This window comes from Eucyclogobius newberryi, unplaced genomic scaffold, assembly GCF_026437365.1.
Source record: "Eucyclogobius newberryi isolate DKJ021-1_F unplaced genomic scaffold, fEucNew1.0.hap1 SCAF_13, whole genome shotgun sequence".
Taxonomy (NCBI): Eukaryota; Metazoa; Chordata; class Actinopteri; order Gobiiformes; family Gobiidae; genus Eucyclogobius; species Eucyclogobius newberryi.
The window spans coordinates 33,796,470-34,021,469 of record NW_027315757.1 but is presented as its reverse complement, the minus strand read 5'-3'; the positions used below and the strand labels follow the sequence as shown (position 1 = coordinate 34,021,469).

Here is a 225,000-nt window from a genome sequence, read left to right as displayed (position 1 = left end):
ACGTATTCGTGAGCTACTTAGCGCAAATGAGTGCTTTATAAGGGCATCCCAATGTAAAGTGCTCGTTTAGTGCGCACTTTTGCACGGGCTTTGCCCGTTTACAACGGTAATGTTCCATTTTCCTACTACTAATTAGTATGCACGGGGCGTGCGTGAGTGAAGGAGTGCGTTAGTGAGTGTTTGGAAGTGGGCGAGCGCTTTCGCAGCCGTGCTTCGCACGGCCTTACGAGATTAATAGGCCTCTCACCAGCTTGTGGCGCTCGGGCCTAACAAGTCATACAGAGAAAAATTGGTTAATCCAACATCAAAATGTAAAACATTAAATGAAATAATGTTAGTGTAAATGTGGTTGAATTGGGATGTGTGCAGCCATTATGCAAAGTTAAAGTGATGGCATTGAAGTTTTTTTTTATTAATTTTTTTTTATATAATATATTTTTTACATCCATCCCAACTTTTCCCTCCCCTTCCAAGTCCTTCTTTGCCTCTCTCTCACTCGTCCTCGTCCACCTCTCTCCTCGGGCTCTGCTCTCCCTTTGTGTGAGTGGAATTACTGCCAGCTTCTGATATAATTGAATTTTCAGACTTTCCTTCTTGCTTTTTTTATCCTGCAACTTTGTTATCTGTATTGGCATTATAAAAAATCACTATTAATACACTCTCTTGCAAACTTATTTTGAACTGTTAACAAGTACACCAATTATTTAAGTTGAATTTGCCAAGTAGCATCTTTGAGCTTTCAGAATAAGTGTGTGTTAACAGTCGACAGGCCGTGTGTGCCCGAGGGCCAGCTTCTCCCTGGAGCGCCTCAATGAGAACACTCTCACTCTCCTGGAGCCATTCTTTGACTCGTAAAGGGAAGAGTCAATAACTCAGGTATTTCAATTACACACACAGAGGCACATCAGTGACCACAGAAGAATGAAAGGCTTAAAGAGCGGCTGTGGGGGAATCGCACGCATTGCACACAAATCTGAATAGTTCCCCACAGTGACACTGACATCCACAAACACATACACAGCCCATCCACACCACGGCAAAAGATGAAAATACTAATATATAGTAGAATATAGCTATAAAAAAAACAATATTTGGCTTTTGTCATTCTATGTAAGGCCGTAGTTATTTTATTACGGATTTTTAAATGAAATATATTGCACAGGCGGGCGAAATATAAATATAATTTCAATTTCAAAAGGTTTTTTCTTCCGGGTTTGCCCAAAACTGACCACGGGAGGAGAGCGGGGGGAGACGCGGCGCGTAGGAGCGTGTAACAGTAGATTTAGCGTGATTTACACTCGGAACTCACACTTCTAGGCGTTCAGCCTAAGTCATGGCAAAACGCGCTGGAGAAAATGTGGTAAACGGGTTTAAAATGTGTATTTGTGATATAAAGGTGGAGGAAACGGGCGCGCGCTCTCGCCGGGACCGCACAGGGACGGCTGCTCCGCCACGCTTCACGCGCTCTTGTCTTTTGACTAAATACCACTTTTTATATTTCATTTAATGCTATTTTGTGTTGTCGGCGGTACTTTATGATTTTTTTTTAATAATAATTAATTTTATTTATATTGTATAAATCAATAATCTAACTGCGGCGGATCCGTAAACCAAGTAATAAAATAACTACGGCCTAAAGAGCTTTAGTTTGCATTGTGTTGATTGTAGTTTCACTAACAGAAAGGAATAATAAAACCACAAAATAAAAGAATGTCTTTTACACATAAACCTTTAAGATGTTGTTTTATTATTAGTAAGTAAACCTGACCAAAAGAAATATAAAGTATTTTGACTCAATAGAGAGAAAATATTTCAAAATGTGTATGTTTTACCCATGTGAACAGCCTCTGACATGTCTCATATGTTATTTCATCCAGCGTGTGTGAGATCTGATGTGGAACACAGGCTTATCACTTCACCATAAAAAAAATATGACTGCGATTTATGAAGCAACAAGATTGGTTTAAAAGTGTGAAGGCTGAGCCATAAAGATATTCCCTGTGAGAGAGATGATGTCTGTTGCTGGGAGCTTTTTGGCAATGCGTAATTTCTAACTTGCCTTTGAACTTCGAGTGGGGGTGCTGTGGAGTGCCACTGCAATGGCTGATGGGAATTGGTGTGAGAAGGGGGGTCTGTAAGCACAAGCGGCTATTGCCCACCACGAGATGTGTCTTCAGTTTTTGTTATCTCACTACCTCAATTAAACCTGTGCTTCCTGCTCACACGCCTCATCATGGCGTCTCTTATCACGGCAGCTTCTTATCTTCAATCAAACACATACAAGCTTAATTAGCTTCCACATTTGTCAGCCCATCATCTAATTAACAGGCCTTCTTCTGCACTTTTTAGCCCCTATTTTTACGTGCACAAGTCTTCATTTTTAGGGCATCTTTAAGCCTTGTCATACACCTTGAGTCAGACAATAGTGATTGTGGCTAATGCGATTGAATGCTGAGATGTGCGCGAGCACAGACTGTTTCTCTATGGCCCATTTCTGCTCTATGTTTAGCCGACGAGTCACTAAGGGCCCTGTGCGATTTTATTCCTGCTTCTGCTGCACTTGTGTAGTTCTGTTTCCCTCTCAGACATTCTCACAGAGTTTGGCAACTCCTGAAAGTTGGTGTACAGTGGGATCATATGTATTATTATCAGAGTAAGTATGCCAGAAAATATGAGGTAAATAATTGCTGATACATTTTTGATACGCTGTAGAATACCCTGTCAAGCTGGGGAAAATGCTGAGAAGCAAGTCTATATTTTTATATTTTGAGCATTTGGGTGCTTACATTAAATAATCATTATTATTACTTCAACCTTTATTTAACCAGGAAAGTCCCACTGAGACAATCTGTTTTGTGAGGGAGCAGCACAGCTCATTCATAAAATCACATGTCAATCTGTTCTTTAAAACAGCTACAAACCATTTCCAGACCTTTCAACATAGATTTAAACTGCCCCAGTGAAATCAGTTCTCTTAGATTTCTGGCCTTTTGTACGTTATTCCATGTTGAGGGAGCAGGATATTGAAATGACATTTTTCCAGTCTCTGTGTGAACACTTGGTACAGAAAGCGACAGTGAGTCTTGATATCGTAGAGAATATGCACAAAGGTGTGGAGTTAAATAAACATATACCAGTGATAATCTATATCATAGTATCAAACCTTTGTTTTCAGTATTATTTTGTTTTTAAATTCCAAATATGAATTCAAATTGATGAAATATTTTTTATATTTTGTATTGTGGTGGTTAACAGGGATAAATTTGGCAAATTGATCTGATTTTGTGACAATAATCCCTTGTTTGTGTGCAGCGAATTAAATGTTATTATTATTGGGGGAATTATTCTTTGTAGATTTTGTAAATCTGTTGTTGGTGCTTGGATATTTGGATGTGTTGTAATGTCAGAACAGCAGATACTGTTAATGCAGAAGGGCTTTGTGGTATCATATTAGCATTTTGCATTCAGAAAACAAAAAGTGGAGTTCAAGGAAGCAGCGCCTGGGGGAGGAGTAGTATGTATAGGTGATGGCGCTCCTGTCATGTGCTCTGAAGTGAGCCCTGGGCTCCTGGGCCACATGAGGACTTTTATTAATCCATTTATCCCCCTCTCTCCTCGTCTGTCCTCTGCCATCTTGGTTGTTGCTGTCGTGTCACTGGATTTCAATATCCTGCCCTGGCAGGGGCTTTAATTCAAGTCTAACCAGCTATTATCTTTTCATGATTCCGGTACTTCCCTTTTACACATTTCACCTGTTAGTTTGTTCTATCTTCACTGTCAATCTATCTAGTCTATGAAAGCCCAGAGGTTTCTCCTCCTTAGATTTAAGCTGTCATATTATCTACAATTTACAAGTCATTGGTCAAAGCTTTTAATGAGTTTTTTTTCAGAAATGTGACAATAAAGCTCCTGCACTCACCTGACTAAATATGTTGACGACGCCATCATGGCAGGGAAGAAACTGTGCAAGAACATTGAAATGTAGCTTTTGGAGTTTATCGTAGTCTGAAGCCTTAAAAAACAGTACATCTTAAAAATGAATCGTATCAAACATTTGCAACTCTGACCTGGTCCGACTGAGTTTAGATTACGTATCCGACTAAATCAGATTCACTTTCCACCTTCTCTAATGTTTGTGAAAAATATATACTTACTATAAAACCCTGTACATATACGGTTTACTGATAGTGACAATTAAAATAATGTGATCTTAATAAAATTGTGAAAACATTCTTTTTTATTTATTCAAGCCAATGTACAGTAATAAAGATCTTTGCTTTAACTTTTATTTAGAAGTCAATTAATGTAGACAGTGTTTTCGAAGAGCATGTGTGATCATTATTCTCTTCAAACTACTCTGTCTAACTTAATAGATTCATAATTAATAGAATCGCCAATAATCTTAAAAAAGATTTTGAATTGTTATGAAATGGTGAAATTAATGCAGAAAACACATTTGAAGCTGAATTAATGTGAGACTTGACTCACTACAATCCTGCTTAGTTCGAGAAATCCATTTCTCCCGCCAATCTGGAGCTTTGTAAATACGGTAAAAGGTCTTTCTTCTGCTCTGGATCATTTGTAAATCCAGATGCGAAAAAATAATGCACAACCTCTGAAACTCCGATTTGTTACTTGCGTCCAATGCCATTAGTTTCAATGCAAATGCCCCAATGAGTTTAGTGGAGCACGACATGTTCAGGAGCTCTATTCCTCTCATTCTGGAAGGTGCCCTAGGCACTGCCACGCGTTGCAATGCACTTTCTGGGTGTATTATTTTGCATAGGGCTGTCGATCTCAAAAGATAATAAGTTCTACACAAAACACGTTTTCATGCTGTCCAGGGAAATTTTACACAAATCAATCTACTTTATATCATATTTTAGCGGTGAGACTTTACCGTCGTACTCCACAGAGTGAACGGAGTTCTCGCTGAAGCGGATCTAGTATGAGGTGTCATAGAGCTGCTAATATCAAGAGCAAATAAGTCTTACACAGACACAAAGCTGATTTTAGACCAACCAGAGTGCATTGTTGACTTGTTGGTGCACATGACCATTGAACATTTTACACCAAATCAATCTACTTTAGACTTTACCCTCGTTCTCCACTATTGAACAGAACTGCAGAAAGATGAGCAAAAACCCCAAAGTGAACGGGGCGGAATAAGGTGAATATACATAATTGCTGACATGTCTGAGTTGCACGATTGGCGATAGAGGTTTGTCCTTATTGGATACTTTGTTCAGTATGATGTGGAGAATGGACTGCATAGCAGCAGATGGTTAAGCAGACTGTTTTAGACTGACCACCACCTCCACCTCTATGACCCAGGAGCATTCTTATACCAGCCTAATACTCTGTTCTCGCTCATACACTGCATCTCATAATATGTTAAAAAGTGGTCAAATGTATTCAGAAAGGTTCTAGACCCACTTCACCTCAATAGGAATAAGAGAAGCGCATGGCCAGCTTGGCACATTAAAGGAATAATAGAGGATTTTTTTGTACGCCAAATCTGAGTCTCATTTCTTCATGGCGTGGACAGCCGAGAAGTTCTCCCACATGTCAATCATCCCTTTCGTCCTACTGCACACCTGCAGCCTCGTCCCCAGCATAGCAGCACGTTTCCCTGGATCTGCACGCGTGGTTGATATGCCATTGTGTGTTTAGCGAGTTCTTTCAGTGAACAGGGTGAGTGTGGTTTTTAAATGGCTGTGGCTGCAGAGCCGCGGCGCGGTCAAATGGCCCAGCAGTTTCAGGAACCGCGGCACTGCCATATAGCCTCATGGCTAACCCTAACATTAACCCTGAACCTGACCCTAACCTTAACCCTGACCTTAACCCTGACCTTAACCCTGACCTTAACCCTGACCTTAACCCTGACCTTAACCCTGACCTTAACCCTAACCTTAACCCTAACCTTAACCCTGACCTTAACCCGGCGCGGTCTAAAACGGCGCGGTCAAATAGTTTCAGGAGCCGCGGCACAAAAAAACATGGCAGTTTCGGCCGCTCGTAGTCACAGTCACTTGAGTTCTCAAATCAGCAAAAAAAACTCCTGTGACTATAAAGATATATTCAACACTTGAGGCATTAATATATGAAAGTCAGCTTTTCAATTAAGATGACCTTTTTGACCAAAAAGATAATCACTAGAATCACTGGCTCCACAAACATTCCCCGTTTATGTGAGCCATTACAGTTTATCACCGCATTACGCCGCTCACACTTCACCCAAATCCACTGTGAGCAGCGCACCTTATTTCACAGCTTTGATACGTCAGGATGCACTCAGGTGCCAAAATGAGGGCCAAGTTCACACATAAAGCCTGCAAATCTAGACAGAGCCCGGAGAAAAGAGGATGTGTGGGATGATATGAGCGTGCAGAAAGCAGAGGAAACAGAGTTGGAGTGCGCCTGATATGTGCTCCTGTGTTCTTTTCCTGGCATCGCCATAAAGGCTGGCTCTCAGTCACTGTCAGACAGCAGTCCACCCTCTTTATCTTCCTTCTCCTTGCAGCTCCAGTCCCTGCCTTCCCAAAGCAAACACTGGCCTCTGTATCTGCTCCCTCTTTCATCTGCCTCTTGCTGCTTTTTTTTTACATTCACATTTCAGGCATTATGTTCCAGTGTGCAGCGTCTTATAATGACAGAAAAATCACCAACGTCGGGATTGGAGAGGAGAGCAGGTCAGCTCTGGTGACGTTCTGTGACATTTGCAACACATTCTCTGTATGAAGGTGTTGGAATAGAAATCACATTAGGAGAAAATGGGAAAACGTTTTTGGAACAAGAAGCCTCCATTTGCTGGGAGGAAAGCAACATTCAAATCTGCTTTATTGGCATGACAATGACAGCGACTTGTGGCGGCGCGTGGGCACGTCAGCAGAAGCCAAAGACAATAAGCCAATCTGTCTGCTCTGCTTCTTATACCTCAGGAGTTATGTTGTGAACACAGCTGCTTTATATTATATTGGTGTCCACTTAGAGGTGGGCAATATATTGAAATGTAGATTATATTGCGAATGTTGTTTGAAGATACTTAATGACCAAACTGCTACAAAAAGAGCTGAATAAACAAACAAACAAAAAGGTGATATAGTGATTCTGCACTTTTGGGATTGTCTGATAATTAAACTGCTGATGTGTTTGAATACATGTTGAACACATTTCTGTTGGATTGACAAAGTATTGCACGATTATTGTTATCAGGATACTCCAAAAACGATGGAGATTAAATGACATAAAAATGACTGGCTTTATCTAAAAACAACAAGAAACAACAGTCCTTTAACAACCCTTCTCTTTGCCAAAGGTTTACAGTGCATCCATTGTGCTGTGTCGACACTATAAAATGCACAGTGTAGAAAGAGAAAACACTCAATTTAATTTTTACTGTCATTTTAATAGCTGTTTGTGTTAATGGGACTGTAAAAAAGACAATACGGCCTGAGGTATCGGTCAACTTTAAAATACTATGCTATGTCCGTCAATATCATGAATACATTTCTTTCCCCTGCACCTTGTAAAAAGTTGCAAAATATAGAATGTTATTGTTTCACTTTGTTCATCAGTTTTCACACATTTTAATGCAATGACGTTGAATGCAAGTGTCTGTCACTGCTTCATAACATTTACCACTATCAGGTTGTCTGTTCTTTGAAAGTCATTCAGCCCATAAACACTGGGCACGTGCACCTTCCTCTGTCGTCGCCCCGCTCTCCAACTCACGTGCACACCCTGACACCATTATAGCCCCCTGCCCGGTCCCTCTCCCGCTCTCCTCCTTGTGGCTCTACAATCAGTGTCACCATCGATTAACAGATTTCACACGGCTGGACACGGCCTTTTCAAAGAAGCAGTTGAAATGAGAAGGAGACGTGGCGTGCGATAGCAGGCAGAACGGAAGAGAAAGTAGATACGCCCGCTGACAAAAAGACTAGATACAGGCGCGTGTCAAAGCTACAGTGATACAATGCACCGCAGGCTCCGAGCGGTCGAGCACGCCGAGCACGTTCAGTTACACAGGCACGGTGAGAACATGAGAAGAAGAAGAAAAACCCTGAGCTCGCACAGATTGTTCTAAATCCAATTCGAAGTAAAACCGTATTTGCATAGTTTAAAATATGTGTTCAAAGTATGTGTTACGCTAAATTGATTTTTTTTTTTTTTTTTTTTTTTTTAAGGAGAACGAGAAAAATAGTTATTTGATTTTCTGGGGGAACTTTTGTGTTTTTTTCCCACCAAAAGTAAAGCAAAAAATTAGGCCACTGTGCACCGTCTGCAGCTAATAATATAGTATTTTATTTCTCGCCGAGCCGCAGGTAAGAGCTAAGAGCAGCGCTCTGACTGGCTGTGCTTGGGTGGTCCACCCTGCTGTTCTAAAACTGCACACATGCCTAAAATGAATGCATGTGGCTATTAAAGATGTGCCAAAGGGTTTGTTACCTACTTCCTACTTTTGCACTGTGAAAATCTGGTACCCCAGCTTTAAAGGTCCTTTATTATGCTATTTTCCCTGCTTCATAGTCTACCCTAAGGGCATTGTTGATAATAATAAGCGTTCTGTTCAGCAACACCCATAACATAATAGTTACAAGATATCACCCATATCTTTGAGCCCGCTCCCCTTCCCGTTAATGCAAACGGCTTAGTTTGAGATTTGCTCCCACCCTCCGAAGAGCAATCCGCCTCCCCCGCAAACAGTGGCTGAGGCGTGCGCCGGTCATGGCGCCAGTACACAGCGGTACACAGCGGTACACTGGCAATATGCATCATGGTGGTGGGTCATGCTGAGCCCTATGTCCTGGATCCAGAGTCAGACCTAGAGTTTGAAGTGCACGCAGCACAAGTACCTCGAGGAATTCAGCAGGACGTTGTTATTTGGTGAATAATAAACTAACGCTCATGTCTTTCATGTATTGTGTTATTACAGTTTAGCATTTGCATGGGTTTTGCTCTTCTTGTTTAGTTTGACCACTTTGGAAATATGTCGGTGTAATCCCTCATTCGTCCAGGCGTGTTCCATAGTAGAAAAGCTTCAGTTGTAGTCATCTGGACTCAGTTTGAAAAAGTAGACGTTTCGACTCTCATCCAAGAGTCATTGTCAATAAAAGAATTTAGATCGAGAACTCAGATATTAATACTGTTCTGTGGTAAGACCCGCCCATTGGGCGGAGCCTTCCTGAAGTAGAAAGAGTTGTTTGTTTCAACAGAAACTCCCCCCTTGTATCTACCGAGCTAACCTATTCAGAATTTTAATGGCCTATTAGAATCCTCTTTGTCTTTGTGAGACCCTGGCTCAACCACCCTGAGTACTCAGGGTGGTTGAGTGGTGGTTGAGTTGGTGGTCTAACTGAGTCCAGATGACTACAACTGAAGCTTTTTCTACTATTTGACCACTTTGGGCACATACGAGGTACCAACATCACTGTAAGAAGGTTAAACGCTCTGTTAAGTCGATTTTGCACGATGAAGGCCCTTTAATAGTTCAATAAAAATAACCAAATTACACTTAGATACCAGTACCTCAAAATTTAACATAATATAGGGAAACAAATGCAGTACATAAAAAAAATACATGGCATTATCTCAGAACATTGAAGTGCTGATTGGTTAAGATTAGAAGGTGTTTTTCAGGTCATTGACTATAGGATGAACAGCAGCATAATGTAAACTATTCACACAGCGATTAACCTTTCATGTGTGATTTCATATGCATAAACACCTCTGATGCATAAACACTTCTGATGCATGGCTCTTCACAACGCTATGAGCGCTGGTTGTGATTTCACACCTCCCCCCGGTCTCTGGCTGCAGCAGCAGCAGCAGCAGCAGCAGCGCAGCAGCAGCAGCAGCAGCAGCAGCAGCAGCAGCAGCAGCAGCAGCAGCAGCAGCAGCGCAGCAGCAGCAGCAGCAGCAGCAGCAGCAGCAGCAGCAGCAGCAGCAGCAGCAGCAGCAGCAGCAGCAGCAGCAGCAGCAGCAGCAGCAGCGCAGCAGCAGCAGCAGCAGCAGCAGCAGCAGCAGCAGCAGCAGCAGCAGCAGCAGCAGCAGCAGCAGCAGCAGACAGCCCTTTCTCTCTTATTGAGGCAGAAGTTGACTCCTGCTGCAGCAGGGTTAGGCACCAGAACACAGAAGCACATGGACCTGCACATGGACCTGCACATGGACCTGCACATGGACCTGCACATGGACCTGCACATGGACCTGCACATGGACCTGTACATGGACCTGTACATGGACCTGTACATGGACCTGCACATGGACCTGCACATGGACCTGCACATGGACCTGCACATGGACCTGCACATGGACCTGCACATGGACCTGTACATGGACCTGTACATGGACCTGCACATGGACCTGCACATGGACCTGCACATGGACCTGCACATGGACCTGCACATGGACCTGCACATGGACCTGCACATGGACCTGTACATGGACCTGTACATGGACCTGTACATGGACCTGCACATGGACCTGCACATGGACCTGCACATGGACCTGCACATGGACCTGTACATGGACCTGTACATGGACCTGCACATGGACCTGCACATGGACCTGTACATGGACCTGTACATGGACCTGTACATGGACCTGCACATGGACCTGCACATGGACCTGCACATGGACCTGCACATGGACCTGCACATGGACCTGCACATGGACCTGCACATGGACCTGTACATGGACCTGCACATGGACCTGCACATGGACCTGTACATGGACCTGTACATGGACCTGTACATGGACCTGCACATGGACCTGTACATGGACCTGTACATGGACCTGCACATGGACCTGCACATGGACCTGCACATGGACCTGCACATGGACCTGTACATGGACCTGTACATGGACCTGTACATGGACCTGCACATGGACCTGTACATGGACCTGTACATTCAAACATTCAAACATTCGAACAGTCAAGCGCATTCCAACAAACCAGCTGTGCCAGTGAAAGAGGCATTTGGCAGCGCGTGCAGCCGCTGTGTGTCTCACAACATAAATCAAAGCTGGATTCTGGAGCCAGAGCCTCTCACTGACAACACACATGATCCAAACCAACAACTAGAGCTTTAGAAAAGACTGTCATTAACTGTCATGTACTGGCACTAAAGCATGCAGGCAATGTAAGTAAAGCCAGATTCATGTATGTGGACCATCTTATAAAAATATAAACATTCATCATAGATCATAGATCATCGAATCATCATGTAGGCAGATGATACAAAACAGACAGAGAACATACTATTTGTTTTCTCTATATTGTTTCTGATGATTCCAAGTACAAAGCACAACCCTGTCTGGTCAGTATATCTGAAGTGACCCGCAGGTAATGTTCTAACTAACAGAAGCACGTGCATGGATTCCCTCCAGATTTAATGTTAATGTATTACATCATTTATTTATGATTATGTAATTTATAAATGTGTTATTTTAGGTGTATAATGATAAATCAGTTTATTTGATCAATTGCACGGCGCTAAATGGTATCAGTATAAGCAATATTGCAATTTGCAGTGACCTCTGCAGAAATCTCTCCAGTGGCAGTTTTGATGCACACTGTAGACCACGGCACAGAACAAATTAGAAATGAAAAGAACATAAGAAAAAAAGGCCCACAACAGTGAGGAAAGAGCTGGGCTAAGTTGGTGATAACACATGTAAGTCTATTGCAGCAGGGACAAATGTGAACAGTTAATTTGTGCAGTGCCTACAGCGATGCGAATGGGAAACTAAGAGCAGAGCAAGATGATTACAAGGCCTGTACAAATCCTGCAGTAGGTAATGGGCTGCAGTGGCGCTGTGTGTGCTTTGTGTAATGACTTACCACACTGAGGGTACGGAGCGGGCAGCAACAATGGACTGCACCACCAGCAGAGGTAAAAGGGGTGACACTATATTTATTGAGCAGAAAGGCCTGGCCCCTGTCCAGTGAGTGAATGGGGCGACATGGAAGATGGAATTAGACTGCACCAAACCCATTCAGCTGCCAAGACCCTACAGGGGAAGATCACTGAATATGACACTTTATTCTAAATCTTTATTTTGGCGCTGTTGTAGTGAATGCATACGGCAGTGATAAAATATAATATACAATATAGTCTAAGGATCTATACGATGACTTACAATTTCACAGTTTTATTCTGAATGACTATTTGGCAGTGTAAAACTTAAAAAAGAACACTGAGTAATTATATTAGAATGATTTGTTTAATGTATAATTCAATAAAACAGCTTGAAGGTGCATAGCGGTCAGAACTAGTGCAGCTTGGTTCTGTATGGCACCAGGACTGTGGTGGTGAAAACACAGTCAAAATACCACCACAAAGTAAGAAAGCGAAAGACAGTGGTAAACAAAGCTGACACTGTAAAATGACACGGCCTCAATGATGAATGACCAAGTCCAGTAATGAACACAGGCCTGTCACAGTTATTATTATAGCAATTCATATTCTATTAATTTAAGGGTGAACTGGGATTATTCTGCTTTAGAGTGACATAAACGGTTTATTTCTTGTTGACAAAAAACACAAAGACAAACATGTGTACAGTATGTCTGCACTTTTTTAATTGAATTATAATATGACAAAGAAGTAAATGACATGAAATGTACTGAAATATAACAGGTGTGCCCGTCACAGTTAAGGAAGTGAAATGACGCTTTTTGGGGACTAATGGAAACTTGTTATTTTTTTGAACAATGTAGCATATCATTTATAAAAGGACTGCACGACTTAAAAAAATAACCTCTAATTGTATTTTTTCTGGAAGGACTGGCAATTGTAATTATTATCAGTATTAGAAAACTGAAATATGAACTGATAAACTAATACAAGAATTCCATGCTTGAATCAAAGAAGTATAAACTACAGGTACAACAATACTGTATACAGACTGGATATTGTTCTTTACAGAAGACATTCTATTATCTAAATGAGTTGGATCAAGGATTTCTAAAGGCTTCATGGTATTTCACAGGATTACATTGTGTCACTTGAGACAGCCAATGTAAAATACTGTAAGACCTTTTTTATGTATAAATGTAAATATTTAGGGGGTAAAAACAGCAATTGAATGCAGTTCTACATAATCCTGCAGTGTTTTAGTGCAGTTAGTCTGATAAAAGATGTTTGTTGGACGCTAACTCAATGAGCTTCAAAAAGGCTCAAGCATCTGTGTCCACGGTACAGGTGCACTTACCAAAAATGATTTGCCAAGGTGAAAGTAAACAGCTGAGGCAGAACGGACCAGAGGCACGAGGTAAGAGATGGACATGTGACATGACATAAAAGACTCTAAATAATGTCCTGCTCAAAACTAAATTAAGCAATAAAACGGAAAACGGTTTTATCACCAAATCTGAACGGGCTCTTCCTTCTCCGCTCTGGCCTGACCGTGGAGCGATAGAAAGGATCAGTTGAGCGTGCTCTCATTAGACTAAAGAGGCAGGTGCTCCATCATTGGCATTTCATTTCCATCAGACCTCATCCTCTTCAGAGTAATGCGCTCGGCACGCACTGGAAAGCGCGACTTAATGTTTGCTTTATTTGTTTGTGCTTTGCAGTCAATAGGTCAGGGTCACTCCTTCCCATTTGGGAGTCAACAAGAAATGGCAAAGTGACAAGGATGAAAAGACCTGGCAGTAGATAGTGGGAGACATGCGGGTCACTAAGGGATGATGTTCAAGTTTACATGAGGGTTTTATACCATTCAAATGATCTGAGCTTTTTCATGCGCATAATGATCATCCAGCCAGGTCCTCTTGACCATGAGCCATGCTCCAAATCTGGAAATGGGCCGCCAGGTGCTGCATGGAGCTCACCCAGGGCTCCTGACATGAAACGGGGACAAAATAGTGTCGAGTGTGGTTAAAACTTTTCTCATCCTCTTTGAATGACACCTGTCTCAATATCTCATTTTGATTGGTCTATTCATTTAAATCAGACTGTTAGACTACCGTATTTTCAACAAAGCCAACAAATGCATAATAGAGAAGAAAAATAGTATAAGTCGCACCATAAGTTGCACCCCGGCCAAAACTTATAGTCCGAAAAATACGGTACATGCTATACTGAGTCACCTTTTCCTCTTTTGTCTCACACTGTCCTCATCTCTGTCCTACTTTTGAACCCACTTGTTCTTCTCTCCATGGCGTCTATAGTCAAGTCTTTTCTGTCCCCTCTGTCTGGTTGCCAGTTGCTCAGCCCCGTTTGTCCCCTCGTCCTGCCGTTCCCTCTTTCCCGCCATTTCTGCGCCGCTGTTCCATCTCTTCGCTCTCAATCACTCTTCTTGCAATCTTAATTCAAATTGCCTGCTTTGGGAGGACACTGCGGTTCCAATAATGCCGAAAGCACTTAGTAGAACATAATCAATCTTTCTGCTGCTTTCTCCCTTTCTTTCTTTTTTTTTTAAGTATGAAGCAAAGTGTTTTTTAGCATGGACAAAGTAACCTGCTTCATTGAAGTCCTTTAAATCAGCATTCTATGTATTATGTGAGCATTATATTTATGCGCAGGGTGATTTTAACTTTAGATTTTGTTGTTGCCTAAATATGCAAACGGAATGAGGGTGCACACAGCACCATTGTGTTACTTAGACATTTTAAAAAGATGTGAAGCCTAAATGTGTCTATAGGATTATTTGTAACACAGACTGTTTAACTTTCCTTCAAGGACATAGGTAATTTACCTCTTTATGTGGGCAGAGAGCCAATGCAGCACAGTAGCTTGTGGTACCTAAGAAAATCATATGGCTGTACTATAATTATTTGCTTTATTTGGACGGGACCGTGTACGTTAATGAACACGCTGTATGTTTCCGTAGTCCATGCTTATACGTTGGTTAATTATGTTATATTCAAAGCTATGTGGAGAGGGTGAGTCTGAACATGACATTCTACACCTCTGCAGCACTCTGCTTCAGTGCTCTGTGCACTTAAATCCACTGCTGGTTCCTGTCGCTGGGTTTCTGACACATCCGTATATCCATCCCTACACCCACCATCTCTTTGCACTCACTTTTACCACTAAATATTCAACTCCCACACTTCAATTCACTGTGCGGCACTGCGTCGCTTCCTGTTCTCCGGCCGCCTCTCACTCTTCATGTCCTCGCTGCTGTCCTGTCAGGTTTAAGCCAGTATAGAGTGGACAGACAGGGCAGTGGACCACGCGAGCAGCACACATGCACCTAGACAGAGATGGAGGGAGGAGCAGAGATGCTGCTGTGAAACACTTTGGATCCACACAGACAGGCTGTGTTTCCCTGGCAACATGGTTTCCATCGTAACAGACCTGCTAAGGATGCTATTAGCAGGGAACAAAAAAAGAATGCCACTCATCGCTTGTATATGGAGCACACAAACGGGTAAGGCGAACAGAAACACAAGTCACAGACACTCACAAGCGCTGTCTGCACAATAACTACACACAGCCACTGCCACCTACACAGTGCTTCTACCCAGCTATTCAGTATTCGGCCACTGCCATTACCCCACTGCCCACACAGTCTATATCGTGTCTCGCACCTGCCAGCGGGGCCACACTGCGCTGAACAGAGTCTATGGTAAAGGAGAGCATTTACATTTGAGAAGCCAGCAGGGCGCCCCATGAACAGGAGCACATGCATATGGCCATGTGTGAGAAGGGAAAATTGTAAATCAATAACACACCGAGCAGTCAGAAGTACAGATTGTTGAAGGTCAGCGTGACTGTAAGGAGAGGCAAACGCTTCAAGGATTCATCTTGAGAGAGAGAAGCTGGTCGCTTCAAACTGAACAAGGATCATTATTTGGGCATAACGGAGTATTTGTTCACCGTATTTTGTGACCAGACTAAGGTCTTTTAGTAATAATAATGTCTTTAGACAATTAATAAATGTATTCCATCTTGCTCAGGGACAGTATGCAACGATAGGAACTAGTCACATTTCTCCTTCATTAAACAATTAATTATGTGTCTCCTTCGAGGTTATGTAGTGTAAAATGTGTGAGGTTTAGAGGTTTCACAGACAGTATGTTGACATCACTGTAGGCAGCAGGCGTGTAGCACTCTCTCTGCTGCCCCAAGCAATGTGAGACAATCATATTTCCGGTGAAAAGCTCAAATGCTATATTATATACAGAACGTTGTAAAATCTCCAGCCTCACCTCGTGATATTTTGGATTTCTTATTTTAGTACGACTGAGATTGACATGAGAACAATTCATTCTCTGTCAAACTAATGAATAAAGTGTTTTGAGACTAGCTCGGATGCCACTGTTAGAGTTTCTAATTGAGGTGTTGAGAATTGCCAGCAGCTTTGGGGAGCATATCATTTCTTTCCCTGGGCACAGCTCGAGGGCAGAGGAATGCTGCGAATAGAAACCTGTTCACATGCATTTAGGTCAGGTGCCATCTGACAAAAGTTCCCGCTATGGTGTATTCAAGACTTGCATACAGGCAAATAGACAATTTCACCCCTGTTGATGCTGCATGTAAATCATAGAAAGGATAGTCAGAACAAATTGCTTTGAGAAAAACAGATAGAGGTAGAGTAGGGCTCTCCATAACACAATCTCCTGAAGACTGCAACACACAGAAACGTGATGCTTGTGCCCAAAAATAGTCGAGCATCCCTGAGGTGACTTGTCAAATTAAACAAGTTCTGCTAGAGTCAGGTCTGCAAACAAATGAAAAATTTAAAACACAACAGAAACATGATAGAAAAGTATCTTTGGAAAGAGGTTTTGTTGATGACTTGCATGTCTGCTCTGTGGTAGTCGTTCAGGCCAATGGGGCCATAAGTTGAGGTTCAATAAGACCCCACTTGCACACATGGACTCATGTTGTGACCTCATGTGAGACTGTTCTTACTTTATACTAGCTCTGTGCAGTCTGTAAATTGGTATGATGTGGGTTATTAGCCACAAGGTCTGGGCAATGCAGACGGAAGAACTTGGTTGGGCACAAATAGAGTATGACAGACAGCCATACATTACAACAAGAATGTAGAGAAGCAGATTGAGAATAATACACCACCATATAACGTAATAATGTGTTATCATTATTAACCATATTATGATGTTATATCCTGCCTTTTTGACTCAGGAGTATATAATGTATAGTGTGCGTTTTGCTTTGGGTGGTCATATAAATCATGCTGCAGCGCGCACCAGATCTAATCACACACATGGATACAAATTCACCTCTTTTTTTCAGAACACTTATCTTGGAGGCTGGCAGCACACAGCCAGATAAAAGCCAAGCTACACTACTGTATGTGGTGGACTGGTTCTGATCAGATGAGAAGCACGCTGGAGGTATCTGCTGCTTTCTGTTGGCTCTCATCCAGAACGAGGTGAGAATCCAACACAGGTCTGATCTGTTTACTGCCTTATATCTCTTATCTAACACTGCGACCTTGGCACAAGTTTGAAAATAATGTAAGATTGTACTGTGGAACATTGTGTAACATCACACAGCTGCCTTATAGATTTTCAACACTTGAAATGGATATTTGAGTCAGACTATTCTGAGCACAAATCAAAAAGTGAATCTTGGACAGACATAGCAGATTAAATGCTAAATTAAATGGATTAAATGGAATTATATTTAGTATTAAAAGGGAGAGGCAAAACAAAATGTGGGCAGTATCTGCCTTGCATCGACAATAAGCAAAGTGAATTAGTATTATGCTTATTATTCTGTTTATTAGTTCTGTTGAACTCCCTTCCCTTTAGTGTCTGTTTTCTTCATCTCAATACCATCCATTAAGTCTGTTTGACTTTGTTCAGCTGCAGCCGAACACCAGTCAACAGAAAGTGTCTGACAGAGGACTGATGTGACAATGAATACACAACCTCAGGCATTAATCAAAGGCCCAGCAGGGTTCTGCTGATGGTGATGATAATAAACCATGATTGTTAGCATAGTGATACACATAACGTGACTAATGATTACAACATGTCCAGAGGTGCTACTGCATGTGACAATCATCACTAGAAATATTTTTTATTTATCTTATTGCTGATTTTGCTGAAGTGAGATATAATCTAAATTTAAATAACCATTAGTGCCAATGTACATTGTACAAATTATTACAATTACAAGATACAGTTTTTCTTCAGAGATAGGATCAAATGGAATTTATGAACATTATTATCTTATGGTTTGTGATAATGAAGTATTCCGTGTGGCTGTGTTGAGTGCAGGTTGTTTGTGTGTATGAAGTATTCCGTGTGGCTGTGTTGAGTGCAGGTTGTTTGTGTGTATGAAGTTTACATATAGGATAATTCTCATCCAATATTGTGTTCTCAGAAACTAAATAAGTACAGTGTGTACAATGTACTTTTATATTTGATAATGACATCAAAACTGTAACTGTGGACCCAGTTGTGAAGTATTTATAACATTGGCCCGTCTCAAAAATAAGAGAAAATGGAGCCAAGTGGGCCAAAAGTATGTAAAAGCATGAAAGCTGCTTGAAGTTATTGTCATTTGTGACTAATCACTTCTGTGGTCATGTGGTGTCTCTGGAAAGATGTTTGTGTGGATGATACAGTCTGAGGCTGCGGCGCTGAGGCTAAATGCAGAATAAAGAGGAGGTGGTATTTGCTGTAATTTAGAGGAAGGGAGGGCAAACATTTACATTCATCACAGGAGCTCGCCTCGGCTCACAAATGACGTGGGAAAGAGCGGGTGAAAGCGCCAGAGCCAGAACAGCTGAGACAAAAAATAGGTTGGTTGAGACTTCGCCAGACAGAATGGGGTTATGGAAAACCATCTTTTTATACTTTCTTTCTTTTTTGCAGCAGAGTATTTTGTGTAGAATCCATAATTAAGAGACGTGTCTGTTGGTTACCAAGTGTCAACAACTGCAAAGACAATTGCCATGGAAACATAAAAGAAGTGGATTGGGTATTTTTTTCACATGCATAGAATGTGTAGCTTTAAAGGCACTTCATGTACTTCATGTACTTCCCAAGTGTAGAATAATGACCAAAGAGGTTTGTGTGGCTGGACATCTTTACTTTTCCCACCCAACCTTCAATTTCCAAACTTGGCCTCCTGTGCAAGACTCATTTAGTCTTTCCTTCATCTGATCTTTTTTGCTTTCAAGCACTATTCCAAACACAAGGCCACCGCTGAGAAGCACTCTGAACAAAGGGCCAAAACACACTAGTCTGTGGGAGAAGAATCAGAATAAAACTAAAACTAAATAAAAGCAAAGCCATAAAACCTTTTCTGTAAAGAATAAAATAAGATCCAATGGCAGAGTCTAGCCACAAAATACATATGATAATGTTTATCATGAGAATGATACACTGGTGCTAGAGGATTTCGGAGGCAGTGAGTGAGTGCACTGGGTAAAGTCTGGCTGAATGATAATTTCACAGGAACACGGAGAGTGTTGAAAAGGCTGGAGATGTGATAGTTTGTTTACAAGACATAGTCAGCACCCGTCACCACAAGATGGACACGCTCCTTCAGAACTGAACTGGGAAATCACTAAGAGTCAGAAGATCTTGGCGGCTTGGACTGTGTGGAAAATCGGGTTGTCAAAAGCCAATTAAGCTATTAATCAATATTAAAACTAATGCCGAACCAAGATACTCATTTGAAGAAGTAAAACAACTAAAAACTAAAAAACAATGTTTAATAAAAGAAACTACAATTATTCTATCTTGTGAATGTCAGTCTGTTGTGAACTCAAAAAGAACGTTAGTGTGGTATTGAGAATCGAGTATATTCCTTAGTATCGAAATCAAGTTTGAAATGTTTGCATTGTCACAACACTGGTGGAAAAGCACTGTTCACCGTGTAAATTAGGGCAGAGGAAGGTGGGGATACAACTAATAAGGGTCAGACCAAAGAGCTGAGGTATGGTCCATGAGGGGATTGGAGAGCAGAGGAGACAGCAGCCAAGGCGAGTCGTGTGTTTAAATAGAGCAAAAAGCAGAGCAATGAAAGTAGTCTGCCACAGAGAAATGAAAGGAGAGGCCCGGGGAGGAGGTGTTGTTGGAGGATGCACTGATAAATGGTAAATGGTCACATTTATATAGCGCTTTTCTACCGTCAAGGTACTCAAAGCGCTTTACATCAAGGAACCAGTCACCCATTCACGCACACATTCACACCGCAGACACTGGGGGCGAGTTGGGTTAAGTGTCTTGCCCAAGGACACAACGGCAGTATTCACATGAGGTAGCTGCGATCGTACCGGGGCATCAGTGCGGGGCGCTACTGCCGCCCCGCACTGATGTGGGACACCACCCCAATGGGACAGAGAATGTTAACTAAATACAGAAGAAACTAACTTTGTGAGCAGTGATTTGTTAGTTACACTGACTTAAGACAACCACATATAGAGAGAGTGAACATTAAGCCTCTCTGGAAGCAATGGCTTATAGATCAAGTTATGGGCAGAGTTTAAAATGGCCACGTTCTAAATGGCCGAGGTAAATTCAGACCAACGGGAAAATGGGCCATATAAATTTAGGCCTCCAATATCTCACGTCTCTCTCTTCCTTTCCTTCTGCAGGAAAAGAGGAACACACTGAGCAGGCCGTCTTATGTTCTAAACAAGGACAATCAGGTGAGACAATGACTGGAACAATAACACACTAACATGTAAACACTATATTTGGATTTCCATAACCCGGTTATGACTCACTGGGAGATTCCAATAGTATCCAGAATGCTGTCATGTAGACGCAGTATCCTGATTCTCACACGGCTGCTGTGTGATCTCAACAAACACATTTGGCAGGAGCAGCTCATTTCTCAAAACTCAAACTCAAACTTATTCCAGGGCTATAAAAAAAAGTATTAGCAAACGGATTTCTGTGTCTGTCTGTGTTGCGTTCGGACTGAACTGAGGCCGTGGGACTCAAAAAAACGTCTGTTCCTGAAGTTGTGACGGTGCCTCACAGTCTCATGTTCTTATTTGAATGTATCTTTCCCCTGTGAGCTAAAAATCCGTGACAAAAAGTTATAAGATAGCTAAGTTGCTAACATGTTTGGCGCCATATCTGTGCCAATGTTTCCATAGTTACCACTCTATCTATCCAGAATGCTCAGATGGTGCATGTAAACAGGGAGTATCCTCTCTCTGAGCACATGTAAACATCATATCCAGAATACTGTCATAACTGGAATACTGTCTAAAACCGGTTTATTCATGCACATGTAAACACACTCAATGCATCATTTAGAACAAATCAAACCACTCTCACCCCAGATTAACAGTTTGTGCTTTTGTTCACTGATTCTGCCAGAGATGTCTCCGGTCAAATGGGTACTTTTGGTTGCCCCCTTTTGCGTGAAAACATAAGTGGGAGATACAAATTGTTAAAATGTTATTTTTTGCTCCAAACAATAACAATGGAGAAGTGGTTGAATATTTTAATTAAATCCCATTATCCGATCGGACTGTTATTTAAAAAAAAAATGCGAGAAATAGGGGTCGAGAGATGTTTACCTTTATACCAGAATCCTTTTGGACAAATGAGCCCAAACAGAGGGCAGAGGTCTGCTGACATCTACAACCATCTAATTCAATCTTTAGGTCATTTGTTTGACACTGACACATCCCTTGGGATTTCATTGATTGCTGTGTCGCCAGTATCAATATTTTGTTGTATTTTAGAGCAAAACTATAATATTTGAACAATTTGTATCTTTTTCACCCAAAATCCCGGATCTTTCTTTATGGAAAATGTTCCTGATTTTAACCTTTCAACTCCATGGAATGATGCAGGTGGTGTGACCGCTATATGCACCAGTGACTGTTTTAAACCACCAATCTCAAAGGGTTCTTACCTGGTGAAATAAAGGTTAATAAATAAATAATGAGTACAATACATTTCTTATACTGGCTCGGATGAATGGATTCAGACTAGTTAAAATAAATACTGCAGTCAGAATAATGATGAAAAAAGCATGGGTGTCACCATCAGCAGCTTTGTAAATGCTCCTGATTGAGTCCTTGCTGAACAGAGCATTACATTAGTAGAGTCCTGGTGTCTATGTTGGTGCTTGTTGCTATTGTAGAGGAGTTATGAAAATGACATGATGAAAGATGTGATGAGAGCACCTCAAACAGGAAATGACGTTGCCCTGGACCAATGCGCAAACACTTCCTAACAATGGCAGTGTACTCCTCCTAAATGAAGGCTGGACTTTAATTACTGTGCTTAAATCAAGCTGATGTAGTAATTACCAGCAAATTCTCCTTGGACACTGTTCAAATGTGATTCAACATGGAGGAAGAATCAGTGCACATGCTCAAAATGCACTACACAAAAGGATTGAGGACACTAAACTGTTGTTCCTCTCCTCCCAGCATCTGGGGCTCACACTGGTGAATTATCATATTTAGATCAAGGAATAAGAGTCTACAGTTTGGTCAAAAGTGAATTGATCGCTTTCTGCTGGTTTGTTCCTCAAAGTCCAGAACACTGGCAGTTTACTAAAGACACCGGAGAGACACACTGTGTGGAGTCTACATGAGTCTTCATATAGTTACACGTATGTGTGTGTGGGCAGATTTTGGCTTTATGTATTGCTACATGTTGTTCACACTTTCATTTCCCTCCGGTCATCAGAGCTGGTTGTCTTCTCCTTTTTCATTAATTGCTTGCAATCTCACAATTAAGCCCCTCTCACAAGTGGATGCTATCTCTGTCCTAATCTGCAGCAGTGGCAACGTCCGCTCCTGGATTAGCTCACTGCTTGTATTATGTAGCGGCCCTCGGGTGATCAGTGACAACTACAGCTATTTGTACCGCTACAAAGCCAAACCTTCTAGACACACAGAGGAAAATGTCTGTCCATGTCTTGATAATATGAGCATTACCAGAGCTTTAGATAATGCTGATTATGGCCTCCTCAAAGACAGTGTGTACAGACTTTAATGACATCGGATAAATACTTCACAGCTAAAGCTAAACATACTGGCCAATTTTATAAATATAAATGCTAAAACAAAATGAGTCAACAGCTGACAATTATTCCGCACCTTACATTATCACCAAGTGTGATGCTGAGATCACAGGTATTCTGGAAGTCTAAATACCGGTAATGTGAACAGTATCTCCTTGGAAACACATGCAACTGTACTGTATGATAAAACCAACACTAAGCTAAAGTAAATCAAAAATAAACATGATTCAGTCAATTAAGACAAGAATTCTGGCTCCATCAAGTCAGCTTTTACTCAGATTTTCATGGATGATGGAAAAGCTCAATTGGTGCAGTATTCTTCCACAAACATTCACAGTCCCAAATAAATGTTGCATTTCCTGCCTCCATTTCCCGTTCTTTATCCTCCGTGTCTCTTCCAGATGTGGTTACAGCTGTGCTCTATCCATCTCGCTCTCCCTCTCCTTTCCACTTGTATTTAGTGTGTGATTTCCTGGGCAAAGAGGATGCTTCTCTATTTCACAGGACATCCTTCACTTGTAGATGCTCTCGTCAAACACAAGCTGTACGTCACAGTGCTTTTTGTCCACTTGCCCTGACGTTCCTCTTCCTCCGTCACTGCTGTGCACTCACATGCCCCTTATTTACCCCTCATTCATTGAGACAGATGCATGTGATCTTTGCTCCCATCCATCTTCCTATTCAATACTGGAACTGTATGACTTCCTGGCTCTTTTCTTTTACTCGTTTAACTCTTCACTGTATCCAGGGCAGAAAAATCTTAACACAAACTGAACATTTGCATGTTTAAAATATTTTAGGACCAAGAAAAAATTGGAAACATTCAAAACAAAAAAAAGGGTTCTTCAGCTCTATTTTACAGGCTTCTGTGAACCTGGACTCATCAAGTCTTTCCTGATCAAAACAAAACTTAAGGAGTTATGGAATTCAGCCACTCCACTGGGTTCATGAAGTACTTATATTTGGATATTTGGACAGTCTGCATCTGTCTGAAGCACTCGTCTAGTCCATAACCAAACTGTATAGTTTACTTGTGGTCATCATCTGTGCCTAATTCAATGTCAAAATTCAAAATCTAAAAGGATTAACTTTGACAAAAGTAATAATAGATGAAAATGTTACCATAAATGCTAAAAGCATGTGTGCATAGGTTGCAATCATGTATGTATCAGCTTTATTATTATCAGTTTTGAAACATCCAAACAAACAATGGTCTTAGTTGCTTACTTCTCTGTCACTTATCAGCTCCACTCAGACCTGATTTCATCCTTTTTTGACGCCTCTTCTTTGCTAAAACCTCTTTATTGCAGCTGTGCCCTTTTGTGATTAGAGTTCGCATCTAATCTGTAATTGCTCATCTCAACCCCACAGACTCTACTTTTCTCACCACTTCTGTTTGAGCTAAAACATCTCATCCACAGTTTCCTGCACCTCTCCCTCCCTTCTCTCTGGCACTCGTGATCCGGGTCTATCGTATTCTCGCTACTCTATTGTCTCAGCCCATTAAGCAGACACAAATCCGTTTGGAGACCGCAGCTTGGCTCTGGTGGGTCGTGGTGCAGGCAGCAGGGGGCTCTCAGGAGAGATCGGCTCTGGACTGTGGTCAGGGAAATCCATTTAAACCTCTGCCGCAAGAACGAGCCATGTGCACTTAATGAACGATACTGCCGTCCAGCACACGCGCCATGCACTGAAGCACTCCCATGCTTCACTCTCACCTCCTCCCACCTCATGCGTCTCACCCGGCAATAAAACACAAACATAAATTGTACACATAATGTTGCCATCTGTGTGGAAGGAGCAGTCAAAGCGCAGAGGAAGATTTATACTTAGATCTTTCAGGACTTATGGCTTGTGGGGCCGTGGGCTACAAATACAGGTGAAAGTCAAAGGTGTTGTGAGGCAAAGAGAGGCTGATGTGCATGATTTTTCATTTGACATCTAACAAGACAAATTAGATTTAGTTTAGTTGCGCAAACATATCTTACTCTGGTAATATAGATCGGTATGCACATTACAAATGAAGCTACAGACCATAACTATGAGTATAAAGTAATTAAATACACAGCAGAACTTCACTTGACAGCCATCCCCACTAAAACAGCGTACAGTGTGCTTGGGAGTGCAGTCTAGAGAAGGAGGACTTTTGCCCGCCATTGCTTTTAGTGCTTTGATGAGACAGAAGAGAGAGAAGTGCAACAGTGATGTCCGCTGGCTCCTCTCTGTCAGAACGGCTCCTGTCTGTGCAGGGCCCACGACCTGTTGACACCAGCCAGTCACAGACAAACTGCTCACATTGAAGTCCCTCAGGGCACTGCCAGGCCAATGCTGTTCACTAACATGCAGGCTGCAGCAAGCAAATGCATTTTTTGTATCAAACTACTTTTGAAGAAAGAAGCCAAGGCTCTGATCACAGAGCGACACTGATAAAGCAGCAATAGATTGTTTTATCCCATTAGTCAAGGCTTCGTGAACAGCCAGTAACTGAGCTCTGAATTCTGCTTCAATCTCCAGCTGATTCTGCCATTGGCATCATCAGACTCCAGTTTACTCTGTCAGCGCAGCCAAACTGAATGCTCCTGCAGCACACAGCAGCCAGTCTCAGCAAAACTTCATTTATAAGGAATCAGAGCCCGGTTAAAGGGACCATATTATGCTTTTTGGCCTTTGTCTAGTATGTTTTGTAGAACTTAAATCATTGGTAATCAAACTATGGAACAGGTACAGTGAGCTCCTTGTGGTGTACATGGACTGTGCAGCTCTAGTCTTTAATGTTTTAGGAGTTTATTTCATCCACATTTCCCCTGTTTAGAAGTGAACTGCAGAAAGATTTTGGACCTCGCTTAACTTTTAGTCCTGTTAATGACCAAAGTAATATCTGGTGGTAGTACACATATGGACAAATATTTTCTTGGGTGGAATTTGCTGTGAAAGAAGAAGGAGGTGGAGGAAGTGTACAGGATTACCGAAACATGTGCAAACAAACGCAAATTGTTTTGGGTGAGGATATGTTCTTGTAGTAACATGGTTAAAAGCTCAAAGGAGTATTTTTTGCATATTATATGCCATTTCAATATGGTCATTTCTACACACAAATATCCAAGGCATTTTAGTATCTGACAACCTAACAATGCAACACAAAAAAATTATGATTCATTTTTTGAGACACATTCCAGGACATAAACATGAAATGTATAGTTAATGTGATATTGATGAATGACTTTGTAGAAATGTAGTACTTTTGAAAAACTGTGGTTATTGTAACTGTTCTAAATGTGCGACATAGAAGCCTTAGATACAGTTATTGGAGAAAGGTGCTTATTAAGTGGTGCAAGTACCTTGTGAGAACTGAGGGGTAAATTTGACTGAGCTCTGACTGAGTGATGAGCCTACCTTGGCTGCCATAATCATGGAGGAGCCCCCCCGGACCCCGAGGATGGGAATGTGCGTCTGGGCTGAGATGAAGTCCAAGATCTGTGCAATGGCCTCCTGGTCTGTGTCGTCTCCAAACACCACGCCCTGCAGCCAGTGTTCCGTCATCAGATCGCAGATGCTTTTGATGATGCTTTTGGGGTCTGTCTCGTTCATGGTGAGCACCTCCACATTAGGAGCCAGGTGGAGGAAATCCTCCTTCTCCCGAGCCCCGGCCAGCGCCACCTCACTGGAATTGCCTACAAGCACCACAGCTATGCTGAGGCCGCGCAGGATGTTGGGCAGAGCCATGTGGTGTGGCGGAGGCTGGGGAATAGGGATGTACTGGGCACCACCGCCGCCTCCTCCGCCCTTCTCTCTTCGGGAAGAGCTGGCAGATGGAAGCTGCAGCAACAGCAGCAGCAGAAGCAGAGAGAGGTGGAGCAGGGTGCGAGAGCAGCGCTGGGCCCAGAGCCGCCGTGGAAGGTGTTCCTGAACGGAAGAGTAGTCCAAGGTGTGGCTCCCATTCTTTTCTCCGTTGTAGGGTAACGGGCAGTGGCTGCCACAGACAGGCATGGTGGGGTATGGGCAGCGTAGAACCTGCAAGCAACAAAAACACACAGGTCAGGGTTGGCTAATGCTGCTATGATTAATATGAACAATACGGACAACATTTATAATTGTGCTGCCCAGTGCCCACTTATGCCAGTCTCTGTGCAGCTGGCAATTTCTGAATGTCCACCCTTCTCTCACACCAATTTGACATTATGCTATTGCCCTGTCTGATAAAGTCCACAGGCTAACATGCTTTAAAAACAATTATAATAATAAAAGACAAACTGACAATCTTCCTGGCTCTTGTGAATTGGTGTCAGCCACAAATGTGCATTAAGGAGAGAATGAAGAATGAGAGAAACTAGGACTAAATGTAGCTAGAACCAGAAAGAAGAATGAGAGTGGAGCGCACACTTGCCAAACATGAATAGTGCATTAACTCATCTTGTGTATGTAGTGTAATGGCAAACAGTTTACACACAGTCCCACATCGATCAATAATTGAGGCGAAAACTCACTAACTGCAAAGTGGCTATTTATTATATAGAGGATGTAAACTTTCCCTGTAGATGAGGAACCTTTGTCCAGAGCGAAAAAAAGGAGGCAGTGGAGGGAACAGGACTGTCAGCTGTGTGCCAGCACCAGCTCACAGACAAACCGTTTGAAGTGAGATGACTGACACAGACAAACTGACGGACCATCAAACTGATTAAATGAGTGACGGTGAAGGTGCTCGGAGTAATATGCCAGGCTCTGATATTTTCTCTTTCCCGTACTGGCAGTTCACAGACACATGATGACCATTCTTAAACCACATGAAACAGGGCTGTTTGCTATTGTGGAGAGTGGGCGGGTACATGTCCTCCTGAGTTTAAGAGCATATATATATAGTTTGTGTAGGTGTTTACTCTAGGAACAGAGCTTTTGTAGGCGGAGGTAGCTAGGAGAGGGTGGTGATGCTGTGCAAAAACCTATAATGTTTAATGATAAAACCACAAGCAATTCAAAATGACCAACACCAATGCAGTAATAACAAAACATATTGGGTCTTGTGAGAATGGGTCAGGAGACTTCCAAGGATAGAGATAGATAAGGATAGAGACAAAATTAAGTTGAATATAAGCTAAATAGAATAGCAACATGTCATCATAGATAAAGCATCAAGGAACGTTCATGTGGTTAATTTTATAATGTCATCCATTAAATGCCATATTCCCTGTTTTAATCATGCTAAACACATGAATGTGATCAAAATAAAAAATAAAAAAGTCTATAGTCCTCTGATCTAGGGTGGAAACATTTTTGGCAATTTAGTTATTTTTATTTTCATATTGAAATTGATATTAGATTTCTGCTCAAAGTGCACATTTTAAAACTGTCCAAAAACATTCATGTTTGAGAGTTGAATAATACAAGAATCATTTCAAAACAGGTCAACAGGTTTTCTACTAAGATAAGATATTTTGTTGTTTGCAAAAGACAGAAATATTTGCAGTCTTAGCGATTTGTTAATTGCAACCATTAAAATTCTGATTTAATTGCGATATAACTTGCAGCCAGTGAAGAGAAAGGACCGAGGCACTTTGATATAATAATACAAATCCTTTAATAGAACAGAGTTATAACCAAACGTTTCTGCTTCCTACAGGTCTTCTTCAGGGCAAGAGCAAGGCAATACAAAAGCTCACAGATGGTAATGTGCAGCCCGAGTCTGATCCCATTATCAATATATTCACTTTTCAATTCAACTTTGAAACTATTTGTATGGCAGGTCGAGCCAATGTTTGTGTTTCTATCACGCATTAGCTCGAAGGCGACAACACTTGGGCAAAAGGTTTGAGCACAGTGTTCAAGTACGACATGAAATATTTGAGAATAGCAAGTCCAGGACGCGGCGGAGAGTGAGCGACGCCATCATTGATTCTGGACTCCGGCAGCACTCTGTTTCCATGGCAACAATGAAAATAGACGTAGATGCGCGCACTAAGATGGACAGAATGATACACTTACAGAGCAATGAGCATTGATCAAGCAAATGGAACGACTTCTGTTGAAAGGGTTCCTCTCCGGTGCATTAACAGAGAGACCCCATGAACACAGACACTTCACACACAGTCGTATTCCCCCGTCATAACACGGCACTCGCCCCCGGGCTGAAGCGGAGACGCAGCTTAAGCTCCCGTCAGAATGGCCAACGGGGAAAAAAAGACGTAAAAGGGCCGGCCGTAAAGCAAAAGGTGATGACACTAAATGACCCCGTTCCACCCATCGCTCGCCTGCGCTTCTCACCCACCATTTGCTCCATTTGCCACACTGCTGCGCACAGCATCCGTATCAGTTACACGCGAGCGGGCCGCAGATCACCCGTAAGACCGCCGCTCACATAGAATTTGAGGCGCTGCTTTTTTTGCGTTTGTGGTCAAATGTTGCTGTAATGACGGTTGCAACAAGATGCAAGCACTTAATGCAGGAACATGTTGTTACAGGTAGTTAGCCACAACAACACCAAGTTTGAGTGGGCCCTAATGGACGATAAACGGTGGAACGGCCATTAATGAACGTCAGGGCGAACAGGGGTTGTAGTGAAGAGTTGATGGAGCAGGAGATATGAGGCATGAAGCACCCAATATGGCCCTGTAATTGGCTCTCTACTTTCCTTTATTATTAAAATGTCTACCGGCCATAAATCACTGTATGGAACTGGTAAAGTCTGTATATGTCAAATAGAGACCAGCACATGATGTTTCAGACAGTAACTCCAAAACAGTAGAAGAAACAAAAACAGAGCTTTTAATTTGGAACAGTAAAAACCTGCAATACATGTTCACATGAAGGAGAGGAATAGTGCAAATGTAAATGTAAATCCAAGTGCTTGCAGTGGCTAGCTCTTCCTTTTTTTGATACGGCAAATGGCAAGTAAACTGAACGTGAACTGAAGACAGCGAGCCCCTGTGCCCCGGTGATGTGACTGGCCACAACAATGGTCACTGCACAGCATAGTGTCGAGAGGAGCTGGACAGTGACATTCAGAGTCTTTATGAGGTGCTCAGTACATAATGATGAGGAGGACTGCCTGTGCTGTCCGAGGTGGAAGGTGCTAAGGTCGTTTTGAATCAGTGCATGTCAGATACCGCCCTAATGTTCTGGACAGTCGGACGTGATCGACAATTCATTCAGTGCCTAATTTACAGAGGAAAAACTCAAACTCAAAGGAGAACATACAATAAATCATGAAACGTAACATAAAACTAACCTACTTAAGAGTTTCCCTTGGTATAATGTTCCAAAGCTGTTTTACCAGAATGACTGCATGCTTTGATTTGCCCTCCATGATGTCTCCTCATGTTGCAGTCTTTCATGCGCATGCACGGTGGCAGAAGTCTCCGTGTTATCATTTTGTCTCTCATAACGACACTTCCGCTCAATTCTCCCACTTGTCTCTCTGGTGCGCTCGCACTCTCTCATTATGTGCCAAGTGTCAGGTTTGTCAATGGCGCTATTTGCATGGAAACTGGAGGACAAAGGCAACTGGCAATTTCTCACATTTACAGCTTGGCTTGATATTTCGGAGGACAGAATGAGATTGTGCTGAAAGTGTACGCTGTATCTCGTTGGACGACTTTAAACACTTTCTGGAGCATGTATATTATCTTAAGTGCTAAGCCAGGCATGCAGCGCTGGCCACATTTCTCCGTTTAATTGAAGTGAAAATGTCACAACGAGATGCTCTTGTATCAGTTGAGATACTAGAGTTTGAGGCAGAGAGAATGTATTTAAAAAGCCTCGGAGCATTGATCATGTTGAATACAGAGCAACACAGCATTGTCTGCCTCTGATGGTTTTCTTAACATGCACCAAGAGCCTGTGTGCTTACTGTTGAAAAGAAAAATACTACAATCTGAACCTAGGTTGCCAGTGCTTTAACCTCCAGAGGACACATACAAGTTCTTCTCATTCTCAGTGCAGGATATCTACAGGCCATGCGTCATTTCAGCTCAGAACATCCAGAATCCCCTCACTGAGCTGCAGAGGCTGCACTAGCACTCATTCATAGTTGTCTGCAGGTGTTGGGCTTCGGGTAATGAGGAGTCTAATCAGAGAGAGGACGCAAAGATTTGAAACCAAGTGGATTTAAACATTGAAACTGGCGACATAAACATCCAGTGTTTTTGTAGTTCGAGATATCATTACAAATGTTATTGGCAAAAGCTATGTATTGTATTTGAAGATAATACTAAATACTATATGTGTCCCCAGATGCAAGGTTAATATTCTGGGGACACATGTAGGTCAGGTTTATGAAATTTGAAATTAAAACCTTACATAGCTGTTCCTTTAATACAATATGATTGAACATATTCCATCCAGGCATAACCTCTATACAAAATGTGTTTAAATATGTTTCCTCTTTATAAGGTCTGAGTACAATCCTTTATGCCCTTGTGACATGCAGGCGTTTGTTCCGCTCACAGCCGCTGGATTCTTGTCTCTGATTGGTCAAAGAGCATCAGAGCCAGAGCATGTCCTGACAGGTGATAAAAGACGTTACCTTGACAACCTTTGGCCACATTGTGGCACATTGGGGGAGACATCACATGCTGTGGAGCTGGCAGGATTCAGACATCAGGTGATGCATACACGACCTACATCATGTGAGCTGTGGTGATGATTTGACGCGCAGATGTTTGTCCTATATGGGATAATTACAGTCGGAGCAACGGGAACACAGCTCAGAGGGGTACAGACACTTCCTGTGCAGGGCTATGATTACGCCTCTGCACACAACGTTTTCTGCTCTTTATTTATATGTCAAGAGTCTGCCTCCATGATGAACACTGAGAGTCCTCTTTGACCAATTTTCTACAGCAGTGACATGTGGGGAAAAGTTTCTCTAAACTGAGAAAAATGTTATTGTTATTTGGGAATTTTAAGTAAATAAATGTTGTCCCAAATTTTGTGAAGACATGAGTGCTAGGACCAGACGGACCCCAAGGACCCGACCAACCCGACCGACACCCGACAGACCCCACGACTAGTGACTAAATTCACATGTTACTGTATTTATTATCTCCTTGTGAGTAAGCAATAAGCATGGCAAATACGCAGGCTGCCCATGTCGAAGACAGATGTCCTGTAAGACAGTATTCGGTCCATCCATGGATGCTCCAGCAGGACATGACCCAAAGGAAGAGCTTGCACTGCCAGAGCCCCACACTCTCTTGGCTAAAAGACTGGGGAGACAAGTCACTATGAGAAATGCTCCTTGTTGTTTCCCCAAATGTGGCAGCTGTTGGAGTGCCTGTGGCTGTCTGAGGATGCACTGGGGCTGCAGCTATGATTTAGACAAGAAGAAAACGTTTTTGCCAGCCTGAGACTGAATTCTCTCATCAGGACTATGTATCCAGAAGGATAGAGGATCATTAACAAAAATCAGCACCAACTGGGCACATAAAGACACTTCAAAACATGTGACAGTGACAAAATTGCAGTGACAACACTTGAGGGAGATAAGCGCTTGGACATGATGTCACAAAGGGACACGTTTCTATTTACACCTACACCGACGCACACAGGAGACGCTTAAGCTTTCCGGTGATTTGCAGCTTCATCGCTAAAATCCATCTGTCACTCTCTTTTCTCTGCACCCTTATTTATCATCTTCCACACACGCTTGTGTTATTATACATTTACAAGGCTTTGTCTTCTAAAAGTAATGCATACAAGAGAGACGGAAAGCGTATATTTGGTGACCTCACTGCCAATAACTGCACTGTAATCACTTTCAATGTGTTTTATTGTCAGCTTTTCGCAGATTAGGCCCATAATAATCTGTCCACCTCCGTCCATCTCATTCCAAGCTGTTATTTTTGGCACAGAGGTCTGCCTTTTTGGATTAGTAGGTGTGCAAGTGTTTGTTAGGTTAGGCTAGTCTGCATGTATTCCTAACATGTGACTATGGCAGTTGAGCTACAACACTTGATTTCTATAAATAAACAGTTTTTCATTTATTTTGGTTTTGTATAATTGTTTATGAACCACCAACATTTGTCTGCAGAGCTTTGTTCAAATGTTGTAGCGAATGGTCTCATAAACTCTGACCATGTCTTCACATTTGGATTCTGTGCATAACAGGATCACATGGACAGTGTTTCATTTCAATACTCCCAAACACATGGAGAGCCAAAACTGAGAAACTTCACACTGAAATATATTTGTTTCTCCGCCCACACAAACAATGATCTCAGTTGACACTCCGCAGCAGTGAAGCTCAATCTGACTCAGAATCAGACTCATCTTTAGTATGGGCTTGTATGATACAAAAATGGCTAAATTCACGTTTGTTCACGTTATCATCACTATTTTCTTGCCGACGTCAGGCTGTCATGGCTGTCTGTGCGGCCATCTTCAGAGCTGGTGTGCCTAGATTTCTCTGCTGCAGATAATGATGAGACTCCCTGCAGGGATAATGACATCTAAAAGTATCTCTCCAGTGGATGTCCACAGGATTTAATCCCACAAAACACTCGTGAGATCGGAACAACCTGGAGTGGGCTCACCTAAGCTGCTCTGTACGACAGGCTCTGCTTCAAGAAGCACGACATTATATGCAACTCTATGGTTTTTGTTAATTACCAAAAGATCAAATTCTTGAAAATCCAAAGAAACTATCCTCTCTAAGGGTTATTACAGTCAGCTACACTGTGGGAGTATTAAGTACCTTGATCAGGAAAAATTCAAGCAGATCATATCTTGAAAAAGCTGCAGATCATTAATATCAATGTGGACTTAAGTGTCAAACGCAAATTAAAGCAGCATGAGTTCCTGCTCTCTAACAGAAGTGATTGCTGAACACACAGATACAGTATGTTTGATAAGATGTCAAGCCCTGGGAATGCTTTTCACATTTAAGGCTTACTATATTACAGAGAATTAAGTTAAAAATAAAGCTTTTGACAGTAACATGTCGCTTATACAACTTTATAATAGACAGAGTCACAGTCCTGAGATCAACTGTTCTCCACACAAAGCAGCACAACAGGCAGCTCCGACAGCAGCGCAGGCAAACACTAAAGTCTGGTCTGCACAGCCTGTCAGGGGTCTAAAGCACACAATAGCTGCATGAATTCAGTCTCTTTCACAGAGCTCTCATAAAGGGTAAATGCAACAATCTGCACTGTATTTCTGAATCATACATCGTCAAAAAAAATACCTGCAAATTTGCATAATATAGGTAAATAACAGGAGATTATCAACAACTTTTCAATCAATTAGTTTGAGCTAATGACTCACAAGCAGAGTAATGTGGATAATTACACCGCAATAACTCTATCAGAGTGAACTCTCTTGAATAACAAATAAATGCGTATCAGAATGGTGTTTCATATGCAAACACAGCCAGGTTTACTGACAGTATCCGCCAACTGTTCACCGCTGAATATTCATGAGTGCAAATATAACCAAATGGTGGCGCTGACTTCAGGGAGTGTGTGTAAAAGACAATCTGACTCGGGTTTAGGTCAGAAGACTATGCTTGTTGCCATGACGACCCAGAGGACTCCATTTGCTGCGCCACAGTCGGTGTAGTGGACCACTCCAGTACCTTCAATTAGCAAGCCATTATCACTCATGAGTTTGTTTGTGCGAAGCTGGAAGATTGACTTTCTGTTAGACCTTCCTGCCTGCTCGTGTCTGCTGATGAAAAGTAAAGGAAAACAGAGGCGGCAGCGCCATGGCTCCAATACTCCGGCTCCGCTGCTGCGCTCCATTGGGCTCATTTAGGCTTCACAGAAGCCTCCACAGTCTCATATCCTCTGCCGTTGTGTCAGTTGTACTCGCAAGATACAAAGTTCATAAATATGAAGTAGGTCGCATTCAAGGAGACACGCCGTTGGTGCCTGGTGATACTTTTGAGAGCCACATTTAAGTCCAATTGTTTACGTATTATTTGGTATTTATGTAATTTTTGTCAAAGGTCTTAATGCCCATCAAAAAGCTGAGTAGATGCCAACGGCATGCTCAGAGACATTGACCTATATAAATCTAGCTATCTTATTGTGGCTTTATTTGTTAATAAAAACAGCTAACATTACATATAACCACACTTTTACAAATATAGGTAAGAAACAACTGATTCACTTTATTTAATGTATCATCACTGATTTTAAATTAATAGTACAAGTCTTCTATCTTTATGCAGTTGAATGACCCAAGTAATGGGTCCTGCCACCTGCTTGTGTATAAATGTATGTATTCATCACTGGTGACATAGTGAAACCACCGGTGGCAAAGTGTGTTTGGAAGGAAAGTTCAGTGGAAAGCATCACGTGTGTGGTTGTGATGGAGAGGGTAGAGGTGCGCATTTGGGCCCCCACAAGGGAAATAAAAGAACTTTATTTATTCTTCGGACTACTTGATCTGTACGACAAAAGCAAAGACCTTTTAAACTTTTGTCACATATTAAAAGAGAATAGCGCCCAACCATTGCAGAGGATGTGTCCGCCCCTGGCACCAGACCCTGTTTGTAGAGTTATTATATCTATGCAACTGCTAAGCTCCTCAGAAATGTCACAATGCAGGCAAAGTTCAGTGATGGCCAAGGCCATTCCCAAAGGTCTGATGTCAACTAGATGATAGAGAGAAGAGGAGAGGAATTACCAGAGGACTAAAGGGAGTGAGTTGTGTATATACTATGCAGTGGCAGTACAATTGATAATCAGGGCTGACTGATTCACAGTTTTAATTAAAAACTAGCCATATAGTACCAGTGGAAGCATGTTGATTTATGATGACTCGACACAACCTCTCATCCACAGGAAGGAGCATGTCCAGCACATGGAGGAGGGGCTAGACCAGAACACTCTAAAGGCATTAGGCCTTTTCAGACATAACTATACCAATAACAAAGTTACTATAATCACCAAGTCCCTATTTAGTCAGAGGAACCACCCAGTCCCCTTTGGTCGAGTCATTTCTCTTTCTCTCTGAGAATGAATGAAAAAACAATGGCAGTGTTGTACATGTACTCGTGTTACTATATGTTCCTGGTTTGACTGAAAAGTTCTTGCCCCAGAGCAGGGTCTAATAGAGTGGGGCCTAATCCCTAGTTCCTACAGTGTGAAAACATCTACTCTGGGTAAAGCCTTTCAGTGGATTTCTGCGAAACACTCCAGTTGACCAAATGAAATCAAGAAAGCGCCAATATCTCAGCAAAAACAAGCAAAGTCATGAATAAAATTCAGTACTGCATCCAGTGGCCAGCTCTGTATGCTGCAGTTCTATCTCATGATTTATGATACATAACTCTGTCCTGGAAAAGGGGAAGGTGCCATAGGGAAATATCAATGATGGATAAGTGCCGGCGTAGATATTGGCTGTATTATAGAAAACCTCATGGAAAATGGCCACTGCTGCAAAAGTGAGGCCGGCTACTGAAAGTAGCTTTGGTCTGACGTGATGTTAAGTTCATGTCAGCCACATAACTGAAAGCTTTGATAGAAGGGTTTTAATTAAGACGTGGATGAAAGGGAGGAAATACAACAAAGATTAATGAACATTAATGTAACAGTAGGGACAGAGTGAGAAGCGACTACAGCAGATAAGTATAAAAAGGCAATTTTGCTTCCACTTCTCATATGATTGTCTTCTTGAGTGCTTTACTGCAATCTCCCAACAGCTCTGTAACAACACTGACAAAATGTCCTCTGCTCTTCCAGTCTCAGCAGCTATACAGGCTTGTTGTGCATTTAGTTCACAAGCAGCAAAAAGCACTAATTCAGAGCAGCATGCACTATGATCCTATCCTAAAATCAATTTACAGAAATTACTCATTTAAATCATTTATCCACACAATTATACATTATACATGTTTAAATGTTTCATTATGTAGCAGGAGCATATTATCTCATCCTGAACAGTGCATGGCTGGTTCTATTATGCAATCTGTCACATCACAATCTGTCACATGAGACATCTACAGAGACACGGAACGTGCAATCTTACAGCAGGAAAAACATCATGATCCGGTGTGTAAATAACAAATCCTTTTGAACTGTTCTAAAGCTACAGGGACACAAACTAAAAACATTTGTTTTTGAACAGTATAAATATGCATCCTGTAGACGAGCGGCCCTGAACACTGGAGCACTGCGGGGCCAGTTGCACCTCTCTCCTCCACTGACTCTTATAGTTACAGTAAGTGTACCTGAGCAGTAACAAAAGACACAGCATTTGACCCAGACCCTCTTTCACAACCAAGATTCTCTGTAAAATGATGGTATTTCTATAAAAATAAAGTCTGGAAAGTTCACGTGCTGGTTCAGCCTTTCAAATTAAAACAATCCAACAGAGTGAACTTCAAAACGTCATGTTCCACAGTGACATGAAAGGAAAAACATAGACCTATAAATACATGTATGAAATTTTTGTCATCACAAAACTTTTCCTTATTTAGTCCCTTTTCAGTAACAACTGTATTCCTGAAATCACTGTGAGAGACAAATTGCCGCTTGCTGAACAGACACGGCGGTGATGTGACTGCTGCGCCCTCAGGTACATGCAGTGAAATCTGCTCTTTGTTTGTATCTGTCTGTGGGACAGTTAGCTGCATCTTTAGGAGACTCATCTGTTTGCTCCATTCTCTCCCTCTCTCCCTCTTTTTCTGCACAAGGCACATCAAACATTGTGACAGCCCGTGGATGAAGTCCCTGAGGGAGGCATTAGCTCCCCATAGGGACCTCTCCTGCTAAACTCCTGGAGGCCATTTTTCTAAAATACAAGCCAATCAATAACTTAATATTGTCTGAAGAAAGTGAAAGGGAGGATGAGTAACAGGCAAGAAGATGAGTAACAGGCTCTTTCACAAAGAGCACATCTCAGGAATGGCTGAGGGTCAGGGCCCAGATGTAACCATTCCACCTTTACACTCACAAAAAGCTTGTAGGCATTTCCTCTGAATTCTGACGGCCTTTGCAGAAACAATACAAGGGGTGACTTTGCCCTGGAAGAGTGCTGTGTTAGGGTGAGTAATCTTTTTTTCTCAAATACAACATAGACATTGGGCAGTATTCACAAGAGAAGTAGTTTTGCCCAAAAACTTTTAGTAACAAATATTATGCATATTTGTTGCCACTAAACTTGAGTTCAGCCTGTGGTGTGTCAGAACCTCCACACTCCACTGTGCACTGAGAATGACTGCTGGGTTTCAGACGACGTCACAACATTCCATAGGACAATAATATTTAATACTGATGATGGGGCAGCTAAAATGTACATTGTTCAAATTAAGTTAAGACTTTAATGAGCAATAGAAATCATCAGATTCAATATTAAACCCAGCGAGTAATTCAACCAAGAACCTCCACTGGGCTCCGTGACACCAGATTGTCCACGAGGCACAAGTGTGAGAGGGCGTACATTAGAATGTTGCTGACCTGTGGCGTATGCGCTGAAACAAATCACCCACTGCTTCCACGACGCGGCACAACCTTTAGGTGGAGCCCAGAAACGACTGTCGGCTGACGCTTTCGCACACCGGCCTGCGGTCGTTTTACCTGCTCAAGCTGCACAGATGTGAGCGTTTATGTGAGGGTTTTACACACTACACTACACCGCCTCATAAAGTCGCACACATAAATTCTCAAGTGCAAGTGAAATAAATGAGAAAATAAAGATTACCCAAACTGTGCAAGATTAAAATTGAGCACACACTGCAGCCATTGAGAAGTCTTCAACGTCCTTATTTTTCCATCGCCGTGCGTCGCTTTTAAAGGCTGTATTTACAGTATACAGCCGTTACTCCTCCGGGAAAGACTCCGGTCCATCAATTAAAAAAGGAGCTGTCAGATACATTTTGTCAATCAACTAATCAGGTGATCATTCTGGCACTCTCTGTATCTTGGAGCTGCGAGCGTGTGACGACATGCCAGGAAACAACAGATGCCACTAAAGCAAATGCTGGAAGTGCAGCGCTCAGCTAGTGCCAGGTGACTTATGTTCTCGCTCTGTGGCTGGAGATGGGGAAGAGTGAAGCCGTATTGACCAGCTGTTTGCAACGCAATCGATGCCACTGCACAGGTCCTGCTCCTGTTTTCAGGCCAGAAACATGCGACGCCAAGATTCAGTCAAACAATCATCTGGTAAACGATGAAACACGAGCAAATGTAATGTTTGTTAAGTCAAACGTGGATGGAAAAGGGGACAGACTCGCAACTACAGCGAACGAAGGCAAAATAAAACAGAAAATTCATTGTTCCACAGTTACCATGGTGACACAATGCAGGCATTTGGAAACACAGTCTGATAAGTTTTTAGATTTAGACATGTATGTGTTTGATGCTAACTTCTGACTGTAATGTTATTTGAATCAAAATGACTTTAACGGTGCAAACACCTCCCCTGTTGTAGTTCCAGCTAAGTCAGGTCGAAAAAAGTGTGACTTGAGTAACTTCATTTAGCTTAACACCCCCCATCGATGAAATCACGTCACCAGCAGGCATTAAAACTTAATCACAATTTGTTCTGATTCTGAATGTGGACAGCGGCCGAGCACTTAACATAATCGGGGATGAGATGGGAGTAGGTTAAAGTTGGTTATTTCTCTGTGTAAATATCTCCAAGTTTTGAATCAGCCTGGGCCTTTCTGTACGGAGTTTGCATGTTCTCTCCACCGGGCGCTCAGTTTTCCCTATCGACCCAGAACATGCCCACGAGGCAATCCTACAGATAGGTAGTCCTGGTTAAGCCAAGCTCAGGATGTGGACATGAGTTCCAGAGCGATGTGCTGCAGCAGCGCACGGCTCTGACACGTTTTCCCCAGCAGCACCGGTTGAAGAATGGGTCAAATGCAGAGAATGAACAGATTTATAAAGTATAACCTTTCCTTAGCTGTAGCAGGTTTAGTTAAACTGAGCAGCTAAATCCAGGACACTTGAAATGAAAACTAGGTAGGTCAAGGTACTCAGGCCGGTTTACAGTACCAGAGTCATTAAAACATTAACATTCAAAGCATTAACTCCAGCATCTTTGCCTTCAACACAAACAAGAGAATGCAATGTAATGATTAAAGAACACTCTGCTCATGTATATGAGCTCTCCATAACAAAATGGTGCGTGTGTGAAAAAGTTACCAATGTTTTTTATTTTCAATATGCTGTAGTCCGCAGCATTTAATTGGATTTGACAGAAAAAAGAAAATCCATGCTGTGTTTAATTAATAACACTGAATGGAGGCACAGGCCAAATGATATAATGAGAGGTCAAAAACCCATTTAAAAAGATACACAGAGGTGGAAGATAAAGCCTTTAAACTGCTCGCAAGACATTAATATTCTAATATGTCTTTTTAAATGATTACACCTATTACACAGTGTCTTTAAACTGAAGACAGAATTGTAAATAAAAGGCTCGGTTTTAAAAAGGAGGACGGGCTAATGAGATTCAGCGCCACTGTTAATTCATCTATATGGTAATGCTTCATGACGTCAGGCTTTAGCGGTAAATGTGCGGCGTCAGCAGCTCAGCGAGTGAGGCACTGACACTTCATTACCAGGCTGTGCACTCCTGGGCCACGCCGTGCCCGGGTAATGGCACCGCTCGGAGTTCGCTCAAAGCCTATCGCTGCCTCACAATCGCCTGTGCCGATCAAAAAACTAAACAAAAAAGAGAAAATTAGTTTCTCATTCCTGCCTCTCTGCGGCAAAGCTCTTAAAAGTCACTACTGATAAATGGTACTTGGGGATGAAAGATTGTGGAGAAGTATTTTTGTAAAAGCTGAACAGGAAAAAGCGCGGCGATAGCACATGAGAGAAGGATTGGCTGAATGTGGCCAATAAAAAGATAAACGTTCTTTATCTTATCCAACTTGTTTCATCCACAACGATAATAAGTGGACATCTAAATGGTCACAGACATCTCTTTCAACAAATCCTTTAATTGCCTGATCAATGCCTGTAAAGCCATGCAAATGAAGCCAATAGTCAATGGCGGCCGGGTTGGGTTGAACATCCGCGCACTGCCATTGATCAAAGTGCGAACTGAGCTAAAGAGTCAGGATTAAACCATTCTTAATCGAGTTCCACCTTGAACCATTGCCCTGACCCCTGAGCAGAACCTGGCGTGAGATAGAAGGCAAATAGGCAGGGAGAGTTTCAGACCATTCATCACCAGTAAAGAAAGGCGGTATGAGAAGATAAGGTGTGTTTTTGGACTGCTTAAGGACAACCAGCCGTGTAAAGCTGAGCACAGGTCTACCTTGTGATTTTCCGGCCAAAGTCTCATCCCAGCTTCTCAGAAGTAGCATGATGGTGCAGCCTGGGACTCCTCTCTCCCTCTCATAGCCTCAGACTGAGGAAGGTGCCCCTGAAATCCACACACAAGAAGAAAACCATTTAAACATTGAAATCAATAAATGATTGATGTGTTCATCTCCCGATGAGCAAAAAGTAATGTTGGTATGTTGTACTTCTAATGTGAGTAATGGTACTTATAACGTGTATATCTGGAACAAAAGGGAAACAGCCAGATAACGTTAAATATTCATGAATATTTGTTTTTATTATTTTATTATTTTGTCATGTAACTTCTGTTTGTTTTCTTCTCTCAGTGTTTGAAACATACATCTATGTCTGCCTTTGTTTGAAAGACAATGCATCTGATTTAAAAGTTACATATTTGAACTTTGCTGTACTGACATGGTCCACGATAGTTTCCTGAAGGAATATGTAAGACCAGGATATTAGAAAAAACCCTGATCAATCAGACAAACTCAGCTCAGTCTTTTGTTTTCAAAATTAGTCAATTTTTCCATCTTGGAGTTCAGGAGTCAACTGGTTTGGGAATAATGTCAGGCTTTATCATTTGTAGACGTCATTGGTTTGTTTATTCCAACCAGGTATAATTCATCAAAGGTGTTTTGTCTTCTTTATGATTAATTGAAATGAACTCTCTACGAGCAAACCTCGTTAATTGTGTGGGGTGTATTTGCAAGAAACACAGATGTTTTGAAAGGGAAGCTCAGATTAAGAATGATTGATACTATTAAAACTTGACCTGTAATTGATGCTGTTAATCAAAAACACGTCCAAACTCACAGCTTCAGGTAAAAATCCTCGAGGGTCAGGAGGTTAAAGCAGCTCTTCGGAGGTAACAGTGCTCCACAGGAGCAGCTCCACTGCTCTGTCTGCTGGCTCCTTCTCACAGAGACCAGTTGTTTGCCTTTCTGATGTTGGCTGCTCTGTACAGTGGGAACACAGAGGACAGAGGGTAAACCCAGGGTCAGGTGCAGCTGAGCTCAAATCAAAACTGCACTGGCCTTTAGCTCCACACATGACTGCTGTCCTAGGCCATTTATAGTTTATTATGTTACACAGAATATATGATGATACTATTAAGCTTTTCTATTAACTGTAACTATGCAGAGGGCAGCTCATAGTGGCATATTAATGTTGCTCATACTTGAGGTAAATGATTAATTAAAATATGTTGAATAATTAAGTGCTCTCTGTGGGGTAACAGATTGTAATTTTCATATTTAATAGACTGGTGGGCTACGCAGTACACACACAACACGGACATTAATAAAGCACCACACACAGACCAGCACATGCTAACCTCAAAGTCAAGAGCTTGATCCCAAACATAAACTTCATTGCTCCTGAAGAGACAACTTTCTCAGGCTTTTTGGTACACACTGTCTGAGCTCAGACCGCTCTAATCAGAGCCAATGAATTATTGAAAGGTACTTTTATATCAGATCATGTCCCATTTTCTCCCTGATTCAAGTGGATTTGTTGCCAATAAAATGGAGATGCACTTCAATATAAGCTTTGCGTCTGAGCACTAATAGTCTGGGAGCGTTCAAACACTGTGAGCATTATGACTTGGATAATCGCTGCTCCTGCTCTCTAGGACAATCTTTTAACAACAAAACATCTTAAAGTATATTTGAGAGCCCGTCATCCAGTAGTGATTTACTGGTAGCTATTTACGACCGTATTGATTTAGGATTGAGGTAGCTTTTCATTTTTTGAATTATACAACAGCACAAATGTTAATGGGGTGTGACATTTGGCAGGAGCAATGATTTAGAGAACAAAATTTGTGACTTGGAAATGTAATAAAGATTTAATTAAATGAGAAAGACTGATTTTTTGTGCTTCAGAAATTGAAAAGAACTGTTCTGTCTATAATGAGCTAATTCTTCTACAATAATGCTTTGTTGTTGCGCTTATGTGGACATTTAGCGAGCAGCACAAATGCCATCCGTAGCTCTGGCCCAATCAGCTTAAGTGAATTACAGATGCAACTATTGCTTTGTGCTCACACCAGTTCACACACTACAGAGTACAGTTAGTTAGATAAAGATGCAGAGAGCTGTGTGTAGAGCTGTGATCAGGAGACATGGAGCTCCATAGCAGCTGTGACAGCTCTGACAGAAGAGGCTGAAGTGCCCATCTGGAGAGAGGCCATGGAGGTCACATGAGTGCCAATCGCAGTGAGACGTAGGGCTAATAGAGCCGGGTTATGAGAGCAGGTCCCAGGTGGGCCGCACAGGTACCACACACTAACCTTCGCACACATAACATATCAACATAAAACTCAAGTGCTGTCAGAAAATTATAGCCAAGTTAATCAGAGAAAAGGGGTCAGTCACTGCTGTTTCTAATTCTCAAGAGGCACAATTAGGTTTACTGTCACATTGTGAAAACTATTTTCCAGCAAAAAAAGAAAATAAAAAGATTGCTCTGAGAAATGTACTAGGCCTCAGCATGTAGATTACTTTATCGATCTGCCCGTGTCCTGCCTTCTTACTGCAAACACACACTCTTGTGTAAGATCAGGGGATTGGAGCAGGCAGATTATTCAGTGTGGTTGATGGTCTATAGCTAAAAGCAAATCAAAATACAGTATAGTCCTTTATCTCGATGCTGGCACGCCTATTATGACAAACGAAGACTCAAATCTGGGCAAAATACAATAATAAGCGGACTTCACTGACTGACCTCAAAGTACATGGTCCATTGCGCTGGCACAGTGCGGCTGCATGCACACATGCAGTGGTATGGATTCAGATCGATTTAGATACAGTAAATACAGTATCTCACATCCACCCAGCATGACTCAAAACATGCAACAGTAACAGCAAGTACTCACCTATTAACAGCTAAATGTTAGCATTTTGTTAACATTTAGCTTTTTAAGACTTAAAATCACTGGAGGAAACCATAAAAATCACCACTATAATATCAATTAATAGATAAGATGTTGCTTGAGTCTTTAATCCATGTCAGTAAAATCCCATTAAGATTCAATAGTTGAAAAGGAAATATTGAAATCAAGTCCATTAGAAAATGTCGAAAAAGAATTTATGGAACAGTTTTTGATCACTTAATTTTGACAAATGAGACCAAATCCAGGTTTAAAGGGTAATTCCAGGAGAGGACAGCTACATCCAAACAGTCTTTAACGGAGATCGCTCAAAAGTCCCACTTTCCATTTGCTTCATGTGGAGGAGAGGCATAAAGCGCCTTTAGGAAAAATGTGGAGATATACAAAAAGAAATGAACAAGGACATGAGTTCTGTGGTCGTGGTTTCCTATCCCTCAACATCACCTTATGAGCTCTACTCTGCAGCCAGCCTCAGTCTACACTTCATCAAGTTCATCAACATCTAATCACCCATTCTTAAAAACATGCACTTTGTATTCAACTCAAAACAATCACACATATAAAATGGTGTTTAAAGCCGATGCATGATGGCTGGGTGAAATGATCAGAAAAATAATACTGGCTTTATTTGGATGAGGACGGTGTGATCGGATTTAAGAGGTTTCATCTTGACACCACATGATGACGGCGGGAAAAATGTCTAATGAAGAAAGGAAAAAAAGTAAATATCCTTGGATTTTTGTTTTCCAGTAAGTTTCTAGTCCATGCTGTGGTGGTATGTGTCTGCACGCATTACAGTCTGTTCAGAAAGACGGGGGGCAGAGAGGTAGAGAGAGAGGGAGAGGGAGAGAGAAAAGAGGGCACGGAAACACCGGACGGACCGACGTGATTTTAAAAGAAGAAATTAGGAACAGCTTGACCTTCACATGGTAAAACTTGGAACGTAAACTTGTGAACGTCTCGTGGAGGCGTGTCTGTGTTCAAAAATGGACACCTCTGGATGGAACTGGACGCCAACAAAAGTGAAGACATGTAAAACGGGGCCGAAATAGCTTTAATGAGCGCGTCGGCGGCGTGGATGGGGACAAAAGTGCTTGATGGTGCACTGTTGACAAAAATGGCCGACTATCAAGCGTTAACGGAGCGGTGACGTGACGATGACATGGCATGAGGCAATGATAAGCGGCGCGCCGGGTGGAACGGGAGCCATGGTTCTCCACCAGCTCCAGCGTGTAGGCCACAAGTGGGTGGGCGCTTCACAGACCCCACACAACACGAAAACAAGACGCCGAGACACACACTAAACACTAAGTAGACCTACCTATGATTAGTATTAAGAATCGCCCCCAAAAAGATGCATAGGACGGGAGGAAAAAAGAGAAGGGGGAAGAAAAGTGAAAAAAGAGAAAACACAAACAGGCCAATAGATGCGTCTATTTTAGGCTTTAAAGGGAGGACATGGATAAACAGGTGGGTTTGAAAAAGTGGTCAAAGTTTGGGGTGCACAGCACAAGGAGCAGCGAAGAGGCGGAGGGTGGTGGTGGGGGGGGCGTGGGCTGCACACGGATAGAAGAAGCTTGAGTGACAGCAATGGAGCGGAGGGGAGGAATGAATGAATGAACAGGGAAAGAAAAGAGGAGACAACGGGGGTGAAAAAAATCCCCGTCCTCTTTGTCTTTTCGTCTGTCTCTGTCTCTCTGCCCGTCTCTCCCCTCCGTGTCAGGCTCATAAATAGAAGAAATTGTTGACCAGGTAAATGGCGAAGTAGATGAGAAGACAGAGGACCGACAGAGCAAGCAAATGAAAAGGTAAAGCACCTCCCAGGAGCGCGATGAGGAAAAAAAAGAACAAAAAACGAAAGACAAAAGCAAATACTCCAGTGGCCTCCGTTGTCTACAGTCTTTTTGTGGGTAGGGGGATTGGCTGTTGCCAGTTGGTCCCCTTCCCTGACTGCCTTCTGTTTTCTTCTGTCTCTCCTCCCAAAAAAGACTTCCCATCCAGATGAGAAAAGCAGGCACAGGCGCCCTCTCGGCTCTCAGCTCTGCTCTGACGAAACGTGCCACTCACACAGGTTAGACATTGTTGCAGCGGTAACGCGCAGGATTACCAGTATTGCTCAGTGAGGGGGGAAAAAGGCATTGGAGCTGCTGCTAGTCGAGCGCCGGCTGCCTCACGAGGAGGGATACTGAACTGGAATCGCTCTGTCTCCCCTCTCCCTCCCATCCCTGAAAAATGATGGGAGGAAGGGAGGTGGGCCCACTCACTGCATTAGTATTCATTGAAAGAGTGTGAGAGGGCGGGAGGGACCAGGAGGGAGAGGGGTGCATCCAACAAATGTCTAGGAACCAAACCAGTGTGTGAAACTGATAAGAAACTGGCTCCCCCTAGAGTCAATCATCTACTCACTTACCAGCTCTCATCACTGGGTTTACTGGGAGCACCAGGGGCGTCCGGGGCGATGACCTCTGACCCCTCCATCTTTTGTTCCCAGGACACACAATTTTACATAATATGCAAAACACATGTTGAATATTTTGTTTTTAATTCAAAGGGACAGTCTGTTACATCACACAAAAGCATGTTTTATTTTATTTTTATGGTTTTATTGCACTAAAGCGATCATTACAGTGTATTAGCGCGTCCAAATAAACCCCAAGAACCAAGTGTCTATCACAATTTGTGGTAGATCTATCTGTGTGAAACATGTTTGAAAGAAAAGATGGCGATATTAGATTGTGTTAACAGTTGAAGAACATACGTAGAGTCAGTGCATTACCCTTTTCTCTGGATCTGGACACAGACCGTATGACTCTAACCACTGCTCTTCTGTTTCTGGAGACGGAGAAACAAGATGAAGCTCGAGGGCGGATTTCCTAACTGAAAGTCATCGAGGCGTGAGTTTAAGGACGCAAGATTATTTATAATATATCATTCTATTGTATTTAATAATGCATGTTTTAATTGAAAGCACTATATAATAGGAAAATGTTGTCCATTCACACAATAAACAATTTAAATAAAGAATATTCAACACATTTTCCCACTTGATATTATTACTGTCCTCAATGTTATTTGCAGTGGGTTCCAGGTCAGTTTTGTGGTTCCTTTGTGAACCCGTGAATTAGGTTCTGGTACGAATATTTATTTTTTACAACGACAAATAAAACAAACCAACTTGTGCATACTTTTTCCAGGCAGTTATACATTTGAACTTTTGGAATAAAAGCTTATTAACGATAGCCATTAGACCAGCTGCTAATGCTAAAGCATGCGTGATGGCTAATTCAATCAGAAACATTGTTTACCGAATGTTATGTTGCTGTGACAATAAAATGGAGAATAGATGCTTATTGTTAAGATTCCTGTTAATGTTGAACTAAAAGTATCTTCGTTTACCTTGAGCATGTGCACACACGAACCGCACTCACGAACCGCACTCACGAACCGCACTCACGCACCTCTCACGCACCACTCACGCACCACTCACGCACCACTCACGCACCACTCACGCACCACTCACGCACCACTCACGCACCACTCACGCACCACCTGTGACAGTCGCAGTTGAGGCCACCCTCCCACGTGCTTTTGGCGCCCTCTGGTGGTCAAGCTCAGCACGCGCTCGACTGTGCTGTGTTTGATTGGTGTGGTCTGAATGTTGTGGTGATCAGTTTATCTGCGCTCCTCCTCCCGCCGCTGCTCCTGCTGCTGCAGCGCGACCTCAGAACACACTCACATGTCGAGATGGCTGCTCTCTCTTCGCCGTTAGGAGTCTGCAGAGGAATCCTCAAAGAGCTCCGCGCCACACAGGGATCTAAATACAGACAATCACTCGCTTATAACTATGTGATGGACCAGTTTCGTAAAAATAAGGTGAGCGTTGTTGGGTTTTGGTGCGTGGCTATTGCTAACGTTAGCTGTTTACCCTTCAGTGTATATAAGTAGCTATGGACTACATAATTGTGAGTTCCTGTACAGTGATTTCAATGATAATATCACATATAGATTCACTTTTTTTTAAAGGTGATTATTAGTCAGGCTAAGAAATAGATTTTCAAAGTTAGGGGCCTGGGGGGCCCCTAACTTTTCAAAGTTAGGGGCATCGCGGCGTCATAAGAACAAGATAAATGTGTTGTTTTAAACCTGGTTATTAGCATGTAAAACAATTTAAACTACTTTTATGTGTTATTTCATATGAAGAGCACAAATACTGAATCATATAAACCAGAGATCATGATCTTTTAAACTGTTTAATTCAGTATAATATTTCTTAGATACAAAATAAATACTGTTTACAGCATTTGACACAAGGAGATCTTGTGGAATATATAAAATCACGTCCTACAAAATAAACTACTAACATAATAAACATTTGCCCCAAAAATTAGACCGGGCATTTCCGAGGACACGTGAATGCAACACGAACGCAGCGGCCAATCAGATGCCCGCTTTCATAGATATTACGTCATGGAGACCGCTCGGCCAATGAGAAGCGAGAAGACGTGTGAAGTGGGCATGTCTGTCAAAATGAAACTTAAGCGATAAAAATGCCCCGAATATGGACAAATTACTAGTTAAATCTTGATTTTTTTTCGAGGAGTGGCCCCTCCTATTTCAAACCGCGGGCCCGCCGGAGATTCAACTGCTTGCGGGCCCCGGGCCCCCGTCAAATTCGCAGCCTGTTAGTATAAAACCTTACGCCTGACACCTTCCACAGTAGTAGAATCACGCTAAATCTGCTATAATAAATAAGATATGATATTCCTTAATGTATATGTGTATATATATATATATAATGTTCAAAGCCTGTGTTAATAATGCTTGATAGAGCCTGGCTCATCGGGGGCGTAAATGCATGGGCACTCATTGAGGCAAAGGGGACTGAAAAGGGACTCTTGTCAGTCCATGTTTGTTGCAGTTCACTTAAGAGACCTAAAGGTGCATCAGTGTAACGTTTATAAACTGCTCTTGACCAGAATGCCTCAGCTGTGGAAAAGCTGCACATTTTTGATGGGACACCTACTGTATACGCGGGTGTGTGCAGTCGTGCAACAGAAGTCTAATTGTCTGTGTTTGAATTGTTCCAGGTAACAGGAGAACGATACTGCAGAGCCCAGCAGGAGGCGCACCATGCTGCTCACACATACCTCTGTTTGCTGTCGTCCACAAGAAACCACCTGATCCTACACAACCTCTACCATCAGGGCAAAGGAGACTGCAGCACAACACAAGCGGCAGGCCTAGTAGGACTCCAGTTACCCTCACAGCCGGGGGGGAAAGGCTGGGAGAAATGAGGACATTGAAAGAAAACCCGGTCATTTACCATAATGGGTTTGGAAGCACGGATGACTCTTGTAGCACTCTTGTATGGATGTAATGGCTGTATACGTCATGTAAATCCTCAGAGCGTATAAGCTTGGGTGATGGCCAATGTCATTTTGTAATTGTACAAAATATTCTAATGTGACAAATTTCATTTATTGCAATAAATCTGGATTACATACAGTATAATGTTATGTTGTGGTTTTAGTTCATATGCATATTTTTGGACGTATTGCTTTGTAGTTTAAAATATTAGATCAAAATATGAGTTCATGTGAGGCATAGCAACTTCTGTCACCTATCATTATACTTACCTTCTGTTGTCAGCGTTCAAGTTTTCAAGTGGAATTTAGTACTTTTTCAAAGGTATATTGTTTTAAATAAAATTGTTATAGAAATATTCTCCGAATGTATTCTTATGTGCACAAAATAATTGTTTCACTTAAATCATATCAAATCTAATCCAACCCATCCTTTTATTTTACCCTTGGTACACTCTCCAGTCAGTGGAGACTTCATATTGCCTTCAGTGTGAATTTTAATGCACTTGCCCTAAAGCAAAAAGCCGCTGCACAACATTGTTCACAAACCCCAATGCAAACTGACAAACCCACTGCATTTGTCATAATAAACATTGCACAAAAAATGCCTGTACATTTTTGTGTGCTGAAGAAAGCTGGTGCTGAGGACCCCAAATAAACCAGCGTGGTTTCTGAACGTGACTAAAGGCTTCTCTAGAATGAAGAAACGTTCCTTTTTAATTCCAGTGGTTTGTGGTTGATAAGGCGTGAAAACTGCCCTATGCTGTCACAGTGAGGCACCGCTCGGAGTTGAACCCTACGTGAGTGATGCTCCCGATGCTCCGCGCGTGAGTGATCCTCCACGTGAGTGATGCTGATAATCCACGTGAGTGATGCTCCCGATGCTCCACGTGAGTGATGCTCCCGCGTGAGTGATGCTCCACGTGAGTGATGCTGATAATCCACGTGAGTGATGCTCCCGATGCTCCGCGCGTGAGTGATGCTGATGCTCCACGTGAGTGATGCTGATGCTCCACGTGAGTGATGCTCCACGTGAGTGATGCTGATGCTCCACGTGAGTGATGCTCCACGTGAGTGATGCTCCACGTGAGTGATGCTGATGCTCCACGTGAGTGATGCTGATGCTCCACGTGAGTGATGCTCCACGTGAGTGATGCTCCACGTGAGTGAAGCTGATAATCCACGTGAGTGATGCTCCCGATGCTCCGCGCGTGAGTGATGCTCCCGATGCTCCGCGCGTGAGTGATGCTGATGCTCCACGTGAGTGATGCTCCACGTGAGTGATGCTCCACGTGAGTGATGCTCCACGTGAGTGATGCTGATGCTCCACGTGAGTGATGCTGATGCTCCACGTGAGTGATGCTCCACGTGAGTGATGCTCCACGTGAGTGAAGCTGATGCTCCACGTGAGTGATGCTCCACGTGAGTGATGCTCCACGTGAGTGATGCTCCCGCATGAGTGATGCTGATGCTCCACGTGAGTGATGCTCCCGCGTGAGTGATGCTGATGCTCCACGTGAGTGATGCTGATGCTCCACGTGAGTGATGCTCCACGTGAGTGATGCTGATGCTCCACGTGAGTGATGCTCCACGTGAGTGATGCTGATGCTCCACGTGAGTGATGCTCCACGTGAGTGATGCTGATGCTCCACGTGAGTGATGCTCCACGTGAGTGATGCTGATGCTCCGCGCGTGAGGGATGCTCCCGCGTGAGTGATGCTCCGCGCGTGAGTGATGCTCCCGCGTGAGTGATGCTCCCGCGTGAGTGATGCTCCCGCGTGAGTGATGCTCCCGCGTGAGTGATGCTCCACGTGAGTGATGCTGATGCTCCACGTGAGTGATGCTGATGCTCCACGTGAGTGATGCTCCACGTGAGTGATGCTCCACGTGAGTGATGCTCCCGCGTGAGTGATGCTCCACGTGAGTGATGCTCCCGCGTGAGTGATGCTCCACGTGAGTGATGCTCCCGCGTGAGTGATGCTCCACGTGAGTGATGCTGATGCTCCACGTGAGTGATGCTGATGCTCCACGTGAGTGATGCTCCACGTGAGTGATGCTCCACGTGAGTGATGCTCCCGCGTGAGTGATGCTCCCGCGTGAGTGATGCTCCCGCGTGAGTGATGCTCCCGCGTGAGTGATGCTCCCGCGTGAGTGATGCTCCACGTGAGTGATGCTGATGCTCCACGTGAGTGATGCTGATGCTCCACGTGAGTGATGCTCCACGTGAGTGATGCTGATGCTCCACGTGAGTGATGCTCCACGTGAGTGATGCTCCACGTGAGTGATGCTGATGCTCCACGTGAGTGATGCTCCACGTGAGTGATGCTCCACGTGAGTGATGCTCCACGTGAGTGATGCTGATGCTCCACGTGAGTGATGCTGATGCTCCACGTGAGTGATGCTGATGCTCCACGTGAGTGAAGCTCCCGCGTGAGTGATGCTCCACGTGAGTGAAGCTGATGCTCCACGTGAGTGAAGCTGATGCTCCACGTGAGTGAAGCTCCCGCGTGAGTGATGCTCCCGCGTGAGTGATCCTCCACGTGAGTGATGCTGATGCTCCACGTGAGTGATGCTGATGCTCCACGTGAGTGAAGCTCCCGCGTGAGTGATCCTCCACGTGAGTGATGCTGATGCTCCACGTGAGTGATGCTCCACGTGAGTGATACTGGCGCGTGAGTGATACTGGCGCGTGAGTGATGCTCCACGTGAGTGATGCTCCACGTGAGTGATGCTCCACGTGAGTGATGCTCCGCGCGTGAGTGATACTGGCGCGTGAGCATCCGCGTGACTGATGCTCCGCGCGAGGCGGGTCGGACCAAGGAGAGTGGGCGGAGACATCAGCATCTGGAGCGGCAGAGAAGAGGAGCCAGGACCGCTCACTTCACTCGGAGGAAACTGGACATTTAAGTGACGCGTGTCTCATTTAAACTCAGCCATTTGTGATTCATTAGAAGGTTCAGACTCTGAGCTGAAGCGTAAACCAAAGAAAGGCAAAGACGGGAAAAGCCGCCTCTGTTTCGGTGAGAGGAGCGGGACTGAGCCGCAGAATGTTCGGCATGATCAAGAACACGCTCTTCGGAGTCACAGAGGAGACGGAATATAAACTGTTGAGCAGCGAGACCAAGGTAAGGAAACCTGTAACATGTCAGTGTAAAGGAACATTACGCACTGTAATCACACTGTACAATAGTGCGGTTTCACTTTGACATTAATATTTTACGCTTCTCTAAATACGTAATGTGCTTTCTGTTGTTTCCATGTGCATTTTGCCATATCCGCGTGCTCGTTACACCGTTGCGTAAAAGTTCATGCTGGTCAGACGTGCCCTTAGCCTTAAATCACCTGTGCATGAAACCAACAAGGTCAGAAGTCATTGTTTCCACTGAGGCAGAGGTCAGTGCGCACTGACCCCGGCACGGAGCGTGTGTGTGAGACGCCTTTGTGGTTAACCCCGACACACTAAAGCCTGAAGCACTGACCGCTGTGAGGAAGCACTGACCGCTGTGAGGAAGCACCTGAAGGACTGACCGCTGTGAGAAGCACTGACCGCTGTGAGGAAGCACCTGAAGGACTGACCGCTGTGAGAAGCACTGACCGCTGTGAGGAAGCACCTGAAGGACTGACCGCTGTGAGGAAGCACTGACCGCTGTGAGGAAGCACCTGAAGGACTGACCGCTGTGAGAAGCACTGACCGCTGTGAGGAAGCACCTGAAGGACTGACCGCTGTGAGAAGCACTGACCGCTGTGAGGAAGCACCTGAAGGACTGACCGCTGTGAGAAGCACTGACCGCTGTGAGGAAGCACCTGAAGGACTGACCGCTGTGAGGAAGCACCTGAAGGACTGACCGCTGTGAGAAGCACTGACCGCTGTGAGGAAGCACCTGAAGGACTGACCGCTGTGAGGAAGCACTGACCGCTGTGAGGAAGCACCTGAAGGACTGACCGCTGTGAGAAGCACTGACCGCTGTGAGGAAGCACCTGAAGGACTGACCGCTGTGAGAAGCACTGACCGCTGTGAGGAAGCACCTGAAGGACTGACCGCTGTGAGAAGCACTGACCGCTGTGAGGAAGCACCTGAAGGACTGACCGCTGTGAGAAGCACTGACCGCTGTGAGGAAGCACCTGAAGGACTGACCGCTGTGAGAAGCACTGACCGCTGTGAGGAAGCACCTGAAGGACTGACCGCTGTGAGAAGCACTGACCGCTGTGAGGAAGCACCTGAAGGACTGACCGCTGTGAGAAGCACTGACCGCTGTGAGGAAGCACCTGAAGGACTGACCGCTGTGAGGAAGCACTGACCGCTGTGAGGAAGCACCTGAAGGACTGACCGCTGTGAGGAAGCACTGACCGCTGTGAGGAAGCACCTGAAGGACTGACCGCTGTGAGGAAGCACTGACCGCTGTGAGGAAGCACCTGAAGGACTGACCGCTGTGAGAAGCACTGACCGCTGTGAGGAAGCACCTGAAGGACTGACCGCTGTGAGAAGCACTGACCGCTGTGAGGAAGCACCTGAAGGACTGACCGCTGTGAGAAGCACTGACCGCTGTGAGGAAGCACCTGAAGGACTGACCGCTGTGAGAAGCACTGACCGCTGTGAGGAAGCACCTGAAGGACTGACCGCTGTGAGGAAGCACTGACCGCTGTGAGGAAGCACCTGAAGGACTGACCGCTGTGAGGAAGCACTGACCGCTGTGAGGAAGCACCTGAAGGACTGACCGCTGTGAGAAGCACCTGAAGGAGATGGGGGGCTCTGCCCACCCCGCCCACTCTCTGCTGTCCATTTTAAATATCATCATCAGCTCAGGCCATAGTATGTTCATGCAGTATTCCAGCTAAGTACAAGGCCCCAGGCTTTTTCTGTGTCCATTCTCCACTGTGTCCATTCTCCACTGCCATTGACTTAAAGCCTTTTGAAAACTAAATAATGTATATGAAATTTATAATGATAAATATGTATTAAACACATTTAAAAACACCACAATGTGTTGTGCAAAGGTAAAATACAATACAATAAAACATACAAGACATGTAAAAACAAGGTCAAATAACACTTTAAACATGTTCTGCTCATCTGTGTTAATAGCCTGTGTAGACAAAAAGGTTTTTTAACAAAGATTTTATATCATTCGGAGATTGGTCTGTTCTAAATAGGTCAAACTGGGAGACAAAGAGTCTAATCAAACTGACTAGACACGCAGGGAGTCAAATGACTTAAATGACTCATTAGTACTTGGACCCAAAACAACAGATAAGCACTTTGGCTCTGCACTGCAAATACAATCCTCTCATGACACGACTTAAAGGCTGCGCCCTCAGAAAACTAACATCAGCTCATTGAAAATATACAGATGAAGACAAATAAAGCATTGGTGGGGCCCTCAAAAGGAGCCTGCAACATGAATCTCCAACACATTCTTCCTTGGACTGTGCACTCGAGCCTCAAGTCAATGAAAAGCCACAAAGGCCAAAATGTAAATCTGTAGACTTGACTTGTCTAAACTGCAGGTATTGAAATTAGAGCTCGTCACCTGATCTGTGAAGCACCCGCCTGATGCTGTCACCCAACACTCTTAATTAAACCTGACACTGAATACAAGAAGTGTCTGGCAGAGCTCACACACATCCCAGGCACAATCACAGCCTAACAATGGAGTTATAACTGTTCAATTCAGCTCTTTGAGGAAAAAGACACTTCAAGAGGGCGGCATGGAAAGTCCTTGATGTGCTGATAATACCCTTTGAGTCCAGAATTATTACTATCACTGTATGAGCTGGTAAACACAAACACAAACACACAAACACACAAACACACACACACACACACACACACATACACATACACAAGCGCAGACTACACATGACTGACACGGTAATTGTACTGCTTAACCAGAGTCAGACTCACAATTCACAATGCTAATAGTGGTCCCACTGACAACCGGCTGTGTAATTACCATGAAAGTGAAGTTAGCTGCTTTTGTCAACAGCGCTACTAATCGTCCTTCTGAACAACTCAGGAGATAGAATGGAATGGAAACTTAGAACACGGTGAAGAATAGTTAAGATCTTTTGCATTTACTGCATTTACTACGCCAGATCAAAATTGGGGCTAAACCAGCATTTAACCCGAACAAACCCTGGGCTGGATCAGAACTAAACAAGGACGAAAACGCCACATCAGAACTCAAATTGGCTCAATTTTGGACCGATTAATGACAAGTGTCGTCTTATATTGTTATCGTTACAAAATTGTATATTTTTATTTTAAGACTGTTATATTGGACTTTACTTATAATGGACAGGTGTTGAAAATGAGCATATTCTGCTATAACACTTAAAACATTGCATCTGGTTCATCCAATGTAAACGCTATGTCCTTAAATAAATAAATAAATCAAATACTTGTTGGAACATGGACGTTTATTTGTGGGTTAGAAAGTAGAAATGAGCTAAAGCTGAATTAAATAATATTGATAATAGTTGAACACTGAACAAATGTGTTTTGCCAGTTTACAATTCAAACATGAAAGCAGCGGTGGAATATTACATCTGCCCTGAATGCAGATATTCCATGTTGTTATTAAACATCACAGTCGAGTGGCCACGCTGCATTCACCCTGTTTCACGTGTTCAAGTGTTGCGTCACGTTAACGTCGCGCACACGCGAGCGGGGGCCAGTTGTGTGTCTCTGTTATGCAAGACATTAACCCATTATTCCCTTTAGGTTGACTGAACACTGAAAATGAAGACGATGTGAATCAATGTAGTGGAGGGCGCAAGTTATTTTGCATTTCATATGTCCCTCGCCCACACAACTCCAGCACTGAGTCCCTCCCCTGAAGCTGTCAACGGCCGTGTGTCAGAGATGAATCATGTATGACTCTGTTCATCTCGTGTCTTCGGGAAATAAAACCAATCAAACGTGCGTGCTTTACTTACAAGCACTTTATAACCACTCCATTTTGTGTCCAAGGACGGTGTAAGCTTTGAGACGAGACGATACGATGCCTCCAAATATGCGGTGGTGTCCTCCGAGGGCCGGACCTTTGACCAGGTGAGCGGGGAGCTGGTGAGGAAGCTGCTCATGTACATCGGGGGAAGCAATGAGCCAGGTACGTTCATGTCCTCACGCCGTAAAATGAGATGAATTCAGAAGTAAATGTTATATTACGGTCATGTTATTTTACTCTACTTATACTATGAAAAAGAAAAACAAAGAGATAAAACATGACACAGAGAGGGAACAACAGAGCAGAAGTGGAGCTAAATCACCCAGATAAGGCATATCTGTCCCGATATTCAAATTAAACGCAATTTTGTCCATTGTTATTCGAGCCCAGTTGTTCCATTTCTTTGTGCTTTTTTCCCTGCTGCCAAAGTACATTCCAAAGATATTCGTTTATTGTTTCCAGTGCATTCGTTTTATGCCACAGATACATTTAAAGTCAAGTGGGGTGTTATGTATGTTTATTCACAGTGCTTTATAAATCTCAGTCAGATAAAAACACATAATAATGATGGTCTACTTGGCAACGGTGTTCACTTTGACATTGTGTTAAAATATATATATATATATATATATATATATATATATATATATATATATATATATATATATATATATCAGATTTCTTTCCATTGATTTAAATACTTTTATTGAGGAAATTATCAAAAAGTTGTAGTGATCAATGTCGCATTGTCTAATTAATGTTATAACTTATTTGTAAGTACTGTACCTATAAAGTCCTTTCATACAACCAAACTAATTATTGTGTACAAGAGTCAGAATCAGAAAATAGTGAATTGCCCTTGTCATTGAACAAAGTTTGCAAATATATGAACTTGTTTTGCCGTTAAAGTGCATCATAAAACGATGAATAATAAAATAATAATAATAACAACATCTATAAAATCAAATAAGGCATGCATTAATTAAGAATTAACTAAAAAAAATGAAGTGAAAATAAACATGGTCTCAGTATGTACACAGACATTTACACAAAAATGTACAGATGGTCAGAAATAGTGCAGGAAGTGAATATGGCCTGTATATGACCAGTACAGAGTCTTTCCACTGACCTGCACATTCTGACCAGTAAAGTCATGGATGGATAACATAACTGTTATGTTATTTTTTTGTTATTATTATTTTTTCTCAATATTTTCCCTCTGTAGGTGAGGCCATGGGCACAGCCACTCCCATCATTATCACCGTGTACCCGCGGAACGATGGCGTTTTGTCCCGGCGTTTGGTGGCCGGCCTCCGCATCCCCACGTCCTATCAGCAGGCCCCGCCCCCTCCCACAGACACCTCCATTCGCATCGAGGAGCGACCGGGAATGACCGTCTATGCTCTGTAGGTTTTTGTCAGGGCTCAGGTACAAATGTGCGAGGCCTCTCAGTGAGAAACATAAACCCCTGTCCACCTGCCAACGGAACATTTGAGCACAGATCTGAACAAACAAGTATAAATAAAACCTTTAAAATGGCTTTCCAATCCAGTATCCCTCTTCTTACTTAAAATAATTCAAAATAGACATTATTTTTAACATATTGACATTACTTTTAACCATCTTAAGATGTTTTTTTCTTAACAATATGCATATTATTAGCACACACTACATGAGCAAAAATCACATACAAAAATGCAAAATAAATTCAACATTGCACTAGGCTGTATTAAATGGCAGGTTGTGCTTGTGAAAGCCACAGACCTGTGACCTCATTGTTTACACATTGTGTTACACATTGGATTAAATGGGCTCAGGAACATGACACATTAGGAACATGACACATTCGCTTGCTGAAGTTGTCACCTTCAAACTTTTAAGTGCAATTAACCGTGTCCCAGCACAACATCAGGCACAGCACAAAAACCATGACAGCGTTCCTAAAACAAAACAAGACTATTAAAGTCTCTATTTTTCTAAATGTTGCATATTATTCATGCCATACAATTAATTTATTCAATGTACCAAATACCTTGTGTACCTAACTATTATTATCATTTTCTTTATTTGGTTGGGACAGTGCATGTTAAACATGCTGGATTGTCCTGCATTGACTCTCATTCATACACCCAAAGTGAGATTAAGATAAGATAAGATAAGATATTCCTTTATTGTCCCACATGGGGAAATTTCATTGGTGCAACGCAGGTAGATACAGAGGTAGATACAGAAGAACAGATCACTTATAGGAAGTCCGAAAAACACTTTCAGTAGAAGATCTCCTATAAACAAACAAAAACTCCCATAGACAAACAAATAAATAAATACATAAATACCATTGTATTTATGTATTTGTTTGTCTATTATTCAGTTGCTCAGTAAATTGGACATTCTTAACCATTTATTTTCCATGTCTTGACAGACAGTTTGGAGGCTTTGCTGGAGAGACTGAGTACCGGGCCGAGGCCTTGCGTTTGACACGTACTTTGGGTGAGACAGCACCGTTCCAACGGAAGCAGTACTTCTGCTGCAGCTTTGACCCACCACTAAAACCTTATGGACGCCGCAATGAGGTCTGGTTTCTACAGGAGGAGCCGTAAGGACTCGGATCAGATCCTCAATGCTCTTGCTGATGCTCACACCAGCTGCAGTGAATCTACTGTATGTAGGCAGCTTCTCTGATTTTCCTATTTGCAGAACAATGATCCATGTGATCTATGAGACCTTTTCTCTTCAATCTTATCTTTATAAGTCTATATTTCAGTATGTTTATAAAAGGTTTTTGCACATGATGTTAAGTTTACAAAGTGGGACAACTGCAATGAAATGATTGCAGAGAAATAGCTGGAAAAGCATACTTACTTTTCCAGAGTAGAGCACAGCAAATATAATTTATAATAAATAATAAATATAAGGGGGTGAGCCATAAAATGTAAGACGTGTTTATTAACAAATGGATTTGGACAGTGTTTTATTAAACTGTGATATACTTTTTTTGGCTAAATAATTTGTGTAGCCTTTGTGTGTTTCTTTGTTAAATGCATGATGACGCTGTTTTAAGTTATCTTGGAATAATGGTAATGATGTTATGCAAAAGTCAGTGTGATTCTGTTCAGATTTCATAACATGATAAATATATTTGTGGTTTATGTGTTGTACTTCAGGGAAATATTACTTCAATAACTTAAAAGGGCATTTAAATGTAAAATGAGGGATCAATTATGGAGCCCTGTCTAACTAATGATAATAATGATAATAATTTTTGACCGCTATCTCTTAAATCAGTATCAGACATAAAGCTAAGGTTGGTTATATCGAAGCCTGTACCTTAATTAAATAGCACTTAAACACAGACTATGTTTGTACACTGTTTAATAAAGCCAACATAATAGAATAAAGTCCATTCAATGTATAATTGTTGAGTTAGTTTATTTGCTTTAACAAATCAGAATTAGGAGAAAGTCAAGCAAAAAGGAAAAAAACTAAAACTTAATTATTGAGTATAATGTACTGACTCAGAATAAGTCAGCAGTTTTAGAGCTTTCAACAAGTTGTGGAGTAAAGGTAGAGTAGAAATCCACTTACACAGTTCAGTGGTGCCACTCCTCACTGTAATGAGACATTAATGAGACTAACATGGCCTTGTAATCCCACACTAGTGTACTTACACAAAGAGAGGGGTTCTGTTTCAGGTTGGGGAGCAAACCTCAACACTACAAAAGATTGAACTTGTTTTGGGTCAAGCTGTGTTTTATCACCGTCTTGCACATTTTGTCAGTTATAACCCCTTTTCCTTCATTTAATTTCTAAATCTTATCAAATCTAAAGAATACTGAAAAACTGTACTTACATATTAATCACATTCGTCACCACACAATTTATGACACAATCTAATCAAAACGCTGTCATTGTAATGATAAAATATATAATATTGATTAGTCTACAATTGTTAACTCCTACAAAAACTTATACTTAATAATATAAAAAGTTCTGTTTATCCCCCAAATATCCAGTTTCAACCACAACACTGAATATTATCAAGATAAAAAAAATTATACTTATACACTCAGTCCAAATGTATGATATTGCGATCCTTAATAACGTTTAGTGTTGTGACACATGAATCATGCCATGTTAAATTTTATATTGGAGCAGAAAGGCCAAGTCTTGTCAGCCCTTTAGTTGTTTTTCTTTTCAGGAATGTTCGGTGCATATGGTGGTGGTCGCTCCTGTAAAAATATTCTTAAATTAACAAAGGCCATATTTACTGCTTTGATGAGCAACATCACATTTAAGATGACTTACCATGGGCATGTAGACAGTGTGGGGATTGCTGGGATCGTAATATGCACTGGCTGCTGCTTCAGCTGCCTTGGAATTGCCTGTGAAGAATGTTTAAAATCACTTATTTTAAAAGAAAATGTCATTGTTCAGTTGGTAGCATTTGTTGTACAATGAAACATAAAATGTATTGGCACAGCCCGGGAAAACCTTCTATTATGCAATTTCAAAAGATACATCAAAATGAGTTCCACAATAGCACATCCAGAAACTAATACAGTGAGTGGAGACTCATTTCTGAAACAACCATGTTGAAAGACAAATCCCGTGGTCATGGAAAATAAACTAATTTACCACAGATCTGAACCCCATAGATAATTGAAAAAAGCATGCAACACTGGAAGTAAATACATCTTTTGACATCTCAGGAGATTAATGAAACAATACCACAGCAAGTGTGTGTGTCTGCAGAAAAATACAATCTTATGGATGTGAGACATGCAAGATCAAAACCAAAATGATACAAACCTGGAGCAGATGCAGTTGGTGGTGCTGTCCAGTTGGGTGGTGGGCCAGGATATGGTGGTGGTGCCATGTAGTCATAACCAGATGGGAACATTCCTGGTACAAACATCAAGGACAATCAGGACACCATAAACAAGTTAGTGATCATAAAATGCTCACACCTACATGCACTGTGAAATGCCAAAGTAATGTCTACCTGGAGCAGGTGGAGGATAGGGATACCCCATGTTGCCAGCGACAGGTGGTGGTGCCTGATAGTAACCGTTGGGCTGAGGAGGACCTGGGTATGGGTAGGCCGGAGCTGGTGAGGGTGGGCAAATCCTCTCTGGACAGAGATAACCATATGCAGCGCCCCCATTTTGAGCTGGAGGTGCACGAGAGGCTAGAAATAGTATTAAAAATAAATACATTATTAATAATAATAATAAATATAGCCGCAAGCGGCAATGATCGGCCCTCGCCACGCCGCCGCCACACCGCCGCCACGCCGCAAGAGGAGGGGGCGCTAACGCGCCCCAATTGTCCTTTTATTACGCCTACTGCTGAATCTGTGAAGCTGTCATATCTTCTCCCCTTTGTTTTACCAACAAAAAGCAATTTTATTTTGAATTCTTGGCAAAATGTGCGGCTTTGCCGCACAGACACCGTGACTCTTTGAATGAAAATGTGGATAACTTTTGATGGTCTTGAAGATGAGTCTCACCAAATTTCAGGGTAATAGGGCTGACGCCCTGAGGGGGAGGAGTTTGTGAAAGTCTAAAGTGTAAACATGTTCTGGCGATTTCCCCATTGGAATAACATGAAAGGTTTCGGTCATCGTTACGGCAACGCCATAACAATTATGACATGAGTCATTGACTTTTTTGATGGGGATGCTAAAATTGAGTTGTGTGTCAAATTTCATATAATTTCGCAAAACTAAACATTTAACCTCCATATAAAATCTGTAGGGGGCGCTGTGGCGCCAAATGAATTTATTTCACTTCAAGTAGGTTTAGGGCAAAGAGTTTAACAACTGATTCTAATTTGACGCAATTCGGACTTTATCTGCGCAAACGGCAGAAATTTTAAATATGGGAGATTTCTGAAATTCTAGCTACAGTTTGCGGCTTCGCCGCACAGAGACCGTGAGAGGTATCAATGTCATTTGGATAACTTTTGATGTCCCACTCCTCAGTAGCATTTTCACCAAATTTCAGCTTTTTAGGGCCAACGCCCTGGGAGGAGTTCGTAAAAGTACGACGTTTGGAAAAACTCCGAAGTCATGTTTAGCCATTTTTGAAGCAATATGGCCGACATTTGGTTGGGCGGACGGCGTTGCCGTAATAATATTTTTTACTTCTCTTGTCACCATCTACCTCTGCGCCAAATTTCATGATTCTACGATCAGATTTTTTTTGGGTCATTTCCCATCTCTCAATGCATTTTTGGTACATTTGGGGGCGCTGACGCGCCAATTTTTTTAATTTTAGAAAAGGGAAATAGCCAGAATGTAGAGAGGCACGATTTTTAGAGGCGTGCAAATTTTTGTGACTTTTCGTCAATGTTCACTGGGTGAAAAATAGGGGGGTTGGTCCCGAGAAGAAGAAAGAAAGAAAGAAAGAATAATATTCCGATGCGAAAACAATGTTTCCCATTTTTCAAATATCATAAACTATACATTTTCGGAAAGCGCTCGCGCTTTCCTACCTCATGGTGTGGGTCCCTGGTCACTGACGGGTACTTTCGATAATTTTGAGTGGGCTCCGCCCACTTTGTGTTTTTGGCCCTCTATACAGTAATAATGTTCAATTTTTGCATTACATGCTTATATGCACGGAACATGCAAGAGATGGGGAACGTATTCGTGAGCTACTTAGCGCAAATGAGTGCTTTATATGGGGATGACGACCGCTTCGCGGTCGTCATCCCAATATAAAGTGCTCGTTTAGTGCGAACTTTTGCACAGGCTTCGCCCGTTTACAACGGTAATGTTCCATTTTCCTACAACTAATTAGTATGCACGGGGCGTGCATGAGTGGAGGAGTGCGTTAGTGAGTGTTTGGAAGTGGGCGAGCGCTTCGCGCTCGATTTTGTGCGCACTACGTGCGCACTTTCGCAGCCGTGCTTCGCACGGCCTTACGAGATTAATAGGCCTCTCGCCAGCTTGTGGCGCTCGGGCCTAATGATGATAATAAGAGTGAAAACAGAGTATAAATTGCAAAATGGAGACTTGCACAAATTGTGTAAAAAAAACAAATATTATATCTTAGTAGCTTTAAGTTGTATAATATAAATATTGAGAAACTTACCATTTGTGGCTAATTTAAAAAGATATTGTCCAAAATCGATGGCTCCGCCGGACATAAAAGTCATTTTGAATTGAGCCGTGCCCTCCCAGCCACCTGGAGGATGAGATGATGTGGTTGATAAATCCATAGTGCAAGAGTCATCGTATGATAAATCATAAATTGATGTATTGATTTTTTGGGTGAATAAAAATCCACCTAAATTGACATTGACATATAATATGAGAGAAAGAAAGCTCTCATGGAGAGAGAAAGAAACATGACTAATATATGTATATTCCCCTTCTACAGGTTCACTTCTCACAGAACACAAATAGCTCTCTCAAATAATGGTGATTTAAATGGTGACCCAAATTTGTGATTACGATTCATCAGTAACTGAGCAGCCCAAGTACAAATGCAACAGAGGATGGAGGTGACTGAATGTATTCACTTACCTCCATATTCAGCCAACACATTCCCTTTAATGTAATTAGCTCCAAAGACTGGCTGTTCGATGCTGCAGCCCTTCATCAGATGATAAGGGAACATAGCCGAGACCACATGGTCCTTTGCATTAGTGGATACAAATACCAACTAAACAGAAAATAAACATAAAGAGTGAATGAGAGATATAATGGTTCTTTCTTTGCACAATGTGTTGTCATACCCTGTATGGAGTGAGGTACACATTGCCCTTTTTGGAGCCCTTTAACAGATCTGCCTTGGTTTTGACGTCATTCAGCCACAGCTCCACATTCTTACATTCCCGGACAACGCTGTGAAAAACAATCACTGGGACTTATTTCAGTGTTTGTGTTTCAGAAGAGTTAAGAAACGTTGATAAATAGGATGAGGGAACATGTCAACACAGTAACTTCCTGTTTTGCCTTTTAACTAAGCTCTATAGCCTTACGTTACTGCTTTACTGAAAAAAAAACGAGTATATACAAACTAAACGTTTGACGTTATTTTAAGGGGTAGCTAATGTATACGTGTACCAAGCTTCTTTTTGCTAATACACCAAGATACTCATGGTTTAAGCTAGAACAGGGTTATCAAACCATCGTAACAAGCTAGCGAAGCCGCCAGCGCTAGCTACACACGCAGAGGAAAACAAACACAAACGATCACATAAGTCATTATCTAATGATCCAATGATACAGAAAACAACGTAGAAAATGTATCCAACGCACCTTTCACCATTATTAATCAAAACCCCTCCGTTCTGTGAGTGATTACGATTTAAAGCCATGTTGAACTCATCTGTTGCTTTGCTAAAGCGAGCGCGACCCAAACACTGGAAACTCCGGCACATCGGCGTGACGTCACTGTACCAGCTGACACCTCGTGAGTCTAGAACCTTCATTAAACCAGGATATAATACATCCATTAAACACACTGTCTGAAGCAAAACAGAACGATTTAAACGAATCTAGGCAAGTATCATATCCAAAAGCAAAATTCTCAAAGCCCAAACCTTGTTTCCATTAATTTTTCTATGACATAAATAATTACTTTGAATCTAAACCTCATGTGACAACACAAAGAGATGTTGTTGTTGTTGTTGTGTTACTTTTAATGGCGGTTGGAAGCCAGACATGGATATATAATATTATGAAGCCAACTGAAAAGGTATGTTTACCGCCACCGTCTGCAAAGTTTGTGTTTTACACTATTTACCGTCATAAAAAAGAAAGAAGATAAGAAAAATGAGAGAGAAAGAGCACAATAACCAACAAAGCTCTAATACACTATTAAGTTCTCATACCCATCCTTGTTATTTTGTTTATTTTTTTATTGGTTATTGATATGGCCTTATCACCTTCATTATTTTAATCTCTTTATATCACCATACCATTGATTGAATTTGAAAGTCGACTTTTGGTGTGTATTGTAGGCCAGGGGTGTCCAAACTTTATTAACCTTTTTTTTTTATAGAGCAGAGAGCCACAGACACAACATATCAGGTTTCTATAACATCAAAATGTTTGATCCATGTTGATCATCCAGCTACGAGGGCTCTCAAGGGCCTAGTGCACGTGAGAGAGAACCCATGGATGTTGTTGTTGTTGTTTTATGGCGGTTGGCATCCAAGTGTTGCATTACCGCCAGACTTTATTCCTCAGACTTTGTCGTAGTCCTCAGACTCTGTCGTAGTCCGTAAAAGAACTCCTTCCATTGCTTTGGTGTTACAAAGCCCATGAGGTCATAATATGTCTTTGTGACTAGAATAGTTGTTGTTGTTTCAGAGACCGACCGGCTTTATTCCAGGGAGACTCTTCTTCATCTTCCTCTCCTTCTTTGACGTTCGGTGCTTCCACCGTACAGCTTTATTCTTTAGGCTTCATTCTATAGGCTTTAATATTTCCACTGATGTCGCTGCTTGGTAGCCGTGCGTCTACGAGACTGAGCGAGGACAGGAGACCACCCCCACCCCCATCTCGTCACTCTGATCACTCTGACTCCCCAAAAGCAGACCCCCATCACTCCGACTCCCATTTAGCGCCTTTAGCCTGTTTTCTATATCTGCCCAATCAAGCTCCTTTGTTCCAAGGAATCTCCCTGCAGCTTTAGCAATGATCCTGATCCTTTCAGTTCTGCTTTGAGTCTGAGCAGCACAGTTTACAACATCCACCATAAAGAGTACAAAAATGGAGAGAACACATCCTGGAGAGAACACATCCTGGAGAGAACATCCTGGAGAGAACATCCTGGAGAGAACACATCCTGGAGAGAACACATCCTGGAGAGAACACATCCTGGAGAGAACACATCCTGGAGAGAACATCCTGGAGAGAACACATCCTGGAGAGAACACATCCTGGAGAGAACACATGGAGAGCACATCCTGGAGAGAACACATCCTGGAGAGAACACATCCTGGAGAGAACACATCCTGGAGAGAACACATCCTGGAGAGAACACATCCTGGAGAGAACACATCCTGGAGAGAACACATCCTGGAGAGAACACATCCTGGAGAGAACACATCCTGGAGAGAACACATCCTGGAGAGAACACATCCTGGAGAGAACACATGGATTGGGAAGTGGTCAAGCTGATCGTAGTTGACCCTGATTAAAGAAAGTCACGTGATCCACCCTGTCTCGTGCCTTCTGAGTCTGAATCTCACTGGTCTGACTTGAAACTTCATGACGTCCAATGTCCAAAAATGCTTTCTTTTTCTAAGAAGCTTTGTTTGGTAACTTTTGTTTTTGTGCTTTGTGCCAATTGTTTTTCAGTTCAGAAGAGTAAAACGTATGAGAGGAGAAGACTAGCTTTACCTAAGGTGACATGTTCTAGTCAGAGAATAAAAGCTGTGTTTGGGTCCCACGTCAGTAGGAATGTGACAGCTAAAGGTGAGTGCCAGAAACCACACAAAGACCTTTTTCAGATTAGAAATAGTTGAATCGTTATGGTTCAGTGGAATTGTGCTCTCAGATCCTACAGGTGTGTTTGTCCCCATTTCTGAGAATGAGGAGTCCTGTGGAGTCAAACTGACCACTGACAAGAACCGTGGTCTTGTGTTCCTGAGCAAATATGACAGCTGTTTCACTACGTTCAAAGTAAGAATGGCATTAAACATGAACTTATCAGTAAAAAGAGCTGATTTTTATTTTTTTATTACTAGGACAAAACAGTGGTCGTTCCTTTGCATGTCCAGCTAAAAGGAGAAGAAAGGTGGTACAGAGTGAATATCAGTTGCCCTCTGATAAAGAGATATAGTGATAGGAATACTTTGTCCCAAACTGGTGAGTACTTTGGTGGGCAATCGTGGTACTAAACATTTTTCTATTGTTTTGATCAGTAGTTCAATCATCTTTTAGCTCGAGAATGCACAACTCCAAAAGGCCTAAGGATAGATTGTGGTTACCATCAAATCACAAGTGAGGACTGCTACAAACGTGAATGTTGTTATGATGATCGTGATGGCTTTTGCTTCTACAGACTCAATTGTAAGCCATACTTTCATTTTTTCCACTTGTACATATTATTAATTCTTTCCTTTTTCCTTTAGCCTGCTCTTTAGACAGACACTTTGTGTTTTCTGTCACGGCAGCAGATATTGGTCATTCCCTTTCTAAGAGCAACCTCAACATTAAGGATCATCCACAGTGTGTCCCAGTAATTACCACCCCAGACACAGCAGTGTTTAAAATAGGACTAATGGAGTGTGGGGCCAAGATGAAGGTAATGTTCTCTTGTTGAATATTTAAAATGTAGGTGGTGATGATATTACCCTTCACTTTAGAAAGATGGAGACAACGTCATCTATGAAACCGAAGTAGAGGATGGCATGGATTCTTCATTTAGGTTATTCCTCCATCTCTATAATATTATACAAGTCATTGCATTATATTAATTTACAATGAATGCATTTTTTTGTTAAGTCTTGAGGTTGCGTGTGAGTATGAGCCTTCAGAGATGAAAAAAGCAGATTTGCATACTTCACTTTTGGTGACAAATCCACCACCTGCTGTAGCTTTGGGAAGCATTGGAGTTCAAATGAGAATAGCCAGAGGTTGGCATTTATTTTTTTTATAGACTAATCTTTTGCTTGCCATTTTCATAACCACCCCACTTGTACATCTAGATGCCTCTTTTACATCATTCTTTCCTGAAGATGAATTACCTGTGACATTACCATTGCGTGAAAATGCTCATGTAGAGATCTCATTTGTCCAGCCATCACCAGACCCAACGCTTTCCCTTCGTGTACGAGACTGCTTTGCCTTTCCAGAGACTAAACACTCTGTGTGGAACCTGCTTTATGATGGGTAGGTTTTTTGCAATATATAAATTACATTTTAAATGAGCTACTGAGGATTTTCTTTGCAGCTGCCCGAACCCTCTGGACGACTTGCAAAGCTCAGTTCCTGTGGACAGTAAAGGAAAGATCGCTTTTCACTCCCAAGTCAGAAGGTTTGATGTGAAAACTTTCGCGTTTTTGGACCCACACACAGGCCATCATAGCACAGACCTAGTAAGGAGATGTGATTTCATTCCCCTAAACTATTCCATATTCCTTAACACACACATCATTTTAGGTGTATTTCTATTGTTGGGTGGAAATTTGTACTAAAAATGTGGAGTGTGCTCAATATTGCTCCATCACGTGTGAGTACAATTATTTGATTTTGACAATTTTTAGCCTAAATATTTAAACTATAAAGACTTTCCTTGCAGCTTCAGAGAATGAACGAAAAAGAAGAGAAGCTTTACACACTTCTGACCACCTCCATTTACTTTCTGTGGGACCACTGCTGGAAGGACAGAATGAAACTGATGTGGAGAATAACCCTTGTCTGAAATCTAAGAAAAGTAGGGATTTGTTAATGTAATCACAAAATTCAATGGTTGAAATTTGATTTTGTTTCAGTGTTTCAGGTGACCATTTATATTCTCTATGGAGTTGGAGCTGCTCTGCTTCTGATTGTGCTGGTTATGGCATTTAGGTGCATTAGAGGATGCCAAAAGACACAAGCTGTGGATGTGCAAAGAAATGCATCTCAATAAAATGACTCATTTGTGTATAAAATGTTGTATTTTTCTAAATGCAAATATTGTATCTACAACACCAAATGTTTGCAAACTTGGAAAAGATAGTTTAATAGGGTTTAAACTTTCTCTGTGCCCTCAACAAGGCTATCCTCTGTTTATCCTCCTCGAACTTTTTCCTTAGTTCTGCAATGTCTGAAAAAGAACATGGGCACAATCATTAAAAAAGCTTCATCAAAATCTGTTTCCAGTAAACAGTACTTACGTTCTTTCTGTGTGTTTCTGTGTTGCCAGGTGTAAAAGTTCATGAGTTCCTTTCTCTTCTTTTTCTTAATCTCTTTTGCCAAAGTGTGCCGATTGGCATTTTCACTGTGCGGTCGAGCTTTGACCCCCTTGTGTCCCTTTGTAACTTTGACCCAACCTTCTTCATCCTCCTGCTGCTGTTCCTCCTTTTTTCTTTGCTGTTCCGCTTCCTGTCACAGCCAAAACAGAGGTCAAGCCAGACAGGTCAAAACGATGTGACAAGGAGAAACAGTCCCTTACCTCTTCTTTACGCTTGTCATAGTCCTCCATAAACGAGTCAACTATTTTGTCAAGTTGGTCTGGTTGAATAAAAGAGTCTTTGTACTGCTGTATCCATTCTGTTGAAGGAAAGGTCACATTTAGCAAACAAACACAATGTAAATGGTAAATGCCATGCCAAAGTTTAGTTACTCTGGACCCCCGTCTTGACTGGATGCTCTTCAGTGGAAACCACCATAGGCTCATTGGGTGAATGAGATTTAGCCGCTTTCACGCTGGAACAGTTGCCGAACACAATATATCCCACCTTGAATCCCTGTGGGGAATGTATAAAAGAGGTGCATAATCAGTTTGGACTCATTGTGTATAGACTATGCCTTTAAAAACTCACATGTTTTTCAGCTGGTCTAAAGATATTAGAAAGCTTTGGTCCATGTTGCTGAGAGGTACCAGGCTGGTCTCTCAACTCTACTGAATTTACATTTCCAAACTGAGAAAATAGCCTTTTGATAACGACCTAAACACAGGAGCGCAATGTTAGGTCCTCAGAAACATGGAAATGAACGGCGCAGGGTGTTACCTCTGAACAATATGGGGGCACGTTGAGAACAAACAGAGTCCTGTCCAGGGGTCTGTGGGAACTTTTTTCATCCCGGACTTTGTGCTCTTTGACATAAAGTTTGTGCTGGGCAACGCTGCTGGAACAAAATTTTAAGGACAGCACTGCAAAGAACAAAAGGTTTAACGTAGGCGAAACAATTCCCGTGTAATACAAGACTGAAGTTCGACGGTTTTCATAAACACTACAAAATAGATAATGCATTTCCCGTCATCTGTAGGGTAACATTTACCTGCATATCCCCCAGGAATAACACAAGCTTGGTTAGAGGCATGTTGCTTTTCGGAAGCAGCCATCTTGAAAACAGCCTTTCACACCGGAAGTAAATAATATGTAGCGGCGCATGCGCAGCTCTCAATGTTTCAGACTTACCATGGATCTATTCCGACTCAATGGTAACACTAAATAGTGCTTGAGTAATATATTATTTAGAAAGTTTTATTTTTTACTGTACACCTATCACAAGACTCTGCATCAATAGATTTTTTGGTTAGGACCAGCACTAATCAGGAGACTTCATATTTTTAAGACTTTAGGAGTGAGTGGAGGTTCCACCTTTAAAAAGAGACTCACAGTAACATTAATTGCGTGAAACGTTTATTGAACAAATTAATGGTATAGCGGCTTAGTGTTTGTTATTGAATGTCCGATTGTTGATTCTTATTTAATGCTTCTCTTTTGCACTTGCAACAGTAAAATATTCCCACAGTGGAACAAACGGTCTTCTTTGCATGTACTCAAAATAACCAAAATGAATGAAAAAAACTGTATAAATGTATCGTTTAATGTGACATGTTACAGAAGCTAAACCTTCCTAGACGCATGACTGACATACAGTAGTAAACCATCAAACATATTTTTTACACTACAAAGAATATACTTCATAAACTGTATACCACATGTCAACTATGAATAACAAAAGCCGAGTTGACCCCAACACTATTGATTCTGTACTTTTTTAAAACATTATCTCCTTTCATTTGCCCTCAGACCACAAGCCCATATAATTAAATGTTGCCTTTTGGGTTAGGCTTTTAGACTGGGTTGAACTTGACTAAATAAAATGTATAACAAAATGTACATGGATATCACTGAATAAAAAAAATCAGACAAGGAGTCTGATTTATCAAAAAAAAAAAAAAAAACGTCAATGGCTTACAGATACACTAAGCTCAAAATATTTGTGAGTTACCAGGTTTATCAAATCAGTAAAAAAATTCTCCATGTGCATTTTCGATCCAATTGAAATATAGATTTGTTCATTATAACACTAGGAATGCAGTAAAACACAAGACATGTTCTAAATCTTAATGCGAAAGGCAGTAGCTTGTGAGTTGGGAGGTTCAGGAGAAGTGGGGGACTGAGCAGTGGACTTGAACAAAGCTTTGAGAATTGTCTGAGGGTCCACCTCTGGAGTGGGCTGAGTGGACGCTCGCTGACCGGCGGGACGTGACAGGGAGGGGGGCAGACCATCTTTCTTTGTAGAGCTGCCACTGCCTGGAGTATCACTAAGCCTCCTGCAAAAATCAAAATGTTGTAAGACGGCAAAGAATAAGAACTAGGATAGCAAGTTACAAAATCCCCCCATTATCTAACACTAGAGTATCCATTAGGGTGTCCAGATATTAAGTAAACATTTGTAGTAATAATGTTGTAACATGACAGTTGTAATTCATAAACAAGCACTCTATAATAGACGAAATAGTGCTTGCAAGAGCACATGTTGTAACAGAAATCAAAACATTAGTACTTACAATAAAATGGGCTGATCAGAGGTGATGACATTTCCCTGAATATGAAGATTACATTTCATGGGCTGACCTGCATTTTGATGAAAATTCAAAGAATATATTATAATGTCTTCACAGATGGCTATGGACAGCAATATTACTTTCATATAGACTTACCATCAAGACAGCGATTATTATACTTCCTATATGCGCTCACGGCATCCTCTTTGCGAACAAATACCACCTCAGCCACACCCACTTTCACCAGCCGTGCACGTTTTAAGGCGCCACATACACAGAAGAGTTCCTATAGGGAAAGAAGAGTAAATCAACAAAATGCTTGAAGTATCAGCCACAGCAGAACAAAGAGTGGGTTTGCTTACAACAATGTCTTCTTCAGTTACGCGAGGATGCAAGTTATTCACTGTTATTTTTGTTCCCTCTAATGGACTGAATGTAGGCTACAATGAGAAAAACAAATCAGTATTAACAAAATGACATCGTTAAGTGTTTTTATAGTCATGACATAATTTTAAGAGAGATCACCAGTGGAGGAGCCACCGCAGCGTTTGGAACAGATGTGCTCTGCTGAAGAGTTCTGGAAACCTGTTGTAAGGTGCCAGCAGAGGGACGAGACGCAGGCATGCTCGTGCTCGGTCGAGTGGGTGCCACCGGCACCGGAGGTCGAGGAGCTGTGTATGCATCGTTTTTCACCACCTTTGTGATTGGAGCTGACATGGAGAATGTGGAGCTCATTGCACCACCCTACATAAAAAAATATTTTGTTATTTAATGAATGATAAAAATGACAGTTAAGCAGAGTGAAAGCTTTCTTTTACCCTGGATTGTAGGATGTCATTAGAAGTGGTAATCTTAATTTGTTTACTAGGTGTGCCATCAAGGTCATTTGAAACAGGCTGGGGAATAAAATAAATATTAGAATTCAGTAAATCTTACTACACCATGGTCATAATCCACTAAAGCAACCATACCTTTATGGGTGTGCGTATCCCACTTAATAATCCAACTGGGCGTTGCTGAGGGAAAAAAGATGCCACATAATCTTACTTTAAACACTGAACGTTGTTTTTTGTTTTACTGCTTCCAGAGGTGGGATTAAGTCATTGTTTCCAAAGTCTCAATTAAGCCTCAAGTCAAGTCAATGCCCCACAAATCTAAGGCTGTGTCTGAATGTCTTCCCCAGTCCAGTCCCCAGTCCCCCAGTCACATAACATAGTCCTGTACTACTTGGCATACTATACAGTAGCAGAGCGATTTGGTCATTGAGCACACTACATTCCCCTCGCCGTGGGTCAGATAAAAATGTATTTCTGCAATAAATATAGTAAAATCTGTCTGACCGATCCATATTTATGGATAAATAATCGCAATACAAGTTTTCTTTGGCAAGGATGTCACATTAAACAACAGACAGACTGGATTATTATTATTTTTGCCTGTAATGGTCTTTTTACAACTGAAGCTAAAGGAAGCAGCTAAAGCAAGCAATTTTGTTGTGTAACTGTTTATTTATAAATCATGGGTCAACAGTGCATTTAAGCAGCTGTTCTTATTTATTTAATTCAGTCAAGTTGGGCCAAGTTAAAGACCTGTTGCTGCTTGCAACCCCAACTTTTGCAGTGCATTGTGGTCTGTATTGACTGGTCTAGTGACCCCAGCGCTGCACAGTACTTCAAGATGCATAGTGGGAAATTTTGAGGACACTACTTTTTAACCAGCTGGACATTCGGACAGACATAAAAATGTCCCCCACCCTAAATAGGGTGGGGTATCAGGAACATTCGGACAGAACTTTCAAGTAAAGTCCAAGTCCTCTACTTTGAGTTTCAAGTCCTTTCAAATTATTGTACCAAATTACCAAAAACATCTAATATTTTTGCAATTTCTGTTTTTTTTGTGAATGGTTCTGTAGAGATTTTTTTTTAAAAAGATCATATTAATCTTTCTGTGAAGAAGCATCAAGTCGTCACAAGTCCGAGTCAAGTCACAAGCTTCAAGTAGTCCGTATAATCAAGTCGAGTCACGTCTTGAGAATAGAGGCTCAATTCTGACTTGTCCAAGTCATTGGTTCGACAATTTCTCTGATAAAAAAAAATAACTTATGCCCACCTGAATGGTCTTTGTTATCTTTAATGGTATTCCTGCTCCAGCCAGTGTCTGTGTTCCTCCAAGGCTTCTCTTCAGGCTTAGTCTGTCTCGAGCATCCCTAACATTCGGTCCTTGACTACCAAAATGCCTGCTGTTAACACCAGCAACACTAATGTTTTGGTGTATCTGTACTGATGGCATTGTGCTCTGCAGCTGGGGTGGTGAAGCCTGTGTTGTGGGATTATATTGGACTTGTTTGCGTGAGTTAATCATTTGACGAGCATCTTGCACCCCTCCTGGTTGACGAGCATCTTGCATCCCTCCTGCTCCACCTCGGCCACGAATTTTAAAACGAGCATCTTTCTGACCAAGTTTTTCTCTGGCATCTTTCACTTGAAAACCTAAAAAGTAAATAAAAGCAGATTACAAACCATACCATATAATATTTACACAGTAAATGTAAACGTAAAAAGCATTGGTGTTAATGCTTACCTGCAGCACCTACTCCACCCATTCGCTGTCGCACATCATTTGTCCCAATCTTTTGCCTGGCATCAAAGGTCTTACTGACTCCGCCAGCACCTCGACCAAATGTTGGTCTGAAATAGACAGTAATTTAATAGCATAACAATGCAGCTTCAGAAGTTTATCTCGGCATTTGAAATGCGCAATTTGCCATTTTTACGGTAAAATCATCGAACTTCGTTACAAAGTATGAAGCGTTGCCTCACAATACAATAGATATTACTGCTAGCTTGTTAGCGAACATTTACTAAGGCTTGAATGAGAAAAGAGTGCAATGTTTTTACAAATGGTTCGACAATGAACGCTAAACAACAAAGCCATTTCCACATAGTATATAGCAAAGATGCAAAACGGACAAGACTATCAATGAAAGGCTAGTTGGTTTTGCGTTCACTGGTTTGCTAGCTAGTTGCGTGCATTCAGAGCTAAGTGCATAGCGCTTGGGTTAGCATTAGCTTGTAGCACAAGGCAGCACTCAAAAAAGCTTATGGGTACACGTTTTTACTAAGATATTAGACGCATTTCGTTACCACATAATAATGAGACGTAAATATAATAAAGGTTGATTACCGCTTTACAGTTGCCTTGAGATTAATGCCGCGCTGTCTAATCACTTCGTCCAAAGAAACGTCTGCCATTTTCTCTCACCGTGCTAATACGCATGCGCGGACTCTACGTAGTAAAAACATGTACAGGGGCTGGCACGGTCCACGTCATGTAGAGTGTTGAGAAATCCAATTAAAAGTTTTATAACACATAATATTGTCCAGTTATAGTTTGTCTGCATCCAGTGACAGATCACTTTCACTATTCTAACTTGAAGTGATGTAACGTTTATAAGACGAGATAAACGTATGACATCGGCAATCGACTAGTCTAGATCTTTCCCCAGAATGCTTTGCGGTGTACGTTTTATAATACTTTTGCTTATTATTTACATTTAACACCCCATTTGGTTGTTATGAATGATATTTAAACTATTACATGTATGAACTGTGGTTATTTACACAGACAGTAATAATTACCAGTACTTTGAATTTTCTGGGAACGTAGTAGATTGTTGACACCATGACCGAGGAAGCCTGAGCACCGGCACTAACCACCTGTTCGGCCAGTGATTAGTTATGCCTTAAACTGATGAGTAAGGAAAATAACGATGCGGGGTGACGCCCGCGTCCCTCGTTTACTTACGAGAAGAATTTTTGAAAGGGCAAAGGTCTGACTGTGAGGTGACTTACCTACTTTGTGAGATGCCTCATGGAACAAGGATCTGCCCTGATCCCTAAAGATGTGAAAGAACTTGATGAAGAACTCTGCGAACGAAGCGTTACAGTTGTAGATAAAGTAAAAGCCGTTTGACTGTTTGTCCACACGATGGGGAAATGTCGGTGTTGCAACGGAAAGTAGCTACAGAAGCAGAAGAACAGACTTGACTTATAGGAAGCTTTAAAAAACACTCTTAATAGAAAAAACTCTTATAAACAGAACTCTTGAAGACAAAACCTCTCATGTTCTTAATATGGAATAGAAAATAAATAAAAGATCTAATTTATATAAACATCCCTATTATAATCCTATAATGAAAATAATACTTCTTGTTGCAGAAAAATGAATGTGCAAAGTTGCAGTCAGAACTGAAGCTATGTGTAAGTAACAGTGATTAATATTGTTCCAATCGTTAATATACGTCTATAATCCATTAATATTAGTTTTGTTGTGATTTGATCTGATATTGAATGATGTACTTGTGTTGAGAGGATGTCACTTATACACTTTTACTTTCACCATTAGAAACATCAAGATTGTTTGATTATTCACAATTATTGGCACCATGACCTAACAACAGTGAAACCTTTATTCACAATTCTAATGTGGAGCACATCAACAGTGATTATTCATTGTTGCTGCCAACAGTTATTTACATCTTAATAGGCTATTTACGATTATATAGTGAGCTGAATTATCACAGTTATTGTTACAGAATAATCCTGTGTTGAGAGTGTGCATTACTGGGTCCAGACAGTTGTAAATTATTCTCTGATGACTTTTATGTAACATGCCTACACGTTTGTAAATGTAAAACCAATTTGAATCCATCATTTATCCAAGGCTTTTGAAATCTGTTTCTTGTTTACAAATTACTTTTATTGTGTGTATAATTCTTTGTCAAATAATACATTTTGGACCCTCGCTGTTCCCTCTCATATCAGTTTGTGCCTTATTAATTGTTTGTTTATGCCTGAAAAATAAACACAAATGATTGTAGTTTAATGCTGATGAGAATAACAGAACTGTGTGTACACTTTACATTTTGGACCCGTTTCCACCCTAGTTTGAGTCTTGTCTATTCGTGAAACAGTTCAGTGCATCTGAAAGTATTTATTTTATTAATTATTCCAAAATGGATTAAAGTCATTATTATATATAAAGTCATTATATTAAAGTCATTATTATATTTAATCCAAAATGGATTAAAGTCATTATATGCCTCAACAAACACTACCCATAATGACAACGTGAAAGAAGGTGGTCCTGGTGAACCTGGACTGAGCCTCCACCAGAACACAACACAGAGGAACCACAAAACACTCGATTTCAAAGGGTCGGTTGAGTCGGTTGAGTCCACTCGACCGATCTCGGGTCGGTGCACGGTGGCAAAGGCCTCCCAAGGAGATCATGGGTTCGATTCCTGGACTAGACCAACATGCACGATCTCTCTGGGTGGAGTCTGCATGTCCTCCCTGTGTTACCGTGGGTTCTCTCCGGGTACTCCGGCTCCTCCCACCGTCCAAAGACATGCATGTGAATGGCAAAAATTGTTTTTTCTAAATTGGCCCTAGTGAATGCATGTGAGAGTGACTGGTTATCTGTGTGTCTATGTCTCTGTGTACCCCGCCCGAGGCCCAAAGTCACTGGGATAAGCTCCAGTCACCCGTGACCCTGGAAGGGAACCAGCGGTAGAAAATGGATGGATTTCAAAGGATCTGTAGTTATGTAGTTATGTGGTTTCTCAAGGTGTTGTTGGCGGTGGACGGCAGGAGAAGAACTCGCTTGACACTAGCTTCTGTATTTTAAAAGGTGTTTATTTACAGAAACAGCATCAATACATTTGCCTGGGAGCTCCTCCACAGTCAGATCTGGAGTCACCCCGATCCTAATTTTACACCAGAGTTTATATAGATAGTTCCAGCCTCTTTACAAAAGGTAAATCCCCCATTTGCCTCTTTTAGTGCTTACCAGCACTTCAAGTCCCTGTAAAACAGTAAAACAATAAATCAGCAAACCTGTTTATTTGACCCCTTGCTGCTTTAAAGTTAAGAAACAAAAGTTCTTTTACAGTTTATCACCTCCTGACTTTTTAATTTTAGGGTTGTTTTTTTTTTATTTTGTGTGGATCACGTTTGTAATTTTGTGTGATTTGGCAAGGCAAGTTTATTTGTAGAGCACAATATGTACACAGTATGTAAACAATTCAAAGTGCTTCACACAACAGGGAAAACATGCATTAAGATCACACAAGACATGACAGAAAAACAGTTTAAGACATAAAAGATGCATAAAACTTCATCTGTAACTGCAACGATTCCAACGGATGAGACGTTGGTAGAGTTTTTCATCAAGTTCTTTCACATCTTTAGGGATCAGGGCAGGTCCTTGTTCCATGAGGCATCTCACAAAGTAGGTAAGTCACCTCACAGTCAGACCTTTGCCCTTTCAAAAATTCTTCTCGTAAGTAAACGAGGGACGCGGGCGTCACCCCGCATCGTTATTTTCCTTACTCATCAGTTTAAGGCATAACTAAACACTGGCTGAACAGGTGGTTAGTGCCGGTGCTCAGGCTTCCTCGGTCATGGTGTCAACAATCTACTACGTTCCCAGACAATTCAAAGTACTGGTAATTATTACTGTCTGTGTAAATAACCACAGTGGACTGGCCTCCTGCACCAGCATGTTTAGTCCTGACTCTGGGCACCAGCAGGAGGCCGGTCCATGTTTAGTTCTGACTCTGGGCACCAGCAGGAGGCCGGTCCATGTTTAGTTCTGACTCTGGGCACCAGCAGGAGGCCGGTCCATGTTTAGTCCTGACTCTGGCACCAGCAGGAGGCCGGTCCATGTTTAGTCCTGACTCTGGCACCAGCAGGAGGCCGGTCCATGTTTAGTCCTGACTCTGAGCACCAGCAGGAGGCCGGTCCATGTTTAGTCCCGACTCTGGCACCAGCAGGAGGCCGGTCCATGTTTAGTCCCGACTCTGGCACCAGCAGGAGGCCGGTCCATGTTTAGTCCTGACTCTGGCACCAGCAGGAGGCCGGTCCATGTTTAGTCCTGACTCTGGCACCAGCAGGAGGCCGGTCCATGTTTAGTCCTGACTCTGGCACCAGCAGGAGGCCGGTCCATGTTTAGTCCTGACTCTGGCACCAGCAGGAGGCCGGTCCATGTTTAGTCCTGACTCTGAGCACCAGCAGGAGGCCGGTCCATGTTTAGTCCCGACTCTGGCACCAGCAGGAGGCCGGTCCATGTTTAGTCCCGACTCTGGCACCAGCAGGAGGCCGGTCCATGTTTAGTCCTGACTCTGGCACCAGCAGGAGGGCGGTCCATGTTTAGTCCTGACTCTGGCACCAGCAGGAGGCCGGTCCATGTTTAGTCCTGACTCTGGCACCAGCAGGAGGCCGGTCCATGTTTAGTCCTGACTCTGGCACCAGCAGGAGGCCGGTCCATGTTTAGTCCTGACTCTGGCACCAGCAGGAGGCCGGTCCATGTTTAGTCCTGACTCTGAGCACCAGCAGGAGGCTGGTCCATGTTTAGTCCCGACTCTGGCACCAGCAGGAGGCCGGTCCATGTTTAGTCCTGACTCTGGCACCAGCAGGAGGCCGGTCCATGTTTAGTCCTGACTCTGAGCACCAGCAGGAGGCTGGTCCATGTTTAGTCCCGACTCTGGCACCAGCAGGAGGCCGGTCCCTGAGGTCCTCAGAGTCCATGATGGTTCATATGGCACTTACATGTCCGTGATGTACTTTGGTGCTAGGCCATGGAAAGACTTGTACACAAACAGAGCTGCTTTAAAACAAAACAAAAAACAAAAAAATACGCATCTGTGTGAACAAAGTTAACATTTATGCCATGAAAAAACAAAAACGTCTGAAAAGGGACACATCTCTGTAGGCTACAATGATTATAATTAGAGTGTATATTTGAATAGCGTTACTCCACCTTCACTTTACGAGATCCATGACTTTACTTTGCAATGCGGCCGAAGTGTCTTGCCTGAGGACACAACATCTCCAGAACTAACCAGGCCAATTATGAACACGTTTTGCCCCGTTTTGTCAACGACTGACAAAACCGACCCGCTTCTGCCGCGCGCGACACACGCTCCGCAGTGTTAAAACTCCATATCCCACAATGCACTCGGGCGCAGCAGCTCAAACGCCTCCAACCCACGTTCATCCCGAGGAGCACGTATCCCCCCGGATCGGCGTCGTGCGGGAAACGGCGGAGAAGAAATGGCATCGGCCCTGTCCAGAGCCCTCAAACTGCCCGGTAAGACGACTCTTCACGCGCGTTTCCCCCGTGAACGCCAGAGATAATAATGTAATAATAACAAACCAAGGCCATTGCAGGAGGAACGTTTACGTCGCTGCAGCGCGTGTTCTGTCGATGATGCGCATTTATTGACTCTCTCCTCACATTTGATATTAATGTGTCGCATTGTTACACTGTCATTGTTGATGTGTTGTGCATTATTCCCGTAAGCATCGGTCTTTAGCATCCTCCGCGCGCGCGTCCCTGTTTGCTAGCCGCGAGCCGCCTCCATCGCACCTCTGCATCACCTTCTAATCCCTCCCGAGTATGAATGAAACATGGATGAATTATATTATGGAATGAAACCATGACGCCCGGTGCATTTGCTGAGGATCGTCGCTTTTTATGCATTTTCCAGAATTGTTGACTTAATATTGCTTTGATCAGACAAACGCATATGACAGTGTGCAGTAAGAATACAGTCATAGTGTTATTGTTGTTGTTGTTGTTATTTATGTAGAGTATGGCACATAATGAATGTGACAGAGCTACAATTCTTTATTAGGACTCAAGTGATTGGCATCTCAAAGCCATGGCAACAGATGCAACTGGGTTTACCGTTCTTTTTGTAAATACAATTTTTCCTCTTCAAAAGGCAGAAAGATATTTTTTTTCACCAAACAAATGTGTTCCTTATGATGTATTCATTATTGTGCATCCCACTAAATTATTACACAGCAATAATAAAGCTTTTCCTCTTATCATCTTGTTTGGCAGGTTGGATATTGTCAAGGCTGCTAACGTGCCACATTAGCTAAATATAAAGCATTTACATTTACAAATGGACTCATTCCACCCAATCTGATATGATATGACTGGATAAAGAACAGACGCTATACAAATAATTAAATACAGTATATTGACATCCCATTTCTCACCAAATCAATCAAACAAACGCCAAATCACAAATGACGTCTAACTTTAGCTCACTCTGGATCAATCCTGACTTCATAAGCAATAAAGAACACTCAGCTATTGCACATGGGATGAAAAGGTTATCATTCACATGAAACATATTTTTAAAAACAACATATTCATATTTCCACACTTGGTCGAGGAGTTTGGCATCGTGAGCAATCGATTTAAAAATACTGTCAACTCAAATCTTCAATTGTGGAACATTCAATTCTCTTCCCTCGACACCTCGCACATTTCAATCATCTACCAACTCTACTCGACAACCAGACTCTCCTAAACAGCCATTACTGCCACACACAACACATCATTAACACATACATGTATTATTATTGTTGTAATTATTGTTTGTAGTGTTATTATTGTCATCATCATTATTATCATTTCAAATAACTTAGTCCTCCCTCCTCCCATCTTTTCCTGTGTTTTTAATGCACCACAACATTTTCAGGGGAATTGTACATGCAAATTGAGAAACACTGGAAACACTCTGGACAAAGGAGATGTGGTTTCCTTAGGACAACATCTCTGTTCCAAGTCGAGACACATGCAAAATGCCCTTCTTCTTTTGACTGACCTTTAAACATGACAAACCTTTAAACGTGACAAAAAAGATGATGCAGGGAGAGTTTTTCCAACAATTGAGTCACTTGATTAAAGGAGCAATAATGATAATCTTAAAATCCTGAATATAGGGCCAGCCATAGACTCACACAACCACATAATGTCTATTGGTGTTGTTTTGTATTTGCAATCTCACAATTAAAAAAAGAAAAGTATAAACGCATTTTTACGACTTGTTGGACACTTTTCTCAATACATTCTCAAATACCTCTGCCGTCTCCGCTGTCGTGGCTTTTGTGTGAAAACTTGAAAACATGGAATCGCCTCCTAAAGTGTCGTCTAACGTGTGTGTGCGCAGGGAAGAAGGGCTCAGAGCTGGGTGAATATGACCCTCTGACCCAAGCGGACAGTGAAGACGAGAGTGAGGAAGATGACCTGGTGCTCAGTTACCCCCGGAACGGCCTGGGTCGAGACAGCTGCCTGGGCCCCGGCGGCGGCAGGTCCGGCAGATTTGTCGGGGCGGTCGATGAAATGCTGGATGAAGAGGATGACGACGATGACTGGAGAGAGCACGTGCCGAGCCTGGAGGGGGATGACGCCAAGGACATGCAGTACCGAGACCAGAGGCGGGGGTCCGGGTCCCTCGTGGGGGTCCATAGCACAGACACTGATGCAAAGAAGATGAGAATAAAACATATTGTCCGTACGGCTGCTTTCCTGGTGCCCCTGGTGTGTGCCACACTGCTGGTGCTGCTTTGTGCCTTTCTGATTCCGTGTCAGAAAGGGAAACTTCGGCCGCAGTGGGAGAGAGCATTGGGAGAAGCAGGAGGTATGTCAAACTTATCAGGAACAAATAGATGCATGGTCTAATGACGCTGTCCAAACGAGTTGCCATAACAAGATTTAGAAAATTGAAGGGGTTCGAAAGTATTCAAAAGGCCACAAAGCATAATATGGGAGCAATAATGTTGCCACTTTCGATTGTGTAGCCAGATTTCCCCCCCAAGGTGGCTAGACCGGGGTCATATGCTTCACTTGTGGGAATCTTATGTAATCATAGGCGTTTTGGTTGTCTTTTGTGTTTATCTGGGGTACGGCATTCTGTCCAAGTAAAATTCTTGAAAGAATAGGAAATGTCAAGCAGACTTATTCAAATGAATTTCAAATAAGAAGGTGATGTGAAGTTTGCCAGAAATACTCGCCCCTGGTCTCCATGGGGCCCATTATGTCTCATCTTTGTGACAAAATAATAGCGTTTGCTTAGGCCTCAATATCTCTTTTCCATTAGTTTAGACGTGTCCTAACTTGATCTTATCAGTAGGACAACACCAGGTTACACGTTTAACTCAATGGTATGCAAAGCAAAACCTTGTGAAATTTCTATACTTTTAGTTGATTAAAGTTGGGTTCCACTGATGGGAAAGTATCATATCGATCTGATACCGAGACCAATGAGTGTTCAGTACTTTGAAACTCCTCTACTATAAAGATTCTTCTCTTTTTTTACATGATCTTTGCTCCAGCTTGAACTGATCTGTAAGTAGATATATGAGTAGATAAACTAAAGTATAAAAGATGTATTTTAACAATATTATCTCAAAAGTTTATATTTTAGCATGAGAATCGATACTATACGATACCTTCGTCAGTATTGATATATCTATATTCAGTATCAATCTGTCCATCTCTAGTTTCCACATCAAAGAACCATGGCAAAAGATTGTCTTAAGTTTCATTATATTAAAGAAGCCAGTCCGATTATGCATTTGGTTCAATAACGAGGCATTGACAAGAATGACCGTCTATTTCTTTAGAGCGTAAGGTCGCTTTGGTTTGATCCTGACAGGCAATTCCACGACAAAATACAGATAACTTTTTTGTGTTAATAGACCTGTAATGACTCAAATACAAGCTGTTTATGTGATTTAGAATATGTGCATGTCAGAATCAGAATCAGACCAATAATTCACAAACATAGGAACTTGGTGATTCGGTGCAAAATAAAACAATAAATAAGTCAAAAGAGTAGTCTTATAGTCTTAAAAGAGTCATGTCTCATATGTTTATGTCGCCTGTTCAGCTGCGACACACAACCTCCTTTGTACTTTGTTTTTGGCTATTTTTAAAATGCTTGATCGCTTGGTACTCTCTGAAAATCTTATGACTAAGGCTGAAGCGTCGGATTGGACTATTTATACCTTTTAAAATAAGGCAAAAAGCTCCCATGTGTTGCTTGTCACATGTCAGGGCTGTTTCCTGTGTTTGACTGTAAAAACATGTAAAACAGAATGATGACATTTGACATAAAATAAGCACAAAACTATAACAACAGTGATAGTTATAACCTAAACTACCAATTTTGGGTTTTGACAACATGCTTCGGTGTAAATATGTAATTGGTGGCTGCGTTTAAATAGCTGTTATGTGTTGAAACGTAAGATAGCACTTGCCTATTAAGGGGTGTAATGTCGGCCCTACAGGTATCACTCCACCCGCCCTGGCATTGTGGGATGTGAGCGGGGATTCTGTTGCAGGGGTGTTTATGGGTGTGACGGAAACGCCCACACAAGGACACAAAGGTATCCAACGTCATTAGCCACACTTTAAGGACAATATTTGATAAAGTAAAATTTGTTCATGTCTGTTTTCAGTTTACAGCGCCGTGGCTCTCTCTGCTGTGAGTGGACAGATTATATGGAAGAAACCCATGCACGAGCGGGTGATGTACATCCAGTGTGGCCTGCAGATCAGTGCTCAGAAACCACAAGTGTGTCTCCTCATCAGCAAGTCCATTCTAATGGCTGTTAATGGAATGACAGGTGAGACTAACCTAACATTTTGTACAGAAACTCAAAATTCCAGGGTAAAAAAAAAAAAGACTACCACCAATTCTTTGCATATAATTATCATAGAAGATTTATATCACAGCTGTTGATTTGTTAAGTTATTAATTGGCATTTGATTGGCTTGATTTTGGCTTTCAGCAAGGTTTTAGAGGACTATTGTAAAGTAACTAACAATGAGAATGGCACCAGGACAATAAAAAAACATGTGAAAACAGGACATTACAGTATATATACATGTTATATTTGAATGTATAATGTGTATTCTCTAGTTCCAAAGTCTTTGTTTCTCCCCAGGGAAGACGGTGTGGTTGGTGCAACTCAAGAACATTGAATCCCAGGTGGTTTTACTGCCGGACCTGCAGGGAGATTTGATCCCAGACTTGCTCATATCCACCTTGCCCGCAGACGCCGTAAACCCTCTAGCACCAATATACTTGCTATGCATCTTGTATACAGTCAATCTGAATGCTTTTCATCACGTGTTTTAGGCTATGGATCTGTCTTTCACGTTCATTTCTGGAGAAACCGGGGAAAAGCTTGGACGTTCAGTGCCTTTTAACATATCTGGTCAAGGAAAGCTGATTGGTCCACTGCTGCATAAGACTCAACAAGAGGCATATTACATCCTATTTGGATTAGGTAGAACATATGCTTAAATGTTTGTTATATTTTTAGTTTTTAATCTAAATCAGATGTTTGCTTCCTCAGGTAACATCAAAGCTATAGCTCTGCGTGACCTCTACATTCACGCTACTGGTAAAATGCCTTCAAGCCAAGAGCTCAGAAAGAAGGACTCGGGATGGGAGGGACTCAAGGCCAGAACCAATTCTACCACTTTGATACACATTTTTGGGTATGCGCCAGTGAACGAAATAAAGCTCTTGTTACATGTCACAGGCACTTGTGGGGTAGAAGCGGGTCTTTTGAAAGTGAAGGATTTCTTTAAGCGACATTATTGTGTGATTTAAAAGTATGGGACAGGTGGGTGTTTGTCAGCTTTTGACTGATTTTGCTGTTTTAGGTATTTAGATAATGTTCTTTCAGTTTTGTTTTCTAATTTCTAAAGAAAAATAACAATGATTAAAGGTTTCATTATGACTAAACATCAGTGCAGTTTGCTGTTAGGATTTAGAACTAATTACAAAGACAAAGTGCTTTATATCAATAAATAACAGTTTTATTTATTTGTCGTTCATATACTGCATCTTCCTTTAGAGGAGCGGAAGATGTTACATTCCTGTATCCCCAGGTGGTTGGTTATGACAGTAACCACAACAACCTGGGCACACTATCCAACCAGAACAGCACCAAAAGTGACTGGGTTCTAGTGTACGGCTCCAGTAAACTGTCAGTGCTCAGACAGAAGGATCTACGGAAAGACTGGACCTTCACTTCTCCTCCCATTCATAGGTACAGACATTTAAAGTTAGCATTTAATTTGACTTAATCCTTGATATTTCACTGCATTATGTCTTGGCCAAATCTCATTCCAGCCAACCAACCTCAGGGCATTTTAATGATGATGGAGTCCTGGACATTTTACTTCAACATTCAGCAAATGGGATCATGAAGGTAACGTTTTGCATCGGTGAAGCATTATGTACGCACATGTGTCCTTGAATATGCCAGTGGAGTAGAATTACACATTTGTAACGGTTTGTTTGGTCCAACTTTCAGGTTCAGATCATTGACGGAGCCACCGGGCGTCTCCTGTGGTCGTCACAGTTTGTTTGTCCTCGTCTGGACTTGGACTCTACTACTATGTCCACCTCTACAGGCCAATCAGCTTTCCTGTTTTGGGCCAGTGACCCAATCAGAGGGCAGAAGAATGTTACCAAGACAACAGTAAGTTTCTATGTATACATTTCATTTTGTTCTTGTTGTTTGTATGTGTAACAATTTAGAGTGGACAAATAATATTCTATAAAAAATGTATGCAGAAAAGGGATGATAAAACATATACTTTATTATTTTTTTCACTTAAAAGATTTTGTGGCCCATAGGCTTTAATAGAGAGAACTGTGTGAAATTGAGGCTGAATGAGAAGGGAGGACACGCAGTAAACTATCTGAGTCGGGAATCGAACTCGCGACACTGAGTTAATGTTAAGAATATTTGCTGCACCATAGAATGATATACATTTTAGTTTTATTAATGATGTATTTTTGCAGGTAACACCTGGTATTGCTGCAGGAGAACCTGTCATTCGAAAACTGTTCCTCTTACACCCTACGTATCCCACAGTCCTCTTGGAGCTGAACAGCACCACTGACACGGCAGTAACTTCAGCAGGTAAAGTACCAATACAAATATATAATAAATTCTTTATACTGCTTTTAAGACCTAATTCTAAATACAATTCCAGTGACATTTGAGGAGCGCCAGGAAGATGCGTCCTACATTACAGTGTCTTCACAACCTACTCCTGCTTCAAAGTCCATTGCGTGTGTGGTGAAAATCATGAGCCTCAAAGCTGCCATCGCCAAAGCAAAAACTGTCAGACTAAATGAAAGCCAAACATTAGAAATCCCGGTTAAACCAAGTGCATTTGAGGTCAATACTTTCTTCAGACGACTGGCTTTTAAGCACTGAGAGAAAATGTGAAGGCATCTTTGACATGCCAAGTAGCAAAGGTAAGGGCCAGTTGTATTCAAGAAATAATTGCACTAAAATTCCCAATAATAACAATTTATACTCTGTTCAAAAGATCGTGTTTTTTTCCTTTAGATTTGATATTGGGGGGAAAAAAGAAAATCACATAATACACTTACAGTAGTAAATATACATTTATTTAAAATGTATGATGGAATATTGAGTTCAAAACATAATTTTATTTTTGTTATGTGGACCACCTTTGGGGGCTTTCGGTTGTGCCTTTGGGGCCCCTGGGGAGCTCACACCCCATTTTCACACTGAACAAATTTCAAGTTTTCTTTTATTTATTATTGTTATTATTATGTAGTATTATTATTGATAATATTTTGTTTTATTTTATTCTTTTGCAGTAACATGTACGCTAACTAAAAGTTTGGTCAATTCATTTTTGAAGCACAATCATCATTGATTGGCCAGTAGGATGTAATGAAAACAGACTGTATGCCACTACATAAATGTAAATTTGTAAATATGTACAGTATTTATTTGCTTGCTTTTAACAGCTTGGTCCAACTTGCTGAAAGTTTACATTTGCATTCACTATTTTTGCTTTCATAATGTGCATCCTAAATGTGCTTGAATTCATCTCTTTGCTGATACATTTTGTATTGTATTTCAACTTAATTATTAAACCTCACAAATTATTGCGTTCAAAATGTTGCTGTTGTTGGGTTTTGATTGACATGAAGTAAATTTGCTTGTGAATTATATTCACATCTATTTTCGTGGAGGCATTAATATAAAGGTGATAAACACATTAGTACCACTGGGTGGCGCTGTGTGACTTGTATCAGGCGCTGTCAACATGGCGTCCACCGCGCGTCGCCTGCTTTGGTTTTCGGTTGTTAAAAATGCCCTCACTGCTCCTCGATCCCTTCATGACTGCCCTGTGAGCGCGGTCACTTCATGTCGCACAGCCGTGACCACTTCATCCGGAGCCATTCTGCCCAAACCAAAAAAGGTCAGTGCTTTTAAGAGCAGGATGTTCCTGGTCTGGAGACTCACAGGTGAGGGTTCAATTACAGCTTGAAATGAGACGAAACTCAGCTGAACATTTACGTTTATGTAGTTGTAAAATTGACTCTGTATATTCTCTCATATCACATGGATTAATTGATAGTAAAGCTACGCAACATGAACTAACTTAGTTGTTTCTATGGGATGTGACACTGGGGAGCAGACCCATTTCGGCCTTATCCGGATTGCTCTGGTAGTGGTGCCCTTCTTGTATGTGGGGACTCTGATCAGCAAGAACTTTGCAGCGCTGCTGGAGGAGCACGACATCTTTGTGCCTGAAGACGACGACGATGATGACTGAGGCCAGGTTTCAGGTACCAAGCTTGTGCAGTGAGTCCGTGTGCTTTGTGAACACTGCTCATCTAAAGCCACAGCTGCTTTTGTTGTTTACTGTGGGTTGGGGTCAAGACATGTACATCAGACTGTGCACTAATCTCTTATTTATGACTTTACAGAACAAGGGAGATTTGAAGAGTCAAAGCAGACGTACACCAAGTGATCCTGTTACATCATCTCTGCTTGCAATGCACTATATTGTAATTCATTTTTTAACTACGTTTAATTATATGTTATACTGTCCATGTGTAGTTTTGATGCTGCTGCTACTGTATTACTTTTGTATGCACTAAAACCTAAACTGTTGTAAGCGACTGCCTTATCTTCAACTGTATGATTTAATAATTGCAAGATTAAGAGAGATCAACTTCAAATAAGCAGTCAAACCCCAAATGTATAGATATTCTGATAAGTTTATATTTACAATAAATGGGAAATCCTCACATTTCACATCACAAAGACGGAGAACTTTGAGAGGTGACTTGACAGTTCATGGGTCATGACCTTTGTAGAATTTGGACAGAAAGTCAGTGGGACGTGGCTCCTCAGACTCACTGAAGAAGCGCATGATGTGAGTTTTCTGTTTCCAGACATGAATGGTTTCCTGAAGCTCCATTTTACCCTGTGAAAGAACAGAATGGGGACAAATTCATAACAAAACTAATTCCAATACTTCTTTTATTGTAATTGAGTAGATTTTTAAACCTGTATTTGAACATGTCAGAGAGAGTATAGTCAGAGTATAATTCTGACTGTGTAGCATTAATCATAAGAGTTACTGCGGTTATCAATCCCAAAGGGAAAATGGCAAAATCTATAAAATTACCAAATTTTTACACTTGACACAATCTCCTCCTTGGGCGTTAACCTAACCAACTTTAAATTTGGTGTCAATCATCTTCAAAAATGAGCCCATTTGTTATTCTGAGTGACACGGGCTCTGTGCGGCGGAGCTGCAAAGTTTACTGTAACTATGGGGGGAAAAAAAATCACAAAATCTCAAATTTTCACATTTTCCCCCGCTTCACACTTTAACAAACTCCTCTGTGGCCGATCAAGCTCAAATTTGGGGAATATCATCTTCAGTAGTGGGGCATCAAAAGCTATTTTTAAGTGTTACGGTCTTTGTGCAGCAAAGCTGCAAAAATTGACTGATAATAGTGTCTATTTGCACTGGTTATGCACAAATACACTACCAAGCCCCAATATCACACACACTGAGGGCAGCGCCATCTTTATCAAGTCAAAAGTGCGGTGTGTAAAGCCCGGCGGCTCGCATGGGCAGTTGGATGCCGCTTGCGGCTTTAATTTGTCTTCTAATTGAACCAAAAAGTTATAACATCAACAACTTGGCAATCAAGACCAATGTTTATGTAACTAGGAATAAATCAGTATTACAATTGGTAAAAGCTAATCGTAGTAAAAGCTACATTTGATTTGAACAGGTTTTGCTCAACTCTGGGTAAACACATTTATGGTTCACAAACACAACAAAGTGCCTTGCTCAAAAACACAACAGCAGGTTGCACTGTTTGGAGTGAGTATCAGAGAGAGGACAAACATTGCTTCCTGGGGCTGCTCTGACCCGCTCTAACCCGCTCTGACCTGCTCTGACCTGCTCTAACCTGCTCTAACCCGCTCTGACCCGCTCTGACCCGCTCTAACCCGCTCTGACCCGCTCTAACCCGCTCTAACCCGCTCTGACCCGCTCTGACCTGCTCTAACCCGCTCTGACCTGCTCTAACCCGCTCTGACCTGCTCTAACCCGCTCTGACCTGCTCTAACCCGCTCTGACCTGCTCTAACCCGCTCTGACCTGCTCTAACCCGCTCTAACCGGCTCTAACCTGCTCTAACCCGCTCTAACCGGCTCTGACCCGTTCTGACCCGCTCTAACCCGCTCTGACCCGTTCTGACCTGCTCTAACCCGCTCTGACCTGCTCTAACCTGCTCTGACCTGCTCTAACCCGCTCTGACCCGCTCTGACCTGCTCTGACCCGCTCTGACCCGTTCTGACCCGCTCTGACCCGCTCTGACCCGTTCTGACCCGCTCTAACCCGCTCTGACCTGCTCTAACCCGCTCTGACCCGCTCTAACCTGCTCTAACCCGCTCTGACCTGCTCTAACCCGCTCTGACCTGCTCTGACCCGTTCTGACCCGCTCTGACCCGCTCTAACCCGCTCTGACCTGCTCTAACCTGCTCTGACCCGCTCTGACCCGTTCTGACCCGCTCTGACCTGCTCTAACCTGCTCTGACCCGCTCTGACCTGCTCTGACCCGCTCTGACCCGTTCTGACCCGCTCTGACCTGCTCTAACCCGCTCTGACCCGCTCTAACCCGCTCTGACCTGCTCTGACCCGCTCTGACCCGCTCTGACCCGCTCTGACCTGCTCTAACCCGCTCTGACCCGCTCTAACCCGCTCTGACCCGTTCTGACCCGCTCTGACCCGCTCTAACCCGCTCTGACCTGCTCTGACCCGCTCTGACCCGCTCTAACCCGCTCTGACCCGCTCTGACCCGCTCTAACCCGCTCTGACCTGCTCTAACCCGCTCTAACCCGCTCTGACCCGCTCTGACCCGCTCTGACCCGCTCTGACCTGCTCTGACCTGCTCTGACCCGCTCTGACCCGTTCTGACCCGCTCTGACCCGCTCTGACCCGCTCTGACCCGCTCTGACCCGCTCTGACCTGCTCTGACCCGCTCTAACCCGCTCTGACCCGCTCTAACCCGCTCTGACCTGCTCTGACCCGCTCTGACCCGCTCTGACCCGTTCTGACCCGCTCTGACCCGCTCTGACCCGCTCTGACCCGCTCTGACCTGCTCTAACCCGCTCTGACCTGCTCTAACCCGCTCTGACCCGTTCTGACCCGCTCTGACCCGCTCTAACCCGCTCTGACCCGCTCTAACCCGCTCTGACCTGCTCTGACCCGCTCTGACCCGCTCTGACCTGCTCTAACCCGCTCTGACCCGTTCTGACCCGCTCTAACCCGCTCTGACCCGCTCTGACCCGCTCTAACCCGCTCTGACCCGCTCTGACCTGCTCTGACCTGCTCTAACCTGCTCTGACCCGCTCTAACCCGCTCTGACCTGCTCTGACCTGCTCTAACCCGCTCTGACCCGCTCTAACCCGCTCTGACCCGCTCTGACCTGCTCTGACCTGCTCTGACCTGCTCTAACCCGCTCTGACCCGCTCTGACCCGTTCTGACCCGCTCTAACCCGCTCTGACCTGCTCTAACCTGCTCTGACCTGCTCTAACCTGCTCTGACCCGTTCTGACCCGCTCTAACCCGCTCTGACCTGCTCTAACCTGCTCTGACCCGCTCTAACCCGCTCTGACCTGCTCTAACCTGCTCTGACCTGCTCTAACCCGCTCTGACCTGCTCTAACCTGCTCTGACCCGCTCTAACCCGCTCTGACCTGCTCTAACCTGCTCTAACCTGCTCTGACCCGCTCTAACCCGCTCTGACCTGCTCTAACCTGCTCTAACCCGCTCTGACCTGCTCTAACCTGCTCTGACCCGCTCTAACCCGCTCTGACCTGCTCTAACCCGCTCTGACCTGCTCTAACCTGCTCTGACCCGTTCTGACCCGCTCTAACCCGCTCTGACCTGCTCTAACCTGCTCTGACCTGCTCTGACCTGCTCTGACCCGCTCGACCACAGCACTTCTCACCTTAATGACGATCATGTCAATCACACGAGGGTCTGTCACGTGTTTGTTTTTGTCGAAGAGCTCTCTCACTTTGTCTCTTCCTTGGCGCGTTGTAATATCCAACTGAAACGTGGCCACTGCAAGTACAGTAACAGCATCAAGTCATTAAAAGTGACAATATAAAGCTTTTCACGTTTTTCTAAGATGTAAGAACTTGTCCAGCAGAAAACAACACAACGTACAAATTCAGGCTTTCAGTGTAGGAGAGTTGAAATAGACTAAACTTTCAAAAAAAAAGAGAGTAGGTTTCTTTTGATACCACAATAAACAGCCTTTTTGGCACCGGCGAGCCTCTGGTGCAGACACGACCTTGACTGTAACAAACGCTTAGGGCCAAAGGGGCCCCGTGTACCTGTGTTGGGGACCTCCCGGTACCAGGCCCGGTACAGCTCACGAACCCTGCGCTTGGCCTCGTCCAGGTCTCGACTAAAAATCGGCCTGACAACTTTCGCAGCCGCTGCTGTTCGGGTCGCCGCTGTCGTCGCCATCGCTGCCACTACACAAGCGCTTCCTGTTTACAGCGGAAGTAGACTCGCTGAACAGCGTCACCTGGTGGTCCGGAGGGTTTAAAGGTCACAAACGCGCACTACACTGACTCCGTGCGAGCACATTCAAAATGCAATAACGAAATGATCGATTTCACAATGACAAGAATGCTGGAGGGATAACTCTGGAGTGTGTGGACTGTAAGGCGCTACGGAGAGGAATGGAGCGCATGAGACGAGATAAAGCACTCTATTATGCAACACGCCCTCCACTGGACAGTCCACGAACTACAACTGCAGGTAAAGGTGTAATAAGCAAACTTCGATCAAAAACTACAGGGCCGTTTGTGCACATATGTATTATTTTGTATAATGTTCCACTGGCATTTGTTCATCCAGACTTTACCACAGAGACAATCTATTCACGTGAGTCTCTAATTGGAGTCCATCTATAGTGCTTGCTTTAGGTCTGTGTGGAAGTTTGTAGATCAAGCCCTCTTTTGATAAGGTAAAAAAACACAAAAGTAATCCTTGTAACTTTTCTTTAATAGACTCAAAATACAAATAATTTACAAAGTTGATATAAGGTACATTAGATGTACATTAAATATAAACAATGTTCAAAACACATTTTATTTTATTACAAAACAAAATGTAAAAAATTGGCTCATTTATGCAACCCCCTCAAAAAAACTTTAACATTAAAATATATTTATATTAGCCAGATGATGCTTTGAAATGAAGACACTTAAAATGGGTTTCTTTCATGAAACTTCCTAGAGTTTTTTTTATTTTTTTTATTTAAATACGTTTATCAAAACTCTTGCTTCCTTGAAACTTGTTGTATTTACTATAATTCACCAGTTAATTAAATTATATTACCAATGTAAAGTTGCATACAGCATTAAAAAAAATATGCTTTTTAAAAATAGAACATACTCGGATATCCCTAAAACAAGATGACAGTAGCTCATGTGTAACTATCGGTACATTGACCTGGCTACTTCTGATTGTGGATACTGAAAGATTATTTAACAATTGTTTTACCTAATAATTTAAAATGTCACCCAAATACAAGTTATGAGCCCCAAATCCATTCTGAACTGACCAAAGCAAGTACAAAAGTGCAGTAAACAAAATTGTGAACCAGTGTAAAAAACAAGTCAATGCGACATTTGGCAGGGAGATTAAAAAGTAAGGCACTGTTTAAGCCACAGCGAGCTCAGTGTGCCACGCAGTGAGGCTCTCGGCTTTACTCGTCGTTGTTGTTGTTGTCGTTGTGTTACTTTTAATGGCAGTGGGCAGCCAACTGGAAAGGTGCATTTAGCGCCACCTACTGTAGTTGTACGTCTTCAAAATATGTGTTTTGACTCAAAAAATTAAAAAAATAAAATATTTTTTTTTTTAAATGCAGACAAGGGCATGGGAATACTTTACACCTGCCGCTGCACATTAGTACCACACACAGGCTCTCAGTGGTCAAGGCTGTTGCCCAACCTTTGGCCCTCCTGTAGAGCAGCCATAGCGAGGCGGAGATGCTCCCTCAGGCTCTGGATCTCCCGCTCATTTCGACCCTTCAGTCCGCTTAACTCCTCATGCACTTCCGTGTATCGCTCACATGCCAAGCGTTTCTCCTGCAAAGTCAAACAGAACTGTTAGGTAGCGTTACCTTTAAAAGTAACTTAAGTTATTCCGTTACTCTCATGGCAAACTGTAGTGTTATTTACTGTACTGCATTAGGGTATACATGCATTACTGGGATTTATTTTAGTCTATAGAGAATCCATTACCAATCATTACTTGGAGCTGATAGCTCATTTGTATACGCGAGCAGGAGAACAATGAGCGGGGCGCGGCCTGGAGGTTTTGCACTGCTGTGAGCCCACCGAAGTGTGCACCACATCAGGCTCCCACACAGGACTTTTATAGTTTTTTAATGACAGCGTTTACACATCTTTATCATACAGTATTCATAATAAATATGTAGCCTAAGACTATATCCAAAGTTCACAATTGATTGTAAATTAATTACACAATGAAAAAATATATAGATAAACATTGTGAACGCAACCATTGTTGTGTTGAATCCTCTTATATCACTGTATGTGCAGAGTAAAAACAAGATCCATTACCGTGTTAAGAAACTGAAGTTCATTTCTTAGACAGCTGATCTCCTTATGCAAGTACTCAATCTCCCTTTCCTTTACTCTGAAAAGAACCTAGAAAAAAAATACAACGCATCAAACTGAGCTCTAAACTGCAGTATAGAGTTTTTAATGAAGTTATACCTCGAGTTCACATGAAGTCTTGCTTGTGTCTTCTGAGCCCCGCTGTGTAACACTGGTTTGTGCTCGACTAATCTCCTCAGCTATCTGACTTTTTAACTCCTGAAAAACACACAGCTGTTATAGATCTGGGCTTCCACATGTATGTCAAAAGTACATGTGTTATATATATTTTGAACTTACCTGGTTCTCTTTCCTCAGCTGTTCCATGTCTCTTTCCTTGCGGCTGATTTCTCTTTCTCTCTGAGCATTGTCCTGTTCAGCTCGGTTTAGCTCCAGACACTTCTGTGAGTAGCGCTCTGACAAACCTGCCAACTCTCTCTGCAAGGACTGCGTTTCTGCTCTGAAAAAGTACACATTTACAAATGTTTTAGACATCTACTAAACAACATTATATTTAATTCAATCCATGTTGTTTTTTCCCATGATGCAAAGAATTTTCAAAAATAATTCATTTCAATTTCAATTTCTCTATGGTAGTTTTTAAAACATGAATTAATAAATAAATACAGATAAAAATGCCTAAATTCCTCTGCTTTCTTGATACATGGCTGCACACACATTGTATAACTTGTACTCACTGTAGTTGTGTTGGCAGTGTCTGTGAGTCTGCTCCACTGCTCAGTCTCTTGGCCTTCTCCACCTCTCTCTCCAGCTCCTCTTTCTGGTTCTTTTTCAAAGTCTTTATTACTGAAACAGAAACACAAACCCAAACATAAATGCAAGATGGCACAGACAAACGCAGCTCAGTCAAACACATTTACTTTGCTTGTTTATTTGATATTTTAATGATTGTCACTGTGTTCAGTTACGCGCCCGGGGAGTAACGAGGTAACGCAATGAGCTACTTTATAAAGTAACACTGACCACAAGATCTATAATTCAATTTCAAATCATATTATGCAAATGATAAACCACTAGTTATTAATATATTTGGCAGGATTATTATTTGAAGTTTGATTTGTGTTTTTTGGACTGATCTGTAGCCTCCGTCGTACTCTTTAATAACTCTTTAATATTTGAGGTCCATAAAAGTTCAAACAAAAAGTTTTATTCCAATTTTAATTTTATGAATGCATTTTATTTTGTTCTAAATAAAATGTTGCAAATATTCATATGCGTTTGAAGTAGCCAATGTGTCTATATCAACTACGTTTAATCTTTAATCCTAGAATTCAGCTTAACTTAAAGCCACAGTCACTGTAAGAGTCCTAAGGTGTTTGTTGTGTTTTGTTGGGACCTTGTGCTGTGGCCTGAGTCTCCTCCAGCAAAAGTCTGTCCTTCTCAGACTGCAGCTCTCTCATTTGTCTCTCGTGTTGCCTCTTCAGCTCCTCCAGCGCCTGTCGATGAGCCTGCTCCATGGCTGACAGGCTGCGGCCACAGGGAGCCTCAGGCCCACAGCGTTTCCCCTGCCCTCCCCCACCTTTCCTCCCCCCCTGTAGAGTCTCCAGCTGCTGCTTCAGCGACGCCACCTGAGCAGAAGAGAAGGACATGGGTAAAGCCGACTGACACAACATCAAGATCATCAAAGTTCAAGCCACTTAAGCCACATACGATGAGCAACTTGTGCACGAGCTCAGCCGTAACTGCAAGAGCCATTTCTTTAAGGAACCAATTTTGTTTAGATCTATTTGACAATATTTACCAAGCCTCATGAGCATAGATTTGACACAGAATAAACAATTAAATGTATATATAAATTCTATAAGTAATAATAAAAATCCTTTACACTTGTAATACACTTTACAGGCTTGTTGAAGACAAAGTATTTTCATTCATTATGGAATAATCACTTTCAATTAAGTAATAAAAAGAAAGCAGCGTAACATTTTATAGTTAAGATCATAAGACGTCTACAGCACACATGTGTCACATGTAGCTGGTAATAACTATTGAAAGTGCATCTGGTGAAATAAATAAATATAATACAATCACAACAAACATATTGCTCATGTTATCTATTGGCTTGAGCACTGAATTGCACAGTTGCTAATGATGTGGATCCTCAAGACACTGCAAACCAACAGCACACATTAGAGTTTCAAAACTTAAAGATGAAATCTTTAATTTTTTTAGAATGGAACTACACAACACACAAGAGAAATAAGTAATATTCCTTCATCTCGATAGATGAAGGGTTAATTTGCATTGACTTTTGCAAATTAGAAAATCAACTCCACACACTACCTCCCTCTGCAGCGCCTCATTGGCTGACTGGCTAGAAGACTGTGATCCCGTCGCTTTTAAAGAGCTCATGTCCTTCAGCGGCAGGCGCTCAAACTCTGCCCATTTTCTTTCTATGTCCTCCTCTTTGTGAAGTCTCTGGTTGGCCCCTCCACTAGGGGTCTTTCTGGAAAGCAGTGCTTCCCATTGGCTGCTTGTATTCCTCTCCTCCTGCCACTGGCTGTGCTCTCTGCCCTGGCCCTCGCCAGCTTCTCTCTGATTGGATGGAGGAGGGGCGGAGTAGTTAGGGACAGGTGACAGTTCAACATAGTCGAACCTCCGCTGAGATGAAGGTGTGTGGGATGAATGTTCTGATGACTGACGAGAAAAGCGGACGTGAGTGTTCTCTTTGTCACTGTGGCCGTCTGGCAATCTGTGAAGAGGAAGACATTATGAATGAGGTGATCCCATTAGTATATGGATTAAAGATGGATGACACAACCAAACCTTGTTAAGCCACAGTCATGTGTTAAAATAAATAAAACAGGGCTTCCTGCATCAGGGAGCCGGCTAGAATGGTGCAATTGAATGGTTGAATGTATTTTTGGCAGCTAATGTCGACAAGTGTACGAAACATATCAAAGTTAAAAGGCGCAATGGACGATTTTTCGGCGATTTGAGAACGCAGGCGGAAGTGCGCATGCGCGCTCCCCCGTGCGGACTGATACAACACACACGTGCGTTTGTTTATTAGCGCAACGGAGCTCATCGCATCTCTTGTCCCCCGTAGATTTCTGTCCACTTCTGTGTCAGCTCGAACTGTCTTTCTCCGTCTTCATTTTGCCCCGTACACTGAGGGAACTATATTATGATAGATCCATGCGCTTAGGCACGCAGAAGCAGGTGAGCGATAGGTGCGTTTTATGATTGATACGTGGCAGGACTAATGATTTATCCACGCCACGAGGAAATATGATAACAAATTTGCTGAAAAAAATCGCCCATACCACCTTTAACATTTACCTAATACACAACCGCTTCTTAATGCAAATGCAAAATCATGCTTGTTTGTGTTGGAAGTAAGAGGCAATAATCAATGTAGTAATAATAAACACAATTCTTTTTTCAAACAGAAAGTAAAAGCCTATATTCAATCAATCAAACTGTTCATCATCTGGGCAGTGATCTGAAGCGAAACGCTAAAATGTCCAAATTACAACAGACTGAACAAGGCTATGAATCATAACAAATACCCAAAACATTGGCTAGCGGTAATTTTATTCCTTTATCCATAACTAAATATGCATTTCCTTTTTTCCTAAGCATGTATGTATGTAAATACCATCTTCAATTTGATGACATCATCACCGTTACAACCAGTTGTTGTTTTGCCAATACAAACTCGAAACAAACAAACAAAGTCATCTAAAGTAAGCGGGCCATGCATCCTCATAACCATAACACACAACATCATATTCATGTAAATGTACTTTGGTTGATCGACTCCAGGAAGAATAGCGGTGCTTTCAGAGCTAATGCAGATTGAAATAAATACAAAAACATAAACAAAACATAGTAATGCTTTACAGTTAAGACTTCCATGAGAGCGTTCATGAGAACACCAGCCAGTGCCAAAACAAGATGCCAATGTTCAAACAGGGCTTTGTTGAATACAAACTCTCCACCAACAAATCCATGACTCATGGGTCATGTCCTCGATGTCCCAATGGAAGAACGTTTCCATGACCTTCTAGTGAACAACTGGATCTCACTGTTCAAAATATCAACTTTGAGACCATCAAGCGATTACATTTCTAATTGGGTTGCTTGTTAAGCTTATGTCTGTCCTCAAATATGAGAGAATTAAATACATTGTCCATATTCTAATTATGCCATCAGTAGTAATCCATAATGTCTTATACTGGCCATTGACAACTTGTCAAATCTCATCAGACCTCAGAAGGTTAGTGCTTGGATGGGAGTCTGCTGGAATGCCAGGTGCCACAGGGGGGCAGTAGTGCATACTATTGATGTGCCTTTGGGCAAGACACTCCAGTATGCTGGTGTATGAATAAGAGTGTGTTTGTGAGCGTGACTATGGGAATAAGGATGAAAATCATCCCATGGATGCAATCCGCCCTGATGGGAAAGAATCAATCTAAAGGCGATGTGCCCATCCCTGAGACGCCAGTCATGCTGGAAATGTCAAACGAATATGGGAAAGAATGTCTGGATAGTCTCCCAGTGTGGGACAAAATGTGACTCATATCGTCAACATTGTTAAATTGAATGAGTAAAGTAAAGTTAAATTTAAAGTAAGGTTTTGTGATTTCTGTCATGTCATTGTGATTTTAATGCATTTTTTCCTGTTGTTTGAGGCACTTGTGGTAAATAAACTCTGCTCTGTAAATAAACTTGCCTTGTGTATCATGTATGTTCATTAACATGCAAAGTCCTGACCAAATAAACAAATAATAATAAAAACTACATCATCACAAAATATACTATAACACATGGAATTTGAATAGGTTCATGATGAGCATTAAGCTTTACAAAGGAACAATGAAATGATTTAGTACTTACTGTGTGAGGTCTGGAGAGCTACTCGGTCTAACACATTTCTTTAAAACTTCTATCCAATTCCTTCTAATGCCAGCTGTCATGGCCGAAAGTGTGATCACCGCCTCCCGTGTCTAAAATAGATCAGTAGGTTTATGTAAAACACTTGATGAAACTAGACATTGACCAAACCAGTAGGAAAAGAGTGTTTACTCACATGTATCTGAAAACCATAGTTCTTCTCCACATCCAGCTCGGAAACTTTGGTGCATGATTTCAGATCGATCTCTCCATCCAAGTCATCTTTCTGCACACAAAACCTATCAATGCCTCAATGCTTCATTTCCAGTACAATCGTAAAGAGAGGTATGTGAGGTGGCACACCTCTTCTGCAGTGGAGTCTCTGTAATACTTCAGTCCAGCATCAGTCAAAACAAACCAATGCTTCTTCCACTAAAAGCAAAAAAACAAAAGCAGTTAATTCTCTGTACATAAGCTTTTGCACAGGCATAATTTTATGTATTAAATTAAAACTTTCAACTCAACAATGTAATATATATATATCAAGTCATAGAATCAATGTTTGGCTTTTTTTTATCCATTACAAATACCGCACATAGTACTCAGGATTTCTTCCTTGCATAGTAAATGCTTTATAAATAAGGTCAGTAAATATAACTGCAACACATGTATTATTAGGTTTGAATATCTTATTCAAAATAAAAACAATTTAAATTTTAAATTAAACACAACGTTTTAAGTACAAAGAGAATGCTTCTGATACACAACCTGAAAACCACAGAAATTCTGTGGCAAGTGAGATTTGAAGTTGATCAAACATTCAAATACCAGTATATGTTTTCAGACAGGAGACAGTTTCACATTTCAGATGATTGTCACTCTATATTTTACCTCTCCACTGTTGTCCTGTTTCGACATCCATCCCTTTTTGAAGTTCAGTAGGTCAGGCTGACAGAGAAAAGAGAGAAAACAGTGTTTCAGTTTCATGACCTTCATTTGAGGTTTCACCTCAAACCTACTGTATTTAAAAAAGAAGAATCTCTGAACAAAACAAGTAGAGACAAAAACAAAGTGTGGAAATAACAGGGAACAATAACTGTGTACGCTATAGTCAAATACATATTATGGTTAAACATTGAAAGAGAAGAACACTACTGTGTTTAGGAGAATGCCCAGAAGAGAAATATACAAAACATGCTTACAAACCACTATCAGATAAGATCCCAAATAAAGATTAGGCAACCCTTTCCATGTACATTCCACACGTGCTTTTGTGTCCTACAAAGGCACGTAGCACTTTTTCACCACTGAATATTAGGTCGCTGTCCAAAGGCTCACACTGTCCTGCGTGTGTTTTTAGAGCCAACTTTGTTGTGTATTTACTCCACACCTAGGCTTAGTGGTAAGAATGTAACAGGGCAACACCCACATTCATACAATTATTGTGCCTCCTGTGCTAATATTTCTTTTCTTTCCATATCTCTACATCACATCTAGTAATACAAGTATCCTGTAAGCATTCACAAATAAAGTTTGGGCTGTAGCTTAGGATTTTAAAAGGCCCAATTGAGTCAGCCATTGTGCAAAAGTAAATCAGGATGAAGAGTAGTCTTATTATGAATGGGCACAATGCAGAGGAGGAAAGAGGTCAGACTGTCAGACAATCTTCCTGCATCCTACAGCCTAAATATACACGTACTATTGTTTACTCTGGCGGTCATTCAGGGAGGGGGATACATTGATATGTGCTTCATCTCAATAGACTCTCATTATCTATAATACAGATGTGATGACAGGTGACCCACTTCACTCTGGAGGCCAACTTTACAAGCAAACACCAGCAACGTGTCACATCCGACTGTAACATTTGACACATGCAGTGGCCCTGGTGACTGACAGTGTCACTGAAGCACCTGGAGAACATGCAGCATTAAGAACACAGCACAGGGTGAACACTAGTCTCCTCATCACAACCACAGGCACCAAAGAATGATCAGAAATGAAGTGGAAAAAACAAACACAACAACATCAGGAAAACCATGCAGCTATCCAGTGCGACTCACCGTCATGATAACAGGATCCGCGGAGGGCACGACACACACACGACACGTTACTCAAAGCAGTGAATAAAGCAGCTCAAACGGTCAGAATTTCACTCGTATCGTGATGAGTTTCAGCGCTAAGTAGATAAAAGCCCGCCATTCATCTCCATTTTACGTTTCTCAAGATCCGCCAGCAACTTTCGAGTTTCAAGGGACCAGATCGTACCATCGGGTCTTAAAACATCTTCAAACCAACGGCGTTTTTTGTTGTTGAAAAAGTTAAAACGGATTGAAAGGGTATTTACGAGTTAGATACAGTTAATTTGAGCCGTTTGTGTCGCTGATCGGCGCCTTCACTGCAACTTCCTCCTGGGCGGATCCGCGAAGATCGTTGGTGAAAACAAGCCTCGGCTCAGAAACCCTGTCGCCTTGTGTCGCTGTGACAGACTCGCACAAGGCTTCATGTGGTCTAACAGTAGACTTAACACCGGAGGGGACTTGACACAGAAGGGGACTTGACACAGGAGGGGACTTGACACAGGAGGGGACTTGACACAGAAGAAACCCCCTCAATTCCTACAAAATCTACCTTACTCGGGAAAATGCATGAGTGAGAAGAAGTCTCACTCTGCGCAAATAAAGCCTACGTCTTATTTTGGATTTAAAGCTAATATTTAAAGTTTTTTTTTTTTTTTTTTTGCTTCCATCAGACAGCTACAGGCCAATTTATGGACAGAATCACAGATGAACTGTCAAGTGGCATATTTCCCCTCAAATAGCTTATTTTGGTAACTATTGGTTTCACATAAGGAATTTCCACACATGCCCCAGCAGACCAAATTGGACAAAGCTCAGTCAAGACTCATGAAATGCCTCAAGGGTGTAAGTGCAACACAGGCACTCATTGCATGGTGTATGTGGATGTAGGCAACAAGGTATTCAAGAGTGAACATAAATTGTTAATGAGCAAAAATGTCACATAAATACAAGGCCAATTTTCTCTCTTTATTTAGCCTAAATCATAAAGTTGTTCCGATCAAAGTCTAGGAGGAAAACACAATAGTTAACAAAACAGGAGCACAAGGCCTGAATCATTCGAATGCAATGCAGAAATGCCAACACATACCTGCATTTGTTCTGACCTGTGCTGGCTGCTTTTCCAAGTGCCCTCGTCTGTGGTTGGACTGCCAGACCTCTGAAAATGAACAGATGGAGGTCTTTTGAGATAATCAATATCTAGCCAAGCGAACAGGAAGTAACACCCTGTTTTTATGAGAATCTGACCAAACATTCCTGCATAAGACAGCCTGTTATTGTGTGCAAAAGCCTAGTGCCCTTGTTTGAAATGTGTACAATAGATAAAAGAAAATGGTAGGCCTGCCAAAATAAATCTGAAGACAAAATAAGTTCATAAGAAACTATTATATACATTTAAAGACACATTTAGGTCATAACAAAGGTTTGTCTAGAAGAACCTACATGTAACGAGGTGGTGGAGTGGGCTCTGGATAGATAGCCTCCGCCCCCATATGGCCAATCTGTGTCCGCTGTGTCGTCCCAGTCTTTGGATGGCTGCTTGCTCACTGAATGGCTAAAAAGGCAAAACAAAGACGGTAATATTTTTCACAAGTATTGTTAATTATGAAGCTCACCTTGCTGGTTTGAAAAGCTGGGTATGTGTCCGTTCAGATTGACCTGGCCCCTCCCTCGGCTGAACTTTTTTGACTTTTGGCAGATCAGCTATGATGGCATATTCTTCTCTGTTGTTGCGTCCTTTAGAGTCCACAGACAGTTGGCCAGACTCAGAGGACTCCATAGAGCTCTGGGAGGAGGTGTGCCTCCGCAGATCCGCCTGTGGAGGAGAGGGGCTCCATGCTCGACTCGACCGCTTGTCAATTGGAGAAGGGTGATGGTCCTCATTACTGCGTCTGCTGCCCACAGATTTGACACTTGTTTGACCTGTGTTTTTGTGCGTTTCAGTAGTAACATAGGAGACTCTGCTCCCAGCGGTGGCTCGTCTAGAGGGTGAAGCAGTTTGAGATGAAGAGCTGTGATTTGAGTGTGTAGATTCTCTCCAAGAGCGCGATGAGTGATTCGTTTCATATTTTGCTTCAGTTTCTTTTCTTTGACTTCTTTGATTGAAGTCTCCATTTGTGGCATTTCGAAGGACTGAGTATCCTGGAGGTTCTTTGAGGCCTCTCTGTGGGGGAGAGTGGCTGCGCATGATACCTTCAGCTGTCCTTAGAGAACGTGGTTCAGGAGGAGAACTCCTTCTAGAGGGTGAGGTACTGTGACTTAAGTTTTTGTCCGAAACGCTACCATCAATCTTTCGGAGCAGAGACTGAGAGGAACCTTCAAAGTTTCTCCTCACCGGGGAGGAGTTAAGGCTTTCACCTTGGCTGTAAAGTGACCCACTGGTGTCTGTCCTCTGAAGCTGACGAGAACTTCCAAACTCCCTTCTTCCAGGAGAAGAACTTTGACTTTCGTGACCTCGACCGTGAATTGACCCACTAGTGTCTGTTCTCTGAAGCGTACGAGAACTTCCAAACCCTCTTCTTCCAGGAGAAGAACTTCGGCTGTCGTGACCTTGGCTGTACACTGACCCACTAGTGTCTGTTCTCTGAAGCGTACGAGAACTTCCAAACCCTCTTCTTCCAGGAGAAGAACTTCGGCTGTCGTGACCTTGGCTGTACACTGACCCACTAGTGTCTGTTCTCTGAAGCGTACGAGAACTTTCAAAACCCCTTCTTCCAGGGGAAGAACTTTGACTTTCGTGACCTCGACCGTGAATTGACCCACTAGTGTCTGTTCTCTGAAGCTGACGAGAACTTTCAAAACCCCTTCTTCCAGGAGAAGAACTTCGGCTTTCCTGACCTAGACTGTACATTGAACCACTGGTGTCTGTTCTTCGAAGCTGGCTTGAACTATTGAAGCCCCGTCTTCCAGGGGAAGAACTTCGACTCTCATGGCCTCTGAGACATTTCTCAGTGTCACTCTTGCGCAGTACAGATTTACTTGGCATTTCGAAACCTTTAGACATAGGAGACAAAGAGGGGCCTTCATCTTCATCTTCATTTGTACCATAGTTACTGATCTGATCACGAATCAGAGCTTGGCTTTCAATATCATAGCCTTCTCTGACGGGAGAGCCACAGCGCCCAGTGTGACCACGTCCATTTAGAGACCAAATAGATTCTGATTTACGCAGGACAGAATGACTGGATGTGTCATGAGTCCTTCTAGGCAGTGAAGCGCTGCGTATGTTTCTAGCACTATCAGCTGATCTCTGGGCTGGAGCTGAGGCATGGACTTCTCTGCCCAGTGCATATGATGTGCTGCTGTTAACTTCTGTCTGTCTCGCACGCATTTGGCCTGTAGGGTTATAGTCACCCCTTGTTGGAGAAGAATTTCTACTGGGTTTCACACGTCCATTTGCAAACCCATTGCCCTCAGATTTCCGCAAGGCATTTCTGAAATCTGAAACTGTGTTTGATTGTGTTTTCACAGAAGATTTCAGGTTTCTTGGCATTGTTCCATAGTCACTTCTTCGTGCAGAAGCACTTTGCAGAGAGCTTTTAGATACCATCTCTGTCCCTCTAGCCCTGCCTCCTCCATCAAAGTTGTGTCTGTTGAGGGAAGTTGTGGATTCACTGCGTCTGAATGCTAAACTGTTACGCATCGGTGGTGGAGACTGTGACTGAAGAGCGGAGGCTTGCCTTGACGGTTGATATGAATTTATTTGAGTTGGGCTCCTTCTTCCATATGAACTATTGGCCCCTTTCCGCCCGGTGGAGGCCAGAGATTCTGCAATTTTAAAGGGTGTGGGACTAGGTGATCGTGGGCCAACTTGTGCTTCAACTTCGACAGCTAATTCATAAGGGTCAGGTGGAATCATTTCGACTAGTTCCTCCTCAATCACAGGATCCGGTATGAGCCGATCCGATGCAACGCCAAGATTGGGGTTTCTAAATGGAACTGCATCTTTAGGTTCTACATTCCTGAGATTGAAGACAGGGTGCCCTTTCTCAATATGGCGGTAAGCACTGGGTGGGCTTTTGTCACTTATGGAGCTGGTGCCTGAGGCCCGTCCCAAGGAGAAGTAGCCACTTTCTCGTTTTCCTTTATCTTCTTTTAAGCCTGGAAAAAGATGGAAACCAGGAAGTGTGACACAAAAGTTCAAGTACTACTACTTCTTGACTAACTGTGGTTTCCTGACACAAACCCACCTATATATAGAGTTACCAATAATTGCCTTGGGACACCTCAGCTGGTAACATCAAACAGTAAAGTAAAGTAATGAACACCTTTAGCTGTAACTGAATACGGACTGTGCTTATAGCAGTAATTCATCAGCTTCAAGGGCTTAAATTTGTTAGTTGAAAAATAGCGTACTTTAGTTTTAAATGTAATAAATGAAACCACCTGAATGCCGACTGAATGCATCTCTACTACGGGCTTCGTCCATCCATGCTTGAGGGTTTGGGCGGTGGGGCGGAGGGTCAAGCCGGGTCATGGCGAAGTGAGTGGAATGGCGTTGGACGAGTAGGTATTCGTCTTCAGTGCTGATGGAACTGCTGAATTCCTGGTCACGAGAACTGTGTGAAGGAACAGGTACAAAATATAACAGAAAGTTGACACTCTGACACTGAAAAGAACCACATTTAAATACCCATCAGATTGACTTTTGGTTCACATTAAATAATACATTTCTCCACCAATGAGCAAAAACGTTGTAAACAATGCACACAATAACTGATTACCAACAGAAATCAATCATTTTCAATAAATGTGCTCAATTAAATCAAAATGTAGCATTGTATTGCCGTTATATGCCCCATTGCATAAGACATTGGGTCACTCAGTACACATTTGGTTGGGATTTAGACTTGAAGATGTCCTACCTGACGGTGCTGCAGTCGTCGTCTCCTTCACAGATGTAGAGTGCACAGTCGGGGCTCAAGATGCACAAGGAGCTCTCCCTATAACCTGTCCGCTCTCCACCGACATCACAATAACTACTCACTGCAGAGTCCAATTCTTCCTAGAACATCACATCAGAATTAGTGCATACTATTGGATTTAGAAAGGCATACATTTGTATACCAGATTATGAAGTGTTTGAAGTATGTCATGTCCCTTGAGTTTTGATGCTGAGCTCAAAAGTGTCTGTCCCCTCTGTCCTCTCGAGCACATACTCAGGCTGCTGTTCGATTAGGGTTACACCTCTGTAATCTGATCTTGTTAGTGGCTTTCCTCATTAACATTTCATTGCTGTATTCTCACCTCCAAACCATTTTATTATCAAGAGGACGTACTGTAAACATTGAAATAGATCTTAAGGAAAAAAAAACGAGATTCCTCTTGTGAACGTCCCTACAAAGAACAAACAATGCTCACATACTGTGACAGCACTCAATCCAGTTATGCAGTGGTTGGATGATGAAATGCAAGGCACTTTTGAAATTATACTGACACATGGCAGTCCTTAGAGTACATCACTCTTGTAATATTAAACCCAAGTGATTCCCAAGAGAGGAGTAAGTGATACAATGTTGTAAATTTCACAGCTACCACCCTGTCCATGTCACTTTGGATTCTCAGTTCATGACCGTTTTACAATTTACACACAGACACAAGGAATAATACCTTTTAAAATAAATAATTCCACAAAACATCCTTTATCATAAAACTGTAGCATCTCGATAATACAATATTTCACTCAATCCTCGAGTCTACCTGGTCTCTATTCTTAGCTCCGTTTCAGGTAAGAAAGAGGTCTTACCTTACTGCTGGTGTCCTTTTCCTCTGCCTGGGATTGGATTGGTGTTAACAACACTCCTTTGCTCTGTCCAATACAATTTCCAATCCCATTTTCCGTTTTGTGGCTAATGTCGGCCTTATTCCCAGCTCTTGTTTCTAAAGTGGGCTTCTGTTCTGGTGCGACCTCAGTGCTTTCCCCTGCCCCGGAGTGAAGGTGCCTCTGCCGCAGACAGTCGTGGCAGCGGGAGGGGTCGAAGATGTTTGGCTGGAACTTGGGGCACACGGGTTCATCAGGAGAGGTGGGCATAATGAGTCTGCTTCACTCATTCAAACTGAGAAGGGCAAGCTTCAACAAAAAATACAATATAAAACCTATTACATCAAATCAACACCTGTTATTTGTTTACAACTTGCTTTTATTTTGATCCCGCGGGAGAGAAGTGCATAATAGATTAGATTTTGAGACCATATTGACATGTCTTGTGTATTAACTGTGTGTAATGCAGAGCTGCAAGTGAGGTGATAACTAATTACATTGAAGGATGGTGTAACACAATCCTTCAGAGCACTACATTGTGTCATGTCAGACTACAAACCGCAAGGCACATGCTATGTAATTTGACAACTTCAGAGCATTGTCTATATAGAATTTACCAGAAAAGTGACAATTGGAGAAAACACATTCACTTGGGTGGTATTAAGAAAGACAAAAATCTAACTAGCATTACCTGACAGTAGTAGCGTCCTTCTGACTCAGCTCAACTGCAAAGAGGAACTGCCCCTCAGACCCCCATCAGACACACTCCTCATCTCCATGCTCTCCATCCACTTGCTCTACCAAACTCCAAAATCCACCCCATTGGCTGGTCGAACAATAAGTGAAACTGAGGTATCAGCTGTAGCCATACCGGCTCTCAGTTTACCATGCAGAAGCCAACATGCAAATACAGACTTTGATCCAAAATGGAGCTTGTGACTAGGCTGTTCTTCGAGTAAGAACCTGTATTAAATATCATGGGCTTTAGAAAGCGAAATGAAACGCTCATGTTGGGGACAGATGGCACTCGCTGGCTCAGGTGGACGTAAATAAATAAACACTGAGGTGGGAGGGGGCCACATACATTAAAACAAACTTAAAGTTTAAAGCTAACTCAGAAGAAGAATTCACAAGTACATAGTTTCATTCAGCACTGACAGGTAACAAAGATGATACGATACAAACTGAAACGACTGACAGTAATAAGAAATTAAAGCAAAAATGTCAACAAGATTTATTTGTAAATGATTTGTTTAATATTGACCATTAGTTTTATCAAATATATTACAAAGGCAAAAGTATGTGGTTAAAACATAAAATAATAATAACATTTCCCAGTCCCAGTCTGTTGTCCCGTGTCTACATTTTGAAAGTCTCATTCCTCCCAGTACGTCTGCGTCTTTCTCTCTTAGTGGTTCTTCCACCTTTGGACTTACTTTCCGTTTCATATACTTTTTTGTCTGCTGTTCGGCCTTTGTGCTTTTTATTTGTGTGTGTTTTATTTTTCGATCGCTTGACGGTAAATGTGTTCAGTGAAGCAGTTAAGGAACGGATCCTGAAAGAGAATCCAAACACAAAGAAAATGCTTGATATGGTATGAGATTTTGTGTAATATATATATATATATATATATATATATATATATATATATATATGCAAATAATTTGTGAAATAAACTTACTTTTTGTTGAGAAAAGGGTTCCCAGCTTTTTTTGGCATGGCAGTTTTCTTTTCCGCCTCTTCAGTTTTAGTTTCTTCTTTATCATTTTCTCCAATGACCTGTGAGTAAAGTCTGTTTACTTTTATACAAAACATAGCTTTTTGTGCATGCCACAGAAAACTGACATTTACCTGGTCGGATACAGGGCCCAGCAGGTGGGACCCCGTCAGGTCAAGATCACAGATCGTTGTCACGGTAACAGTGTGATTGGGATGATCATACTGAATAGACTCAGTAGTTGCCGTTATAGCATCCTCCAATTCATCTTTGTCATCACCTTCATCTGACAAGGGAAATAATAGTGGTAAGACTGATTTAGTTATTTAGTTGTATTAGTGGCCTTCCGTATGGGAGGGATAAAAAACTAAACGAAAGTAAATTTAGTAAATACTGTTTGCATAGAGGCAATTACGTTTTTCTGCTACAGCAAAACAGTAGTTATTTAGGTTAGATCCTTTTTCCTGTCCCCCAGGACATAAAATAACAAAGCAACACTTAAACCATAGTCCATGATATTAATTTAATAGACTGAGGTACAAACAAATGTTTATGCCAGTTGCTTTTAAATGAGGGGATTCTCCTTCTAAACTGCATGAGCTCAGTCTACAAAGATGGACAGTGGGAAGGTCAGATTGGACACACCCATGATCTTACCAGAAAGGTCTGACTATTCCACAGTCAGCTGAACTATGGATTTGTAATGCACCCTGCCTAAGGCCCAAAGTCACTTGGATAGGCTCCAGTCAACCCCCAACGGGAAAACCGGTAGAAAATGAATGAATGAATGAATGAAAGAATGAATGTAAAAGCACTGTTTATAATACATTTTGATTGATTGCTAATGTATAATCTAAATAACTGAATAATATTCTACATCCTTACACCTGAATTTATCTAAGGATTGCTAAACAAGCCACTGCCACGACGAGGGTTAGTTCTCCAGTGCAAGTTGTTAGTAATACAGCAGATATCACATCTGGACCTGGTCCACCAACTTTGTTTCTAGGGATGTTCTTAAACACTCTGATAATCTACCAAAATCAATAACAATCCAGTGAGAAACATCACAAGACATTTGATTAATAACATTAAAATAATGCCCCTACTGTCACAACCAGTCAGCAATAGTAAATAATAGAGTCAAGTGTAGTAGACACAGACTTTGTTAGTGAGATGCGTTTCATTAAAGGCATAGTCTTTTCAATAATGTAGGCTATCTACATGAATTTACAATTATATTATTAAATTTAATGAATACAATATATATATATATATATATATATATATATATATATATATGGCATCAACATACCGAGAGCTTCTTTTCTTTCTTTCAACAGCTTCAAGTATTCTTTATGCCTCTAAAAAGTAAAATAAATAAATACAAATAAATTAGGTTTACAGTTTAATCAATCAATAAATGCACACAAATATATCTTGATGTTCTTACTCCTTCTCGGACTTTGATTTGTTCCTCTTTAATTTTCTTCTTTATTTCTTCCACTGCTGCCTTCCTTCTCTCCACTTTCCTCTTGTGGAAACCTGTGAGATAATCCCTGTCAAAACAAGCAAACAAAAACACAGGCAAATAAAGTACACGTACTAAAAGGATCGCTTTTATCTTATCATAATACTAGCGGTACCTTAGCTAGCTAACAAGTATGGATTAGGACGTTAAACATTGTTGTAAAGACTCAGAACTTACTGTCGATTCTTTTCGTCAAACGTAATGATGCATTTGTTTTCTCTCTTTTTTGATCGTGGCTTGAATTTTGTATTTTTAGTGATATTATTATTATTATTATGTGTCCGTTTCATTTTCACACGTGAGTTCAGTTCAAGTTATCCTGGTTTCCGGTTTGTGGGCTTCGTCAGACTTTCCGAGTGAAAGCGAGGCAAGGAACAAAGGTTCCGATATAAAATGTGTGAATTCTGTTTCTTCTACGAGAGGAACATTCAACCTCTGTGACGAGAACATACATTTCTTAAAACTTTCATACAATTTAAATTAATTCGTTTAATTTAATGTCTCCTGGATAGTCATATGTGAGTACCATTAAAAAAAAATCTAAATTCAAATGATGATGTTACAGACAGTCGGAAGAGAGAGAGATGGGAATGCACGAAAGATGATTGAAAAATAATAATAAACTGATTCCGAATAGACAGAACTAGTGGCATTTGAGTTTAGCTGCGCAAGTTGTCCAATGAGAGCTTAGTAGAGAGCTTAGTACAGGCCAATAGTTCTTGCTTTTAACGCGTCTACTGTTCTACAATGAAATATTCATCCAACATAAAAAAAGAGATTCACTCATTAAGTGTACAGTTTTGGTGGGATAATCTGAGAATGTTTAATAATAAACATAATAACAACAGTAATAATGACAACAACGATAATGAAATAAAAACACACACGGATTTTAAGGGCTTCACAGGGACATTAAATTAACAAGAATACAAAACTGCAGTGATGAAAGACATATAGACCCAAATGAAAAGCAAAATAGACAATATTCTTCAGAACACGCCACCGTTATTTTAAATGCAGTAAAACATTATAAAATATTTTCTTTATACATATTATCAAGGCAATTTCAGCTCAAGAGCAACATCAATTTACACTAAAGTCTGAATTATGAAGTAATCCATTTCCATCCGTGTTCATATCAACCCTAAGGATGTTGGCTGCGGCGCATGACATCTCAGCTGATGCCTCACACAGCTTTTTATTACCGACATGTTTTATCTCAGCAGTAAATCAAGTCATCCTGTTTATCTTCAGACCTTTTTGAATATATACACCATTTACACAATCATGGAAGTTTGAAAAGATGAAATTAAAGTTTAAATAATCTGTTCCAATGTACTCCCGGATATCCCGTTATAATCCTATCAGTCCTTTCTGATAACACAGTTTACAAATATCTTGGCTGTGCTGTTTTCTAACCTATAAAACAGAATATGCGCTGACAATTCATTATCCTAAAGCTGCACTAAAATAAAGTGTCACAAGTCTAATTTATCTTTTTGGGACATACAATATGGGTGTAATGGTACATATCCAATTTTGCTCCTTAGCAAAATGCTGGCTTTGTACAGTATGAGGTAGAAAAGAAGAGTCACCACTCAGCACTGTACAAAAGAAGCAAATGTTGCAGCCCTAGTGACCATGTTTGACCGATCGAACATGTTTCAAATCCCTTTGTGAAGCCTGCAAATAAACTGAGACACTACTGCGGAACTAGCATTGGGGAATGCCAATAATGATTGTACAGCTTGGTTTTCTATTGCTAATCAAACACTGTTAAAATTGTGTTTTGACCTGCCTGGTATGCGCAAATATGCTACCATTTACAAACAGTAGATGGAGCTATGGTCTAGCTCTATTATCACTTTTAGATTGTTTATAAAAGGGAGTCAAATAGACAGAGGCTCATACAGTTCTGTAAAGAATATTCACAGGACGTATAGTAATGGTCAGAGGTTGGTCATTGTTGTTTTGGGATGCATTCATGAAGCGGCAATAGTAGTCCCCCCACTGAGGCGCAGCAGGATTTGCTGACAGTCCTGAAGAGAACGCCTATCTCCCACTCTTTCCAGGGTGCGCTTGGCCTCAGCCAGCAGGCGAGTCCGGTGCCCAGGTGGGGTTAAAAGGGGCATGGGAAGGTGGCGGCAGGCCAGTAGGATGGCATGGGCCCTCTCCCTCTCTCCCAGGATACCCTCACCTGAGAAAACAGATGAGAGTTTTACAAAAACAGATAAGATAAGCTATTCCTTTATTGTCCCACATGGGGAAATTTCATTGGTGCAACGCAGGTAGATACAGAGGTAGATACAGAAGAACAGATCACTTATAGGAAGTCTGAAAAACACTTTCAGTAGAAGATCTCCTATAAATAAATAAAAACTCCCATAGACAAATAAATACATAAATACCATTGCATGTGATCCCGACAGTAATTGCACATGAATATGTGTCACGACAGCACATAGATTGCACATGAATTTCACAGTAATTGCACATGAATTTCACAGTAATTGCACATACGACAGAATTGCACATCAGTATTAGGTTAGGTCAGTATTGCGCCGGGATAACGTGACGATCTCCGGGTAAGACGACAGTTGTCCGCAGTTTCATGAGTTCCTCCTTTGTGGAAACGCGGTACGGCGCCGGCCGGGGGGCGGGGCCGGAGCCGGGGGGCGGGGCCGGAGCCGGGGGGCGGGGCCGGAGCCGGGGGACTCAGAGCCAAGACACATCGCCACGACACGACGAAAACACTCAATCCAGCCGAATAAAGTCAAAACAAGTTCATTTAAAGCGATTCCAGTGCGTGTCCCGATCGTTGGTGAAGTTCCTCTTTCATATACACGTGTATATAAACGTGTACCGACGACACGCCGTACTTTAGCGCGGCCGGAGGGCGCGGGGGGGGGGGCTGGTGGGCTCGCTCGGAGCTAGCTCACGTCACAACAACACAATGACCGCAACGAAAAACGCTCAAATCCAGCCGAAAAAAGTCAAAAACAGTTGAATTAAAAAACTATTCCAGCGCGTGTCCCTATCGTACAGTAAAATAGAAAAAATATACTAACTATATTTACAAAATATAGGAGATAAAGCACAATAAGTGTGAGAAAGAAGAGAGAGCGTTTACACCGGGCTGCCAGCTCTACCAGCGCCTTATGACGTAAATACTGTATGTTCTACAGTAGAAGTGTGTTTCATTCACAAAGTGTGAGAAAACATTTAACATAAGGGTTATTTTTTCTACTATTGAACTTTTTCCTAAATTAGACAGCATTTGTACATAACCGTCTGCATAATCTTAAGGTACTAAGGGTAAGGCTAATGAAGCTTTTGTGACAAAGGAAGTTCCCTTTTAAAATACCTATATAAAATACATATACATAAAGTACATACATATAAAAGATAAAAAAAAAACAAAACAGTTGTATAGAAATTTGTAATACCACTTGAGTTGCAGTTATTCGTTCTGCGTCGAAGCTTGTGCTCTAGAAGTTGGTGTGTCCGAGTCGGACTGGCTCCAGCCATCAGACGAACTGTTGTCTCATGAAGAAAAACCTGACACAAAAATCTCAATTTTAAATTCATTATGCAACAATCTGTCACATAATTCCTCTCCACACTGGCGATGAAAAAATAACTGAAGGCCTCGATCTGGGATGTTTGAACTTTTTTTTCACAGATATTGAAATATATTCTAAGCTGGGGGCCATAGACCAGGGGTTATCAGAGTTAGTGCATTTTACACAGCTTTACGTAATAATCTTTAGAATGTTTATTTTAGGAACATTCATTTAGGCTGTGCATCCCAATGCAATGTGATGTGGTTAAGGCACAGCACATGTATGCCAGGCTCCTGGTGCATCCTGTGGCTCCTGTGCAAATCCTGACTCCGACTCTTTACAGCCTGTCCTCCCGTCTCTCTAATCCCCCCTTTCCCTCTCATCTGTCCGGGCCAAAAAACCTTAAAAAAAGAAAAAAGTTCTTCCTATTTGGACCAATTTAGCACAAGAGAAGTCAACAAAATAGGTCTGAGGGCCACATCTGGCCCCCGTTCCATAATTTGAACACCCCTGGCCAAGATTGTGTCAAAAAATCCTCACAGAACCTTGAGTCAATATTAATTGTTCAAGGCTTCCGGCCAAGGCACAGCAGGAACCCATAAAGTAATTTCTGCATGTCTAAATATAAATGATGAACACAAACACTTGTGGTATCAGCAGTTGTTACAGATGATGCATTGATAGTTCATAGTTCCATTGAGCCGGTGATCAATGTTTGTACTGCAGGGAATATGTATGCATGTATATGAATAAAACTTAACCTACAGTTGTAACCACAACTAATCATAGATCCAAGGTGCACTAATTAATTAGCATGTGTTACAGTGACCTATATCACAGCGTTAGCTTATACGACATGTGTCAATGTTTTTCTAATTATAATTTAGTTTGACGGCATAGTGCCTGCGGTAAATATTTATTGCAGTTTTACATTAGTCAAGTGGCAGTTTGAGAAGAAAAATTGTAAGCTGAAAATTACAGGAACTAGTGCCAAGTTCCAAAATCTAATCACTCCATCCAATTTACATTCAACTGATACATTTTTCTGACATTTAAACATAATTTAAGAAAATAAGGTACAATTTCAAATTATAAATATTGTGTACTTAATATGGATTTTGGCCCTTGTTTACAGTATATCTGCTATATAGCTAAGAATTATATACTTCACTGAAATGGTCAAACTGGTGGACTTTTCTTTGTTGGTAAAATTTTAAATAAAATTATGTTTACTATGTTTTAGTGTATTCTGACCCATCATATGCACTTTAACATCCATAGAACAAAAGCAAAGTATTTTGACACAGACCTCAATCAATCACAATCAAAATGACCAAAGTAAAGTAACCATGATCAGTTCAAAATGTATGCTTGCATGGCTTTGGTTACCTTGTGCTGAGCTTGTCTATAACACTGAGTGAGCTTTCGGAGTGCACTGAGGTCCTTCTGAAACCCAGGCAGTATAGATGCTGGTCCAGGAGCTGGTTCTCCATTAGTGCTGCCACCGCGCTGCCAAAGACTCGTCCTCAAGGTCAACAGGAGGTCACAGAGAAGAAGCTCCACACCCTTTGGAGGCAGAGGCCAGTGAGTGAAATGCAACATATTTAACATCTCTTGACTAGTGGATCATTCCAATGCAGATTTACAACCCATGCTGAAAACATGATTATCCAACCCACCAGTCCCAGGCAGGAGGTGAAACAGTGGGGTGTCAGTGGGGCGTGCTGACTGGGAAAGCGTCTGTGTTGCACTGCAGGCACATTGCACTCTGCTTCAGAATCATGCAATGCAACTACAATGCACTACAGCCACCTCCTGCCACCCAAACTCCGCCACACTCACATCCCCACAGCTCCATCAGCATGCAAGTAAAAGAACCAGCAGCTTCAAAAGGTCAGTAAACATGCATGATTAAACATCGGAAGAGTTGCAATAGCACAGAAGAGGAGGGAGCGAAAGGGTTGATAATAATACATTGACAAAAGCTATAAATGCTACACCTTGTTTTTGCACCCATATTTCATGAGCTGAACTTAAAGATAGAAAACATTTTTTACATAGACAAAAGACCCATTAATCTCAAATATTGTTGACAAATCTGTCTACGGCTGTGTTAGTGAGCACTTATCCTTTTCCCACCAGGTGTGCAGGACGCTCTGAAATGTTCAGTTTTAATCAAAGCACAATGCCACAGATGTTGCAATTGGCATGCTGACCACAGGAGTGTCCACCAGAGCTATTGCCTGTGCATTGAATGCTCATTTCTCTACCATAAGCCTTCTCTAAAGGCCTTTCAGAGAATTTGGCAGTACATCCAACCGGCCTCAAAACTGCACCAAGTGTGATAACATCAGGCTAGGACCTCCACATCCAGCATGTCAGTCTCCAGATCCTCTGAGACCAGCCACCCGGACAGCTGCAGCAACAATTGGTTTGCCAGACGGCTTGTGTGGCGTTGGGTGAGTGAGCGGTTTGCTGATGAAAAAGTTGTGGATCGAGTGGCCAATGGTAGAGGTGGGGTCATATTATGGACAATGAACACAGGTGCATTTTATAGAGAGATACAGTGATGAGATCCTGAGGCCCATTGTTGTGCCATTCATCCACAACCATCCCCTCATGATGGAGCATGCTAATGCACAGCCCCATTTTGCAAGATTGTGATTCCTGCCAATATCCATCAACTTCGCAAATCAATTGAAGAGGAGTGGATCATCATTCCACAGGCCACCATCAACAACCTGAACGCTATGCAAAGGAGATGTGTTGCACCGCAATGGTGCTCACACCCGATACCAATTGGCTCTCCGACCCCCCAGAACCCCAAAATAGAGCAAAACTGAACATTTCCTAATGCACAAATGTGCAATATTCATGCCGTCTGATCAACATCCGGATACACACCTGTGAGGCGAAGCAAGTGCTCACTAACACAGGTTTAGATAGAGTTGTAAACAATATTTGACAGAAATCGGTCTTTTGTCAATATGGAAAATGTTCTGTATCTTTGAGTTCAGCTCATAAAAAATATATTTTTGTTGAGTGTAAAAGTGTACCTTGTGCAGATAGTTTCCAGACTGAGTCAGAGGCACTGAGATGCTGGAGCGCAGGTAGCTACTGGCCCTGTCGCAGTGAGACAGGCAGGTGACGAGGCCTTCTCCTTTCAGAGGAGCCAGGCTCACCTGAACTGTTTTACAGAGCAACAGCACTGCCTTAGGAAGAGGGTGACTACAATGACAAAGATAATGATGATTGGGATTACAAATAATGCATGGTTTTAAAATCTTTATTAATTTATCCTAATATTCTACAAAGTATGATCTTTTTCTCACATATTTTTTAAGTATAAGTATTTGTGTGTCTTTTGGCTAATGGGCTTTGAGCTTTAACCCTTAAGTCTCAAACTTGACCAGCCTTTGATTGGTTGAGCCCACACCATTGTCTTTGTGCCATTTACCTGCAATTTTCCTGTCGTTGGAGCCTTGTAAACTCAAAAAGCTAGATTAATTCTTCCAGTGGACCCATTTATACTTTGGACTAGTCTATTTTTATGCCATAAATGTATTCATTTGTTAAATAATTAATTTAGGTATTCCAGTACTTGGAGACTAAACTTACTCGAGAGTGTGCAGCGCTCTTGGCATACGCTCAGCTTCAGCCAACAATGATTTTACTGTAACATCGTTACCCTGCAGCCAATGAACTGCTGCCTTTAGGACCAACGCCCACCAGCGACTCACTGGGTCTCCAACTACACAAATGGAGACAAACATGTTGACATCGTACATATGTCTCAGCAACACATTTACATATTTCATTAGGCATTACCTGTAGTGATGGTGTGACTATGGGGAGTGGAGAGAGAAGGAGGCTGTGAGGATGAGTCGTCTGTGCAGCTGTTCAGCAACTGCAGAAACTCAAGGGCACCAGAAAACTCCCTAGAAAAGGATTAAAAAAACAGTGATATGCAGTGATAAAATCAATATAGGTAAACATTTTTAAAAAAATTTTTTACCCTGATTCATTTTTGCGTTTATCTACGTCCAGGTCTGTTTGAGGCTGAATAAGGGTGTGAACCGCTCTCTCCAAAAGCTTTCTGCAGAACCCACGGTGCAACTGGGCAAGAGGATCAGCTGGAATATAGTAATAGAAAAAAGTTAAAAGTTGACAATGAAGAATGATAATGAAGGATAAACTGCATGTGTCAGATGTCCTGCTCTACCTGGGTCCCTCTGAGAAGTGTAGACTCCATCATCGTTATCAGACCTCACCGACCAATCACAGCTCAAAAAGAACTGTTTGCCCAATGGAGTGAAAAGCCAGCGCACCTGGTCAGGTATGGGCTTGGTGTCTGCTTGGTTTGCCACACCCTCAGCACAACTCAAGAGATAACTCTGGGAAAAACAAAAGAAAACATACATTAAAAAGCCATTTTATGGAGTTTAGTTTGTGTTTTACACATCTTCAAAAATATTTTAAATGTTCTCTACATTGTTTAGGCATTTTAAGTTATTTTGGACAGCTTGGAATTCATCTTTTATAACTTAAAATAATGTGCATTTACATTTTAAAATGTACCAGGGTGCCACTAACTGTAAACAATACAATTCACCAATGTGCAACTCACAGGCAGAAAGGAGAGGTGATGACCCAGAACCGTGCGCAGGGCTGTGGCCGCAGTAATATATATCTGAATAAGCTCGGCAGGCACCATCTTGCTTTGGGCGCTCTCACTCAGGTTAACAGCACTGAAAGACAGGGAAAGGGCCCACCAGTGGCTAGGCTGCGGCAACTTTCCTGCAAGACATATAGATGTTAAACCAAATGTGTGGAGTAAATACTGATGTCTCAAGATCATCAGATGTTTTCCTACCTGTAAGCTGCAGTTGGCTCAGTCGTTGGTAAACCAGCGCTGCATCTTTCGCACTTGTTCTTGCCTCATCTCCCTCGTGTCTGCCTCCGACTTGGTGAACCAGCCAGCCCAGGGGAGTGGGGCGATGTATCAAGTAGCGAATAAGATTCCAGGAGAGCGAGCAGGCCAGATCGAGATTCGTGGATGGTAGAGCTCTATTCAAAATGGACAGGCTGGTTTCCAAACTTGCCATGGCTGCTGTGAAATCCCCCTGTAGACAGACAAATCATGACGGACAAAATAATCCTGCGTTTATCAAATCAAATCAAATCAATTTATTTTTGTAAGGCCCAAAATCACAACAACAGTTGCCTCTGAGGGCCACAGGGAGAAATGAATCAACAATGTCTGTGGTTGCGATGGAGTCAGACAATGTCTGTGGTGGCGAGGGACGATATCCCAGGGTCCTCTGTCCTTAGACTCTCCTTCTCGGCCAGGAAAAACTACAAAAAAAACCTCTTTGGGAAAAAAGCGTAGAAACCTGGAGGAGTTTAGTATTCAGTAAAGGCTGACAGCAGAGGCAAATCGCCCGAGCGATTTGATGGTCAAGCTTTAGATGTGAACATTATTTGAAATGCTAAAAATAACCCATGCAGTGAACAGCATGCTTAAATCTGTCAAACACAAATCAAAAATGGGTATAATGAGTTGGTGCTCAAGGACACACAAAATGCCAAGTAGAAGATGTGCTATTATATTTAATACTGTTGCATCAGGATAGAGATGTTGCTATTATTATGTGTAGTTTAACCTTTAACCCTTGTGCTACCCTGTGCGGGTTAAAAATACTTTTACGCATAAAAAACAAACAAAAAAACAATGAAACAGGCAAAACCCCCACAAAAAACAACATTTGTTCATGTTGTGGAGGGAGAGTGGAGGCGTTCTTCCACTAGCATGAGGGCTATAAAGACAAATGATATACAACTTGAAACTCACTCTCTTGAGATGTAAATCAGCTTGTTTGCGATGCCTCCAGAATGACACAGATTTGGGGGAGTGGAGGGGTGTGACAGGCTCCCACAGATAAAGCACTCTGGCACAGCCCCACACGGCCCCCACCCCACTCAGGACCCAGGCAATCACCCACGGCAAAAGGCACCGCACCCAGGACCCTGAACAAAAAAAGGACACATATTTAAAACATTCAATAATGAAAGTGAATTAAAAAAGACATTGTTGCCATGTTTACCAAAGTCTTGTGTGTGACCCGGAAACCAGGAAAGCGTCCTTGATGGCCCGTGGCTCAGAGTGAAACTGTTGGTCGCCGTGGCCTCAGACCCCAGCAGGGAGGGCAGAGGGTTTAGTGACAGGCAGAAGAAGGTCAGGACGCAAAGCAGAAGACGTGAGCCATCCATGACGCCGACTGAAGAGGGAGACCCAGGTTCACTTTTCACCTGATGAAACGCAGTATAACATGAGGAATTAACAGGAATTGAATGAAACAACGAAAGTCAATTATCCAAGCGGTTGTATTACCTGGTCATGTTCCATTAAGGGGCTGTCTGGCTCTGAGTCCACACAGTAAGGGGAGAACTGGGAAGGGGACCCCGAACCTGAATCTGAGGCTGGAGGTGACATAATCACTAATTCCTGTTTGAGCTCCATCTCTTCGGCCAGCGACAGGGGCTCTGGGAAACATAGTTTATGGCTTATTAAAAGTTATGTGTGGTCATGTCCATTATGATCCCAATAATCTGCGTATGAGTTCAAAAAACATTTAATTTTTTTGTCTGTAAGCAATATATGAAGCAAAAAGAGTTATTAAATCTGATCTGTGCGTTTCAAAAGAAATTGAATAAAGTGCGTACCCTCTAAAACATATTCTAACACCATAGAGCAAACTCACTGTTTTTCTGGTTGGCCATCTTAAACGCTGCATTCTCTTGTCGTAGTTTATGGTTGACCTGTTGCAAGTACTTAATGTAATCAATAGCTTTCTTCAGAACTCCAGATTTGTGCATCTGATAAGAGAGCAAAATACATAATTTACTATTAATATGCATGAATTTCCCTTTATGCTGATATTATCACCACCACAAACCTTTGCATCGTTTCCCATGACCAAGTCTCTGAGCTCCACAATCTTGTCATTGATGGAGGATCTATATCTTTTCTCAATGATGTTGTGGGTACTCCTCTTCTCCCCCTCTTTTACCACTCCTCCCTGGATCATACCTCCACTGCTCATGTGGTCCATATTGACTCTGGATATGTTTGTGCACTGTCCCGAGCTGGTTTGAAGCTGCTTTATAGGTAGTTTATCCCCTCCTCCCATCACAACTGGGACTGTGGTCAGGATGTTGCTACTCATCAAAGTCTAAAAGCAAAATAACAGTTATAAATTCAAATCAATTGACCCTATATTTCAAGAGTATCCAGAGTTGTGACTAAATAGTAATTGCACATATTTACCGGCACTTGCAGAGCAGTGTTCTGAATAGGTGTAGTTAAAGTGGTGATGGGGGTCTGCATGGTCGATAGCACTTGAGTCCCATCTGGTTTGAGTGTTGTAAGCACCAGCGAGTCCGTTTTAAGAATCTGGGGCTGCTGTACTAGGACCTAAAAACAAAATAATGACCAATGAAATGGTTGGACGAAAGCAGAAAAGATATATTGCATTTATTGAGCCAAGGTCTTCCACTGAGACTTGTAGCACCTGTTGCATAGGCTGTTGCATAGTGTGGACTGTGGTGGGCGCTGCAGAGAGGGTCTGTATAGTTTGACAGGTCGGGGTGAGGACACGCTGGTGTTGGAAGGTCACTGGCTGAAGTTGTGATGTCATTATGCTCTGTACATGTGGTTGAAGAACTGCAGATGTGAAAGAATTGAACCCTTTTAGAATGGATAAACACAGGGAATATATTGAAACAGACAAATTAGCATTAGACAACACACTAGGGCACAAATCAACAAGATGGGACAAGAAACAAATTGAGAATAGCTCAGGGAGCAGTAGCTCAGTTGAGAGATTTAGGTATTTAGCTACTGATGTTTGGTAGTTTCTCAAAATAAATTCCTGAAAACTGCCATCATAGATATTTCCAAAGATTAAGATTTTTTTGTTTTAAAATATTAATCATTTCAGCTTAATATTTCCAAATTATTGTCACATAACCAGAAGGCTATTTACAATCTTATAATCAGGGCTACAATAAAAAAAATGCAATCACATGTGCGCAAAGGTCAATAAACAATATTTTGAAAGGCATTTTTGTTCTTCTTAATTCATCCAGTGAATGTATCTGTAACTGGAACCAAATTATTTTAGAATGTAGTGCAAATAATATATAGATGATAAAAACACAATAGGCTTAGTTTTCATTATTAATATAATTGCCGGTATATTATAATTGGAATGTCTACATTCAATACATTCAAATGAGATTATAAAATGTGAATATTTTTTTGAAGCTGAACCTAATTTTCAAGTTAAAGTCTCCAATCCTGTAGGTGTAGTGTAGTACTGCTCTAGATAGTTAAATAGGATGTTTTCATACAATATCATCATATCAAGCTGAAGAAACAGGATGAGATTTACATGTTTCTTATGGAGTTCTGTTAAAACCAAATAAAAAGAGTTACTGAAAGCTATTTATATAATATAGTACAGATTATGTCATGTAAGAATATAAGACACAATCGGACCCTTCCCCTCTGTGTGCCTCATGAGGTGGGCACAGCAGCTCGCAGACCAGGCGCTTTGATTAAGGTTTTTTGACTGATACACATGGCCAACGTTAACGAGTGACGAAATAATTCCTTCAGTTAATTTATTGATGTGTTAATGTGACAATAACACGTTACCATGCCCAGCCCTAAATAAAACCTGTCTTTGTCATGCGTCACAGACCTTGAAAGCTCGGTGTAGGGTTTTGGTGGCAGATGACTTGGTTCTGGATGAAGCGGGACTGTCCTCCGTTGGAGGTGATCATGACCGTCTGAGGAGCCTGAGTCTGGATGGGCAGAGCTGTTTGATTGTGTGTTTGGACCAGAGTGTGCATGGGAAAGTTCTGGGTCTGCATGGGAATGCCCTGTGGATGCATCTGCAATTAAGAAGATACAATATGAGCAAAGGCAAACACACAGTATACAACTGCTTTGACACTCAATGACATAATTTCTTAAATAAATGAGTGAAATAAAGTTTTCAAATAATGTGTCTATTCTTTACCTGGATGGTGGGTTGAGCTGTATGTTGAAGCTGGGGTTGTATTTGCTGGATGGTTGGAGGTCTTGGCTGAAGAAGGGGTGGGCTGCGCGTCACCTGCTGCGCTGTTGAGACCACTGTAACAGGTGAGGGGGTCTGGACCGGCGTGAGGGGAGGGGTCAGGGGGACATACTGGGGTGAGAGGATTTGGGCTGAGGCCAGGGGGGTGGGTGAATTCTGGAAGGTTGTGGGAGCAGAGGTATGAGGGGTCTGAATGAGCTGAGGGGTTTGGAGCACAGGTCTTTGGGGGGCAGAAGCTGCCTGCTGTATCTGGTCCTCAAAAATATCAGGAAAATCTCCGGCTTGGTTGTTGACAAACTGCAGCATCTCTGGATGGAAAAAACAACAACAGAAGATCAGTGCGATGAACAAAGCACTGTTTTTGCACTGCACATTCCACCACCAAATGAGTCTGGAGCGCTCTGTCAATTTGCTGGTTGTTCTATATCCCCTCTTTGCACTGCCAATAGCATTGTAAAGTTGTTATATGTGAAATACATATAATTGTAAATTATATATTGTATACCGAATCACCAGGACAAGTTCCTATGTTTGTGAATTTTGTTAATTGACAAATGGCAATAAACCTTATTCTGATTCTGATATAAATAAACAAGCTCATAAATAAACATTAGAAGCCTGATCTCAGACGTTTGATTTTACTGTCAGGAAATAGGTCTAGATAAATTACTAGGCTAACAAATGCATTTGAAGAGTGTTAAGCTTTATTTCACACTATTGCAAAATGGTTTAAGTGCACATTTCACCAAACCAGCAGCAGAGACCAAATAAAGTGCGCAAACTTGCATCTAAAGTTCTTCTTCTCTGTCCTTGAACGACAGAGGTGAAGGTTTGATATGAGCTGACACAGATAAGACTGGTCCTGGTAAAAGACCTGTCCTTGAAACTCTGCAGGACCAGCTACTGTTTGAGCATGAAGCCACTGGCCTTCAACTATTCAACCTTGAAAAACCTCTGAAGAAACGGGAGTGAGGAGAGATAGAGTTCTCCTGATAAGAAATAAAGGCCATGACAATAAATAATGCAATACACCTTTTTAATGATGTAAATAATAGGCAAACTGTTTTAAATGTTTGTGAAACTAGATACTAATTTGAACAAGAAATAAAACTCAATCAGAATGGCAATTTGATTAGGTGCAATTCTCACGTCGACCAGGCTGCATTTTTTTCGGTTCTTTTCTCAAATGCCTCGAGTGGGGAAAACCTTGTACCTTGGTCTTGGAATAAGGCTTGAATTGGAGAAGAATCGTTTTTATGTTTTGTCTTGAGAGAGTTGTTTTTTTTATAATGTTATATTTTACAACTATACATATTAAAGGATTAAAAAACAGTTTAAATGTGGTATTTGAGAATTACAAACACAAATGCCAAGACGTAGAGAATTGAATTTGTTTTTTTTAAAGCAGTGAATTCTGTGGTGTATTACCAATAATAAAGATCGAGTTAGAATTAAACTTGACACATTCAAATGTGTTTCTGTTTTCTATGGTTACAAACATCTGTTGACACTGACAGCCAGTATTCAGTCGACAAGACGGTAAGAATGAGGAAGAATCATTTCAAGAAACCAAACAATGGGGAAATTTGTGGCTTGAGCAACATTGCATTTTCTGCATTGCTCCACATGGTGTGTCATTAAAGTATTACAATTTCAAACTCAATAAAGGAAGATACTTAAAAAACAAAGTTTATGTCTTGCTAAAGCTCATATCATTCTCTTCTGGAAAGGCCAAATTTAGTTCTGATTACGTTTATTTTTTAAATATTAATACTTAAAGGAATGACTTTCGAAATTAGTATTGATTAGTGTCTGATTTTTGAGACTTTTGACCCTACTCCACACAACCCTACTCCACATTAGGCCAGTTTAAATTTCAATTAATGAACAATCTCGTTGTTTTCATTGTAATGGTTTTTAAATATTTTTTGAGCTTATTGATTATATAGTCATTCTATTGTTATTTATTGTTTAATGTGATGTAATCTAGACATATTTGTACATGTTACATTCAAATGTAAACGATCTTGTTCATACCAGTGGCTTAATAATAAAAAAACATTGCATGTCTGTGACAAAAAGAATTTCCCTTTGGAACTGAATAAAAATATCATCCTCAGTGATTTTTCAAGATCAAATACATTGAATAAAATTTAAATCATTTCAATCAAAATGAGAAAAAGAAAGGTTGATTTTCATCTGGTGCCTGGTGGGTTCCAGGCTGCACAATGTACCTCGGCCCCTGTGATACAAGTGCCACATTCAATTTCTCACATCATGCACACAAATCCTCATCGGAGTGAACAGAGCATGCACAGCTTTATGAGGCAGACTATCTACGCCAGAGAAAAGAAAACACACTGTACACCCCAGTGATTGTGTCTACTACAAAGGGCCATTCGAGCAAAAGGGAATGAAGTCCTCAGCTCAGAGCAAAGACAATAGGTTACATAACCTGGGGCCCCTGTAGTCTGCGGACAACGGCTAAAAGACAGCAAGTACAAGAACATGAGTGTCGCCCGGTAGTTGAGGGGTCTACGCTGTAGCATCTTCACTCCCATTTCATGCTACACATTGTCGAACAAAAAAACCTTTAGTATCATCTGGACATCTCTATGGCCCCGAAGAGCAGGCCAGCCATAATCTGGAGAACCACTGGTGTCGTTTTATTTCATTATTGTTTTGGTGTTTGTTTTGTTTTTGTGTCATACTTATTTATTTTTGTACATTCTGCTTGTGGGGGTGGGGCAGTTTTTCTTATCGTTAATTTAAAAGAAAATGGAAAAAAGGGACAGATGGACAAGTTGATTGGTTGTCTACTAGTACTTGAAGTTTTGGCCTTTTGACCTCAGCTTCAACAAGTTCATACCGTTTTGTGCTAGATAGTCAGATCCAGAGTGTTGGAAGCGATCTGGTTGCCATGGTAATGAATTAACTTCTGTTGCTGAACTGGCCGAAACTGTTATATTTTTGACTGGTTTATGTTTACCCTTTACCCTAACCCTTTTCCTAATCTTACCCATTACCTTAAACTTCATAACTTTGAATGAGCGACAATAACAGACTGTCCTTCCTGACCCGACACTCAAGTATTTAACTAGGTAGTTTACTTGAACCCACTTGAATTACCGTAAGTATGAATGTTATGTGACTCTGCGGTCAGATGTCTGTTTATCAGCCTCAAAACAAGATGCACCACTGATCGGAGTGAATGACTAATGGAATGTAAAACAATTTAAAAAAAGAAGTGCTATACCCTGAGACCAATGTATTAAGTGCATGGCGTATGCACATAAATACTTAGTGGCCATACCTTCTTGTCAATGCCTGATTTTGAAAGCTAAGCAAGTTGGTGAGTACTGGATTGGACAACAGTGGCTCGAGTGGAAACAACCCGTTGTGTCCTTCCGCAAGACACTTCACCCACAGTTCTATAAGATAAGATAATCCTTTAATATCCACACAAGGGGAAATTTCCTTGTTACAACGCAGTAGAACAGGAGGAAAGGACAGATTATAGGAAGTTTCAAAGAAAAAAATCCAAAAATGTTTTTAAACCCCCCCCCCCCCCAAAAAAAAACACTCTTAATAGAACACTTGGTAACTCTTGGGAAATAAAATAAAATAGTAAAAATTAAAAAGATAAAGATAAAAATAAGATAATAATAATAATAAATATAATAACAGATTATTAATTAATTAGATAATAGAATAAAATAATGTAAAAATAGATAGCACAAGACTAGGTAATAGGTAATACTATTAGCAGGTAAGTAAACACTCTTATTTACAGGTATTGCACATGGTTACATCAATATTGCACATGTTCAGGGCTAGCAGTGTTTGTTATAAAGTCTGACAGCAGCAGGAAGAAAAGACCTGCGAAACCTCTCCTTCACACAGCGAGGGTGGATCAGTCTGTCACTGAAGCTGCTCTCCAGAGCGGACAGAGTGTCTTGCAGGGGGTGGCACTTCTTAATGTGCATCCGATATGTCCGTGAAATTATATGTGGTAAAACCGGTGAGACAAACGGCGCAGTTTGGCAGACTTCCTTCCATCAGTTTACCTTGGGGCAGATGTGGCAACACTAGTAGCTTACAAGTACCAGGTCTAGAATGACTTGCGTGTCTTGCATGTCCAATAACACTATATACATTTAATGCATTATTATTTTAAGTCACTGGGATAGGCTCCAGTCACCCATGACCCTTAACAGGAACAAGCGGTAGAAAATGATTGAATTAATTATTATTTTATATCAGGATGTTTTTATTTGAAAGCTCTAGTTCTGAGTCCACTTCTTTGACACAGTGATTATGTGGCCTGCACATGGCCCCTGAAGGCTATCTGTCCCTGGGACGATTCTAGGTTAAAGGTAGGGGTAAAGGTGCAAACAACACTTTTCATCTTTGGAAACCTGTACAAAAGCATAAGTGTCTTGTCATGTCACCCAGTCAGTATCTGGGTGTGATGTAAATGGAAAATCCTCCTTCTCACATAGACATAGCTAATGCTCAATCTGGTCCAGTGGATTTTCCTAATGAGAATCTCATGATGTTTTCATAACAGAGTGATGATCAAAATGCTATTTGAACATTGGGGAATTTTTAGCACAAAAATCCGTGTTAGTAAGCATCTGTGCCTTTCTTACGTAATTAATAATATTGTAATAAGCCGTTTTGACAGTCAAATAGGCTACATGAATACATACACACAAAAACAAATAAATGAAAGTGCAACTTGTAAAATAAGCATATCAAAAGTGAAATAACACCAGGGTTAAATATGAATAAAAGACGCAAAAAGGATCGCAGTCTTGCTACAGGAAGTGCAGCTTGATGCCAGTGGAAAAATAATCAGACACTCACCGTCTATGTCTCCCAATGTGAATTCATCACCCAATTCGGCCAAAGTCGGATCCATGTTCTCCATGGACGATATATACTCTCCTCCGTCCATTCCCGTCAGCAGCGGATCACTTCCCCTGGTCTGGCCCGGAACAGACGAGTCTCCGCGCACGGTCCGGGGGCGTGGTTGAGCGCGCGAAACACAACTGTCACTACTACGCGTTTATTGTTGTCCGAATAATGCAAAATTCACACCTGCGCCTCTAAAGAGGCCGACTTCATAACAATAAAATCATTCACACGGCTCTGTGTTCAAGACGTCGCCATCTTGTATTACGCGTCTTACGTCATTCGCAAACAGACTGGGTGAGCTCTGATTGGTCCTCAGCCACCTGTTGTTGTCATGAGACCAGCTCCTCGCCCAATGACGGCGCGGGCTGGGCCGTGGTCTGATAGTACGTCACACATCAGAAGCTTTCATTCCATTTAGACAGACCACGCCCCCTTGTTTTACCAAAGGAGCTTGAGCCCCGAAGACAAATACTGCGCCTAGATACTTTAGATACTTTCAGATTCTGTATCTGTTTGTTACTGCTGCAAAACAAACCAAATGGTTTAAACAAACGGGAATACTGGTGGTGTTTTAAATAGGTCTATACAAATCCCAAAAATAATGAATGCCATTTATATAAGTATGAAAAAAGCCTGTTAGTTTTTCAAAATATCTTTATTCAAATATATATATATATATATATATATATATATATATATATATATATATATATATATATATATATATATATATATATATATATATATATATATATATATATATATATATATATATATATATATATATATATATATATATATGATATATTATTCATCTGCAGTGATGGTGAATATAATTGGTAAAAGAAAAATGTTAAGAAAGTAAGATTCAATACTGCTTTAAAATGTGAAAGTTAATGTTGACTATTCCAGTAAATCTCATAAGATGATTTCTCAGAGTAATTGCCCTCGGCTGTCCCTGTACAACCTCTGACTTTTTCTTTGACCACTTTGACCACAAGACCACCAGCCAGGGCAATGCCTGCTGCAGCTTTGCTGAGATCAGCGACTGCATTCAGCAATCGACAGCCCACTGAAACAGTGCTGCAGGTGTTGGTCACTACACTGCTGACCACTGAAGACACACTGGGTTCTGCCAACACAACTGTTGCTTCCACTGGTTTAGTCAAGGCAGGGGTACTTGCAGTCATTCCACATGCTAAAGCTGCTGCAGTCTGGGGTAGGACTTGTCCAGCTACTAAACCAGCTTGGGCAAGTGATGCGTTAGATAACCCGGCCCTAACTGCCGAGGCACCTCCACCAATGACTGTTTCACGTCCTGCCTCTAGTGCTACTCCCAAAGCAGCACCAGCACCTAAAGAACTGCCAAAACCTGCTGCCACTCCCACTGCAGTCACACCAAGTACACCCACCTGCCTCAAGGCCTCATTCGCCCCCTCTCGTGGACTGGCAGCCTCTGCCCCTGCAACAGCTCCGAGAGAGCCACCCAACAATCCGCCTGTGGCTGCTCCCACAGCCACTGCAACCTTTCCTGAGGTGGCTGCCACTAAGGCCCCCACTGCTTTCCCCACCCCTGAACCCCCCACAGCTGAAATGCCAGCAAGCTGACTTGCAGTCAAAACTGAGTTTCCCACCAGAGAAGCCCCTAATGCAGCCGATAAAGGAGTAGCTGCTCCAAATATGGCCCCTACTGCCAGGCCTGTTGCTCCAGCAGCAACAATAATCCGAACTCTCTCTAAAACCACTGGGCAAAGGGCAGCCTCCTTCCTTATTTGTGCTAAAGAGCGCACTGAACATCTCAGACCTTTGCCTCTCAAAAACCTAAAGCCGTGGTTCCTGATGTCCCTCATATCATACTCCTGAACGCCCTTCCTTAGCCTTTGTATTCCACCAACAGTATCCATAGCACTCTCGCAGTCAGCATCACACTTCTGTCTTTTAGCAAGTGTAGCTTCTCGTCTCATCACTTTATTTTCCTGTTCTTCCCCCTTTGCTTGGCCCATCTCTGTTAACCTCCTTTTCTCCTCCTCTCTAATGACATCCTCCGCTTTGAGAAACACAGCATTTGTATAAAATCCTTTATAATGCTGCATCTTATGAACCTTGACTATGAGTTCTTTAACCTGAGCCCTGTCACTGGGATCTCTGTTGTTTAATACATGGTACCTTCTTCCGCACCTATCAATCAAACTCTTAAGCCTGGCTGGTGCTGTGTCATCCAAGTACGTTTCAATGTCAACACCCTCCAAGTCATCGCCTCTAGTGAAAAGAACTATAGTGTGGTGACGGAGTGCATCTTCTCCAAAGACCCTGGCCACTTCATCGGCAGCCTGGTTCTCACTGTCGGTGTATCTGCCGACAGGAATGACGAGGAGGAACGCATGAGGTCCCGGAGCGGAGAGAGACACACATTTGGCTATCTCAGTGTAAATCTGCTCTTCGCTGAGACGAGTGTCCCCGAAGCCAGGCATATCCACCACCTGGACCATCTTCTGCCTTGGCACTTTCCTCTTCAGCGTCTCCAGGGGACAGGGATCCTCCTCTTCTTCAGGGAGCTCCACGCTGCCCTGCTCACACACCTGGGTGACGGAGCTGGCACTGGTCTTCGAGGCAAACTGTCTTCGGCCCAAGATTGTGTTTCCAGATGCGCTTTTGCCAGATCCCGTCTTTCCGATGAGGACCAGCCTGAGGACCAGCCTGAGGCCACAGTTCCAGCTGGTCTCGTCCTCCATGTTTATCTCTGCAGGATCAGGCTCCACAACACTCTCCATGGACATCACTACATGACAAGAAGAAACACAGTCAAAACAATGACACCGCCCTCTGTAATCAATTGAATATAATGTGCATATTAAACGACTTGTCCAATGTTGAGCCTGTGCCACATGCTCCTATAATACATGGCTCTGGAGGCGTCATAAATAGCTTTGATGTTAGCATTTAGCCATTTTTAGCATGAATGTCATAATTTGGGGGAAAAGGGCAAAACAGAAAAAACAACACAGTACCGTGGTCTCGTTCTGTAGACATTTCCCCTCAATCATAATCGTTTAAACTGATGTCATTATTGATCTATTAGGCACAGAGTGTTCTGTTCTGCTCCAAGTCCAACTCGACAGAGCTAAAACAGCAAAACAAGAAGAGAAAAGTGCAGTAGTGGTTTAGTGCCCTCTACTGGTGCCCCACTGGTTTCATCTGAATGCACAAAAATAGTACTGGACTGCTGGATATTCATAATTGTGTGATTAGGCATATGTTAGGGTAGGCACACGATGATTGAGCTTGGATTTAGGACAGTCATTTTATTTCAATAAATCCGATGGCTTGTTCATTGCGGCAATCTCTTTCTTTGAATAGCCGGTACATATAATCTTATAACAGTCATAATATTTTCTATTACATAAGTTTGAGTATAATCATTTTGCAAATATTATTTTAAGGATTAAGTAAACAACATATAGCAAAAAAGTCACAAATTGTAGGCCCATTACTTGCAAATTTGAGTGAAGTAATGCGTAACACAAAGGATAAAAAAAAAAAAAGAACAAACATTCATTACTACAGAGCGAGCCTATGATCCAACGAGTACATTTCTCCACCAATAACATCATTCTAAAGCCGATCTAAAAGAAGTACAGCAGATAACATTTTTGCTTTAACCCACAAAACACAAAAAAGCAATAGCAAAAAAAATATGGATTCAACTTAATTATACTAAAATGATTCGATGACTCAAAAGCACAATTATGTCATCTTTATATATAAAAAAAATAATAGTTTCCCCCATGAGCTCATTTTCCATGGATGTTCTGTGGGTGGCTCCAGTTTGACTCTCCAATTAGAAACGATAGTGGGAGTTCAGCAATTCAGGCTGTGATCCAAATGACTAACCATGGCTCCCTCTTTCCTGTGTTTGTGTCTCTCTTCAGTTTTAAACAGCACCTGGCATTTGTACGAGTGATGACAGCTGCCCTCGCCATCATTAGAGTCTGCATGTCAAACCAGCTCTTTTGGACAGTGCGTTTCCTCCAGTCCAGGTTTTTCACTCGCGCTGAGTGAGAGTGGAGGGCTATAGCTCGGAGCGGGAGCGAGAGATGCGGGGGCCTTTCCTGATTTCTTTCCTCTTCTCTTCCTTCCGTCTCCTCTTCTCTTCTTCTCTGAGGATTTTCTGGAAAGCCTCAGCTGTATGAAGCACCTTAAACAAAAGATGGTAATACAGGTGGTCACTCAATGCTTCAAACCAGTGTTGGGACAGATTTGAATTTTTAAGCAGTAACGTCGTGCATGTTGATAGAGAAGTATTATGTGTCTGCAGTAACTTACATCGTCTCTCTCAGTCCTGTATGGGTTTGTGAAGTCTGGAGCCTTTTCTGTTATTCCCAGTTCCTGTGACATCTACAGAATAAGATCAGATAAGAAAAATGAAAGAGGGAGCCACAGACTGGGGTCTGTATTGCTTCTACTAAGGCATCAAAATATCTATTACTGTGAACTGTCTGCAGCTTAACAGCCTTTGGATACAGAGATTCAAGATTTGTATCATCATTGTCATAGGAAACAATTAAACTTAATTTAGAGCATCCAACATCGCATGGATCTGATGTAATATAATGTCAGTGGAAGTCAGAGATGATCAAAAAACTGACTTATTGAGTGAAATACCAGCATTTAACAGAGGGCTGGGTCAGGTCCATATTAAACGCAGCTGCTGTTAGTCTGAAAATTAATCCGCAGTATCCCGGTAATCCTCTTGGCACATTGCTTAGGTCAATGATGAATCCTGCAAGAGTTTAGGTCATTAAACCCCACAATAAACACAACTCCATATACTTCACATATTCAAATTCAGAACAGCACAATACATCCGTCAGCACTGATGATATTTGAGGCATGACCCGAGAGAGAAGTGTCAACAAGAATGGATGATGCAGCAGGGTTCTCTTCACGACTCATCAAGAGAAGTCATTACTTCTCATCGTCTTCCTGTGATTTATGCCATCATGTTTTTTTATAATATTCTTTTGTATTATGTTCTGCAAGCTGTTTGTCAGGTTAACTTATTTTATTAAAAACTACTGTGCTAGTTCTTTTTTACCGGTACATCAAATATTGAAAGCAGCTTCAGACCACAAGTACCGTCTGCACAACAGCAGTTTTGAGAAAGTATGTCGCAAATGCTTAGTACTTTTAACATGTTCTCCAGCTGCCAAGACAAATGCAAAACAAATGCCAGTCATAAATAGATGAGTCACAGTGGCCTTACGAGTGTCAGGACATGTTGGTGGGCTCCTCCGGTGAAAACACCCGTCTGATTACAGAAGTGTAGCCCCCATCGCAGCAGGCCACCCCAGTCAGTGTTGCGGTCATAGTAGTGGTGAACGATGCGTGGGAATCTCAACGCTACATCCCCAAAAAAGGCTGTATTCTCAACCACATGGGAGTAAGCTGTGGGAGAAAGAATTGTGACATTATTTTCTGGCACAATACGAGAAATGTAGAGGGTGTAGTTTTTGAGGTAAAAAAATTAAATAAGTAAATCAGAGGTGAGAATGTCTTAGACTGGAGACTGTTACAAGCTTGAGGCTGCGGTTGGAAAAAGGCATCAAACCTTCTTTGATCTTGTCATCCATGGGGAATGGGTCGTCTGGCTGCATGTTGGCTGCTACGAGCACTTGTCGTGAGTCTTCCAATACCTAAGAGTAAAATTATTATTATATGTATGTGTGCATAATTATTCTTTTTATGGTAATTTATGACTAAAACGTGGATTATAATAGTTATACTTATAACAAATACAATATGCATTCAGAATTTGTATTTCACCATACATAAATAACACAACATTGGTTTTCGTGATGATCAAGGATCATTATCTAGAGTACTTTCTCAGTGATAGACAGAATCTTTCAAGCCGGTGCAAAATCAAAAATATTTATTTTTTCTATATTACCAATAGAACAGAACTGAATATAATTTGAAAATAAAAGAAAGATTGAGATCCACAGGCCTATTCATCAAGCATAGACGTCAACTTGGCATTACTGTGAATTATGCTCAGGATTATTAATATTCTGCAACATTCTTTGGATTTGTGTAAACATTGAACGATTTTTAACATCTTGGCTCTCTAACATGTGGTAGAACAGAATGCTGAAAGTGTTTGTTCATTGCCCTTGAAAGGATGAGTCGTGGATAACGGGCCTAAGGGGAAATTATATTATATTACACATTTCATTTCGTAAACATGTCCTCAAATACAAGGTAAACTGGTTCAAATCAAATAAAAAATTTCCTGATAACTGCAAATGTAAATAAAGCTTAGAATGGTTGTTTGTGTTGTAATTTCCTACCTAAGCCCAGCACCAGCAGCAGATCATTAATCACTGCTAGTGCAACCTGTGAAACACTCTTATGTGTCTCTAGCTGCAGGCCAATGCACAGGAAACATTAAGTAAAAGTGCAGTCTGCATATTTTAAGTCCAGGTTTTTTTCTTTCTTTAGGCCAAGTAATGAATTCAGGTAATTTTATCAGGAACCATGGTGGCGCTGCTCTTAAACAAATAACATGGCTTTGATGTCAAGCCATTTCTCCCTGTGGCCCTCAGAGGCAACTGTTGTTGTGATTTTGGGCCTTACAAAAATAAATTGATTTGATTTGATTTGATTTGATGATGTCATCTGGGACTATTTGTACCTTAAAAAGCCCTTTGAGCATGATGTCAATAATCTTGTACTGTTGGTTGATGTCATTGAGCTCCACCAGGTTCTTCAATGCGTTCAGCTGGTCTTTCCTTTTAGTCTCGAACAGGCGCTTGTCTGATGGTGTGGGGTCAGGATAACACGCTCTCCAGATGGGCCAAGCTCACACAGTAATCTGTCAAATATTCATGAGCATGGTTTATTCCACTCTCATGACTTGCACTCACGACCGCAGACATAAACTTATGAACTGAGCTACATGTAAAGGATACAGATCTCAAGGTTGGAGTCTTGTCTTGGTCTATGCATGTCTGTGTCCACCGACCCGAAGGCAGCAGCGGTCAGAGCCAACAGCACTGTCACAATGTTCTGCATGGCCAGCAGGGGGAGGTAGAGAGGCACACCTCTGAAAAACAGCATAAGAAAGATGGAATTGGTTTATTTTTCAGTTTTGGGTTGCAATAAATCATTTAAAATGTACTGTTGGAGAGATCACTGTGTGGACTGTGAGGTGCTGGTTCAGGTGTGTAGCCGTCACTGCTCTGGAGTGCCGGCCAGAGCACTACTTAAGGCCCGGATGGATCTTGGGATAGGTAGAGGCAATGAGGAGACACAGAGACGGGTTCAGGAGCTCTATTGAACCTGACAGGAACACAGCGATGGCTTTCTTTGTCTCCTATTCCTCTGGTTCTGATATTTCTTGTGCAGACTCGTACCGCTGCTTATATGGCTTGTTGCTGTTGTTGTTGCCTTTAATGGTGGCTGGCAGCCAACTGCAAAGGTGCATTTACTGCCATCAACGTTCTTCTGCTTTTTCTTCTTTGGTGTTTTATGGCGACAGGTATCCAAGTGTTAAATTACTGCACATTTGAATTTAAATGTTCCATTGCCACTAAACAATGTGCAATTTGCACACTTTTTACCAAAAGGGTGAAAATGTAGTTGAAACCCAAAAATTAATGACATCAGTGTGAGATTGAAAGGTAAATAACCCAGTTCCAAATTAGCTCCAGCCATTATGTCACAGAATGGTAGAACTTAGTGGTCAAATATACTGTGCAAAGAGTTCAGAAAAATAAAAAAAATTAAATCTGCAAATTACAGAAATGCTAACCAATATATTTTCAAAAAAATGCACCATTCTCTAGACCAGGGGTGTCCAAACTTTTTTCACCAAGGGCCGCATATTGAAAGCATATTGGAGCAGAGGGCCAGAAACGACCCCAAAATGTCGAATTTGTCGAATGACAAAGTGAATTATTAGAAATTTGACATAGTTTTGTCGAGCCTCCACACCTTCAATTAGACTTGGTGCATTAATATTAGGTTGGTATAACATCAAAAGCTTGAATTTTTCCAATTTTACTGTAAAAAGTAGTACGTTTTGTTGTTTGAACCAACTTAGCAGGAAGCCTAAAGGGACAACAAAAATTGGTCTGAAGGCCGCATTTGGCACCCGGGCCGTAGTTTGGGCATAGCAAGTAAGTAAATAAATTTTATTTGTATAGCACCTTTCAGAGGTCACAAAGTGCTTAACAAAATGCCTGCTTGACTCTAAAGAGACGTTCTAAATGGCTAGATGTTTAGGGGGTAAATGTTTATTTATTGACCTTTGGTAAACCAGGAAACTGACCTGCAGCATCTCTTTCAGGAGAGTCCTGGTCCCAGAGGGAGGAGCCATGTTTTTTTTAATACATAAAAAAGTAAATGTGTGTGTTTTCTGGAAAGCAAGTTACTATTTAAAGGGCCACTGTGTGTAAAGGGGGCCATTAACTGTCAGTAAGGTGGTCACCATAAACGTATATAAAAATGTATAACTTATATTAAATATCACAGAGCCCCGCTTTTTCAAACCTCAGGCTCACCATAGCCTTTTACTCAGATGTGGTCATCACCAGTCATGTTTTTCAGCCTCTCTGAGATTTTAATGTGAGACTGAGTGGAAAAATATGAGATTTTTTGTTTTTTAAAGACCAAAAAATGATGAATGCTAATTTAGTTGGGAAACATTACTATCTGGAGGCAGAAAACAATGTTAATGAAAACCCTACAGGGGAAAAATACATAAATAATGAACGCATAATTCAGGACCACTCCATCAACTACTGCACTATCGACAGGGTGCAGAAAGATATTAGCACTTGGCTCAGGGCGAATATGAAGCAGAATGAGTAGCTTTTCTGGAGAATGTTATCTGTAAAACCAAAAGTGACAAAGAATTCAAAGTAAAGACAGAGGAGAGAGTGTTGCCAAGAAAGATAATGAGCACATAATGGAACAAACTGGACTAGTTTTACATGCAAAAATTACAATTCTGGAATCTAGATGGCAAGGAGGTGAGCTTTAACTGTGCTTCAACTGGATGTCATCCGCTGAGAATCTTGTGAATTAGACAGGAAGGAATATGCTCACCGTTATAAGCCCCTAGACTTGTTCAGAGTATTTAATCAGGGCATTCTTTCAGTGCCACAACTTCAGCTGAAGGTAACTACACCAATTCTACCTGAGAAGCTGTGAATTCCTTAGTTAAGTGTTGTCCTGGGCCCCTCAGTGTTTTGGTGAAAAAAGTTGCACTGTGTGTATTTGACGACTAAATTAATTGAATAAGGTCAATTTGGTGCATTCTGGGAACATCATTTGGGTCACTTCCCAGCCTTCTGAGAAAATGCAGCACTAAATATCCTTAAGTGCTGGTTGAAAACCTCCATATTTCTTTATAATAAGAAGAAAGAGCTTTCTCTTTACAGCAGCAGAGACTACACATGGCGTGATGACATATATAGAGTACAAAATCTTAAGTAAGGGTTAGTGTTTTTACATTATAGTCAATATCATTTTTAAACATGTCTGTATAGAAGACTGACTTGAAGCAGTAATGCATCTCAGCCAGGACATCAAGAGTGGATCAATCACCTCTAATGTGGCCAGACAGAACAGAGATGGGTCTAAATGCATCCATTAAATGCAGACATGCAACCACAGGGTGCATTATGCAGGGGTGGTCTGGGAAATAAAGCAGGTGCAAAAGTCACGAAAATAGATGCAGCTGAACGACTTGCTCACAGAATAGTTATTAAGATGTGGCCCTTGCAGCTTGTGACGAGCTGAAAAGAAGAAATGACATATTTGACAAATAAGTGCAGGAGATTTCTGCCTCTAGACATGACAGCAATGAACAGACTGTATGCTTCATGGCACGTTGGGACCAAGCCCAAAAGTCTTCTGCAGGACAAACCAGGTCTCCAATATTCCTGACCTACTAATGCTCACAAGGAGGAAGGACCTGGTTTACATTGCGAGGGTCACTTGCTTTTGCTCGTAGTTATTGCTGAATTCTCAGATGCTCTGGTAAATGACTGGAGAGATTTGTCTTTTCTGTGACAGATGTTGATTTCCTGTGAGGAGGATATGAATGCCAGGCTCCCATATCTAATCATTGGACAAACTTGTGAACATAAAGCCTCTCTGAACCATCTTCCAATACGGTGTGAAATCAAGCTTCTGATATTAAGAGAAGGAATGGAAAAAAACATATCCCAATCAAGTGTGGCAATAGGACTCCACTATTAAGCAGGCAATTGTGTGACGTTCATTCCAAGTGGCAGCACTGACCCTTGAGGGGGTGAGGGGGTGAGGGAGTGAGGGAGTGATGGGGTGAGGGGGTGAGGGAGTGAGGGAGTGAGGGAGTGATGGGGTGAGGGAGTGAGGGAGTGAGGGGGTGAGGGAGTGAGGGAGTGAGGGAGTGAGGGGGTGAGGGAGTGAGGGGGTGAGGGGGTGAGGGAGTGAGGGAGTGAGGGAGTGAGGGGGTGAGGGGGTGAGGGAGTGAGGGAGTGAGGGAGTGATGGGGTGAGGGGGTGAGGGAGTGAGGGGGTGAGGGAGTGAGGGAGTGAGGGGGTGAGGGAGTGAGGGAGTGAGGGGGTGAGGGAGTGAGGGGGTGAGGGGGTGAGGGGGTGAGGGGGTGAGGGAGTGATGGGGTGAGGGAGTGAGGGAGTGAGGGGGTGAGGGAGTGAGGGAGTGAGGGGGTGAGGGAGTGAGGGGGTGAGGGGGTGAGGGAGTGAGGGAGTGAGGGAGTGATGGGGTGAGGGGGTGAGGGAGTGAGGGAGTGATGGGGTGAGGGGGTGAGGGAGTGAGGGAGTGAGGGGGTGAGGGAGTGAGGGAGTGAGGGGGTGAGGGGGTGAGGGAGTGAGGGAGTGAGGGAGTGATGGGGTGAGGGGGTGAGGGAGTGAGGGGGTGAGGGAGTGAGGGAGTGAGGGAGTGAGGGGGTGAGGGGGTGAGGGAGTGAGGGAGTGAGGGGGTGAGGGGGTGATGGGGTGGGGGTGCTACCCAGATGAAGCGGCTTGATGTGGAACAGCAGCAGAGCCAGATTTCCCTCGGGCTGAGCTCCTGCTGCGGGGGGTTTGAGCTCCGGGGGCTCCAGCATCATCTCCCCCTGAGGTAAGTGAGGCTCTCCTCTGCCATCGCTCACACTCAGCAGAGCCGCGGACATGCGTAATGCGCCTCCTCACAGCCACATCTGAATAATCACTGTCATGTGGACTATCAATTACACAACGCTTCATTCATTACAGAAACGATGCCCCACCTGTCAACACACTTTGGTAATGATAAGTTGTGAGTTAATTCAGACTATTTCTAAAAAAGCAGAATGTGCGTTATTTATAGTAATAAACATGGAATAACATGTCTACCGATTACTACTCGTGTCCACGTAATTCTGTTTGTCCAGCAGAATGTGAGCGTGCTCCGGTGCCAGCCCAGGTGCCACTCTCCTGTGCCAGCCAGTGGTGGTCAGCACAGCCACAGTGATGAAGAGCAGGGCACCAAGCCGAAAAAAATCGCACAATTTACTCACCGTGTTGTTTTAGCAGCGAGAAACAGCAGCGCCTTGCCTCCTCTCCTTCAGCCCCTCTGCCGCCACGCAAATCTGTTCGAGGTCAACGTGGAGACGTGCGTGTGCGGGGACGAGCACTTTTTCCCCCTCCGAGATCGTGAGTTCTCAACAAGAACGAGGTAAATGTGTTCATTTACTGCTCCACTCCACTAATGCCACGATCACACCAGCCGCCGCGCTGTGGACGAATGACAGCAGTGATCACGGCGCACGGGGAGGAAGGTTTCTGCACGGACCGTTTAGCGAGGGCACCGCCAGAGCGTGGGGCGCGTGCGTTCCGCTTCATCCACACCCGGCACTTATTTGACAAGAATAAAATGAGTAGATCATATATTAATGCCATTACACGCACAACTGAGCTACTTTATTTTGTTATTATATTTAATGTGATCGTTTTTTACAAGATGCAACATAGAGTGGAAAATACATCTTCAAACAATAATGCAACACACTCATTATGATAAACACGTTTGAACAAAGCAAACTGTATCCAAAACAATGTACACATTCAAGTTTGTGAACAGAATATTCACAGCAATAGATTCAATATTTTACAAAAAACATTAGAATTAATTTGAACTGAAACAACTGAACAAAGGGAAACTGAAAAGGTGATCTGCATTAGTTTGTTTTCCATGTAACACCAGACAAACAGATGGGTACATTTTCGACATGTCTAAAGAATTAAGTTAAGGATTGTGCACAGGAGGGGAAAGTATCAACACAACACATGTACCAAAACACCAGGTACTGCCTCCAGACCCTGAATGCTGTGAGCTTCACAGCACAACAAAATAAATCAATAAACAGGGAGAGGTGTATGTTCTTTGAAGGAGAATTTATGGGTTGTTTTAGGCAGAAAACACATTTCTAAGTGGTCCTACAGTAGACACTGTGCAGAGCACAAGTGTGACTGATGGTACACTGAAGGATACTGGATGTTTTCAGTTGTCTGTGGGCCGAGGGACTCCAGGATGCTTCCAACTCGCTGCTTGTCCTGGTTTGTAAGAGACGGGTGCAATGTGCTGCACTGAATCTGCAAGAACAAGACATAGTGGTTTTTGAAGCAGATGGAGGGCGAGAACAAAAAGCTAAGCCCCTTAAGACACAGAGCCAATATTAATCAACAGGTTAGCGTGCAAAAAGAATAGGCAAATAAGGTCAAGTCTCGCAGGGAATTTCGAAAACATTACTTCAGCTCACTAGGGATTTATTGAGCATGGCATAAGAAGCATGGCAAAACCTTCCTCTACTCTTAATTGGATTAATTTCACACTGTACAAAGGACTTAACATTCGCAAACTATGCAAAACAAATGTTGTATTGCTCTAATATTAGAATAGAATAATACAATTCACAATAATAAGCCATTTACTTGTTTCTGACATCATTGTATCCTTTGAAGAGTCCCAAAGCCCAATTTTTACTCTACTCCAAGTGAAAAAAATCTTCCATCAATGTCTATCTAACAGTCTTTGTAAAGGTTTCTTAAAAATAATGTCTAGAGTACACAAAAATACAGAAACACTCAAAACTAGAAAATGCTTATTTAAAGCATGGTGTTAAAACCCACAACAGTGAGAAGAAATCAGAATGGAACACAATGGTAAGCAATAATAGAGGGGTTCATAAAGATCTGAAAGACAAAACCCCAGATATCCTCTAGTGTGCTTATCTCAAGATGTCTATGGGGCTTTTGAGTCCACACAAGGCAGAATCTATTACAAGTAGTTGATGATATATTACATAGAAGCCAACATAATGATAATTAGCAGAGCATGTCTTCTCATGTGGTACACTGCTGAGCGTCTTTGACTATGCTTTATCTTTGTACTTTTCTTCAACTATCTGTCTAAGAACTGAATATTTCAGTGCAGCCAATCTGCCGTGCTCGTGCTGTTATCTTTCAGTGCTGTCATCTTTCTCCGCTCGCTGTCCCCTGCAGACCAGCTGGTCAGCACTTTATCAAGTTCCACTAAAAGTTCATAAAAGCATAAATCCAGTGCTGTTACTCATCAAGAAGTTTAATCTCACTTCTGACTCTTGATACAAGTTAAAATGTAATTCGAAACTTGAAATATAACAAGTCAAATAAGTTTTAACAGACCTATGAATATTTGCTTTTGTCCATTGTCTTTGCACTGGAAAGCTTGCAGAATATTGTATCATAGATAAAATGTTGGTATAAATGATATATAACGATGGAAGAAGTTATAATACAATGTTACTATAATAAATACATTTCTGGTATGCCACTCAATTGGCGGTACAGATTTTGTGAATTTTCTACCCTGGTCCTGAAGTGATTGTGATCAACTTTTTCATGACTCACCGAGACACCCACTTTTACATCTGATTTTACAAAAATAAATGTATTTTGTTGATTTAGTTTTCACAGTGGATGTTCATTTAACAAAACCAAATTTAGTCCTGATTGATTTAAAGCTAATTTAGGTTTAGCAGAGTTAGCATTGTACAGCAAAGCGCTAAATTCAAATCTTAACTCCTTCATAAAAGTAATGAGACACTGAAAGCCTGCATGGGGGGCACTGGCGGGCGTGAGAGGCTCCAAACATCTTCTATCAGTGGAGGAAGTATGACTGTCACATTGAGCCCTGGCTTCCCTAAACTGCCACGTGTCTCTACAAATTCTTGGTTACTCGCTCACGCTGACAGAAAGATGTGCAAAGAGCTGTGTGTGCGTGTGCCTTCACACTACATCCCTGGCACACCGCGCTGGGAGCTGTGGAGTGTGCCATCATTCTGTCACCTCTCTGATTCTGAGCTACTTTCAGAATACTAAACACATTTCTGGTCCAATGTGATGCCAAATACCCGCTACACAATGGAATCAAATGTGCATCTCAAATGTTATTTTAGCCTGTGCTATAAAGTTAACAATTTACCGAAACATAATTTACTTAGCATATACCTAAAAGTTACTCACACTAATGCACAGTCTAAGTGGATAACCAAACTGGTTATTTTTGGCCTGAAAAAGGATTCTGACATTGATGCCAGAGAGAGCACGTATAATTTGACTGTACAACTTGCATTTAATAATTTTCTAGGACTGAACGCACATAATACAAATAGAGAATTAATGAAAAAAGTAACTACATATAAGGGGCAATACTGTGGTTTGGGGAGACGCCATTTTTCTTGAGCAGGCTAAGCCCTGACAGTAACTGTTCATCACAGCTGCCACCGTGGCTGTATTTATATCGATCTCACTGAAAATACTTGTGATTAGCCAAAGCCTTCAAACACTGGTTTGTTTGAATGCTTTGCTTCAAACCATTTGTCTAGTTTGATCTGAGGCCACACTATGAGGCTCTTAGGATTACCAAACAATTATATTTTGGGAATAGAAATAAAAAGAAAATACAATTGTATTCCAACAAACCTGCCCCACAAAGTCAAAAGTATTGGAACATAATCACTTGAAATTTCAGAGATTTTTAAGATGTTAGAGGCATTCACATTCATTTTTAAATCTCAATGCTTAACTGGGGCACCCAGTCGATCAATATATTTTTAGCATGATGTAAATAGTGTCGAGTTTGCAATATACATGGTTTGTGTTCATCAGTGCTCTTTAGATATCCTTGTGTTGTGTGGTGTCCGTTCCTTCAAGAGAGCCAAGTGTACCTGTGTGAGGAGCTGCCTGAGGGCTTCCGCTGCTTTCTGGCCGAGCTCCTTCACTCCTATTTTCTCCACAACCTGCATCACTCTGAGCAAGTCAGGATCCCACAGCACCGCTGTGCAGCTGTGCTTCAGCAGCTGCACAAAACAGTCAGCATATGAATATGTATGTATGTATGTTCCTTTAAGTAATCCCCAAACAAGTCAACTAAAAAAAGGAGCCATGAGGGCAGTGTTGGTAAAACATTACAGGTTCTTTACTGCAGTCAAATATTCTTGTGGGCTCCAATGCATGTGAAATAATAATGCACTTTACAAGCTCGCCAAATCCTCTCAAGGAGCTACAATGCAGTCATCATTCAGAGTACCTAACAGTGGTAAGCTACTTCTCTAACTATAGCTGCCCTGGGGCAGACTGATGGAATCGAGGCTGCCAATCTGCGCCCCCCTCTGACCAGCACCAACACTCATGAACTCATCACCTTCATACTAGGCAAGGTGGCTAAAGTGTAGTGCATAAGGTACGTCAGTTCTTGGTCCATGTGGGAATCAATCCTCCATCCATCGGGTTAGTGGACGAGATGTGGCCTGTGTGTGTGTCAGGAGCGTCTCACCAGAGTCATGAGCTGGAGAGTGGCAGGATGCAGGAGGCTGCTTTGTCCAGAGCCAAGCAAGCAGAAGAGCAGGAAGCGACACCAGGGCTGGCACACAATATAGTCAGCTAATAAACCAAGAAGAAAAATCAAACCCTACCTTTTATTCAAAATACATTTCTCCATTATCACTACAACACATTACACACAATAATGTATTCATACAATTTCAGATGGAGCTTATTATCAATGTTTAAGTAAAATGAATGGTAGTGAGTCAACTACAGAAAGCATCACTGAATTTCTATAATTGAAATTGTATGGAAAAATAGATACAACTGCAAGCGCTCGAGCTCTTCATTGAAGCCTGTGATGAACGCAAACTTGGAAATGTGTGTATTCAAAAACATTTGTACCCAATCATACTTATGATCTGGTAAACTACAATATCTCAAGCAGAATATTTCCAAATCACAACATATAAATATGTAAAGTTGCACAATAACACATGCTTGTAAGGGATTGTATTTAGTTTTTTTATTTGTACCTGTCTACTTACTTTACCTGTCGTGGGGCTCTTTCTCCTTAGGAACCCCAGGAGGGAGCTCAAACATTTCACCGAGGCTCCCAGTAACAAGTCATGCTTCTGAAACAAGCACATTGTTATTATCAGTCAGACTTTATTTATAAAGCTCTTACATTCAATTCAACACGGAGGGCTTTACAGTGCATCACACCCCACACAACCACCCCCACAACAGCCTGACCCACATAACCACACATCCTACACACGGTCAAATATACACATAAACACATGCATACAAGAATTTGACATGAGGCTGAGTCCAGAACCAGAGCCAGTTGGGGAAGCACCTTCAGAGGAGCCGTCTGCACCAGGAGCAAAGAGCCTCCCACAGCCACAGGGCACAGAGGAGAGACGAGGCAGAGGCTCCTCCACCAGGGGCCCACGAGCCAGGCCCCAGCAGCCACAGTCCACCACTGCTCCTGGTACAGACGCCTAATGTAGCATCAATAAAACTTGTGGGAGCTCAAAACTAGAACATAAATAAATATAAAATAGCAAACCTAAAAATAAATAAATTAGTAACAAAAATTAAATCTAAAAAGGTAGGTCTTGAGCCTGCTATTACTACCATGAAAGTTTTCTTTGACCCTGAGATATTAGGTAGAAGTTTTAAATCTTTGGATGAAACACATGAAAAAAACTGAGACAAATAAATTACAACAGACAAACAACAAAGGCAGCTTTTCCACATACGCATGGACATGTTAGGTGTCTGTAAATATGCAGCCATGAAACAAAAAGAACCAGGATAATACCAGAGAGTAACTAAATAAGGGTTTAATAATGTATGCCTCTCGCACTGAAGTGAGGCTGGCAGCGAGCAGTGTGCTATGTTGTGTGTCCAAAAATACTGAAGTAGGCCAGGTGGATATAGCGCTGAGCAAAGTTGTAGTGTAATCCTTCTATCCTTGAGAGGAAAAGAGGATCCAAAAGTTGGGATAAAGGAGGAGCAAAGAGACAAAAGAATGAGAATAAGGTGCTTCCAATGCAGTCGTTTTTTTCAGCAGCTATTAGCAAGAGCGTCAAGAGAAAACATAGAGGTAAATACAGCAAAGAAGAGAGGACAGTTTCTCATTTCAATTTCCTGATGACAGAATGCAGAGCACTAAACCATAACAGTAAAGCTTCGTGCAGCACTACATTCTGCGACACAGGCTAGAGAGAGGAAATATGCCACTGTGTCTGTCTCTTTCCAGTCTGTTTAACACATACAGTACAAGTTTGATAAGGGTACTGAACATTAGAGTAATTGCTACATTGATATGAACATGTACACCACCCCATATCATCAAATTGCAAGTACAATTTTAAACCTCAACCTGTAGCACGTTTAATCAGGCACGCTTTGTAGTTTTTTGTTTTTGTATGTTTTTTTTCTTATTTTAGTTTGAAATAAGACAGTATAATCACATACCAAAAAATGTAACGTTGCCAAATACAAAAAAAGATCCAGGGTATCAAAGGATAGAGTCGATGTCGGAAATGTTGCAAGGCTGGTTTTTGCGCCCAGAGTCAGCATGGGGCGAAGACGGATGCTTCAAACGCCCCCAAAATACATATTTAAATGTGTCAGGTTTTTTTGAACGCACCCATTGTGATAGCTGTTTATTGCAACGGTAAACCCAGTTCACAAACCTGCAAAAGTAGTTCGTTGAGTGCCATAAAAAGGAACTGGGCTCCTTTTGATCCCAGTGGGTACAAAATTCCGTCCTCAACCCCCAAAGGTCTGGGGCCCACTAGGCAAGGAGCAGTGGCTACACACAGCACCGGTGATGCAAAGTCCACATCAAGAAGAGCCTGCAGCAAACTCAGGTAACTCACTGTGGATAGAGACAGAAACTGAATCACTAAACCACTATGAATCCCATCCCACATATAGGCGCAATAACTCATTATACTTCTACCAACTTTAACTAACTACCTGATCTTCTTATATCACTATTGCACATACATATAGATGCAATAAGTGCAATAACGCATCTAGCGCCGGGGGTCCAATCCTAAAACATATACATTATACACTTTTTTGATGTGTATTGTTGTTTGTGGCGAATGGTGAGTGCGAGCCAGTCGGTCAGCAAAGACGGATGGGATATAATAAAGCTAATGCAGCGTGATAAAAGGCAGGGAGGGCTAGAAATAGACCACAACCACAAAAACACACAGCTAAGGGATGGACAGTGAGAAAGAGACATACTCTAAGAAATAAGAAATAAAGCCTAGAGTGATCTGAGCCAGCCGTCTAAACTACACTTTAGACTATGATTTCTCAGATTAGAGCTCTCTGGGGGAGGGAGCACTCAATTAGTGTCCATGCAGGGGGCAGAGAGCGACAGGGAGGGATAAATGGAAGGATGGAGGGAAGAGGCGATACATCACACCGACCCTGACAGGCTGCTTATCTGGCTGACAGACAAAGACACAAGAGCGGCAGAACGATCTATGTTTGAGCGCTGTGGTGGAAGATACTATATGCCACTTTGGGTAATGGAAACGGGCCAAACGCAAGCATTCGGTTTGGTTTTAATCCACAGAGTATTAAACATTTGCAGTCACAACCTACACAGGGCATATGTAAACCTAATAGAGGGAATTCACTGTTAGCTTGACCCCGACTGAATCTGATGTGCACCAGTGGCCGTATCAATAAGATATAACTGAGCTATGTCAAAAGACCAACAAAAAATATAAATGTTTAAAATAAGACTTAGCTCTTAGTAAATGCCTGAATGTTACTTTAGTTACCCAGCAAGACACTGTCAGTGTTCCTTTTATTAAAAACGAGTTGTTGCATGGCTTTGTCCAGACTCCAACTGATGCTTTTATGGATCTTAAAATATAACAACACAAGAAACAGGAAAATGTAATGAAATTATTTCAAAGAATCTGCAGTAGTATATTTTTTTCAAACTGACTGAGCCAGAAATCCAGATGACTTCCTTAATTATAAATATATCAATCATTTTACTACAATATAAGAAATACTTCAAGCATTGCATTTTGACCTTGTTTTGATGAGAAAAGATGGACAGTATGTACCTTAGCTGAGTGTACAGTCTGCAAAGTAATGAGGGAGGACAAGAGGAGGTGGCTGCTGCCCAGAAGGGCTGCTGAGGCTGGGGAAGGAGAGGAGGAGACGATGGTCTGCAAAAGCTCCATCAGTGCAGTGTTGGAGAGCAGCATGGAGACCGCTGGGAAGAGCAAGCATAACAGGACATTTAGAAGCATTTACTACATTTTCTTTTGGTAACATGCCACTGCATTACTGGTCTTTGAAATAATTACTGAAGTTTTGTATACTTTCCTTAGAGATCGAGGAATGTTATTCTCGACCAAATTATTGCAGTAATGTGAAAGAACAAGATCTCCCAATGACAATGGAAATAAGCCTTTTCTGATTCGGAGTCTGATCTCCATAACCGTTGTCACGAGTTCCCAGACAATGTCTGCAAATTGAGAATAACTAATTGTTTTTTTTGTTTGAGCTTTTCTTAAAGAACTACATTTCCTTTTTTAAAATCAAGGTGGTGGTTTCCTAGTATAAAAAATGTATTTTTTTTTTTTTTAAACTATAACCTTAAAGGCGTAATGGACAATTTTTTGGCACCAAATTGAGTCTTATTTCCTCGTGGCGTGGACTGCCGATTAGTCCTGCCACGTATCAATCATAAAACGCACCTACCGCTCACCTGCAGCCTCGTCGGCTCGTCCCCATGAGAGCAGCACGTTTCCCCGTGGCTAAGCGCATTGATCTATCATAATATAGTTCCCTCAGTGTACAGGACAAAATTAAGACAGAGAAAGTCAGTTCGAGCTCAGAAGAGACGGAAATCTACGGGAGACGAGAGATGCGATGCGATCCATCGCGCTAATAAACAAACGCACTTTGCTTTTTTGTGCGTCCGCACGGGGGGAGTGCACATGCGCACATCCGCCTGAGTTCTCAAATCGGCGAAAAATTGTCCATTACGCCTGCTAGCATATTATTTAATTATTCAACACTTACAAATTTACATAGTACCGCACTTAAGGTTGTATTAAAATCGTGACAGTAACAGAAGTGGCTAATATAATTCAATGTTCAAAGCATTTTCCATGTGTGTGGTTAAATATCAACCATATACGCATAATGAGAGAGCTGTCATACTTTAAACTATGTGAACTATGAAATTGGACTTATAGTGCATTAGAGTATTTGCCTTACCTCTGTCGGTGTTGGATACCACAGTCAGTCTAAGGCAGTTGTGCATGTAGCGGAGGGCAGGCAGCAGGCTCTCCGTATTATTGGGTTTGAGTTTTCCTGTTAAATTACTTACTGCCAAATACAAACACAATCTATGTCAATTTGATACATCCACCTCACAAATAACATATAATACAACATGAAGTACAAGCGGTCAAAATGAGTTTCCTCCGCCGGGTGGCTGGGCGCTCCCTTAGAAATAAGGTGAGGAGCTCGGCCACACGGGGGGAGCTCGGAGTAGAGCCGCTGCTCCTCCAGCTGAGGTGGCTCGGGCATCTGTTCCGGATGCCTCCTGGGCGCCTCCCTCGGGAGGTGTTTCAGGCATGTCCCACCGATAAGAGGCCCCGGGAAAGACCCAGGACACGTTGGAGAGACTATGTCTCTCGGCTGGCCTGGGAACGCCTCGGGATCCCCCTGGAGGAGTTGGAGGAAGTGTCTGGGGAGAAGGAAGTCTGGGAGTCCCTGCTCAGACTGCTGCCCCCGCGACCCGGCCCCGGATAAAGCGGCAGAAAATGGATGGATGGATGGACAACATGAAATGCAAATCAAATGCAGCAGTGTTTTCATTTTCGATCTGTCACATACATCATGACAAGACACACGTGAGTTACAAGTATGAGTGACCTACTTCACTGTGAGATCAAATATTAAATCTGTTAAAATGCAGCAGACAGAGATGTTAAGGCATTTGTCTGGCATTTCAATTAAATTATAATCTGCCAGATATGCACATAGTAACATCCCTTATAAGAAGCAATTAATTAACAATTAACAAGTACTTAAGTACAAGTACTGCTAATAATGTCAGTGAATCAGCAGTTATAGCTTGACAAAGATAGACCTTCTTGCAGTATGTGCTTTGTCTTCACTAAAGCCAAATATTTGTCTGCATTTATGTATTTTCATTTAGGATTTGAGTGATGCTTAAAATGATTCATAGTGATTTTCATTCATAGTCCATTTCAATAGGCTTTTGCATTTGCACCTTTTGATTGCCCTTGTTTGCCCTACACAATACAAAAGCTAGTGTGCCTTTCTGTACACACTTGACGCCCTTTAATCTGGCTCACCTTGAAAGACTGATGACTCTGCAAATTGTTTACAATTGGAAATGATTATGTAATTATAATGAATGTAGTCAATATAAAGAGTTGTCTATATGAGGAACGGAGAATTTATGATTTACTATTGGTTGATTGTGCTATAACTGTGTGGTCTCACCATGGTAAAGTAGCTTGAAACTCTCTCCATCCATCTTGCTGTAGGAAACAGACAATGGCTCACTGGCTTGCGTCGTACACAGCAGCCTCAGCACCAGTGGGAGGGACTTGACTGCTCAACCAAAGAACATTTCAGGGTTAAATATCAGGAACAGGCAGTGTAATAACAAAATCAGCATGCAGGTGTACACGACATTTGTCTGTGTACAAAAAAAGGATCAGATTTGGAACCAGACACTTGGCCTCATTACTCAGGGCACAGAATACTGATGTTCCCCTGGATTTTCTTTTGGCTCAAACCAAAATAAACAACATCGCTCAAGCTGTCAGACATGAGTCTTGAATTTGGAAGCAAGCTTAACATGCAGTGACTACTAAAATGTTTGTAGTTATAAGCAAAGATAAATGTAAATGGCCTGACTGATGCATGATACTGCTAAACAGGTAAGATAAAGTAAACGGTGAGAAGTTCAGTATCTGGTAAATTGTAAGTATGAGTATTAAACAAGTCCAGTTGGAAAGCGAAGCATCTGGGGGAAATATAATAAATATATGAATGCAAATTATACTGAACTCAAGTAGAACTGTGAACTAAGAATACTTAAAATCCTCAAAGGCCTCGGGTTGAGCAGAACGCAAAAAAGACAAACCACAGTTACAGTTTTCACAACCAAGCTCATTAATCTAGCCAAACATCCACATGTGTGAACTGCTGAAAGTCCACTGTTCTCTCACACTCAAACCTGATGTAGAGATATATCGAAAAATGTATCATATTTTACAATTGTTGTTTTAGAGATATGCAAAATTTGAGTGTATAATCTATAAAAGTAATGATCAAAAAAACAGCAAAATAAGCCGTTTAAGAATGAAAATATTTAAGGTGTTGTGTAATCTTTAAAATAAAGAAAAAATATTTCTGCACTTTTATTATTTTTATTTTTCAGCCTTATTATGTAGTCCCAAAAATGTAAAGATATTAGTCTTTGTCAATATTGCCCACCCAATCTCCACAAAGACCCCAAAGACAAAAGGAACTAAATTCTATGAGTTAAGACACTGCATGCTGATGCTGACAATAACAAAGTGGATACTGATGTGGACAATGCTGGGAAACTGGGGGGAGCATTCATTCATAACTTTCATTTATAACATGTAGTATCTGATCATCAAATGAAGATTGGAATTGATTCAAATGACATACTTTTTGTATATAAGTACATAAGTATACAAGTATAAGATTTATTCATGTTTCTTACCCTGTGTTATGTTTCCTTGTCCAAGCTCATATCCTACCTCCTCAAAGCTGAGCTTCTGCAAAGATTGGAGCAAAGCTGGCCCTAGATTTGAACACAGTTCTGCTTTGTAATGCGTTTGACTGCTCAAGAGAACTTCCAGCACGTTCAGAGCTCGCTCTGCCAGACCACTCTCTCTGGTGCACACCATCTCCTGGAACAAGAGACAGACATGATATGGTGCACAAGCAAAAAAACTAAAATATGAGAGAAAGATGGGTTTGTTTTGATTTCAGGGCTCGCACCAGGAGGGTTGTGGTAACAGTGGGGTACTTTTCTATCAAAGTTAGAAGCTCCGTTATTTCAGGTTCATTGTCTTTTTCACCATGCTGATTTTCTCTACTGTCTTCCTGTCAGGGAAAAGGTTATTCACATAGTAACTCTGATAATTACACAGTATACGTATATAAAGTGGAGCACAATATACAACAAATTGATTCACATTAAAATATAAATAAACAACAAACATACGCATTTGAAATTGTTTAAATTGCTTTGTATATAATCAGATTGCTTTGTAAATCATTCTTTAATGTATTTTCTCTGTAAATATCTGTAAATATTAAAATAACAGTAAATCTACTTTTCAATAATAATTTTCTCAGTTAACGTTAACAGAGTCAATCTTGAAAACTGTTAATTTGTTACAATGAATGTAAAATAGTAAACACAACTAAAACGAGCAGAATGTATTTTTCTTGTCGAGGAATATTGTCGGACCTCTCGCATTCACAACAGTTTGTGCTTTGTTTATCTGTGAAACAGATATAATTAAACGTTCAACGTTAGTTGAAAATTGTTAAATTGTAAAGGGCCAGTTACTTCAGTTAAAATGTTTAGTTTAGGAATGTTTATGTGTGGCCAATGCATTATTTTTTTATTATTGCTATGTGTTGTTTGTTAATTATTTGATGAGAGCTGTGCACTTACAGTGGAAGAATACTGTTGGAGCCCCACAACACAAAGCAACTACTACATCTAAAGGGGTGGGCTGGTTGCACAGAGCATACTAAGTATTGTCAGAACTGCACATTTTTTCTGTAAAGTGATTTATTGTTAGGTTCTTAAAAGTAAATATACACACCATCTTACCATATTCAAACCTGGATCTGAAGCTTTCCTGGTTAGCCAAAGTTCTAAGACCTGTGCTCTGAATCTTTCTGCAAACTCAGCGTAGCGGCAGATGAAGTGCAGGACAGACGAGTGGTGGATGTACACGGAAGAGAACGTGTGGCAGGATGAGAGTGCCATGTTGATGCAGTTTAACTGAGCCTGAGAAAAAAGTGAATAAGCAACATACTGTGTATGGCAAAACAACTAATACAACAAAACAGAGATTGTCAAAGCTCAATTTATGGTTCAAATGTAGTTTGTAAAAAAAGTGATAAAAAATTATCCCAAATCCTATTTAATGGCCAGACAGCACTGTGTGCAAGTAAAGGACAGCAGATAAAAGGTATTTAAATGCCTCGGAGTGGTACTAGATTCAACATGTTCAAAGAAATTCTAAAAACTCAATTTTAATTCACGAAATTTGGATAAGGCAGCAATTTTGCACTCAATGATACTATCTCATATTAAGTACTGTATTACAAGCTAGTCCTACACAAGTTGTTTTTTAGATTTGAAAGCAGCCTGTTTGATCTAAAAGGTCGTACACGTTTTGGCGCCTCCACCTATGAATGATTTTATCAATCAAAAATCTTCTGCTGGATCCCGAATAACTTGGGCCACTGTGAGAGTGGACTGTGAAAACGTCTTGTCATATCAGGATGTCGCCTTCTCAGAGAGGGATTGCAAAGGTTTTCATACCTTTAAGACAAAAAATATTTATTATACCATAGGGAGACGCAAATCTCTGGAATAAACTGCAGTAGAAATCAGTACAATATAGAGGTATGTGCAATAAGAATTAGTGCAATATAGGGGTGTGTACAATTGGAATCGGTGCAATATGGGGACATGTGCAATACAGATAAATAGTTTTTTTAATTTTGTCCTGCTTCTGTCCAGCTGTAAACAAACTGTGTAAATATTGTGTGTATGCTTTCGGTCAACCTGCCAGGGGCTATAATCTGGAACTATAACATTTGTTTAACTATTCATTGATATGCATTGTCCCCATCTTTCCTTACATAAATACATATATATTAGATTCTCTCAAATATATTATTGTCATTCAATAATCTCTAGCTCCAAGCTGTAAAACTGTCATCTGAGGTCTGACTCTACATTGTTTCGAGTGAAATGCCAAGGTTAAATCCTCACCTTATCGAGGCTGGGGCTTTTGTCCTGTGTCACTGACAGCAGGTAGAGGGCAGAGCGGAGCACAAAATGAGGAAGGACACAACTGCCCTGTTCCTGCACTGAACGCAGCAGCCACACCACGCTAGTGAACACAGTCTGGTCTGGGAGGAGCCTCAAAAAGTGCAAGATAACACAATAAAAAGACGAAAAGAAAACAAAATTGTAATTGAAACCTTATATTTTCAGTTGAATACTATTTTACTGACATTTACTGGCCACAGATAACTGACATTTACTGGCCACAGATAACAGACAAACAGACAAACTAATGGTTCTAAATGTAAATAGCATGAACAAATCAAACCCTTACCTTACTTCACAGAGGCTCCAACTTGTGTGGTTGGTCATGTTATGATTTATGAGGGGCTTTTCTGCACAAGTCCCAGAAATATACACTAACAGTTACATCTTGTGACATTTTCATTTAACCTCTGACATGACAGTGTTGCAGCCCTCTGAATATTTTCTGTTTTTAGAGCATTCCCTGAATCCCAATAGATTATTTAGCTTGAAATTCCCATCAGATCAACAGAGAACTGGATAAACCCATCTGGCTTTCACAAACATTCAACTTTACAAGTATTTGATTTCTCATACACTAGTGGATTGCATTTCAATACCAAATGTTCTAGTAAATCTAAATGCACTGCAATTGTTGATTCAATATTTGCATTTAAAACCATTAGAACAGGTCTATCTAATAATGTGATTAGTGATCGCTGAAGTACACTTACATGTAAGCCTCCTACATACTAATGTAAATCTATGATCATTGCTTTACAGCATAAAGTATAGAGGCTTTCATTTATATACCAAGGAGGTAAAGGACAGATTCAACTTTACCCAGGAGTACAGACTCTCAAATGATAAAATATGCAGTCTAGGAACAACCTGTGATCTGTAGCAGCGTCATGGAAACAAAAATATTACAAAACAAACTACTATTCCTCTTGTTTCCTAAAATACAGTGGCTGAGAGTCCAAAGCATATGAAAAAAGCTGGCTCCAAATATTAAGCACAGTTTACGGGAAACTGGAGGCAAGAGACCTGAACATAAAGTTGTACTAATTGCCTTTCCTGACGAACATAACTCTCGTCGGGAGTCATCTGGTTTGCTCCTTATTCATTTTGAAACATGGGTCGCTTTTAACATCAGCAGGGTATAATATTATTTTTAATTTAAGTTACATTATTCTTTATTATAAATGCTTTAATGTACAATTAAAGACAAGTGGACTGTACTTCAGTTAGAGATATTGTATTACCTGTCACCTTGTTGAAATGCCAAGTGGAGCAGAACCAGCATACAGTACTGAGTTGCCCTTTGACCTTTGTAGTCACACAGCTGAAGCCCAGGGGCCTCACGCAGCACAGAGGCCCAATCAGACAGAGGACAAGACAGAGCAGGAAGATGGTACCGCAGAATGTTCTTCACCTCCTTGGCCTCTGCTGGAAAAAGCATTAAGCGTTAAGTAAGAATTTATCACAGCCAAACACAACATTATGGTAAAGAGTGGAGGGAAATCTTTTGGCTTAATCCTTCGTGACAAAGTAAAAATAACAGTTGTTAATGTAACTCAAGATATCAGCACATTTCCACCTATACATTAAAACGTAATGCTCACATAGAAGCAATAATATATATTTAACCAGGCATACGGGTAATCTAGAAGCCGTAAAGACTGCTAAATGAGGTAAATGAGTGAAAAGTGATGATGTAAAAACATGGCAAGAGCACACCACACATGTGCTATAGTGGCAGAAGCTTATATGGAACGGAAAAAGACGTTATAATGCAACATACATAATAACAAATACATTTATGAGACAGACAGATGAAAAAGCCAAGGACACTGGAAATAGTCTGAAATGAAAAAGAAAAAACGATGGCAATAGCTGAACAAGGAGATTGCGTCCTTCTATGGGTGGTCTTTCGGGGAACATGGAAAATGAAGAAAAAAGGGGTAGGAAACAGACAAGATTTAAAGAAGTTAAAGATGGGAAACAAGAAATTAACAGCTTTTAGTCCATGAAAAACTACAATGATTCAAAGGAATTGAGATAACAATCCAGATATATATTGTGTGTTGTAATTTATAGGTGCAGTATACATTAAATATATTGTGTGTAGACAACATTTAAACATAAACAATATGAAACAACATGTTATTAAGTGTTATAATGAAAAATTGGAAAGATCACAAAAAAATGACAGAAGCTCGTCTGAAAAAAGAAACATCAATGGACAAAAATAAAACGGACAAAACAACAGATGGGAGTAGATTTAGAGAGCAGACTGTGGGCTCCGACTACGCTTCTTTTCAGTTCAAAATACATCATATTACAAAAGGAAATGTAGAGTGTAGACTTTCCTGCTGAAGAAAAAAAGCTGAATTTAAATAACTGAAGGCAGAAGGTGTATAATAGAGAAGAAAGAGATAAGGTTGATGAAAGTCATTCACAAACATAAACAGAACTCAGACTTATGCCATATGCCCAAAAAGTGTTTTATTTTAGTAAACAAAATTCAATTAGAAATGTAATCTGACAAAACTAGAAAAATAGCTATTTTAGATTAAAATGCTCAACTAGCTGTTTTCAATATAATGTTAAAAGTCAATAATGAAATGCCAATAATTTGAAGTGTAGGTTTACCAAGCTGATTCCAGTTGGATTGTTTGTAAAGACACATGCTGAGCTTAAGCAGGAATTCGCTGCAAGATACATTAAGATTTGGGTTCCTGAAAGTAGAACAAAGAAGAGTAAAATAAACAATTCAACAAAAGTTCTGAAAACCATCACCATACCGTATATGTGCTCAATCACCATATGCCAGAAAAATCAATGGTCGTTTAACACACCAATCCAATCCAGGCTAATGTTGGCTATGAGTTTTGTAACTGTATTCATAGTATTATATAGTCCTGTTATTTTTCCCAATGTTACTAAATCACAATCTGCTTTAATATATGAAAAAAACAAAGCATATTTACAGGCAAAGTCCTATGCACACTATGTTAGCAATAGCCGGTGAAAGATGCTTCTGAATACGTCTTTGGCATCATACCGTCTGATACAGAATGATATCAGAACATACTTTTCCCAGCTTCACACTTATACACCTTCCCACCTATTACAGGGAGGAGCTCTGTGAGCTTTGTGTCTCCTGGGGCATCATTTCTACCTGTTTCCTGTGCAAAGCAGCCCTTTGTGCTCCAATGCCAATCGGAGGAAACCCGAGGATGCTGAGAGAAAGAGAGAGGGAGAAGGAAAGCCAAAGAAGGAAACAATCACACTGATATAGAAAAGGTTCTTTATATGAAACCATATATATATATATATATATATATATATATATATATATATATATATATATATATATATATATTTATATGAAAACTTTTCAGTCTACTGCTCCTTATGTAGGTGTTTAGATGCAAAACCTCAGTTAATGTTTAAATGCCACCATGTCCACAAAGTTTTATTTCGTAATTAGGTTTATCCGAACAAAATATTAGGTGTTTCTAAGGTTTGTAAATTAAAGGGCATCCAGCTACATGTTAGAAGTCCCCAAATAAGCCATCAGCCCTGGTCTTCCTATTCCATTGCGCACTGTGCCCTCAGTCTCTGTGCACAGAAAATCTATGTACCGTACACAAATTACCTTTAGAAGCATCACAAAACACAAGGCCAATTGTCCTGACAAAAGTTCCAGGCTTTCTGGGTGTGCAGCTCACAGAGGCTCAGTGTAATGGAGACTGAGAGCACAGATAGACAGCAGGAGTGGCCCCTCCAATGGCCCCATCTTGGTGATATGATTAAAGGTGCACAATGTAACTTTTTTGTGGAGGGTACGCCACCTGCTTATCACATCATGCAATTTACAACAGTAAAATTGTGATTTGTTGACATAAAATACCCTAGACCCCCTGCTTCCTTCTGAAAATTAAATTCAGAATACTATCCATGCCTACAAAGGTCTTGTCAAAGACTATATTCAACTGCGGGTGAAAGTGGAGGTTAATTCGAAATTTTGCCAACATCACCAAAAGAGCTGGGCGTATGAACATACGACACAGTTCATAAACAAGATTTTTGTCTTTTTCATTGTAAGTGGACTAAAGCACGTACTTAAAGAATCTAATGGACATTAAGGCTGTCATTCTTTTAATAAGCCATGTAAATTGCTCAGATCTCAGGTTTTGCATGGGTGTGTGATACCAGTGTGGCCACAGTGTGCACGAGTGATGTTGTGTGTGATGTTGTGTGTTTGCCCAGACATATGAAAAGTTAGATGGAACATTGGTTGTCAGTGCTGTTCCTGGCAAACATTACTCAAACTGGTACAAAGGCTGTGGTGGTTTAGGCATACACCCAAGACTGATTTTGTATTCTGTGGTATATTTTTTAGATGATAACAATTAGTATGTGCAGTAGATTTGTAAATGAATGACTCACAATTGATGCACCAAAATATTGAGCAGAAGCAAATTTGTAGCGAGTTAATAAATGTGCCTAAATTCTTTGTTGTATACAAACCTCATTTACTTACCAAGCTTCATCACAAAGACAGGCATGAGTGATGGAAGGAGGAAGAACTGAGAGGACAATATTGAGTAGAAGTACTGCAATATCTGAGCATTGGGTGCATGTAGACTGGCCTTCTACACACAAACACAAAATAATAGTTATTTTCCAGCAGTAATGGACATTGTGTGATAAGGTCAGAGAAGATGTTTTGATCAGAACGTGGCTTGAAAACAGATGTGTGGATTCATACAGCTTTTTTTTCCAAGTGTTTTCCTTTCAAGAGTGTAGAAAGAACAGAAAGAAAAGAAAACAACAAAGCAGCTGAGCAAATATACTGTATGCGTGTTGATATTATCGCTTACAATGACAGCGGGTATCCAAACAGAGTCACAACAGCGCAGCATACACCGACACAGGGACTCCAAGGCATCTTCATTTTGCTCTGTTTTTGATGGAGCTGTAAATGCATTCTGTTTTAGACCCGGCTCTGACGCACACTCCTCAGCCAGCCTTAAAAGTGAGCAAAAATGAAAGAAAATGAACAAACAGACTGATCGCGTTGAGGCTCCCAAACTGGTGTCTGACATGTTGTGCTGACCTGCTAGCGGACTGAAAACAGACCAGAGCCTGGAGGAGAAAGCCATGGGACACAGAGGCCTGGCTACGGGCATTGGACTTCTTCAAACTGGCCTAAAGGATCAAAGAAGCATCACATCTTATCACACGTAATATTGTTAAATTGCATGTTGAATTGAAAATATACATGTCTGAAGGTTTCACTCACAGAGTTTTGGTGGTATACATGTGAGGACAAAGACAGCTCTGAAAATCTCTTGGTGATGCTCTCTATTAGTGCTGTTATCTCCATGAACTGGACCGGTCGAGACTGGTGCTTTTTTCTGTATAATAAGAACAAGCCAAAAGTAGATCTGAAAACACATGGTTTCTTTTGGGCTCAATTAAAAAAACAGCAATACTCAGTTTCAGTCATTGTAGGACTTTAGGTATGTATCTGTATCTGTGTTTAAAATATTCCTATATTGACAATTTACCTAAAATAAATATACGATATTGTTCACACATTCTGCCTTTGTAAAATGTGAAAACACAATTGATGGCGCAGTAGAAGACATGAAGTAGCTATGGCATCATTAGTGTCCTTGGCATTATACAACTGATGTTTACATCTTGTGCATGTTTTGTATACCTGAACAGAATGCAGGTGGCTTTCACAGCCTGTGTGGCCAGCAGCAGACAGGGGGAGGACACCCCGGCCGCCAAAGCCTCGGACACAGCGACAAAGCCCGGGCGACTGGGGAACAGGCGCACCTCTGGGGGCTGTCTGTGCATACATACAAACACAAATATTGCCCCAAAGTAAAGACACATAAACACAACACACACAGTAAAGTCAAAACTGATGCTTTGTGTAACCTGACTCCAGTTACCTGAGCATGTAACAATAAATGACAACTAGATTAAACACTGCAGAGCTTTTGAAGTTTATCTCTGATTTAAGATATAGGATCAAAACAACTACAGACTGTCACTGTTGACAAAACAACGCCCCTTTAGAATGGTTTGAACACTTTCCTATAAAGGGACATGCCAAGACCACACAGTGCACAGACTAAAGCGTGGCTGTTAGAGCTGAGTTCCTTGTCAAGCACAAACCAGCAGAGCTTGCTCAGCACTTCCTAGCTCTTCTCTGTTCTCCTCAGCGTAAAGGACAAATCACCTCCCCATTAAAACCTCTTATCCCTTGTACCATCACATCCGACTGACTATACGTTTAATTAAAATAATGTCAACCCTGCAGAAATATGACAGTTTGTTAGTTACTGGTCATATATTATCATCTCCCGACCAGCGACAGTTCATTCTCAACTAATTAAGTGTGCACCATATTTAAGTTTTACAGTCAACCTCGACTCAGGGTCAAAGGAGCACACCACCCAATATGCTCATGATGAACGCTACTGTCTCTGCCTCAAACCTGGGCCTGAAGCGGGATAATTTTTCCACTTTCACTTAATTCAGTTATGTTGTATTTGGTGTTTTTTTAATTGCTATTTTTGATTCATTTCATATTTAATGCAAGCCAAGTCCACCACCAGCTCTATGCAAGGCAGGGGTACCAACCATAAAGAGGCAGGATATATTTCTTTTAGGCATGGGTCTAGTTGTTTTTGTGTGGATTTGTTGCATAATGACTAAAAGTTAAGATTCCACCCACTCAATATTTTATCCCAAAAGACAGTCATCCGATTATTGCACTTAACTCATAATGGAATGACATTGCACACTCACCTCTCTAGTATGTCAGTCAGTAAAAGAAGTCCTTGTTTGGGCACTTCTAGGTTGGTCAGCCGTAAAGCCTCCTTCAGACTGCGCACCAGAGATTCAATACCTCAAACAAGAAGTTCACATTTGTAACAATAGTGGGCAAAAAAACAAAAAAAAACACTATTTTCAATCATTTATAACATTCAATCATGCAAGTGTGTTTAATAACCAAATAAGCTCCTCTAATCATAACCACAAATAGTGGCCATGGGACATTTTTCAACTCCACAACTTGACACAACTGTGAACCAATCTAATGTGTTCTTATTAAATGAAAGCAGAACATAATAATAGATGCTGCAGCAGGAAAACATCTTGGGTACAAGGAAATTAAGTTGATTGTGTTTTTAAACTATTCCTAGGAAGGAATACATGCAGGGGAAGAACAAATTAGTTTCTGTTTGTGGCTCTGAGGCTATTTGTCTAATTTTATCTGCAATCTAGCTTCTAGTCATTTTAGCCATGGCCTAAAAATAGGGCTTCAAAACCACTGTGTAGAAGCAAAACAATTACTCGTGTATCCGGTCCGGTATTTAATTTGACCTGCACTTCTGCATGGATGTGGCGCTTCCTGAGTTGTATGTAACATATAAAGTAAAATGCAAACTTCTGCGTGTACTAAACTTTCAACGATATCATTTGTCATTTTGATCATAACATGGTAGTTGTGTGCGTGTGTCTGACAGGTCAAAGTAAAGATTGGCCCTACCATAGACAGAATGGCACTGGGAGAAGAACAGAGAGTCCTCAGTCAAGAGCCTCAAACAGGTGTAGACGAACCACAGCAGAGCTTCACTTTTAGTACTCGCAAGCCTGTCAAACAGAAACTCTGCAAGGACAGGGGCGCGAGAAAACAAAAAACGCAATTAACATCAAACAAAATACTGAACTTGGATGGAAAATATGGTTAGTAAGCAAACCACAGAGGGCTGTTCTTTGGCAGTGTGAGTGAAATACCGGGAACATCAGCTGTAATGAAGGGAGTGCTGTACTGACGAGGAGAATGAACCAGGACAGATGCAATACACTTGGCGCTGCTCACCTGCAACATCTCATCGCCACTCAGCAGCAACTTGAAATAACAAAAAAAACACATCTGATTAGAATGCATAAGGGCGGATACACTGTTTTAAAATAATGTGCTTGGCTGCGGCGTTGTTTGGACACTCTTTAAGATATACGAGTACTATTAGTGCTACACGGCCAACAGCAGATGGGAGTGCGGATGAAAAGAAGCTCTCATCTCTAAAACACTACTACATCCCTTACATTGGAAGTGTGTATTCACTTTTAAGGACAATCATAGTGTGATGGTAATGTCTGAGTCTGATACAATATGTAGAGAATTAAAAGCTTTATTAATTCAAGGACGTGGGCGTGCTCAGCTCATGCCCTGTAGTAAATGTTTTAACAGCAAGGACTTCAACTGGTGATATTAAAATTAAGCTTTTATGAAGTCCCATCTCTTAGTATTTTCAAAGACAAATCTGCTGAGATTTTCTTTTCTTTGAATCAAAATATGAAAACAACCCGAAGACTTGGGGGCTTAATAGAGAATGCTTTCTGGTAAAACATTGATAATTATGAATCAACAAACCGGACAAATATGGCTGACTTGAATCCCAACTTTACAGGCTGTACAGTAACGTGAATTATTCTGGACATAATCAAACTGTCTGTAATCCCCACATCAATTTCCCAGACAGGGATTACTAATATTTACTCTCTGGAAAATCCATGTGTGATTCCCACCCAAAGACACATTAATCCAGGCTGTGGACCTGTTGTTATGGTAAACGTCAGAGTCCGAATGCACATGTGGTTGATTGGAGCAGGATGTTTGGACAGACCTTTTTCAGGATGAGAGGCAGAGGGCTGTGCTCCAGGGGCTGTTGCTCCGGGGTCTGGCTGTTCTGAGAGTCTTCACACATGAGCGGAGCGGCAGCACTGCTCATCAGAACAGACACTGCTGCTGCCACTTGCACCAGCAGCCACAGCAAGCCTGAGAGATGACAAACCGCAGTCTTTGTTGCCTCTTTGATTATTATGGTTATTTGTTACAGTAAGACTCTTACTCTGACTCTTACCCATGCAGTTAGTGATGAGTATAGTAGAGCTGGCATTGGCTAAGGTTGGGAGCAACAGACTACATACTCTGTCCCTAATGTGGGCAGGCACAGCTGCAGCATCTGTCCCAAACAGTTTGAGCCACACAAATAATATAGAAGCCTTCAGCTCTTCATTAGGGGACAGCAGGGTTGAGCACATGACCTCCAGCAAGGGCACTAAAGGAAAGAGTTTATCACACATTTAAACTACAAGACATTTACTGAAAGTCTATTTGAAAGAGCTGTCCACACTATCTGAGTTTTACAGTGTCTAAATTACATGGGAAACAAACAGTGTGTCGTCGACAGCAGGCAGAAAAAATAAAAGAGTATTTGGCATGATGGATTACAGACGGAAACAGGCCTCGCTGCTTTGTGAGCCACATCAAAACCCCACATTAACGAGCAGAAGTTTCCAGAAATGTTTGATTGAACTAAAATATATGAAGCGGCAAAGATGAGAGCCAGGGACAGAGACAAACTGAGCAGAGACATGATGCTGCGGCTGGAGCAGAAGATAAGAGAACTGCAGAAACAACAGGTGAAAATACCCCTTTCATGATGGAAAAGCGCAGCGACCTCCTTGGATCTACAAGTAAAAGAGATTTAACAAACTAGTTTGCTTTCTTGTGTCAGAGAAACGCAATGGCTCTTATCCTTGTTCACTATTCTAGCAGCCGCTGTGATCCTGCACTCTCATCTGTGATCTGCTTTGCTTCAGGGAGCTGAACTCAAACTCTGTCTGGTTCTGCAGCCCACTACAACAAAAACACATTATTTTGCAACCAAAGAATATATTAGTGTTTCAATGTAGAATGGCCTTTGCTTTGAAAATACAATGATAGTGTGGGAAATGGCATATAAGAAATCACTTAAACATGGCTTAGGGTAATAATGTTCTGTAAATGATTAATCCTGGATATAGCAGTAATATAGTTTGTTTGTTTGTTTAATTTGTGTTTTGTTTTTAACAGTGTACTCATGAAAACTATTTTTTCTCAAATACTTTTGTATAATAATTGCCCCATTGTTTCAGTAGTTTCCATCAAATATTTTTTTCCTCCATGCAGCCTATTTTGTAACCACCGTCTCAGTTTTAGATCTCACATTGTACAAGACAGTACAATGTGTAGAAATAAGCAGGATGTGGCCATAAGCAATATGAAAATTGAAAAGTTTAAGATCGAAAAACAGGAAGGTTCAGAACAAAGGTTCAGACGAGTTCAGCTTTATAGAGCCAAAGACAGAATGTGTCATGTGTTTTAAGCTGTGTTGTCAGAGTGTTGCTGTTGTCATTAGTCCAAACAGCCCCATAGAGAGATGTTGAGTGACAGCGACAGACAGCCACACAGTCAATAGTGGCAGCCCACATCTTACATCAGCACTGCATTGACCTATTCCAGAAAAGCCTCTTAAATCTATACAACACATGGGAGGAGAACTCAAAGCAACGTAAAATAACCAGCACAAATTTAGCACTGGAGCACAACGCTTCACCTAAATACACACCCACATGAGGTTGATTAATGGCTCCCATTATTCAAAAGAGTAATGGTTCAGTAAGCAGACAGACAACATGCGGGTGGTGGAATGGCCGAGACAGAATCACTTACCTAAAGGCAGCATTTTATATGACATAAGTTATCTGAATCGAGCATGAGTCAACGATTTTACAGTTTTTGTAGTGTAAGTTTTGTAGTGTAGTTTTTGATACAGCAGTTGGAATAAACCATCAACAACGCACAGTAAACAATGTTTCATTGGTATAATAAAATAATTCTCTAAGAAATGTCCTCTGGTGTATCTGGTGTGACCACCAAAACGGCTGCTGAAGTTGCTGCATATGTGCAGGATCTGGAACACGCTGTGGTATATGCCGACCCAGAGCCTCCCAAACACGCTCCATGAGTGATGTCCGAGTCTGCTGGACATGCAAGAACTGGGATGTTTGAGCATGAGGTGATGTGGATGAATGGCACTAAATGGACATGTCCCCCATTGAGCATGTTTGGGGTGCTCTGGATAAGACCTCCTGCCAATATCCAGCAACTACAGAGGCCTTTTTGGTGGTAACACAGGATACGGAACTTTTCAGACCCCCACAACAAAACAAAAGTGAACATTTCAGAGTGGCCATTTATTGTGGCCAGCCTAAGGCACACCTGTGCAATATTCATGTCGTCTCATCAGTATTTTAATATGCCACACCTGTGAGGTCAAATTGAATTGCTGAGTAAGACTGATTTGTGAACAATATTTGAGAGAAATGGGTAAAAATTTAAGCAAAAGCAAAAGTTTATATATTTTTTCAACGTAATATTGGACAATGTAATGTAGGATACATACTCTCTTGGGTTAAAATGTGTCTTACCATAGTGTGTCACAAGCACATTGGCAATGTTGGGGACTGCTTCCAACAATCGCCCAATGAAATTAAATGTTGATATCAAACACTTGGCATTGAATGGGCCACTTAGCTGGAAAGAAAAAAAAATCAATGATATCTTAGCCAGTAATGAGACTATTACAAATGATAATATCCATTGGAACTGGACAAGTAAAAATGAGGCTAAATCTATGCAGAATCAGGCTTCAAACTGATGAATTGTGTGGGATTATAAAGGCAGCAGAGTCGGCATGAAAAATGAGACTCACAAATGTTGACTTTAATGTATGAATTGGAAAACAATAACGCTAAATACTGGAGGGATCTAAAATCAACATAAAAAAGCCTTATTTTCAGCTCAGCCGTCCTGTGTGTTCTTGGCTGTTATGACTCATTTCTTTGGAGAATTCTAATCAGGCTCTATTCTGTCCAATAAATGAGTCGTATAGACCCTCTGTCATCATCCCCCGGCATAGACACAACTGTTTTCTGCCTCTAGCATCATCTGCTCAACAGGCTTTTGAGACCCACATTTTGGAGTGGCACCAAAAGTACACCTGTTTGAGCATTGGATCAGGACGTTTGTTAAACTTATACGATACATGAAATTCAGTTACAAGGTGCTCTGCATAAACAGCGGTGCAGCAATATTATGTAATGTATAATATACATATTATGTATACAGTTCATGCAGTATGTATGGCTGGTTGATTATTACATGCATAAACATTTGTGATATTGAAATCAAAGAAATACATATCAGTTGAACACAATTGTATTCTTTTTTAGGGTTTGGATGTGATGTAAAAAGTTGTGAATGTTTGGCAACCACTTCACAATATAGTAGTTTTATAAGATAAGATAAGATAAGATAATCCTTTATTGTCCCACATGCAGATCTATGCAAAAGGTGCATGTAAAATATGTCTTACCTGTTTGAGTATCTGATCCAAGACGAAGCGAAAGGGTGGCTCACTCTGCAGCTCTAAGAGCAACTGGAGTAGCACTGTTTCATCAAGGTGTAAATGCAACAAGAAGGAAAATAAGTATGTATTTTTTTGCCATTTATTATAAGTGTCTTATTTATACTAATCATTTCAATACTGACCCGCAGTACCCAGAAATCAGGACTGAATCACTATTACTTGTTTTCAAATTTAAGCTGTAAAATATGTCTTTAAAAAATCTATAATTCATAGTATGGGACCTTTCAGCTCAACTGATTCCATTCCATAATCCATAAACTATTAAAATGGTTGTCCCTGGGGTAAATTTGAAATTCAGTCTGTTATGTGTGATTTCATAACATTCAAACCTAGCAGCAGAGACAGAGCAGCTTGTGTAAGTGCTTAGCATCATGAAAGCAACTAAATATTTGTTCAGCTAAAAACTCATTATTTTTCTGAGTGCAAAAATGTTAAAAGTCTTGTCTATGTTTAAAACATATATATATCCTTCACCTTGGTCAACCTTTTCCAAAGTAGAATTGTCCTCTGTGGTCTGATGCATTCCTAAGAAAAGAGGAAAAACGTGTTATGCAACAAACTCTTACAGCAAGTAAAGTTTAGACAGGACTGGAGGACAAAAAAATTGTAAAGATAAAGAGGATGGAGGCTTAGCCTACAACACATGGTAAGATAACAAAAGTAGTTAAGGCAAAGTGCAAAGACCTATTTCATTCTACTCAATGAGTGACTTTACAAGCGGAGTCACAATTTTAAATGACTCCTTCCAACGCTAAACATGCTTGATTTAACACAATAAAACGAACATAATAAGTCATGGTTGAGATGAAAGGTATATCTTTTATTGGATTAAGTCTTTATTGGCGCATGGTGCTGCTCAGTTCAACAGAACCATCCCACAAGCACTGCACAGACCACTTTAATGTTCTGCCAGAGTAGTTAGCACTCAGCAAACAGATTACCATTTGCCCCACAACTCTATTTTGATTGTATCACAAATGGTTTAGACTTTAATCGTGAAGCTGCAATAACCACATTGAATGTGTCTATTGAGAAGAGCTTCTGACTTTTAATGAACCTTCCAATTTACCTAATTTCATAAATTTTGCCTTATTGTGGCTCCTGACAGAAAACAAATAAAGTAAAAGACTGTTAAATACACTGATCCTACAAGGAGATTGACTTAACTGGGCAGTCCTTAAAATGAAATTGCAGCACACTGCAAACATCGGTACAGAGATATTTTTTTCTTCCAATTTTGTATATGTTACACTCTAAAGTCCCATTGTCTGACTTTTTAAAATGTCACCCACACAATAGATTACTGGAGAACATGTATCTAAAGAATACTTTGTATGGTATGTCTGAGTTTCTCACCAAGTAGCGAAGCAATAAAACGCAATGAGACCCTTTGGTCTTGTCGAAGCAGTTCCTTTAAGGCCCCTGGAGAGCACTTCAATACCCCACTGACTCCAGACAGGGCATAAGACTTTCTCACAGACTGTGGAAAAAGGAGAGGAGGGAGGATTATGAAACTGGATCCCAAATTCACCCAAATATTACACTATAAGTACATAATATACACACTGCTTAGTATGACAAAAAGACTGTTGTTGCAATATCCACTGAGAAGTATAGCAATTATGTTATATCATATTTGTAGCATTTTCTTTTTGCTGGGTTTCAGATGACGTCATAACGTTCTTATTCCGCCCCGCCCACTTTGGCCTCTTTTTGCCACGGATCTGCCTCTTCCGTGGCAAAATGGTGGCATCACACACAGCATATTTCTCGCTTCTGGGTCCAAGGCGCGTTCTTCAGCTGATTGTTAAGCTTTTTCTCATGCTTTAAAGTTAAATCTGTTTTGTGCTTGAAGCAGCTCTGTGAGACCACTGTATGTTGCATTTTATTTTCTGTGAAACCGCAAGTGCATGGTAGTTGTTGTTATGTTAGCTTTACTGTGATGGCAAATTCTGCTCTGAAAGTTGTGAAAAGCATTTATAAACTCATTGGATGCTCGTAATGAAATAAGTAAGTGAGCAATAACTTTGGACCACTGCTAAACAGTTTTGAACAAGCTCTGTTTTTCAAGTTGACAGTAAATATCCGGTATCAGCTAGTCTGCCTAATTATTTATTTTATATACCCATATCTACAACACTTCTCTATCCAGGCTTTTGTTTCAACATTATCATAAACGTAACAAAACAGGTCAATTCATAAATTCAAGCCACTTCATTCTTTATATTCTTATTATTGAAGGAGAAAAATAAGCTTCTCTGTCCTGTGTGTGTTGATTTCTGATCTATTTGAACAAAATGGATCACAGCGCTGTGGTGTAGTGTACAAAATGGAACAAAACCACCTGTTTAGTTGCTGCTGCTGCTTTGACCGGGTAGTGACGTCACACCCAATAACGCCATAGGGCTCACACCCCATCAAAACACTCTAGAATCCCTAAAGTTCAAAAGTGAGTTGGAGGACAGGACAGCATTTGCTTTGACATGGTTTATGATTAATGTTGTTGTGATAATTGGCCAATTCACACATGAAACAAAAACTGGTGCAAAGTTCAGCGTCCTCTATATAAGCATAAAAGACAAAACAAAAATTTCCCCCACACAATTGCTTCAGAAAGTGGTGCCATTTTATAACTTCAAAAACGTGCTTGTTGTCAGTTTCTAGAATTTGATGATGTCATAATATCAGATGGCGGGCGAGGGCCTGTGAGACTCTATGAGAGATATACTGTTTTTGAAAGAAACATCCAAAATAGAAATAGAAAATTAAATGTTTGATTTGTGAAGATGTTGAGCTTTGTGCCTTTTTTGTTTTATGTGGATAGGCTCAGTAATTACAGAGATATGAGCCATAAACCAGGTCAAAACATCTGCAATTTGGAGGTTAAAAATCTAAATCTATGATAGAATTCCGACTAGTCTCCAATTCAGTTTTAAACTTAAGATATTGCAGATTGTTATCCACGAAAAATATTGACCTAGAGGTTCTGTTCACGTTCTAAAATTGGATGGTATTGTGACATAATCAAATATCCTAAATAGAAATCCACAAATGTTGAACCTTATCCTTTGGCTCCACAAACCTACAACATTAATATCATGGTTTGAAGTCCTTTCAACTGCAAACAATCACACTTTTGAAGTTGAATAATGGGACCACTTTCAGAGGCTGTGCCAGTTTTTGTTTCATGTGGATAGGCCCAGTGATTACGGAGATATGAACGATAAACCAGGGCAACATCTCTACAATCTGACGGCTCCTGAATCCTGACCTGCTCCAGCTCAACGTTAAACTACAGTGATGCTAGTATGTTGTAAAGTCACGTGATGTCAACACCCAGAGAGACACTTTTCCCATTAGACTTTGCCATTGAATATCTTAAAAGATAAATTCACAAATTGAACCTGATGATTTCCCCAAGTCACTAGACCCAAGAACTCATTTATTACAACAAACGTATGCATTTTATCATGATAGCTGCCCACTGACGACTGATGGAACGTTACATGCGGTTTTACACAGACCGTTACCCCGATTCTGGAGAGATTTTCTGTCTCGCAACGGTGTAACTGTAAGATGTGTTGGCCCAGCGGTTAGAGACACAGACTCGGATGTGTAAAATCCTGAGTTCAACTTCCACTTTGACCCAACAACATTTTTTTTTCGGGTTTAAACATTTTAAACTTATAGATTGAACAGTCTTGTTTTGGGATGAGTTAGCTACACTCGCTAATACAGATCCTTGGCATAAACTAGTTTTAACCAGACGAAGTAGGGGTTTGGGTTAGGGGTTGGAGTTAGGGGTTAGGGGTAAGGGGTTATGGTTAAAAGTTAGGGTTAGGGGTAAGGGGTTAGGGTTTAGAGTTAGGGGTTAGGGGTAAGGGGTTAGGGGTTAGGGTTAAGAGTTAGGGGTTAGGGTTAAGAGTTAGGGGTTAGGGTTAAGAGTTAGGGGTTAGGGGTAAGGGGTTATGGTTAAAAGTTAGGGTTAGGGGTAAGGGGTTAGGGTTTAGAGTTAGGGGTAAGGGGTTAGGGTTAAGAGTTAGGGGTTAGGGTTAAGAGTTAGGGGTTAGCGTTAAGAGTTAGGGGTTAGGGTTAGGGTTAAGAGTTAGGGGTTAGGGTTAAGGTTAGGGGTTAGGGTTAAGAGTTAGGGGTTATTATTATACTTTTTTAAATTTATTTCAATAACAAATTACCATGATTACGATCAATAACAATGTTAGTGTCTCTGAAGTCTAGTTTCTGGGCTCTAGAATCGAGGTAACGGTCTGTGTATAACTGCACGTTGGAACGTTGTGATGTCACGTGAATCCCACCCTTTTGTTTCAGGTTCCAACCTCTAATGATTATGATTATATGCATTGTTCCTGTTTGTTGAGCACGACACACATCCTCAGTGTTAAGCCTCAGAGGGATTCAGCTGGTGATAAAGATGTCGTTGTGTTACCGCGACGTCTTGTCTCTCCATCATCTCCACCACACACAGCACACACAGCATCAGCCCGCCGCCTCCAGCTGGACCCAGGCGGCCGCACCACTGAGCCTCGTGTCTGAAGTGAATCTTCTCACAGATAATGTCCCCGGGAGACATTCTGTCAACAACACTCCTGTCGGAATCAAAACGTAGCGTAAAGTAATGACGGACGCATGACTGAGCTACAATTAGAAGCTAACTACGGCAAGAATTGACATTTGTTATTAACGTTTTAACTTTGCATTGACATAAAATGTTTTAAAGTTGGAAAATGTATCAAATTACTTACGAATCACAGTCTTTTCACTCTCAAACTGCATAAAATATGTTTTTTCCCCCTTGTTTTCTTTTATTAGCATTGTTTGCTAACTTTAAGGCGTGACGACTGAGAATCTAGCCAATCAGGTTGACTCTAACTTTGGTCTAGATTTTTTGTTGTCCAATCAAATTCAGGCTTCTGCTACATGCGCTTTACCCACGTGCCTACAGATCCATGCATTTATTATTCATATGTTGATAATGCATTTTAAACTAAAGTAGAGTAACATATATGCATATAACATCCAAAAACACCACCAAATGTGTGTGGGGTCTCCACAACGACATTTTTGGACAAGACGCCTTTATTTCTTAATTTATTTAGTTTATTTAGTGTATTTAATTTAAACTATTATCTACATCATTATCTACTGTTGGTCAATATTTACTGAAAATAATTAAATGAAAAACTAAATAAATCCTTCCTGAGGTCTACTGCAGGTGTGAGAGAACCTCAGCCAGACATGGTTAGTTCTGTAATTTGTCATGCAGTCATTGCCATAGAGACGGGGGAAAACAACCACATGAAACACCAAACTTGAGGTGAGTTATTCATCTATAATGGAAACAAACCAAGTCTATGGACTGTCAGCTCGATGATGCTTTGACGTCTTAAACCACTTCCTGCCACTCAACCTTTTGCATGCTTCATCTGTTTGTGGTCGTGTCTTTAGCAAATGTATCTTATATATTTAGGCATAATAATGTATTTATTTTTAATGGGGGGATGTAGTCGTGTAATATTTAATTTATAGCCCCACGTAGCAACATATTAAACATTTTTTTAAAGAAACCTGAAAAGATGTTTTAGTGAAACAATGTAAAGGGGCGGAGACTGAACACACGCGCGTCAGTGTGCGCGCCTGACGTGCGTCAAGTGTGTGTACTGTAGAGTGCACTGTGTGTGCACTGTGTGTGTTTACTGTAGTGTGTGTAGTGTGTGTAGTGTGTGTAGTGTATGTAGTGTATGTAGTGTTTGTAGTGTGTGTAGTGTATGTAGTGTATGTAGTGTATGTAGTGTTTGTAGTGTGTGTAGTGTGTGTAGTGTATGTAGTGTATGTAGTGTTTGTAGTGTGTGTAGTGTGTGTAGTGTGTGTAGTGTATGTAGTGTGTGTAGTGTATGTAGTGTGTGTAGTGTATGTAGTGTTTGTAGTGTGTGTAGTGTGTGTAGTGTATGTAGTGTGTGTAGTGTATGTAGTGTGTGTAGTGTATGTAGTGTGTGTAGTGTATGTAGTGTTTGTAGTGTGTGTAGTGTGTGTAGTGTATGTAGTGTGTGTAGTGTATGTAGTGTGTGTAGTGTATGTAGTGTGTGTAGTGTGTGTAGTGTATGTAGTGTGTGTAGTGTGTGTAGTGTGTGTAGTGTATGTAGTGTGTGTAGTGTATGTAGTGTGTGTAGTGTGTGTAGTGTGTGTAGTGTATGTAGTGTGCACTGTGCGGCAGGGCAGTGCAGGTGGCGTCTTCACCCCGCTGTGGGGAAAAGTTCCCAAAGCTGGAAGTTTCCAAGGCTGGAGTGATGGATTATTTTGGAAGTTTAGGACGTTTCATTGTAACTTAAATGTCTTTTCATCGTGGAGAAGAGGGCGCACAAACCGGTAAGTGAGACTAAATTTAAGCATGCTTGGATGAAACAAAATTAGAACATACAGTAAAGTTAATATTTACAGTTATCTTACTGTTATAGTTATCAAAAGCTTCGAGCTGAATTTATATGAACATTTTATAAAGTTAATATTTACAGTTACAGTTACATCTCACTGTTATAGTTATCAAAAGCTTCGAGCTGAATTTATATGAACATTTTATAAAGTTAATATTTACAGTTACTGTTACATCTTACTGTTATAGTTATCAAAAGCTTCGAGCTGAATTTATATGAACATTTATAAAGTTAATATTTACAGTTACAGTTACATCTTACTGTTATAGTTATCAAAAGCTTTGAGCTGAATTTATATGAACATTTTATGAAGTTAATATTTACAGTTACTGTTACATCTTACTGTTATAGTTATCAAAAGCTTCGTGCTGAATTCATATGAACATTTTAACACTGTTGTATCGTCTCGGACAGGTTTTGTTTTACTTTGTCAACCCTTTACTGGCCCCGGTTTACAGAGATGCAAAATCGTGCATTGGAAATGTTGGCCCATCTATTTGCACCCCCTTTGAACCTTTGACCTCTCAGTCAGTTTGTTGGCCCCGCGTTTCACCCTTTAACAATTACTACTGGTAAAATAGGGGAAAGGCGACATTAAATCCCGTTTCAGATCATCTAGACTTGTATTAGAAATGTATTGTAAGAAATATAAATTCACTCTAAATAATCATTTAAAATAATGAAATGCTCTATTTTATTGAATGATAGTGCATTATTTTCAATAGGCTTGCTACTGCTTTTGTGTAACCAGCACTTTAAGGTGCTCTGATAAAGACAGGTGACAGCAAATATGCAGCTGTTTAGTCTGAAAACCAAACTTCCCCCTTTGCAGAGTTTATATGTTGATCCAAAAGCAATGCGGGGGCTGTAACCAGAGGCAGACTCAGGACTCTACTTTCGGCCACATTTGCAGAACACCAAGAGCAGTATGGCCTATTCTTAAGGCTGATCGAAGAGCCATAAGTATCTCTGTGTCTTGTTACAGTACGCTGTATTGGTACTTTACACTACCCAGATAATACAGTTGTTATCAACAGCAACACAAAAAGGTCGCAAACATATTGTTTCTTGTCCCGCAGGTGTTTATGGGTCGTCCTACGAGCTAATCTTCTCTCCCATCTGTCTCCATCAGCATTTTCCACAACTGGTGTAAAGAATAAACATAATAAACAAACTTTGGGCTGGGTAAGTAAGTGTACCTAAAACAGTGGTTTGCATATGTCTTTGAATACACGGCAATAACAAAAAATGACATAGTGGTCTGACATAACAGAGAGAGCTTTTACTTCTACACAATGCAGCAGTGGGGTTTGCTTACACAAAATTACAGCTGATATCTGAAACGTTCTTTTTGTGTGGCTGTGAATGACTGGAATGACAGAGCCCTCCCCTCCATTTTGTCCAGCGAGGCTCTTCAGATCTTTCTGCGAATATGATGTTAACGAGTGACAAGAAAATTGCTGGAAACTGCAGCACTGTGAAAAGAGACGGAGTAGTGGGGGGAATAAGAACAAAACACTAAGGACTGAGCTTGCTGACTGCGGAGGATAAGCAGGAAGAAATGGCTAGAAGAAATAGTGAGATGATGTGCCGTTATTACGCTGCTGCAAAGATCGGTTTTACTGCTGGATGCAATTTCTTATCCACTTGCAACAACGTTCATGTTTCCAAAAGGAACATATCAGAACTAATATTTATTGCATGGTGTAATATTACAAATCCCCATCACACAGCTTAAACTTAAAGCATGATTCAATTAAAGGTGTTAATTTATCTTGTTTTTTGTCTGTTTTATAAGAGAAGCATGTGTGGAGGTTGCTTTTATAAGATAAGATAAGATATTCCTTTATTGTCCACACATGGGGAAATTTAATTGTTGCAACACAGGTAGATACAGAGGAAAAGGACAGATCACTTATAGGAAGTTTAAAAAAACACTCTTAAAAACAAAACTCTTATAAACAAAAACTCCTGTAGACAAAACCTCTCATTTCTTAATAAGAAATGGAGGGGAAAATAAAGACACAGCTTGCGTAAGACAAAATAATACTAATAATAATGGTAAAATAAACACTCTATTTTCATCAGTTATATGCACATGAATGTGACATTATTGCATGTGAGTACAACAGTAATTGCACAGGAATATTTTATGTTTGATTTAATATGAATTGTTTTTAATTTACATTTGTGGGTTGTCCTGTACATTTTGCCAACTGTACATTCAGAGGTGTGCAATAAATATATCTGTGGCAGGTGATATTGAACTTGTTTGTTGCTTTAGATTACCTGGTATGTCCAAGTAGAAATGAATTGAAGCTTGGAAAAGAGAGCAAAAGCAAAAGACAAAAAAACAAACACTCGGACAATAGTATTTTGAATTGCATAGTTGCTGACAGGTGGAAAATATTGATTTTCACAATTTTACTATAGTAAGTAAGTACATTTTATTTGTATAGCACCTTTCACAGACAGAAGTCACAAAGTGTTTCACAAAACACAGAATTAAAGAATAAAAACACAAAAAACTTACAGTGAGCAATACATATACAACAATATACAGTCAAATCAGTCACTATACTGTACAGCACATTCACAGATTTTTTTTCTTATTGTATTGTCTACAGGTTTTAAGAGTCCTGGTTGGGCTGAATGTAGCAGGACACTCTTTTGCTCAACGTGCTGCCTAAAGCCTGGAGGTCACCAAAGTCTCAATTGTGAGTCTTTATTTCTTTTCAGGATTTCTTTGTCTCTATTATGACCTGTAGATACTGTAGTTTTGGCCATAAGAATTTATTTTTAATCGGTTCTACACTTTTATAACTTCCCTGTGGCCTGACCCAACCATTGCAAATCAGAGATAGAATGTCAGATTTTTGAATGTTTTACTGTTCTACTTGTTGATGCTGAAGGGTTTTCTTTATGTATTTATCCCTCTGACGTGCACGCTGGAAACACAGTTTAAAGTCAACAAAAACCTAGCTGCACATATACAATTACCACAACAGCGCATTCTAACTGTGTTCTGATTTCTCTCACCATACTCTCTTACAGGTCTCTAATCACGTTTACCTTTTTTCATACTTTTGCTCAATCTGCTGTATATATATTCAATTCAACACCTGTCTGCAGCTTTGTAGTGTGCAGTCTTCTTCTTGTTTGTCCATGTCTTTATAACTAACCCCACGCCCCTCACACCTGCCCTGTGCCTTCCCTTTTGCACTCCTTTTTCTCATTTCCTGTAATGTCTGTATCCATGAGGAACCCACCTCAGCGCCGGCCATCCCTGGGGCCTGTCTCACCCAAGCGCATCTATCGGAACCTGTCAGTCAGACTGAGGGGCGCAGAGGCAGCGGGCGCAGACGGAACAGAGATGCCCAAACATTCGAACAAGTCTGCAGATGCTGTGAGTGAAAATAAGGTTTACTTTGGTCTCGTAGTCACATTTTCGAGGTATTAAACACTACAATACAATAGTTTTGTTATGACTATAGTTGAGGCACTGACTCTCAAGCTGTATTTTCAAAACAAACACATTTTTTCTGTGAAATTTCTTGACACCAGTAAAACCCGTGCAACCTGTTCAAATCATGAAAGAACTGACCACAATCAGCAAGGCCTGAAATCAAATTTACATTTTTCATATTATTACATATAAAATACAAAGGTTCATAATCATAGCAATTGCTATTATAATGTAGGTGCATATATTTTCTGCTTTGGTAACCACACAGAGACAACTACATACTGATAATAAACTGGTCATGTCTTTGTGACAATTTTAAGTCAGTGGTCCTCTACAACTTGTCTTGAATATAGTGTGTCAGTGCCTTTGGACTGGCAGACCGGGGTGGTGGTCCCTCTGTTCAAGAAGGGGGACCGGAGGGTGTGTTCCAACTACAGAGGGATCACACTCCTCAGCCTCCCCGGTAAAGTCTATTCCAGGTCCTGGAGCGGAGATTCCAACCGATAGTCGAACCTGGGATTCAGGAGGAGCAGAGTGGTTTTTGTCCCGGTCGTGGAACACTGGACCAGCTCTATAATCTCCATCGGGTGCTCGAGGGTTCATGGGAGTTTGCCCAACCAGTCCACATGTGCTTTGTGGATCTGGAGAAGGCTTTCGACCGTGTCCCTCGGGGTGTCCTTTGGGGGGTGCTCCGGGAGTACGGGGTCCGGGGCCCTTTGCTCAGGGCTGTCCGGTCTCTGTATGACCGGAGCAGGAGCTGTGTTCGCATTGCCGGCAGTAAGTCAGACCTGTTCCCAGTGCATGTGGGACTCCTCAGGGCTGCCCTTTGTCACCGGTTCTGTTCTGACAGAATTTCCAGGCGCAGTCAGGGGTCGGAGGGGTGGACCACAGGATCTCATCTCTGCTGTTTGCAGACGATGTTGTCCTGATGGCTCCATCAAACCCGGACCTGCAACATGCACTGGGACGGTTTGCAGCCGAGTGTGAAGCGGCTGGGATGAGAATCAGCTCCAAATCCGAGACCATGGTTCTCAACCGGAAAGAGCCGCTGCTCCTCCACGTCGAGAGGAGTCAGCTGAAGTGGCTCGGGCATCTGTTCCGGATGCCTCCTGGGCGCCTCCCTGGGGAGGTGTTTCGGGCATGTCCCACCGGGAAGAGGCCCCGTGGTAGACCTAGGACACGCTGGAAGGACTATGTCTCTCGGCTGGACTGGTAACGCCTCAGGATCCCCCCGGAGGAGTTGGAGGAAGTGTCTGGGGAGAGAAGGTCTGGGAGTCCCTGCTTAAATTGCTGCCCCCGCGACCCGGCCCCGGATAAGCGGAAGAAGATGGATGGATGGATGGATGGATGGATAGTGTGTTCAATTTACCAACGAATAAACAATAATGCCTTTTAACACTAATATTAATCTATACAACAACAACAAAAGCTATAAGCAAAGTTAATTCCCTCCCTTTTTTGATCAGATTCTTTGTTGACATTATTCACAGACTCTTTGTGCATTCATTATCTCAACCTTGACTGCCTCTGTGATTTATTTATAGATGAATTACATTGCTTCTCATCTGTGGTGTTCTTCTCACTTTTCAATCAATTGCTCTGCCTTGTAAAAAAAATCAATTCTTTTTTTTTTTTTACATAAACTCCTCGTGTTCTCGCCTACTCTCCCTGGCCCTGCATCTTCTGGCTGCTCCACCTTCAGTACAAGACCCTGTGGGAGGCTGTGGAAAATGAGGACACTCTGGCAGTGCAAAGTCTGCTGTCCAGGGGGCACCCAAATAGTGGAGGAGGTGGTGGCGGAGGAGGGAGCATCTGGGAGAAGAGCATTTGGGAGAAGAGCATTTGGGAGAAGGCGGTGAAGAGAGACAAGGATTTGGAGCAGGAGAAGGAGAAGGAGAGAGGGGTGAATCGAGTCAGTGATCAGGGTTTGGTCCCGCTGGACGTAGCGGCACTCACCCACAATTCACCTCTGCTCCATGTGCTGACAAAGGCTGGAGCCCAGCATAATCCTATGTGTGAGTTTTCTTTTTATATTGAATTTAGGGTTTCACCGTTTGTTTTGTGAAATTAAATAAATAGTTGATCATATGAACTTTTGAACCATAATAAGCCGTGGCGCACTGTTGTAGGGTTACCGTGGCAAACTAGAACAAAATTACAATTAATTTCTAATGCAGGGACAGGCTACAACGACATGCTAATATATTCAAATACATTCTATTTTATTGCTTAAATGTATTTTGTCTCAGTGTGTCGCCCGGCAGAGTGGGCGCTAAAGTTGGAAACCCTGGTGACTTTGGCTAGTAAACGTGTGGAGGAGAGGAAGAAGGAGCTGGTCCGGTGTGTGGTGGCTGGACCTCAGGCTCAGGCTGATATGCACAGACAGATCCGGCTCTGGAGCCTCAGGCTGCAGCTCTACTGTCGCATGAGGGAGAACTTCAACAACACAGGTCAGGTATCAGAAGCACCGGGTTCTCTGCAACCTCCACTCAGGACTTTAGCCCGCTCTTTGTGTTTTAGGCTGGACTATACTTACAAACATACAGACATTCCATTTGGTGTTTTAAAATGGAATTCCGATTTCTATTAATGATTTTTTACAGTGTAGGAAAGTTAGTGTAATGTAATTAGTAAGCCTGTTTGGGATTGGCTCCTGGAACACTTAGAGTACTACTATTTTCAGGAGCTGTCAGCAGCAACACAAGAAGTCAAGAATTTGTCAAAAAACGACAAATAGTAGTTGATAAAAAGCGTTACAGATAACTATACTAGGCACAAATCATAGAAACAGTTTCAAAGACTAAATCAAGCTTCTCAGACCAGCCCCTCAAATTAAAGATGACAAGCTAGACAGTATTAGCTGGCTTTCTATGCAAAGAGTTATTCATTTAATCTGAAGAAGCCTGCGGAAGCACAGGCTAACTACCCAAAAATGAGATTCAATCAAATGCAATAAACAAAGCATGGTCATCATTATCATGTTCATAAAATGTTCACACTTTGACCCAGGCCCATTGGCCAAAGACACTGAAGACACAACAGAGCACCCAACAGAGCACCCAACACAGCACCCAACAGAGCACCCAACACAGCACACAACAGAGCACCCAACACAGCACACAACAGAGCACCCAACAGAGTACCCAACAGAGCACCCAACACAGCACCCAACAGAGCACCCAACACAGCACACAACAGAGCACCCAACAGAGCACCCAACAGAGCACCCAACACAACACCCAACAGAGCACCCAACACAACACCCAACAGAGCACCCAACACAGCACCCAACAGAGCACCCAACAGAGCACCCAACACAGCACCCAACAGAGCACCCAACACAGCACCCAACCCAGCACCCAACAGAGCACCCAACACAGCACCCAACAGAGCACCCAACAGAACACCCAACAGAGCACCCAACAGAGCACCCAACAGAGCACCCAACACAACACCCAACAGAGCACCCAACAGAGCACCCAACAGAGAACCCAACAGAGCACCCAACACGACACCCAACAGAGCACCCAACACAGCACCCAACAGAGCACCCAACAGAGCACCCAACACAGCACCCAACAGAGCACCCAACACAGCACCCAACCCAGCACCCAACAGAGCACCCAACACAGCACCCAACACAGCACCCAACAGAGCACCCAACAGAACACCCAACAGAACACCCAACACAGCACCCAACAGAGCACCCAACAGAACACCCAACAGAGCACCCAACAGAGCACCAAAAATAAACTTTAAAATACTCCTCCTCACCTTCAAAGCTCTTCACCACCTTGCCCCCCCCTACCTGTCTGACCTCCTCATCCCCCACCGCCCCACCCGAGCTCTCCGATCCTCTTCCTCTCTCACCCTGGCTGCACCAACATCCCGACTCAAAAGTTTTGGCGACAGAGCATTCTCCCGAACAGCACCCCGACTCTGGAACTCCCTCCCCCAACCTGTCCGCCACTCTCCCTCACTCACAACATTCAAATCCCGCCTAAAAACATACCTCTTCACCCAAGCCTATGACCTCCCCTACCCCTAGCCTCCTCTACCCCATTGCCTACTCTTCTACCCCCTGTTACATCCCCATCTTTTTCTCTCTACTTCTTCTGTCTTGTTCATTTTATCTTTATATTAATGTGTTCTGTACGTGTTGTCCCCCCTGTCTGTAAATACCCCCCCTTTTTTATTATGTTCAGCGTCTTTGGGTCACTGAAAAGCGCTATATAAATAAAAGTTATTATTATTATTATTATTAGAGCACCCAACACAACACCCAACAGAGCACCCAACACAGCACCCAACAGAGCACCCAACACAGCACCCAACCCAGCACCCAACAGAGCACCCAACACAGCACCCAACACAGCACCCAACAGAACACCCAACAGAGCACCCAACACAGCACCCAACACAGCACCCAACAGAACACCCAACAGAGCACCCAACACAGCACCCAACAGAGCACCCAACAGAGCACCCAACACAGCATCCAACAGAGCACCCAACAGAGCACCCAACAGAGCACCCAACGAACACGCAGGAAACACAATATAAAGACAGTGTATAGTCAGACTATTGTAAAGACTTCTGTAGTGAAAACAGTGTCTGAACCAGGTTTAGATGATTCCAGATGCTCAAAAATAAATACTTTTTTATTACATAAATTATTTGTGTAATATATCATAGATATTTACTGCATAAACCTCACCCTCAAACAAACTGAGAATTAATGAATGAGAACACTCTTGAGGAAGTTAGGAATCTAGAAAGTTTCTATGTCTTTATGATGGTAGTTTACATATTTTAACCATAAAGTGTCCTTTTTACAAAGTTGTTTATATTTTCAAACATTCTGAACTATTTTGCCACTGAAGTGAAGAGGTTGCATACTGCACTATAGTTTTGCCAGATTTATGAAAAGTTTCAGAAATGTGTCAAAGCGACTGAAAAAACTGTAATGAGACAGCTCCAAACTTATATTAAATCATACATATTTGATGCAGAGGGCCACAGACCAGTGATCAATACAGTGAATCATTCAGATGGTTGCTTTAATAGAGCTTTTCACAGAGTCACTACACCTTTATTCAGGCTTGGAACATTCATTTTACATCTATATCGCAATGCATTATTTGTGATTGAGGTTATATTGAGATATCAATATAACCTCAAGATATCAATTGAGGTTATATTGAGATATCAGACCCAGAAGAGCCAGAGTCGGCTCTACCTCCTGAGGAGACTCAGGTCTTTTGGAGTGACAGGGCCACTCCTGAAGACCTTCTACGACTCTGTGGTGGCATCAGCTCCTGTACGGTGTGGCCTGCTGGAGCAGCAGCATCACAGAGAGGGAGAGGAAGAGGCTGGACAAAGTCATCAAGAAGTCCAGCTCCGTCCTGGGCTGTCCTCTGGACTCGGTGCAGGAGGTGGGGGACAGGAGGGTCCTGGCTAGATTCACATCTATGCTGGACCATGAGTGTCACCCCCTGCAGGAGACTCTGTCCCCTGCAGGACACTCTGTCCCCTGCAGGACACTCTCTCCGCTCTGGAGAGCAGCTTCAGTGAGAGACTGATCCACCCTCGCTGTGTGAAGGAAAGGCTCCGTAGGTCTTTCCTTCCTGCTGCTGTCAGACTTTATAACAAACACTGTTAGTACTGAACACTCGCAATACTGACCTAACCATGTGCAATTCTGTCATATGTGCAATTGCTGTTGGAATTCATGTGCAATTCATGTGCTGTCGTGACACATGTTCATGTGCAATTACTGTCGTGATCAAATGCAATGGTATTTATGTATTTATGTATTTATTTATTTGTCTATGGGAGTTTTTATTTATTTATAGGAGATCTTCTACTGAAAGTGTTTTTCAGACTTCCTATAAGTGATCTGTTCTTCTGTATCTACCTCTGGATCTACCTGCGTTGCACCAATGAAATTTCCCCATGTGGGACAATAAAGGAATATCTTATCTTATCTTATCTATTTATATTTGCAGTCAAACCGTGCTACCATTGATCATGAAGACCAACAAAAATTGGTCTGAGGGCAGCATTTTCCCCAGGCCACAGTTTAGACATCTCTTACTCCTTTGTCTTCATCTTTCCTCACATGAGATTCAGCCTGTGCCGATCTTCCACTGCAAACTTTGGCCCCAGAGTCTCCCCACAGCTTTTTGCCACTATTTCAATCTGCCTTGTCATCACCTTTCTCATTTCCTGTAGCTCTCAGTCTCTTCTGCTCCTGCTTGTTACTGCAGGTATCGAATTCAGAACCACTGAGATAGTATTGTCTGGGCTTCAACACCTAATACCTCATGCACCAAAGTTAAAAGAAAACTGTTCTTATGCTGATTAAACATATCTCCATTATTTGCAGAGCTCCCTGGTCCTCCCTTACACGTGTCCATACTTGTGACAAGCACATCATCCCTGCTGGTGGTAATAAAAGGACCAGAAGGTCCCAGCATGGGGCTTATTACACGCTACAGAGGTATGCTCGTTTACATACAGTAACAGTAAATATTTTTGACAATCAGCATAATGCAAAGAGCTGTGAAGAGTTGCTTTGTAGTTTAATGCATTTATCTAAACCTGACCTTAATCTGACAAATGTTTTAGTATATTTGCCTTTTCATTCATTGTTTGTTTGGCTACGTAAATGTCACTTTGAGCAGTTAAGCCTGTTCAAACCATGATCCCAAAAACACTCAAATCCTCTGTTTTCTCACATGAGGGTTTCCGAGTTAACAAACTGTGAATAAGCCTGTTTGTGTTTGCAGTGGAATGGAGCACCACAGAGACATTCAAACGCCCCGGCTCAGCCCAAGTTACAGAGACCAAAAACCCGACATATTCTATCCATGAACTGACAACGGTGAGAACTGCACCACATTTACAATTCCCAGCACATTGAAAAAAGAATCATGTTTGTTTCTTTCATTTGTTCTAGGGAGTACATTACTTTGTCAGAGTGAGTGCCTATAATATAAAAGGATGGGGCCCACCTCAATGCTCTACCCCGGCTAGTGCTGCCCCCTCCAGTAAGTATATAGAACTGCAGGTCTTAATGATCATTAGGTTCAGCATCACACACCAGAAGCATGACCTAATAACAGTTTTATATACTACCCAATACCACTAAAACTGTCTACATTATCAGCTCCATAACATCATAAGTCGTACTGTGCTCTCTGATGCTTGCACTACCACTCACCATTGCTTAGTTTTGCAATGAACCACAGCGCAGAGTGATAATGTGTTATTTATTATGATCAAGCCATAGGTAGAAATGTTCTGTACTCATTTCTGTTGCTTCAGTATATCAAATTATAAAAATTCCTATCTGAAGAGTGGAATTCACTCTCGGTCGGTCTGGGGATCAATGAATTATTAAAACAGAGAACTAAAGCTGTCAAAGGAGTCATTGGGCCTTGTCACAGAGCTGAGTAAATTAGGGCGCTCAGTCTTTCTTGTCACTGAATTACTTGCTCTTAGTTCCCTCCTCAAATTGCTCAGCGAATTCAAATCAGTAGAATACATCTTGTGTGGATCATTTGATTAGTCTGCGTCATTTCACAAATCACACTGATCCAAACGGCTCACACGGTTTTATTGCAGCACAAGATGACTCAGGTCAGCACAATTTTTATATCTAACCTTTTCTAACTATTAATCAACGGGATGCTATTAAAAGAAGCTCCTTGGTGGATTGACTGTAATATGTTTGGATGTCTTGAAAGTGTGAATGTTTTTTTCCCAAAGAGGTTTTTTTTGTAGTTTTTCCTGGCCGAGAAGGAGAGTCTAAGGACAGAGGACCCTGGGACATCGTCCCTCGCCACCACAGACATTGTTGATTCATTTCTCCCTGTGGCCCTCAGAGGCAACTGTTGTTGTGATTTTGGGCCTTACAAAAATAAATTGATTTGATTTGATGAATGGGATCAAAATGAGACTTTTCCTGAAAACTGTTTGTCATGCAGGTTGGCGAGAATGCGTTGGTGTGAAATCGCAGTTTCGTAACCACGAGGGCCTCGTGAAGAAGCTGCTGGAAGATGCCCGAGAACCACGGTACAGAGGATATTGCATAGGTGAGCACGTAGACTGTACATATACTCAGGTGTACGTAATGAGACTACAATGGCAGAGCGTGTGGTTATTACGAATATGAGGAATATTGATATGGGAGTGCCTGAGTAGCCATCAGGATTTATAGTTGAGTTGATTACGGTATATTGTTTTTTCAACCTCTTAAAGGTGCACCATGCAGCTTTTCTAGTGGAGGATGAACATTATTCCATGTAGAGGTGTTTGCTTTGCCTGGAGTATCTGTCTTGTAGTTGTATAGTGCACCTTTAACAAGTTATAACTATAATAGTGAAAGCAATACACTAAGATATGGCTGATTTTAGAATACAGTGGCATGACTAGTAAAAGAGAAAGGCTGGTCTAAAGCTGAAAGAGCGAGAACATCAAAGAAGCTCAAACGATTCTCTCTGACCCCAAACTTTCTCTAGTGTGTCTATTTATCTATCTATTATCTATCAAAATAATGTCTTGATCTGTTTTGCCTTATTCTTGCCTTAGTGGCATGTATGCTACATTGGTAAAAAGTGTTTTTAGCATTTGAAATATCAGACATAAAAAAAAAAATAATTCTAACCTACTTTTAAATCCATCCCATTGGGAATAACTAGTCCACAATGGAGTGAACACCTGAGGCGACTTTCTAACCCATATTCAAGTGTGTTCATGTTCTAGAATTAAATGATCAAAATTTCAGACGATGTGCAAGGGCCTATGGGAGATTTACTGTTTGAAATAAATATCATAAAATCGAAATCCACATACAGTAGTTGAACTTTACCCTTATTTGTTGGGGATTAGGTCCTTAAACGTTCCATATTAATCTAATAGTTTAAAGTTCTTTCAGCTGACAACAATCAGTTGAAAGGACTGGAATGTCCCCATTGTGGGACAAATAAAGGTTATGTTATCTTATTAGGTCTTTGGGGTTGAATAATGGCACCACTTTCTGAGATGATTGTGAAACAAATATTTCATGTTTAATTACATAACGATAGGTCCAGTAGTTACCACCTGTTTTCCAGCTCATTTCCAAATGATTGGGATTCTAGAATGTTGTGACATGAAGCTACTGGCTCACACGCTTGTACCACTGCCACGTGATTAGAATGTCTGCTTAAGAGAGGTGCTGGGGTAAATAGCTGTGAAGAAACTAGCAGATGAAATGATTGTCATGCAGTCTGATCCTCCTCTCCTCTTCTCCGCAGAGAGCTCTAAGCCCCAGAGTCCCAGCAAGCGCCTGTCTATGTCTCGAGGCATTAAACAGCTTTTCCAGTCTGCCACCAAGTTTGTTCGTCTACTTCAAAGGTACTCCCACGCCTCCTGTCCCCACTGTGCCTTGAGGCTACCAGTAGTATCCATTTAAAGTGATGAGATTGTATAGCCCCAAAACAACAAAGGGTTTGTCCAAACTCTTATCTTGTTATTGGCAAAAGCAGTAGTTACATTAAAGCTGCTGGAGTCTGGAGATTAATGAGGTGCTCAGTGGTGGAATCAGTGGAGTGTGGCAGGGGCAAGGTGAGTGATAAATGCTGCCCACTGCAATGAGCATTCAATGGACTGCTTTGGGCAAATAAATGGACCATCGACCAAGTAAAAAAGATTGCTTAATACAGTACATTAATGGCTGAGCTTTGTTCAAAAGTCATTTGACAGCATCATATATTATTCAAAATAAAAACAAAGGTATCATTTATATATAAGTTAAAGTAAGATAGAGGAATGAAATCAATCAATCAATCAATCAATCAATCAGCCTTTATCTATAGAGCCCTTTACAACACTCATGTGACCAAAGTACTAAAAGTAAAAAAGTATACAGAGAATTGGACAAAAATGAAAAACGTTCAGAGAGCTATTTATTTCCTTGTACATTAAATTTAGGTGTACGTATGTAACTAGAATTTTTGCATTGAGAAAAGAATCAAATGTGAGACAAATGGTTGGTACAATTTAGTACCAATTGCTGAGCGTCTAATGACAGCATAATGTTCTCTATACAGTAAAGAGTGTGTGGTTGTGACATATCTTCATGTCCTGTGTTTTGACATCAATAGAGGCGTCTACCTGGCCGCTGTCCTCCACTACAAGGAGAACATCCTGGTGACAGCTGAAGATCAAATCCCTCTTGTGGAGATCCAGTGCTGCTCCACGTCCATCACCCAGGACTTTCTTTGGTTTGCCAAGGTGTGCATCAAGAATACAGATGTTTTCTGCATATTTTGGTAGTCTCGTTTAAACAAAGAAAGTAGTCAAATATTTTCCCTCTTCTTCATCGCTAACATTGTGGCATTCTCTAAATTTAAGTTTTTTCTTGCAGTTATCTTGTGCGTGGCAACAGGTTCCGTGGCTGCAACAGTCTCTAGTCTCAGCTCATTCGTCTTCCTCCTCCCTGCTTCAGAACAGGCACAGCATTTTAAAAGCAGTTTCACAGCTGCAGGTAGGAAGTTAAGCAGCTTATTTTTGTGATAAGAAGCTGTGAACCACATTCATTGCCAGTTTAATTACCTTTTTACACCCCCTTCCTCCACCCACACTTTTCAAGTGCTAATATCTCATTCCTGTCACCTCAGAACTCTAATATGCTCATAATTATTCTACCTCATGTTTATCTCGTCTGCCTGCAGACTTCTCTGGGAATGATGGACTTGGGTCAGGTTTACTATGAACCTCTCAAAGACCGACAGGGAAATGTGCTACTGGTCACTCTGAAGGACTTCTCCAACCTTCTCAAGTAAGACATTATTTATCCTCCAACTTTCTCTTTATATTTGCAGCAATGTATGTCTGGCGTCTGGTAGGAAAACATTATACTGTTACAATGCAGCATCCTGCTCGTGTATGATTACTCCATCCAAATAACTGTAATGATAATTTATTCTTAATTATTGTTTATGTTTTAATTGGGTGTTTTGGTTCTCAAGACAATTTTCCAATCAGAAAGCAGAATGAGCCTCACACGAGTGTCTCATTTACTTGTTAATCCTATGTTGCTTCTCTGATCTGAATCCTCACTACTTAAACCAGCATTGCAGCCAATAATGAATCAGTGCTTGGGCAGCCTCTGTTCATATGCTGAGAAGGAGAAACACTTGTATGTGTCCTCTATTTGCAGGTTAAGGCACTGGGAACCCAGGTTCAATCGTGTTTGTAGTTCTTTTTTTTTTAAACAGTAAGAGTTCCATTTTCATTTGGTTCCTATACAATAACATAATGGTCTTTACTGTGTTGTTTGTGCTCCAAGTGAACCTGGCACAGACGAGCAAACTGAGAGTTGAATCTAAAGAGCATTGCTACATCCGACTGTGAACACTTTTTCTCATCAGAGGGTGCTGTGTCCTCTGTCAACTGATAGAGGGCCGAGCTATCTTGTTCATTAACAAGAAACTGTGTGTCCTTGTAGGAAAAAACAACAGCAATAAATTTCTCCCAGATGGACTTTTAATCAATGAAGAAGACCTTCCCAATCAGTGATTAAAGTCTGTCCCACTGTAGGGAAATAATGGTGTAATCTTGCTTAATTGCCAGCTTGTCCCGAATGCATACAGATGTTGCCCTTGGTAACTGCCGGTCATTGTGTGATTCTGGCAAAAAGCAGTAGAAAAATGTGTTCCTTCTCACTCACTTAACTTGCAGCCCCCCTGATCCGCCGCTCCACTGGATGCCCATCGCTCGGCTGGAAAAGAACCGCAGCCGGACCCCCCTGCTGCCCGAGCCCACCGCCATGGATATGCTCTATGAACAGCTCAAGGTGAACCGCTTTCTGTGTCTTTCCTTCTTTGGGGAAAAAAGAAAGAAAAGCAGTGTGTGACTCATCAGCAGGACATTTTGAAAAGCACCAGTGAAAGTGAATCGAAACAAGGAGTGCAAAGTGATTGAGTGTATTGACTTTCCTGACTGGATTATTGAGCAATGTTTTTCTCCCTGGCTAAACTCAGATAACCGTTTAACTCTAAATGTAGTGGAATTAAATAGTAAACAAAACAAATTAGCTTGGCAAATTAAACGCATCCGAAGTCTCCCAACTTCCATTTCCACCATTATTTTTACTCCACATGTATCATAACTAACAAAAATAGTTAAAACAATGTTAAAATACAACGTTGACAGTAATAAGTGTCCCATATTATCTCCTTCTGTGTGTAGGAGAAGCTGTCCTACCACCGCCACAGCACCCAGTGGGCCCAGCCGGGTCTTTACGTTGGGATACTGAAACTGTACAGCTCAGTGGAGCAGATTCGGGTGCTGGTGCCACAAAAACTGCCTAATCTGCTCTGTCACACCCGGGTCCGACACAACGCCCACGTAACACGGTAATGTCAGCCACGCACAAACTTCTTTTATAGGTCAACACCTCATACCTCACAGGACTAGTGTAGTAAGCCTACATTACATCACTAATGAAGTGTGTTTATGGTGTGGTAGGGATGAGTGGGCGTGGCTTCAGAGCCATGTTTACACTACACTCAATGGCAGTGTCCAGAACCTGCTGGGTGGAGACGATGACAACCTGATTGAGAGCAGTGGCCTGGTGGAGTTTGTGACTTCTCTGAGAGCCGCCATCACACATCTGCTGACAAAGCTCAACATCCCCCTCTACAGGGTAAACGCTTTCAATGATTGTATTCACATTATTCCACTTTATTTTGCTATAATATTTATAATAGTCATGTTTCCTGTTCCCAGTTATTTTTTTATTGCAGTTTTTTTGTGTGTGTGTGTGCAAACTATGATAATTTGTTGATTTGTGATCCAAAACCTGAGTGTTCTGCATTCAAAGGCCAATTAGTTTCAAGAGACACATCACATTTTTTCATTAGAACTAAATTGTATGCCTGTCTGACCAATCACATGTCCAGATCCCCAAATTCTCCCCTCCAGGTACTCTCCAGTTTGGCAGCTGTTCGATATTGTGGGTGTAGTTGAGACGTGCCAATACAACTGAATCTGGACAGTTGTAATAATGTTTTAACTTTATATGCCTAGTGTACAACTGGTTTTGTGTTTGTTTTGGCAGGCCTATCAGTACGGAGTCTACACCAGGGAACTTGTGCAGTTTGGAGACAAGTTGTCCTTATTGCTTCTGCTGCCTCCTAGTGAGGATTTCAGCTCCAGTTACTGGCCTTTAGTGGGGACTAAGGAACCTGGTCTGACAATGCCACTGCAGATCTTTGAAATAGGTAGGTTGTGATTAAAAAACGAGGAACATAGCCTTCCCATAAAAACCTCTAAAAAGGGTTTACTCACTCATCAATCAATGTGTAAGAAAATTAGAAAGCGGTTGCAAAAGCATCCGATGACACTAAATGAATTCAATATTGTATCTTCAAGGCAATTTTAAGATTTAAAAGTAAAATAACAGTGTTTTCAATTGCCCTTGCTCTCCAATAACTGTTTTTTCTCACTCATTCTCATTTATACTAAAATCGTTTAATCCAGTGCCCTTTCTTTCAAGTCTCCAGCTGACAACAGGGACTCATTTTATTCTCTGTCCAAGTTCGCTACTAACGCCTTTCCTCCGTTATACAGTTCACTTCTGGACGTATGAGCATCCCTTCCTGTCTCATTACTGCCAAGCCTGGGTGAGGTTAGAGCTTGACACTCATCTGGCTCAACAGGCGCTGAGGGAGGCTCTGGAAACGAACGAGGTGCAGGAGGCCCGGGAACGCCTTAACCGCATCACTGAACTAGCACATGTAAGAGGGGGTCCCGGGCACAGAGCTGAAATTCAAAACTGGTCCATTTTAGAAATCATTTGCAATAAGTTACTAAAATAAAATAGTAGCAGTATGCATACATATTTTCCCTGTTCACTTGTGTGGTTGGTTGTGGTTCTTGCAGAGGCTGGATGTCGTGTGGCGGGACGCGCGTTGGATCATGGACTGTCTTCGGTGTGTTCGGTCCAAGCAGTGGGTGGGCGCGGTGCCTCTGGGCTTGGTGTTGGGAGGAGACCCACCCCCCCGTCCAGAGGGAGAGGAAGAGGAAGAGAGTCTGACCGGCAGACTGACTTGGCCCAGACGAGCGCCACCTCAGAGAACTATGACAGGTGATGACAATATTTCCTTCACATTCAAATGCCAAATTTAAGCTCCTGGGTCCAAACTGCACATTTAGGTTGCAGCAGAATGGCAAAACGTTGTTGGAAATGGGTAGAGTTTGAGAAATTACAGTTTTAATTGAATACCGAAGACATGCAAATTGACTCAAATCTGATGATTTGCAATCACTTGACAAAACTGTGGCATCTAAAACAGCACAGTCTGGTGTGTCTTGATTAACACAAATTGCTGTTGCCTGCCAATTTTTCATGAGTTGTTACAGTTCTTTCGACACAGAAAATGTAGTATTCTTGTGGTACTACCTAATCCTGACCCAAGTGAAGTGCAATCCATCATGTCAATTTCAAACACACACCTTGTCACATCATTCTATGTAATCTAGAAATAATTGTTAATTATTATTATTTATTTATTTTCTCTCAGAAAATTTGAGTGTGACTCCTCCAATTGTGGTCTCTGCAGAGGTCCCCACTCCCACCGGGATCCTCACATCTATCCCAGAAGAGCCCCCTCTGCTGCTAATAGAGGGTGTTGCAAAAGGAGGGTACCCTGTAGACATCAGCTCATCAATGGCGGACCTGACCTGCCTGGACCAGCCAGAGTTAATATGTGCCAGTACTTTGATTGAAGCAGGACTGGAGCCTGCTGCTGTGGCTCAGCTAGAAGTGAGCTATCAAGTGTTAAATGTGGACGTGCCCCAGAGCGAAGAGCCGGAGTATCCCTCAAGCATCACGGACGTCATCCGACCAATGGAGATGGCTGAGCTGGTGGATATCGTACCCACTCTCACTCTTATTGATGAGGAGATCCCCAGTGACCCCTGTAGCCTCACTGTCATGGACATGGTAGAGAGCTTCGGGCTAGGGATTAGTCAATGTAATAATACCCTTTTTGACTTAGAAAATCCAGTGTTGACTAGCGGAGGTTGGTTTGGATCACAGTCTAGCAGCTCTGTGAGCCTCATTGAGAACACAGAACTACAGAGCACAGTGGTGCCTGTTGCTGAAGGTGAAAGAAGTTCCACCTTTCCAGACTTTCCCCCAGAAGACACAGACAAGCTGCAGCTGCCCTCTGCATTTCCAGCGAGGAGCCAGGTGGAGTGGGACAGAACAACCAACAGTTCGTCCTGACAGATCCACTAAGATTGTATATTCAGGTCCCATAAACTATGATGCATATAAAGTTGCACATGAGTAGGGCTGTGGTACCAAAAATAGTTAAGTTATTCCCCTAATCACATATTTATTGTATTATTATATTGATTGCTTGGCTCCCAAGAAGGTGCTTGTCCACCCTATGGTTAAGAAGCATTGCCATAAAGGACAATAAAATGTATTCCAATGGACTTTTAACACATAATGTGTATTTATTTAGAAATCTCATTATAATTACTTTTTTTTTTTTTTTATCTACATAATTTTGAGCTGTTTCAGTCATTTTGGTCCTCTTTAAAAACTATTTTCACTGATTTTTATTGTAAGTCAACAACGCTTTGTTATGTTTTTTTTTTTTTTTTAGACCTGGTTTGGACCTGGTTTAGTTCTGCCTTAGACTGGATCCAGCTCTGGTTTTGACAGTGGTTGGACTTGGTTTAGTCAGGACACTAAAAGAAACATAACATCAGTCAAATCAAGATAAGATAAGATAAGATATTCCTTTATTGTCCCACATGGGGAAATTTCATTGATGCAACGCAGGTAGATACAGAGGTAGATACAGAAGAAACGAACAGATCACTTATAGGAAGTTTGAAAAACACTCTCTCTTATAAAAATCTTAGGATGTCCGCCGGGATAACGTGACGATCTCCGGGTAAGACGACGGTTCTTTGTGTCAATGCTATTTTATGATTCTTCTCTTCTTGTTTAATTATGGCTTCTGGCCTGGAGTCGTATAATGTGACAAATCAAAAAGAAGAATCAGTGTTAAAATGTTTGTTGATGTATTGAGAAAATAATTCAGGAATCAAGGGGTTTCGACACCGTCAAGATGTGAGGTTTCTTGTCGATTCAAGATCATTTCTAATTCTGCAAAGTACCTTCCACAAGGAAAGAAACTAAGCCATATATTTAGAAGCAAATATTCCAGACGTCCTTCATCAAGCAGTCCTAAAAATACAATTACACCGGGGGATTACACCGACTTGTTTCTAAGTCTGAAACAAGGATTTTTTTTAAAATTTACAGTTTGGACAAATTGTAGCCTATTTATATTCAAGCACACATATAATGTGTACCACTCAGAAGACCACAGCCCCGGTAAACAGCAAAATAAACTACAAAATCTTAACTATGCAACTTCCTTGTATGTGTGAAAGTCCTGATGTAGGTGTGTATGTTATACTGTGTACGTGCTTTTTACCTGTAACATAATGTTTTGTTACTTGTATGACATCTAAATCTAACAGTACCAAGCACCAAGCGTAAAAGGTGACGTAATTCAATAAACTAAAACAATGCCTAACACCTCAAATGTATAGTTGTATGTTTACAAGGAGTAAAAGCTTTCTAAACCACAATGAAACCATCTGTAGTGTTGTTTTATTCAGTATGAGCAGTGTTCTGGTGCCACCAACTGTGCAACACAAATACAGCAAGACCTTTTATTCATTTTTATTATTTTGTTTCTAACCATTTATCATTTTGTACAATCATTTGCCTGGCTGGTGTGCGAAAGCTGAAAGCATCAAAGCAGAAGGTGAACGCACGCGGGGTCCACATTGGTCACGTGGTGCAAACAACGCTCTGCATTTGGCGACAGGGCATTTCTACTGCGTGTGCACAAGGTCTCTACCAAGTCTGAGCCTCTAAAAAGGACATAAGCATCTTTGATCGAAGAGATTGAAAGACAGATTAACAAGGCTTCTGCAGTAATATCCTGATAGTTGTTGTGAAGCTGCAGCAGGGATGTGGACAGAAGAAAACGCGTCGTCATCCAAAGGTACAAGCAAAGTAGATATTTGAAGGATAAATGTTGGTTTGCTGCATTAGGTTTGTGTCAACGTAGTATTTTAACCCATTTAATGTGAACAGAATGTATAGTTTGTTGTGAGAAAACCTGCAATCTAAACAATATTATTAGTATTAGATGACCTTCAATACAATTTACTCGTTAAAGCCCCTTTTTGATCTAGTAAAGTATCCATTTGTAATTGTATACCACAGTGATCAAGCCTTGCACATTAAACTGCATTGTAATAGCCAATTAGTCTTGTGCATATGCATTTTATTATTTTATTACGGCTATATTATTGGTGCAATTGATAAGTTTGACTGTTGTGTTTGTGTCATAATTGAACTCTTGTGTTGCAGAATGTACCTCGTCCCCCCATGGCTCTGATCGTGAGCGGAGGATAGTTCTGGTGGGGAGGACAGGCAGTGGTAAAAGCTCTGCAGCCAACACCATACTGGGCAGGAGTACGTTCTGGGTGGAGACTTCCCCCGGTTCGGTCACTTCTAAGTGCAGGAGACAGAGCGGACAGGTAGACAAGTGGAGCACGTCGGTGGTGGACACGCCCGGCTTCTTCCACACCGACATGACCCTTCGGGAGGTCATCGACGAAGTGGGACAATGCATTAAACTCTATTCTCCGGGACCCCATGTTTTCATACTGACAGTGCAGATCTGCAAGTTCACTCGGGAAGAGAGAGACTGCTTGGACTGGATCAAGGCCACATTTGGAGCTGGTGTTTTGAAATACACTTTAGTTTTGTTCAATTATGGAGACCAGCTACATGGAAAACGTATCGAGGACTATATCGCGGAGAGCGTTGAACTATCAGAGCTCGTCGGTGGCTGTCACGGAGGCTCTCACGTCTTTGATAATAACAAGACGGAGCGTTCAGAGCAGGTTGTGGAGCTCATGCAGAAGGTGGACAGGATGGTGGCTGACAATGAAGATGGGTATTACACCAGAGAGATGTTCGAGGAAGCTGAGAGAGCCCTGGAGGAAGTGCAGGAGCGAATCATGGGTGAAAATGTCTGTGTATCGTCTCCTCAAAGAGCAAATGAGTATAAACTGCAGAGGGAGGACGTTGGAATAAGGAGGCTGGAAGAAGAGGAGGCCAGAAAAAGAGCAGAGAGACTTTTCTGGTGTGAACTGGCGACGGCGATGGGCAGAGGTGCAGCCGAAGGAGCAGGGATTGTGGGTGAAAATAAGGGTAAAGGAAAGTCGATAAAGATAAAGAATGTGGCTGCTTTGGCGGCATCTCCACTTTCGATAAGTTCGGCGGCCAAAGCGGTCGGAGGAGCCGTCAGAGAAGGAACAAGAGTTTTGTACAAACACCGCAAAAACTTCCTGCACTGAGAGGCTGGAGTGCAACATCTTTTAACAGTGACGTTGCGTGTGCGTTTGCGGGCGGGGCCAGGTAAACATCCTGGTCCAAGAAAGTACAATGACTCAACTGAATTAGGAAAAACTTTCTTTATATGAAAATTGGTGTGCAAAAAAATGAGCTTTCTCCACAAAATGACCAAGAATAGGCATATTTTTGGGAAATTGCTTCAAGACAAACAGCCGTAGAAATTACAAAATGTACATTAAGATAAATACCTTACAAAACAGAATGTGCTCTGCATTTGTAAACATCTACCCTGGAAGATCTTGTGTCAAATATGAATGAACTCAGCAGAGCAGAAGCGACATAACAAAGAACAAAACACACTTTGCATTTATAACAGCTACATTCCCTTTTACTTGATTATTGCATATTGGGGGCATAATTGACGCATTTAGAGCAATTTGTAAATGAACTGTGAGGACCAAATTTTCTCTGAGACGTTGTACCGACGGATCATAAGTCCCTTTTTGCTAAACATATCATTTACTGTTTCTGTAAATGTGTTGTTGTGGACGAGCTGATGTAGGAGGCACACGGCGGTCTGGAGGCCTGAGGACCCCGCTCTTACACAGGCATCGGCAGTGACATTTTTCCTCTCCCACGAAGCACTGCACAAAAAAAACACATTTTTATTGCAGTTATTGTGTACAGTGGACGTTGATAGAAAAAACAACAACAAGAAAAAAGCAAACAATGTATAGTTACAAGACTGTACGTACCCTTTGTGACATAAAGGTAGAAGAAATCGCAGTAGAAGATGGTCTGCACGACACCGGACACCACCGCAATCTGGTCAAAGAACTCCTCCGTGTGGTACCTCCAGATCCAGTTGGCGATGTACAGGGCTCGGTAAAGGCCCAGGAAGAACAGGTAGTGCGTGGTGATGGACTCCGCCTCCCCGGTCTTGGTGATCATGAAGAGCTGAGGCATGATCGCCACGGCCTCCAGGAAGATGGAGAAGGTCCACAGAATCTGAGAAAAAAAGAGTCATACTGGCTTTAGCCCGGCAAGAAACGTAAAAGCAACTCTCGCCATGTGTGTGTGAGCGTGTGCGTGTGTGCGTGTGTGTGTGCGTGCGTGTGTGCGTGTGTCTACCTCCATTGGGGTGAAAGCGTAGTTCTCCAGGAAGGACAGTCCAATAACGGGCACCAGGAGGAACTCCACGCGAAACGTATCATTCTCCGAGTCAAACGTGTTCCTGAAGCGCATGTAGATCATGTAGACTGTGGCGTAGGACAGAGCCAGGAACACTACCTGTGCATAAGGAAGGAAAAGGTCAACTTGAGTTTGTCTTTGTGAAGAATTGTGTTATTTGAAAGGTGTATGTTGTTCAGATTAGCCCTCATTAAATACATGGCTTATGCTGCACTAGTATAATGGAATGACACACCCGGTTCATTCCAGTGCATCCTGGAGCGTGTCACCCACCTTCATGACTGTGTTGTAGGCAGAGATGTAAACAGAGAATAGGTCCAAGTATCTGGTGGTGAAAACCAGGGCAAACAGCATCTGAGACTTCCCTGAGATGCCTATAAAAAAAAAAGACTAATGCTGTTATTCACAACCCTGTCAAGTGAAAAGTGCAGTGAGATTGTGTGAACTCTGCCACGTAGATAAGGGCAGGACACACTGCAGTCGCGTGGATGTTTCACACTTTTGCATTTGAACCCAGCACAGTGAAGGCTTCAGTAGGATTGTAGGAGCTTAGACCTACCTGCACATGACTTGGACCTCCAGATCTTCAGCAAAAGAATGACAATGGCCACAAGATGTGACACGTCACCCGCAAGCCGAAAAATGTTCATAGTGCCTTATTATCCCCCACGACCCAAAGTTTTGCAGGGCCTGTAAAAAGTCCGCCTCAAGCCCAAAGAGGCGCGGACCGCACGCACTATTTACTTGTAGGAAAGAGTCAAAACGAAACTAACGCATTGGCAGTTTCTTCACGCGACCCCTGCAGCTCACGGGATGAAAGAAGCAGAAGCACAAACGTCATAAAAGACTGAAGCATCTGTCTGATCTGCCAACTCAGCTGAGCGCTCAGGGTCCGCGGAGGAACTCTTTAAAGAGGAGGTGACGTGGCTGACGCGTCTGAGAGTGCAGCGTCAAACCAGACGCATCACACTGAGGAAGCAGAGAGTCGTTTCCGGTCTGTGCTTTTACCAAAATAAACATTGAAAATATAGCTCGTTATTTTGTTGTTGTTTTTGTTTAAACCTGACAGAGTTGGCACTTGTTGACCTGACGGCTCCGCTCAGCCCGTTGGGACGTAGGCAATGCCTTTTTGTCCAAGTTGGGTTTTATTCTGCGTCTTTGAATTCAATTTGACATTATGAACAGAAGATGGCGACAAAATACTGTAAATTGCATTTAAAATACTCCAGGAGTTTTAGCGAAACAGTTTACGTTGAATTTTATGAACAGATGGGCATATATAATATAACTGTAAAACTTAAAAAATAATAATCAGTGACAATTTAAATGAAAAATAAATAATTTTAATTCATCAAATCAAATCAAATCAATTTATTTTTGTAAGGCCCAAAATCACAACAACAGTTGCCTCTGAGGGCCACAGGGAGAAATGAATCAACAATGTCTGTGGTGGCGAGGGACGATGTCCCAGGGTCCTCTGTCCTTAGACTCTCCTTCTCGGCCAGGAAAAAGAAATAATCATTTTACTAGCTGACATAATAGGAGAGAAATTGCTGTCAATGACTAAAATAATTGTTAGTTGCAACCTTATTGGACAAAGTGCATGGAAAAGGATTAGAAGTACTAAAAAACAGAAAAACAAATGCTGATAACACATAAAGCATCCAATCAAATCCACGTACGGCCCATAATTTGAGCTTAAACAAGTGCGGCAGAGCGGATTTTGTATATCAGGGTGACTGGTTTTAATGGGGGAGGATGTGAGTAACTTTTCTGAATGCTGCTCATCCTGTACCACCACAGTGCATAATGATAATGATAATGATAATTAAGCGCTTTGTTTTCTGGCACAGGACAGGCAGGGTCATGTGTTTTTAAGCCTAAAAAAAAACCATTAGGTCAAGAGGACCCATATTTTGGTTAACTGGAGCTCTTGTTTCATTGTCTTATTCTGTTCTATTCTGTTATGTGTTTCAAGCACGTTTAAAACCGGTTAACCTTTGGGGATATGAGTCTGGGCTTTTCCAATGATCCCCAATGCCATGGGAACAAGCCGGTCTAACAGGTACGACATTCTATGTGGTTATAAAGATAAAAAAGTAATTCCAGCATATTATAAGTATTGGCTGTAACTTATGTTACACTTGTTGCCATGTACATTACTTAATAATAATTAATTGTTATTAATTAATAACAAGATGGTAACTAAAATGTCTTACATATTCACCTATGGTAATCTCAATAAATCTAATGATGGTGTACAAAACGGCCCTTTTGTTAACTGTGGTGTTTTTGTGACACTTGCCCCTTGGAATAATTAGCTTTTGGTCACAATCTGGTGTGTTGACATTCAGATGATTCATGTTTGTCTATTGACAACAATAAATAAAGACAAAATCTAATCCCATAATCTTTGGGGACAACAATCCTTCTCACAGAGCTAAACTCTACTCACCTTCCAGACTGTAATCCTGAAGGAGAGGAACATAATGACATCGGGCCAGGTCAAACTGACTTCTGCATGATTTTATTTGATTATAATCACAATATTTATTTGAATATGATTTCATTGAAGTAATTTAAACAAGCCAATATGTAAGAAACTTGAGATGTGATAATGTCTTATAAAATCTTGTCTTCCTCATAGGTACAGCATTGTGTCAGACACTTTACCAGAGGAGGAGCGTCAGAAGATCTACAGTTTGAGGTTTCGAAACAGCCACGGTTCTGATAATTGCTGCCTGGAGTTGGGCTGTGACAAAGAGGGAGACAACCTCTGCAGGACTGAACCCAGTGGTCAGCGCATGAACGGCAGGATCCAGACCAGAAGCTCCACCCAGGGAAGGAACCGGTTCGTAAAGAAGAATGGACAATGTAATGTGGTCTTCACAAACATGGAGGAAATGGGCCAGCGTTACCTGGCAGACATCTTCACCACATGTGTGGACATAAATTGGAGGTATCTGCTTCTCCTGTTTACCACCACCTTTCTTGTCTCCTGGCTCTTCTTTGGACTGATCTTCTTTGGAGTGTCTCTGGCACATGGGGACTTTCAGGGTAATGTGTCAGGACATGGTATGATAAGTGGACCAAACCTGGGCCACACAGCCACGGACCAACCCCTGAGGATGCCCTGTATCCTCCATGTACAGGGCTTTGTGGGTGCACTCCTCTTCTCCATGGAAACTCAGACCACCATTGGTTACGGCTGGCGCTGTGTGACAGAGGAGTGTCCTGTGGCAGTGATTACTGTAGTGATCCAGTGCATTGTTGGCTGTATCGTTGAATCCTTTATGATTGGCACAATCATGGCCAAAATGGCGCGTCCAAAGAAGAGGAATCAGACTCTCGTGTTTTCTAAAAATGCTGTGATTTCCCTGCGGGATGGTAAGCTTTGTCTCATGTGGAGGGTGGGCAACCTGCGGAAGAGCCACATAGTGGAGGCCCATGTGAGAGCCCAGCTCGTTCGCTCGTATGTCACTGATGAAGGGGAGTTCATGCCACTAGAGCAGATGGACCTGAATGTGGGATACGACGAAGGCACAGACAGGCTCTTTCTGGTGTCTCCTCTGGTTATAGTGCATGAGATCGACAAAGATAGCCCTCTGTATGCACTAAGCAAAGCTGATCTGCAGACAGATGACTTTGAGATAGTAGTGATCTTGGAGGGCATGGTGGAGGCCACAGCAATGACCACACAGTTCCGTAGTTCCTATCTGGCTCGAGAGATCTTTTGGGGCCACAGGTTTGAGCCAGTTGTCTACAAGGACAGGGATCGTTATAAGGTAGATTATGCCTGTTTCCACAATACTTATGAGGTGCCATCCACACCTCACCTCAGCGCCAAAGAGTTGGAAGAAACATGCAGCCGCGTGTCCTCAGAATGCAGGACCGCTAACGATTTGATTCCAAAATCGTTGAGCTCCTTCTGCTATGAGAATGAGGCCCTTAACAGCACAGAAGAAGAGGACGACAAGTTGACTGTATGTCCAGCAGTCAGGAGGGACAGGCCTGAAGATAGAAGGACTTCCATTACTTCAGGCAGCCACAATGTCCTGTGTGTGTTGGACATGGACAACAACCAGATGGAGCTGGACATCCTTCAGACCGCCTTACCCCTGGATCCAGTCACCTACAAAAGTGAACAAGACATTTAACACATTTGCCTTACTCGCTATAGCCTCATAACTATAACCCTTTTCTTATGGCAATAAAGATACAACTACAGGACAGCACAAGTGATGTTTTTTCTTAGAGAAAAACAGAAACAGAAATATAAGAGTAGCAAGACTATGAATGACTGAAAGTATCATCAGATTGAGTTTGACTGATGTGATCCAGTTTGCTCATCTGAATTCAACATCAAACTGCATTAAGCACAATTTAATCAAGTCACCATTTAAGTTTATCTTATTTATTTTATTTTAAGCAGCACCACGTAAGATTTCCTGTTTGCGAGCAACACCTGCATGACTCTTTGGATGTAGAAACTTAAATCAAATCTTTGGAACTTTCACCATTCAAGACAAATATGAGACAAACTGGCTCAAAGCAAGAGAGCATGTTTTTCCAAGGTTTTTAGTACAACAAAAACCTATATTGAAATAAATGGCATTGTACCAGTCTATATGTTTGCGTAAAATCTTGCGGTGAGGCTTTAAAGGATTTAAAAAACAAAACAAAAATCTGGTCTGAAGATTTTATTTGACACAATTTATTATTAATTGTCACTTGATATATGTATTCTTGATTAACTTATTCTTTAATGTTGTTGCAACTGTTTTTGTCTATAAACATGATGTATTGTTTAAAATATTTTTAGGAGATAAAGTAATATTTTGGTTTGTGCAATATTTTTTCATTGTGATATGGAACAGAAGTCTCGCTGGCCAAATTAACTTGTATGATGAGATCGCTGTTACAGAGGAAGATTTTATTAGACTGTCAATGTTCATTTGTGCAACATACAAATGGTCTCTGCGGATAATTCTTCCTGCTTTGTACATTTACAGGCCTACTTTATTTCAGCTTCAAAAATAAATGAAATGGAGGAATTAATGTGTGTTCCTTGAAATCTTCAATGTAATGATTCTCATGGTTTCTCATCACTTGCAGTGCTCAATTCAATCCACTAGATGCCCCTAGAATCCATTGAACTAGATAAAAGACCACAGAACATGCACTGCATAGAGGGAAACAAATAAAATATGAATATGTACATTAACATGGACATTTTTTAATTGAATTGGTTAGTTTCAATATCCGTTTCACAAAACACCCATAATTTCTTATGAAATAAACCCATAGTTTGGCCAGAAGAAGCCGGATGACAAACTACACATACAGTAACAGCATGTTTTTATTCATTATGAGATTGCAATGTTACTCTAATAGTGGAGTGGATGTTATGTTACAGACATTCAATTAATTTAACACAATTACAACATAGGCTATAAAATGTATTTAATTTGAGGGTTTGCAGCCTGTGCGTTACTGCTTTTTATAAGGTATTACAATCACAACTGAACCTGCATTTAGAGGACACATACAAGTTCTTCTCATTCTCACTAGTGCTGAGAATAGAGTTAACTAATAACCATGGTACTATGCTGGTGGTCTGCCTGTGATAGAAAATAATGGGCAGAAGAAACGAAGCCTCGTTTGTAGAGATCATGTGATCTGAAGCAGTCGTTTCAAAATACATGCTCGAACACCTCTGCTTCAAAATATTGTCAAGCAGTGCATGGTTTGAGGCAACATCTTTAATTCTGTATGAACGGGCCATGTCTCACGCTCTGCTCAGACCCTCCAGAATCCCCTCACTGAGCTGCAGAGGCTGCAATAGCACTGATTCATAATTGGTGTCATAATTCGTGCAGACTTTAGATAGTGAGGGTTCAGATCAGAGAGAGGACGCAAACATTTAAACCAACTGTATTTAGTCGTAGGAACTGGCATCATAAATGAGAGACAGCAGCTCATTAGGCTTTCAAAAACATTCAAAAAGCAATTAAGAATGAATCAGCATTACAACTGTTGTCAGAGTACTGCTTGTGGTGGAATGGATAGCACTTATGCCATGCTGTGTGAAGCAGTATATGGAGTTCAGATCCAGCTATTGACAATTTACTGCATGTAATTCCCCAGTCTCATCCTCATTTCACGCTGTAAATTCTGTCAAATGAAGCCTACAGGCCAAAAAAATCCTTTAATCCTTGCCTTTTATCTAGGGACACTGGTTGGTCATGTTTATGAAATGTGAAAATACAAGTCTACAAATCCCCCCCTTAAAACATTAAAAAAGGTTGGTGGTAACCTTTAACTAAATTGATATGAGGAAGGTTTTTGTTTGTTTGGATTTGCAGAACAGAATTCAAGCCTATTTCTGTTTGTCAGGCTGTGCAGGTCTGAGCCTCTGGTGTTTAGAATAGCCTGATTGGCCTAAATCAGGGCTATTCATTTATATTTTATATGGTGCTAGACTGGACAATAGTGCACTAAGGACAAACTCTTACAATATTGTGTGACTCAATCCAAATCCGGCCCACTAAGCATTATGGTCCTGGGCCGGACCACACTGCCATGAAGCTTGGTAAAAGTTTAATCTCTGGCAAACCGTGAACAGCCGGATTGGGCCTTAGGGCCACCAATGAAATAGCCCTAGCCTAAATGATAAAAGGTTATTCTTTTGCTGTACATTGTTTTACCTGATGAAGTAGTAGAAGTCTTAATTTCAGCTGATTTTCACAAGGATCTCCAGGGCAATTAATTGCTGCACATATTTCAGAAGAATTCAATTAGAATTTCATCCTAATTCCCATTCCTATTAATATTAATTCAATAAATTATCTCATTACATTTCCATCACTCTGCACTGCTCTGCACTGCCACTGAGCAGCTAGCCTCCCCCTTTCTGTTTTTCAGAATTATCCTCTATTTGTCTGTTTTCCAGCCTGTTCCCATGCACAAAATCCCCTGCAACCAGCTCGGAGGGGGAAGAGACAGCAACATGCTGGCCCTTTTTTGTCTCCTGAGAGTTTTCAGTCTGAAAAACGAGCAAAACATTGATGAAGGTTCAAGCTCGATAACCTTAGGCCTGGAGGCTACCAGCTTTTCATTAGCAAGTCAGTGAGAGAGTGAATTAGTGCGATGGGTGGAATGGAACCGGAGAAGTCAGTCTGGGACACTATAGGATGATATGAGGGCTCCTTGCTGCCTACTATTGTCTATTGTCAGAGTTAGCAACAAGGGCTCAACAGTTAGCCTTTTGTAGGGCATTTAACTGCCAGTTAGTGTGTAAATTATTGGATATTTGTGCAAGTGATCGCTTCATCAGTTCTATCAGTGTCTAAGGATTAAAATCCTTTAGCCCCTGGCTCAAAACTCCTAATGAGCTACATAAAGTTATCTACAACGCACAAGCCTTTCAAATTCCCCTTTCTTAGTCTCCCAACTTCCTACCACATGTGTCACATAAAGTACGTTCGGGGCAGCAGTGGCCCAGCATTCACTCCAAAATGTGGGTGCTGGAACTGAACATCCAACAGCCCTTGGGCTCGACACCACCCATTTGTCTTCCGATGCCTTGACTATTTGTTTGTAAGATTGGAAACTATGCTTTTGTCGTCTCCATGGCAGCCGTTGCTACCAACCAACAAAAAATGAACTGCATCAGTTTATTGCAGACATTGATTATTTATAACATGAGACTAATTTGTTATTATGTTTTGTGCTACTGCAATTTCTTTAGTCCTCAAGTCCTGAAACTCACACGTGGAGGAAAGATTCTTTTTTCTAACATTTTTTAACTTCAGCCGATTTGTCATTTTTAACTGATCAGCCGTTATTTGCAAGAGTTACTACAAGTGTAGCTTATCTTGTCAGGAGGAAGGTTACTGTGGCCTACAAGATTGTCGGGCTGGGGTCACAACTCTTCAAAACGACAATCTCAACTTATCCATCACAACACATTCTATCAGGGGTGGCAACATAAATGGAGGGCACTGTACACGACCAGGACCATAGAGAGCGTGCGTGTCCCAGCTTTGGGCCCGGTGTTTGAACCCCCGCTCACATGGGCAGAGCGAGGGAGGCCGCGGGGTGTGAAGGCGATGAGAGACGGGTCTGCAGCCGTCTCCCTCTCCGCTTTCATCTCGCTCTCCCAGAACCAAACAACAAGCTCTTTCATTCAGGCATTTCTGCGGCCAGCCACCCCCAGACCCTCCAGGCCCCTGCCGTTCACGCTGCTTAATTCAATGTTCTGAGAAAAACCCATGATTGGAAAGTGACTTTTTTAACCCTCTTATGTCTCCATGAAGATGCAACAGCCTTTTTTGTTGTATTTGACTCCACGGCACCAAACAAGTGTTTACACACCTAGAAAAGCCACTTCCTTCCATTTTGCCACACATACAGTATCCACTGATTCACTGTCAGGGCTTCAATGGTCTCACACAGCAAAGAATCACTACTAAAAATAACGTAATCCAGGAAATACAGACAATTATTGATAAAATGAATAAGCTATATCAATATATAGTATTAAATAGCATTAGTATATGTGTTTCTCAACCGGCTCATTAAACAAAGAATAACTTTCTAAAACTTTACAATTGTTTTATCAAATTACATAAATATTGTAACATTCATTAGAGGAAGCGGTAATGATGTCCCAAACAGCAACCATATAGTCAGACAAAAATATCCTAACAAAGGTCCCTTTTGTTAGCGGAATTCTTGAACATAATTTTCGCGCAAATGACTCAATCTCCATGTCCCTCGCCTCCAATTCCACCTAATTATCGATTTTCAGGCATTTCCCAGTATCGCACAACACAGATAGAAAGTTTGGAAGATTCCAGATCATGTCATGAAGACATATTAGATGGAAAAGAGCCACAGATCGACTGCTAAAGAAAGTCTGGCTTTAAAAAGCTGAAAGCTGAAAGTTGCCAGTGAAACCAGCAAAGAGACATGTACAGTCTTACTTGAAAATATTAATAAGCTTTCCCATTTACAAGCCACATATGCCATTCATAATAATAATAATGATGATAATAATAATAATAATAATAATAATCATCATCATCATCATCATCATAGTAACATATTGCATGCTCAAAGCTTAGACTATCATTTGGAATAATGCAGTTGTTTAAAATTACATTATTACAGAGGCACCACCATTAGGAAGAACTAGTTATTACAGTACCTGGGAATAAAATAAATGAAAACAAAAATCTACTGAAACTACCGTTAAAATGCAGATTTACTTAAGCTAACGTTCCACTTAGAAATAGCCAGGCCAGTTAGGAACAGAAATAAAAAACAACCTTCAGTTTGCCAGCTACGCTGCCCTAGGAGCAACTATGCTATGTATGGAAGCTTGAGCACTCTCCTCTGCTTCTGACTACTTTTCACCAACAATTTAATATTTTAGTTCACCTGTGTCATTGATTTTCACATGTTTTTCTCCTTCTTCCACTGCCCTCGGAGAGTGGAACTGTTTCAGACATTGCCTCAACTGCCTGGAGGAACGGTCTCTAGTCTAAATGAATGGCTCTTCAACTGCCTGGATGAACTGTCTTGCCAAATGGAAGCGTGTCAGCCTGTCCTTCTGTGGGAAGAGGATTTCTCCTTCACTGTGGTTCTCCCCGAGGTTTCTACTTTCCCCCAAAGAGTTTTGTAGTTTTACTTGCTGAGAAGTATCGGGTCTAAAGACAGGGGATGCTGGGACATTAATTTTAGTAATCCACAAGTGTTTACACACCTAGAAAAGGCAACTCAAATTACTTAATGTGATTTTGACAGATTAAATTGACCTTGTGAATTGACCTTTTAGATATTTCACACCAAAGTAGAATGTACTCAATAGGGGTTTCTGGCTCTCGTCCCTGCCTTAGGTTACAACATCATCACATTCTAGAATCTGAAAACCACCAATTAATTCAATCATAATTAATTTCCTTAGAATGCTCCACAGTGTGGCATTCTGACCTGTGACTTTGCCTGGTGGCTTCACCTGCAGGTAGCATATCCTCCATTAAAACTGAAAAGTGATTCAACAATAGCCATAATAAGAACTTAATTAATTTAAATTAAATTGCAGCACGGTGAACTTTGTAAAGAATGTAGAGTCCAGCAATAGTTAACGGCAGTATCAAGAGTTCTGCAATAATAAATTGCAATCAGTAAATCAGCAATCAACAAAAATACATCAACCCAGCCTGCCCACAGTTCAGTGACCCTACCGCATGAGTGTGACCAGTAATGCAGCGGGAGGCAAGTCCAACAAGAGTTTGAGAGGGGAAATGTAAGTAGTTTGGTGGACAATGGGCATGTCATGGAGTAATCTTGTTGGAATAACCAAATTCAGTGATGGAAGAATCAGATCAGATCTTTCAACTAAGGTCAATTCAATATAATATATATATATTTGTGTTTGCTCAAAGCTCGGGCTTGAATTCAAAACCTTTCCGCACATTGTCACCATAAACTTGCAAAGGATAACCCCTCAAACCATATTGAAATAACTTTCTACTTTTCAGTTAAAACATTTGAGTGAAGTAGAAGGTACAGATAGTTAGTAAAAATTTTCAAAAGTTAAGTACATATACCTAAAAAACTTTTCTTAAATAAGTACTGTACTTTACTTTGTTCCACCATTGTCTATATTTCTTTGGCCAATTTAGTGGAGATCCTTTTATTTAGAGTACAAAAATGGGTCTCTTAAATCTGCCAAGAAATAAACCAATGCAACAAGATGAAAACCACTGATGTTTGTCTAAAAAGCCACAGCATTTTAAATAATAATAATACATTTTATTTATAATGCACTTTATTTTCGAATGAAACCTCAAAGTGCTAAATGGAACCTCCTTAAAGGGAAATTCCTCCTTTTCTCAAGTGGGTGGAGTAGTCAAAGTTTGTCCTCAAGTGATTAAAGTTCTTTCAAAACAAAAGAATATTAGTCAAGAAAAAAAAAATAACATCTAATTCATAATTTTAAGTGTAGGTAATTTGAAGGACATGACATTACATCAGAAACAAAAAATCAATTTTCAAAGGATATACAAAAATGTATCATGTAAGAAACACAAATGTTGAAAATATTTAATATTGTCAATTATACACGTAATTACAGTGAGAAGAGTTTGGGCTAACCAAAACATCTACTCAAGTAAGAGTAGTACTGTTACACTGTAAAATATCAGGCCTACTCCAGTGGTAGAAATACAACGTCATAAAATTACACAAGTACAATTTCAGGAAAAATAAATGTAACTGAAAAGTATTGAGTAGGCTACTACCCACCTCTGTTCCTTTTATACTTGACCATTTTCTGTATCTGCCCCGCAACAAGCAGAACCGACATCATCAGGTGAGGCCGTTTAACCGGAGGCGTGGTGGAGACAGACACGCCGGCCTGCCCCATGAAAGGCCTCTCAAGCCCGACAAAGATGCGTTGCTCTCCTCAGCCTCGAGACGCTGACTCTCCCTCTATCTTAACGTAGACTGCTTGTCTTTTTTTCCATTTGGGCAAAACAGCTTTCTGTCCTCTTGTTGGGGGCTCCTTTTGGATCACATGATAGTAATTCACCTATGATCAAACAAAGGCCACAAAGAAAGAAAAGAAATTAGGCCGTGTGCACCGATACGCCTCATGGTGGTCATTTATTACAGTGGACATTGTGCTCTATCCGGGCCAGTGTGTCACATGGCAGAATAACAAGAGGACATTGTTGTAGGAAGAGCCACGCTGCAGGTTTGGGAGCGCGGCTCAGAGCGGCGCACACAATGGCACAAGTCACAACAGAGGAACCATCGAAGGACGTGACAGGACAACTGCATGTTTTGCTATTCTGTTTTGCTATAAAAGGCTTGTAAATGAAGGACAAATAATAAACATACGCAAAAAACAAATGACAACTATAATTTACAACCAGGGCCGTACAGAGGATTTAAAAAAATACAATTGTCCAAATTGATTTGGCTAAAAAAGCCTTTTTAAATGAAACTGTCTTAACCCCCCATTGGGCCATTAATTGAGAGACCCCTTGAATATTATGCTGAATAGATGTGTCTTGAGTGGTGGCAGGGTCAATTCTTGAAGGCAGGGGGGTCTGGGGGTCTACTTCCAGAAAAACTTGAAAGAAAATTATACAATTTCATTAACGGTGTGGAGTGATGGAGGTGCACAGGTATAGGACCTCCCTCTATAATCAGAGCCAAGTGGGATAAGGTAAGAGAACCTTCATTTGTCCACAATGGGGAAATTTAAGTGTTGTAATGCACTGTTCAAGAATAGCAGGAGAATAGAACAATGCAACCAAAAACAGAGTTTGTAGAGCAAAAAAAGTACAGTAGTCAGGTGCAAAGTTAAAGTTAAAGTTTACACGTGTAGACTTGTGTGGAAGCTAATTCAGCTAGGCTAAGACAGAAGAGTCTATATTCTATTTTGGTTTTATATTTATTATATTATATTTTAAGTTCTACAAATAACACAGTAAATAAGTTACAATCAGTAGATAATATAGATAAGATAATATAATATAAATACAGTTCTTAAGAGTAATTTACAGTTATAAGAAAGTGATTAAAAACAGTGGTTAAAAGCAATTTGAAAGGTTTTTCTTGTGTAAACTGTAAAATTGTTCAAGTTCTTAAGGCAATGTAATGTAATAGTTTTTTGGAGCTTATCTTCCAATTATTTGTTAGTACTAGTAGTACTAGAAGTAGTTAAAATGTAAAGAGAAGTACAGTCAGTAAGTGCAGCTCAGAGCATACAGCAAGCGATCGCCTGTTTTGAGTTTTTGTCATATTGTGCAGACCCTGCAATAGAAATGTAATATGTTGCACCAGTGAATGAGTGAATGAGATGTGTAACGCACACGGAGAGTGGATGACACATGTACAGGGATGTAGTTGTTAGCTGTATTCATTGCATAGCCTGGAATGAAAGACCTGAGTCAATTCTCTCCATATTCCTTCACTGGATGTTCTCTAGAGAGCAGTGGAGTGGCATCTGCGGAAGTCCACCACCATCTCCTTGGTCTCCCGTTGTGTGTGTCTGAAGTCTGAAGTGTAGAGTGTGAAGAGGAAGGGTGCCAGGACGGTTCCCTCAGGTACTCCCACACTGAAGGTCCGGAGATCAAACACACCGTCCCGAGCTCGCACAAACGGGCTGGTTAGTGTGGTAGTCCAGGATTCACTCTGCCAGGTCAAAGTCCCCACTAGCCGTCTCCAGCTTGTCCTCAAGAGCAGTGGCCGGACTAATCAAAGAACAGAATTCTCACAGCACTGCCAGGCTTCTCAAGGTGAGACAGAGAGCGGTGCAGCAGAAAGCCGACGCCGCCCTCCACTCCATTGTCAAACCGATACACAAAGTGCAGCAAATTGACAGCTGCATGGTGCGTCCTTCAGTCCCCACACACACAAACATTCACACACAGACGCACTCCTCTACTCGCACGGAGCCGAGAAATGCTTGCGGGCCGCAGACATATATATAAAAAGTCAAGGTACACAAACAAACACCATGATATAATTGATTAGTAAAAACTGTACTGTTAGTAAAAAATACCGAGGTCCGGGCCTCATGGACCTCAATGTTGCGTATGGCCAAGCTTACAACAAAAGGTGGCTTCTGTCAATATGTTGAGTGGGCCTATAGCTTAAGACATACGTTTTAGGTTCTTCATGGGTCCACTGCATGCTGACTGTGGGCGGTGGCAACAAAAAGCCTCAAAACAAAAGATTCCTCATCTGTAACATCCCCAAGATCCCGTCTGTTCCCAGAAATGTATTACTGTGGTCAAAAGAGACCAGCACTGAGCTGTTTGTTTCAGGTAGTAAGCAGCTGGCTAATGCTAGTTTACTTATTATTGCGTGGCTACGCTAATAAACGTTAGTCTACTTGCAGACGGTTTTAAGAAAACTGTCTGGGTGTTATATTTTAGGATCAGACAGACACACAAAGTACGTGAAAGCTTTGAGGGCATGTGCGGTGCAGAGGGCTGTGGATGATGAAGCTTTCATCTAAATGTCTTCGGAAGTTTGTTGTGGCAAGTTGTCGCTGGTTATAAGGGTTCTTCTGTAAGAATAAACCCTTTTCATTTTCAATTTTATGCGCTGTATTTCATGAGTATCTAACAGCGGAGAGCATGCGGTGACATCTTCAAAATGGCGGACAACAAATAAGTCTCGTGACTGAAACCCATAAATAATAATGATTTTTCTGCATTTATAGGCCAAAAAAATAAGCTTTTTTTTATTTGTAGGCAATGTGTTGGCCTCTTTTTTCTTGATTCTTTTTTTACAAGAGTGAACAATAGTTAAGTGATTGTGACAGATGTTTCTAGCCTACATTTCATCCCAAAACTACTTCAAATGCAGATGGGATTTGGACCAGCCCATGTGCTCTGTGGCTGCTGTACACAGGCCACTGCTCCTTTAAGAATTGTACTTGTGCGTTTTTTTCCTCTGGCTCCCACACAAGGGGCTCTTTAAGCCCGAGTAATGACACAGAGCACACATTCATACAGCAACGCAAGGGAGGGAGTGTCACTGGAAACGAGCTCTGAGGATTTTCGACCTGGAGACCTGCTATTGCTACAGCTGAAGTAAGATACTAAGCTGTTAACTCTAACATTTGGCTACTGGTCCAACATTTTGATTTAGGCTACACACTTTTCTAAATGTTTTCAATATTCTAAAAAAATAAATAAAAAAAATCTGCCAATTATTTTGTAATGATAACGACATCTTGATTGAAGCTGTTGTTAGCAAAACTCAAAATTTCGGATTACTTCTCTCTTTTTAAAATGTATTGGAATGCATTCAGAAGCTATAAGCTATGTCAATTATTGGGAATAAGTGTGACACATTACGTAGCCTGAAATAGTTTAATAAATTTCATTATTGCTGTGGATGTAATATTGGTGCATAAAGCGTGTCCTGCAGAAACAAGTCTCACAGGCAATTATAGGCACATTTTCAAAACCTGATGGACTCTTGACTTGTTAATAGATTCGTTCATAACCTACACACAATCCAAGCCATCTTTATTCAGACCTCACTTCTAAAAAAAATATGGAACACACAGCGATGTCCAAATCTGTCTGAATTGTTTTTAAATCCAGTGACTGTCAGAAAACGTGTGCGTAACGCGTTCCTCAAACTACAGGCCGGCTTTCCTTTATGCACAATATTTTTGATAGCCATCTGCAAAAAGCATTGTTGGAATAATTTAATACACTATGTTTGCAGTTTATTAAAGAAGATCATGTGCTTTGTATTTGAAAAGATAACCAGAACGCATCTAAACATGGCCAAACAAGAGCTCGTTTAGCTGAGCTAAGGCCAGGCTACTTTCATTTGCTCGAGTTTGTCTTTCCACATCCACTTTGTGTTCATCCTATAGCCGTGAAAAATAATCATTGGCTTTGTGCGCAATTTCACCCCGGGAAACTAAAATGACAGTAAAACCCAGCTGCAACACGTAGATTACACGGCGAAGGCCCATGCCGCGTCCAAACCCGTTGAGATCCTATTTGATTCAATAAAATACGTAGACTAATCCTGTCCTTTACTGGTGATTCTGACCCTGTCTGTTCCAGGTCCTCTTGTGGATTTAGTTGGGGTGCGGGACTGTGCAGGACGCGCTGCTGAAGGACGTAACCTACACGCTCGGTGGGTTTGACGTTGGTTGTGGTGCTTAAACTATAGGTAAACTGGGGTCCAAGGTGCGCACTGAGCCGCCTATGATACCAACCAACCGGATGGAAAGAACTTTAATGTGGAACCCTCACAGAGTTCTGCAGCGGAGGCTAAGAGTAGAGACTGATTGGCAGTTTATATTATAATCTGCAGAGGCAGGTCAAAGATCCACAGCGGGCTTTTTTCTCCTCCAGCAAAGCCCACTGTAAACTCACTGTCTTCTTACACGCGGAAAGCAGCGAGCGCAGCCCCTGGAAGCCTGTGCACGGCGGGACCATGTCCAGAGAGGAGCAGAGCCTGTCGGACGTGGAGCTTAGTCCCGGGTCAGACGACAGTCACTCGCTGTCTCCAGGCCGGGGCGGGGACTCTCCCCTCGCTGGACAACAGCAGCATGGACACGAGCAGGACACGGGGGCATCCTCCACCAAATCTGATGATGAAGACGAGCGCTTTCCTGCTGGCATCCGCGAGGCCGTGAGCCAAGTGCTCAACTGTTATGACTGGACACTTGTGCCGATGCCCGTGCGCGTGAACACCGGTGGTAAAAACAAGCCACACGTGAAGAGGCCCATGAACGCATTCATGGTGTGGGCCCAGGCCGCGAGGAGGAAACTAGCGGACCAGCACCCGCATCTGCACAACGCCGAGCTCAGCAAAACGTTGGGCAAACTCTGGAGGTGAGAGGCCGACTGCTCTTTACTGGCGTTACATCTATTTATGTGCTTTACAGAATGAGCCTATGCTAATTTAAACTGTTAACCTTGAGTGCAACAGACCTGAGAATATAGGCCCTATGGAGTTGTATAATATAGTATATATAGTCATTATTCCATACTCTTCATCAGTTGTAGTCTATTTCACAAACATTTTATTTCTGCAATAAGGCTCCTCAACGAAAATGACAAGCGCCCCTTCATTGAGGAAGCAGAGAGACTGAGGAAGCAACACAAGAAAGACTACCCGGACTACAAGTATCAGCCAAGACGGCGCAAGAACAGCAAGATGGGCTCAGGCTCAAGTACTGAAGCTGATGGCCATTCGGAGGGTGAGCTTGGGCAGTCCCACTACACGGGCCTTGACCTGGAGGAGGCTGAAAGTGGGGGGGCTGGGTCCCCTTTGGCAGGTGGGCAGCACCCTCATGCTGCAGGTGGCTGCAGGCCTCTCCCACTCCAGTTTACATTAATGTTTATTAACTATATAAGTGAAATATATTAGATGCTGATCTGTTTTTATTGAATTGACAGGTCAGAGTCACAGCCCCCCGACTCCACCCACAACTCCCAAGACAGAGCTTCAGTCTGGAAAAGACAGTAAAAGAGAGGGGCCTGGGATCTGCCGTGGGGCCTTGGCAGTAGAGAGCGGCCCTGGAGGAAAACCTCACATTGACTTTGGAAATGTGGACATTGGAGAGATGAGCCATGAGGTCATAGCCAACATGGAGCCCTTTGATGTCAATGAATTTGATCAGTATCTGCCCCCAAATGGGCACCCAGGGGTTACACAGAGTGCAGGGTCCTCCACCTCCCCGGCCTCATCCTACACCTATGGAATCCCCACTGCTCTGGCCGCTGCCAGTGGACACTCCGCTTGGCTGTCCAAACAGCAGCCCCACCATGGCTCTTCCCTTGGGGCTGAAGCAACCAAAGCCCAGATTAAGAGCGAGTCAGGCACCAACACAGCTCACTTCTCTGAGGCTGCATCTCCAGGGGCCCATATTACCTACACTCCCCTGAGCCTGCCTCATTACAGCTCAGCCTTCCCCTCTCTAGCCTCCAGAGCTCAATTCGCAGAGTATGCTGAGCACCAGGGATCAGGCTCTTACTATGCCCACTCAAGCCAAACGTCAGGGCTGTACTCGGCCTTCTCCTACATGGGCCCCTCACAGAGGCCTCTGTACACTGCAATCACTGAGCCGACCAGCGTGCAAACATCGCACAGCCCCACACACTGGGAACAGCCTGTCTACACCACTCTGACGCGGCCATGACAGACAACCAAGACAGTGCAGGACACTAGTGCAGGGTCCGCCTCCAGATCCACGCCACAACCCAGGAGCAGCTCCTGCAGCAGCGGAGGAGAAGGCGCTATGGGGTGGGAGGAGTGGACCAGCACTAGGAGAGTGGGCCAGGGTGGCAGACAGGGACCAGCCTTGTTTTGGGCTCCCTCAAATGGGCTTTCGCAGAGTGCAGGGCCCAGAGGAGAAGCTTTCGCAGCACAAGTGTGCACAAATGTGCCACTGTGGTGGGGGTCCAGAGGGTCCAGAGGGTCCAGGTTTGGTTCACAGCACTAAAAGCATGAGCTCTAAGCAGCCTGATGTTAGGGCTGTGAGGAGGCCAGGGTGGAGCATGTCAAAGCTCAACTGTGTGGATCAAATATGCAGAGATAAAAGTTGTATGCATTATATTCCGTAATGGTTTATGATCTCAGGCAGCTTTGGACCAAAAACAATTGTCCATTTATACACATATTATACCTTGTCTTTAGTGCAATGTTTATGCCTCATTTGTTTCATGCACATTTGGCAATTTAATGCTAAAATACATTGATACAATTTTGAACTATGCATAAAAGTGTCAACACTGTTCATTTGGTTTCATGAAACATCAGTGAAAGTTTCGCCCAACTTTAAGTATGACAAATGACAAAGTGTTTTGAACACATATGCAGGTTTGTGAACTGACAATGAAATAACATCTTATGGCATATGATGCACAATATAGATTTTACTTATTTGCACTACTTTCAGTTATATGCTTTTTCCTTCACTGTTGCACACATTCATTTGATGCATGCTGCACTGCCACCAACACACGTCTTTAAGCTCCATTAAAAAAAGCTGAATATCACAATTCATTTGAATCTAACATTTTATTTACATTTCTTTGTGTCAGCTTGTCTATGTTTTTTTTAATTGTTTATTGGCATTTTAGCCTTTTTCTTTCCTGTATAACAGCCAAGCAAAGTATGTGAAAGTGTGCAAAGTCATGTGATGATGACATGTTTCACTTGAAATAAATCTGACTTTTGCAAAACAAGTCTGCAACTTTCCTCCAGTGGAACAATTATGAAAACATGTGGACATATAGTCACTGAAGTAATTTGTCTGTACAATAATATATGCTCCCGCAGGAATTGCCTTATCAAATTGGTGGTCAGAAATGCACACGGCCAGTGTCTAAATAGCAATGGCTACTCAATGTAATGGGTAAAGTATAATGTGATTCAGGTTGGCTACAAAACACAATGCAAATAACCTGTAAGTACCAGTAAGTACCAGTACCATATAAGAATTGGGAGTGCAATAAAACGTGACATAGTGACTTGCTAACTCACCAATAAAAAAACCACAAATACGAAAATGTGATTTAAGCAGGACAAATTGTTCTGAACTAGACTTCACTAGGTAAATGGGCACACAAAGTGCTTTTTACAGCACCTTTCCCCACACAAACTCATACACCAGTGCACACTAGAGGCAAGGTGGTTTAAATATCTTGCCCAAGAACACAAAAGCAGCATTCAGGGATTGAACTGCCAATCTTGGACCAGAGGATTAACACGTTATTCCACTTTAGCAACTGCAGCCGCAACTAATCTAAATCCAAATTTATTTGGAAGCACAATTTATGAACAAGCAGTTCCCAAAGTGCTGCACAACAAAAGCAACAAGGGATATATGCAACATTTTATTCTTAAAACAATAATACTAGTAACAGCTAAATAAAATGAATAAGAACATAAAAAGTAATGAAAACAAAACCAATGAAATAGATGAAAAACACATAGGACCACACAACTCACGCCAGAGAACAAAAGGTGAGACTCAAAACACTGTGAGGGACTTTTGGACATGGGGTGCGTGTGTGTAATGCACTTTCGTTTGCAAGAAGAGAATCACAAGAAGATGTATCTCACTTTGAGAACTATTTTCCTATACACACAGGATATTTTGCAAGTTGTGTACTACATAGTGTATATGCTTTGGGGCTAAGCCTGACTCCTAATTCCCGTGCTGTAATCAGCAGCGTGATATTTTGGCAGGACAAAGAAGCCCATTGACATGAAGTAGCATTGGGGGAGGGAGGGGCTTGAACTGTAACTGGCTGCAAATCTAAAAATAAATAAACAAACAAACAAATATATATATATATATTTATACCATATATAATGATATATATACGATATATATGATATGTATATCGTTTTTGAAATGCATTTAATTAAAAAAATCAAACTGTGTTTTTAATCACGTTATTATTGAAAAACTTCATTGTTCTCTGTGCATAAAGGAGACACTATTTGAATAATTTCCGTACAATCTGCAAAACTATCCTGTCTAGGATAACTCTTGGAGAAGCTAATAAGTAATTCGTGCATTTGTAACCAAATATTCAATTTAGCACAAGCTACTTAAACTTATATAAATGGATATAGTCAGTTTTAAGCAGAAAGTGACACAAGTGGAATTAATAAAAATATATTGGCAAAATGTCTTAATTTTGTGATTACTTCACAAAATATTTTTAGATGTAATTCATGACCCAAGAGCAGCCTAACTGAGACTGCTGAGAGTCACATGGTCTTCCCCGTGCAGCGTCAGCCAGCGGCTGTCTCCTCTCCTACAGTCGAAGGACTCATGAAAGTGCTTCTGCACTAATTACTTCTCATTTGTTAAAACACACTAAACTGTTTGTAACAAACCATACCACCTATTCTGTGTGTCAAACACATGCTGCTAATGAACATTGTGCCAGTCTTTGGCCAGCTAGTTGCATAGTTATTTGCGGAAATAACAAATACATCCATCCAACTTCTTCCACTTATCCGGGGCTTCTTACCGGTGGGACATGCCCGAAACACCTCCCCAGGGAGGTGCCCAGTAGGAATCCGGAACAGATGCCTGAGCCACCTCAGCTGGCTCCTCTAGATGTGTGACTGAGCTCCTAACCCTATCTCTAAGGGAGCGCCCAGCTACCTGGCGGAGGAAACTCATTTATACCGTTTGTATCCACGATCGTGTCCTTTTAGTCGTTAGCTTCGTCTTTCGACTCAACTCCAGTCCGATGCAGCGACTGCATCACTGCAGCCGCTGCACCGATCAGCCTGTCGATCTCACGCTCCTTCCTTCCCTCACTCGTGAACAAGACTCCGAGATACTTGAACTTCTCAACTTGGGGCAAGGACTCCCCACCCGGAGAGGGCAAGCCACCTTTCTCCGGTTGAGAACCATGGCCACGAATTTAGAGGTCATGATTCTCATCCCAGCCGCTTCACACTCGGCTGCAAACCGTCCCAGTGCAGCTGCAGGTCCGGGTTTGATAGAGCCATCAGGACAACATTGTCTGCAAACAGCAGAGCTGAGATCCTGGTCCCCAAACTGGACACCCTTTGAACCCTGATTAGGTACTCAGGGTGGATCTCATCCACCCCCGGAGCCCTGCCTTCGAAGAGTTTGCCAACAACCTCTGTGATTTCAGCTTGGATGTGTCCTCAAAATATTCTTTCCATCGTTCGACGACATCCCCAGTCGAGGTCAGCAGGTCTCCACCCGCACCATAAACGGTGTTGGTGAAGCCCTGCTTCCACCTCCTGAAGTCACCAGACGGTTTGTCAGAATTTCTTCGGGGCTGACCGATAGTCCTCCTCCATGGCCTCCTCAAACTCCCCCCAGGCCTGGGATTTCGCCTCTGCGACAGCACAAATTTCGGGGACAAGCCAAAGAGGCCTGAAAGGCCTCCTTCTTCAGCCTGATAGATAAGATAAGATAAGATAATCATTTATTGTCCCACATGGGAAAATTTCATTGGTGCAACGCAGGAAGATACAGAGGTAGATACAGAGGAAAAGAACAGAACAGATCACTTATAGGAAGTCTGAAAAACACTTTCAGTAGAAGATCTCCTATAAATAAAAACTCCCATAGACAAATAAATAAATAAATACATAAATACCATTGCGTGTGATCACGACAGTAATTGCATGATAGGCCTCGTTCTTTAGCCTGACGGCATCCGGTGTCCACCACTGGGTTCAACCCAATTTTCTCTAAACAATATCTCAACTAATTGGATGTGATGTGCATGCATGTAGGAGGGGAAGTGAGAAAGAACATCAAGACTCATATCTATAAACAGCAACCTAAACAAAAGCAAGATGGTTAAATGTGAAGAGTATTGCCAAAGAAAGAAGGGATGTTGAAATAAGTTTTTTGTCTTTATGTTGTAATTTGAAGGTGAATGTATTACTGTCTAGCTTTTGGGAGCATTGATTATTTATGAGAAATTAAATGCAAACATTAAAACTTTGTTTTTCATAGAAACGTTGATTTATTTTTTGTACATAAAAAGGACATACAGGAAATAATGTTATACTGCCCCTTTCTGGCTCTTAGTGATTTCACAGGTGTAAAACAGTTGCAGCCCTGGAATGATCTGTAAACACAAAACTTCTTCTAAATGGCATTCCACCTCCTAAGCTTTTTTTAATTACTTTTTTTTAAATTCAAACCAAAATTGTGTTTTAAAATGATCTTCAATTTAATAGTATTGACGGCTTGGATCTAGTTTGTGATTTTCAAACTCGATAAGTTTAGTGACGCAGATTTGAAAGGTTCTAGTCACAACCACATGCGTCGTAAACAATATTTTTTTCACACAATATAAGCATAAAACACGTTTTTGCGTCACATCATTTTGGAAACTTTAATTCTATAAAATTCCATATTAACAAGATGTCTTAATAGACTTCATTAGAGAACAGAATGTAGTTAAAAGGTAAATAAAATGTACAAATATCCATTTTCTTTTGTGTATGTGTATATAACGAGCAGCCAGAAGACAATAGTACCATGAACTTGGCACAATTGGTAACACTAAGCAAAAGGAGCATTTGGAAAAAATACAGTTTTGACATCTCAGTCTGTTATGATAAGTTCATCACATCCCCAGTCTTCATAACTGCCATCAGGAAGATACCTGCGGATGATGATGGGAATCTTCCTACCCCTGTTGGAACAGAACAACAGTTGTGAGAATTGAGTATTTTAAAATCATTTGTTTAATTCGGTTTTGTTAGTTTATTCAAATGTCTAGGCTTCCACAGTGTTTCTGGCACTTCCCAAGATCTACTCACTTCAGTTCTTTCATGGCAATTTGCAGGGGATCCGTTTCTCCCTCCAGCTCCACCATAACTGGGGCACACATCCTGTTAGTCAGTAAAAAACAAATTAATGAAAGCAATTTACAGGTACAAGGCTAGAGGCAGATTTGAACTACTAAGCTTGGTTTAATTTGTTTTTAGTGGCAGGGCACCTTGACCCCAAAGTTATATTTTTAGCCAATGCTTGACAAAAGAGCCACAAAAGCGATAAAGGCCTCTTTAGTATCCAAATTAGGACCAACTACCACTGTATTTCCAACAGAAAGTCGCAGATAACTTAAAAAAGTGGGATAGTCTCCACTTTGGCACTGTTTATTATTATTCATTGTTGTATGTTGCACCTTAAACGCTGAACAAGTTCCTGGTGTGTGAATTTTGTTCACTGACAATGGCAATAAACATTTTTTGATTCTAATTGAATTCAATGAGCATTTGCACAAAAAAATAAATGGTGCCAAATTAGCTACAGATGCTAAAGTCATCAATCTGAATCCTCACGATGGTTCTAGGCTTGACTATCAAATATATGCTTCACACACAACTAACAAGAGTGCCCACGTTAGGGAGGAAAATAAATAGTCTTGCCATATGACACAATCAAAAGGCTTCAGGAGTGTGGAATATGGACTTGTGCAAAGGCCAGGTGAATCATCTTTAGCTTTGTGGTGATTCCTGGTGTTTTATTTGCTTTTGGACTAAGTTGTGGCATTAATTCAGGAGCATTTGATGAGTATAGTGAAGTTGCTCATTACTTTCTACTGTAGCACCTTCAGAAACATGGAGCATTGTTCAGGATGTGACTAGGGACGCGAGAGACCGAACATTGAAGCGGCAGCTGTAAGATCACTGACTTTATTTGAAGCGTTTTAAGCCGCCGCGTGCGTCGCCGCTTGTGCCGCTCCGTGAGTTAGTTTAAGACGCTTGTTAAAGGTTGTGCTTTGGTTTGGGTGTAAATATTGTAACTTCTCGCTCAGGTCAGTAATGCTGGTTTAGTGCTCACAAGTTGTCACTTTGTCTTGAACAGAGTTGGTTACTGTTGGCCGTAACCATGGCGATGGAACAGGAACATCAAAAACCACCTCGTCTCCTGAGCCGCTCTTAGCTCCGCCCCAGAGACCGCACGCACGCGCACTAGAGACTAGGGTCGCTACAATATGAATGAAATAACTGTATTATGTTGTGATGTAGCATTTATTTAGGTGGGTTAATGTGCAATATACATATTTATACATCTAAGTAAATACTAAGTCAAAGTAATATTGTTTAATTGCTGGATTCATTAATTGGAGCTTATATTTTGTAATAGTATTTGTATTCTACAGTTGTTAAATATGGTCTTGTGTTTAATGCTGTTAATATGATGTATTGTGTGTAGTGTAAAATATTTTCATATTCTATTTTTGATACTGCCAAGTTGATTGATTTATAGTGGTTCTAGTTGACTGTTATGCTAGTTTTTGAAGGTTTTTACCCGACTTTGATGCCAATGGATCTGCAAAATTAAAGAGTGGAAATGTATCTAAAGGCATTAAACTTCAGGTGTGGGGAACAGCCCAGTCAAATCAGTAATACACTTGACAAACATAGTATCAGCTGAAACAGCTGCCCCAATACCAATACTCAACTTGCTCTTGTTCGGGAGTTCTTCCTCTAGTAAAAGAGTAAAACACATGAATGTGAACGTGTCGTAGCTTGTGATTTGTAAGTTGTAACTTCTGTTAATAAACAGTGAATAAACCAGATAAATTGAGTTTATTTCAGTCTGCAGTTAAGCCTTGTGTTTGATAGTCGTCCTTGTTCATGTGTCTTCAACTTAATTGAGCCAAGTAGCTTGTGTTACGCTGTTGTAACATTATGCAAAAATGGCATGAGTTCAGCCGGACTCATTAGGTCCGGACCTGAACCTAAACCTCTGGATTCGAATCCGGACTTGAACCTGAACGTGGGTTTAGGTATGCATCCCTAGATGTGACGTAGGATTTGTTTTCTCCTGATGCTACCACGAAAATAGGTTTAAATGAACACGAGAATTTCCAGCATTGTAACGTTGTTGTTGCACTTACGCAATCTGTAATGCTCTGGTCCCAAGCACTCTGGCCCTCTCATACTTGGTCATGTATGGAGTAGTGATTCTCTTCTGGTTGGCCTGCTGGCCTTCTCCAGCTGGAAGGATTTGGACATTCTCCTGGTCCTCCTGTTTCCAGAGATACAACTTAATATAGCTCAGAAAAGTATGTCTTTAATAGAAATGTTCATGATGACAGTAATAATATGATGAATAATGCAGTAAGTAAGTAATTAAATCAATAAAGTGAATTGAGCAGCAGAATGATGGTCAGCTTGAGTTAAGCGTGTAACTTAAACGTTTTCTAAAGCTATGCAGAAGATCTCGTTGTAAATAGTGAGAGGTACAGGGACCGGGATAATAATACAGGGTGTGAAATGTCAATCTTACATCTTCCGCATTCTCCAGGTCGTCCAAGCCCTCATCCTCCTCCGCGTCATCGAAATCTCCGTCATCAAAACTGCAGAATTACAACATTTATTACCATTACAACACAGCAAAGCAAAGGTACCAGAGCTAGACTTGTTGAAACACAATTCACTGAAACTACAGTGCCGTCGACCTCAGTCCACGTTTGTGTTTTTGTCTAAATACGAGCTTGTATCATGCAGCTTGTACACTCACTTATCTTCGTTGTCGGACATATTTGCCTCGTTCGTAAAAAATCACTCGCAAAAACAACAAATTAAGACTATAAATTGTGAAAAGGTTTTGTCAATAAAGCCACGTGACGCAGAAATCCCAGTTCCGCTGTTTGTATCTTGGGTTTTCGGTTGTTTAGATCAGCGTTGCTGCCCCCTTGTGGCATGGATGTATTATGTTACGCCTTGTGGCGGCTTCTTCTCCTGCTTTCTTCGTTTTGTTTTATGGCGAATGGCACTCAACAAATATCATTTCCGCCATCTACTGTTTGTCTACATGTCTTACTTGTCATTGTTTCAGCAGAATGTGCAAATTCCTCAGTATCTGGTGCAATTCTTTCCCTGTGACGAACAAAAAAAAGCATCACTTCTATTCTTTCCGACCTTCCCTGAAGTCCACAAGCACAATTTATGACAATAACAATGAAGGCCAAATCATTATTGTTTTAAATCCAAAGGCACAATGCCTTTCGGCCCTATCTGAATTCGAAGTGTTTTTCTTTATTCATTTTTTATTTTATTTTATGCAAATTATTAACTGTTATGGTTTATAGTAGAGTACAATATATTTAAATGTTAATTTATTTGAATATTTTAATGTATACCAAACTAACGTAAGGTAATGTGATTTTAACCTTGTTACAACTGTGGTTCCTCATTGTGCGCTCACTGTGTTTTCATTTATTTATGCGTGTTTGAGATGGCCTGTATTAAGATAAGATAAGATATTCCTTTATTGTCCACACGAGGGGAAATTTCGTTGTTACATCGCAGTAGATACAGGGGAAAGGACAGATTATAGGAAGTTTCAAAAAAACGCTCTTAATAGAAGAACTCTTATAAACAAAACAAAAAACTCTTATTAACAAAACTCCTCTCATATCTTAATAGGGAATCGAGGGAGAATAAAATAAAATAAGATAAATAAAATAAAAAAGATAAAGATAAAAAATAATAAAATAAAATAAAACAAAATAAAAAAGTAAAAAATAGCTAGCATAAGACTAAATAATACTAATAATAAGTTATTAAACAAAATAAAACACTCTTATTTACATCAGTTGTATTGTCCTGCAATCGATGCTCAAGTGCTCAGAAAATGTCTCTTTTCACATACCCCTATCCCCGCCCACATCCTTGTACTTAGTTACGATCACTAACACAAAATAAGACTCAGATATATACATGTAAGGTTCTGAAATGTCATGTAGCCATTTAAAAAAAAAGAAAAAAAAAAAAGTATGTAAAACATGTAAATGACAATCGCTGCTTGTTATGGCAAAATGTCACTATGAAAAGTTTAGAAGTTTAGAACAGAAAGTCAATGTTGTTGGTTTTCTATTAGGCCCACTAAGCTGTTAAAGATACATTATTATGCTTTACAATGTATAAAATGTAAAGTAATCATCTAGGCTTACTTCAGTAGTTCAATACAAAGTAACACACACACACACACACACACCAAAATAAACTTATTGTAGGCTTTTTTGTTGTCATATTTTGTATTAGATTAGAAAGAGCATCCTGAAAAGTCTTAGTGTCCTGTCCAAACCATACTTCATCCTTTTGAGCTAAAACAACAACAACAACAACAACAACAACAACAACAACAACAACAACAACAACAACAACAACAACAACATTCCTTATCATTATTGTATGGGTGCTGTGGCATTAATATGACTGATGAATGTTTGTGCCGACTACATTTGTCCCATAAGAATAGATTGGTAAGAAAAACTTTAATTTACTGTTGAATTTTTAAAAGTACTGTAAATGTCATGACCTGTTTCAACACGTCTTCAGTTACAGCTTCCAGGGTCAAAGACACATTGTTGACTACTTTCACCTTCACCACCTGCCTCGATGGACAGTCTAGATATAAATGGGGAAAGAAAATGAAAAGACATTGTAGGAACAGATAGGACTACTCGCCATTGCCGACAAAGGGGTGTGACGCGGTCTTCAGTCTCCATGCCGACGCCATTCAGAGCCGCACAGGAAAGTCCAGAAGTTTTATCGTTAAACTTAATAAAACCACACCGGACCGTCCACTTCCACGAGTCTCTGTAGAGGCCGATGTGGGTGTAGAGTGAAATCACACCATGCAGCTGTTCATTCTCCTCTTGGTGCCTTATGCTGGACAGGTCAGTGTGGTACTTCCCGCAGTAACTTTGAGCTTCCCGCCAGGTCATGTGTACCCCAACATATTGGACGCATAAAACAAAGATTAAAACATTTACGGTAATAATTTAAAACAAACACATCACAAGCTTATAGCGAATTCAGACAAAACTGAACTCCATTAGAAAATGTTGTTTGTAGACCTGAAACCTGAATCCATTTATCAGTACATCAAAATCTCACTTACTGTTTATAGTGTGGTGCAGATCATCTGTTTTTATGAGCCTAATTAAGCTGTAAATGACTAAAATAAACTAAACCGTCCTCAGACCCATCTCCAACTATTCACCCACCTCACTGTTTATCTGTCTGTGTAAGTACATCATCCCGGGGCTGAAATGGAACAATCAACACCCCATTGAAAAGTTGTGTCCGTCGTAACATTTCATTTCCTTTTTCATAACTATGTGGCGTTAATTCAACAATGCTAAAGTAGGTGGCATATAACAGTCAGACAAGTCAGCACAGCCTCACCCAGTATCATATTAGGCAATAGTGACTACAGTGGCCAGCTCCAGCGTCTACAGTTTTAACACTGTAACCTGAGAAGCAGATAAAAGGTATGTTTGATGATACACAGGAACCAGTCTTCCAATGTCAGTTCGTTAGCATCACTCCACATGTATTAATGTTGTCAATCCTGGTTCCCACCGTCTGAACTTGTCATGTCCTCCGTGATAGTAGCCCTCTCTCTGCAGTGACCACTTCCAGCTGTTGTTTTCATTGTACAATCCGGTCCAGATGTGGCCCAAAGGTCGACTTCTCAGCAACGGTCCAACTGTCCCTCATCATCTACAGTGGCGCAGTGTAGGTCATGGGTTCTGCAGTAGCTCTGAGCTTCGGTCCACGCTAGTTTATCCTCAATAAGCTTGTTTGCCCCAGGAGTCTTTGGTGTTGATGCAACAAACAATGAAGCAGCATGTAGATCTGTACATAATAACACAGAACGTTAAATCAAGATTGTCAACATGAATTATATGATTTATAACATGTAATATGCAGCTCACTGAAATGCAGGATCAGACAAAGCGACCTCATAATGATATCTGTCCTCTGACTAAATGTTACGAACTATAAATATTTCACAGTAATAAATGATAATTAAACAACACGTCTGTTTCTTCTCTCAAACTAAAGCTTGTAATATTACATTGCGGTTTATATTTGTGCAATGCAAACAAAAATCCATAACATTTGCATTGACAAAAACAGGTGTTTATCTTGTGTGTGCTCCAAGAGCGAGCTATTGAAACAAAACATGTGACAGGGTCATGTTTTACATACATACATACATGAACAAACAAACATAAAAATGTATTAAGATGAGACACACATTTCTCTCACACAGTTCACAGAGGCGCTGCCACCAGGATTTATTGGTTCTGTGATAAGAAGTTAATTGCAAAGTAAGTTTTATATAACAACACAAGGTGTTTCTGAACCACGCCTTAAACTCAGAGAGGTGTACATTAACACTACCAACATTTGTTAAACTATTAAATATTTTGACAGTTGCAGACACTTACAAACAAAA

At 41.5% G+C, this 225,000-nt stretch overlaps 22 protein-coding genes and 2 non-coding genes across 31 annotated transcripts in view; 10 read left to right on the top strand and 14 right to left on the bottom strand.

The window, feature by feature from the left end:
- The window catches only part of grin2ba (glutamate receptor, ionotropic, N-methyl D-aspartate 2B, genome duplicate a), a 92,927-nt gene extending 46,684 nt beyond the window's left edge, over positions 1-46,243 (bottom strand). The window contains exons 1-4 of one of the 3 annotated variants that reach the window (XM_072443709.1): positions 45,391-46,243; positions 41,993-42,135; positions 41,154-41,261; positions 26,334-26,951 (exon numbers count right to left, since the gene is read on the bottom strand). In XM_072443709.1, the coding sequence (XP_072299810.1) occupies positions 26,334-26,951; positions 41,154-41,180 (645 nt within the window). In that variant the 5' untranslated portion in view covers positions 41,181-41,261; positions 41,993-42,135; positions 45,391-46,243. Of the gene's footprint in view, positions 1-26,333; positions 26,952-41,153; positions 41,262-41,992; positions 42,136-44,054; positions 44,739-45,390 lie in introns of those variants that run through there. The other 2 variants (XM_072443711.1, XM_072443710.1) reach the window with 2 other exon arrangements.
- A 1,527-nt stretch (positions 46,244-47,770) lies between these two features.
- On the top strand, positions 47,771-49,438 carry fmc1 (formation of mitochondrial complex V assembly factor 1 homolog). The gene is made up of 2 exons (XM_072442246.1): positions 47,771-47,942; positions 49,157-49,438. Exons 1-2 carry the CDS (start codon positions 47,814-47,816, stop codon positions 49,361-49,363), a joined length of 336 nt encoding a protein of 111 aa, XP_072298347.1. The 5' UTR covers positions 47,771-47,813; the 3' UTR covers positions 49,364-49,438.
- Positions 49,439-52,425: 2,987 nt separating this feature from the next.
- On the top strand, positions 52,426-59,288 carry LOC140358697 (heme-binding protein 1-like). The gene is made up of 4 exons (XM_072443708.1): positions 52,426-52,557; positions 56,403-56,541; positions 57,605-57,785; positions 58,802-59,288. Exons 1-4 carry the CDS (start codon positions 52,480-52,482, stop codon positions 58,977-58,979), a joined length of 576 nt encoding a protein of 191 aa, XP_072299809.1. The 5' UTR covers positions 52,426-52,479; the 3' UTR covers positions 58,980-59,288.
- Positions 59,289-59,789: 501 nt separating this feature from the next.
- On the bottom strand, positions 59,790-64,769 carry wbp2nl (WBP2 N-terminal like). The gene is made up of 8 exons (XM_072443707.1): positions 64,649-64,769; positions 64,123-64,231; positions 63,911-64,049; positions 63,477-63,569; positions 61,382-61,567; positions 61,189-61,281; positions 60,685-60,761; positions 59,790-60,608 (listed from the first exon to the last, which is right to left on the bottom strand). The coding sequence occupies exons 1-8, from the start codon at positions 64,705-64,707 to the stop codon at positions 60,558-60,560; spliced, it is 807 nt and encodes a 268-aa protein (XP_072299808.1). The 5' UTR covers positions 64,708-64,769; the 3' UTR covers positions 59,790-60,557.
- A 1,815-nt stretch (positions 64,770-66,584) lies between these two features.
- LOC140358823 (zona pellucida sperm-binding protein 4-like) lies at positions 66,585-68,972 on the top strand. Its single transcript, XM_072443873.1, has 12 exons — positions 66,585-66,814; positions 66,897-67,021; positions 67,087-67,207; positions 67,283-67,411; positions 67,474-67,646; positions 67,708-67,769; positions 67,847-67,977; positions 68,050-68,233; positions 68,295-68,439; positions 68,504-68,573; positions 68,643-68,777; positions 68,836-68,972. Exons 1-12 carry the CDS (start codon positions 66,628-66,630, stop codon positions 68,970-68,972), a joined length of 1,599 nt encoding a protein of 532 aa, XP_072299974.1. The 5' UTR covers positions 66,585-66,627.
- Positions 68,973-69,038: 66 nt separating this feature from the next.
- Positions 69,039-70,426, bottom strand: rrp7a (ribosomal RNA processing 7 homolog A). The gene is made up of 7 exons (XM_072442245.1): positions 70,328-70,426; positions 70,057-70,199; positions 69,868-69,993; positions 69,669-69,792; positions 69,498-69,595; positions 69,220-69,427; positions 69,039-69,149 (listed from the first exon to the last, which is right to left on the bottom strand). The coding sequence occupies exons 1-7, from the start codon at positions 70,389-70,391 to the stop codon at positions 69,064-69,066; spliced, it is 849 nt and encodes a 282-aa protein (XP_072298346.1). The 5' UTR covers positions 70,392-70,426; the 3' UTR covers positions 69,039-69,063.
- An 899-nt stretch (positions 70,427-71,325) lies between these two features.
- Positions 71,326-75,134, bottom strand: poldip3 (polymerase (DNA-directed), delta interacting protein 3). Its single transcript, XM_072443706.1, has 10 exons — positions 75,030-75,134; positions 74,427-74,533; positions 73,956-74,335; positions 72,818-72,862; positions 72,665-72,742; positions 72,372-72,590; positions 72,209-72,286; positions 72,003-72,132; positions 71,850-71,916; positions 71,326-71,612 (listed from the first exon to the last, which is right to left on the bottom strand). Exons 1-10 carry the CDS (start codon positions 75,095-75,097, stop codon positions 71,396-71,398), a joined length of 1,389 nt encoding a protein of 462 aa, XP_072299807.1. The 5' UTR covers positions 75,098-75,134; the 3' UTR covers positions 71,326-71,395.
- Positions 75,135-75,583: 449 nt separating this feature from the next.
- Positions 75,584-75,736, top strand: LOC140358847 (U12 minor spliceosomal RNA). Its single transcript, XR_011926730.1, has one exon. It is a non-coding gene; the product is annotated as a U12 minor spliceosomal RNA (small nuclear RNA).
- A 2,366-nt stretch (positions 75,737-78,102) lies between these two features.
- On the bottom strand, positions 78,103-78,255 carry LOC140358846 (U12 minor spliceosomal RNA). The gene has a single exon (XR_011926729.1). It is a non-coding gene; the product is annotated as a U12 minor spliceosomal RNA (small nuclear RNA).
- A 1,649-nt stretch (positions 78,256-79,904) lies between these two features.
- Positions 79,905-87,057, top strand: fam234b (family with sequence similarity 234 member B). Its single transcript, XM_072443703.1, has 12 exons — positions 79,905-79,997; positions 81,877-82,347; positions 83,999-84,097; positions 84,170-84,337; positions 84,659-84,774; positions 84,853-85,003; positions 85,073-85,217; positions 85,580-85,774; positions 85,858-85,936; positions 86,042-86,209; positions 86,536-86,656; positions 86,730-87,057. Exons 1-12 carry the CDS (start codon positions 79,961-79,963, stop codon positions 86,954-86,956), a joined length of 1,977 nt encoding a protein of 658 aa, XP_072299804.1. The 5' UTR covers positions 79,905-79,960; the 3' UTR covers positions 86,957-87,057.
- A 735-nt stretch (positions 87,058-87,792) lies between these two features.
- On the top strand, positions 87,793-88,350 carry smdt1a (single-pass membrane protein with aspartate-rich tail 1a). The gene is made up of 2 exons (XM_072443705.1): positions 87,793-87,980; positions 88,200-88,350. Exons 1-2 carry the CDS (start codon positions 87,825-87,827, stop codon positions 88,335-88,337), a joined length of 294 nt encoding a protein of 97 aa, XP_072299806.1. The 5' UTR covers positions 87,793-87,824; the 3' UTR covers positions 88,338-88,350.
- Positions 88,351-88,769: 419 nt separating this feature from the next.
- On the bottom strand, positions 88,770-92,605 carry ndufa6 (NADH:ubiquinone oxidoreductase subunit A6). Its single transcript, XM_072442244.1, has 3 exons — positions 92,433-92,605; positions 92,042-92,157; positions 88,770-88,994 (listed from the first exon to the last, which is right to left on the bottom strand). Exons 1-3 carry the CDS (start codon positions 92,566-92,568, stop codon positions 88,863-88,865), a joined length of 384 nt encoding a protein of 127 aa, XP_072298345.1. The 5' UTR covers positions 92,569-92,605; the 3' UTR covers positions 88,770-88,862.
- A 1,342-nt stretch (positions 92,606-93,947) lies between these two features.
- Positions 93,948-107,717, bottom strand: triobpb (TRIO and F-actin binding protein b). 2 transcript variants are annotated; one of them, XM_072443701.1, is made up of 17 exons: positions 107,418-107,717; positions 106,537-106,676; positions 106,070-106,230; positions 103,288-105,772; positions 103,115-103,226; positions 102,762-102,830; positions 100,485-100,541; positions 99,957-100,025; positions 99,790-99,879; positions 99,597-99,706; positions 97,038-97,446; positions 96,091-96,322; positions 95,432-95,540; positions 95,034-95,193; positions 94,854-94,952; positions 94,698-94,784; positions 93,948-94,199 (listed from the first exon to the last, which is right to left on the bottom strand). In XM_072443701.1, the coding sequence occupies exons 1-17, from the start codon at positions 107,700-107,702 to the stop codon at positions 94,038-94,040; spliced, it is 4,836 nt and encodes a 1,611-aa protein (XP_072299802.1). In that variant the 5' UTR covers positions 107,703-107,717; the 3' UTR covers positions 93,948-94,037. The 2 variants fall into 2 exon arrangements, with proteins under 2 accessions (XP_072299802.1, XP_072299803.1); XM_072443702.1 differs by lacking the exons at positions 102,762-102,830; positions 103,115-103,226; positions 103,288-105,772; ... (1 more) ...; positions 106,537-106,676; positions 107,418-107,717 and adding an exon at positions 101,657-101,865 and having other exon boundaries at positions 93,955-94,199.
- Positions 107,718-108,665: 948 nt separating this feature from the next.
- On the bottom strand, positions 108,666-111,025 carry nol12 (nucleolar protein 12). Its single transcript, XM_072443700.1, has 6 exons — positions 110,858-111,025; positions 110,603-110,708; positions 110,465-110,513; positions 109,284-109,435; positions 109,114-109,211; positions 108,666-108,987 (listed from the first exon to the last, which is right to left on the bottom strand). The coding sequence occupies exons 1-6, from the start codon at positions 110,968-110,970 to the stop codon at positions 108,792-108,794; spliced, it is 714 nt and encodes a 237-aa protein (XP_072299801.1). The 5' UTR covers positions 110,971-111,025; the 3' UTR covers positions 108,666-108,791.
- Positions 111,026-111,875: 850 nt separating this feature from the next.
- srebf2 (sterol regulatory element binding transcription factor 2) lies at positions 111,876-128,581 on the bottom strand. The gene is made up of 20 exons (XM_072443699.1): positions 128,256-128,581; positions 123,330-123,694; positions 123,009-123,201; positions 121,815-121,966; positions 121,571-121,717; positions 121,200-121,475; positions 121,005-121,119; positions 120,635-120,786; positions 120,348-120,552; positions 120,095-120,270; positions 119,117-119,366; positions 118,871-119,040; positions 118,466-118,637; positions 118,259-118,376; positions 118,072-118,181; positions 117,862-117,994; positions 117,300-117,471; positions 115,633-115,809; positions 114,127-114,238; positions 111,876-112,877 (listed from the first exon to the last, which is right to left on the bottom strand). Exons 1-20 carry the CDS (start codon positions 128,344-128,346, stop codon positions 112,663-112,665), a joined length of 3,501 nt encoding a protein of 1,166 aa, XP_072299800.1. The 5' UTR covers positions 128,347-128,581; the 3' UTR covers positions 111,876-112,662.
- Positions 128,582-129,127: 546 nt separating this feature from the next.
- On the bottom strand, positions 129,128-131,418 carry LOC140358689 (uncharacterized). The gene is made up of 2 exons (XM_072443698.1): positions 131,315-131,418; positions 129,128-131,085 (listed from the first exon to the last, which is right to left on the bottom strand). The coding sequence occupies exons 1-2, from the start codon at positions 131,334-131,336 to the stop codon at positions 129,200-129,202; spliced, it is 1,908 nt and encodes a 635-aa protein (XP_072299799.1). The 5' UTR covers positions 131,337-131,418; the 3' UTR covers positions 129,128-129,199.
- A 106-nt stretch (positions 131,419-131,524) lies between these two features.
- On the bottom strand, positions 131,525-139,950 carry ccdc134 (coiled-coil domain containing 134). Its single transcript, XM_072443697.1, has 7 exons — positions 139,858-139,950; positions 135,278-135,411; positions 135,001-135,122; positions 133,915-133,999; positions 133,570-133,751; positions 132,630-132,701; positions 131,525-132,501 (listed from the first exon to the last, which is right to left on the bottom strand). Exons 2-7 carry the CDS (start codon positions 135,378-135,380, stop codon positions 132,376-132,378), a joined length of 690 nt encoding a protein of 229 aa, XP_072299798.1. The 5' UTR covers positions 135,381-135,411; positions 139,858-139,950; the 3' UTR covers positions 131,525-132,375.
- A 533-nt stretch (positions 139,951-140,483) lies between these two features.
- Positions 140,484-170,733, bottom strand: LOC140358686 (meiosis inhibitor protein 1). 2 transcript variants are annotated; one of them, XM_072443692.1, is made up of 32 exons: positions 170,586-170,733; positions 167,498-167,621; positions 166,616-166,666; positions 166,088-166,161; positions 165,141-165,246; positions 162,749-162,946; positions 162,512-162,663; positions 161,619-161,733; positions 161,371-161,490; positions 160,626-160,725; positions 159,523-159,657; positions 159,100-159,214; positions 158,914-159,005; positions 158,678-158,825; positions 158,338-158,449; positions 156,970-157,030; positions 156,441-156,526; positions 155,051-155,234; positions 153,747-153,897; positions 152,571-152,750; positions 151,724-151,828; positions 151,443-151,632; positions 150,185-150,295; positions 148,925-149,035; positions 147,760-147,911; positions 147,466-147,550; positions 146,356-146,540; positions 144,699-144,780; positions 144,156-144,262; positions 143,548-143,679; positions 140,832-140,932; positions 140,484-140,572 (listed from the first exon to the last, which is right to left on the bottom strand). In XM_072443692.1, the coding sequence occupies exons 1-32, from the start codon at positions 170,727-170,729 to the stop codon at positions 140,518-140,520; spliced, it is 3,864 nt and encodes a 1,287-aa protein (XP_072299793.1). In that variant the 5' UTR covers positions 170,730-170,733; the 3' UTR covers positions 140,484-140,517. The 2 variants fall into 2 exon arrangements, with proteins under 2 accessions (XP_072299793.1, XP_072299794.1); XM_072443693.1 differs by having other exon boundaries at positions 155,051-155,231.
- A 1,625-nt stretch (positions 170,734-172,358) lies between these two features.
- LOC140358687 (ankyrin repeat and fibronectin type-III domain-containing protein 1) lies at positions 172,359-191,569 on the top strand. Of its 2 annotated transcripts, none has more exons than XM_072443695.1 (21): positions 172,359-172,522; positions 173,667-173,772; positions 175,215-175,304; positions 175,849-175,993; positions 177,756-178,068; positions 178,303-178,503; positions 182,442-182,555; positions 182,845-182,939; positions 183,015-183,105; positions 184,045-184,152; positions 185,356-185,455; positions 186,205-186,334; positions 186,468-186,587; positions 186,775-186,881; positions 187,784-187,898; positions 188,294-188,460; positions 188,573-188,750; positions 189,165-189,327; positions 189,677-189,843; positions 189,989-190,193; positions 190,630-191,569. In XM_072443695.1, the coding sequence occupies exons 4-21, from the start codon at positions 175,961-175,963 to the stop codon at positions 191,334-191,336; spliced, it is 3,114 nt and encodes a 1,037-aa protein (XP_072299796.1). In that variant the 5' UTR covers positions 172,359-172,522; positions 173,667-173,772; positions 175,215-175,304; positions 175,849-175,960; the 3' UTR covers positions 191,337-191,569. The 2 variants fall into 2 exon arrangements, with proteins under 2 accessions (XP_072299796.1, XP_072299795.1); XM_072443694.1 differs by having other exon boundaries at positions 175,642-175,993.
- Positions 191,570-193,112: 1,543 nt separating this feature from the next.
- Positions 193,113-194,564, top strand: LOC140358822 (GTPase IMAP family member 7-like). Its single transcript, XM_072443872.1, has 2 exons — positions 193,113-193,146; positions 193,518-194,564. The coding sequence occupies exons 1-2, from the start codon at positions 193,113-193,115 to the stop codon at positions 194,510-194,512; spliced, it is 1,029 nt and encodes a 342-aa protein (XP_072299973.1). The 3' UTR covers positions 194,513-194,564.
- A 305-nt stretch (positions 194,565-194,869) lies between these two features.
- On the bottom strand, positions 194,870-196,501 carry kdelr3 (KDEL endoplasmic reticulum protein retention receptor 3). 2 transcript variants are annotated; one of them, XM_072443691.1, is made up of 5 exons: positions 196,261-196,501; positions 195,975-196,075; positions 195,642-195,800; positions 195,266-195,518; positions 194,870-195,154 (listed from the first exon to the last, which is right to left on the bottom strand). In XM_072443691.1, the coding sequence occupies exons 1-5, from the start codon at positions 196,349-196,351 to the stop codon at positions 195,111-195,113; spliced, it is 648 nt and encodes a 215-aa protein (XP_072299792.1). In that variant the 5' UTR covers positions 196,352-196,501; the 3' UTR covers positions 194,870-195,110. The 2 variants fall into 2 exon arrangements, with proteins under 2 accessions (XP_072299792.1, XP_072299791.1); XM_072443690.1 differs by having other exon boundaries at positions 194,874-195,154; positions 195,642-195,796; positions 195,971-196,075; positions 196,261-196,500.
- A 1,111-nt stretch (positions 196,502-197,612) lies between these two features.
- kcnj4 (potassium inwardly rectifying channel subfamily J member 4) lies at positions 197,613-199,950 on the top strand. Its single transcript, XM_072443689.1, has 2 exons — positions 197,613-197,766; positions 198,349-199,950. The coding sequence occupies exons 1-2, from the start codon at positions 197,729-197,731 to the stop codon at positions 199,856-199,858; spliced, it is 1,548 nt and encodes a 515-aa protein (XP_072299790.1). The 5' UTR covers positions 197,613-197,728; the 3' UTR covers positions 199,859-199,950.
- Positions 199,951-211,317: 11,367 nt separating this feature from the next.
- Positions 211,318-214,268, top strand: sox10 (SRY-box transcription factor 10). Of its 2 annotated transcripts, none has more exons than XM_072443686.1 (3): positions 211,318-212,095; positions 212,303-212,541; positions 212,663-214,268. In XM_072443686.1, the coding sequence occupies exons 1-3, from the start codon at positions 211,695-211,697 to the stop codon at positions 213,403-213,405; spliced, it is 1,383 nt and encodes a 460-aa protein (XP_072299787.1). In that variant the 5' UTR covers positions 211,318-211,694; the 3' UTR covers positions 213,406-214,268. The 2 variants fall into 2 exon arrangements, with proteins under 2 accessions (XP_072299787.1, XP_072299788.1); XM_072443687.1 differs by having other exon boundaries at positions 211,320-212,095; positions 212,303-212,463; positions 212,663-214,267.
- Positions 214,269-218,107: 3,839 nt separating this feature from the next.
- On the bottom strand, positions 218,108-221,400 carry polr2f (RNA polymerase II, I and III subunit F). The gene is made up of 5 exons (XM_072443688.1): positions 221,266-221,400; positions 221,032-221,101; positions 220,640-220,770; positions 218,550-218,621; positions 218,108-218,422 (listed from the first exon to the last, which is right to left on the bottom strand). The coding sequence occupies exons 1-5, from the start codon at positions 221,283-221,285 to the stop codon at positions 218,332-218,334; spliced, it is 384 nt and encodes a 127-aa protein (XP_072299789.1). The 5' UTR covers positions 221,286-221,400; the 3' UTR covers positions 218,108-218,331.
- Between the last annotated feature and the right edge of the window lie 3,600 nt (positions 221,401-225,000).

Excerpts from the sequence above, each read along its gene's own strand:
- fmc1 (XM_072442246.1), top strand. The coding sequence starts at position 47,814 with ATGGCTGCTCTCTCTTCGCCGTTAGGAGTCTGCAGAGGAATCCTCAAA. Across the intron at positions 47,943-49,156 it reads ACCAGTTTCGTAAAAATAAG|GTAACAGGAGAACGATACTG; the intron begins GTGAGCGTTGTT and ends GAATTGTTCCAG.
- LOC140358697 (XM_072443708.1), top strand. The coding sequence starts at position 52,480 with ATGTTCGGCATGATCAAGAACACGCTCTTCGGAGTCACAGAGGAGACG. Across the intron at positions 52,558-56,402 it reads TGTTGAGCAGCGAGACCAAG|GACGGTGTAAGCTTTGAGAC; the intron begins GTAAGGAAACCT and ends TTTGTGTCCAAG. Across the intron at positions 56,542-57,604 it reads CGGGGGAAGCAATGAGCCAG|GTGAGGCCATGGGCACAGCC; the intron begins GTACGTTCATGT and ends TTCCCTCTGTAG.
- wbp2nl (XM_072443707.1), bottom strand. The coding sequence starts at position 64,707 with ATGGCTTTAAATCGTAATCACTCACAGAACGGAGGGGTTTTGATTAAT. Across the intron at positions 64,232-64,648 it reads TTGATTAATAATGGTGAAAG|CGTTGTCCGGGAATGTAAGA; the intron begins GTGCGTTGGATA and ends TGTTTTTCACAG. Across the intron at positions 63,570-63,910 it reads TGTGTTGGCTGAATATGGAG|GTGGCTGGGAGGGCACGGCT; the intron begins GTAAGTGAATAC and ends CTCATCCTCCAG.
- LOC140358823 (XM_072443873.1), top strand. The coding sequence starts at position 66,628 with ATGCTTTCTTTTTCTAAGAAGCTTTGTTTGGTAACTTTTGTTTTTGTG. Across the intron at positions 68,234-68,294 it reads TGGAACCTGCTTTATGATGG|CTGCCCGAACCCTCTGGACG; the intron begins GTAGGTTTTTTG and ends TTTTCTTTGCAG. Across the intron at positions 68,574-68,642 it reads TCAATATTGCTCCATCACGT|CTTCAGAGAATGAACGAAAA; the intron begins GTGAGTACAATT and ends CTTTCCTTGCAG.
- rrp7a (XM_072442245.1), bottom strand. The coding sequence starts at position 70,391 with ATGGCTGCTTCCGAAAAGCAACATGCCTCTAACCAAGCTTGTGTTATT. Across the intron at positions 70,200-70,327 it reads TATTCCTGGGGGATATGCAG|TGCTGTCCTTAAAATTTTGT; the intron begins GTAAATGTTACC and ends TGTTCTTTGCAG. Across the intron at positions 69,428-69,497 it reads ATGACAAGCGTAAAGAAGAG|GAAGCGGAACAGCAAAGAAA; the intron begins GTAAGGGACTGT and ends TGGCTGTGACAG.
- poldip3 (XM_072443706.1), bottom strand. The coding sequence starts at position 75,097 with ATGGCAGACGTTTCTTTGGACGAAGTGATTAGACAGCGCGGCATTAAT. Across the intron at positions 72,133-72,208 it reads TAACTGAAGAAGACATTGTT|GAACTCTTCTGTGTATGTGG; the intron begins GTAAGCAAACCC and ends CTTTCCCTATAG. Across the intron at positions 71,613-71,849 it reads TCTGATCAGCCCATTTTATT|GAGGCTTAGTGATACTCCAG; the intron begins GTAAGTACTAAT and ends TGATTTTTGCAG.
- fam234b (XM_072443703.1), top strand. The coding sequence starts at position 79,961 with ATGGCATCGGCCCTGTCCAGAGCCCTCAAACTGCCCG. Across the intron at positions 82,348-83,998 it reads AGCATTGGGAGAAGCAGGAG|GTATCACTCCACCCGCCCTG; the intron begins GTATGTCAAACT and ends TCGGCCCTACAG. Across the intron at positions 86,210-86,535 it reads AGAATGTTACCAAGACAACA|GTAACACCTGGTATTGCTGC; the intron begins GTAAGTTTCTAT and ends GTATTTTTGCAG.
- smdt1a (XM_072443705.1), top strand. The coding sequence starts at position 87,825 with ATGGCGTCCACCGCGCGTCGCCTGCTTTGGTTTTCGGTTGTTAAAAAT. Across the intron at positions 87,981-88,199 it reads TTCTGCCCAAACCAAAAAAG|ACCCATTTCGGCCTTATCCG; the intron begins GTCAGTGCTTTT and ends ACTGGGGAGCAG.
- ndufa6 (XM_072442244.1), bottom strand. The coding sequence starts at position 92,568 with ATGGCGACGACAGCGGCGACCCGAACAGCAGCGGCTGCGAAAGTTGTC. Across the intron at positions 92,158-92,432 it reads CCGGGAGGTCCCCAACACAG|TGGCCACGTTTCAGTTGGAT; the intron begins GTACACGGGGCC and ends CTGTACTTGCAG. Across the intron at positions 88,995-92,041 it reads TTGACATGATCGTCATTAAG|GGTAAAATGGAGCTTCAGGA; the intron begins GTGAGAAGTGCT and ends GTTCTTTCACAG.
- triobpb (XM_072443701.1), bottom strand. The coding sequence starts at position 107,702 with ATGCCCACCTCTCCTGATGAACCCGTGTGCCCCAAGTTCCAGCCAAAC. Across the intron at positions 100,026-100,484 it reads AACAGGACAACAGTGGAGAG|TGGAAGAAGCATTGGTTTGT; the intron begins GTAAAATATAGA and ends TTTTGCTTTTAG. Across the intron at positions 95,541-96,090 it reads GACTCAGGCCACAGCACAAG|TAATAAAGACTTTGAAAAAG; the intron begins GTCCCAACAAAA and ends TTTCTGTTTCAG.
- nol12 (XM_072443700.1), bottom strand. The coding sequence starts at position 110,970 with ATGAAACGGACACATAATAATAATAATAATATCACTAAAAATACAAAA. Across the intron at positions 110,709-110,857 it reads TTTGACGAAAAGAATCGACA|GGATTATCTCACAGGTTTCC; the intron begins GTAAGTTCTGAG and ends TTGTTTTGACAG. Across the intron at positions 109,436-110,464 it reads AGAAAGAAAAGAAGCTCTCG|ATGAAGGTGATGACAAAGAT; the intron begins GTATGTTGATGC and ends TTCCCTTGTCAG.
- srebf2 (XM_072443699.1), bottom strand. The coding sequence starts at position 128,346 with ATGGACGGAGGAGAGTATATATCGTCCATGGAGAACATGGATCCGACT. Across the intron at positions 120,271-120,347 it reads GGGTCACACACAAGACTTTG|GGTCCTGGGTGCGGTGCCTT; the intron begins GTAAACATGGCA and ends TTTTTTGTTCAG. Across the intron at positions 118,182-118,258 it reads AAACGCAAAAATGAATCAGG|GGAGTTTTCTGGTGCCCTTG; the intron begins GTAAAAAATTTT and ends ATCCTTTTCTAG.
- LOC140358689 (XM_072443698.1), bottom strand. The coding sequence starts at position 131,336 with ATGTCTACAGAACGAGACCACG. Across the intron at positions 131,086-131,314 it reads GTCTACAGAACGAGACCACG|TGATGTCCATGGAGAGTGTT; the intron begins GTACTGTGTTGT and ends CTTGTCATGTAG.
- ccdc134 (XM_072443697.1), bottom strand. The coding sequence starts at position 135,380 with ATGCAGAACATTGTGACAGTGCTGTTGGCTCTGACCGCTGCTGCCTTC. Across the intron at positions 134,000-135,000 it reads TGCTCAAAGGGCTTTTTAAG|GTATTGGAAGACTCACGACA; the intron begins GTACAAATAGTC and ends TTTTACTCTTAG. Across the intron at positions 132,702-133,569 it reads ACCAACATGTCCTGACACTC|ATGTCACAGGAACTGGGAAT; the intron begins GTAAGGCCACTG and ends CTTATTCTGTAG.
- LOC140358686 (XM_072443692.1), bottom strand. The coding sequence starts at position 170,729 with ATGTCTCCCGGGGACATTATCTGTGAGAAGATTCACTTCAGACACGAG. Across the intron at positions 159,658-160,625 it reads CTGACTGACATACTAGAGAG|ACAGCCCCCAGAGGTGCGCC; the intron begins GTGAGTGTGCAA and ends ATGTATGCACAG. Across the intron at positions 156,527-156,969 it reads CTGCTTTGCACAGGAAACAG|GAACCCAAATCTTAATGTAT; the intron begins GTAGAAATGATG and ends TTCTACTTTCAG.
- LOC140358687 (XM_072443694.1), top strand. The coding sequence starts at position 175,832 with ATGTCTGTATCCATGAGGAACCCACCTCAGCGCCGGCCATCCCTGGGG. Across the intron at positions 186,335-186,467 it reads ACTTTCTTTGGTTTGCCAAG|TTATCTTGTGCGTGGCAACA; the intron begins GTGTGCATCAAG and ends TTTTTCTTGCAG. Across the intron at positions 187,899-188,293 it reads TGCTCTATGAACAGCTCAAG|GAGAAGCTGTCCTACCACCG; the intron begins GTGAACCGCTTT and ends TTCTGTGTGTAG.
- LOC140358822 (XM_072443872.1), top strand. The coding sequence starts at position 193,113 with ATGTGGACAGAAGAAAACGCGTCGTCATCCAAAG. Across the intron at positions 193,147-193,517 it reads AAACGCGTCGTCATCCAAAG|AATGTACCTCGTCCCCCCAT; the intron begins GTACAAGCAAAG and ends CTTGTGTTGCAG.
- kdelr3 (XM_072443691.1), bottom strand. The coding sequence starts at position 196,351 with ATGAACATTTTTCGGCTTGCGGGTGACGTGTCACATCTTGTGGCCATT. Across the intron at positions 195,801-195,974 it reads CCTACAACACAGTCATGAAG|GTAGTGTTCCTGGCTCTGTC; the intron begins GTGGGTGACACG and ends CCTTATGCACAG. Across the intron at positions 195,519-195,641 it reads ACGCTTTCACCCCAATGGAG|ATTCTGTGGACCTTCTCCAT; the intron begins GTAGACACACGC and ends TTTTTTTCTCAG.
- kcnj4 (XM_072443689.1), top strand. The coding sequence starts at position 197,729 with ATGATCCCCAATGCCATGGGAACAAGCCGGTCTAACAG. Across the intron at positions 197,767-198,348 it reads GGAACAAGCCGGTCTAACAG|GTACAGCATTGTGTCAGACA; the intron begins GTACGACATTCT and ends TCTTCCTCATAG.
- sox10 (XM_072443686.1), top strand. The coding sequence starts at position 211,695 with ATGTCCAGAGAGGAGCAGAGCCTGTCGGACGTGGAGCTTAGTCCCGGG. Across the intron at positions 212,096-212,302 it reads ACGTTGGGCAAACTCTGGAG|GCTCCTCAACGAAAATGACA; the intron begins GTGAGAGGCCGA and ends TTCTGCAATAAG. Across the intron at positions 212,542-212,662 it reads GGCTGGGTCCCCTTTGGCAG|GTCAGAGTCACAGCCCCCCG; the intron begins GTGGGCAGCACC and ends TTGAATTGACAG.
- polr2f (XM_072443688.1), bottom strand. The coding sequence starts at position 221,285 with ATGTCCGACAACGAAGATAA. Across the intron at positions 221,102-221,265 it reads ATGTCCGACAACGAAGATAA|TTTTGATGACGGAGATTTCG; the intron begins GTGAGTGTACAA and ends GTAATTCTGCAG. Across the intron at positions 218,423-218,549 it reads ATTGCCATGAAAGAACTGAA|GGGTAGGAAGATTCCCATCA; the intron begins GTGAGTAGATCT and ends CTGTTCCAACAG.